This window comes from Elephas maximus, chromosome X, assembly GCF_024166365.1.
Source record: "Elephas maximus indicus isolate mEleMax1 chromosome X, mEleMax1 primary haplotype, whole genome shotgun sequence".
NCBI lineage: Eukaryota > Metazoa > Chordata > Mammalia > Proboscidea > Elephantidae > Elephas > Elephas maximus.
In genome coordinates, this window is record NC_064846.1 from 2,314,038 (window position 1) to 2,589,227 (window position 275,190).

Consider the following 275,190-nt stretch of genomic DNA (forward strand, 5'->3'; position numbering starts at 1 on the left):
CATTTCTCTAATGGCTAATGATCGGGAGCATTTTCTCATGTATCTGTTGGCTGCCTGAATATCTTCTTTAGTGAAATGTGTGTTCATATCCTTTGCCCACTTCTTGATTGGGTTGTTTGTCTTTTTGTGGTTGAGTTTTGACAGAATCATGTAGATTTTAGAGATCAGGCGCTGGTCTGAGATGTCATAGCTGAATATTCTTTCCCAGTCTGTAGGTGGTCTTTTTACTCTTTTGGTGAAGTCTTTAGATGAGCATAGGTGTTTGATTTTTAGGAGCTCCCAGTTATCTGGTTTCTCTTTGTCATTTTTGGTAATGTTTTGTATTCTGTTTATGCCCTGTATTAGGGCTCCTAGGGTTGATCCTATTTTTTCCTCCGTGATCTTTATCGTTTTAGTCTTTATGTTTAGGTCTTTGATCCACTTGGAGTTAGTTTTTGTGCATGGTGTGAGGTATGGGTCCTGTTCCATTCTTTTGCAAATGGATATCCAGTTATGCCAGCACCATTTGTTAAAAAGACTATTATTTCCCCAGTTGACTGACACTGGTCCTTTGTCAAATATCAGCTGCTCATACGTGGATGGATTTATATCTGGGTTCTCAATTCTGTTCCACTGGTCTATGTACCTGTTGTTGTACCAGTACCAGGCTGTTTTGACTACTGTAGCTATATAATAGGTTCTGAAATCAGGTAGGGTGAGGCCTCCCACTTTCTTCTTCTTTTTCAGTAATGTTTTGCTTATCCGGGGGTTCTTTCCCTTCCATATGAAATTAGTGATTTGTTTCTCTATCCCCTTAAAGTATGACATGGGTATTTGGATTGGACATGCGTTATATGTATAAATGGCTTTTGGTAGAATAGACATTTTTACTATGTTAAGTCTTCCTATCCATGAGCAGGGTATGTTTTTCCACTTAAGTATGTCCTTTTGAATTTCTTGTAGCAGAGTTTTATAGTTTTGTTTGTATAGGTCTTTTACATCCTTGGTAAGATTTATTCCTAAGTATTTTATCTTCTTGGGGGCTACTGTGAATGGTATTGATTTGGTTATTTCCTCTTTGGTGTTCTTTTCGTTGATGTAGAGGAATCCAAGTGATTTTTGTATGTTTATTTTATAACCTGAGACTCTGCCAAACTCTTCTATTAGTTTCAGTAGTTTTCTGGAGGATTCCTTAGGGTTTTCCATGTATACGATCATGTCATCTGCAAATAGTGATAACTTTACTTCCTCCTTACCAATCCGGATACCGTTTATTTCTTTGTCGAGCCTAATTGCCCTGGCTAGGACTTCAAGTACGATGTTGAATAAGAGCGGTGAGAAAGGGCATCCTTGTCTGGTTCCCGTTCTCAAGGGAAATGCTTTCAGGTTCTCTCCATTTAGAGTGATATTGGCTGTTGGCTTTGCATAGATGCCCTTTATTATGTTGAGGAATTTTCCTTCAATTCCTATTTTGGTAAGAGTTTTTATCATAAATGGGTGTTGAACTTTGTCAAATGCCTTTTCTGCATCTATTGATAAGATCATGTGGTTTTTATCTTTTGTTTTATTTATGTGATGGATTACATTAATGGTTTTTCTGATATTAAACCAGCCTTGCATACCTGGTATAAATCCCACTTGATCAGGGTGAATTATTTTTTTGATGCGTTGTTGGATTCTATTGGCTAGATTTTTGTTGAGGATTTTTGCATCTATGTTCATGAGGGATATAGGTCTAAAATTTTCTTTTTTGTAATGTCTTTACCTGGTTTTGGTATCAGGGAGATGGTAGCTTCACAGAATGAGTTGGGTAGTATTCCGTCTTTTTCTATGCTTTGAAATACCTTCAATAGTAATGGTGTTAAGTCTTCTCTGAAGGTTTGGAAGAACTCTGCAGTGAAGCCGTCCGGGCCAGGACTTTTTTTTGTTGGAAGTTTTTTGATTACCGTTTCAATCTCTTTTTTTGTTATGGGTCTATTTAGTTGTTCTAGTTCTGAATGTGTTAGTTTAGGTAGGTAGTATTGTTCCAAGAATTTATCCATTTCTTCTAGGTTTTCAAATTTGTTAGAGTACAATTTTACGTAGTAATCTGAAATGATTCTTTTAATTTCATTTGGTTCTGTTGTGATGTGGTCCTTCTCGTTTCTTATTTGGGTTATTTGCTTCCTTTCCTGTTTTTCTTTAGTCAGTCTAGCCAATGGTTTATCAATTTTGTTAATTTTTTCAAAGAACCAGCTTTTGGCTTTGTTAATTCTTTCAATTGTTTTTCTGTTCTCTAATTCATTTAGTTCAGCTCTAATTTTTATTATTTGTTTTCTTCTGGTGCCTGATGGGTTCTTTTGTTGCTCACTTTCTATTTGTTCAAGTTGTCGGGACAGTTCTCTGATTTTGGCTCTTTCTTCTTTTTGTATGTGTGCATTTATCGATATAAATTGGCCTCTGAGCACTGCTTTTGCTGTGTCCCAGAGGTTTTGATAGGAAGTATTTTCATTCTCGTTGCTTTCTAAGAATTTCCTTATTCCCTCCTTGATGTCTTCTATAACCCAGTCTTTTTTCAGGAGGGTATTGTTCATTTTCCAAGTATTTGATTTCTTTTCCCTAGTTTTTCTGTTATTGATTTCTAGCTTCATTGCCTTGTGGTCTGAGAAGATGCTTTGTAATATTTCGATGTTTTGGATTCTGCAAAGATTTGCTTTATGACCTAATATGTGGTCTATTCTAGAGAATGTTCCATGTGCACTAGAAAAAAAAGTATATTTTGCAGCAGTTGGGTGGAGAGTTCTGTATAAGTCAATGAGGTCAAGTTGGTTGATTGTTGTAAGTAGGTCTTCCGTGTCTCTCTTGAGCTTCTTACTGGATGTCCTGTCCTTCTCCGAAAGTGGTGTGTTGAAGTCTCCTACTATAAATGTGGAGGTGTCTATCTCACTTTTCAATTCTGTTAAAATTTGATTTATGTATCTTGCAGCCCTGTCATTAGGTGCGTAAATATTTAATATGGTTATGTCTTCCTGATCAATTGTCCCTTTTATCATTATATAGTGTCCTTCTTTATCCTTTGTGGCGGATTTAAGTCTAAAGTCTATTTTGTCAGAAATTAATATTGCTACTCCTCTTCTTTTTTGCTTATTGTTTGCTTGATATATTTTTTTCCATCCTTTGAGTTTTAGTTTGTTTGTGTCTCTAAGTCTAAGGTGTGTCTCTTGTAGGCAGCATATAGATGGATCGTGTTTCTTTATCCAGTCCGTGACTCTCTGTCTCTTTATTGGTGCATTTAGTCCATTTACATTCGGCGTAATTATGGATAAATAAGTTTTTAGTGCTGTCATTTTGATGCCTTTTCATATGTGTTGTTGGCCATTTCATTTTTCCACATGCTTTTTTGTGCTGAGACGTTTTTCTTAGTAGCTTGTGAGATCCTCATTTTCATAATGTTTAACTTTGTGTTTGTTGAGTCGTTACGTTTTTCTTGGCTTTTTTCTTGAGTTATGGAATTGATATTCCTTTTTGTGGTTACCTTATTATTTACCCCTATTTTTCTAAGTAAAAACCTAACTTGTATCCTTCTATATCGCCTTGTATCACTCTCCATCTGGCAGTTCAATGCCTCCTATATTTAGTCCCTCTTTTTGATTATTGTGATCGTTTATCCATTGATTTCCATGATTTCCTGTTATGTGTATTATTTTGTTTATTTATTTATTTTTTAGAATTAGTCTTAATTTGTTTGTTTTTGTGCTTTCCCTATTTGAGTTGCGTTGATATCAGGACGTTCTGTTTTGTGACCTTGTATTGGGCTGGTACCTGATATTATTGGTCATTCGGCCAAACAATCTCCTTTAGCATTTCTTGCAGTCTTGGTTTAGTTTTTGCAAATTCTCTAAACTTGTGTTTATCTGTAAATATCTTAATTTCTCCTTCATATTTCAGAGAGAGTTTTGCTGGATATATGATCCTTGGCTGGCAGTTTTTCTCGTTCAGTGCTCTGTATACGTCGTCCCATTCCCTTCTTGCCTGCATGGTTTCTGCTGAGTAGTCTGAACTTATTCTTATTGATTCTCCCTTGAAGGAAACCTTTCTTTTCTCCCTGGCTGCTTTTAAAATTTTCTGTTTGTCTTTGGTTTGGGCAAGTTTGATGATAATATGTCTTGGTGTTTTTCTTTTTGGATCAGTCTTAAATGGGGTTCGATGAGCATCTTGGATAGATATCCTTTCGTCTTTCATGATGTCAGGGAAGTTTTGTGTCAGGAGTTCTTCAACTATTTTCTCTGTGTTTTCTGTCCCCCCTCCCTGTTCTGGGACTCCAATCACTCGCAAGTTATCCTTCTTGATAGAGTCCCACATGATTCTTAGGGCTTCTTCATTTTTTTTAATTCTTTTATCTGATTTTTTTTCAGCTATGTTGGTGTTGTTTCCCTGGTCCTCCAGAAGTCCCAGTCTACATTCTAATTGCTCGAGTCTGCTCCTCTGAGTTTCTATTGCGTTGTCAAATTCTGTAATTTTATTGTTAATCTTTTGGATTTCTACATGCTGTCTCTCTATGGATTCTTGCAACTTATTAATTTTTCCACTATGTTCTTGAATAATCTTTTTGAGTTCTTCAACAGTTTTATCAGTGTGTTCCTTGGCTTTTTCTGCATTTATCCTAATTTCATTTGTCTTTAAGCATTCTGTAAATTAGTTTTTTATATTCTGTATCTGATAATTCCAGGATTGTATCTTCATTTGGGAAAGATTTTGATTCTTTTGTTTGGGGGGTTGGAGAAGCTGTCATGGTCAGTTTCTTTATGTGATTTGATATGGACTGCTGTCTCCGAGCCATCACTGGGAAACTAGATTTTCCAGGTAATCAGCTAAAAAAAATGCAGGCAGATCCCTATCTGAATTCTCCCTCTGGCTCCGGGTATTCGGATGTTAATGGAGCCGCCTGGGGAGGGTGGGGGAGGGATCAGAGAGCTAGGAGTGTAGCACCATAGAATATAGAGCTGAACACCGCGTTCACGCTCCGCCCCCGTCCGCCAAAATCCGTGCGGGACGGGTCCCCGGCTGGGATGCTGCTCTCCCTGCTCCGAGACCAGTCACTTCCTCCCCGGGACTTCTCCCTCAGAATATAGCCAGAGTTGTTTGTCTTACTTGGAATGACTCTTATATCTGAGATTTCCGCGGGGCACGTCGCCTATATGTACTGGCTGTGTGGAGATTGCCCCCCGGGGGGTCTGGCCTGCTGGCGTCACGGTCAGATCCTCCGCTGTCAGCCCCACCCGCAAGGTTAAGGCTCCCTTACTGGGACGGTGCACTCCCGTCTCGAAAACCAGTCGCTGCCTTCCGGGGACTCCCCGTCCCGCCAGCCGCGTCGCGCGCCGCTCTCGCGAACCGAGTGGGCTCCCCCCCCCGGGTCAGCTCAGGAGAGCGGAGCAGCTCCCGGCGCCTGAGTTGCGACTGCACATCCCGGCTGGGACGCCACTCTCCCCGCTCCAAGACCAGCCACTGCCTCCCGGGGACTTCTTCCACCGGCTGCTCCGCCACACCACCCGCGCGAACCGGCTGGGCCCGCGCGAACCGGTTGGGACTGCCCCGGGGTCAATTCAGGGGAATGTAGCTGGTTCCCGCGCTCACGCCCCGCCCGCGCCCACCAAAATCCCGGCGGGACGGCTCCCTGGCTGGGACACTGCTCTCCCTGCTCCGAGACCAGTCACTGTCTCCCGGGGACTTCTCCCACCGGCTGTGCCGCCACGCCGCCCTTGCCAACCGCCAGGTACGCTGGCTCCTGGCTCTGAAAACAATCGTCTCCCCGTATTTGTTCGTTCTCCATCTCTAAATCTGTGTTTGTTGTTCAGAGTTCGTAGATTGTTATGTATGTGATCGATTCTCTTGTATTTCCGAGTCTTTGTTGCAAGAGGGATCCGCGGTAGCGTCCACCTAGTCCGCCATCTTGGCCCCGCCTCTCAATGAATTTTTATATATGCACACAGCCATGGAACAGCCTCCACTTAGATCACAATTTAGCAAACCAGCCCAAAACCCAGTGGCTTAAAACAACAATGATTACGTTGCTCCGGAATTTGCAGTCAGAGCAGGGCTCGGCAGGGCTGGTTCCTTGGCTGCACTAGGTGAGAGCTGGGTGGTCGAAGGCTGTGAGCTGGGTCATAGGAAGGCTTACTCTCACGTCTGGAGGTTGAAGCCAGCTGTCAGCCGACGGCTCTACCAGGACTGGAACACCTACACAGACCTTTTCCAGGTGGCTCTTTGGCTTCTTCACAGTATGGTGGCTGGGTTCTAAGGCTGTGTGCCTCGAGAGAGGACCCTATGCAGTTATGGGAGCTGGTTAAACATTATGGCTTGTATTGGGTCTGCAAAAAATATGTGTTGAAATCCTAACTCCTGTACATGCAAATATGACCCTGTCTGGAAATAGGTTTTCTTCTGTCAAGTTAATGTGGTCATACCAGAATAGAGTGGGTCCTAACCCTAATCACTTCTGAGTGACAAAGAAAGTGGAATAGACACAGAGACATACACAGGGGGAAGACAGGCGCCAAAGAACTCCTGGGGCTACCAACAAAGAAAGACCTCCCCCTAGAATTACACCCTGAATTTGGACTCCTAGCCTCTTGAAACTGTGAGGTAATTTCTCTTCTTTAAAGCCACTCGTATTTTTTGTTATATCAGCACTAGATAGCTGTCTTAGTTATCTAGTGCTGCTGTAACAGACATACCACAAGTGGATGGCTTTAACGAACACAAATTTATTCTCTCACAGTTTAGGAGGCTAGAAGTTTAAATTCAGGGTGCCAGCTCTAGGGGAAGGCTTTCTCTCTCTGTTGGCTCTGGAGGAAGGTCCTTGACTCTTCTGAGCCTCCGCTCCTGGGCGATCTTTATGTGGCTTGCGGTCTTTATGTGGCTTGCGGTCTCTTCCCCTAGCTCTGCTTACTGGCTTGTTTGTTTAAATCTCTTTTATATCTCAAGAGATTGACTCAAGACACACCCTGAACTAATCCTGCCTCATTAACATAACAAAGACAACCCATTCCCAAATGGTATTATAACCATAGGCATAAAACCCAGTGCCCTCCAGTCGCTTCGACTCATAGGGACCTTATAGGACAGAGTAGAACTGCCCCATAGAGTTTCCAAGGAGCGCATGGTGGATCTGAAATGCTGACCCTTTGGTTAGCAGCCGTAGCACTTAACCACTACAGCACCAGGGTTTCTACCATAGGCATAGAGTTTAGGAATTTCAACGCATTTTTGAGGGGAACACAATTCAATCCAAGTCTCCAAGTCTAAAATCTCATCTTGTAAAGCATCTAAATCAAATATGGGTGAGGCTTTAGGTGTATTCCATCCTGGGGCAAAAAAAATTTCTCTTCATCTGTGAACCTGTGAAATCTAGAATACAAGTTAGCTGTTTCCAAAGTATAGTTGTGGAACAGGCACAAGATAGACATTTCCATTATAAATGGGAGAAATTGGGGGGGAAAAAAAAGGGGGGGGGGTAACAGGCACCAAGCAAGTCCAAAGCCCAGCAGAACAAATTACATTACCTCTCATGGCTCAAAAACAATTCTTCTCTGAGACCATCAGGGCAATGACCCCAGTCTCCAGACACTGGGTGCTGGCCACGCCCTCTAGATTCTGGGGTGGAGGCCCCTTGGCCCTGGGCTTCAACTCTGCTCCCTTGGCTTTGGGTGGCTCCATTCTGCTAGTCCATCTGAGTAGCAACCCTACCGCCATGGCCCCAGCAGGCCCCATTCTTCTGCCCCTTGGGCATGGCAGCCTCACTCCCTCTGCTTTGGGCAGTTGCCCCATCCCCCTGACATACCTTAAATGGTAGCCCCACACTCCGGAATCAGTTGGCCAAGATCTGACTCTGAAACCTAGGAGGCTGTGGCCCCCACTCTTTGAAACCAAGAAGGCCCTGCTTCCTGTGCTCCTTCCAACGGCTCTGCTGGTCCCCGAGCTGCTCCAGGGATGTTCCTTTTCTTGTAGGACAACAGATGTAGCTCCTTTGGCCTGTTCCCTGCCTATAGAATTCCAATGGGCAAGACATAAATCTCTCCTTTTGTTCTTTGTCTGTCCCCTTCAATCTAAACTGATGGGTTATCTGCTGTGGTAGTTGGTTAGATCCATCAGCCACAGGCTTAATCTCATTAGTGCAAGATTGTGTAGCCATGTCCTTGGTGAGCATTCTAGGACACATGTCCTTGGTTTGTACAACAGAATTTTCCAAATCTTTAAGTTTTGTTTTCATTTCATACAGTTCATTTTTAAGGAGAGAGAGGGACTTAAAAATAAACTGTGTGAAATGAAAACAAAACTTAAACATTTGAAAAATTCTTTTGTACAGACTAAAGACTCGTGTCCTAGAATGTTTCTCTTTGGAAACCCTGGTGGTGTAGTGGTTAAGAGCTACAGCTGCTAACCAAAAGGTCAGCAGTTCAGATCCACCAGTCGCTCCTTGGAAACCACATGGGGCATTTCTCCTCTGTCCTATAGGGTCACTATCAGTCGGAATCAACTCGACGGCAATGGGTTTGGTTTTGGCTCTTTCCTCTTGCATGTTACTATAAGCGGCAAAGAGAAACCATGTGGCCCCTTTGAGATCTTGCTTAGAAATCTCCTCACCCAGATATCCAAGTTCATCACTTACAAGTTTTATCTTCCACCAAACATTTTAACATAATTCAGACAAGTTCTTCGCCGCTGCATAAAAAGCATCACCCTTCCTCCGTTGTCCGATCACATGTTCATCGTTTTTTTTTAGAGCCTCACCAGAAGCCCATTTAACGTCCACATGTGTAGCAGCAGTCTGTTGCTGGCGTCTTATGTGTTCTCTAAGACCACAAGACTTTCCCTGTGGCTCTCCTCACTTCCTTCTGAGCCCTCACCAGAATTGCCTTTGACACCCATAATTCTACCCAACAGTCTCTTCAAGGCAGTCTAGACTTTTGTTATTACCAAAAACCAAACCCAGTGCTGTCAAGTCGATTCCGACTCATAGCGACCCTATAGGACAGAGGAGAACTGCCCCATAGAGTTTCCAAGGAGTGCCTGGTGGATTTGAACTGCCCACCTTCGGTTAGCAGCCGTAGCACTTAACCACTGCGCCACCAGGGTTTCTGCTTTAATATCAGGCACCTTAAAACTTTTCCAGCTTCCACCCGTTACCCAATTCCAAAAGCACTTCCACATTGTAGGTATCCGTTAGAGCAGCACCCCCACTTCTCAGTACCAAATACTGTCTTAGTTATCTACTGCTGCTATAACAGACGTACCACAAATGGGTGGCTTTAACAAACAGAAATTTATGTTTTCAGTTAAGGAGGCTACAAGTGTGAATTCGGGGAGCCAGCTCTAGGGAAAGGCTTTCTCTCTCTGTTGGCTCTGGAGGAAGGTCCTTGTCTCTTCTGAGCTTCTGCTCCTGGGCAATCTTCATGAGGCTTGACATCTCTCTTCCACCATCTCTGCTCGCTGGCTGGCTTGTATTAATTTCTTTTATTTCTCAAGACACACCCTATGCTAATCCTGTCTCATTTACATAACAAAGATAACCCATTCCCAAATGAGATTATAACTACAAGCATTAAAAAAAAAAAAACTTGCCTTCCAGTGGATTCCAACTTACAGCAACCCTATAGGACAGGGAAGAACTGCCTTATAGGGTTTCCAAGGAGTGGGTGCTGGATTCGAACTGCCAACCTTTTGGTTAGAAGCCTGCACCACCAGAGCTCCACCACAAGCATAGAGGTTAGGAATTACAACACATACTTCTGGCGGACACAATTCAATCCATAACAGTACCTAAGACAGTCATCTATGTTGGTCTGTTGCTTCTGTGCCTCAAGTCAGCAGGGTCCTGGTCCCTGGGTGGTGTAAATGGTGAACACAAAAGCTGCAAACAATCTAACTGACCTTCTGTAGAGGACTAGTTAAAAAAATTGCAGTATAGTCACACAATAGACTATTCTTCAACTCTAAAAAAGAACAAAATATATGTGCCAATTGCAGAGCAGTGGGTTTCTTTATATGGCCTTTCTGACCCTGGGTTTGTAATTCTCCCAAGATGGCTGGTCAGGCTGCAAGTGATTGGTCAGTTTACTACCCACCCTATGTTCGGTTGTTGTTAGGTGCTGTCCAGTTGGTTCCAACTCATAGCGGCCCCATGTACAACAGAACGAAACACTGCCCGGTCCTGTGCCATCCTCACAATCCTTATGCTTGAGCCCATTGTTGCAGCCACTATGTCAATCAATCTCGAGGGTCTGCCTCTTTTTCACTGACTCTCTGCCAAGCATGATGTCCTTCTCCAGGGACTGCTCCCTTCTGATAACATGTACAAAGTGTGTGAGACGTACTCTCACCATCCTTGCTTCTAAGGATTATTCTGGTTGTACTTCTTCCAAGACGGATTTGTTCATTCTTTTGGCGGCCCATGGTATATTCAATATTTTTCTCCAACACCACAATTCAAAGGCATCAACTCTTCTTCAGTCTTCCTTATTCATTGTCCAGCTTTCACATGCATATGATGCCATTGAAAACACCATGGCTTGACTTAGGCTCACCTTAGTCCTCAAGGTGATATCCTTGCTTTTCAATACCTTAAAGAGATCTTGTAAAGCTGATTTGCCCAACACAATGTGTCTTTTGATTTCTTAACTGCTGCTTCCATGGGTGTTGATTGTGGATCCAAGTAAAATGAAATCCTTGACAACTTCAATCTTTTCTCCGTTTATCATGATGTTGCTCATTGGCCCAGTTGTGAGGATTTTTGTTTTCCGTATGCTTGAGGTCCAATCCATACTGAAGGCTCTGGACCTTGATCTTTATCAGTTAGTGCTTCAAGTCCTCTTCGCTTTCAGCAAGCAGGGTTATGTCATCTGCATAACGCAGGTTCTAACCGAGTCTTCCTCCAGTCCTGATGCCTTGTTCGTCTTCATATAGTCCAGCTTCTTGGATTATTTGCTCAGCATACAGGTTGAATAGGTATGGTGAAAGAATACAACCCTGACACACACCTTTCCTGACTTTAAACCATGCTGTATCCCCTTGTTCTGTCCGAACAGCTGCCTCTTGATCTACATATAGGTTCCTCATGAGTGCCAATTAGATGTTCTGGAATTCCCATTCCTTGCAACGTTATCCATAATTTGTTAGGCTCCACACAGTCCAATGCTTTAGCATAGTCAATAAAACGCAGGTAAACATCCTTGTGGTGTTCTCTGCTTTCAGCCAGGATCCATCTGACATCAGCAATGATAGCCTTCATTTGACATCCTCTTCTAAATCTGGCTTGAAATTCTGGCAGTTCCCTGTCGATACACTGTTGCAACCACTTTTGAATAATTTTTGGCAAAATAGTGCTTGCGTGTAATGTTAATGATATTGTTTGATAATTTCCACATTCAGTTGGATCACCTTTCTTGGGCATAGGCATAAATATGGATCTCTTCCAGTTGGTTGGCTAGGTAGCTGTCTTCCAAATTTCTTTGCGTAGACGAGTGAGCACCTCCAGCACTGCATCCGTTTGTTGAAACATCTCCATTGGTATTCCATCAATTCCTGCAGCCTCATGTTTCCCCAGTGCCTTCAGAGCAGCTTAGACTTCCTCCTTCAGTACCATCAGTTCCCGATCATATGCTACCTCCTGAAATGGTTGAACGTTGACGAATTCTTTTTGCTGTAGTGACTCTGCGTATTCCTTCCATCTTTTCTTTGATGCGTCCTGTGTCGTTTCATATTTTTCCGGTAGAATCCTTCACTATCGCAACTCCAGGCTTGGATTTTTTCTTCAGTTATTTCAGCTTGAGAAATGCTGAGAGGTTTTCTTCCCTTTTGGTTTTCTATCTTCAGGTCTCTGCACATGTCATCATAATTGTCTTCTCGAGCAGCCCTTTGAAATCATCTGCTCAGCTCTTTTACTTCATCATTTTTTCCTTTTGCTTTAGCTACTCGACATTCAAGAGCAAATTTCAGAGTCTCTTCTGACATCCGTTTAGGTCTTTTCTTTCTCTCCTGTCCTTTTAACGACCTCTTGCTTTTTTTTTTAAATAATTTTTATTGTGCTTCAAGTGAAAGTTTCCAAATCAAGTCAGTCTCTCACACAAAAACTTATATACACCTTGCTACATACTCCCAATTACTCTCCCCCTAATTGAGACGGCCCGCTCCCTCCCTCCACTCTCTCTTTTCGTGTCCATTTCGCCGGCCTCTAACCCGCTCTACTCTCTCATCTCCCTTCCAGGCAGGAGACGCTAACATAGTCTCAAGTGTCCGCCTGATCCAAGAAGGTCCCTTCTCACCAGCATCCCTCTCCAACCCATTGTCCAGTCCAATCCATGCCTGAAGAGTTGGCTTCAGGAATCGTTCCTGTCCTGGGCCAACAGAAGGCCTGGGGGTGATGACGACCGTAGTCCTTCTAGTCTCAGTCAGACCCTTACGTCTGGTCTTTTTATGAGAATTTGGGGTCTGCATCCCACTGCTCTTCTGCTCCCTCAGGGGTTCTCTGTTGTGCTCCCTGTCAGGGCAGTCATCAGTTGTGGCCGGGCACCAACTAGTTCTTCTGGTCTCAGGATGATGTAGGTCTCTGGTCCATGTGGCCCTTTCTGTCTCTTGGGCTCATATTTACCTTGTGTCCTTGGTGTTCTTCATTCTCCTTTGCTCCAGGTGGGTTGAGACTCATTGATGCATCTGAGATGGCTGCTTGCTAGTGTTTAAGGTCCCAGATGCCACTTTTCAGAGTGGGATGCAGAATGTTTTCTTAATAGATTTTATTATGCCAAAAGACTTAGATGTCCCGTAAAACCATGGTCCCCAAACCCCTGCCCATGCTATGCTGGCCTTTGAAGCATTCAGTTTATTCAGGAAACTTCGTTGCTTTTGGTTTAGTCCAGTCATGCTGACCTCCCCTGTATTGTGTGTTGTCTTTCCCTTCACCTGAAGTAATTCTTACCTACTATCTAGTGAATTAGATAGTAATTGGGCTGGGTTATCTAATTAGTGAAGACCCCTCTCCCACCCTCCCTCCCTCCCCCCTCTCGTAACCACAAAAGAATGTTTTCTTCTCAGTTTAAGCTATTTCTCAAGTTCTTATACTAGTGGTCTTATACAATATTTGTCCTTTTGCATCTGACTAAACTCTGTCCTGTTGTAATTTCACTCAGCATGATGCCTTCCAGATTCTTCCATGTTATGCCATGTTTCACAGATTCATCACTGTTCTTTATCGATGGATAGTATTCCATTGTGTGAAGATACCATAATTTATCCATTCATCCGTTGATGGGCATCTTGGTTGCTTCCATCTTTTTGCTATTGTAAACAGTGCTGCAATGAACATGGGTGTGCATATATCTGTTTGTGTAAAGGCTCTTATTTCTCTAGGATATATTCTGAGGAGTGGGATTGCTGGATCGTATGGTAGTTCTATTTCAAGCTTTTTAAGGAAGTGCCAAATCGATTTCCAAAGTGGTTGTACCATTTGACATTCCCACCAGCAGTGTGTAAGTGTTCCAAACTCTCCGCAGCCTCTCCAACATTTATTATTTTGTGTTTTTTTGGATTAATGCCAGCCTCGTTGGAGTAAGATGAAATCTCATTGTAGTTTTGATTTGCATTTCTCTAATGGCTACTGAACGTGAGCATTCCCTCATGTATGTGTTAGCTACCTGAATGTCTTCTTTAGTGAAGTGTCTGTTCATATCTTTTGCCCATTTTTTAATTGGGTTATTTGTCTTTTTGTAGTTGAGATTTTGCAGTACTATGTAGATTTTAGAGATCAGGTGCTGATCAGAAATATCATAGCTAAAAACTTTTTCCCAGTCTGTAAGTAGTCTTTTTACTCTCTTGGTGAAGTCTTTAGATGAGCATAGCTATTTGATTTTTAGGAGCTCCCAGTTAATCTGGTTTTTCTTCTGCATTCTTAATAATGTTTTGTACACTGTTTATGCCATGTATTAGGGCTCCTAACGTTGTCCCTATTTTTTCACCCATGATCTTTATCATTTTAGATTTTACGTCTTTGTTCCATTTTGAGCTCGTTTTTGTGCATGGAGTGAATTATGGGTCTTGTTTCATTTTTTTTGCAGATGGATATCCAGTTATGCCAGCACCATTTGTTAAAAAGACTGTCTTTCCCCCATTTAAGTGTTTTGGGGCCCTTGTCAAATATCAACTGCTCATATGTGGATGGATTTATGTCTGGATTCTCAATTCTGTTGCATTGGTCTATGTATCTGTTGTTGTAGCAGTACCAGGCTCTTTTGACTACTGTGGCTGTATAATAGGGTCCTAAGGTCAGGTAGAGTAAGGCCTCCCACTTTGTTAGTCTTTTTCAGTAATGCTTTACTTATCCAGGCCTTCTTTCCCTTCCACATGAAGTTGGTGATTTGTTTCACCATCTCATTAAAGAATGTCGTCGGAATTTGGATCGCAATTGCATTAAATGTATAGATCGCTTTTGGTAGAATAGACATTTTTATACTGTTAAGTCTCCCTATCCATGAGCAAGGTATGTTTTTCCACTTATGTAGGTCTCTTTTGGTTTCTTACAGAAGTGTACTGTAGTTTTCTTTGTATAAGTCTTCTCCATCTCTGGTAAGATTTATTCCTAAGTATTTTATCTTCCTGGGGGCTACTGTAAATGGCATTGATTTGGTGATTTCCTCTTCGGTGTTCTTTTTGTTGGTGTACAGGAATCCAACTGATTTTTGTATGTTTACCTTGTATCCCGATACTCTGCTGAACTCTTCTAATAGTTTCAGTAGTTTTATGGAGGATTCTTTAGGGTTTTCTGTGTATAAGATCATGTCATCTGCAAATAGATATAATTTTACTTCTTCCTTGCCAATCTGGATGCCCTTTATTTCTTTGTCTAGCCTAATTGCTCTGGCTAGGACCTCCAGCACAATGTTGAATAAGAGTGGTGATAAAGGCCATCCTTGTCTGGTTCCCAGTCTCAGGGGGAATGCTTTCAGGCTGTCTCCATTTAGGATGATGTTGGCTGTTGGCTCTGTATAAAAGCCCTTTATTGTATTGAGGAAGTTCCCTTCTATTGCTATTTTGCTGAGAGTTTTTATCATGAATGGGTGTTGGACTTTGTCAAATGCCTTTTCTGCAGCAATTGTTAAAATCATGTGGTTCTTGTCTTTTGTTTTATTTATGTCATGGATTACATTAATTGCTTTTCTAATGTTGAACCATCCCTGCATACCTCGTATGAATCCCACTTGGTCGTGGGGAATTATTTTTATGATATGTTGTTGAACTCTGTTGGCTAGAATTTTGTTGAGGATTTTTGCAGTGCAATCAAGTCGATTCATGAGGGATATAGGTCTGTAATTTTCTTTTTTAGTGGTGTCTTTACCTGGGCTTGGTATCAGGGATATGGTGGCTTCACAGAATGAGTTGGGTAGTATTCTTTCCTTTTCTATGCTCTGAAATACCTTTAGTAGTAGTGGTGTTAACTCTTTTTTGAACGTTTGGTAGAACTCTGCAATGAAGCTCTCAGGCCCAGGGGTTTTCTTTGTTGGGAGTTTTTCAATTACCTTTTCAATCTCTTCTTTTGTTTTGGGTCTATTTAGTTGTTCTACCGCTGTTTCTGTTAGTTCAGGTAGGTAGTGTGTTTCTAGGAATTCATCCCTTTCTTCTAGGTTTTCAAATTTGTTAAGAGTACAATTTTTCAAAGTAATCTGATATGATTCTTTAAATTTCATTTGGGTCTGTGGTGATATCGTCCATCTCATTTCTTATTCAGATTATTTGCTTTCTCTCCTTTTTTTCTTTTCTCAGTTTGGCCAATGGTTTATTAATTTTGTTAATTTTTTCATAGAACCAGCCCTTGGTCTTGTTGATTCTTTCAATTGTTCTTCTGTTTTCTATTTCATTTAGTTCTGCTCTAATTTTTATTATTTGTTTTATTCTGGTGCCTGAGAGTTTCTTTTGTTGCTCTCTTTCTGTTTGTTCACGTTGTAGGGATAATTCTTTGATATTGGCCCTTCTTTTTGTATGTGTGAATTTATTGATATAAATTCATCTCTAAGCACTGCTTTCACTGTGTCCCAAAGGTTCTGATAGCAAGTGTTTTCATTCTTATTAGATTCTATGCATTTCTTTATTCCCTCCTTAATGTCTTCTATAATCCAGTCTTTTTTGAGCAGGGTATTGTTCAGTTTCCAAGTGTTTGATTTCTTTTGCCTGCTTTTTCTGTTATTGATTTCCAGTTTTATGGCCTTATGGTCAGAGAAGATGCTTTGTAATATTTCAGTGTTTTGGATTCTGCTAAGGCTTGCTTTATGACCTAATATGTGGTCTATTCTAGAGAACGTTCCATGTGCACTAGAAAAGAAAGTATACTTGGTTGCTGTTGGGTGGAGTGTTCTGTATATGTCTATGAGGTCAAGTTGGTTGACTGTGGCATTTAGATCTTCTGAATCTTTATTGAGCTTCTTTCTGGATGTCCTGTTCTTCACCGAAAGTGGTGTGTTGAAGTCTCCTACTACTATTGTGGAGCTGTCTATGTCACTTTTCAATGCTGATAGAGTTTGTTTTATGTATCTTTCAGCCCTGTCACTGGGTACATAAATATTTAATATGGTTATATCTTCTTGGCATATTGCCCCTTTAATCATTATACAGTGTCCTTCCTTATTCTTTCTGATGGATTTAACTTTAAAGTCTATTTTGTCAGAAATTAATATTGCCAGTCCTGCTCTTTTTTGATTTTTTGTTGTTTGCTTGATATATTTTTTTCCATCCTTTGAGTTTTAGTTTGTTTGTGTCTCTAAGTCTAATGTGTGTCTCTTGTAGGAAGGATATAGATGGATCTTGTTTTTTAATCCATTCTGCCACACTCTTGTCTCTTTATTGGCGCATTTAGTCCATTTACATTCAGGGTAATTATGGATAGGTATGAATTTAGTGCTATCATTTTGATGGCTTTTTGTGTGTGTTGTTGACAGTTTCTTTTTCCCACTTGATTTGATGTGCTGAGTAGATTTTCTTTATATATTGTCCTTTCCTCATATTTGTTGTTGTTGATTTTGTTTCTGCTGAGTCTGTATTTTTCCCTTGTATTTTATTTTGATGAGTAGGACAGTTTGTCTCCTTTGTGGTTACCTCATTATTTACCTCCATTTTTCTAGATTTAAAACTAATTTTTATTTCTTTGTATCACCATATCTTCCTCTCCATATGGAAGGTATATGATTACATTTCTTAGTCCCTCTTTATTGTTTTAATATTGTCTTCTTTTATATAATAACATCACTATTACCCTGTTTTGAGCTTTTTTTTTTTTTTTTTTTGAATAATCTTGCTTTGTTTTTTTGGGTTTCCCTGTCTGGGTTGACTTCCGGTTGCTCTGCCCAGCGTTCTAGTCTTGGGTTGATACCTGATATTATTGATCTTCTAACCAAAGAACACCCTTTAGTATTTCTTGTAGTTTTGGTTTGGTTCTTACGAATTCCCTCAACTTCAGTTTACCTGGAAATGTCCTAATTTCGCCTTCATATTTAAGAGACAGTTTTGCTGGATATATGATTCTTGTCTGGCAGTTTTTATCATTCCATTTTTTAAATATGTCATCCCATTGCCTTCTTCCTGCATGGTTTCTGCCAAGTAGTCTGAGCTTATTCTTATGGGCTCTCCTTTGTAGGTGACTTTTCATTTCTCCCTAGCTGCTCTTAAAATTCTCTCTTTATCTTTGGTTTTGGTTAAGTTTGATTATAATATGTCTTGGTGACTTTCTTTTAACATCTACCTATGTGGAGTTCGATGAGCATCTTGGATAGATATCTTCTCATCTTTCACAATATCAGGGAAGTTGTCTGCCAACAAATCTTCAACAATTCTCTTTGTATTTTCTGTTATCCTTCCCTGTTCTGCTACTCCAATCACTCGTAGGTTATTTCTCTTGATAGAGTCCCACATGATTCTTAAGGTATCGTCTTTTTTTTTTTTTAATTCCTCTATCTGATTTTTCATCACATATATTAGTGCCAAGTGATTTATGTTTGAGTTCAGGAATTCTGGCTTCTACTTGCTCAATTCTGCTCCTCTGACTTTCTATTGAGTTCTCTACTTCTGTAATTTTATACGTAATGTTCTGAATTTCTGATTGTTGTCTGTCTATGGATTTTTCCAGCTTATTAAATTTTTCATTATGTTCCTGAATAAGCTTCCTAATTTCTTCAGTTGCTTTATCCGTGTGTTCCTTGGCTTGTTCTGCATATTGCCTCATTTCCTTCCTGATGTCTTGAAGGGTTCTGTATATTAATCTCTTGTATTCTGCCTCTGGTAATTCCAGGAATGCACTTTCATCTAGTAGATCCCTGGATTCTTTGTTTTGAGAGCCTGTTGAGGTGATCGTGGTCTGTTTCTTTATGTGACTTGATATTGACTGTTGTCTCTGAACCATCCATAAATTATTGTATTACTTTTTGCTTGCTTACTGTGTCGTAACTTCTTGCTTTGTTTTGTTTTGATACACCCAAATGTGTTGCTTGAGTGAGCTACCTTGATTGTTTTCGCCTTTGGACCTCTGACGTCCTGTCCTGAGATGGCTAGAGCTGTTATCATGTATATCAGTCTAGGAGTCCATTCCCTTCTCTTGTATGAATTCAGCTCAGGTGTCCAGGTAGCTGATCATCAAGTGTGTGGTACAGGCTCTGTCCTACAGTCATAGAGGGGCAGGGGTGATTAGTTTAGGTACCGGTATCTGATTACAACAGGGGGTCACGCTCTGAACAAGGCAGGGGGCTGAGAACTGACCCCCAAGTGTCTCTGAGGAAAGCACATCCCTGTTGCCTAGAGCGTGCAGGTGGGTGGGTTCTGCAGACGGACCATGGCCACCCAAAGTTTTTGGTTGTAAGGACTGGGAGGTACCAGTTATTGTTGGACCCCTGTCATGGATGGCTGGGTGACCTGAGTGGAGCTCCTGGTCCTTAGGTCCCTGATGTAGTTAGGTGAGGAACTTGTTTAATAGGCAAAACAATGTCAAACATCAAACACCCACCTCTCCACCGCACAGCTGACATGGTTGTAGTCTGCCAACAAGGGCCTATTCTCCGGAAATAGGCCCACACTGGTCCATGCTGATGGGAAAGGTGCTCAAAGTCCACGGACCGTTTATGCCTGGACAGGAGCCACTTCTGTCCTGAGCTCCCCTGGTTAGTGGAGCTGGCAAATTATCTTTTCCCCCAGTTGCAAATTTTTTCCTTCTCCAAGGCCGGGAGGATGGCTCTAGGTGTTCAACAGGGCCGATCTCAAGCCCAGGGAATTCAGCTGTTTAAGCCAGCTTGGGGGTAGGGGGGTGGGGGCGTGGTAAAATATCGGCAAGTACTTAGCTTTGGCCAAGAGCGCCCTTCTCCTCAGGTCCCGGAGGTGTGAGTGGGCTATGTGGCTGCTGCTTCTCCCTGAGGAAACTGCGTTCTCCTCAGGTCCCGGAGGTGTGAGTGGACTGTGTGGCTGCTGCTTCTCTCTGAGGAAACTGCGGCCGAATGCTAGTACCAGGCCGCTGCCGCTGCCACCGCTCTCAGGAATGGTGCCTAAGGGCTCCCCACGATTCAGGTCCAGTAACTCCTCTCTGCTTCTGAACAGTCTCTTCCTCCCCCTGACCCTCAGTTCGTTTTCTAACCTTGCCTTTGAAGCTCAGGGCTCCCAGCTTGTCACAAATATACTCATTTCACTTATTTTTTCAGGTCTTTGTTGTAAAGAGGGCTCACTGGAAGCATCTGTCTATTGCACCATCTTGGCTCACCTCTTGCTTTCTTTATGTATGATGTCCTTGATGTCATTCCACAACTCATCTGGTCCTCCTTCACTGGTATTTAACGCATCAGATCTATTCTTGAGATGATCTCTAAATTCAGGTGGAACATATTCAAGGTCGTACTTTGGCTGTTGTGGACTTGTTCTGATTTCTTCAGTTTCAATTTGAGGTTGCATATGAGTAATTGATGGTCTGATCCACACTCTGCCCCTGGCCTTGTTCTGACTGATGATATTGAGCTTTACCATTGTCCCTTTCCACAGATGTAGTCAATTTCATTCCTGTGTATTCCATCTGGCAAGGCCCATGTGTAGAGACGCCATTTATGTTTGTGAAAGAAGGTATTTGCGATGAAGAAGTTGTTCGTCTTGCAAAATTCTATCATGCAGTCTGCAGTACTGTTTCTATCACCAAGGCCATATTTTCCAACGACCTGTCCTTCTTCTCTGTTTCCAACTTTCGCATTCCAGTCACCAGTAATTATCAATGGGTCTTGACTGCATGGCCGATCAATTTCAGACTGCAGCAGCTGATAAAAATCTTCTATTTCTTCATCCTTGGTCCTAGTGGTTGGTGCGTAAATTTGAATAATAGTTGTATAAACTGGTCTCTCTTGTAGGCGTATGTATGTTATCCTATCACTGACAGCCTTGTACTTCAGGATAGATCTTGAAATATTCTTTTTTTTTAAAATAATTTTTATTGTGCTTTAAGTGAAAGTTTACAAATCAAGTCAGTCTGTCACATATAAGCTTATATACACCTTACTCCATACTCCCATTTACTCTCCCCCTAATGAGTCAGCCCACTGCCTCCTTCCAGTCTCTCCTTTCGTGACCGTTTTGCCAGTTTCTAACCGTCTCTACCCTCCTATCTCCCCTCCAGACAGGAGATGGAACACAGTCTCAAGTGTCTACCTGATACAAGTAGCTCACTCTTCATCAGCATCTCTCTCCAACCCATTGTCCAGTCCCTTCCATGTCTGATGAGTTGTCTTCGGGAATGGTTCCTGTCCTGGGCCAACAGAAGGTTTGGGGACCATGACCGCTGGGATTCTTCTAGTCTCAGTCAGACCGTTAAGTCTGGTCTTTGTATGAGAATTTGGAGTCTGCATTTTTTTTTATCCCACTGTTTGTTCTCCTCCTCCCTCAGGGGTTCTCTGTTGTGCTCCCTGTCAGAGCAGTCATCGGTTGTGGCCGGGCACCATCTAGTTCTTCTGGTCTCAGGACGATGTAAGTCTCTGGTTCACGTGGCCCTTTCTGTCTCTTGGGCTCATAGTTATCGTGTGACCTTGGTGTTCTTCATTCTCCTTTGATCCAGGTGGGTTGAGACCAATTGATGCATCTTAAGATGGCCGCTTGTTAGTATTTAAGACCCCAGACGCCACATTTCAAAGTGGGATGCAGAATTTTTCATAATAGTATTATTTTGCCAATTGACTTAGAAGTTCCCTTAAGCCATAGTCCCCAAACCCCCGCCCTTGCTCCACTGACCTTTGAAGCATTCAGTTTATCCGGAAATTTCTTTGCTTTTGGTCCAGTCCAGTTGAGCTGACCGTCCGTGTATTGAGTATTGTCCTTCCCTTCACCTAAAGGAGTTCTTATCTACTAACTAATCAGTAAATAACCCTCTCCCACCCTCCCTCCCTCCCCGCCTCGTAACCACAAAAGAATGTTTTCTTCTCAGATTAAACTATTTCTCAAGTTCTTATAATAGTGGTCTTATACAATATTTATCCTTTCGCAACTGACTAATTTCACTCAGCATAATGCCTTCCAGGTTCCTCCATGTTATGAAATGTTTCACAGATTGCTCACTGTCCTTTATCGATGAGTAGTATTCCATTGTGTGAATATACCATAATTTATTTAACCATTCATCCGTTGATGGACACCTTGGTTGCTTCCAGCTTTTTGCTATTGTAAACAATGCTGCCATAAACATGGGTGTGCATATATCTGTTCGTGTAAAGGCTCTTATTTCTCTAGGTTATATTCCGAGGAGTGGGATTTCTGGGTTGTATGGTAGTTCTATTTCTAACTTTTTAAGAAAATGCCAGATAGATTTCCAAAGTGGTTGTACCATTTTACATTCCCACCAGCAGTGTATAAGAGTTCCAGTCTCTCCGCAGCCTCTCCAACATTTATTATTTTGTGTTTTTTGGATTAATGCCAGCCTTGTTGGAGTGAGATGGAATCTCATCGTAGTTTTAATTTTCATTTCTCTAATGGCTAATGATCGAGAGCATTTTCTGATGTATCTGTTAGCTGCCTGAATATCTTCTTTAGCGAAGTGTCTGTTCATATCCTTTGCCCACTAACACAACCACCACCCCTTCTCCTTCATTAACATTATAGAAGCAGGATTTACAACATACAGGAAAATCACACAATACCAGGAATCATGGCCCAGCCAAACTGATACACACATTTTTGGGGGGTGTGGGGTGGGGGATGTAATTCAATCCATGACATTTCGCCATTCTAATAGGTGTGAAATGTCTAATGTGGACATTTCATATAAATGGAATCTTAAACTATGTGGTCTTTTGTGACTGGCTTCGTTCACTCAGAATCATGTCTTCAAGGTTCATCCATGTTGTAGCATGTGTCCCTAGGTCCTATTCTATGGTATGGATGCATCGATGTTTATGCATTCATGAGTTGAATTTCCTTAATGACTAACATTGTTGAGTATTAGTTCACTTGCTCATTGGCCATTTGTATATCCCCTTTTATGAAGGTGTTGTTGTTGTTAGGTGTTGTTGAGTCGATTCCGACTCATAGAGACCCTATGCACAAGAGAACGAAACACTGCCCGGTCTTGCACCATCCTTACAATTGTTGTTATGCTTGAGCTCATTATTGCAGCCACTGTGTCAATCCACCTCGTTGAGGGTCTTCCTCCTTTCTGCTGACCCTGTACTCTGCCAAGCATGATGTCCTTCTCCAGGGACTGATCCCTCCTGACAACATGTCCAATATACGTAAGACGCAGTCTCGTCATACTTGCCTGTAAGAAGCATTCTGGTTGCACTTCTTCCAAGACAGATTTGTTCGTTCTTTTGGCAGTCTGTGGTATATTCAATATTCTTCGCCAACGCCACAATTCAAAGGCGTCAACTCTTCTTCAGTCTTCCTTATTCATTGTCCAGCTTTCACATGCATATGACGCAACTGAAAATTCCATGCCTTGGGTCACAGGCACCTTAGTCTTCAGGGTGACATCTTTGCTCTTCAACACTTTGAAGAGGTCCTTTGCAGCAGATTTACCCAATGCAATGCATCTTTTGATTTCTTGACTGCTGCTTCCATGGCTCTTGATCGTGGATCCAAGTAAAATGAAATCCTCGACAACTTCAATCTTTTCTGCGTTTATCATGATGTTGCTCATTGGTCCAGTTGTGAGGATTTTTGTTTTCTTTATGTTGATGTGCAATCCGTACTGAAGGCTGCGGTCTTTGATCTTCATTAGTAATTACTGTGCTTCAAGTCCTCTTCACTTTCAGCAAGCAAGGTTGTGTCATCTGCATAACGCATGTTCTTAGTGAGTCTTCCTCCAATCCCGATGCCCTGTTCTTCTTCATATAGTCCCCAGCCCAGTGCTGTCGAGTCGATTCCGACTCATAGATATAGTCTAGCTTCTGGTATTATTTGCTCAGCATACAGATTAAATAGGTATGGTGAAAGAATACAACCCAGACGCACACCTTTCCTGACTTTTAACCAATCAGTATCCCCTTGTTCTTTCCAAACAACTGCCTCTTGATCTATGTAAAGGTTCCTCAGGACCACAATTAAGTGTTCTGGAATTCCCATTCTTCGCAATGTTATCCATAGTTTGTTATGATCCACACAGTTGAATGCCTTTGCATAGTCAATAAAACACAGGTAAACATCTTTCTGGTATTCTCTGCTTTCAGCCAGGATCCATCTGACATCAGGAATGATATCCTTGGTTCCTTGTCCTCTTCTGAAACCAGCCTGAATTTCTGGCAGTTCCCTGTCGATATACTGCTTCAGCCGTTTTTGAATGATCTTCAGCAAAATTTTGCTTGCATGTGATATTAATGGTATTGTTCTATAATTTCCACATTCGGTTGGATCACCTTTCTTGGGAATAGGCATAAATATGGATCTATTCCAGTCAGTTGGCCAGGCAGCTGTCTTCCATATTTCTCGGCATAGACGAGTGAGCACCTCCAGCGCTGCATCTGTTTGTTGAAACATCTCAATTGATATTCCATCAATTCCTGGAGCCTTGTTTTTCGCCAATGCCTTCAGAGCAGCTTGGACTTCTTCCTTCAGTACCATCAGTTCCTGATCATATGCCACCTCTTGAAATGGTTGAACATCGACTAGTTCTTTTTGGTATAATGACTCTTTGTATTCTTTCCATCTTCTTTTGAAGATGCTTCCTGTGTTGTTTAATATTTTCCACGGAACCCTTCACTATTTCAACTCGAGGATTGAATTTTTTCTTCAGTTCTTTCAGCTTGAGAAATGCCGAGCGTGTTCTTCCCTTTTGGTTTTCCATCTCCAGCTCTTTGCACATGTCATTATAATACTTCAGTTTGTCTTCTCGAGAGGCCCTTTGAAATCTCCTGTTCGGTTCTTTTACTTCATCAGTTCTTCCTTTTGCTTTAGCTGCTCGACCTTCGAGAGCAGGTTTCAGAGTCTCCTCTGACATTCATCTTTTTCTTTTCTTTCTTTCCTGTCTTTTCAACAACCTCTTGCTTTCTTCGTGGATGATGTCCTTGATGTCATTCCACAACTCGTCAGGTCTTCGGTCACTAGTGTTCAATGTGTCAAATCTGTTCTTCAGATGGTCTCTGAATTCAGGTGGGATATACTCAAGGTTATATTTTGGCTCTCGTGGACTTGCTCTGATTTTCTTCAGTTTCAGCTTGAACTTGCATATGAGCAATTGATGGTCTGTTCCACAGTCGGCCCCTGGCCTTGTTCTGACTGATGATATTGAGCTTTTCCATGGTCTCTTTCCACAGATGTAGTCAATTTGATGTCTGTGCATCCTACCTGGCAAGGTCCATGTGTATAGTCACCGTTTGTGTTGGTGAAAGAAGGTATGTGCAATGAAGAAGTCGTTGGTCTTGCAAAATTCTGTCATTCGATCTCGGGCATTGTTTCTGTCACCAAGGCCATATTTTCCAACTACTGACCCTTCTTCTTTGTTTCCAACTTTCGCATTCAAATCGCCAGTAATTATCAATGGGTCTTGATTGCATGGCCGATCAATTTCAGACTGCAGCAGCTGATAAAAATCTTCTGTTTCTTCATCTTTGGCCCTTGTGGTTGGTGCGTAAATTTGAATAATAGTCGTATTAACTGGTCTTCCTTGGAGCTATATGGATATTATCCTATCTCTGACTGTTATACTTCAGGATAGATCTTGATGTGTTCTTTTTGACGGTGAATGCAACACCATTCCTCTTCAAGTTGTCATTGCCAGCATAGTAGACTATGTGATTGTCTAGTTCCAAATGGCCAATACCTGTCCATTTCAGCTTACTAATGTCTAGGTTACCGATGTCTATGCATTCCATTTCACCTTTGACGATTTCCAATTTTCCTGGACTCATACTTCGTACATTCCAGGTTCATATTATTAATGGATGTTTGCACCTGTTTCTTCTCATTTTGAGTTGTGCCACATCAGCAAATGAAGGTCCCGAACGCTCTACTCCATCCACGTCATTAAGGTTGACTCTACTTTGAGGAGCCAGCTCTTCCCCAGTCATTTTTTGAGTGCCTTGCATCCTGGGGGGCTCATCTTCCTGCACCATATCAGAGAATGTTCTGCTGCTATTCATAAGGTTTTCAGTGGCTAATGCTTTTCAGAAGTAGACTGCTGGGTCCTTCTTCCTAGTCTGTCTTAGTCTGGAAGCTCAGCTGAAACCTGTCCTCCATGGGTGACCCTGCTGGTATCTGAATACCGGTGGTATAGCTTCCAGCATCACAGCAACACAGAAGCCCCCAGAGTATGACAAACTGACAAGACACGTTTATGAAGGTGTATTAAGATCTTTTGCTTAGTATTTAAGCAGGCTGTCTTTTTCTTACTTATTTGCAGTATTTCTTTGCATATTGTGGTTACCAGTCTTTTATTTGGGTTGTAAACATTTGCCATTCTGTGGTTTGCCTTGTTACTCTCTTGATGTCTTTTGATTAATAAAATAGGTCTTAATTTTAGTGAAGTCCAATTTATCAGTCTTTTCTTTTAGGGTTAGTTGTTTGTCCACCTTCTGGCTATTATGAATAATGCCATATTAGTGTGGGCAGTTCCTGGCCTCTCTATTCTGTTACATTAGTCTGCAGCAATACCACACTGGCTTAATTACCACAGCTTTATAGTAAGTCTTGATTTCCGTTAGTTTATGGATTGAATGGTGTCCTTCAAGAAGATGTTTAGGTCCTAACCCCAGTACCTGTGAACAGGACCTTGCTTGGAAGTGAGGTCTTTGAAGATGTTGTCAGTTAACAGGAGGTTATACCAGAGTAGGGTGGGTCCTAATCCCATCTGAGTGGTGTCCTTATAAAAGGGGAGAACAGACTGGAAGAGATACAATGGAGGGAATGCAAATTTGGGGTTGCTTCAGGCTGGAAAGGCGTTTAAGGGGAGAATGGGGAGTGGCTGCTAACTAGATTCTGGTGACTCCAAAAGTATTAAAAGACATTGAATTGCACACTTTAAACAGGTGAACCTAATGGTATGTGAATTATATCTTACTAAGGCTGTTAAAAAACAAACCCACCATGCTTGCCCCTAAACCAAAACACGTTGTATTTTTTTTTAAAGCTGTTAAAAAACAAACCCAGCACGCTTGCCCCTAAACCAAAACACATTGTATCGAGTCGGTTCTAACTCATAGCCACCCCTATAGGAGAGAGTAGAACTGCCCTATGGGGTTTCCAAGGAGCGGTTGATGGATTTGAACTGTCAGTCTCTTGGCTAGCAGTCCAGCTCTTAACCACTACACCAGCAGGGCTCTGTGCTAGGCCTAGTCCTCTTAATAAATCAGGGCTTTAAACCCTTAGTTTCGGTTGGAACCCTTGCTGAGAATTTGCCTCTCCACCCCAGATGTACTGAATCACAGTCTACAGTTTAACAAGATCCCCAGGTGATTCTTATTTATAATAAATTTTGAGAATCACTGCTCTACTAGCGGAAACCCTGGAAGCGTCGTGGTTAAGAGCTAAGCCTGCTAACCAAGAGGTCGGCAGTTCAGATCCACCAGATGCTGCTTGGAAACCCTATGAGGCAGTTCTATTCTGTCCTATAGTGTCGCTGTGAGCAGGGATCAACTTAATGGCAATAGGTTTTTTTTGGCCCTTACTGGTGGTTTTTAGAATTGGACCCTAGCCGGGGGCATTAGCATCACCTTGGACCTTCTTAGAAATGCAGATTTTCAGCAGGGGTTCAAACCGGGATGAACTTGTTTGAAGGTCTGTAATGAACACATGTAAAGAGGCTCATAGTCCCCCCCGTCTGTGTCTTAGGGGAGAATGCAGGAGTATATTCTTATTTAAGGTGTTTCTGCGAACTTGCTGAATTCCTGGTGGCATAGTGGTTAAGAGCTATGGCTGCTAACCAAAAGGTCAGTAGTTTGAATCCACCAGGCACCCCTTGGAAACGCTACGGGGCAGTTCTACTCTGGGTCGCTATGAGTCAGAATCCACTCAACCGCAACAGCAACCAAGTTTGGTTTCATTTATTTATTTATTTTTGGTTATGCTCTGGGGCCCATAGGTTTTGGTGATGTTTGTGGGAGGAGTAAAACTCAGCAAACAGCTGACAATGGGTGTTTTCTCATATCCTTTAATGTCTCCAATTGTAATGTTATCCTCTGGTTATTTTTTGACCTTATTTTCTGCCAAGAAATAGTCATTTCAGTACTAAGGAAAGAAGGAAGGAATGGAAGGAGGGAGAGAAGGAAAGAGAGAGGGGAAGAAAGAAAGAGATTTCAGAGGGAAGAAGAGACCTGCAGGAAGGCAGGAAGAGCCCCAGAAAGGGTAGGTATGTAGGGAAGAGTGTGGTAAGAGTGTGAAGATGGTCTGAAGTCAGGGGAAAAGGAAGGAACAAAGGACAGAAGGGAGGCTGGGATAGAAGACAAATGGTAAGACAGTACTCTTAAACGCAACTATATCAGTAAATACATTAAAATGTAAATGGATAAAACACACAGATTGCCAAAAACTGCATTAAAGAAAAAAATATGCTACTTAGAAGAGATACATTTTATTTTTTAAAACATCTTTATTGCTGGTATAGTCGACATATAATAAACCCCACATGAAGGGTTTGAGAAGTTTTGACATATGTCTGTGAAACCATTGCCACAATCTAGATAAGGAACATATCCATCATCCCAAAAGTCTCCTTCTGCCCCTTTGCAATCCCTCCCTTCGGCCCCGCCCTCCTCTCACCCCAGGCAACCACTGATCTGCTCTCTGTCTCTGTACATTAGCTTGCTTTTCCTAGAAGCGTATGTAAATGGTTCCTACTTTAGGTATGCTGGTTCTGTCCGGCGTCACTCCCTGCTGTAGTGTGTAGCAATAGCTTATTCCCTTCTATTGCTGAGTAGTGTTCTCTTGTATGCATATACAAGTTGTTTATCCACCTACCTATAGTGAATATCTCGATGAACACTCCTGTGGGAGTCTGTGTGTGGACATACGTTTTCATTTCTCTTGGGTAAATCCCTAGAAGTGGAATTGCTGGGTCATATGGTTACCCCCAAAAAGTGTATGGAAACCCTGGTGGCATAGTGGTTAAGTACTATGGCTGCTAACCAAAGCGTTGGCAGTTTGAATCCGCCAGGCACTCCTTGGAAACTCTATGGGGCATTTCTACTCTGTCCTATGGGGTCGCTATGAGTCCGAATCGACTCGATGGTAATGGGGTTTTTTTTTTTTCGTATGGTTAAGTGTATGGTAACTTTTTAAGACACTGCCAAACTGTTTTCCAAAGGGGCTGTACCATTTGCCATTCCCACAAGCAATGTATGGCGTTCTAATTGTTCCACAATTTATATGGAAATGCTAAGAACCTAGAATTGCTTTAACAATCTTGAAGAAGAAATTGGAGGGCATATTAGTGTCTTGGGGCTGCCACAACAATATACACAAAGGAGTGGCTTTAAACAACAGAAATTTATTGTCTCACAGTTCTGGACATTAGGAGTCCAAATTCAGGGTGTTGGCAGGGCCCTGCTCTTTCTGAAGGCTCTAGGGGGAGGTCCTTCTTGTCTCTTCCAGCTTTCAATAGTCCCAGGTGTTCCTTGGCTACTAGCCAAGAAGTTGACGGTTCAAATCCACCAAGGGCTCCTTGGAAACCCTATGGGGCAGTTCTACTCTCTCCTATAGGGTGGCTATCAGTTGGAACCGACTCGACACAATGGGTTTTGGTTTAGGGGCAAGCACACCGGGTTTCCTTTTTAACAGCTTTAGTAAGATATAATTCACATACCATTAGGGTCACCTATTTAAAGTGTGCAGTTCAATCTCTTATATTTGGGGTCCTGCAACCAACACCATAATCTAGTTAGCGGCCACCCCCCATTCTCCCCTTAAACCCCTTTGTAGCCTGAGGCAGCCACAAATTTGCATTCTGTGTGTATGGATTTGCCTAATGTGGACATGTCATATAAATGGAATCTTACACTATGTGGTCTTTTGTGACTGGCTTCTTTCACTCAGAATCATGGCTTCAAGGTTCATCCATGTTGTAGCATGTGTCATGTGTCAGTAGGTCCTGTTCTGTGGTATGGGTGCATCGGTGTTTATCTGTTCATCAGGTGATGGACACTTGGGTTGTTTATCCACCTTCTGGCTATTATGAATAATGCTGTTATAAACATTCATGTACAAGTTTTTGGGTGGACATGTTTTCATTTCTCTTTAGTAGATACCTAGGAATGGAATTGCTGGGTCATAGGGTAACTCTATGTTTAACTTTTTGAGGAACCGTCAAACTGTTTTCCAAGGTGACTGAGCTATTTTCCATCCCCACCATCAAAATTGGAAGGTTCCAATTTCTCCACATCCTCACCGACACTTACTATCATTTGCCTTTTTGGTTATAGCCATTCTAGTGGTATCTTATTGTATTTTGATTTGCATTTGTATCACCCTAAAGACTAATGAGGAGCTCTGGTGGCACAGTGGTTAAGAGCCCGGCTACTAAACAAAAGGTCGCAAGTTTGAATCCACCAGCTGCTCCTTGGACAGTCTGTGGGGCAGTTCCACTCTGTCATTTAGGGTCGCTATGGGGACTTTTAAGGACTAATCACAGCAGCTCCACTGGAGAAAGATGTGCCATCCTATTGGGTAAAGATTACGGCCTTGGAAACCATATGGAGCAGTTCTACTGTGTCCTACAGGTTGCTAGGAGTTGGAATTTGACTTGCTGGCAATGGGTTTGGGTTTGTTTTTTTTCTTTTCCGTTTAAGGACTAGTGATGTTGAGCATCTTTTCATGTGTAGGATCACTTTCCTTCATTTGAAGACTTCCCTTTAATATTTCTTGGAGTGCCGGTAGGCTGACATTGAATTGCCTCAACCTTTGTCTGAAAATGTATTTATTTTGCCTTCACTTTTTTAAAGGATATTTTTTGTCACCTGTAGAATTCTAGGCTTGCAGTTTTTCAGCACATTCATAGATATCATTCCATTGCCTTCTACTATTTCTATTGAAAAGTCAGCCCTAAGTCTTATTATTGCACCTTTGTAGGTAATTGAGCCCTGGTGGCGCAGTGGTTAACAGCTTGGCTGCTAAGCAGAAGGTCATCAATTCGAATCCACCTTCTGCTCTGAGGGAGAAAGATGTGACAGTGGGCTTCTGAAAAGATTTATAGCCTTGGAAACCCTATGGGGCAGTTCTACTCTGTCCTCTGGGTCCCTGTGAGTAGGAATTGAGTTGATCTATTGGCCCATTTCCTCACCTCCTCCCCCAACATCAAATAACCAACACAACTCATCTTCTTCCAAAAGCTCTATTTCTTCCATATACCTCTCACCATCTGCCTGGCCCGCGCCCTGGCCTTGGCCCAGGCCCCCGTCATCTTTTATAGGGACAGCCACTCATTAACCTCCCCGCAGTCTGTGGACACGGGCTCAGCAGGGGCACCCACAAAACGAACTCATTTTGATCCTTCTGGTCTCAGATATTAAACTTTATTGTTGGTTTATCCTCATTTGAAACAGATCTGTCCCCAGGCAATTCAGAATGAAGTAAAGTCAAACTTGGGTCCCTTAGCTTTCCACTCTGCTGAATTTGTGAACCATATTCAACTCCACCACTAGTGGTGAGGTTTTTTTTTTTTTCTGAACATTCCAAGAGCCATGCTTGTGGTCTATAGGACCCTGGTTGCTGTAGGAACCTTGACCAAGCCCTTGTGAAAGGAAGCTTGTTTGCCACTGTCAGCAGGAGGGCTGAGAATGAAGTGTCCATAATGGAGGCTGCATATTAAGTAGAGCCAAAGGACTGGCTGAAAAGGGAACCTGTGGATTCCTAGGGACAGGGGAGCAAGGAAGCCCACCTAGTGAGCAACTAGACGAGAAGGTCATCTTCTTTATACCACCTTCATTTTTTATCATCTCACCTGATTGCCAATGTACCATCAGAAATATTCCCTAGCTCTTGTTTTTCTGGAAGAGAATGAAAGTCAGCAGGGGAAAACGGAAGGGACGGACACCTCCTGCCAAGGCTGGCTGGGTTTTCTGCTGAGTCACTGCCTTAATGGCTACCGGAGATACCCAACCCCCCTCGCTTCCCCTGTTTCTAAGGCAACCATTGAGCACAGCCAGCCCAGATCAGAAGAGAGGCCCGTTCCCAGCCACCATGATCTTATTTTTTTCTACCCAGTACGTTTTTAGAGCCTATGTTTTTAAAACAAGCTTTTCCTTTGAAAAATCCCTACTCGTTAAAAAAAAAAAAATTTACAGCAACATACAAACTCAAGTCAAAGTTCACTGCCATCCAGTCAATTCCAAGTCATAGCAACCCTATGCAATGTACAAAGGAAGAAAAATCCCTTCTCACTCTCCCCACCTATGATACTTTCCAATGTATCTATTGCTTCGCCCGTATATAATCCTCTTAAGCAGCTCCGAGTCCCTGGGGGTGCAGATGGTGAAGGCGCTCTGCTGCCAATGGAAAGGTTGGTGGTTCCAGTCCACCCAGTGGTGCCTCAGAAGAAACGCCTGGTGATCTACTTCCGAAAAATCAGCCATTGAAAGCGCTACGGAGCACAGTTCTACTCTGAGACGTGGTGGTCACCGTGAGTCGGGATCAATCCAACAGCCACTGGTTGAAGAGCATCCCCTGTCTCCAGTCTCCTCCTGGGATCCCCGAAGTCCCCGTGTTTAACGCCCCTGTGACTCATACTTCACATGTCATGCTGCCCCTTGCTTGTTTCCCTTAACAATATACATTAAGATTCTTCTTCAAGGACACGTATTTTGTGCTCTTTTCGAGTTGCAGAGTAGTCCACGCTGTGAACATACTATAATTTATTTAAGCAGTCCTCTATGGAGGCTCGGAAACCCTGGTGGCGCAGTGGTTAAGTGCTACGGCTGCTAACCGAAGGGTCGGCAGTTGGAATCCACCAGGCGCTCCCTGGAAACTCTGTGGGGCAGTTCTGCTCTGTCCTATAGGGTCATAGGGTCGCTACGAGTCGGAATCCACTCGAGGACACTGGGTTTGGTTTTCTGGTTTTTTATGGAGGGTCAGTTAGGTTGTCCCCACCTGCTGTGTTTTTGTTTTGCCCTAGGCCTGACAGTGCAACGTCATTTTGATTGTTGTTGTTAGGTGCCTTCAAGTCTGTTCTGACTCGTAGTGACCCTATGTAAAACACAGTGAAACACTGCCCAGTCCTGTGCCATCCTCACAATCCCTGCTATGTTTGAGCCCCTTCTTGCAGCCACCCACCCGTCAATCCCCCTCTTTGAGGATCTTCCTCTTTCCCACTGACCCTGTACTTTGCCCAGCATGACGTCCTTCTCCAGGGACTGATCCCTCTTGATAACATGTCCAAAGTACGTAAGACGGAGTCTGGCCATCCTTGCTTCTAAGGAGCATTCTGGTTGTACTTCTTCCAAGACAGATTTGTTCCTTCTTTTGGCAGTCCGTGGTATATTCGATATTCTTCGCCAACACCACAATTCAAAGGTGTCAATTCTTCCTTGGTCTTCTTTATTCATTGTCCAGCTTTCACATACATATGAGGTGACTGAAAACACCTTGGCCTGGGTCTGGCACCTTTGTCCTCAATGTGGCCTCTGCAGCATTGAGTATTATAATGCAAACGTTTCACCTTTGTGAATCTAACAGGGGAAAAGGTGCATCTTGTTTTTTATTAGCATTTCTTTCATGAGGAGAAAGTTTGAACATTCCTTCATCAACTTCATTAACCTTTTGAATTTCTTCCTCCCAGCCCTCAGGTCAGAGCCTTAGTCATTTTTCTCAGGGGCTGTGGGTCTTCTTGTTGGTGCATGGAGTTCTTTCCACACTCAGGAGAGTGACCCGTGGTCTCTCCCTGAGGGTTGCCAGTCTTCTCTCCTGGTTGGTGATTTGGCCTTGACTTTGTTCCTGGAACTTGCAACAATGGATTCTTATTTTCCTTTATAGCCTCTGGCTTGTTTATTTCCCCATGTCAAGGGCATTTAAAAAGTCACTCATGTTTTCTTCTACTATGAGTAGATTTTTTCATGTTTAAATACTTTATCCAAGAGAACAACAATTGGCATAATAGATATTGTTATGTGTTGAATATTGTTCCCAAAAAAGACATGTTCAGTCCTAACCTCTGTGCACAGAGACAGAGAAACAGAGGGAGGATGCCATGGGACGCTGCATCTGCAAGCAAGGCACCCCTGGAGTCACCAGAAGCTGGGAGAGAGCCCTGGAACAGATTTTCCCTCAGAGTCTCAGAAGAAACTAAGATGATTGACACCTTGATTGGGGTTTTCAGCCTTGAGAACTGTGAGCCCTGGTGCCATAGTGGTTAAGAGCTTGGCTGCTAAGGGAGAAGGTTCCCCATTTTCCCAACTGCAATTGTTGGCCATAACCAAAAAAAATCCCACTGCTGTCCAGTTGATTCTGACTCACACACCATGTTGTTGCTGTTGCTAGGTGCCGTCGAGTCGGTTCAGACTCATAGCGACCCTGTGTACAACAGAACGAAACACTGCCCGGTCCTGAGCCATCCCCACAATTGTTGTTATGCTTGACCTCATTGTTGCAGCCACTGTGTCAATCCACCTCATTGAGGGTCTTCATCTTTTCCGCTGACCCTGTACTCTGCCAAGCCTGATGTCCTTCTCCAAGGACTCATCCCTCCTGACAACATGTCCAAAGTATGTAAGACGCAGTCTCGACATCCTTGCGTTTAAGGAGCATTCTGGCCACACTTCTTCCAAAACAGATTTGTTCGTTCTTTTGGCAGTCCATGCTATATTCAATATGCTTCGCCAACACCACAATTCAAAGGAGTCAACTCTTCTTCCGTCTTCCTTATTCACTGCCCAGCCTTCACATGCATATGATGCAATTGAAAATACCATGGACTGGGTCAGGCGCACCTTAGTCTTCAGGGTGACATCTTTGCTCTTCAACACTTTGAAGAGGTCCTTTGCAGCAGATTTGCCCAATGCAATGCATCTTTTGATTTCTTGACTGCTGCTTCCATGGCTGTTGATTGTGGATCCAAGTAAAATGAAATCCTTGACAACTTCAATCTTTCCTCCATTTATCATGATGTTGCTCATTGGTCCAGTTGTGAGGATTTTTGTTTTCTTTATGTTCAGGTGTAATCCATACTGAAGGCTGTGGTCTTTGATCTTCATTAGTAAGTGCTTCAAGTCCTCTTCACTTTCAGCAAGCAAGGTTGTGTCATCTGCATAACGCAGGTTGTTAATGAGTCTTCCTCCAATCCTGATGCCCCGTTCTTCTTCATATAGTCCACTTTCTCAGATTCATTTGCTCAGCAAACAAAATAAATCTTTGCAAGTGTGACCCTTGTAACCTTTATATTGTTGTTGTTCTTGTTAGGTGCCGTCGAGTCGGTTCTGACTCATCGCGACCCTATGCACAACAGAACGAAATACTGCCCAGTCCTGAGCCATCCTTACAATCGTTGTTATGCTTCAGCTCATTGTTGCAGCCACTGTGTCAGTTCACCTCATTGAGGGTCTTCCTCCTTTCTGCTGACCCTGTACTCTGCCAAGCATGACATCCTTCCCCACGGACTGATCCCTCCTGACAACATGTGCAAAGTATGTAAGATGCAGTCTCACCACCCTTGCTTGTAAGGAGCATTCTGGTTTTATTTCTTCCAAGGCAGATTTATTCATTCTTCTGGCAGTCCATGGTATATTCAATAATAATTGTTAATGCTATTGTGTTTCTCCGAGGACCTTCTTTTATCTTCCCCTCTCCCCCCCCGTAAGGTTTTTAGGGTCTGATTTAAGGCAGGTCTGTTTAATGAGGGGGACTGTTTGGGATTGAACAAAAGGTGTTTAGGATTAGTGGGTGTAGTAAGGCAAAGGCCTTGAAAAGCCCAGCTGAGTGATGTATTTTTTTCAAAAGGGGGCTGTTACCCTGAAGAGGGCTAGTTAACTAAACTTAATGCTTGGATAAAGGATTTTCAGGAAGTCTTTTAACTAAGTAGCAAAGTTATTTGCAACTTCCTCTTCCTAGACAAGAACTTCTTGGAATAGTAAAGTCATGTTAAGGCAAGGAGTGCAGTAGTAAAGCCCCGGTTCATGTCAAGTGCAGATGCTGGATAACCTGGGATGTGGAGCAACAGGAGCTGTCACTCAGTGCTGGCGGGAATGTAAAAGGGACAGCCACGTGGGAAGACAGCTCTGGCAGTTTCTTACAAAGCTAAATATAATCTTACCATGTGACCTGTTACCCAATTGGGGTCCGTGCCCTGGAGCAGTCGAGCCAATGAAACGTACTCCAAGTTAGAAGGTCGAGGAAGTTTCATTAGGAGGTGACACCACTGAGGGGGCAAGCGACAGCAATGCAGGCTGTCCTTGATGGAGTCCCCCCAAAAGCAATTTTTACATCAGAGCTTATGTATCATTTTGGCAAGGATTACCTAACGTTTTTAAGCCTGTAGCCCACAGATGGTTGTATATATCACAGAACTGCAAGAAACTCTTTATTGAACTAAAGATATGCACGTCGGACACCTGGACTCTAATCAGTATGTTTGTAACACGCTGAAAAATAAACTTACATAAGAATCTCTCGGCTAGTGAAGTTGGTCTGCCAAGTCCACTCTGACTGAGATAAGGAGTAAGAAAGAAAGTCGGAGACCAAAAGTGCCAGGCAGCCTTCCTAGCTGCTGCCTTGCAGGCTGAAGGTCATTTCTCAAGAGAACAAAGAAGAGGAGAGGGACCAAGGCTGCAGGGAGCCGAGAGGGCTCCTCACGCCTTTGCAAAGAGAGCAGTGCAGCTGGTGCAGTAAAAAATGCTTATAGGTTACTTAGAGCATCATTATGGCATTAGTTAGGTCAAGCTCTCAATCACCCATTTTGAAAAGGAGAAAACATGTTTCGAGGTATTAGGGTCACATGACCTAGCAATAGTGCTCCTAGATATCTACCCAAATCGAAAACTTCTGTCCACAGAAAAACCTACACATGACTGTTTATAGCACCTTTATTCATAATTGGCAAATATTAGAAGCAACCAAGATGTCCTTCATTAGGTGAACGGATAAACAAACTCTAGTACATCCATGCAATGGAGTACTATCCAGCAATAAAAAGAAATGAGCTATCAAGCCACAAAAAGACATGAAGGAACTTTAAATGGATACTGCTAAGTGAAAGAAAACCAAAAAAACCAAGCCCGCTGCCATCGCGTTGACTCCAACTCATAGAGACCACATAGGGTTTCCCAGGCTGTAGATATTTACGGAAGCAAGCCAGTCTGAAAAGGCCGTATATCATATGATTGCAAGTAAATGAATTCTAGAAAAGGTCAAAGTATGGAAACAGTAAAAGAAATCCATGGTTGCCAGGGTTTCAGGCAGGGGGCAGATGAATAGGTGGACCACAGGCCATTTCTAGGGCAGTGAAGCTGTTCTGTCTGTACATTTGTCAAAACCCGCAGGACTGTACAACAGAATGAACCCTAACGTATTGGGTTGCTATCGGTCAGAACCAACTGGGAAACAACTAACAACAACAGAGTGAACTATGGACTATAGTTAATAATGATGTACCCAGATGGGTTCCTCAACTGTCCCAAGGAGAGTGCAGAGCAGAGGGGGATATGACAACTCTCTGTACTTCCTGTGCAACTTTTCTGTAAACCTAAAACTGCTCTAAAAAAATGAAGTATAAAAATTCAAAAGAAAAACTGGTGTGTTTCAGGGCAGCTGCCGCTTGTGGTCTAGGATGTGATCAGTGTCTTAGATGCCGTCATGGACTTGGGAAAATCATGTGTTTGGCATACATCCTGGGGGCAGGGTTTCCAACCTGTCCAGGTTTTGTTATTGTTATTAGTTGTCATAGAGCTGGCTCCGATTCATGGTGTCCCCATGCACAACAGAACAAAACCTTGCTGGTCCTGCACCATCTTCAAGATCGTTGGTAATCTCTAAGTCCCTTGTTTCAACTATTTGTGGCACCTTCCAACCCAGGGGGCTCTATATCAGGATTTTCATTAGCTAATTTTCAGAAGTAGATCGCCAGGCCTTTCCTCTTAGTCTGCCTTAGGAAGCTCTGCTGAAACCTGTCCACTATAGGTGACCCTGCTGGTATTTGAAATACCTGGGGCATAACTTCCAGCATCACAGCAACATGCAAGCCACCACAGTAGGACAAACTGACAGACAAGTAGTGGACTTGTCCTTTAGATTGCCCTTAGTCACGAGGTTGTTCCCATCTTTTGCATCTTACTGAATTGTCTGCTCAACCCAAAGACATTCGAGGGAAGTGCAGAAACCTCCATCCATGGTGGTGGACCTGCCTGTCTTCCTCTGGAGTTCCATCAGCTTTTGTTTCATACGGTAAGGCCATTTTAACATTATTCCTAAAACGTTTTTGTTTGTTCTCAAAGTCTATTTTGTCTGATGTTAATATAGCAATGCCACCTTTCTTTCAGTTCCTAGTTGCCTAGAGTTATCTTTTGGCTCATTCTTGTCCACTGACTCTTTCCACGGACATATGTTTGAGGTACGTCTCTAGTAAACAGCACAAGCGTGGATCTGAAGGTTTGGGTCCAATCTGCCAATCTCTGTACTCCTGACGATTCTGCGATCTGAAGTTCTTGCTGAGGCTACAGCTGCCATTTGCTGGAGCTATCCCCGCAGCAGCTTCCGAAGGCCGGCCCAGCATCCCTCGGTTCACGGTGGAGGTCCAGGCCCAGGTCCTCCCGCTGTTTTGGCTGACAATATAAAAGACAACTGGGTAGGGGGAAGCCAATCTGAACGGCAAAGGCAGAAGCTTCAAATGGCGAACGTCTCTCAACAGCTCAGACTGCAACGGCAGGACCCCCTTCATGAGGCCGAGATGCCGGCATGGGCCACGCCACACGATATGTGACCCAGCTGAGTGCAGGTGCTCTTGTGGTGCTGGTGACAGTTTTTCGAAGTTGAAAATGTATTTTCCGACCACAACGAGATACTACTCCATGCCTACTAGAATGGCGATAATCGAGCAGACAGACAACAGCACGTACCGACTAGGACGTGGAGAAACTGAAACCCTTGCGTATCGCTGGTGGGAATGTAAAATGGTGCAGCTGCTGTGGAAGAGAGTTTGGTAGTTTCTCAAGAACTTAAACATACAGTTACAATTTGAGCTAGCAATTTCACTCCTAGATATATACCCAAGAGAATTGAAATCAGGGACTCAGAGACTTGTACACCAGTGTTCACTGCAGCACTATTCACAATAGCCAAAGAGTGGAACAACCTAAGTGCCCATCAACAGATGAATGGATAAACAAAATGTGGTATATCTATACAATGGAATATTATTCAGTCATAAAAAGGAATGAAGTTCTGAAGTGGGCTACAATGAACCTTGAAAACCAGATACAAGAGGCTACCTATTGTGTGAATCTGCTGATATAAAATGTCCAGAACAGGCAAATCCATAGAGACAGAAGGTAGATAGTGGCTGCTGGGGGCTAGGGGCAGTGGGGAGGGGATGGACAGTGACTACTAATGGGTACAGGGTTTCTTTTGGGCTAATGAAAATGTTCTGGACTTCAACAGTGGTGATGGCTGCACAACCTTGGGAATACATGACAAACCACTGCACTGTACACTTTAAAAGGGTGAATTGTATGGTATGTGAATTCTCTATTGCTTTTTTTTATTTTATTGTGCTTTTAGGTGAAAGTTTACAGCTCAAGTTAACTTCTCACTCAAACATTTATTCACGTATTGTTTTGTGACACTGGTTGCAATCCCCACAATGTGACAGCACACTCCCCCTTTCCACCCCGCGTTCCTTGCGTCCATTCAACCAGTTCCTGCCTTTTCCTCTTTGCTTTTGGGCAGGTGTGGCCCATTTGGTCTTGTATACTTGATTGAGCTAAGAAGCACATTCCTCATGTGTGCTGCCTAATCTTTGTCTGAAAAGTGGGCTTTAGGAATGGTTTCCGTTCTGAGTTAGCAGAGTGTCTGGGGGCCATAGTCTCAGGGGTTCCTCCAGTCTCTGTCAGACCAGTAAGTTTGGGCTTTTTTCATGAATTTGAATTTTGTTCTACATTTTTCTCCTGCTCTGTCCAGGACTCTTTGCTGTGTCCCCTGCCAGAGCAGTTGGTGGCAGTAGCTGGGTACCGTCTGGTTCTTCTGGGCTCAGGCTGGTGGAGGATCTGGTCTCAGTGTGGTCCTTTGGGGTAATATTTTCCTTGTATCTCTGGTTTTCTTCATTCTCTTTTGCTCCAGATGGGATGGGACCAGTAGGATGTATCTTAGATGGCTGCTCCCAAGCTTTTAAGACTCCAGACCCTACTCACCAAAGTAGGATGTAGAACATTTTTTATTGTGCTTCAGGTAAAAGTTTACAGCTCAAGTTAATTTCTCATTCCAACATTTCCACACACATTGTTTGTAACTCCCACAATGTGACAGCATGCTCCCCCTTTCCACTCCGGGTTCCCTGTGTCCACTCAACCAGTTCCTGCCCCTTCCTGCCTTCTCGTCCTGCTTTGGGACAGGAGCTGCCCATTTGGTTTCATGTATCTGATTGAACTAAGATGCACATTCCTCAAGTGTGTGGTTTTCTTTGTTTTATAGAGCTGTCTAATCTTTGCCTGAAAAGTGGGTTTCAGGAATGGTTTCAGTTCTGGTTAGCACGGCATCCGGGGAGAACATTTTCTTTATGAACTATGTATACTAATTCTAATTGACCTGTATGTTCCTCTCTCAGAATAAAACATGTATTTTCAAAGTGAAAATTGAAGCCAAAGTTGTGGAGGCTCAGGCTTCACGGAGTCTAGTTTGAAACATCAAGGTAGAAGCCCAGAGCACAGGAGGGAAGTCCAAAGCCCCAAGTCCCACCTTGACCCCTTCCTATCTCCATGAACTTGGAAGTCACTCAACTTCCCTCAACTCAGTTTCCTAGATACTAAGCCCTCAGTAACCTTCAGCTACTACCATGATGATTCCTGTCTCCTGCCCTGCCTCCCTCACAACACAAGGCTGTGATCAAGTTGACATTCACCAACAACTTATTACATGCAGTGCCTTTCCTAAGCTATTTCTGCGGTGTTATGGATTGAATTGTGTCCCACCAAAATATGTGTTGTAAATCCTAACCCCTATAAAAAATCCCTATACCTGTGGTTATAATCCCATTGGGGAATGTGTCCCCCCAAAATATGTGTTGTAAATCCTAACCCCTATAAAAAACCCCTATACCTGTGGTTATAATCCCATTGGGGAATGGGTTTTCTTTGTTATGTTAGGAGACCTATCAGTATACGGTGTTTTAAGACCATCACCTTTGAGATACAAAACGAGCAGATTGGGCAGTGCAAAGCAAGCAGAGATGGGGGAAGATAGATGCCACGGCACATGAAGATCGCCAAGAGCCATGGAACAGAAACTGAAGAGACAAGGCCCTTCCCCCAGAGCTGCCAGAGAGAGAAAGCCTTCCCCTGGAGCTGGTGCCCTGAATTTGGACTTCTAGCCTCCTAAACTGTAAGGAAATAAATTTCTGTTTCTTAAAGCCACCACTCGTGGCGTTTCTGTTATAGCAGCACTAGGAGACTAGGACACATGGCTTACCTCGTCTAATCCTCACAAGCACCCTACACCCTGGGAGGGAGGCACTGTTAGCATCTCATTTTAGGGAGAGGAAACTGAGGCACAGAGAGCTTAAGAAACACCAAGGCCTCCCAGCTAGTGAATTGCAGAGACGAGATCAACCTCAATTTTAAGCAGGGAAAGGTAAACCAAGGTGAAATGGAATTCTCGTTCACCCCCATCAGATGGGCGGATGGTAAATGTTCTGACAACACCTAGTGCTGTGGAGCAACCAAAACACTGGTGGACATGCAGTTTCAGGCAAGCGTTTTGGCCAGGGATTTGGCAACTTCTCGTAAAGTTGAAGACACCCTCATGGCGTAGTGGTTAAGAGCTACAGCTGCTAACCATAAACGTCGGTGTTTCGAATCCACCAGGCACTCCTTGGAAACCCTATGGGACAGTTCTCTGTCCTATAGGGTTGCTATGAGTCGGAATCGACTCGATGGCAACGGGTTTGGTTTTTTTTGGTTTTTAGTAAAGTTGAAGGTGGATCCCCTAACGAAGCTTGCACATGTTGGCACCGAGAGTCACATACAGAAAATGCACAAAATGAGGGACCACCCCAATGGGAGACTGTGGAAGGAAACTGTAATGGACCTGGTCCTGCAGCCAGTCACAGAAGGGTCTGGACAGCATGGTGCCATTTGTATAAAGTGAAAGCAATGCAAGCCCATGTGGTGGCTATATCCATATAGGAGAGGTGTAAGAACATGTGTGTGGGGGATAACTATCAAAATCCAGGTGGTGGTTACCTGGGGGCAGGAAGGTGGGGTATAGTGTTTCCGTTCTTTAAAAGGAAGAGATCCGAGCTCACCAAAATGGTTGCTGCATGGATGCCCTGGTGAGGTCCTGGCAGTCAGGCAGGGCCCCTGGGAAGGCGAGAAAGAAAAGGCAGAAACAAAACCTGAAGTCCGCTTTCTGAAGAGAAAAAGAGAGCAAAGATCAAAGTGAAAGGTAGGCAACGGAACAAAAGACTAGAAAAAAACCACGAAAAGGGGTAGCAGGACCTGAGGGACAACCACTGTCCAAGCAGCAGCTGCACTTCACGTAGAGAAAGGCAGGAGCTGGGCTCTCCGTTGACTAGCACACTCCAGCAAATCACTGAATAGCGCCCTGGGAACCCCGCAGAGAAGCAGCTTTCTGTGCTGGCAGAAAGAGGCTAGTTTATATTTATACAAATATTCCTACTAATGGAGACCTGCAGATGGGGGAGGGAAACACTTTACCTAGTTGATGTGCCTAATTTTAAGTGCCAAGAAACAAAATCTTTTTTCTCCCAGGCTGCAATGAAATGACGCCCACAGGATTCTGGCATTTCTTTGCCTTAATCAAACACAATCACACAAGGTGCTGGTTAACTACAGTTTGGTAAATCATCAGGTTAACAATGATGACATTTGCTGTATTTTATTATATTGTATTTATACATATAAAATTCAACTATTTTATAATAATTTATATAGTGGTTATTATTTTACAAGAAATAGATCTGAAGCAGCCGTAGGAGATGTTAAGATTTGACTAAGCTAGCTGATGCGCGGACAAGTATAACCTGGGTATCTGGAAGGCTGTTTCAAGCAAGACCAGAACCCCAAGGCTATGATGGGGTTGGCACAGATGATTTCTAAGATCCTTCCCAGCTTTATAACCTTGAGCAAAGTTTGGGGTAGAGGACCCACCTGGTAAACAGGGGCTTCTTGGCTGCTCATGGGGTCCGATGGCACAGTAATACCGACAGCAATACTAAAAACCCTCTCCCCCAGCAGATGGCCCAGCTCTTCTGAACTCAGGGCCGTTCCTGGCTCTCTGAGGAGACAAGGCACAAAAGGACAGAGAAGGAATTCCTCAGAATTCCAGCCTCCTTCTCTGCATCTCAAACATCCGAGCCTCCGCAAGGAATGGGGTCCCCAGGGCTGGTGCAGGACATAGGGCCCCTGCACAGACTTCGGGCCACTGGGCTCAATGTAAGGTGGCCAGGTTTAGCAAATAAAAAAAGGGGTGTCATGCTGCTACATTCATGAACCTCGAAAAGCTGATGTTGAGTGAGAGAAGCCAGACACAAAAGACCACCTATTGTATGATACACTGATAAGAAATGTCCAGAAGAGGCAACTTCATAGAGACAAAAAGCAGACTTGTGGTTCCAGGGGCTGGGGGAGGAGAAAATGGACAGTGACTGCTAAGGGGTCAGAGATCTCCTTTTGGGGTGATGCATGTTCTGGAATGAGATGGAGGTGGTGGTTGTACAACTTTGTAAAGGTACTCAATGGCAATGCATGGTACACTTTAAAATGCTTAGTTTAGTCTTATGTGAATTTGACTTCAGTTAAAAAAAGCTTTAAAACAAATACGAGTGTACAATAGTCGCTGACATATCCATCCTATCCAATATCCAACATCTCCTTCGTGACAGATGGGTAAACGTGGTTTATCCATACAATGGAATACTACTCAGTCATGAAGAGAAATGAAGCCACTATGCATGCCGCAACATGGATCATGAAAGCATCATGCAGAGCAAAACAAGTCACAAAAAACACAAACGCTGTATGGTCTCACTTGCATGAAATAAGCAAATATATAGAAATCGAACATTATTAAGGGTTACCAAGGGTGGGAAGAGGGGGGAGAAGGGGAATTACTGTTTACGGAGCTGTTATGGATTGAATTATGTCCCCTAAAAATATGTGTTGTAAATCCTAACCTCTATGCCTGTGGTGGGAACCCTGGTGGTGCAGTGGTTAAGAGCTCTGCTGCTAACCAAAAGGTTGGCAGTTCGAATCGAATCCATCAACCACTCCTTGGAAACCCTCTTGGGCAGTTGCACTCTCTCTTACAGGGTTGCTATGAGTCGGAATCGATGGCAACTTTTTGTTTGTTTATGCAAATAAAAGAGCCCTGGTGTTGCGGTGGTTAAACCAATCGATTGCTAACCAAAAGGTTGGTGGTTTGAAACCACCAGCGGCTCCACAGGAGAAAGATGTGGCAATCTGCTTTGGTAGAGATTTACAGCCTTGGAAACCCTATGGGGTCACTGTGAGTCAGAATCAACTCAATGGCAGTGGGTTTGGTTTCTTTTCGGGTTATGCAAATAATGTGCCTGTGGCCCACCAAGGGGATTGGACAGCTTGCTAATAATACAAATAAGGTGCATGGCACCCTTGTGGGAGTGGGACCATGCAAATAAGGTATATGGAACCCTAACGAGGGGATTGGTCAGTTTTGCCATCCTGCTAGGCCTAAAAGAACAGCCAATCCCAGAGCAGAAGGGTCCTGACGACCACCAAGAAGAAGAGCCAGGAGCAGAGCACATCTTTTGGACCCAGTGTCCCTGTGCTCAGACCCTCCTAGACCCAGCAGTGAGAGAGAGCTGTAACACTGGAGTTGGCAAGATGGTGATAAGCAGCAGCACAGAAATGGCAGCAGCAGAACCAGGAGACTGGCAGGAGACGGCGCATTGAGCTTCCTGGCCCACGGAGCGAGAAAGCTGAGTGCCTTCCGGCAGGAGGCTTGCCAACCCATGGAGCGAGAGACCTGAGTGCTGTTGGGCCAAGGCCTACTGGCAGAGTGGTATGCCTCTAGGCACTTATTGGTAGAGCTAAAGAGTTTTATAACACTTCCCTGAGCAGGGCAGAGGCCAGCCAAGGAGCCAACGTCTGGAGAGAGAGGCCTGCCTCTGGGCACCAATGAGAAAAGGCTGTCCTGATTGAAGAATTGTATCCTGAATTGTAACCTGTTGCTTCCCTAATAAGCCCCGTAATCATGAGTATTGTAAGTTCCGTGTGGTCACTGCAATGAATTATTGAACCCAGCAGAGAAGTTGAGAATGCTGTGGCAGGGACAGCTGGTGTCAGAATTGGTAAAAAAGATGGAGGGTGGAGGTATGTTTGACCCCTGCCTCTTAGCAATCAGCCTTGGGCTGTTGATTTTGATTATCTTTCCCCCTTGTGAAGTTAGTGGAGGTCAGATGTCTCCGCCAAGTGACTGTTACAGAGGGATACTAGGGGCAGTTGTTTCCCTGCCTTGAAAGGTCACTGCCCCATCCACCCCCACCCTATGTTCTAGTTCCCCTTAAACGCTCCTGAATCACCGTAATCTGAAAGTGCCATCTGTTTCCTGTAGGGACCCCATCTGACCGAGGAGAGACATGAAAACCAGAAGGTTCGCAGGGTTAGTTAGTAAATAGTTATTGGCTAAAAATAAAATTATCATTGGTGCTGGCAGCTCAAAGGTGAGGAATGGAGGATACTAAACCCCTGGGACCTCTCAGGGAACGAAGCCAACCCCTTGAATGCCCACTCACTGAAGGGTGTGAAGATAGCACTCACTCGGTCAGTAGAGGAGCCACCCTCCAAGGCCCTAGTGCCCCCAGGTTTCTGTGTGCCACCGAGGAGGCCTCTGTAATCGAGGAGGCCTCTGTAATCAAAGAGCAGGCCTTCGGGAACCCCAGAGCCAGGTTCCTTTCCTCGGGCCCATGGCTTTTGAGATAGAACTTGCGATGAAACCAAGCCCTGCGTATCAGCCAGCCCTGCTTCCGTGCCCCAAGTCTGGGCCTGGACACATCCAATGGCGGGTCAGATCAGAGAGCCCAGTTCACAACTGTCTCCACGTGGGAGGCACGCTGGGAGGGTGGGGGAGACTCTGAGTTAGGAGATGGTGGTTTGTAAGGACCTGGGGGGATGGGGACGCAGGAATCCTCAGGCCTTGCCTTGTGTCTCCAATGGCAACAGACACCGGGCCCTGCAGTAACCCTAGCCTCTAAGGACATCTAAGTCACACCCTGGCTCCCAGGCTATACCCACCAAGCAACATTCAGTTTAGAAGTCAGCTTTGGAGGTCTGTGTGTTGGTTTAGTCATCTAGGTCTGCCCTGCCTTGTCCACGCAGGATCCGAGGTGGCGTAGCTTCCGTGTGACTTGCCCGCAGCCAACGTGAAGGTCACGTCAGCTGGGGAGTCACAGTGCTCGTGGTTTCTCCATCAAGCTGCTGGGTACATGTGTAGGGTGCCCCAGCCTCCCTGACTCATTCATCTCTGGGGACACTCACCAGCCCCACCCAGAGCTCACAAACAGCTTGAATCTGGCACAGGGCAGTTTTCTCTCCTGCCTCGAGTGATGAATTTCTCGAGTTCATCACCTTCCCGCCAACGTTTTATTTTGGCAAGTTTTAAACTACAGAACATTTAGGAGAACAGCACAATGAACACCCTTCACCTAGACCTGGCCCCACTGAAAGGGAACTGCAGCAGTTAGAACATTTGGTGACTGAAATACTGACGTACGGCACTTCGGAGGGAAGGATCACCTTCCCCCGCAACCACTGGACTATCATCACCCCCAAGAATTGAACATCGGAAACCCTAAGTACCCTCTCAAGTCCATTTCAACACTGGGAGGATTCATCGGTTATAAGGCAGTTTAAAGCTACTTCTCAGGGGGGAGTCTTTGGGGACTGTCTAAATTTGTCAGGAACAAAAATGCAAAGTGGAACTGGAAGACGTCACAGACTTTGGACCAGAAATGGCCCGTCAGCTGCTGAAAGGGATGCCACTGTGCAAGCTGGTGGTCCCATAGCTTGAGGACCACGAAGCCCAGGCAGGAGAGCATCCCCAGGGCTAGATACGTGCCTGAGGTGGCACTGCCAGCCCCTGCCTGGGCGCGCAGGGCTAACCCCACAGTGGCCAGGATATGCATGCCTAGGGCAACCTCAAACCCACAGGGATGCAGCAGGGCCAGGCAGTAGCTGGCCAGGGAGAGGCATTCAATGGAGAGGAACAACCAGGGCCGCCAGCCCTTGTCCAGGTAGAAGCACCAGGCCACTGGCCATGCAAAAATGGGCAAGGTGAGCCACTGGTCGAGCACGGCAGCAGGGTGTGCCTGAGTCCCAATCCGCAGCCACTGGACGGGGCCGTACAGGAGGGCCATAGCGGCAAAGACATCCTTCAGGTAACGGGCCCTTGGCGCCTCTGCCAAGCATCCCAGCGTGCCCTCATCTCTGTGGAGCCAGTACCATCCCAGGAGCACGTAGGCCAAGTTGATCAGTGAGTTGAAGGGCATGATTACGAAGGCAGGGAGACTGGCCACAGGGGCCTCTGCATAGTGCTCGTGGCCCACTTGGATGAAGACATCCTCAAAAACGCCGGTGTAGACAGTGGCCACACAGAGGCAGGCACCCAGGGCCACGTGGAACAGGGCCTGCCTTGACTCTGGCTCCATCTGGAGCCTTCTCTCCTCTGACCAGAGTATGAATCCTGGTCAGAGAACTTAAACGGTCGGCTGCTTCACAGTTACTTCTGAGTCCAGATAAACAACGTTTGTGTGAGCCTCCTCCCCTCACAGCTGGACCAGCAGAACCAAGTTCCGTGATTTCCGAAGCTGGTGCTGTGATCTTCCCCAGGCGAGGTGGTGGCAGGCTGACTGGCTGGCACCAGCGGAGAAAACGCTCTGCCTTCTTCCTTTGTGGTTACAAGAAAGAGCATGATTAGAAAGAAGGCCATCCTCAGTGATAAAAGAAAAACAGGTGTTGGTGAGGGTGTAGAGAAATTGGAACCCTCATCCATTGCCGGTAGGAATGTAAAATGGTGCAGCCATTGTGGAAAACAGTTTGGCGGTTCCTCAAAAAGTTGAACATAGAACTACCATGTGACCCTGTACTTCCAATCCTAGGTATATACGCAGAAGAAGTGAAGGCAGGAACGCAGAGACTTGTACACCAATGTTCGCTGCAACACTATTCACAATAGCCAAAAGGTGGAAACAACCTAAAGACCCATCAACAGACGAATGGATAAACAAGTTTTGGTCTATGCACACAATGGAATACTACTCAGCTATGAAGAGAAAAGAAATCCTGATACATGCCCACAACATGGATGAACCTTGAAAACACCATGCTGAGTGAAATAAGTCAGCACAAAAAGATGAATATTATATGATCTCAATTATTTAAAATAAGCAAATATACAGAAACCAAAGATTATTAGTGGTTACCAGGAGTGGGAGGAAGGGGGGAAGTAGTTTATGTTAATGGTAGTAAAATGATTTGGAGAAGATTAACCAGATTGCTTGCACGACTTGAATATAACCAAAGTTACTGAATTATACATGTAGAAATCATTGAATTGGTATGTTTTGGTAAGTATATCTTCACCACAATAAAATTCAAAAAGAAAGAAAGAAGGCCATCCCAAAAAGCGTCTCCATCTTCCAGACTCTTAGCCTCGGGGTGCACCAATGGTTTTTCCTTTTTGCACTATAGGAAGCATTGTTGCTGTTCTAATTCCCTTAAAGCCACTGCACTTAGACGTTTAACCCTTTCTAGATCTACTGTCATGTGGTGAAATGAGTTCCTTTATGTGGCCTTTTGCCTTGGTTCTTTGGAAAAACAGCTTGAGAAGTTTTTCCCCTAAACCCTGAGAAGTTACCTTTGCCCTAGTTTTCTACTACAGAGGCTTTGTTGCTTTTGTCCAGGTTGACTGATGTCTCCTGGGCAGGCTGTAAACAACTTGAGGTTTGATACCTGTTATCTGGCCCTAGGTGGTAAGCCTGCTCTGTGATTGGTCCATTTTATGTAACTTGCAGGGATGGGTCAATATACTAGACTATGCAGATGAAGTGACTATGGTCCATCAGGGGGACTGGTCAGCTTGTTGACCTGCTGGGAGGGCCATGCCTTGAAATTGACAAGGAGTTTGGTTATATATGCAGCCAACCCCACAGATGTTTCCGAAGGAAGAAAGAAGCAAAAAGGAGAAGCAGCAAGAAAGGCAAGAAGGGAGAAGAAACAGAGAGACAGGAGGTAAGAAATCTCCTAAAAGAACCATAACAAGGGTCAAGGGCCGTTAACACTGATGATAGTGAGAGGCCTGGAGGGCCCCTGCAGCTGAGTCAGTAGTGACAGCAGAAACCCACTGCTAAGAATGCAGCTAAGACAGCTAAACAAAGCTGCTACATTGGCTGTGAGCTGGGTCAGTTCGCGGTGGAGAGGCTGATGGCAGGGAGGCTGAAGGCAGAGAGGCCTGCACAGCCAAGAGAAAGCCTGTCCTGAGGGGACTGAAAGGAGACCCGCATGGCCTAGAGGGGGCATGCATGACCAAGGGGGGTATCCATGACAGAGAGGGTCTGTTTGCTTGTATGGCCGAGAGGAGCTGAGGGAGCTCTCCTGCACTGAAGAAGGGAGGGATGGACCCTCCACTTTGGGGAAGACTTCCAGACTTTGCCTGTGTGCTTTCCGATCCTGGGTTGTAGCCTGTTGCTTCCTTAATAAACTTGTATGGTCTGTGAGTTCTGTATGGCCATCGCAATGGATTATCAAACCCAGCGGAGAAGTAGAGAGTGCCGTGGCGGGGGACGGCTGGTGTCAGAATTGGTAGAAAGGTTGGAGAGTGAAAGTATGTGCAGTGCAGTGACTTATTTAATATGATAGTCTTTGTAACTCCCTCCAAGCAACTGGGTGGGACTATGCAAATGAGGTGTCTGTGGCCCACCAAGGGGACTGGATAGCTTGCTAATAATATAAATAAGGCGCATGGCACCCTTGTGGGGGTGGGACCATGCAAATAAGGTGTTTGCAGTCTTAATGAGGAGACTGTTATCCTGCTAGGCTTAAAAAGGAGCAGTTAATTCCAGAGCAGAGGAGGGACCTACTACTACCAAGAGCTAGGAGTGCAGTGTGTCCATCGGACCCATGATCCCTGCACTGACACCTCCTAGACCCAGAAGACAGAGCTGTAATGCCGGAGACGGTGAGAGATGGTGAGAGGCAACAGGAGAGAAACCGCGGCAGCAGAGGCGGCCAAGCCAGAAGACAGCATGGTAGGCTTCCTGGCTCACAGAGCAAGAAAGCCGAGGGCCTTCAGGCAGGAGGAGGCTTCCTGCTGGAGTGGGGTACCTCCAGGCACTTATACCGGAAAAAAATCCCATTGCCTTTGAGTCGATTCAGACTCATAGCAACCTTATAGGGCAGGGGAGAACTGCCCCATAGGGCTTCCAAGGAGCGGCTCGTGGATTCAAACTGCTGCCCTTTTAGTTAGCAGCCGAATGCTCAATCACTGTGCCACCAGGGCTCCCGGGTACTTACAGGCAGAGCTAAAAGAGCTTTGTAACACTTGCCTGAGCAAGGCAGAGGCCGAGGGGCCAGGGAGAGGTGTGCCTGCAGGCACAGCCGAGAAGAGGCTGTCCTGATCAAAGAGCTATATCCTGAGCCTGAATTGTAACCTGTTACTTCCCTAATAAACTCCATAATCGTGAGTATTGTCTGAGTTCTGTGTGGCCGTTGCAATGAATTACTGAACCCCAGCAGAGAAGTAGAGAGTGTTGTGGGAGGGATGGTTGGTGTCAAAATTGGTGAAAAGGTTGGAAGGTGAAGGTATGCGTGACCTCCACCTCACAGCAATCAACCTTGGACTGCTGATCTTGATTCTCTTTTATCCCTATGAAGTTAGAGGAGGTCAGATGTCTCCATGCCATTTATACAGTAGCTTTGGGCCGACGGTGATTCTCTCTTCCTCCTGAGGTCAGAGGCCTTCAGGTGCTTCTACACGAACGTTACACTCCACAACTCAAAATGCACTTTCCCACCTCAGTGGTGTTAGAATGTGGAGGTTTCCAGGCCAGCCCCAAAGCCCTTTTAACCAAATACCCCTCGGAACTAGAGACAAGTAGCCGGGTGGCACAGGAAGAGAAAGACGAAAATCTCCCCCTGCTTCTTGGGCAGTGCATGGAGCCCTCTCCCACAGCCCTTCCCCAAAATGCCATCCAGCCCCAAACCACCTTCTTTTCTTTGCCCACGATAAAACCTTCCATTTCCTTGCAATCACAGGCCAGACCATTTAAAGACAATATGGAACTATCGCTGATTGTCAACTGCTTTGAGGGCAGCTGTGGTGTGAGTTGGCCTAGAAGCCGAGAATGTGTTAGTCTCAAAGGGAAGAGGCCTGGAGCCCTGAAAATGACTCAGCCAAAGAGGGTGGGCGGCGGGTGAGTGGTCCTAGGGTTCAGCACGGTTTGACACCAGACTGGTTGGCACAAACTCTGGTCACCCTCCCACTTACCACCTGTGTGACCTCAGTTTGCTCACCAGCAAAACAGGGATGCTGTCAGCACCTCCCCTGCAGGTGCTTTGTGTGGAATCCACCTGTCCTACTTGCCATTTCACTCCTCAGCCGCCAGTGTGGTCAAATATCCATAGGATTGAATGGGATCGTGTCCCCCTGCTCGCCATTCTCTGTGGCCAGCTCCTCACTGTGCACTCGCTACAGGGCCCAATAAGCACCTTCCCCATCCAGCCTCTGCCAGCTCCCCAGGCTCAGTCTCTCTTCTAGTCTTCTAAGCCCTGGGCCCTCCTGCCCCCAGGCCACTGCAGAGAGCTGCTTCCCTGGGCTCCTGGCAGCTCACACCCCCAACCTGGCTGTCATTTCCTCTTGGTCTAGGGTCGGGTCTCCACGGGCACTTCCCCATTCGGCTGGCTCTGGGTGGTTTCAACCAAACTATGCCAGCGGAGTCCCTGCCTGGCATCTCCAGGCCCTCCCCTGCACCCATCTGGGGCCTGCCGCCCAGGCTTTTGAGGTCTTATGCTGCCTCCACTGGCCTGACCCTCCTGTCTTCCCGGAAGCAGGGTGGAAGGACAGGAGTCAAACACTGTCTTCTGGCTAGGGGGAGGGGGAAAGGTGGTGGTGGAAAGGACTCTTCATTTCTGGTGCCTGGGCAGAGTCCACCTGAGCCCAAGGGAAAGCTGAAAGTGATGTCACCAAATGAACGCCCTAAGTCCACAGAAAAGCCAGGCTCCTAGATCATCCATACACCTGAATTGCCATGACCCTTGTTATGGGCACTCAGAGCTTCCCTCGCTGCCTGACAAAGGCTGAGGGCTCTACAGCCTCAGACATCGAGTTCTTGCTGGGCAAAGCCTGACAGTCTCCTGGCTAAGATGGTTCCTGTGGGTAAATGCGCCTTGGGATACTTCTGCTTCCCATGACTTTATTGTTGAAACAAGAGCCAGTGTCACCACCAGGCTAGGGAACAGTGGTGCCTTCTTCGGCCTGTGACATTTACAACCGCTTGCTGTGCCCCCAGACAGCCGTGACTGCCTTTCCACAGATAAGGCAACGCCAGCCTGGAGGCTGGAACGTGAGCCCGCAGCTCAGATGTCCCAGGAGCCCTGGCAACCACAGTACTTCCTGAACCCTGGGAAAAGCACTGAGTGTGCACAAGGCCCTGGAAACCCACCTCTCTCAGCTTCCTCATTTCACAGGGGTAAGGTGAAGGGGCCAAGGTCACATGAGGCAGTTGGTGGCACAGCCAGAGGTAGGGAATGCCCCAGCCTCCTGGCTGCCCCAGTGAGAGCTTGGCTTCTTTGGCTGTACAGTGGACTTCTCCGGCGTGTTGGTGTTCCAACTGCTTCGAACCCCTGTTGAGAACTTGCAGTTCTAACATGGGGTTGCTGTGAGCTGGAACTGACTCCATGGCACCTAACAACAAGTTCCCAGGAGATGCTGATGCTACTGGTTGGGGACCAATTCTGAGAACCACTAGTAGAGGCCCCAAGGCCAAGCCCGTTGCTGTCCAGTCGATTCGGACTCATAGCGACCCTATAGGACAGAGCAGAACTGCCCCATAGAGTTTCCAAGGAGCGCCTGGCGGATTCAAGCTGCCGACCTCTTGGTTAGCAGCTGTAGCACTTCACCGCTACGCCAACAGGGTTTCTAGTAGAGCAATGGCTGTCAAAACGTATTAAACGTAAGAGTCACCTGGGGATCTTGTTAAACTGTAGATTCCCATTCAGTATATCTGGGCTGGAATTGGAGCCCTGGTGGCGCAGTGGTGCAGAGCTATGGCTGCTAACCAAAAGGTTGGCAGTTCAATCCGCCAGCTGCTCCTTGGAAACCCTATGGGGCAGTTCCACCCTATCCTATAGGGTCTTTATGCGACGGAATCGACTGGAAGGCCACGTGTTTGGGTTTAGTTTTGGTTTTGGAGGTAGAAATGCATATTCTGGGCAGGGCTTGGAACCGGAAGGAACTGGTTCGAAGCCCTGCTCCAGACCCTTTCTCAATTGCGTTTTTACAAATGGATAAAATACATAAGTCGCAAAATAAATTCACGTTGAAAGGCAGTCATTTAAAATATGTTTGGAAATATGTGATTTAATAAAATATGTGCTTTTTTATAATCACATTAAATTACAAGATCAACGTTACTTCAGAGTAGTGCTTTTTTATAATCACATTAAATTACTAAGAACTCGTTACTTCAGAGTAGTGCTGAGTGTGAAAGAAACGTGAAGACAGCTACAACAAAAACAAAGCGGTATGAAATCATCTGTGATTTCTGTTGGTGATAAAGTCCCAGGTATAGCGAACGTTCCTGGGCTTTGCTGCCTACGTTCGTAATTGCCGGAAATGCTACGTTCAGGGAGAGATTAGTGAAAATAAAGATGGAATAAAGCAGGAAAAAGATCTGTGCCCGGCCCACGCTCCCAGCCCTACAGCAGGCGTCCTGTCCTGGAAGTTGGAATGATGGCGCAACCCCCTGGATCGTCAGCCTCCGGGGGGCTTCTCACAGGGGGGCGATCGCAGTACCCACCTCGCCAGGTTCTGGTGAGAGATTACCGTGTTGGCGCGAAAACGCTAGCGAACGCCATCCGGGTATTTTGCCTTTCTCGCTCTGGACTTGCGGAGATTCAAATTCCGAAAAAGGGCGGACCAGACACGCGGCCATACGCATGCGCGCCGGGCGCGGCGGCTCTGGGAAGAAAGCTGGATGACGCCAGGGGACGCGAGGTGTCGTGAAGCGACGCGGAGCCGTTCCGCGCCCGCCCGAGTGCTGGGCTGCAGCCCCCGTACCTCCGGCCGGGCTGCCCACCCTACTGGGTGGAAGGCGGCCCGGCGCTCGGGCTGCCCCCGGGAGTGCGGCCCGCCCCGCCTTTGTTTGAGTCCGGGCGCCGGAAACGGAGCCCGGGGGCGGGGCCGTGAGGGCTGGCTTCTGGGTGGCTCCGCCCCTTCCGCCCCCGCCCCCGGTAGCTCACCAAGCCGGACCTCCCGCCATCTCGCCTACAGCCGCCGGCTGTCCCGAGCGGAAAAGTGCCCGCCCCAACTACGCTTCTCCTGCACCTTCAGCAAACCGTGCCGCTTGTTGCCACTGCTAGTTGGAGGAAATTCCTTGGGGCTCTGCCCACCCAAGGACCAGAAGACATTTCCCAACGGGGGGGCGGGGCTGAGCCAATCTAATGTTTTAGAATTTTCATCCGGGCATTTCGCAGATGCCACCGCCGCCATTTTTGTTTTGTGCTGAAAGTCGCTATTGACGCCTGCAGACGGCCGGGCGAAGGGAAGTGGCAAGATGGCGGCTCCCAGGGCGGAGGCGTGGAGCCGCGCTCGGGGGGCCTGCGGGGCGGGGCGCGGCTACGCCTGACCCGAGCGCGGCCCGAACGCGGTCCGAGCGCGCCCGAACGCAGCCCGAGCGCGCCCGAACGCACCCCGAGCGCGGGGGCGGCCCAGACCCCCTGCCGCGAGTCAGGACAGGGGACCCTTTAAGAGGCTTCGGCTCAGAGCCGAAGCGGTGCGAGGGGCGGGGGGCACTGACGTCACTAGGCTCCACCCCCTCGCCCGACCGCCGCCGCCATGTTTAGTTGTTACTGCTTCACACAAGATGGCGGCTCCCAGGGAGGAGGCATGAGCGCCTTGCCGTTACCGCTCGTCCTGCCGTACAGTTGCCACATCGGGGCCTAACTCTGCCCCTTTAGAGCGGTCCCTGTGGGGAGGAGTCATAAGGAGGAAAGTGAGGATCGGACGCTGCCTTGCATTCGGTTTGCAATAGAAGAACAGACCCAGGAGGAAGAGAATAGGGGGGAAGGGAGAGCTAGTCTCAAGATGGCGGCTCCCAGAGCGGCAGGCGCAGCCTGAGCAGCAGAGCCGGACTCAGGGGAGAGGCGCGAGACCTCACGAGCCGTACAGGGCGAACGCCCGAGTAGCTTCCGAGAGTTCGAGCTCGTCCCACTGGCCTCCGGCGCGCCTCCATTCCTTAGGAGTATTGAGGCTGCTGCGGGAGCGGCGGCTGCACTAAGCGCTGGGCGGGGAAGCGGCACGGTCTCAAGATGGCGGCTCCCACAATTGTGGTCTGAGCGCCGGCAGGGCTGGGACAACCGCGGCGCTTGTGGCTCCTTTCCACCCGCCCCGGAAGCCGGCCAGTGAAGGGTACTTGGGGGTGTGGGAACCGGGCCGGGGCTCCGCCATTTCCGGCGGGGGAGGGCTACGACTGAGGAAGGGAGGAGAGAGAGGCGGCTCAAGATGGCGGCTCCCAGGGCCTCCCGCCCGAGGCTGTGAGCGGGAGCGCCCGGGCAAGTTGTCAGGGCGGCGGGACTCGGCGGCCTCCAGCTTCTCAGGCTTAGACGTTGGACAGTTCCGGGAGGTGTTTGAGGAGACGGGGTGAGCGAGAAGAACGGGAAGAACTGGAGGGACGGAGGGTAGTTAAGATGGCGGCCTCCATGGAGTCCGCCGCTGTGTGAGGAACCGCTTCTCTGTGAGAGCTGTCTTAGACGAAAGGGGGTGTGTGTTAGAGGAATCGGGGGGCTCCCTTCCCGCTTGGAGACTTTCTTCCACCGCGCCTTTTGCCGGAACTATGGCTTCGGCCGTGTCGCCCGCCAACTTGCCAGCGGTGCTCTTGCAGCCCCGCTGGAAGCGAGTGGTGGGCTGGTCGGGTCCAGTGCCCCGGCCCCGCCACGGCCATCGCGCTGTGGCCATCAAGGAGCTCATCGTGGTGTTTGGCGGTGGCAACGAGGGGATAGTGGACGAACTGCACGTGTACAACACGGGTGAGTGCGAAGCCCGCTGGGTTCTCGGCTCTTTCCCTCCCTCCATCTCCTCCCTCTTCCTCCTCTGCCCTCTCTTCTCTCCCTCCCCCTCTCTCCCTCCCCCTCGCTCTTCTCCCTCCCTCTTCCCTCATTCTCTCCTCCCCCTCTCCCCTTCTCTCTCCTCTCCCCCCGTTCTCTGCCCCATCCTCCCCCCCACCTGCTCTTCCCTCCCCTCCCTTCCTCTCCCCTCCCCACCCCTCCCGACCCCTGGCCCTGCCAGCTTCTCCTCCGCTTTTTCCGGCTCTTCTCCCCAACCCCGCCCTCCGCGTTCTCACACCCTATGTCTCTCCGGCGTTTGAGCGTTGCTTTTCGTTATTTGTGGGGGGGTGTCGCCGGCGTCGGGGACTTGGAGATCCGCAGTTGGCGCCCGGCGGATGTGCCCCCCTGCAGGGCCGAGCCCGCGCCCTGCCCCCGCCCGCGCTGCTCCTCCCCTTGTCTAGTGCCCGGTCTGGAGAAATGACCTGCTCTGGATTACAGATCCCATTCTCCGTCTCTAGAAAAGGGAAGGGGCAGAGCTGAGCAGCCCCAACGCCTGGGGGGACCCGGCCTCCTGGGGTACTCTTGCGGCATTTCCCCCCACCTTGCCAGAGATTTTCTGGGTCTGGGGCACGTTCTCTGGCAGTGGGCCGGGGGAGGTGGTGCTGCCCGTTTGCTCACCTCCCCAGCCCCGTGAGGTGGCTGAATGCCCTGAGACCTTCTCTGCCCAGGTGTCACTGAGGTACCAGCCTGACTTCTGCCCCTCTCCATGGGAGGAACATCGTGCTGCCTAGACTTGTCATCTTGTTAGGTCTCTAGGGTAGAAGGCCAACTTTTTCACTACACTTTTGGCCCATCCTTCACCACGGCCCCCGACCCCTGATAACCACTTGGCCTGTTTGCTACCCGCTAGCGCGGAGCTTGGCCCAGGAGCCTCCCCTGGCTCGGAAGGCTTCTGGCCGTCTCACTGGAGACAGGTCTCTGGGAGTTTTAGGTGACACCTTGCAAGACTAAGGGTGCGGGAAGAAAGCCTTCTCCTGCCAACATATGGTCTCTTAGGAAGCGGGGGGTCGCTGGGGTCAGTCGTGGCCCAGGGTCACCTTCCAGCTCTTTCCCCTTTGCTGGTGGTCGCATTTCGCAAGCTCTTTTTTGCTCCATGTCCATCCTCTCCCAGGGCACTGGCTGGACTGGGTCCTTGAGTCTGGACATCTCCCCCAAGCTTTGAGGTCAGGCCTGCCTTGGGGCCCTGAAGACCAGCCTGCCTGGGCGCCGGCATAGGGCCTCCCACTGGCCCCAGTTGCCTGGAGTCTCAGGGCGGAGAGCTGGTGGACGGAGTCACCCGAGGGAGAAGTCTGTTTGAGAGAGAGGTGAGGTTGGAGCTGGCTACCAACCCACTCAGCTTCCCACCCCTCAGGGTGGAGAGAGCCACCTGGCAGTACCCCTGCACCTTGTGGGTTGTCTTCCCACTCTGGGCTTTCCCCAGGCTGGTGGATTGCTGATGACCCCTTAACTCTTGTCAGCACCTGTTGCCTCCAGCAACCGTGAGACTGTCAGGGTGCAGGGTGGTTCGGAGCTTTGGATGCCAGCCCAGGCAGCTGTAGTTTCAGGAGTTAGCCAGGTAAGGTAAGGCCAAGGGGAGGGAGGCAGTTCTCCAGTGTTGGGTCTGTTTTTGGAGATGCAGTTGACAAGAGCAGCAACTCCTCAACTCCTTGGGCTGACTTTACTCCAGTAAGGCCTGGAGCAGGCTCCTTGGCAGGAGAATGCAATTTTAGTAAGTAGGGCAGGGGCCTAATTACAATAGCTCCAAAGTCCACCACTGGCCGCTGTCTTCGCTTCCTGGGGCTGCCACATAATTCATTGGCTCCTTGAGGTGAACAGGACCACCCTGGCATTTGCTCCTCAGCAGTGCGCAGAGATATGTCGTGTGTTGTGGGCTAGTTAGCTGGCCACTGGGCCACTTAAAGCTAAGTCCCAGAGTCCTCCGGGCTAGCAGTTTGGAACCTGTCATCATAAATCCTGTGGGTGACTTCTCAGGGAAGCACCTGGCAAACCCGTCTCCTTGTTTGTTCTGGAGCTTTTGTTTTTGGTGGGATGTGGCTCTGCCAAGCACTTGATGTCCACTCGTGTTTCTTGTGCCGAGGCGAGTTCGGGCGTTCATGGACGTGGAGTGGGCTTGGTGTGTCAGGTTTGTAGGCACCTCACTCCCTCAACTAGGTGGTCAGTGTTTGCCCTTCCGGAGACTCAACACCCCCTCCCTGCCAGGCGGCTCAGATGCCCAGGCCCTCAGCAACCCTGCTTCTGCTTCCCCTTGTCGTCGTCGTAATGAAGTCAGCAGATGCTCCTTATCCCCTGCCCAGTGCCCTTTTCCATCTGCAGGATTAGTCCTCAAAAACACTCCCGCTTCTGGAGGGACATCCGACCTTCAGCATTCCCTATTGCTAAGAGATAAAGCTCCACGGGGTGTGTTCAGGGGACGGGTGTGCCCGCCTCAGCCTCGCCCGCTTGCCGGCAGTTATCTTGGCGACCTGAGGCTAATGAGGGATTGCCGAGGCTGTTGCTGGTGGAGGGGGTGTGCCTGAGGGAGGGGTGCACGTGAGGAGGGGGGCATGTGTATTTGAAATTCCGTGTCCTCCCTCTTAGGTCACAGTGGCCATGGGACACTTGACTGGCCTTTGGGTGGTCTTAGGTGGGCTCCTGTTGCAGTTTGGAACCTGTCATCATAAATCCTGTGGGTGACTTCTCTGGGAAGCACCTGGCAAACCCAATTCCCTGAAACGTCCTGGAGTTTTTATCATCAGTGGGATGTGGCTTTGCCCAGCACTTGATGTCCACTCGTGTTTCTCGTGCCGGGGCGAGTTCAGGTGTTCATGGATGTGGAGCGGGCTTGGTGTGTCAGGGAGTTTCATGTCAACGTGGCAGAGCTGATTACCCAGAGGCCGGAGCAAAAGCCGTCCAAGGGCAGAAGGGTGGTGTGGGCCTGGGCTTTCTTTCCTCAGTTTTTGCCTCAGTGGTTCTTTAACTTTCATCGAATGTTAACAGCTGGAAGGAACCTTGGAAAATATCTAGCGTAACTTCCTCATTTTTGCAGATGAGGAAATTGGGGTCCATGAGGGGAAGTGACAGGTCCAGGGTCACTCTGTCAGCTGGTGGCAGAGTCAGGGCTGGAGTGTAGACCTTCAGAGCGACTGTTCCTCCTTCCTGGCTTCAGTTAACGGGCTGCCACCCCTTTTCTCTGCTCCTGTGTCAGCTTGCTTGGCCCTCTGTCTTCCCTCCACTCCAGGTCCTTCTCATTTCTTGTCTCTCATGGTCACCTCTTCGGTGAAGCCCTTTCCGCTCTGCCCCCCACCATCGCCTCCTTCTCTGAGCTCCCAAGGGTCACCAAAGACTGGGAGGGCGTGGTTGCTGCGTTGGCCAGCAGAGCCAAAGCAGTGCTGGGATAGTCCCATGCGCAGACCTGTAGCGTTACCTGGTTGGCCGTGGGGTCCCTAGGAGTGAAACCGATGGACAGTCTAAGAGTTTAGGTCAAGTGATCAGAAGTCCGACTTGAATCACCAAAACAGTCACATCTCTCCATCAATTCCCAGACTTCAGCCAACTGGCAGCCCCACAGTTCCCTGAAGGAAAAGGGGCCAAGTCCCCTTGAGGAAGGACTGCACTACACTGTCCAAAGGGTATACTATAACTCTTTCTCCCAGCCTTCCCCAGAGGGCCCCACGGCCTTTTGCCACAGTGACCGGGTGCTGGAAAGGAAATCACCAGAGCATTCAGAGCGCTCGCCCGTGGCACTCCCCCACGCGTGAGGCATGGGTATTGCCTCCAGGCAAGAGGGGGAGTTTGCGCACCCCAGTGGGCCTGCTCTGTCCCTTCCAGCACCTAGTATGGGTCGGCCCCACAGTAACTGCTGAATGTGAGAAAGCAAACAAAAAGGAGGGCTGTTCTGGGTGCAGGCTGCCTGTGCCACCTGACTGCCGCCCACCTTCCGTGAGTCTACAAACTGAATTTGCAAAGCGTGGAGGGGTAGAGGAAGCTGGAGGTTCTGCCTCCTGGCAGGTCGTCCACACAGGCTCCAGTGCTCAGATGGACTCCTTTCCCCAAGTTCACTTCGAAGCTGAGGGCCTGCCCAGAAAGCAGTGACAAGCCAGAGCATGTTCAGAGTGAGAGACCCACGGACTGGGTCATCTGATACCTGGCGCGATGGACTGGAGACATTGTATGATTGAGGGCCTAGTGAGAACAGCTGCCATATTTAAGACTGTCAGAGAGGAGGGAGTACCCGACAGCGCTATTTCAGGGGCAGGCCTGGGGTTTGCGGGAGAAATGGAGAGGGGCAGACTGTGTCTTCGTATCAGAAGATGTCCTGCCTGACAGGATTGTTCTAGAACTAGATCACCTTGCTGGTCTCGTAGAAAGATCAGGTGATTGTGAGCTCCAGGGCCATTGAGCTTTGTCCTAGCCCAGCCAATACCCCTAACCTTGCTCAGTGGCCACCAGGATGTCCAGGGCAGAGGATTCCTGGCTGGGGCTCCCCGCACATGATTCCCGTAAATGGGCCAGTATCAATCATTTTGATTACATTAGTGCAAGGGTCTCATCTCTCCGTTTTGCTCTGCTTCTCCTTCTGGCCTGTTTGTCAAATGAGGGAGGTGAACTGAGGGTGCTGCCAAGGCGCCTTTCGGTTTTCGTCCCATAGCCTGGAAGATACTCCGTCCAGGATTGTCGGAGCCCTCTCCCAGTTTGTGCAAGGTTGATTCGCCCCAGCATGGAAAGATGTTGCTTTTCTTGGCTTGGTTTTGCGTTAGAACGGGGATGAGGCAGAGAACTGGACTCTGGGGGCGTGTGAGTGCAGGCAGTGCATACACGTATACGTATCTCACCGTTACTTTAGGAAAACGGGGAAACCCCGGTGGTGTAGCGGTTAAGTGCTACAGCTCCTAACCAAAAGGTCACCAGTTTGAATCCACCGGGCACTCCTTGGAACTGTACGGGGCGGTTCTACTCTGTCCTGTAGGGTCACTATGAGTTGGAATGGACTTGACGGCAACGGGTTTGGTTTGGTTTTTGTTTTTTAGGAAAACAGTAGAGGTGGGGAGAAGAGGTTTGGTGCTAAGTCTCCTGGAATCCCAGTGACTCAGCCAAGTGGCCGAGGCTCTGAAGAGCCCGTTAAATGAGCCTGCACTTGGGTAGGGCAGGCCTCCTTGTAACTCGGGAGATGCTCTACTGCCTAAGAAGGGGCATAGTAAACCTTTAAGCTGAATTGCATGTTGGGCCATGCAGGGTGACATCATAGGCCCTGGGTCACCCAGGAGGCAGTGGGGGGCATATTAGTGACCACGGACAGCCCCCTTTCCCCACATCCGTCCCATGCGAAAGGCAAGGCCGAGGAGCAGTGCGCAGTTGCCACAGAGGCCCCTCCTGAGAGCCCTTGGGCTTGTGGAGATCTGCGAAGCCTGTGCCCACACGAATGTCCCAACCTTGAGCGCAGTCCTAGCTGGTTGTGTGGCAAGTCTTTATCCTTCCTGAGGGAGGCATGTGGAACCTTCCCTGCCTCCCCAGACACAGCCAGCTTCCTTGGAGCCAGAGCCTCAGAGCCTTCCCACAATCCTCTTGCTCAAATTGGACCAAAACCCACTGAGGGCCAGGGAATGAGATTTGCCTCTGGCTAACAGTTTCGTATTTGTGGAGGGTGGGGAGTGGCCCTGGAAATCGGGTGTAGCAGGCACGACCCCCCAAAGACCGGGGTGCTCTCCCCCAGGACTCTCCAGGGAAGCCAGGTGCCCCAGGCAAGAAGGACATGAAAAGCAGGGATACAGGTGCCTGACGAGAAGCAGGGACCCCTGTGTCCTCGCTGTCCATGCCCTGCCTGCCTGGGGCCCCACTATCTTGGGCCAGCATGGGGGCGCCTGTGTTCTGTGATGAGGCGGTTAGGGTCTGGTTCATCCTCCTTTGTCATCTCCTCATCCTACCCTCAGCTAGAGGTGAGGGGCTTTTGAGAAGCCTCTGTGGCTGGCGGAGGCTGCGAGACTGTCATGGAAGCGCACGCTACTGCTGTCCTGGCCACCTCTGGCTTACAAGAACGTTCTGGACTGGTGGAGGCATGGGGGTAGGTGGGGGAGGGGCAGTGGCATTACCACTGAGCCGTGGACCATCACCTAGGAGACGAGGCTGCAGCCTGAGGAGGTTAGAGCACAGATTGATTCTCCTACCCCGAGTACCCTCCAGCCTCCCGCCCCCTCAGCGCCGCCTGGCAGAGGGGAAGGGGGGGAGGCGCATCCGGCGGCGGTGGGGGCTGGGCCAGTGTAAAGGTGCACTGGAGGCCCTGGCTGTCCGGAGCCCGTGGGGAGAAGAGAACGATGTGGGCTCCCTGCCGAAGGCGCTGGGGCCATAGCCAGGACACGTTGGGTCTGTGAAGTTGATGTGAGATGATCCGCTGAATAGCTGGGGAAGGAAGTCAGTGGGCAACTTCCCAGAGCGGATGAGCTATCTTGGTCATTGCCTTCCTGCTTGTTCAGGTGACCTTGATAAGGAGCGAGGTGCTTGCAGGCTTTGTGGGGTGGCCGAGTCCAGGGTTACACCGCACCCTTAGAAAGAGGGTTCTTGTCTCAGCCCTTCCTTTCCCTGACACCCCCTTTGAACTCCTGGAGCTCTTGTGTTCTGACTTCTGCTTCCTCTTTTTTCCCAGCGACCAACCAGTGGTTCATCCCGGCAGTGAGAGGGGACATTCCCCCTGGGTGTGCAGCCTATGGCTTTGTGTGTGACGGGACGCGCTTACTGGTGTTTGGTGGAATGGTGGAGTATGGAAAATACAGCAACGATCTCTATGAGCTCCAGGTAAGGCCTTACAGCCCCTGGCACCTGCCTCCTCCTCCACGCCTGGGTGAGGTAGGGCCTGTCTCCACAGGCACCAGCAGGGGTCAGAGCAGAGCACTGGAGCATGGTTTCCACAGCCCTGGTTTGCACCCTGCTGCCTTGGCCCCGATGGCCCTCTCATAGTGCTCCCTACAGTGTGGCCTGGGTTTGAAATGAGAGTAAGGCAGGGGATAGGGCTGTTACATGTTGTGCCAAGGCCACTCCGAACTCTGTCAGTCGTGACAGATGGCCCAGGACCTTCTCAACCTCAGAAGGCATGTCCTCCCCCCAGACCAGCTCTTTCCCACACAACAAGGTAACAGGGACCCGGCAATGGCAGCCTCCTTGTCCTAGGCCTCAACAGATGATTCTTCATCTTGCAGGCCAGTCGGTGGGAGTGGAAGAGGCTCAAAGCAAAGACACCCAAAAATGGGCCCCCTCCATGTCCTCGGCTTGGCCACAGCTTCTCTCTCGTGGGCAACAAATGCTACCTGTTTGGGGGTCTGGCCAATGACAGTGAGGACCCTAAGAACAACATTCCAAGGTGAGGCTTTTCCCTTTTCTGTAGCTCACACATGTGAAGGGTGTGCTTGCACCTGGCCGGGGGTGTGGGTGTCGTAAAACGTACTCACTGACTAGCCCCACCTTGGCCAAGTCGTTTTCACGCTGTCGGTCGCCGTCGCTTCTGTAAAATGAGAGAATTGGAACTAGATATAGTCTGAGACACTTTGCAGCTCTGAAACCCATCACCCTGAGGAAGCCTGGTGAGAGGAGGCCAGCTGTGAGGGAGAAGCACACTTGGGCATGGGGTGCTCCCTGCTCCTCAGAGCCCCGTTAGTTACTTTCCTTCTCCGCCTTTACTGCCTGCGCTTTCAGTGCTTGGGATTTTCCAAGGCACTTGGCCAGCAGGCCTTTCCATCTGGAGGTAGCCCCAAGTTGGCGCCCCCTTGTGCTCTGGGGAGGCCCTGGTATAATGCCCAGCTTTGTGTGCCAGGCAGCCACGTACCCCCATTCCACTGTTCCTCTTGGACTCACTCTCCTCCTCGGCTTCTGTCAGCCCCCCTCTCACAGGTGAGGGCAGAAGGAGAACTTGGCCCTCACGCGCCCTCAGCTTCTCGCTTTTCCCGGGAGCTCAGTATTCACTGACAGACTTTCCATGACATGTCCGGCGTGTGGAGGTAGCCTTGCCATAACTGGTCTTTCTTTGTCAGGTACTTGAACGACTTATACATCCTGGAATTGCGACCAGGCTCTGGAGTGGTAGCCTGGGACATCCCTATCACTTATGGGGTCCTGCCCCCACCCCGAGAGTCACATACTGCTGTGGTCTACACTGAGAAAGACAACAAGAAATCCAAGCTGGTGATCTACGGAGGGATGAGTGGCTGCAGGCTGGGGGACCTTTGGACCCTCGATATTGGTAAGAAGCTGGGTGTTCACGTCCCAGTGTCCTCTGTCACCAAGCTAGATGGCTTGTTGGCTGGGCTCACCAGGAAGTGGAGTGTCGCACTTCGCTCTTTGCCGCCCTGGCGGGAGATAGCCCCTAGGTTTTTGGTGCTGTTGTCTTTGTCCCAGGCTTGCAGTATTGCTTTTAAGAAAGCCAGTATCAGTTGGCTGAGCTGTTTGATCTGCTAACCTATAGGTGAATGAGGGGAGAGATTAATGCCTTTCCAGAATGGCATTCTCTCAGTCTGGGGAGCAGTAGTCCCTGTTGGCTTTTCATTGGTCAGACTAGCTGGCATGTCCCAGGGATAATTGCCAGAGCCTGGAAGGAAGCCTCCTAGGAGCAGGGGTGCTGGCCTGTTTGTTCACTGCTAGGAGCCCAGCACCTAGGACAGTGCCTGGCCCACAGTGGGGCTCAGCAAAAGTTTGGGAGATGCTGTAACCTGGCGATCACAGCAACAATGAAGGGGAAGGACCCCCGTGTCTGCTCCCGCGGTGGTGACTCCCTCTCCCATTGGCCTGTACAGAGACGCTGACGTGGAACAAGCCTAGCCTCAGTGGGGTGGCGCCGCTGCCCCGGAGCCTTCACTCGGCTACGACCATAGGAAACAAGTGAGTGCATCCCACCCGCTCGCCTCCTGCTTCACTGTGCTGCCCTGCCCACGACGGGACAGTCCCTAAGGCCCAAGGAGTCCTCTTTCTGGAGGGCCTGGGGCTTAGCCCCGTCTCCTCATCTCCATTACAACTTTAGGGGGGACTGAGAGGAAACAGACCTGGGGTGCAGGGGTCCAAACACACAAGCCCAGACCTCTCTGCCCGGTGGACACAGCGGCTGGGTTTCTGTGTCAGCTCTGAGGTCCTGAAGGGAACTGAGGTGAGCTTTAAGTAAGCTCAGCACTGACTCCACGTAGTAGAGTTGACAGAAGACTTGTGTGGCCACCAAGCAGGAGAGGGCCACGTCAGCCAAGGCTTGGGGGGGCTGGGGAGAGGCTGAGAACTTAATGTGTGGAGGTGGCCTCTAGCTTGGCACCCCCTTCTCCAATCCTAGCCTGTTCTTCCCTCGCCCCTCCCAGAATGTACGTGTTTGGTGGCTGGGTGCCTCTCGTCATGGATGATGTCAAAGTGGCCACACACGAGAAGGAGTGGAAGTGCACCAACACGCTGGCTTGTCTCAACCTGGGTATGGCCTCCTCGGGCTAGGGGTGTCCTCAGTGCTGCAGGGAGGCTGGCCGCGATACCGCTTCAGCCCCGAGAGCTTTTGGTGGGGGAGCTTCTTAACCATGCTAAGGCCTCTGCCAGGTGGGCCAGTAACTGTGCTCCTGCTAGACTCCGTGACAAGTCTTGAGGGGTCAGAGTCTCCCAAAGTGCAGCACATGCTTTTGTTTGTGGAGTAGGCTCTTCATACACGTGGTGCTGCGACAGCCAAAGGAACAAAAGAACTCAGCGTGGAGCCTCCTCCCGCCTCCTAGTTCTTCTCTGAGGCAGCTGCTTGGAGTGCTTGCTTGTCCCCTCCTTCCTCTGAAGATGTTTTTGACAAATACCAGCGTTGGCTAGATATTCCTTTTTTTTTTTTTAAAAAAATGATAGCGCACAGTCCGCAGCTCTGGACCTGCCCCCCACAGCCCTGCACAGCAAGCAGCCCCCTCCTTTTTCACCGCTGTGGTGGCTTCAGAGCTTGCAGGAATGATGCTTCGGCGAATGTCCTGGCACCATCGTCGCACCTGGGCGATGGCGTTTGCAGGTTACAAACCCAACAGGAGAATCACCCTCAGAGATAGGACTGAGCCGCCCCATGGAGGTGGTACCCACGGAGGTGCCCACAGCTCGGGCCACTGGCAAACTCTTAGCTCTCTGCCGACCTTGATGGGGGAGAGGGGCAGTTTTGTAGCGCTTAGATGTACGTTTCTTACTTCGAGCAACGTTGCATGCGTTTACTTACGTGTTTATGTTCCATTTCTAGTTCTCGTTTTATCAGTTACGTTCCCCTTTATCTGCCTCTTTCTGTAGGTGGTTTTATCTGACATAGAAGGAGGTCAGCCTTTGGCCATGCAGCATTTCCCAGTTTTCCCCAATTTGTCATTTGTAGTTTAGATTTTTATCTTGAATGCTGCTTTTTGCCACGGGGAATTGTTTTTTCATTTAGTAAAATCTTAGGACTTCTGGTTTTCGTTTTCCATCTCTGACAGCTGTCCTTCAGGGTTATGGGTTTTTTTCCGTTCTCTCTGGTGACCTCTTCTCTGTCCTCTCCTAGACACCATGGCCTGGGAGACCATCCTGATGGACACGCTGGAGGACAATATTCCCCGGGCTCGAGCTGGGCACTGTGCTGTAGCGATCAACACTCGTCTGTACATCTGGAGTGGGCGGGACGGCTACCGGAAAGCCTGGAACAACCAGGTGTGCTGCAAAGACCTCTGGTACTTGGAAACAGGTGAGGCCTCCTTCTGTGAAAGGAGCCCCATGTGGACCACACCCCACCTCCCAGTCTCTCTTCTGACTAGCTGTGTTCTCTTACAGAAAAGCCACCGCCCCCGTCCCGGGTACAGCTGGTGCGTGCCAACACCACCTCCCTGGAGGTGAGCTGGGGGGCAGTGGCCACAGCCGACAGTTACCTTCTGCAGCTCCAGAAATATGACATTCCTGCCACCGCTGCAACTGCCACCTCTCCCACCCCAAATCCGGTCCCATCTGTGCCTGCCAACCCTCCTAAGAGTCCTGCCCCCGCGGCAGCAGCCCCTGCCGTGCAGCCACTGACCCAGGTGGGCATCACGCTCCTGCCCCAGGCTGCCGCCGCACCCCCAACCACCACCACCATCCAGGTCTTGCCAACAGTGCCTGGCAGCTCCATCTCCGTGCCCACTGCAGCTAGGACTCAAGGTGAGCTGGCGCCTGGGGGCACTGGAGGGCGGGTGTGCCTGGGTGGGGCTGCAAGGCAGACAGCATGCGTGGCCTTCAGGGACCCTCTTGTTACTCAGGAGAGGGGAGAGCTCAGCCCTGCCCATGGCAAAGCTGTCCTCTGAGGGCGCCAAGAAGAACCATCCAGAAAGCACAGCAGACAGATGGCAAGGCATGTAGGCCCATGCTGAACTCAGCCGTGGGGCTGGTCAAAGGGGGCTCGTTGTCCAGCGCCGGGCCAAAGGGGCCTTGCTGCCCCTCTGTGTCCCTTGGGGCTCTGCTGACGCCCGCCCTATTCTCTTGCCAGGTGTCCCTGCTGTTCTCAAAGTAACCGGGCCTCAGGCCACCACAGGAACCCCACTGGTCACTATGCGACCTGCCAGCCAGGCTGGGAAAGCTCCCGTCACTGTGACCTCCCTGCCCGCGGGCGTGCGAATGGTTGTGCCCACACAGAGCGCCCAGGGGACGGTGAGCAGCAGGCCAGTGGGTGGGGACAGGGTGGGGCTCAGTGAAAGGAGAGCCTAGGGGCCTGGGGTTTCAGCCAGCCCCCCGAGGAACGGGTTGTATGTGACTCTGTGGTCTTTAAAAGTGACCCCGAGTTTCTGGCAAACTCTGGGTGTTGGGGTTCCTGTGTTTGGTCAATGGTAAGAGCCCTTCCAGGTTCGGGGCAGGAGAGCAGGGCTGGCTGTACAGAGAGCAGGGCCGGCTGTACGAAAAGCCGGGGGGTGCCACTTCCTGGAGGAAGGCAGACGGCGGCACCACCTCTCCACCACAGGACTGACAATCCCCGTTTTCCGCTCGCAGGTGATTGGCAGCAACCCGCAGATGAGTGGAATGGCTGCATTGGCGGCGGCAGCAGCCGCCACCCAGAAGATCCCTCCATCCTCGGCGCCCACGGTGCTGAGTGTTCCGGCAGGTACCACCATTGTCAAAACTGTGGCCGTGACCCCTGGCACCACCACCCTCCCGGCCACAGTGAAAGTGGCCTCCTCGCCCGTCATGGTAAGCATTTTGAGGGGTTTGTGGTTACTGGGCTCCCTCCTGGGCTCTGGACCCAGGGGTGGGGTCTGGTCTTTGCCGCTAGCTGTTGGCTAAGTTGCCCGCTTGGGGTGTGAGGCCTGAGGCAAGACCTGGGATGAGCGGCTCTGCTCAGTCGTTCAGTCCCTCCCCGTGTCAGTAAAGGAAAGGGAAACTGAGCTGCTCTGTAGCTTGGGCGAGCAGGGGGCAGAAGGTGAGCGGAATGGCCAGAACGTCAGTCTCGCACCCTGGCTTTTGGGCGTGGGAGCGAAGATAGCTCCCTTACTTCTCCCGCCACCTGCCTCTCCCCCCCACCCTCAGGTGAGCAACCCTGCCACCCGCATGCTGAAGACTGCTGCCGCACAGGTGGGGACGTCTGTGTCCTCAGCCGCTAACACATCCACCCGCCCCATCATCACTGTGCACAAGTCCGGGACTGTGACAGTGGCCCAGCAAGCCCAAGTGGTGACCACAGTGGTGGGTGGCGTCACCAAGACCATCACCCTGGTGAAAAGCCCCATCTCAGTCCCAGGAGGCAGTGCTCTGGTAAGTGCTGGGGGGGGCAGGCCTGGTTCCCCTGGCTTCAGCACAGCTCCACCTGGTTTGAAAGTGGCCACGCTGGGCGACCTCTGCTCGGGCCGGCTTCCATACAAGTGCCCGCACAGGCTGTGCCCTTGTTTGCTTTCCTGATCGACTCCCTGCTCTCTCCTCTCCTTTTTAGATTTCCAACCTTGGCAAAGTGATGTCAGTGGTCCAGACCAAACCCGTTCAGACCTCCGCAGTCACAGGCCAGGCCTCTACGGGCCCGGTGACACAGATCATCCAGGTAAGTGTGGGTATTGGGCAGAGGGCGTTCTAGCTGCCAGCTCAGCCTTGTCTTTTCAGCCTGGCCCACCAGCTCCTCAGGCTGCTGACTCACACCGCCGCCCCCTCCCCCCCCCCCCCCGGCCAATTCCCTCTCCAGACCAAAGGCCCCCTGCCAGCCGGGACCATCCTGAAGCTGGTGACCTCAGCCGATGGCAAGCCCACCACCATCATTACGACCACGCAGGCCAGTGGGGCGGGAACCAAGCCGACCATCCTGGGCATCAGCAGTGTCTCTCCCAGTACCACCAAGCCTGGCACCACTACTATCATTAAGACCATCCCCATGTCGGCCATCATCACCCAGGCGGGTGCGACAGGTAGGGCTCCAGTGGCCTGGCCCCTGTGTTAGGGCCTCCCCTGCAGCCTTGGCCTCGGAGAGTAACTAGTATGAGGCTAAAGCAAGAATGGAAAGCCAAGGCCATGCGACAGTGCGCTTTCTGCGTTTGTGTCTTGTTTCTCTCAGCTTCCCCGCCCTCTCCTTACCTTTTGGGGGTCTTTTAGGATCTGTATGGACATGGTAGGAGTGCGGCTGTAGGTCGTGACTGTTCATTTTAATCTAGGAGCAACAGGAGTAACTGGGGGAAAAGGTATGAGGGCAGTGGGGGGCACCGGAAGCTGTCACAGCCTCGTGAGGGGTCAGGACCCTGGCAGGAGGTGCGCTGTCCGGTGGTGCCCCACTCCCCACACCTGAAGGCAAGCCGCCCCTCCTACCCAGGTGTGACCAGCAGTCCCGGCATCAAGTCCCCCATCACCATCATCACCACCAAAGTTATGACTTCGGGGACTGGTGCCCCTGCCAAGATCATCACTGCTGTCCCCAAGATTGCCACTGGCCACGGGCAGCAAGGAGTGACCCAGGTGAGGCGCACCTGTCCTCTTAGCACAGCGCAGCTACAGCCTCTCCCCCCCGATAGAGCTACAGCCCCCCAGTGCCCCAGCTGCCACCTGTGGCCTCTAGAGGGGCCTGGGAGGGACAGCACAGGGCCTAGCCAGCCTGCAAGTGATGTTGGTGGGTCTTCTGGTGTCCAGGTGGTGCTGAAGGGGGCCCCCGGACAACCAGGCACCATCCTCCGCACTGTGCCCATGGGTGGCGTTCGCTTGGTCACCCCAGTGACCGTCTCCGCCGTCAAGCCAGCTGTCACCACGTTGGTTGTGAAGGGCACCACAGGTATGTTTGCTGAGGACCATGCCTCCCTGTAGTAAGGCTGAGGGAGGCTAAAGGGCACTCTCTCCAGAGTGTTCTTTTCTACCAATTATGTACACTCTTAAGTTTCCAGGGCCCTTGGAGAATCCCAGGTTCCCCTTGGCCTTGCCCATCCTGTCAAGCCCAGTCCCTAGCCTTAACACCACCCAGTGAGAGAAGCTGCTGGAAAGGTGGTACCAGCTGCAGGGCTGGAGAGAGCACAAGGCTATTAATCATCCCGTCCCTGCCTTCTTTTCTTCCCTCTAGGTGTCACCACCCTTGGCACAGTGACCGGCACTGTCTCTACCAGCCTTGCCGGTGCTGGTGGCCATAGCACTAGCGCCTCGCTGGCCACGCCTATCACCACTTTGGGGACCATCGCCACCCTCTCCAGCCAGGTGATCAACCCCACAGCCATCACTGTCTCAGCTGCTCAGACCACGCTGACGGCCGCCGGTGGGCTCACCACCCCCACCATCACCATGCAGGTGGGCAGGAGTGTGGCCAGAGTGGGGTGTGGAAAGCCCAAGCCCAAGCGTGTGTGGGCACACACATGACACTAGATGTAGAACCCTGCATGCTTCAAAGCTGAGAATTGCGGCTTTCACCCGGGGCACCCCTTCTCGACTTGGGTCTGCTGCTGTGAGGGGATTATGTCTGCTCACTCTTGATGAGGCTGCACACCTTGGTCATTTCCCGTTGTTACTTAAATCCAAGTTTCTGATGGCTGTCCGCTAGTCCGTCCTGTTGATGCACTGTATTTTAGCCACTGTCAGCCTGTGGACCCTTAGTATGACATGGGCTGTAGCTGCCTGAGCTCCTCTCCTCTTCTCTCAGCCTCTCCCCATCACAGTGGGAGAGGGCGGCGGCCTTCTTCCTGGTCTCTGGGAGTAGAGAGCGCGTGTATTTACCCAGGGCTGTGGCTTTTGGGACTGAGGAGGCAGTCACAGCCAGCACGGGGCGGGGGGGCAGACAGACAGAAAGCAGTGTCACTAATCTTTTCCTGTCTTGCGTTTCCCCCTAGCCTGTCTCACAGCCTACGCAGGTGACTCTGATCACGGCGCCCAGCGGGGTTGAGGCCCAGCCAGTGCATGATCTGCCTGTGTCCATTCTGGCCTCACCGACAACAGAGCAGCCCACGGCCACCGTTACAATTGCCGACTCAGGCCAGGGTGACGTGCAGCCTGGCACTGTGACACTGGTGTGCTCCAACCCACCCTGCGAGACCCATGAGACGGGCACCACCAACACGGCCACCACCACGGTGGTGGCCAATCTCGGGGGGCACGCCCAGCACCCCCAGGTCCAGTTCGTCTGCGACAGGCAGGAGGCAGCTGCCTCACTTGTGACCTCCACAGTCGGGCAGCAGAATGGCAGTGTGGTCCGCGTCTGCTCCAACCCACCCTGTGAGACCCATGAGACAGGTACCACTAACACAGCCACTGTGGTCAGTGCCAATCTCTCAGCCCCCCTGCGAGGTGCAGGGCCCACTGTCTGCTCAAACCCACCTTGTGAGACCCACGAGACGGGCACTACCAGCACGGCCACCACCGCCACCTCCATCATGGCTGGGCAACCTGGGTGCTCTAACCCCCCATGCGAGACCCACGAGACGGGCACCACCAGCACTGCCACCACCGCCATGGCCAGTATCGGCTCTAGACAGCCGGCAGCTGCCAGCCAGCAGCGAGACGGCCGCCCCACCTATGCTGCCAGCACCCTTGCCACGGGTCAGGTCAGTGTGGGCGCTGGGCCGGCTCAGGGATCCCAGAGCTCGGTCAAACCCCTGTGCCAAACCCGCCAGACCAGCTCAACCCACACCACCATGACTTTGATGGCCACGGGGATGCCATGCTCGGCCCCACTCCTGGCACCCAGCCTGGTGCTGGAGGCAGGCTGTAGCAGCACTAGCTTTGCCCAGCTGGCCCCTCCCAGTGGCAGAGTCGGGCCCGGTGGCACCAGCAGCAAGGACGGCCTCATAGCAGACCTGGGCCAGCTGGTGCCTGTGGGGCGACAGCTGGAGACACATCACACCCACACCACCAACACCCCCACCACAGTCCGCTCCACCATGGGCACCGGGGAGGCTGGTGAGGCCCGGGGCATCCTCAAGCCTGTGTGTGAGAGCCATCAGACCAGCTCAACCGGCACCACCGTGACTGTGACAGCCCTGGAGGCACTGCTGGGCCCTTCGACCCCTGTGACCCAGGTCTGCTCCAACCCACCCTGCGAGACCCACGAGACTGGGACTACCAACACGGCCACCACCTCAAATGCAGGTGGTGTCCAGCGGGCATGCGCCAATCCTCCCTGTGAGACCCACGAGACAGGTACCACACACACAGCCACCACTGCCACCTCCAGTGGTGGCTCGGGGCAGCCTGAGGGCGGGCAGCAGCAGGCCCCCGCCAGCTGCCCCTGTGAGACACACCAGACCACCTCCACCGGCACCACCATGACCGTCAGTGTTGGCGCCTTGCTCCCTGATGATGGCGCCACCCACCGGACCCTGGAGGCCGTCTTGGATCCGGTGGCGGCTCCGACCCCAGTGGTCCCCCAGGTCAGCCCCGTACTACTGGCTCCTTTCCCAACTCAGCGGGTCTGCTCCAACCCGCCCTGCGAGACCCACGAGACAGGCACCACGCACACGGCCACTACTGTCACTTCCAACATGAGCTCAAACCAGGGTGAGTGCTGGCGGTCTCCATTCATGCAGGGTTGCCCAGGCCCCCGGGGGTGCACAGAGAGCAGAGCCCCCAGGGGCTCAGACTCTTCCCTTTTGTCACTTCTGAGGCTTCTGACGGTGGCAGACAGCATATCGCTTCCTCTGCAGAGGCCCGGAGTTCACCACTTAGGTTCCATGGACCGCAGCCTTGCAGTGGGCCGGTGGGGAATTAAACAGGCACGTCAGATAAAGCGGGGGCTCGCGTGGAATTCTCCAGGAGATTCTGCTCCAGTCCTTCCTTTTTGTCCTCTTGGAGGACAAGAGGACCCCGCAGTGCGGGGGTGGAGGTTAGGACTTGGGATCCCCTGCTGACTAGCCACATTAGGCCCTCGTGACCCCACTGTCTGTTCCCTCCCACAGACCCCCCACCAGCTGTCAGCGATCAGGGTGAGGTAGAGAGCACCCAGGGCGACAGTGGGAACATCGCCAGCTCCAGTGCTGTCACGACAACTGTGTCCTCCACGCTGACACGAGCGGTGACCACCGTGACACAGTCCACGCCCGTTCCAGGCCCCTCTGTGCCGGTGAGAGCCCTGGAAGGTCTGCTCTGTCCTCTGCCCACCTGCTCAGCCCTTCAGGGCCTGGGATGGCTCCATTGTTGCTATTCTGGAGTTGGGCACCAGGGGTCACTCTTGTATAGCACATGGTGCAGCTGCTAGTGCCGTTTCCAAACCATAAAAGGGCAATCTCGTGCGCAGGACTAGGCTGGGGACAGAAGACAGTCCTCTGCGTGTTCCTCGAGCGCTTTCATTTCCTTAGCTGCTCCACATCACTGGTTGTTTCACTGTAGGCTTGTGAGAGGTTGTCCCCTGAGGCTCTTTGTCTAGATAGGAGTCCTCTCACTGAGGTTCAGTCAACCAATCAGTCTTAAAGGTCTTTTCTCTCCTCCCTCCCCCCACCCCCCGCCCTACGCCCAGCTGCTCTGTGCAACACTGGTCTTCTCCCCCATGTAATAAGTGACCACACAGGCCCCTCAAGAATGGAAGCAGGTCTGTGGGGAGAGAGTAAGGCTGTCCCGCTCCTTGGCCCGACTGCCTTGTTCTGGCCTCCCTCTCCTCCCCTCTGACGGGGACTTCTCTCCCTTTCTAGAGGATCTCATCAATGACTGAGACTACCCCCGGGGCTCTGACCACCGAAGTCCCCATCCCGGCCACGATAACAGTGACCATAGCCAACACAGAAACTTCTGACATGCCCTTCTCTGCTGTTGACATCCTGCAGCCCCCAGAGGACCTCCAGGTCTCACCCGGGCCTCGCCAGCAGCTCCCCCCACGGCAGCTCCTGCAACCAGCCTCCACACCCCTGCTGGGGGAGCCCGCTGACACCCTGGCGGCCACCCAGGCCCCTGACCTCCAGGCAGCCGTGGACTTGAGCAGTACAGGGGACCCATCTTCGGGCCAGGAGCCTGCCAGCTCCGCGGTGGTGGCCACCGTGGTGGTCCAGCCACCCCCGCCCACACAGTCTGAGGTAGACCAGTTGGCGCTCCCCCAAGAGCTGATGGCCGAGGCCCAGGCGGGCACCACCACCCTCATGGTGACAGGGCTCACCCCTGAGGAGCTAGCAGTGACCGCTGCAGCTGAAGCAGCTGCCCAGGCTGCGGCCACAGAGGAAGCCCAGGCCCTGGCCATCCAGGCAGTGCTCCAGGCTGCCCAGCAAGCCGTCATGGGTAGGTGCCTAGGGGACAGGTCCAGGGGACAGCTAGGCTCACTGGATCTCTTCTGCTCAAGGCCAGATGGGAGGGTTCCTGAGCTTCCCCTGCTCAAGACCCCAGACAGGGCTGAGGTGCTGGGGAGTGTGGGCAGCCAAAGAGGTGACCGGAGATGCTGCCTGCGGAACCTGGGAGGGAGGGCAGTGGGGTGGGAAGGCAGGGACCACCCCCCACTGTGTTCTTCCTGAGTAGTGCTTTTCTCCCCTCCCCTCCGGAGCAGGCACCGGGGAGCCAATGGACACGTCCGACGCGGCGGCCACCGTGACCCAGGCAGAGCTGGGGCACTTGTCAGCCGAGGGCCAGGAGGGCCAGCCCACCACCATCCCCATTGTGCTGACTCAGCAGGAGCTGGCTGCCCTGGTGCAGCAGCAGCAGCTGCAGGAGGCCCAGGCACAGCACCACCTGCCCACTGAGGCTCTGGCCCCTGCTGACAGCCTCAATGACCCCACCATCGAGAGCAACTGCCTCAATGAGCTGACTGCCGCCGTCCCCAGCACCGTGGCCCTGCTTCCCTCAACAGCCACTGAGAGTAAGCAGGGTCCCGGCCTTTGCTGGAAGGAGGCTCCCTTGACATGCGGAAGAATTGGGTCTCAGCCTGTGCACCAAGGGGTGTGGCTGCTAGCTAGGGCTGCTCAGCCATGGGCTGGGGTGACCACAGATAGGCTGGGCAGAGGATACTGGGAGGTCTTGGGCCCCAGTTGTAAGAGATGGGGATGTGGTGTGGCCCAAGGTGGGGGCACCATGCACCCAGAAGCCAAGGGGAGCTGTGGGGGGGGTGATTTCGCTCTGACACCATCTTTCTTCCCAGGTTTGGCCCCATCTAACACGTTTGTGGCGCCCCAGCCAGTTGTGGTAGCCAGCCCAGCAAAGCTGCAGGCAGCGGCCACCCTGACTGAAGTAGCCAACGGCATAGAGACGATTGGGGTGGTGAGTTGGGCATGGTGGGCCACGAGGCTGTGCCTCCAGCCCAGAGGGGTGCTTGCCTAATCCTGTCTCCCCGTTGCTGTCTTCCAGAAGCCTGACCTACCACCCCCACCCAGCAAAACACCTGTGAAGAAGGAGAACCAGTGGTTTGACGTGGGTGTTATTAAGGGCACCAATGTAATGGTGACACACTATTTCCTGCCACCAGACGATGCTGTCACCTCTGACGTAAGTGATCTGGGAGCTGGTGCCTTCGGGGCCTGGGTGTGGACCCTGGCCATAGGCATGTACAGCAGAGGTAGGCTGCCATGGGCCATGCCGGAGGGCAGTGAGTGGGGAGTCGAGGGACTTGGAGAGGCTTTGCAGACCCCCAGGGTTGTCTCCTGTCTTGGGTGGAATCGGGTGGAGCGTGGTGAACACCGCCTCTCCTCAGCACCTGGACAAAGTAGAGAGAGGGAATGTCTTTGTCCCCCCAACAGTCACCACAGACCTGCATAATCCCCAGAGTTGCCTTCTGGTCTGTGGGCCTCATGCAGCTTTTTCCCTTTCTCTCTTTGTTCTCTTTGCCTTTTCCACCCTGTTCTCCAGGACGACTCGAGCACTGTCCCGGACTATAACCAGTTGAAGAAGCAGGAGCTGCAGCCAGGCACGGCCTACAAGTTCCGGGTGGCCGGGGTCAATGCCTGCGGCCGGGGGCCCTTCAGTGAGATCTCGGCCTTCAAGACCTGTCTGCCCGGCTTTCCGGGGGCCCCTTGTGCCATTAAGATCAGCAAAGTGAGTGTGGCTGTGGGGTGGTGAGGCTGGTGGGGTCCGCGGAGAGCAGAAAGTGGTTGCTGTCCTGATTCTGTCACCAGTTGCTGGGATGACCGAAGGCAAGTCCCCTGCTGTCTCCCCACCTCCTCCCCTCCGTAGCAACTGTCGGGTGCTGGGCACTCGCTACAGTAAGCTCTCACTCCTTGCCAGCCTTGAGCTGTTGGACACAGCCTGAGGCAGTGTGGGTCCACTTTTCTGATGGGGAGACCGAGACACTGAGAGGCAAGTGACAGATCACACGTGAGGGGGCAGAGCCAGTGTGGGAAGGCTGTGTCCTGAACCCACGGGGGCAGGGTGGAGGCAGCCGTTCTCTGCAGAGCTCTGAACGCCGACGGCAAAACATTGTATTAGGAGGGAAGTGTGAGCTTTCCATGTTGGAGCTTCCTTGGCTCTCCTGGGGCCAGACAGGGTGCACTTAGGTCACAAAGGCTGAAAAAAGCCACTCTTGATCCCTTCGCTTCTAGAGTCCAGATGGTGCTCACCTCACTTGGGAGCCACCCTCTGTGACCTCCGGCAAGATCATTGAGTACTCGGTGTACCTGGCCATCCAGAGCACGCAAGCCAGTGGCGAGCCCAAGAGCGCGGCCCCGGCCCAACTGGCCTTCATGCGGGTCTACTGTGGGCCCAGCCCCTCCTGCCTGGTGCAGTCCTCTAGCCTCTCCAACGCCCACATTGACTACACCACCAAGCCCGCCATTATCTTCCGCATTGCTGCCCGCAACGAGAAGGGCTATGGCCCTGCCACACAAGTCAGGTGGTTGCAAGGTGAGTATTATCTGGGAGGGTCCTTGGGGAAGGCCCCGGGAGGTCAGGCCTGGCAAGTGGTTGAGATTTGTTCCCCACGTGCTAGCTCCCCAAGAATGTTCTGCCATCGGTCTTTCTTTCTCCTAATCGTTCATCCTTTCCTTCAACACGCACCCAGCCCCTCCTGGGGCAAGTGCTGAGCTGGTGGGGGCAGGGGGTTCCAGGACACAGTCCCAGCTGTACTTTGGAGCTTGACGATTAGGGGGTGGTATAGCTATGGGAAAATTTAGCAGAGGGTCCTTCGCCTGGTCTGGGGATGACAGGGCAAGGGACTAGGGCCCTGTAGTCTTAGCTGTCCCTAGCTAGGCTTGGTTTTTTGGAGCACAGATCTTTTACCTCCCTCCTGTCGGCCTTGCCACACTCCTTACTGCCGTCTCCTTACAGAAACCAGTAAAGACAGCTCTGGCACCAAGCCAGCCAGCAAGCGGCCCATGTCCTCTCCGGAAATGTAAGTAGGAAGCCTCTTTCAGGAACCTTCCGAGGTTGGGGGTAGTCAGTGCTTAGGAGGAAGGAGCAGTGGAGACACTAGGGGCCAGGCTTCTTGCTAAGCGGGTAGGGGGTGCTTAACTGGCTGAGAGCCCATGCTAGGGACTGCGGTCCTGCAGTGCTGTTGATGCTTCCTTTCTGCTCTCCCCAAGGAAATCCGCTCCAAAGAAATCGAAGGCAGACGGTCAGTGAGAGGGACGTGGCCAGCACCTGGATTCTTCTCCAGACTCCTCCCCTCCCCTCTGCTTCAGGAACACCGCCTGCCAGGGGCCGGCCACCCCACCCCTACCCTGTTGGCACTTCATTCTTAATGGCCGCCATTCATTTGTTCATGTGCTCGCTCAGTCATTCGTTCATTCCCTCTCGGTTTTTAAACAAACGATCTGTTTAAGAAAGCACATTATACCATTGCTGGTGGGAGGAAGTAGAAGGCGGCAAGTTGGAAAGAGCAGTGAGCACTTGAGAGCAGTGCTTCCTCCTCCTCCTCCTCCCTCGCTGCACCCCCAGCGCCTTCCTGGGGACCCCCTGAACAAGACCTGAGGCCGGCAGGCAACCAGCCCTGCCTGTGTCTCCCACAGATCTGAGAGTGTGAATTAAAACTTTAAGAAAACTCCGAAAAGAAAAACAGAAACCACCCTCTCCAACCCCCATAGAACTTGGAAAGCTTTTCTTCCTGCCGTGGTCTGAGGTAGAGGGGGGCTGCCCAGCCACAGAGGCAGGACTCCTGCCCCGCCCTGCAAGCCCGGACTGCCGCCTCTGCACTTGGCCCATCCGCTTTGACTTTATTTTTTTATCTTTTTGTTCTCAACCACTTAACAACCTTTCCTTAAGCTTTGTCCACCCTGTCTCCGCACAGCGAGTCCACAGGAAGCATAGACATTGTCAGAGGCCTTCGCACTCCCTCTTCTCTCTCTTCCCCTCTTTCCCATGGAAAAAAAAAAGAAAAAGGGGAAGGAGCCCGGCAGCCAGGCTGCACAGCACCTCGTGGGTGGCATGCGGGTGGCCACGGAGCCAAGCCAGGCCTCGGTGGGCAGGGCAGGGGCGACGTCACCAATTGCTGCATCTGTTGTATTTTTTTTAAGTTGACATTGATGAAGTTATGTTTTTATTGTAATTTTAGCCTTAGCGTGTGGGGTTTCGTCTCTTTTTTTGGTTGTTGTTAGCCGTGTACAGAATGTGTATCTTTATTTTTTTCTTTTTGGCTAAGCATTGCCTTGGCAGTGATTTTTCTGGTGGGAGTGAGGAGGAGTCCTCTGGGGGAAGAGAGCTCCGGCCCTTGGGGGTTCTCCCAGAGGAGGGGTGAGCTGCGAAGCTGAAGCTGGATGGGGAGGTGGTGGTCCCCCCACCTAGAGGATCTGGGGCTAGATAAGACAGGCTTCTTAGAAAAGACAAGTGTGGTCCAGCCCGCCCCAGACCAGAATGGAGGCTGGGAAGCTGGCCTCCCTCAGCATAACTGGCCTTGAGGCCAGACCCCCTGAACTGCTCTGACGCACACCCCCAGCAAAGTTGTCATGGGAAAGGGGGAAGGGCGTGAGTTGAGGGGAACCAGGAAGTGGAGGCAGCTGGGGAGGGTAGCGTGGTGCCGCCCTCCAGCGGGGGCAGGGCAGGGACTCTCCACAGCAAGCAGCAGTAGCCCTCCAAGGGCCCAAGGGGAGTGGTTAATGAGCCAGCTTTCTGCCCCACCCCCAAGCTATAGGCAAAGAGCAAAGCTCTTACACAGGTTACACAGAAGGATTTAAACAGGCCACCATCTCTGCCCTGAAAGGCCCTCCCGCCACCGCCTGCGGCTTTGGGGGCCTGGTTCATTGTATTATAGCACATCTCGCTGTGGGAAATGTCACTGTTCAGTCACCTCGGGATCCACATGCCTGGTCCCATTGTTTTCTTCCTGTCCCTCTGCCCGAGCACCCCTTTGATTTCTCTTGTTTCTAAGAGCTGTACACCTGTTCATCTATTGTAGAGTAATCCCCGTGACTCAATATTACCATAGTGCGATGTCGTTTTGTGCTATTTTGAACAATTAAAAGACGTTTTTGAAATAACCGTCTGCTGTCTCTCACTGAGTCCCGGGACTCCCACAAAGAAGGCTGTGGGGCGGGGCAGGTGGCTGCAGTAGCTTTGCTGGGAAAGAGGATCTGGGAAGGCCCCACCCTGGCTCATGACCTTTGGACAAAGCTGGGCTGGCAGCAGGTTCCCCACAGGAGGTCCCAAAGTGGCTGCTATGTGGCACCCAGGCTGAGGGGCCCACTAGGCAGGGGCTGTGGCCTCCCTCTCTGTCCAGAGACCCATTCCCTCCCCTCCCCACCCAGAGGACTGGCACAGGGGAGGCTTCCTCGGGCTCTTGTGCTTGGTTTCTCCCGGTGGGGATCTGAGCCCTACCCACCCATCCGCCAGGCTGTGCAGATATGCCGGTTCTCAGGAGAGGGATCCACGAGGATTTTCACAGGAGGAAAGCAGCGCAGTTACCCTCGGTAGCCAAGTGGAATGCAGGGGTCGCTGTCACAGCCCCGAGGAAGCCACACCAGCCCCACCAGCCAGCCCTGTCTTGGCCACAGAACTGTCAGCATTCAGCTATTGGATGGTGTGGCTAGGACTGGGGGAACTGTTGTGTTGAGTCCTTCGTGCCGACCAGCCAAGAGACCAGAGGGAGCTGGGGACAAGGTAGCCAGGGACCAGGCCCAGGCTCAGCATGCGCAGCTCTGTGTGGTGGGCGGGCCAGTGGGGAGCAGCACCACACCGCAGGGGCTCTCTGGGTCCCAGCGTTCCTGCTAGGGACAATGGGCGTGGGGGGTGCTCCCTCAGCATCCCCCTCCACTTCCCCAATACCCCTGCTGCTTGCCTTTCCTCAGTCCTCATCATCCTGCTGCCAACAAAAGCCCCCTCCACCTCTGTCCTGCCTCGTGTGCTGGAACCATGAGGTGCATTCCTCTCCCAGGCGGCCTAGGCTTTACAGTGTCGTGTGTGTAATCGTCTGGGCCACTTTATGTCCCTATGTAGCCTGTTTATCTCGATACCAGGAGCCCTGGCTTCTGTTCTCCACAGCACCAACTCTGATGCCCCAGAGCTTAGAGGAGAGTGGACTCCTGGGGGCTGGGGCCAGGGAGAGAGGCGGAGAAGTGTCCTTCAGATAGGACCAGGACGAGCAAGGCCCAGAGATGGGAGGATTCTGACCACTGGGGCCCAGGGTCTGTGTAGGACCAGCCCCAGGTGGGGGAGGGGCCTTGTAGATTGGCCAGGAGTGTGATGATGGCCTTTGGGATGCCTCGCCTGGGGTGAGGTGCACGTGTTCCTCCCATCCCACTTCTCTGTCTATTCTTAGACTCTGTCCCCAAGCACCAGCCAGGCCACCCCACCCTCCACCTCCCCTTGCTCACCTGCCTCAAGGCAGCCTGTGATGCACTGTGGAAGGCCAGGGCCACACCGGTACCGTCTTTGGCACTGGTTTCAAAATACTGGGCTTGAGTCTGGGCACACCACTCCTCAGCCTCCCGGGGAGAGACCTGGAGGGGCAAGACAAGGCACTGCTTGTCCAAAGCTCTGGCACTGAACCCAGGGCCAGGCCACCCATGGGAGCCAGAGCCCTCCATGTACCAAACTTGGCCTCGGCTAGGCATTGAGACTGTTAGCGTGTGCATGGGAGGCCAGAGGGGAGAGGCTGGGCATCGTGAGGGGGTGCCCACCGTGGGCCACAAGGCCCAAGCCCCCAAAGTAGAGACTGAGGTTGAGGGCAAAGGTGCACCTGGAGCAGTCAGGAGCGGGCACTCACCTGCCGGCCAGGGAGGTCGGTCTTATTGCCCAGCAGAACAAAGGGAAATTGCTTGGGGCTGGGAGGGTCAGCCTGCATCAGAAACTCTGCCCGCTGAGCAGCCACGGCCTGGAAGGAGGTAGCCACTGTAACATCGAAGACCAGCACGCAGCAGTGTGAGCCCCGATACAGTGCCATCCCCAGAGACTGGAACCTCTCTGCGCCTGCCGTGTCCCAGAGCTGTGCCAATAGGGAGGAAAGGCCAGTTATGCTCCAGGGTACAGTCCATTCTTCGGCAGAAGGGACGACTCAGTAGTCTCAGCTACCCCAGGCCAAGCTGGGGGCTCAGGGCCTCAGGCACTCTGACTGGCACCCATAACTCCCTGTTGATGTGATGTGCCCTGTTGGCAGGGACACAGCTGGGAAAAGTGGGGGACAGTTCAGCCAGCCTTCCTCTGAGCCATCTGGCCGTGTTCAACTGTCAGAGGGGTGCAAGGCCTGGGCCACCGTCCTTACTTGCACAGTGACCCTCTGGCCTTCCAGCTCCATCACTTTGGTGAAAAAGTCTGCGCCAATGGTGGCCCGGTACCGACTGCAGAAGCGGTTGTGGACGAATCGACTCATCAGAGAGGACTTGCCGACCCTGCGGGGTCACAGGTCAGAGGGGAGGTGGGGTCCCCTCCCCGCCTGGGCTCTGGAGCTCTTACTTCCTCCCCACTTCTCTCCGCCCTCCTGCTGCGCCCTGCCTCCCCCCCCGCCCTTCCGGGCCCAGGTCCCCAAGACCCCGGCCCCTCCCCAGGCCTCTCTAGGGCGGCCGACGTGCTGGGCGGGAGGCCTGGCCCACCGGTCGCCTCGCCCCAGCCAGTTCCGCCAGCTCACCCGGCACTGCCCACCAGAAGGATCTTGAGAGGAGAGCTCCCCGCGGACGCCATCGCCCTACCCGGCTCAACGCGACCGCCCAAAAGTGTCCGCGGGGCTGGGGCGGGGTCTGAGGCGCGGGGTCGAGCCGGGGGCGGGGCTGGGCCAGAGGCGAGGCTGCGCGGCCGCCAAGCCCCGCCACTCTCCGCGTGCCCCGCCCCCGCGCCCTGCGGAGCCCGGGCAGAGCGGGTGGGTGGGGCGCGGCTCGGTCAGCTGAGTGGCGGTCACGAGACTGCGACCAGCTTCGTCTGATTTCTTGGAGGACAGGGAGGGATGAGCGGGGTTCTCCGAGTGCGACAGGCCAGTGGTGGGACTTGGGGGGGGGCTATTCTGGAGGATCTCGAAGCTGGTGGGGCACAGCCCTGGGAAACCCGAGGGCTGGGTTGGGAGGCCTGGGGTCCTGGGGGAGACCGGCCGGGCAGTTCTGGGACCTACCTGAGCCTGGGGTGACCCGGGGCCAGAGGAGCCCGATTGAGGAGGCTGGGACCTGGAGACCTGGGGAGGCCTCGTGGGGGCATAGTCTTTAGTCTCCGAGTTCCCCCAGGACATGGAGGAGTGGGAGATCCTGCAGGCCTGGAAGGAGCGCGTGGGACAGGAGCTGGACCGAGTCATGGCCTTCTGGATGGAGCACTCCCACGACCCGGAGCATGGGTGGGCTGCCCCCTTCGGGCACCCTCAGCAGGGTCTTTGCCCGTCCCGAGCCCCCACCCTGAGCTCCCAGCCCACCCTCAGATTTCCCTCCAGCCCTTCTCACCTCCGGTCCTGGGGGCTGGACACAGGGCTGTGGGGGTCTGCGCAGGCCCCCCATCTACTGTTCATGGTACATGTCCCCGACAGGGGTTTTTTCACATGCTTGGGCCGTGACGGGCAGGTGTATGACGACCTCAAGTATGTCTGGCTGCAGGGGAGGCAGGTGAGGGTGCTCCCAAGCATGCAACTCACTAGAGTTATGTGGCCTGCAACTCACTAGGGTACGTGGGCCACTCCCGTCCTGCCTAGGATGAGGCCTCTCATCCCCACAGTCCTCCTCCCCCCAATGGGGATACTTAGGACACCCCCACCCCCAACCCTGAGGACCCCAGTGCTGCCCACTGAAGCCATTTCCCTCCTGTCTCCATACAGGTGTGGATGTATTGTCGCCTGTACCGAAAAGTCAAGCGCTTCCGCCGCCCTGAGCTCCTGGATTCAGCCAAAGCAGGTGCCCGCCCCCATCTCTGAAATTTCTCAGTAGGGTGTTCCTAGAGGGATCTGGAAGTGGTGAAGGGCCTTGGGAGGGCCAAAGGGGGTGGCTTTCTCACCTAAGTTCTAGGATGCACATTTCGCCAATCCCAGGTGGTGACTTTTTGCTGCGCCATGCCCGGGTGACACCTCCTGAGAAGAAATGTGCCTTTGTGCTAACAAGGGACGGCCGCCCTGTCAAGGTGCAGCGCACGATTTTCAGCGAGTGTTTCTACACCATGGCCATGAACGAGTTATGGAGGGTCACAGGGGATGTGCGCTACCAGGTATGGGGCTGTTGAGGCCGACTGCTGGGAGGGCCCCACTTTGGGAGTGGCGGGTCTTCCAAGCCTTCACCTGTGTTGAAAATGGCCCCTTGGCACACTCCTGCTCAGGCTTTCCTGACGCCATCTGTGGGCCAGGCCTGTCATTTTTCCTCCACTCCACCCCGCCACCGCCTCCTGACTACACCATATTGTCATCATGTGTGGAGGGGTGTCTTCTCCCTTCACCTCTGAACCTCCCTGCACACCCCAGGCCCTGAGCAGATGGAGGGGACAGGCCAGGAGGGGACAGGTGCTGCCTCAGCCTGGCCACCCTGGCCCACCCCTCTCCTCCCCCAGAGTGAAGCAGTGGAGATGATGGAGCAGCTCGTCCACTGGGTGCGGGAGGACCCATCGGGGCTGGGCCAGCTGAGGCTCCCAGGGGCCCCCAGCGCTGAGCCCATGGCAGTGCCCATGATGCTGCTGTGCCTGGTGGAGCAGCTTGGGGAGGCGGACGCAGAGCTGGCAGCCAGATATGCAGAGCTGGGGGACTGGTGTGCCGGCAGGATTCTGCAGCACGTCCAGGTGGGGCGGCGGGTGCTCAGGGGCAGGGTGCCTCCTCCCCCCTCCCCCAGAACCTGGCTCTGGTTAGCGGGAGACCTGGCCTGGGCCCACACCCCGGGGCGGGTGGCCGGGAAGGTGGACAGGCCCGGAGAGCCCAATGGGCCAAAGGGCTGAAGGGAGGCTGTGGGAGCCCGGGACCAGTCTCTAGAGAAGAAACCTGGGCCCCATCCCAGCCCATTCTGGGCCTCTTCAGGCAGCCAAGCCCCTCCCCACCCATTAGCCCCCCCTCCGGAGGCCCAGGCCCTACTGTGGATCAGCCCCTCAGACGCCCCGCCCAGGAGCGGAGTCCCGGAGGGAGGAGGGACTTGGGAGACAGAGGTCTTCCTGGCTGGTGGTGTGGGGCTGGAGGCCAGACAACCTTCGTCATGCCCCTTTCACCTGCAGAGGGACGGGCAGGCTGTGCTCGAGAACGTGGCTGAGGATGGCAGGGAACTTGCCGGTTGTCTGGGGAGACACCAGAACCCAGGTGAGGGGGCTAAGTAGGCTGGGGGCTTTCCCCAGGAAGGGTACTCAGCCTAGGTTTCAGGGGGCCGCCTCGCCTCCCTCTACCGAGGACTGGGGAGAGAAGAGGGGCCAGGCATCAGAAGAAGGAGGCTGAGTCTGGGGCCACCAGGAGGGCCTCTGGTCACCTTCAGGGGGGGCTCTCTGCAGGGGCAGGTGCCCAGGTGGGCGTTTAGAGCAGTCCCCACTGTTGGGGAGGGAGGAAGGGAGGCTCCCCTGGCCTCTTCAGGAAGCGTGGTTCCAGCCTTACCCCAACCTCTCACCAGGCCATGCGCTGGAAGCCGGCTGGTTCCTGCTCCGTCATGCTATCCGGAAAGGTGACCCTGACCTACGTGCCCACGTTATCGACAAGTTCATGTTGCTGCCTTTCCGATCAGGATGGGACCCTGACCATGAAGGTCTCTTCTACTTCCAGGATGTTGATGGCCTCTGCCCCACCCAGGTGGGAGAGTGACCCAGGGCCCATGAAGAGCACTGTTCTAAGCTGTCCACTTACTCTCTCATTTGGCCCCCGCCATCACCCAGCAGTGGTTAAGAGCTACGGCTATTAATCGAAAGGTCAGCAGTTCAGATCCACCAGGCGCTCCTTGGAACTTGGGGCAGTTCTACTCTGTGCTACGGGGTCACCGTGAGTCGGAATCGACTCAACAGTGGTGGTTTTTTTTGTTTGTTTGTTTTTATGGTTCAGGGAAGTGGGTGCTTCCTCATCCCTGGGGTTGCGAGAGGCAGACTTAACCCCGGGGATAAGCAGCAGGGCTGGACGAGAACCTCGAGTCAAGTTCCTGATTTGTGTGTTGGTGATACTCACCTCCGTGTGCAGGTGGACTCAGGGAGTGTCTGAGTGACCTGGGGGCTACCTAACAACCACATGCTGGGAGGCTGAAACAACAGCACGTATTCTCCCACGGTTCTGGAGGCCCAAAGTGCGGAATCAGGGTGCTGGCAGGGCCATGCTCCCTCTGGAGGTTCTAGGGGAAGTTCCTTGTCTCTTCCAGCCTCTGGGGGCTGCTGGCAGTTCTTGGCTTGTGGCTGCCGTCACTTCAGTCCGTGCCTCTGTCTTCAAGTGGTCTTCTATCTGCATCTGTTTGTGTCTCTTCTCTTTCTTACAAGGACAGCATTTGCATTAGATCAGGACCGCACTCACCCTACTGTAGTATGACCTCATGTTAATTTAACTCATTACATCTGCAAAGACCTTATCTCCATGTTCACAGGTTCCAGGAGTTTCGGCTCCAAAAATTCTTTTGGGGGGACACAATTCAACCCTCAACAGGGAGCCAGGGTGTCTTTGAAAGGCTCTCTGGTGGGGCTAATGGGCAATCAGGCTGAACCTCAGTCCTGGCTGGGGCTCCGTACAGGGTGGCTGTCCCCGCCATGGTCAGGAGCTGAGTGTCCAAGGCGCTTCAAGACAGGCTGACAAGATAGACAGTACTTTGATTCAAGGGCTAAAGGGGAGGCTTCCCCGCTCTTTTGGAAGGGACCAGTTGGGACACTATCCGTGCTCTGGAAGCCAGAACCGAAAGACATCTTGCAATCAAGCGACAAGTCCCAGGGCTGAGGGGGACCTGGGCTCTAAGCCACTGCCTCTGCTCTGCTCACAGCTGGAGTGGGCCATGAAGCTCTGGTGGCCTCACAGCGAAGCCATGATCGCTTTCCTCATGGGCTACAGTGAAAGCGGAGACCCTGCCTTGCTTCGCCTCTTCTGCCAGGTTGCAGAATACACCTTCCGCCAGGTGAGCAAAGGAGCCAGGGCCTAGTGGGCGGAAGGGAGGGGTTCCCTGGAGCTCGCCCCTCCCCCTACATACTTTCGGAGTGCCTGGAGGTCAGGGTTCCTCCTCCCTTTGTTCCATCAAGCAATATTCTGGTGACTTAAGCAGCCCTGTTAAGCAGTCCTGACCTGGAGTTTACTTTGAGATGGGGGGAGGGGGAGACGGGAAGTAAAGAAGCAACCGAGCCAGTGCTGAGAGCTATGTGGAAGAGGAAAGTAGGCTGAGGGGGCTGGGGGGCCAGGGAAGGCCCCAGGAGCCGGGCATCTAGTTGGTGAGTGGAGCTGTGTGGGGAGGGGTCTGGGGGAAGAGAGTCACGGACAGAGAGAACAGCAAGGGCCAGGCCCATGGCTCAAGTGGGCCTAACAAAGTAGGCGAGCCCCACAGAGTGGGGGGAATAAAGGGGGCGTGTCATGTAAAAAAAAAATTTTTTTTTTTTAGTCATGTGGTCCAACTTAGGGCTAGCCGGTCCAGGGGCTGGCTGGGGGGTGGTAAGTTTCCTGGGGCCCCTGGAACCGAGGACCACACACTGGGCGCCTCAATTAACGCAAAGTTAGTATCTCACAGTTCTGGAGGCCAGAAACCCAAAAGGAGGGTGTGGGCAGGGCCCGGCTCTCTGAAAAGCTCTAGGGGAGGATCCTTGCGCCTGTCTTCCCGCTTCTGGGGGCTCCGGGTGTTCCCTGGCGTTCCTTGGCTTGTGGCACATTACTCCCATGACTGCCTCCTGCACGTGTGTGCTCTCTCTTCATGAGGACGCTTGTCACTGGATCCAGGGCTCGCTCTAAATCCAGGAGGATCTCATTTCAAGTTTCTTAACTAATAACTAGTCACATTTGCAAAGACCATGTTTCCAAATAAGGTCAGCTTCTGAGGTCCTGGGCAGACATGGACTTTGGGGGACACAGGAGGGAGGGCTGTGGGGGTGGCAGGTGGGCGAGGGTGGCGTGGAGCTGCTTTGGCTGAGGGACTGGATGGGCGGGGAGCAGAGGACTGGGGGAGGAGGACGGCGGAGGAGGGCTCCAGCTGTCTGTTGGGGATGTGCTGGGTTGGACATGTCTGTTGGGCACCTGAGTCAAGTGGAGGTGTCAAGCTGCAGCTGGATTTATGAGTCTGTAGTTCAGGGGAGAGGTCTGAGCTGGATACAAAGGTTTGGGTGTCACAGGAATAAGAATGATACTGAGAGCCAGGAGGAAAGGTGAGCTCCTGAAATGTGAAGAAGAGGGAGTAGGGAGGGCCCGGCTAAGGAGACAAGACTCAGCTGGGGTGGGGAAGGGGGTGGGAAGAAAGGCACGGGGCTTTCCAGAGGCCAAAGGAGACGGTACAAGGAGTGAGGAGCTACGAGGAGTGAAGAGAGGGCACGCCGTGGGGCAAGGAAGGTGGTGAAGGAACATTTGTTGTGTTTCTAAAGCCACGATTCAGGCTGTTGGTAAACCCGGGTAGGGCAGGGACTATAGCATGGGCTCCGAAACTTGGGGGACAATCACTCCTGTAACTGAAATTTAGCATTTCCTTCCATTATGAATGGAGGCAACAGACCACAGGGGTATTGGCAATGCCTGACTTTTTCACCAGTAGGAATCCCAAATGTGTTTGTATCATGTTGTCGTCTAGGGTCATGTCCACTAATCACTACTTCCCGCTCTAGGTTAACATTGAATGCATTAACAAAGAACATGTATTATAAGCCACAGTTTTTTTCTTTTAGCTCCACAAGGTGAAATATAAGGAATACATTCTGACAAGACAGAGATGGTAGTAAACAATTTGAAACGTTATAATTGACGGGTAAATCATTACGCACTAGCCCACAGAACAGCAGAATCCAAAAAGCAGACATTCGGACATACAAGGAAAAATGGACAGGTTTGCAATGAGAGTGAGGAATGTTAAAACTCTTCATTAGCTACCTGTGTTAGATTCAGTAGTCAAAAAATAACTAAGGGCCTAAATAACGTAACTAGAACAACAGAATGAATAGAACTATCTTTACTCCCTACAAAGAATACACTGATTTCCATAGGCAGTTTTAAAAGATCTTTTGATAATACATTTCAGTGTAATTAGTTTCCTTTGTGATCCTTCTGAGAGGGCCTAAGATGGGGGCCCTGTAGTATATGCTGGTGAGTCGGGAAGGACAGATGCAAGAGGCCCAGTGGACAAGCCAGGTGCCTGATGGGTTGTGGGCTGGAGAGAAAGGAATGCAGAATCAATGGCCTGAGCTGCTGTCCCCAAGACCGGAGGCAGGCATCAGGCATTGGGTCACACAGAGGGAGGATGAGATGCTCTGGGGATCCAACAGGAGCAATGGGCCAGGCTCACATCTTGACGTTCACACTCTCACCTATTTTTAAGACAGACCAGGGAGAGCAACTTGTTAACAAAGTTAAGTTTGGCAGGTGTCTCCATCAGGGTTCTCTTTCTTTAAATCAATTTTGTTGAAGTGGACAGGGTAGAACAGCTCCATAGGGCTGCCAGGGAGCAGCTGGTGGATTCGAACTGGCAGCCTTAGCAGCCAAATGATTAACCACTGGCACCACCAGGGCTCTTAATTTACATACACCAAATGTATCCATGGTACAATTCCAGTATTGATTTGTACAATTCAATGAGCTACAACAGTGGACAGTCCTGGGTAACCACCACCTCAGTCAAAATACGGAACGTTTCCTTCACCCCGCAAAAGGCAGGATTCTTTTTACTCCATCTTGGCTGGGTTTCTGACAGCAAACCCCTCCCCAAGTCGGTAACACAGCTGGAGCCTGCCTGTTGCCGCCCACCCCTAGAGAATAGGAAAAGCCCCTCACTTTCATCGTTGTATAGAGACGCCTCACGTGGGAATGGGGGCGCGCCTCCCCAGGCCTGTGGCATCTGGGCGGTACCTGCGGGCGCCAGCTGTCGGCTGTCACTGTCTCATTTTTCCAGTTCCGTGATCCCGAGTACGGGGAATGGTTTGGCTACCTGAACCGAGAGGGGAAGGTCGCCCTCACCATTAAGGGAGGTCCTTTTAAAGGTGAGTGGGAGGGAGGTCAGAGGTGCTGGGTGCGGGGTCGCAGAGGCTGGCGCCCTCGCTCTCTCAAGCCCGCTGGCCGACTCTCCCTGCAGGCTGCTTCCACGTGCCGCGGTGTCTGGCCATGTGCGAGGAGATGCTGGACGCCCTGCTGAGCCGCGGTGACCCGGCCGATGTGCCCGTCCGCCTAGGCGCGGAATAAAGCTAAGCTTGCTGTACGTGTGCGTGCACGCGCGTCCGTGGGCCCGCGAGAGGGGGGCGGCCCGGTGGTCACCTGCTCGCCACCATTGGCCCGCCCGGCGCGTTGGGCCGCTCCACGCATTGGTCTTCCTCGCGCGCTGGTCCGCCCCGAGCCCCGAACCGCCCGCTCATTGGCCAACCCTGCGCCTTGGCCCGTCTCCCGCTGGACTGCCCCGCGCATTGCCTCGCTTCGCGCCCTGGACCGCCCTGCACCCTGGTCCGCCCCGAGCACTGGCCAGCCCCGCGCATTGGCCGAGCGGCCAGGAGGGCGGGTCCGGCGGCAGTGCACTTCCGGCCGGTGGCCGAGCCCGGGGCGCACCGCCCCTTCCGCCGTCGTCCCCGTGGGCCCGTCCCCAGCCCCGCCCGGTCGCACCGGTGGCACTCACCACCCGCTCGGACTCGGGACCCCCCGCCGCCGTCATGAACATCCGCAATGCGAGGGTGAGGGGCCGCGGGCGGGGGCGTCCGTCGGCGTCGCGTGGGGGGCGGGGGCCGCGTGCGCATGCTCCTAAGGGCCCCGGCCGCCTGCGCCCCTGGCCCGGGGCAGGCCCCCCGCCGCGCGCCGCAGCCGACGGGAGCTAGGACCCTGCCCTGCGCCAGGCGAGGAAGCCGGCAGGACTGGGCTGGCCCCACCGGCGAGTCCCAGGCCTGTGCGGCCGCTGGCAAGCCCTTTGCTTTGCGCCTTGCCGGGGTCCCAGTGAGGCGGTCTCCCGGAGCCTCCTGGCGCTCACGGTCGTTTCTGGAACGCACGACTTCTGAAGGCCGGTTGTGAGCCAGGCCTTGTGCCGAGACCGACGTTCGCAGGGCCTGGGGTGGGGCGGGGGGGGGGTGAGTGGACATCGCCCTCTGAAGCGCCGAGGCAGCCTGAGTCACCTTCACCCCTGGGCTGCCCCTGCCTCTCCCGCAGCCCGAGGACCTAATGAACATGCAGCACTGCAACCTTCTCTGCCTGCCCGAGAACTACCAGATGAAGTACTATTTTTACCACGGGCTCTCCTGGCCCCAGGTGCACAGCTTTGGCCTTTTGGGGCGGGGAAAGCCAATCTGTGGCAGCTTTGGAGGAGTGGACAAGGGGGCCGGCTGGTCGGGGAAGCCCAGAGTATTTTCAGATAGCGGACAGGGGCAAAGGGAGAAGGCAGTCCCTGGAAGACCAGGTTGGCGGGGCGGGGGGGGGGGGGCCGGACTCCCACCTTTCTCTCGACTCGTCTTCCGGGTTGAGGACAGGGCATGCTGTGGAGTGGGCAAACCAGCAGCCTGGCCTGGAAGTCAGGAGGCGCCATTTGCCGTCACTGAACTTGGCCTGGTTAGACTAGGTCTCCTCTGAGGGCTCTTCTAGTTCTGCCTTGAAGTTGTTTTCTGATTTGTTTTTCCTTCCTGTGCCCAGCTCTCTTATATCGCGGAGGATGAGAATGGGAAGATTGTGGGGTATGTCCTGGCCAAAATGTGAGTCTCCAAGGAGGGAGAGGGAAGCTGGGAACTGGGCAGGGGACCCTCAGGGGCATGGACACTGTACATTTTTGGTGGGGCTGTCTGTGCTTTTTAAAAACGGTAGATTTTAGAGTTTTGGGGTTATAGAGAGATTATGGGGAAAGTGCATTTTCTATGCACCGTCTCTCTTTGCTCACGTGGTAGGGGTCTTCTGTTCTACCATGCTACGTTTGCTATAAATGATCCAATTTTGCTGCACCATTATCGACTGAAGTTCATACTTTACATCAGGGTTTACTCTTTGTATTGTGAACCCCTACCGGTTTTGGAAGATACATACTGGTAAAGTCACGTGTCCACCTTTACGGTACCGTATAAAATAATTTTGTTGCCTTAAAAATGTTCTGTGCTCCACGTATTCTTCCCTCACCACCTCCTCCTAAACTCCTGCCAATCACCGATATTTTTATCGTCTCTATAGTTGGAGTCACACAGGATGTAGCCTTTTCAGACTGGCTTCTTTCACTTAGCAATATGCACGTGAGCATTTTCTTTTATAGTTAAAGACTTTTCCACTGTATTCCATTGACACTGCACGTTCTGGTGGTTGCTTCATAAGATTTTCAGGCAGTAAGCTGGGTGCAGGATCGGCTGCTCTGACAGGAAAGGTTCCCCGCGCTCCTCCCCCAGGTGCCCTGTGGGATTGGTGTTTGTCACAGCCTCCTTCCTGATCTCTCACCTTTCTCCGCACTCTAGGGAAGAAGACCCAGATGATGTACCCCATGGACACATCACATCGTTGGTGCGTAGATCCACCTCCAGGCTCTGGCGGGCTGGAAGGAGGGTTAGCTGAGGCAGTTCTTGAGCCACTGCCCCCTGCCAACTCCTCTCCCACCAGGCTGTGAAGCGTTCACATCGACGTCTTGGCCTGGCACAGAAGCTGATGGACCAGGCTTCCCGAGCTATGATCGAGAACTTCAACGCCAAATATGTCTCACTGCATGTCAGGAAGAGGTGGAAGCCGGGGCTGGGGGGAGGGGGAAAGGGAGGAAGAGACCAACCTGACAGGAGTCCTGGGGTGCCCTGGCTTTTGGAGAAAATAGGGGAAGTGGGGTCGTTGGGAAGATGGTAGGGGGAAGGGCAGGACCCAAACATGCTAGCCTCTCCCTGGCCAAGTCTGTGCAGCTCAGCAGTGCCTTATTTCCCTGCAGTAACCGGGCTGCCCTGCACCTCTATTCCAACACCCTCAACTTTCAGTAAGTAAATCTAGACTTTTCTAAGGGGCTGGGGCTGGTCCCTCTGGAGGGCTGCAGTGGACTAAGCTGCCCTCCAGCAAGCAGGGCGGGGCAGGTGGAGGTATAACCTGGAGTCTGTTGAGATGGGGAGGAGGACATGGACCCTGATGCATTCAAGGTGCCTCCTCCACCGTCAGTGACCATTGCTCTTTGACATCTGCTCACTGTGCTGTGATTGCAGGAGGAGGTGTCCGTGTGTCTTGCTGAGTGGTGGAGCAGTCACTTGGTGCTCCTGGGGTTAGGACAGTGTTGGGAAGAGCTTTCTGGTGAAAGCTTGAGAGCAAAGAGATGAGGGCCTAGTGCACGAGCAGAGGCTGAGGAGAAGGACTGAAAGTGGCCAGACTCCTAGAAGCTTCTAAGTGAGACCAGGAGAAAGGAATGCAGTGCTCTGGAAACCTAAGAATGTGCACCAGGGAAGGGCCATTAGGAAGAGCAGTGTAGGGATCTAGAACCCTGACATCCTAGCAGATGAGGGCAGGATGGCTCAGGGAAGTGGGAGTCTCCGTGTGCCCAGTTCTCAAAGGGAATCTGGCAGGGAGCTGGCTGCACCCAGTCCACAGTAGCGAAAGCCACTTGAAAGTGAGGCCTCCCCCCAGGATAGTGCTTAGCTTCAGTTTGGTGGGGGAGGAAGAGGAGAGCTAATGTGGAAAGTGGTGGTCTCCAGGACTGGACATTTAAGGAGGAGTCTCTGCCCTAGGTAAGGATGCCTCTGGTGGCAGCTGCTTCATAGGCCAAAGCGACAGGCTCAGTTCCCCTTCTAGAACCAGGCTGCCTGAGTCTGCAGCAGCCCCTTTTTGCTTGCTTTTGATGGCCAGGACAGGGGCCAGCCATGTGTATTTGGTAGCAGGGAAGATCAATTCCTTGGCTCCAGCATCCCAAAAGCCACAGTGACAGGCCTTTGCTGGCCCTGTTAGTAACGCCGAGTGGTCACAGGGCCTGTGGGGGAGAAGGCTCTGGGTATGGCATTCTGCCTCCTGTTTGGCTCTGTTGGAAAGGGCCACGGGAAGGCCATGGTACGAATGGTGCTTCTGGAAATCAGGCTCTTTGGGCTGGGTTTGCTGTCTTCGGGGGAAGAAATGACACCCTGCCTCACTCGCGTGTGGTGCTAGAAAGCTGAGTAGCAGCAGCTCCCAGAGTTGGCCTTGTTCTCCACCCCGTCCCAGGATCAGTGAAGTGGAACCCAAATACTACGCAGATGGGGAAGACGCTTATGCCATGAAGCGGGATCTCACTCAGATGGCAGATGAGGTAAGAGTCCTGCCAAGCCCAGGCAGCAGTTCCCGCAGACGAAGACAGGAAGGCAGGTAGGGGAAGCCTTGCTGGAGGGGACAGTGAAGGTAAACAGTGGCCGGAAGGTGAGACTGACTTTGGATGGCAGCTCTTGCTGCCACATTGCTGGGAATCGTAGGCCGTCTTGACCTCGGTTACCCAAGCTGTAAAGTGGGGAGATGGGACTTGGCTGAGTTTGGAAAGAGCCCATCCAGCCAAGATGGTCTGTTAAAAAGCTTGTGTGTGCCCTGAGACGTGACGTGGGAGGAGTGGGGCCGAATGGCGGTTGGGCATGCTGAGAGCTGTGGCCCAGGGATGGCCATGGCCTGTCTCCAGGCTTGGGGTTAAGACAGAACAGGGCTGAGGAAATACACAGTTGGGTCCTGACCAGGGCTGTACAAGGGTATAGCTCTCCTCGTGGGCAAGGGCTGATCATCCCCATTTTACAGGTAAGAAAACAGGCCCAGAGAGGGGCAGGGCCTTGAAGAAGTTAGTAGCAGAGTTACGACTCAGCCTAGGCTTCCCAACTTAGTCCTGTGTCCCCTGTCCCCAAGGGGACGAGGGTTGCCCAAGCCTTGTCAACTACCTGTCGTTGGTTCCCAAAAGCTCTGGAGACTTAGGCCCCTGTCTCTTTCCTCCTCCTTCTCCCTGGGATTCTGGTGGCAGCTGAGGCGGCAGCTGGAGCTGAAGGAGAAGGGCAGGCACGTGGTACTGGGGCCCATCGAGAACAAGGTGGAGGCTAAAGGCAATTCACTTCCAAACTCGGGCGAGGCCTCCCGGGAGGAGAAGGGCCTGGCTGCTGAGGATAGTGGTGGTGACAGCAAGGACCTCAGTGAGGTCAGTGAGACCACGGAGAGCACCGATGTCAAGGACAGCTCAGAGGCCTCTGACTCGGCCTCCTAGAGCCTGCCGCAGCACTTCTCCCTGCCCACCATGCCTCCGCTCACCCTGGCCTGCCCTAGCCCAGCCCCACCTGAGTAGGTTTCCCAATAAAGCTCACCCTGTGGCGTTGGGTAATCTGTGTGTGTGTGCACATTTGAGTGGGCAAGCCTTTCTTCCGCCCTTCTGTGTCTGTGTGGACATGAACTGGACAGTCTTTTGGCCCAGACCATCCTGCCAAGTCCAAGTAGAAGGGAAGAGTCTTTCCAGGGCTTCGGTGGTGGGCTCCCAGTGGCTTGCGCTTCTGCCCTGTTGGATGGCCTTTAGACCCAGAGGAGGAAGACTGGAGTTCTGGGAGAGATCCTTTCCAGCCCAGACTGCCTTGGTGGGCCTCAGCATCCTCATGAGTATTTCAGGGTTGAACTGGATGACACCAGTTCCCGGACTGACTGTTCTGAGGGGCAGGCCTGGGCCAGCCAGCACAAAGGTGTTTCTGCTACCCCTGGTCTCCTTTCTGGCCTCCGCTTGGGCCCTTACAGTGAGCGTCGGTATTGCCCAGGGTCCCACCTTCAGCCTATGCTCTCTGCTGCCAGCTCTCCAGTTCACAGCTCCGAGACGCTTATGTCTAACTGCTCATCTGCAGATAACTACAGATGTCCTATCTGGGTAACGGCCCAGCCATCTGCCAGGTTGCCCAGGCTTTGTCAACTACCCATCCTTGACTTCTCCCTCTCTTGTCTCGTCGAAACGGTCACCAAGTCCTGCATGTCCCACTACTGTAATACCTCTTGACCGTACTCATTAAAAAAAAAAAAAAGACTCGTTTTTAGTAGTTTTAGACTTACAGAATCCTGAACAGACAGTACATAAAAAGTTCCATCTCCTCCACCCCTCATCCCCACGGTTGCCCAGCTGTTATCTTGCATTCGTGTGGTGTACTTGTTATAATTGATGAACCCTTTGAAACATTACTAGCCACAGTCTACGGTTGACACCAGGGGTCACTCGGTGTGCTGCGTAATGACGTGTCCACCACTCTCAGGGGCTCACCCTAACTCTGGTGCTCCGCCTTTTGTCCCTGCCCTTCCCTCGGCCTGAAACGCCATGATCTGCTGCGCCAGGTGCCTGTGCGGGGCGCTGCCTGGGCCCGCCCACCTCCCAGGGCAGGCAGGCTTTCGCGCTGAGTGATTCCGCTCTGCGCCGCTGGTGCTCCGGCTGGCGCGGGCCATGCGAGGCGAGGCGAGGCGAGGCGGCTGGGGAAGCGCTGCAGAGCCGGGAGGAGGGCCGGAAGGGTGCGTCTGCACAGCCTCCCGTTCGTCAGCCTGCCGGCTCGGCAGGAGCTGTGCTCCGATTGGCTCAAGGCTCCAGCTACGGTCCCTTCCTGTTCGCAAGCCGCGGCGCCCTTCGTTCCCAGGCTCCGGTTGGCCCCCTGCGGCGGGGGGCGGGCTCTGCGCGGCCCTGCGCGGTGGAGCAGCGCTACTGCGCAAGAGCCTGCGGCGGCTCGGTGGTCGGGCTGCGCCGTCTTCCTTCCCCTCCTGGCCGGCCCGCCCTCCTGCCCTCGGCGCCTGCGTCCTAGACTGGCCCATCAGACGCTCAGCTTCCCCTCCGCTCACATGCAAATGCTACTTGAACGGCGGTTGGGTTTCCTGGGCAGAGGGGAAGGGGAAGCCGCAGGCCCGCCTGGCCCTTGGGGCCCAGCGCTTCCCCACCTCTACAGCCCTGGCCTCCGAAACGTTGGGGTTGGGACGCTGTTTGTGGCCAGGCGGCTGGGGACGGGCCCCCGGGCCTCTTTTCCAGGGATGAACATGTACCCGCCGACTTGCCGCCTTGACCCCCGAAGCCCCTTTGTACACGTCTGTCCTCAAGGAAAGCTGACTTGTAGGAAAATAAGAGCGCCTCACTGCCCGATTCAGACGCTCATATACTTTCTCTCCGGAAGGCTGTGACAGCTGTCCCAGTGACCCGCAGAGCTCCTTCCCTACACGCAGCAGACCTGACCAATGAGCCTCTCCTCCCCAGAACCTCCTCAGAACTCCACAGTTCAGACAGGTCCACAGTTCTGGTTCTTGTCTTTGCAGGGTTATGGGATTGGGATCCTCGGAAGGGCATCGGTGGAGCTAGGGAGGGAGCCAGCAGTGGGACCAGGTTTCATGCAAGGCCTTAAATGCTACTGAGGGTCTTAAAAGCCAGGGTGGACTGAGAAAAGGACTGAGGAGGGCATTTCAAAGCAGGGCTCAGTCCACTTCGGGAGATGTTTCTGTGGGCTGATACCCTGTTCCTGGCTCTGCCAGGTGGATGAGGTCCAAACACAGCTCAGATGGAAGGGGAAACGGCAGGGAGTAATGGGGTTAGCTGATGAGGTGCATGGGTCCCTGGTCCCCTTTGGCTTGATGGCAATGAGACATGTAGGTCACCCTCCTGACACAGGTGCAGGTTTAGGTGTGGGTGTGCCTGTCTGCCCTGTGGGAAGGGCGGGAAGCTTGCCTGTCTTGCTGGAAGACTGCCTTGAAGCCCCAGGCCCTGTGGACACGTGGCAACTTAGAGAAGGGTCTTGATACTGAGAGTGGGGGCATGTTTTCCCCTTCAGAGCAAGAGAATTGCTTATATTTGCAAGGCGGGAAGTACTTGCCCCAGCCCCTCTCTAACCCCTCTCCCCCAGCCCGGCTTGTGCTACCCACATTTGTCAGTGGCCTAACTGACTTCCAGGTCCAAAGTGCTGGGACTCCTGCCACCAGTGCCTGCAGGCCTGCATTCAGGGGCAGAAGCCTGGGGCCTAACTACCTCTGCTTCCCTCCCACCATCTATATCCCCAGGATTCTCCTCCCACCAAACTAGAGACAGTTGTCTAGTCTGCTTGTCATTCGCCATCTGCATCCTGCCTTCCCAATTGAATGGAGAAAAGCTGTTGTCCTGTGGTTTCGAGGTGGCGGAAAGGGGTGGAGGGAAACCCCAGCACCCCTGGATGAGGGGGAACCCAAGGCTTGCTTCCTTAAGGCCTGGCTCTGAGGGGGCAGGAGGAAGGCTGCCCCCTATCCCCAGGCTCAAGATGGAGCAGGTGCAAAGTGCAGGGAGAGGAGGCAGAAGAGCCACTTCCGCCAGCAGGAAGTGGTAACCACCTATGGAGAAATGAGGCTCCTTCCTCCCTTCGGGTCGAGCAGATGGGGAACCTCAGGCCAAGGCCAACCTCTTCCTGCCCTGAAGGCGCATGAAGGGAACTTGGGCCCAAGGTGCTGTTCTTGGTGGCCGACATCCCTCCACCCTGAAAACTTTCCAACTCGGCTGGCTCTCAGGCTCCTGGGGCTCATCTCTCAGGGGCAGTGACTTGGGAAAGGGGGAAGGGGGAGCCCATTGGATGTCCTGGGGCCGGGGAAAGCAGGCGACACAGGGGGAGCCAGGGCCAGAGTAGCTATGGGGTCACTGCCCATTGGCAGTGAGGGCCCGGGGGGCCCTGAGGTGGAGGATGCAGAGTGGGGAGGAGGTGGAGGAGGGGGACAGCAGCGAGGGGTGCCAGTCTGCTGGACACCTTGGGGCTCCCACGGCTGCCCCGGGTACTGAGCGCAAGCCAGCCCAGATGGGGGCCCAGCACGGAGGGAGGGGGAAGGCCAGGCCTGAGCCAGGAGCCCCTGGGCCGGGCAGTGCCGGGCGGGGGCGCCGGGGGCGGGGCCGGGCCGGCGGGGGCGGGGGCGGGGCCGGGGCGGGGCCGACGTGCAGAGCCGTCCGCGACACCGCCCTAGGTCCCGGCGCCGCCGCCGTGAGCGCGTGGGAGCAGCTGGGCTCGACGGCGCGGCCATGGCCGCGCACGGGAAGCTGCGCAGGGAGCGGGGACCGCATGCAGAGTATGAGACGCAAGTCAAAGGTGAGAGGCGCCGGGCACTGCCGGCCCTTCCCCGCGGAGGCCTCGAGGTCGTGGGGGCGCCCTAGCCCCCGGGGAGGCCCTAGCCCCCGGGGAGGCCCCCAGCTGCTGGCCCGGCTGGCGCGGGGCTGGGGAGGTCCTGCAGCCCTCGGGCCTGCGATCTCCGGAGTGGGGAGGGAGAGGAGCCCCAGCTCTTGCTGGCTTCTCTGCCCCCCTTTGGCCGGAAGTCTCCTTAGATCCCCGAAGGGGGGACTGCTCACTGTCCCCTCTTCCTTCCTTCCGTTCTTTGGTCTCTCTGCCCTCCTCGGCTCTCTCTGCACCTAACGGAGGAGCAGCGGAGATCCTGGCGGCCAGAGGGAAGGCGGGATAGGTGTTCCCAGGTGCCACTCAGAAAGTGGGGGATACCAGCCAGAATGAAAGCTACTACCATGATCCTGGTGGGGTGGGGGCGGTGAGGGAGTAAGGTACAAGCAGGTTGGTAGTTTGATGATTGTTCTGCCCTGAGATCAGCCTGACTCCACTCCCCGGGCCACGCCTTTCCCTCCCTTTAGCACTGAGGGGGCTCAGAGATGAGGGCCTCTGCGGCTGGATCCGGCCCACTGAGGGCCTCTTAACTTGAGAGAGTCAACAGGGCCCACTTTGCAGCCTTCTGACATTAGACCTCTGTGTTCCGATAAACACTCCCATGCAAACTGCATGCAAACCAGCTCGAAAAATTCCTAGTCAACAGCTTCTGCTGGCCTTATTCAGGGCGTGGTAACTCTTTCAAAGGAAAGAAGGTGGCACCCAGCACCAGCATTTTGGGAACCTAAAGTTCCCCAGTGCCTTCAGATGTGTGATCTCACATCACTCTTGCCGCGACCCTAAGAGGTAGGCACTCTTGGTCGCTGTTTTGCCAGCTACAGAAACTGAAGCTCTGAGGGGTGCAGTGACTTCCCATGGTCACACAACTGCTTTACTTCGGGTCCAGGCCTGTTTTCCCTTGCAACAGTAGAATGAAATGACCCTTGAGGGTCCTTCTGACCCAGAGGTGTAGGTTCCATTGTAATTATTCAGTGCAGGTAATTTGCACACAAATATACCAGTGTCCTGTCTCAGAGAGGCAGCTTGAGGTGACTTTACCCAGGACAAGCCAGCTCCCAGGCCTCACTTTCATCACTTCTCAGATGAAGATACTGCTTTCCAAAACTGTCATGAGGGATACAGAAGTAGGATACTGGGGTTGAGCAAGACAGCCTCTAAGATGTTCCTTGCCTGCTGTGGGTTGCCAACAATTTTAGCCTCCATTCCTCATCCCACCCTCAAAAAACAAACAAAAACCAACTTCCTACCATGCTAGAAACACAGGGTCACTGTCTTGATGGCCCACTTCCGAAAGGCCTGCCCAGCAGGACTTTTGGAGGCCATCTTCTCTTCTGCTTCACTTGTCAGCAGAAGTGAGACCGTTGTGCCTTGCTCACAGGAAGTGTCAGTGGGGCCCGAGGCCCAACTATGAATTCAAGCATATGTGGACCCCATCCCTCCATTTGACAAATGTTTTGTATTCGCCTCTTCTGTCCCAGGCCCTGAGACTATACTGGTGACAAGAGAGAACCAGTCCCCGCTCTCTGACGGCTCTAGTCTGGTGGGGAGACAGAGTAAACAGGCCACAATGATAATAACCACTACAGAGGGAAAGCGTGGGGTATCAAGAAGGGGATGGGAAGAGGGCCAGACCTAAGTTGCGGGGAGGCCCAGGGAGGTTCCCTGCCGAATTCGTGTCAGTGCTGAGATCTGAGAGCCAGTTTCGGACGAAGGGCTCCACAGCAGCTCTGCTAGGGGCGCCAGCTCGCTGGCTGCCAATAGGGGCGCACGGCTGCATCTCAGATTCGGGCTGTAATTCACAAGCTCGGCTCAAAATTGACACCAGGCAGTGCACACGTCTGATGCGGAATGAGACCTGGCTTAGGGGAGGCTTTCCAACTGGTTTTGTTCAAGTTCAAGCCCCTGCTGAGAATTTGCATTAGGTGAAAGTTTACAGAGCAACTTAGTTTGCCATTCAATACTTCCTAAGGAAAGTGTTCCATAACGTGGGTTTCATTCCCTGCAATGTGTCAGCACTCTCCCGGTTTGCACCGTAGTCTCCCCATTTCCTTTTGTCCTGATTTTCTCTACCTTCCTGCCTTCTCATCTTTGCCTTTGGGCAAATGTCTCCCTTTTGATTGGGTGTTGTTTATTTTATGGGCCTGTCTATGATTTGGCTTAAAGGTTGTCTCCAGGAATGGCCTCAGTTCCAGTTCAGAAGGGTGTCTTAGCGCCGTAGTCTCGGGGATTCCTCCAGTCTCTGTCACACCAGTAAGTCTGGTCTTCTTTGTGAATTTGATTTTTTTGTTCTGCAGTTTTTCTCCTGCTCTGTCTGGTAGTCTCTGTTGTGATCCCAGTCAGAGCAGCTGGTTGGTAGTGGTAGCCGGGCACCATCTAGTTCTTCTAGTCTCGGGGCCGTGTAGGCTGTGGTTCATGTGGTCCATTAGTCCTTTGGACAGATTGCTCCCTTGAGTCTTTGGTTTTCTTCACTCTCCTTTGCTCTGGATGGTGAGAGACCAATAAATGTATCTTAGATGGCTGCTCGCAAGCTTTTAAGACCCCAGATGCTACTCATCAAAGTAGGATGCAAAACTTGATCTTTATGAACTATGTTGTGCCAATTGACGTAGACGACCCCCAAGTTGAGGGTCCTTTGCCTTCAAGTTTAGGAACTTCATCCTGTGAGGTGTTTGTTTATGTCCAAGATGTTGCCCTGACTGTGGCCCTTGTGTGCTCTCTTGTCTGTATTAATACAGAATATAAGCAGCACTTACAGTTATGTACATAGAAATATCCACCACCAAACCTATATCTGCAGGTGGGTGTGCTCCCTTACACCCTCCCCCACCTCTTGGCATACCTGTCTGCCTGTGCATCCATTTGTAAATTAGTGTTTGTTAATACTATCGCTGCAGGACTGTCTACGGTAGAGTAATTACCGTTGTCCTTTGTTCTTACGTTCCTCTCAGTGACCTCCCATGCCTTAGTCCTATTTTGCTGACTTCCCCCACGTAGTGTATTGCCTTTCTCATCACTGATGTTAACACGTGTCTTCTACCTATTTGGTAATTTTCCTTCCGTCCCCCTCCTGTCCCTAGTAAGCATCAAAGTTTTTTTTTTTCCTGTGTGTAAAGCTTTTCTTGTTTCTTTGTAAGTCCAACACTCATTCCTGATAAAAAACTCTCAGCAAAATCGGGTTAAAAGAGAAAACCCTCAACATAATAAAGGGCATTTATACAAAACCAACAACAAACAGTATTCTCAATGGGGAGAAACCGAAAGCATTCCCCTTGAGAATGGAAACGAGACAAGGATGCCCTTTATCACCACTCTTATTCAACATCGTATTGGAAGTCCTAGCGAGAGCAATAAGGCAAGGAAAGGAAATAAAGGGCATCCAAATTGGTAAGGAAGAAGTAAAACTATCCCTATTCGCAGATGACATGATCCTATACATAGAGAATCCCAAAGATTCCGCGAGAAAGCTGCTGGAACCAATAGAAGGATTCTGCAAAGTAGCAGGATACAAGATCAACCTACAAAAATCAGCTGGATTCCTATACATCAAGAAAGAGAATTTCGAAAAGGAAATCAGGAAAACAACACCATTTACAATGTTGTTGTTAGCTGCCGTCGAGTCAGTTCCAACTCATAGTAACCATATGTACAACAGAACGAAATACCGCCTGGTCCTGCACCGTCCTTAGATTAGAATTGTTGTTATGCTCGAGCCCATTGTTGCAGCCACTGTGTCAATCCATCTTGTTGAAGGTCTTTCTCTTTTTCACTGTCCCTTTACTCTACCAAGCATGATGTCCTCCAGGGACTGATCCCTCCTGAAAACAGGTCCAAAATATGTGAGGCATGTCTATCAGTTTGTCATACTGTGCGGGCTTGCATGTTGTTGTGATGCTGGAAGTTATGCCACCAGTATCCAAATACCAGCAGGGTCACCCATAGTGGACGGGTTTCAGCTGAGCTTCCAGACTAAGACTAGGAAGGAGGACCTGGCAGTCTACTTCTGAAAAAAAAATTGTCCAGCAAAAACCTTAAGACCGGCAGTGGAACTGTTTACAATAGCCCCTCAAAAGATAAAATACTTAAGAATAAATCTAACCAGGGATGTAAGAGACCTATACAATGAAAACTACAAAACACTACCATAGGAAACCAAAAGAAACCTACATAAATGGAAAAACATACCATGCTCATGGATAGGAAAACTCATCATTGTGAAAATGTCAATACTGCCCAAAGTGAATCTACAAATATACTGCAATCCTGATCCAAATTCCAACATTATTCTTTAACAGGGTGGAAAAACAAATAACTGACTTTACGTGGAAAGGAAAGAAACCCTGGATAAGTAAAGCATTATTGAAAAAGAAGAACAAAATAGAAGGCCTCACTCTACCTGACCTCAGAACCTGCTGTACAGCCACGGTAGTCAGGAAGCCTGGTACTAGTACAACGACAGACACATAGACCGATGGAAAAGGGTTGAGAACCCCGACATAAATCTATCCACCTATGGACACCTGATCTTCGACAAAGGGCCAAAGTCCATTAAATGGGGGAAAAGACAGTGATTTTAACAAATGGTGCTGGCAAAACTGGATGTCCATTTGTAACAAAAAATGGAACAGGACCCCACAACTCAGACCAGACACAAAAACTAACTCAAAATGGATCGAGGACCTGAATATAGAACCTAAAACTGTAAAGATCATGGAAGAAAAAAATCAATGCTAGAGGACCTAATATATGGCACAAATAGAATATATGGCACAAATAGAATACCAAACATAATTAAAAATGCACAAATAAAAAAAAACAAATAGCAGAAGATAAATTAGAAAAGTGGGACCTCCTCAAGTTAAACACTTACGCTTATCAAAAACAAACAAACAAAAAAACCCATTGCCACCGAGTTGATTCCGACTCGTAGCAACCCTATAGGACAGAGTAGAAGTGCCGCATAGGTTTCCTAAGCAGCAGCTGGTGGATTTGAACTGCTGAAAGATTTCTCCAAAAGAGTAAAAAGAGAACCTACAGACCAGGGAAAAAAATTTAGCTACAACATATCTGACAAGGGTCTAATCTCTAAAATTTATAGAAAAGTTCAACACCTCAACCACAAAAAAGACAAACAATCCAATTAAAAAATGGGCAAAGGATATGAATGGGCACTTCACCAAACAGGACATTCAGTCAGCTAGCAAACACATTAGGAAATGCTCATGATCATTAGCCGTTACCAAAAAACAAACAGACAAACCCGTTGCCATGGAGTTGATTCCTACTCATAATGACCCTATAGGACAGAGTAGAACTTCCCCATGGGGTTTCCAAGGAGCGGCTGGTGGATTCAAACTGCCGACCTTTTGGTTGGCAGCTGTAGCTCTCAACCACTGCACCACAGAGGTGCAAATCAAAGCTACAATAAGATACCATCTTACCCCGACATTACTGGCACTAATAACAAAAAACAGAAAATAACAAATGCTGGAGAGGTTGTGGGGAGATTGGAACTCTTATACACTGCTGCTGGGAATGTAGAATGGTACAACCACTATGAAAAATGGTAAGGTGCTTCCTTAGAAAGCTAGAAATATGTCCCAGCAATCCCACTCCTCGGAATATGTCATAGAGAACTAACAGCCATCACACAAATAGGCATACGCACACTCTTGTTCATCGCAGCATTAGTCACAATACCAAAAAGAAGATATCCAGGTACCTGAGGAAATGCTCATGATCATTAGCCATTAGAGAAATGCAAATCAAAACTACAATGAGATTCCATCTCACTCCATCAAGGCTAGCATTAATCCAAAAAACACAAAATAATAAATGTTGGAGAGGCTGTAGAGAGAGAGGAACACTTATACACTGCTGGTGGGAATGTAAAATGGTACAACCACTGTGGAAATTGATTTGGCGCTTCCTTAAAAAGCTAGAAATAGAACTACCATACGATCTAGCAATCCCACTCCTTGGAATATATCCTAGAGAAATAAGAGCCTTTACACAAACAGATATATGCACGCCCATGTTTATTGCAGCACTGTTTACAGTAGCAAAAACATGGAAGCAATAAAGGTGCCCATCAACAGATGAAAGGATTAACAAACTGTGGTACGTACACACAATGGAGTACTATGCAACGATAAAGAATAATGACGATTCCTCAAAACATCTCCCAACACAGATGAATTTGGAGGACATTATGCTGAGTGAGATAAGCCAATCACAAAAGGAGACTGCATTTCTAACAAGTTCCTTGGTGAAGCTAATGCTTCTGGTGTTAGGGATCAGTGCTGAGAACCACTAATAGAGCAGTGATTCTCAAAATTTGTTATACACAAGAATCATCTGGGGATCTTGTTAAAATGTAGATTCTAGTTCAGTATATCTTGGGCAGAAATGCAAATTCTCAGCAGGGGTTTGAACCGGCACAAACCGGTTCAGAGCCCTGGGTTAAGGTAGCCTTTAGCTACTGGCACCAAAAAAAAAAAAAAAGCATACACTAATTGTTTTGTCTGCCAGTCCGTTCAGCACTGTTCACTGTAATTGGTCCCCAGGGAGCATATGCCTTGGTGGGGGCAAGGCCAGCAGTGGACAGAAGGTGTGGAGAGTTGGGGTCATTTCTAGGTGGGCGAGGCCCTTCTCAGGCCATTCTTGGAACGAAATGAAATTTGCTTTTAGCCAAAAATGTTAACCCTGATTCCGTTAAGATTCTTCTGATTTCAAGTGACATGAAGCCCATTCCAACTGGCTCAAGCCTTGCCCCACTGGCCGGAGAAGGGCTTTTTCCATCGCGGTCACTTGGCATCCTTGGTTCTGGCCTGCTCAGCATGTGTGTCACTGGCAGGGAGTCCCCACCGCAATTACCCAGCTTGACCCCCTCGGTCGGAGGAGGGAATGAGAGTGCTTCTTTCCCAGTGGTTCCAGGAGGAGGATTAGGATTGCAGGCCCGGGAGCCAGTCCCTGAGGCGGGTGGGGGTTAGGCTGGAGGCCAGGTCTGAGGTGCATGGAGTCAGGGAGAGAGGCCAATTGTCCCCAATCCTGTGGGCTGAGGATAGGGAGGGGAGGTTCTCCAAAGGGAAATCCGAGGGAGAGACTGGATGCTGGGCTAGCAAACCCACAGGGCCACCCTACGGCTTACGACCCTGGGGAGTCACTGGCAGGAAAAAAGCAAACCGCTACAGAGCTGTTCACAGCAGAGTTCTTCCCAGCTGCTATCTTGAACTCTGCCACTCCTTGCCTCTTCCCAGGCCAGCTCCCTGGTCTCCTGCAGTAGCTGCTAACTGGGCTGGGTGCTGCACGCAGCAGCCCAGGGGATCCTCTAAAAGCGAAGCCAAGTCGCATGGCTCTGGGTTTTGGCTCACCTGTTACTTGGAGTCCAGCCTGAGTCCTCCCTGCGACAGTTGCCCCCATGGCCTCTTCTACTGCCCAATCTAGCCACGCTGGCCTCCCCAGCGGTCCGCAAGGCTCTCTCTGCCACTTCCTTGAGCTCTCTGCTCAAATGTCACTTTTCAGTGAGACTGTTCTCGACCCACTTCCTTTCTGAATGCATCTTGCTTTTGTTCATCTCCTTAGCCCCCCCGTTCCCACACCCACATTCACTTGCTGTCTGTCTCCCCCCATTCCCAGCTTAGACTGTGCTGGGCCAGAAGTGGATATGGAATTGACATTCTGTCCCTAGGGATGTGGACAAAGATTAGCAGGTGGCCAGAGTCTTCTGGGCCCAGCAGCCCCGGTGCCGGCGGAGGTGCCCAGTGGGCAGGATCTGACCAGTGGACGTGACAGTGTTTTCACAGGGTGTTCAAACTCCTCAGACAGGCAGCTTTCTAGCCTCCATGCTTTAGGTCTCTGTGGGGAAAGTAGGGTTGCTAAATCAAACAGGCGATACGGTGTGGAAACGTCAGTGGTAGGACCTGGACCGGGCTGTCTTGTGGGAGGTGTGCAGGTGGGGGATGGGGAGTGGCCCCTGTCAGTCCCATCAGCCTGCTGGCTGCTGCCCTCGCCTCCTGGCCTGACCATAAGAGGGGAAGGAAGTGGCAGGGGACGAAAGCTGGGGCTTTCCAGGGACCAAGGAGACAGGAAGCCAGAGAGCGACGGCTGGCTGGCGAAGGGGAAGGCTGGCTGGTGAAGGGGAAGACGGGGCTGGGAGGCTGTGTTCCCCACATAGGCCCCCCCCCACCACCCTCTAGGCCTTTGCACTGGCACTTCCCTCACCCTTCCCGCCCTCTTTAACCATTTACCTTCTACCTCAGGAGCACAGGGTTCCTGCCCCCAGAGCCTTTCCTGGCCCAGCTGGACATTGGCGCCCCAAAGTCTTCCTGACAACAGTCTCTCCTCCTCTGACCCCAGCCCTTAGTCTGGGCACCCAGGAGCCCTGGGGGCAGGCGGCAATTGGGGCCTGGGGCCTCTGCCTCCACTGAGCCCCCGTCCGCCCACAGAGATACGCTGGCAGCTGAGTGAGCAGCTGCGCTGCCTGGAGCTGCAGGGCGACCTGCGGCGGGAGCTGCTGCTGGAGCTGGCCGAGTTCATGCGGCGCCGCGCCGAGGTGGAGCTGGAGTACTCGCGGGGCCTGGACAAGCTGGCCGAGCGCTTTTCCGGCAAAGGAGGCCGCCTGGGCAGTGGCAGCCGCGAGCACCAAAGCTTCCGGTAGGTGCTGTGTTGGCAGGCTGGCTGGGCCAAGGCCAGCCGGGCCCCGGTCTGAGTGTCCGTCTGCCCCCAGGAAGGAGCCGTCCCTCCTGTCGCCCTTGCATTGCTGGGCTGTGTTGCTACAGCAGACGCGGCAGCAGAGCCGGGAGAGCGCAGCCCTCAGCGAGGTGCTGACCGGGCCCCTGGCCCAGCGCCTGACCCACCTCTCGGAGTACGTGGGGCGCATAGTCAGGAAGGTAGGGTTCCTCGCCCTGAGCCACAGAAGGCGCAACAGCTTAGCACCTTGCAAAAGCAGCCTGAGGGTGCTCGGTCTGGAGGCGCAGGGGCTGGAGGGCGTGGGCAGCCACATGAGCATTAGGCAGAGGGGCTCAAGTGGGTGGAGCCTTGACTGTCAAGCTGAGGAGTTGGCGGGCTGTCCCATGGGGCACGTCTGTGGTCGCACTTCCTCTTGCCCACCTTTGCCTCTAGGGTAAGGACCTGGAGCAACAGCTGCAGGAGGAGCTCCTGAAGGTGGTCTCCGAGCTTCAGACGGTGAGGACCGGGCAGGGCCCCCCAAGCCTTTACATGGCCCCAGGCCAGGCCCAAGGAGAATTGGGTGCCACATCCAGGGGAGACCTCGGGCAGAGCACCTCCTCTCCCTGGGCCTCAGGTCCTGGTTCTGGGCACAGGGGATCAGGTAAAGTGCTGTCAGAGTCCCAGACAGGCAGTGTGAGGGGCTGGCTGTGGCTGTGGCCTTCAGCAGTGGCTGCCCTGCCTTGGTCCTCTTTCCAGGTCAGGAAGACGTACCAGGTGTACCGCACAGAAAGCGTGAATGCTGAGACCAAGCTCCGGGAAGCTGAGCGCCAGGAGGAGAAGCGAGCTGGCCGGAGCGCCGCTGCTGCCACCACCATTTCTGCCTCCGAGGCAGGGCCCTCCCGGAAGAGCTCCATCAAGAAAGGAGGGCGACTGGTGGAGAAGGTGGGCCTGGAGGGTGTCTTGGACTTGGCCTGCCTGCTCCGGTGCGTCTGCTGCCTGTCTGTCTCCAAAGGCTCTGGCGCCTGGCGTTTGTGCCTATATTGTCCCTGGCCCTGACTGGGCCTGCTGTGTGCTGTATGTGAGGGGGGAGAAGGCAGAGCTGGAGGCAGAGATCGTCGGCTAGGTTGCCCACAAGTTCCTATTGTAAGGGGAGCGACTTGGCCTGGTCTGCCCTGCTGGCTCTGGAAGGTTCTGCAACCTGGGGATGGTTGGTACCATGGCAATTAACTATAGCATGCTCGGTGGGCCTGGAGAGCCCAAGGAAGAAGGAGAACAGCCTCTGAGGCCAGGACAGCCTTCAACAGTCGCCCACGCCTCACTGGTGCCCTTGCAGCCCGGAGCCCTGTTTTGCACACGCTGCAGCTGAGTCTCGAGAGCTTTGGTGACTCTCGTCGCAAAGGGCATCTGCCTGCTCCCAAGTCCGGGGGCCTTTCCACCCACCCATACCGCTTCACACAGTGCCATGGGCTTTCAGAGGGGTGAGGAGAGCTGCAGGATGGGTGATCGGGTGATGTGCTCCTGAAGAAAGGATGGGGAGGTTGAGGCACCAAGTTGGGCAGGGGCCGGGCCTGATGGTCTAGCACGGTGGAGGCCAGAGAGCAGAGGAGGGAGTTGGACATCATCAAAAGTTCTGAGGGGTGATGGTCAGGTTGTGTTTTAGGAAAAGATCCCCCAGCTGCTGCCATTACAGTGCCTTCCAGCCTTTCGGTCCCAGGTGCCTGCAGACCCCTGACGACCCATCCCTTCCCCTCAGCCACTTGTTCCACATCTAGTCACCCCGAGCCCTGGGAAGTGGTCAGCTCATTTTCTCCCCTGTGAAGTTCCCAGTTGTGTCCCAGCAGAGTTTCTCAGACAGTCCTCGAGGTTCCCCAGCACCTAGCCCAGACCTCCACTGGGGTGGGGCGGGAGGCATGGGTATGTGGCTGTGAGTGGGAGTGTGAAATATTGATCAGGTATCTAGTTCTGTGCCTGCCCCCCACTAGATTGCTGTAGTCACTTCTGAGGAATGACAGGAATGATGAGGGCCCAAACCATGGCAAGGGATGGGTCTGGGGATGGCATCGAAGTGGCAGATGAAGGTCTGGGGGCATCAGGCTGGTTCCCAGGATGCAGCTGAGCATGTGGACGGCAGGGCTGTGCACTGGCACCGAGAGGGTTTGTGCGTGGCAGTGTGGGGGAGGGGATGTCAGGATGTCTGGCCATATTGAATTGGAGGGCCCTGTGGGACATGGGAGTGTGGCTGTCCACAGGGGAGGGAAGAGAGTGTGGGGGGGGGGGAGGATGGGTGGAGAGGGACCCTGGATCAGCTGTGTTGTCTGAACAGCGCCAGGCCAAGTTCCTGGAGCACAAGCTCAAGTGCACAAAGGCGAGGAACGAGTACCTGCTAAGTCTGGCCAGTGTGAATGCGGCCATCAGCAACTACTACGTGCAGGACGTGTTGGACCTCATGGATGTGAGTCCTGGGGGTGGGGCTGAGAGGGACCCAGTGGGCCAGTGTCCGGAGTCCACCCCTCCAGGGCCCACCCAAGATGTCTCCTTCCTTCCTCCCCCAGTGCTGTGACACAGGGTTCTACCTGGCCCTGGGCCAAGTGCTCCGGAGCTACACGGCCGCCGAGAGCCGCACCCAGGCTTCCCAGATGCAGGGCCTGGGCAGCCTGGAAGAGGCTCTGGAGGCCCTGGACCCTCCAGGGGACAAGGCCAAGGTGCTTAGGCTGCATGCAGCTGCCTTCTGTCCCCCACTGCGTTTTGACTACCAGCCCCACGAGGGGGATGAGGTGAGGCCCTGCCAGCCCCTTAATGCACAGGCTTCACGGGGGCTGTTCCTCGCTGATCTTCAAGGAGTCCCCGGGTGGTGCAAATCGTTAACGTGCTTGGCTGCTAACTGAAAGCCTGGCACCATGGAAGAAAGGCCTGCCAATCTGCTTTTCCTGGTTTAAGGAACGGAAACAGACTACACAGGGAAAAGAAAACTTCAAAATATTAATTAAAAAAACTATGATTAATATCCTTGGAGAGACAAGAGAAGAAAGTGTTGCAACCATTCGGCAAGAATAACCAGGAAAACCAGCACCTTCATTTAAAGCAACTTACCTCCCGATGGTTCAGCCAGCTCTCTCTCTCTCTCTCTCTCACACGCGCACACACACACACACACACACACGCACTCACTCACACTCACACAGGCAAGTATAGTGACATATGAACAGTGCTAATGCTAGGTGTTGGGTGGGTAAATGGGTGTTCGTGTACTGTGCTTTAAGCTTTTCTTTATGTTTTTAAATTTTTCATAAGGAAACTTGGGGGGAATCAACCATACACATGGTAAGACATGGTTAGACGGCCCCTTACTTGTCCCCCAAGTTGCTTTCTTCTGTTAACAGTTTACCTAATGGGCATCACATATGGCCTGGGATTACAGGGGGCACCTTTGGAGCTGACCCGAACTTTTATTTATTTAAGATGTATTTTGATCAATGTAATAGCTTAAAAACATACACATGGTTTAAAGAAGCAAACGTGATCCACGCGTATAATGACAGCCAGCAGTTCTCTGCCTCACGCCTTCCTGCTCCCAGTTCCCACTCCCCAGAAACAGCCACTTCCATCTCTTATAGCTGCTGCTTCTAGCATTTCCCTCCATATATTCAAATCACACACCTTGGCCACTATTTGAGTCTCACTTTTAGCTGTGCTCTGCTGACTCCCTTCAATGGCAGCTCAGGACTCAGCCCTATCACCACCCCCCATATCCATCCACAACCACTTTTCCCTTCTCCCCATTTCATTAGCCCAGAATTTTTGACTAAACATTCAGTGTTTAAATTGTGATGACAACAAATACTGTTCACGGCTGAGCCAAGTACTATATTATTCCTTTTCCTTCGTTGGACAATTTTTTTTTTTCTGGAATTAATAATTTCCTCACCTTAGAAAAGCTGCTTAGCTTTCTGTGTACTTACCGCTAACTCATGTCCACACTCCTGGACAGAGTTGTGATAGCCATACTAGGCCATCTGGGAACTCCGTCGTCTTCTCAGAGTCCTCCCCCTGGAGCCACCAAGTCTGCACAGATGGTGTCCGGGAGCTTCCCTTCACCATCATCCTGAGAAATCCCTGCTGTTCTCCGCAGTGTGGGATCCTCCGTTTCCTGGATTCCACGCCTTCTTCCTCTTTCTTGGTTTATCAGCCTCGTTTTGGTGGACACCGTCTTCAATAGTTTCCTGACCTTGCGTGTCTAAAAATGTCTGTGTTCTATTATTGCAATTGATTTGTCGTTTGGCTGGGTATAGAATTCAAGGCTGAAAATCATTTTAGAACGTTAAAGCCATTTCGAATTTTTCTCCCTGGATGCTTTTAGGATAGTCTCTTTTCCCCTTTGTTGTAAAATTTTGTGATGGTATGCTATGAGTTGGAATCGACTCGACGGCACTGGGTTTGGTTTTTTGTTTTTTGGGTATGCCTTGGGAATTTTTTTTCCTTCATGGCATTGGGCAACCAGTGGGCTCTGTCAGGCTCGGAAGTACTGTCCTTAGGTTTTGGGGAGATTTTCTTGTATTATTCCTTTGATAATTTTCTGCTCTTCATTTTCTTTTCTCTCTCTTTTAATAATTTTTGTTATTTCGATGTTGAATCTCATGGGTTGAATCTCTGATTTTTTTTCTCTTTCCTATTTCTCAGCTCTATACCTTTTATTCTCCTTTCTTAGAAATTTCTTCAACTGTACCTTCCAACCCCTTGTTTAATTAAAAATTAGTTTTTTACTTTCATGTTTTCATTTCTAGGAGTTCTGTTTTGTTTCTTGAATTCCTGTTTTAAAATAACTCTTTGTTCTTATTTTCTGGATGCAATATCTTTTCAAACATTCTTGAAATGTTAATTTTTGGTTTTTGGACATTTCCCTCAAGAAATTTTCTGTTTTCTTGCAGCCTTTTTTTTACAGCTTACTTTGGCCTCTGTCTTCCAATTTAGAACTTTCCTCAAATATCTGGTGGTTCTTTGCAGTTAGTTCACATTTAAGATGTGGGTTAGGTACTCAATGTCCTTGAGCAGAGCTTGTCGCCTCTGCAGGGTGACCAGGCAGAGACTCAGCTCTTTGATTGGGAGACCCCAAACGTTGGTCTCCGTAAAGTCTTTCCTCTTGGTTTTGTGAGTTTCCCCAGAGGACTCTTCTAATCCTTTGTCGGGGATCTGGCTTCCAATTATGGGGAGTAGAGTGGAGCGAGAGGACTGGGAGATGCATTTTTTGATGTGTAGACTTTCATTTAATCCACCTGTTTTTAGATCAATGCCCTCCAACCAAAGACCACCAGGAACACACCTATAATTGAACAAGTTGGGTTGATTGCTCATTACCACAACCGAGACCAAACACCGTGGGGAGCCATGGGACATTTCAGTAAAAGGGGTTAGAAAGAACTTAGAGGATTTGGGCTAGTGTTAGGGGATTTGGCATTCAAGGAAGCGGGGCTTTGCTCTGGATGTGATGCTGTCAGGAAGCAGGGGCAATTCTACGATTGGGTGCATAGTACATTTTATCTAGAAGGTGAAAGAAATGAAGTGAGGCTAAAGCTCTGATTCGCAAAACAGCAGCCGTCACATCAGCCGGCCCAACAGAATGGTCGTTTGTGTGGCTTGGACAAAGTTCTTGTTTTGTCCCCACCATGGTCAGAGAGTGGCCTTGTCTGATGCTGAGGCTCTGTGACACTATGTTCAACAGGGGAACACCAAGCCCAGCTGATAGTCCAGCTGGCTACACACACGCACGCACACGCATGCACACCGGCACACACCCATGCCTTTCTCTCTACTCCCTCCCACACTGCATGGTCCAAGTCCGGCGAAGGGGCACCATCAAGAACAAAGATGGCCAGTTGAAACTCTGGGAGCAGCCACTGGCCTTTTGTCCCTCATGGGGTGGGATGTGAAATGTGGGGAGAGACCCCACAGGCAGAGAGGGTGAGGGGATCAGAGGAGCCCTCAGCAGTCTGAATCGGGGAAGAAGGGGGCTCAGGGAGAGGTGGTGTCTCACGTAGCCCGCCCTGAGCCCCAGTGAGGCAGCGCCCTCACCCTCACTTGACTCCCCTCCCTGCTTCTTTTTTTTTTTTACCGAATTTTATTGTTGAGAATATACACAGCAAAACGTATACCAGTTCAACAGTTTCCACATGTACAGTTCAGTGACAACTTGATTACATTCTCTGCGTTGTGCAACCATTCTCACCCTCCTTTTCTGAGCTGTTCCTCCCACATTAACATAAACTTGCTGCCCCCTAATCTTTTAAGTTGTTGAGGTCAATTTCATCCCATACAGATAGTTCTTAAAAGAGCATAGTGCTCAAGGCCGACTCAGCGTAATGTTTTTGAGGTTCATCCATGTTGTAGCATGTATTAGAACTCCATGTCTCTTTTTGGCTGAGTAGTATTCCATTGTGTGGATGGACCACGTCGTGTTTATCCATCATCTATTGATGGACACTGGAGTCGTTTCCACTTTCTGACTGTTGTGATTAGTGCTGCAGTGAACACTGGCATGTGTGTAGCTGTTTGAATCCCTGCTTTCCAGTCTCTTGAGTTTATACCCTACCATGCTTCAGAACCATTTTTATTATGTGTCAGGGGCAGGTGGTGCTATACATTGGCTGCCAGGGCAGCAGGGATGTGCTCGGTTCCCCCATGCCTGGGAGAGCTGCGAACCAGCTACCCACGGCTCGCCCCACTCCGTGTCTGAGCGCTCTGTCCTGGCTGATGCCCTCCGCAGGTGGCCGAGATTCAGGTTGAGATGGAGCTGCGGGATGAGATTCTGCCCAGAGCCCAGAATATCCAGAGCCGCCTAGGCCGGCAGACCATTGAGACAGAGGAGGTATAGGGGCCAGGCCCGAGGGGTGGCAGGGACCAGGAGAGTCGGAGCCCTGGTCCCCTCATGCCTGGAGCCCCTGTGCTGGCCCCGCTTGGGATCTCCTCCCTGCCTGCCTCCCTCCCTGGTGTCAGTGGCCTCCCAGTTTCCTCTGACTTGGACTTCCTCCTTCCCCCGCCTTGTCTCCCCTTGCTTCCTGCCCTTGTGCTCTCCCCTCCCCAGGTGAACAAGACGCTGAAGGCAACGCTACAGGCTCTGCTGGAGTTGGTGGCGTCAGACGATGGGGACGTGCTTGAGTCACTCCAGGCCAGTCCCTCCACCGAGTCCCTCAAGTCCACAGGCTCAGACCCAGGGGCCCGGCAGGCTGGCCGAAGGCGGGGACAGCAGCAGGAGACAGAGACCTTTTACATCACGGTGGGTGGGGAGGCCGGGCTGGGCTGGGCTGGGCCCAGGGAGGTGCGCGATAGGATCTCAGACTGAATCTTGGCCTCCGCAGAAGCTACAGGAGTATCTGAGTGGCCGAAGCGTCCTTGCCAAGCTGCAGGCCAAGCACGAGCGACTGCAGGAGGCCATCCAGCGAGGTGGGCCCGGGTCCCGCCCCACGGGGCTTGCCCCTTCTGCCCTTCCTCTCCTGCCTGGCCCCTCTCCGGCCCATGTTACTTTCAGCCTGCCCAGAGAGGTTGGTTGACAGGTGTAGGAAATAGCCCAGCAAGATGCTTGGCCTTGATCTTGCCCTTGGCTTTTCTATTGCCCTGAGCCTTCAGGCCATGCCTTGCTCTCTGGGGTGCCTGAGAGGCAGACCAACGCCTTCTTCTTCCAGGTGACAAGGAGGAGCGGGAGATGTCCTGGTGAGTTGGGCACAGGGTACCCTCGTGCGAATCCTTCATGGGCAACGAAGAGAGGTTGGCCCATTCTCCCCTCTCCTCAGCCCAGCTCTGCTGCTCAGTCCTCTGGGCTCTCAGTCTCCCAGTGTCTTCTGGAAGAACTCTGCAGGCCCTGTTTGGTTGGGCCGTGGGGTGGGGCACCCTGCCCCCACCATGCACTGCTGTCCTCATTGCAGGGCCCAGTACTCGCAGAGAAAAGTTCAGAGGAGCCGCCACCCCCGCCCCAGCTCGCAGTACAACCAGAAGCTCTTTGGGGGGGATATGGAGAAGTTTATCCAGGTACTTGCTTTGCCCCACACCCCAGCTGAGTCCAGGCCCTCCCTGGACATTCAGGTCTTTCTTCAGCTCTGGGTCACTGAGGTGACCTCTGTGGCCTGATGGGCTACCTGACTCCACAGTCCCCATTCCCACCTATGGTCGGCCAACTGGCCCTTCTGGGCAGGTTTCCTGTGGCCTCAGCGATTGCAGGGAACGTCCTCATGTGATAAAGGCCTCAGCAAACAGCATTTTAGGGGTACAATATTGAGAGGTTTTCCTCTATGACTGGGAACAACCCAGGGACGCCCCCAAGCCCTGCTTCTAATCAGCATGGAGTCCTAGACAGTGAGCTAGGAGAAGCAAGAGAGGCCAGAAAAGAGGAACTAAAGCCATCATCTGCAGTGATGTGGTTATGCACATAAAGCGTTGAAAAGACTCTTGAGATTATTTAAATTCACAAATTTGCATTTTGCCATGTTACTCCACACAAGGCCAACTTCTTGGAATTCGACTGCATTTTTACCTGCCGGCAACAAGCAGTCGGGAAATACAATGTAAAAAAAAAAAAAAACAATGTAAGGCACTAACTACTGAATAGCATCAGAGTTAGTTGCCAGCCGGACTGAGGTTCACAGCCCTGTGGTTCAGAGACCAAAACCCAAGCAAAAAGTGATGGGGGGCAGGCCCACCCGGGTAAACTCCCTCTCTACCCCCAGAGCTCTGGCCAGCCCGTGCCCCTGGTGGTGGAAAGCTGTATCCGCTTCATTAACCTCAATGGTAAGCAAGGCTTAGCCCCTTGCCCTCCACCCTGGCACCCAACACCCAGTCCCTGTGCCCACGACCCCTTGTCCTCCACCCTGGCACCCAGCACCCAGTCCCTGTGCCCACAGCCCCTTGCCCTCCCTGCAGGCCTCCAGCACGAGGGCATCTTCCGGGTGTCAGGTGCCCAGCCCCGGGTCTCGGAGATCCGCGATGCCTTTGAGAGAGGTGGGGACGGCAGGGTGGGTGGAGACCGTGTGGGGGTGGGCTCCAGCAGGCTCCAAGCTGCCACCACCGCTGCCTCCCCCTCCCCGTGTGCTGCCCACAGGTGAAGACCCGCTGGTGGAAGGCTGTGGTGCCCAGGACCTGGACTCCGTGGCCGGAGTGCTGAAGCTCTACTTTCGGAGCCTGGAGCCTCCACTCTTCCCCCCGGACCTGTTCAGCGAGCTGCTGGCTTCCATGGGTGAGGCCAGGGCCTGAGTCGGGTGGGGCAGGGCTGCCACTCCACAGCAGCAGTGGCCTGCTCACACACCTCTCTGGGGGATGGCCTTGGCCACAGAGCTGGAGGAAGCAGCGGAGAGGGTGGAGCCCGTGAGCCGCCTTCTGGACCAGCTGCCGGGCCCGGTGCTGGTGGTCCTGCGCTACCTCTTCACCTTCCTTAACCAGTGAGTAGTGGGGGATGAGGTGGCCCAGGGGCTCACGGGCTGGTGTGCAGGGATGGCTTGGCCCCTGGGCAGGTGCTCCTGCCTGTGACCCTTCTGGCCCCCAGCCTGGCCCAGTACAGTGATGAGAACATGATGGACCCCTACAACTTGGCCGTGTGCTTCGGGCCGACGCTGCTGCCTGTGCCCGCTGGGCAGGACCCCGTGGCCTTGCAGGGCCGGGTGAACCGGCTGGTGCAGACGCTCATCTTGCAGCCGGTGTCCGTCTTCCCTACCCTGGCCGAGCTGCCAGGCCCTGTCTACGAGAAGTGCATGGCACCGCCCTCTGCCAGCTGCTTGGGGTATGCCCGCTGTGTTGGGTGGGGGGCGCCCAGCAGGCCGGGAGTCCCCTCACCCGCCTTGATGTGCTTCTGACCGCAGGGATGCTCAGCTGGACAGCATGGCGGGGGAGAACGAGCCGGAGCTGGAGGCCGGGGCCCTGGCCCAGGACGATGGTGAGGGGGACACGGGAAGGAGAGCCCCCATTGCCAGCCCAGTGTTCACTCCGCCTCCCGCCACAAGGCTGTGTCTTCTCCCCAGACCTGGAGGGGGTCGTGGAGGCAGTGGCCTGCTTCGCCTACACTGGCCGCACGGCCCAGGAGCTGTCTTTCCAGCGAGGGGACATTCTGCGCCTGCACACCCGAGCCTCGAGCGACTGGTGGCGGGGGGAGCTGGCTGGCACGCGCGGACTCATCCCGCACAAGTACATTACCCTACCCGCTGCCGGGTGAGTGAGCCACCTGCAGGCCCTGCTGGCCTCCCGCTGCCTCTCCCGCCCTGAGAGGGCCCACACCCTGGTGGGGCTGGTGGAGACTGGGCCCCAGCTCAGAGCCAGCCTCAAAGCTGCCCCTTGCACCCAGCTCTCCTTGGAAGTGCCTTTGCTCCTGCCAATGGTCCTGGACCTTGAGCCTGTAGCAGAACCTCGCGCAGGGCTTGTTAAAACCCTAGTTGCTGCTCCCCACCAACCCCTCCAACGGTGTCAGACCAAGTCGATCCTTTTCTCTGGGGCTGAGAACCACGGCTCTAGACAAACCACTCTAATCCCAGGGCAGAGAAGCATCTGGTGGGTCAGGGGCCGCAGGTGACAGGAGAGAGCAGCCAGGAGGGCCTACCAGTGGAGTGCACCAGCCGGTGAGCACAGGCCAGGCCAGATGGGGTGGGGGCGGGCCCTGGCCATGTGGGGGGGGTTCTGTGAGAGGTGACAAGGAGAGCCTCTGAGGGGCTTCCCAGCTGCTGCCTGGGTGGGAGGAGCTGTTGTCAGCTCTGCCTGGGGACTTCTGGGACGCCCTGCCAGGCTCGCTTCCCGTGTCCTGCAGGCCAGAGCTGAGCTCCCCACTCGAGACCACAGGCACTTCTGGGCACAGACGGCACTGTCTCATCCCAGCCTCCCCGGAGAGACAAGTGGAGGTGGACAAGGTAAGAGCCCAGGCCAGAGCTCCCGGGCTTCTATGATTCCTCAGGGACCAAGCTTGTCCCTGCCCAAGGTTCCAGTCCCTTCCCTGCCCAAGGTTCCAGTCCCTTCCCTCCCTGACTCAGCTCAGGGCACCTTCTGCCAGAGTGTGGGGGCAGGGATGAGGGGCTGTGACAGGGCCACCCACAGGGGCAGGAGCACTGAAGGTTGGCATCAGTGGAGCCAGGCTAGGGGACAGGTAGGGGCAGGGGCCAGGAAGATGAAAGGGACAGATGGGAGAGAGGTTGGAGGGGTGGCTGGGAGGGAGTGGGGTTGGGGGGGCAGCGCTTGCAGGCAGAGGAAAGCGGCTGGACTCGACCAGGAGGCGGCACCCGGCTCCCTGTTTAGATGGGCTGTAGGGGAGTGTCAGAGTGTGCACATGTCCCAGGTGGGTCCTGGCAGGCACAGGGGTCTGAGCTGGGCTGCCCAGGCCAGGAGGAGGAGGGGGTGCCAGAGCAGAGGGGAGGCCGAGGCCGTCACCTCCCACCCTAAGAGCGCCCGGGAAAGCAGGGGTGAGGCTAGGTCTGAAGCCTTGGGTGTGTGTGACCTCATCCAGGGAGAGTGTGGGTGTGAGAAGAGAGGAGCCTGGGGCCCAGCCAGAGGGTCCCCACCTCAGGGCCTTTGGAGGACCTGCTGCACACCCCCCAGGCTGTGACCGAGACGCTAAAGGGGGAGGAGGAGGGCCAGGCTCTGGCGATGGAGGCCCAGGGAGGAGGGGCGGGCAGTAGGCCCAGCAGGAGGAGGAGGAGGAGGAAGGAGTGTCTGGGGCCTGGTGACAGTGGGGAGGCACTGGGTGGGCGGGGGGGGGGGGCGGGGAGGAGGTGGGGGGCTTGGGCTGGGTCGGTGGGAGAGTGTGCTTCTCAGTAGCCTCCTTTTCTCCTCTCCGCACCAGGGTGTGACTCAAACCATGGACTCTGTGTTTAAGGAGCTCTTGGGAAAGGCTGCAGCCCGCCAGGGCCTCGGGCCAGTGTCTCCCAGCTCCCCTGGCTCCAGCCGCCCCTGCAAGAACAAAGGCTTTCCCCGAGGCCCCGGGGCCCCGGCCTCCCCGTAAGCGTCCCCAGGGTCCAGCCACTGGCAGAAGCGTTCTTCCCGCGCCCTGTTTCTCCCCAGCCCTACCCAGCACGCTCAGATCACCTGCCCTTGACCCTTTGCAGAGAGGAGGCCTCAGATGCCAAACAGGGTTACCTGATCCCACACCCCTGCCTGCCCCAGCACTGGCTTAAGATGCTGTGGGAGGGGTAAGGGAGGAGGCTTGTCAGGGAGTGTTGGGTGGCATGTGCCTGAAGGAGGTGGCAGCGATTCATAAAGACCCAATGAGTCTCTGAAGCCAACTAGCTCTGTTTTGGGGGGGCTGGGCAGGTGGGCATGGGCCGGCCCCCTGACACTCCCATCACTGGGGGGAAGGTGGCAGGTTTGGCTCTGGCGGCCCCCCTGGCCCTCGAGGGTGGGGGACCTGCGCCTTTGAAGGCCAGGTCACCTGTGTGGTGTGTTTCCGAGCTGTGCATGTGTCTGTGGGGGTGGGGGTCTTTGCCTGTCTCTCTGCACCACCCCCACACCCACTGCTGCTACCCTACTCCAAGGAGACCCTCACCTTTTGAGAACATGAGCTGGAAGTTTTATTAGGGAGAGAGAAGGGAGGGAGGAAGGGGGAGGTTAGAGAGGAAGGTGCCGGGCGCCCACCCGGCCTTCCTCCTGGGCTCCCCTTGTCTTATCCGACCGGTGCCCACTAGGGTGCTTCCTGCCACCAGGCCCTGCAGTCCTGTGTCTCGGCTCCTCCCCTGCCCTTCACAGAGGTCTGGCCAATGGGCCCCTCAGAATCCTGGAGCCCGAGGTCTCACAGTGTAACCTGGGCCAGGGAGGCCCAGAGAGGGCCAGGGCTCGCCCAGGGCCACACAGGTGGCCGCGACTGGTCCCAAGGCACGGGCGCAATCCCACTGGGTCCCCTTCTCCTCCTGGCTCCTTAGAAGGACCGCTCCTTGGCCAGGGAGGAGCTGGCCGTAGCACAGGACTCATCCTGGGGCCCCAGGCTGGGAGGGGCGCGCCTCCGGCCACTGCAGCACAACAGGCTGCGAAGCTCCGAGGAGACACTGCTGCTGAAGGAGGCGTAGATCCAGGGGTTGGTGCAGCTGTTGAGGCTGGCCAGCAGCATGAGCAGCACGAAGGGGGGCCCTGTGGAGGCGGAGGAGTCAGCGGCTCAGGGGCCTGCTGGGCATGCGCAGGGACCCCTGTTGGATGTGGGGCAGGGCTGCACCCACCTTCCCGAGGGGCCTCTGGGTCCCACGCTGCCCACAGCTGCACAAGGAAGAAGGGGGCCCAGCACAGCACATACACGATCACGATCACCAATGTCATTCTCACGGTCTTGGCCATAGCTGCCGACACTCGGGCTCCCTCGCTGGGGCCGCCTGGCCGGTGCCTGCTGCGCCGCCCCCTAGCCCTCTCTGATGGCCCTGGCACCAGGCTGGCATGAATCTCCCGGAAGATGAGCACCTGGCAGGCAGCAATGCCCAGGGCAGGAGCCACAAACACCATTAGGGCGATCCAGGTGACATAGGCACGGAGGCCCCAGGGCTCAGCAAAACGGGCCCAGCAGTCGAGGACGCCACTGCCGTCCCCCACGTCGCGCTGAGCGAAGATGAAGAGCTGTGGCAGGCTGAGGAGGAGTGAGCAGGCCCAGGCAACCAGTACCGGCCGGTTCCAGCGAGCCCCGCCACCATGGCGGTAGGCCAGCATGGGGCGGCAGATGGCACGGTGTCGGTCCAGGGTCATGGCCAGGATCATGTAGGAGGAGGCATACATGCCCACCATCTGCAGGTATTTGACGGCCCGGCACAAGACGTCTGGCCCCCAGAAGCGGTCAGTGGCATCCCACGCCAATTGGGGTAGCACTTGGAACAAGGCCACTGCCAGGTCAGCCAGGCACAAGTGACCGATGAAGATGTGCATGGGCGCCCAGTGGCCCCGCCGCCCCCGCCGCACCAGAGCGCCCAGCACCAGGCCATTGCTCAGGGTCACAGCCACAAAAACTGTCGAGAGCAGGGCCAGCTCAGCCCGGGCCAGCAGTGGGTCCCGAGGGTCCGGCTCCTCCTCGCTGCTGTTGCTGGGGGAGCTGGGCCGAGAGAGGGGCCCAGGCCCAGCTGGCCAGGGGTGGAAGGCGAGAGCCAAGTTAGGGAAGGGGCTCTGCAGGGGACCCAGGCACAAGGTGGTGCCATGCGGGACAGGGTCCCTCCTCCCCGATCCTGCCTCCCCCTTCCTGGCGCCCAGAGCTGCAGCACCGAGGTCTCCTCCAGGGAAGCCACATGGGTGTAGATTTGCCCTCAGGTACCATCCGCCAGGGCCGTATGGCCCGGGAGGGATGGGGCCGAGTGAGTAGGGTACAGCCATGCCCCCTCCTCCCCCTGCCCCCGCTGATAGCTAGAGAGGTACCCCAGGCACTTGTCCTTTGTCCCCCCTCCCCTGGAGAGGACCTGGGTCGGGGGCTTGGAAAGGAGCAGCCTCCGTGTCCTCAAGCCCCGTTGCCACACTGGCTCATCCCACTGGGGTCGGGGAGCCCCTTTGCCTCCTGGAGGCTTGAACCTTACCGGAGGTGGGGGACGCCTTGAGCATGGTGGGCCACAGGGGTCTGGTCTGTGGGACAGGTCCTCTAAGCTCCTGGAGGACACAGGACCATGCAGAGGTGCCTGTCGGCGGAGTGCTTGTCAGTGGGGGCTTGTGGGGGGCTGTGGGGTGTGTGTGTGTGTGTGTGTGAGTCTGTGTAAGAGAGTGCATGACAGTGTCAGTGTGAGAGAGCATGAGCGAGCGGGCTCTGGGGGTGCCCCCACCGAGCCAGAGATGAGTCTCCCAGGATAAACGGGAAGACAGAGAGGGAGAGTCAGACAGATGGACGATCAGAGTCAGGCACTCAGCTAGGCAGTCTTCGAGACCTGGCCTGGGAGTGGATACCTAAGGTGGACCCGGAGACCCCAAGCCCCCACCTACCCCGCCCCAAGGCCCCTTGCTGCCCCTCACCTGGCTGGGCTCCCCGGCTCCTGGGCAGCTGGGCAGCGGCACGGGTGGCCCGGGCGCTCAGATCTGCTCTTCATCACTGCCCCGCCCTGCTCCAGCCTCTGGGAGTGACCTGCCCAGGGGGAGACTTCCTCCCCCCACCCCCACCCCCACCCCCACCCCCACCCCCACCCCCCGGCCACCAGGAAGTATGCTCCTGGCCTCCAGTGCCCTGGCCTGGCCAGGCCCTCCTCTTCTGTCTACTCCCTGGACTCCCTCCACCCACTCCTGAGGGCCCCAACTTGGCCTCGGTGCCCACCATCCTCCCTCGGCCTGCCCCGTACCACCTGCACACCATGGGACCCACCTTACTAGGACAACAGGGCTGGCTCACCTCTTGGATGGAGGGCACTTAATGCAGCACCTTCATTTCAGAAGTGGAGAAACTGAGGCCAGGCATGGGTTGGGCTAGGGCAGGATCCCACCGCTTTTGTGGGATAAAGTGTGCCTTCCATTTCCCAAGCTGGGCTCCTTGGCCTTCCTTGGGCCCAGGAATGAGAGCCTAGGGCTTCGACAGGGCCCCTCACAAGCCACACAGGACTGCAGCCAGCAGCCCTTCCCCCACCTCAATTAGGGCTTGGCGGAGAGGAAGGACAGGAAGGGAGGGGGGCGGAGGCCCAGCCGGGGCTTAATATACATACCCCTGTGAGATCTGGCTTCCTCCCCAAGGTCCTGTGGGAGTCCGGTGCCCCACCCTCTTCCTCCTTCCCCACCTGCAGCTACCTGTCCTGGGAGGAGGGGGCTCCAGCACACTGGGCCACCGGGCACATCTGAGGCCTGTCTCCTGCGGCTGCTCTCCAGTGTGCTGTCTGTCCGTCTCTCTCACACACACACACACACTCTCATACGTGATGCAGCACACACCCAGAAGACGCCCATCTACTCACTATGTGTGTGTGACAATGTGGGGGGGACTGAGAGGGGGGCTGGGCCCTGCATTTCCATCCACTCCACTCTCTTCTCCCCCAGTCTAGCCCTAGGGACCCGCCTCCAGCCCACCCACTCACCCCTCCTCTCCCCTCCAGCCGCAGGACCCCCTCTCCCCTTCAGCCCACCCTCACCCCTTCTTTCCACCCCCCCTCTGCTTCTCTGGCAGGCCCGGCCTTGCTCAGTTCAGCCCAGGCCAGTCCAGCCCAGCCCAGCCCAGCACGCCCAGGGGCAGGCTTCAGGGGCAGACTTCAGTCCGGAGATTGGCTCTTTTTTCCTGTTTGTCCGTCTTTGTTGACCTGCAAGGCCTGAGACCAAACAGCCTCTCCCTGACCAGGCTGCCAAGGCTCCCCCTTCCTAGCGCCTCCTCGCCCCGACTGCGTAGCTCTGGGGGTGAAGCACCACAGAGCACACCAGGGCCCGGAGCCACTGGAGCCACTGGCAGGGTCTTACAAATATGCAGAGATGCACACACATGCACACACCACGCACCCCTGCACATGGCACACGCACAGCATGTACATGCACGCACACGGCACACACACAGAGCCCACGGCATGACACACACACCCCTGCCCTGCACACAGCACACGCAACCTGCACATGGCATACCCACATGCACACACCACACGGCACACACGTACAACAGTACACACACCCCTGCACACGGCACACACACACACAGCATGATCCCAGGAGCAAGGACATGCTCACATTGTCCCTGTCACTACTGTCATTATTGTCAAAGAGAATAAAAACTCCTCTCCCGCCATCCAGACCAACAAAGATGGTAGAAAGTGAAGTCCATAGGCTACACAGGTCACCCCATGCAAGATTCTAGAATAGATTCTTAAATGGAAAGCTGTGAGCCATGGGAAAAAGTCACACCAGAACAAATACTTCTTCCTCCCCTCGTGCGCACCCCACGTGGCTCCCAGCCCTGTCGGGGAGACCGGCTGCGGAACCTGAGGAACTGAGGTGCAGGGGGTTGCAGGGGAGGATTTCTCTGAGGGACACGGGTATCAAGGCCATGAGGCTCCTTGTCATATGGTGAGCACCTGGCCGGAAGCCAGAGGTGGAAGCTCCTGGGCACAGGACCAGGGATGAGGCCAGTCTTTTGGGGTCCAAGAGCCATTTCCTTACGGGTTTGTTTCCCTGCCCAGGATCCAACCATGGCCACACAGGGCTGGATCCTGGCAGTGTGCCAGGCCTGGGCCCACCTCTGCTCTTGCAGTCCTGGTTTCCCCGTTGTCTTGGGGTTGCGTCCCAAGAAGCAGGGTAAGGGGCTGGTGTGCACCCAAGGCCAGGACGAGCAGGGGAGCCGTGCAAGCCCCTGGTCTCCCGGCAGGTGCTGGGCCCAGGGAGAAGGCAAGGCACCAAGGCCAGGGCCTCCTCTCCCCGCTAACGTCTCCTCCAAGACCGAGTTGCCACCCACCACCCACCGGGGTTTAGAGTTATGAAAGCAGAGATTCCCCTACCACAATGGCTGAGACCCCAAAGGCGGGGAGGTCGTGGGCGCGCCCATGCACGCACTGCATGGGGGCTGTGCCAGGTGAGAGACCCGGGGCTGATTGAAAGGGAAAGGCCCCAGGCAGGCCCCTGGCCCAGCCACACCCCAGGGGAGGGGATGATGGGTTTGATGGGAAGAGGACTGGCGAGACTTTTTCACTGTCAGGGCCACATGAGTCAGCAGAGATGGCTCTGGGCTGCCCAGGAGCCCCTGCCCTGCAGGCGCTGTTAGCCAGGAGTGGGAGACCACCTGGGGGATGCTGGGATCACTCTGGAGAAGGCAGCGGCCCAGGGTCTGCCTCCATGAGGCTGGCAGTGATGGGCTGGGGGTCCTGGAGAGGAGAAGGAGGGAGAGGTCCCCTAAGGAGTGTTGGAGGGGGTGGTGACTAGCTTGCGCGCTTGCCCCGCGAAACACTGGGAAGTCCGTTCTGCAACACTGAAGAAGGGCCTGGCCATGGGGTCCCCAGCTAGCCTCAGGGGCCTCAGGCCAAGGTCGGACTAAGCAGATGCCACCCCCCACCCAATGGGGCCCCCTATGCCCCCCTCCCCTTGCTCCTCCAAGATTCCCTTTGCAGAAAGGGCTTTGTGGGTGGCCACGGGATGGGCCCTGCTCCTCCAGCTCGGGGTCTGATTGGAGGATGAGTTTGGCCAACCCCGGCAGAGGCAGTGGGACCAGGTCAGCTGGGCCTTTCCAGCCGCTGGCTCCCCATAATGATAACCCTTTGTTCAACAACTACCAAGTGCCGCTGCCTGCTGGGCCCTGGGCTGGGTGCACCGAGATGGTGAGCCCTGGACCTTGCCCCGGGAGCGAACAGTCCTACAGGAAGAGAGCCTGTGGAGGGGAGGCAGGGAGGCCAGGCACAGGCCGTGGCTGTCAGCCAGGAGATCAATGTCGGGAGCCTGGGGCAGTGGGGTGGATAGGAGTGACCTGGCAGGAATGGCATTTGAAGACCATTTAAGGGATGGAGGAGAAAGAGGAGCCAGCCAAGGGCATTGACAATGGTAAACACATAGCTAGGAGAAAAACCAGGGGAGGCAGAAGTTATGAGGCTGAGAGAAGGGACGGTACATCCAGGGGGTACGGCCACAAATGGCTCTCAAAGCAACTGCAATTTGACTCTCCTGTGGGAAAGGGGGCAATGTTGGAGGATGGGAGCTACTCAGGACCCAAGAGGGATGTGCGTGGGCTGAGGATGACAGGGTGACAGTGGGCCACAATCTGATAATCTAATTCTGTCCACTTGCCTGAAGGGCGAAATCAAGTGAATCTTCAAAAGCGACACGAAACACGGCTGCAGATTGAGGGAGGGGGCGCCGCCCAGGGAGCTTGCAGGCGGCAGCAGGCCGGGGAGCAGTTGAGGACCATGAGGGGCCATCTGAGGCTATGACAGCCTGGCAGGAGGAGGCTCCTGTTTTGTTAAAGTTGTTCATGCCCGGGGTTCAGAGTCAGATTGTTCCCTGAGACTTGGTACAAAAAGCAGCAGCAGCCCCCTCCTCAAAGGCAACCAGCATGGACTCATTTTATAGCAGACTTTTTGGTACTTACCTCAATAGTTCTAAAGAGCACGCTTGTGGTGCTCCTTCCTGCTAGGAAAAACGAATCTGTAGCCCCCTCTCCACGACACGTGGCCTCCTACCCCCGCTGTCCTTCCGCTATGGCTTCTTCTAGATCAGCTTAGGTCAGGGGTCAGTGTTTGCGCTACTGGAAGTATGCTGCCCTCCTCAGCCAAGCCATGGCGCACACAATGAGTTCTTTCTTTTTCCTGTGTGGCTTTTTAAAATCAGCTTCACGGAGGCACGATTGCTGTTGTTAAGTGCCGTCAAGTCAATCCCGCCTCATAGCAACTCCTGTGACAGAGTTTCCTGGCCTGTAATCTTTACAGGAACACATCGCCGGGTCTGTCTCTTGCAGAGCCGCTGAGTGGGTTCAATCTGCCAACCTTTCAGTTAGCAGCCAAGTGTTTAACCATTGTGCCACCAGGGCTCCCGAGGCATAAAAAAAAAAAAGCAATGAATAAAAAAAAATAAATACATAAATTTTAATTGTGCAGTTCCCTCAGGGTCCCTTTAAAAAATATTTTGGGGGGTAAAATATACATTTCTACGTGTAAAATTCAGTGACATCAATTATGTTCACCATGTTGTGCGACCATCACCACTATCCATTTCCAAATCTTTTCATGACCCTTAACAGAAACTCGGTACCCCTTCAGCAATAACTCTCCTTTGCCTCTTCCATCCAGCCCTGGTAGCCACTCATATGTGTTGGTCTCTCCGCATTTACCTATTCAAGATATTTCGTGTAGGTGGAATCATACACTATTTGTCCTGTTGTGACTGACTGACTTCACTCAGCATCATATTTTCAAGGTTCATCCGTGTTGTAGCATGTGTCAGGACTTCATTTCTCTTTTTGGATGAATGCTATGACTGCTAACCAAAAGGTCAGCATGTCGAATCCACCAGCCACTCCTTGTAAGCCCTAGGGGGCAGTTCTATTCTGTTCTCTAGGGTCACTAAGAGTCCGAATCGATGGCGACGGGTTTGGTTTAGGGGTATGGATAGACCACATTTTGTTTATCTATTCATCTACTGATGGACATTTGGGTCGCTTCCACCTTTTGGCTGTTGTAGATAACGCTGCTGTGAACGTTGGTGTACCTTCGTGGCCCTTTGCAGTCAATCACCTTTCACCACCTGACCTCTAGCAACCACTGATCAGTCTGTCACTATAGCTTTGCCTTGTCTAGAATTCCCTATAAATAGAACCACAGTATATGCAGTATTTTGTGTCTGGCTTCTTTCGCTCAGCACAATGCCTTTGCAATTATAAAAGAAAAATGCTTTCGGATTGCATGTATCAGAAGCTCATTCCTCCTTATGGACTGTACTGTCCCATTATATGGATATACCGCAGGACTGTACTGTTCCATCACGTGGATATACCGCAGTTTGTTTATTCCATTACCAGTTGACAGACACTTGGATTGTTTCCAGATTTTGGCTGTTACGAATAAAGCTACCCTGGACATTTGGGTACAGACTTTTGTGTGCCGATGTTTTCATTTCTCTAGAGTAAATATTTAGGGTTGGGATTGCTGGGTCATATGACAAGTGTATGTTTAAGTCGACAAGAGACTACCGAATTATTCCTCAGAGTGGTTATGGCATCTTGCACCCCCATCAGCATCCTTACCAGCGCCTGGTGTTATCCGGCTTTTACATTTTTTTTGTCTTTTTAATTTAAACCATTTTAGTGGCCTTTTCTTGGTGTTTTGATCTGCATTTCCTTTTTTTTGAATGACTAAAAATGTTGAGCATCTTTTCATGTGCTTATTTTCCATTTGCATACATTCTTTGGTGAAGTATCTAGTCAAATTTTTTCCTAATTTTTTACATAAAACGTTCACAATTATTCAGCTGTAAGAATTTGTTGTTTTTAATACATTCTGGATACAGGTTCTTTAACAAATAAATGTTTTGCTAACTTTTCACCCAGTACATGGTTTGCCTTTTGATTTTACTAATAGTGTTTCTCAAAGAGCAAACATTTTTAATTTTGATTAAGCCTAATTTATCAATTTTTTTATGGTTTGTGTTTGTGTCCTATCTAAAAAAACTCTTTGCCTAACCCATTGTCACAAAGATATTCTTCTATGATTTCTTTTAGAAGCTTTATATTTTTAATTCTTAAATTTAGGTTTATGAACCATTTTGAGTTAGATTTTATGTATGGTGTAAGGTAAACATTGAGGTTCATTCTTTTACATGTGCCTATCCAGTTGTCCCGCACCATTTGTTCAAAAGACTACCCTTTCCCCATTGAATCGCCTTTGTCAAAAATCAATTGACCATATGCGTGCGGGTCTATTTCTGGACTCTCGATTCTGCTCCCTTGTCTACCCTTTTAACAATGCCACGTTGTCTTGATTACTGTAAATTTAGAGTAAATTTTGAAATCAGACGGTACCAAACCCCCAATTTTGTTCTTCTTTTTCAAAATCATTTTGGCTGTTTTAGGTAATTTGCATTTCCATACGAACTTTGGAATCAGCTCCTCAGTTTCTACAAAACTAAGCCTGCTGGGATTTTCATTGCTGTTGCATTGACTCTATAGATAAATCTGGTGGCATTTGACATCTTAACAATATTGAGTCTTTCAATTTATAAATATGGTATCTCTCTCCATTTATTGAAGTTTTGTTGATTTCCCTCAGCAATGCTTTGTAGTTCGTTTGTGCAGTTTGTTAAGTTTATCTCTGAGTATTTCATGTTTTTGATACTACTGTAAATGACACTTCTAAATTTTAATTTCTGATCGTCCATTGCTAATATATAGAAATATTGTTGATTTTTTATATTGACTATCCTGCAACTTTGCTAAACTCACTTACCAGTTCTACTTTTTTTTGTAGATAGGATTTTTTACTAGACAATCATGCCTTCTGTGGATAAAGACAGTTTTGCTTTCTCCTGTCTAACCTCTATGCCTTTTATTCCTTTTTCTTACCTTATTTTACCAGCTAAGACCTCCGGTATAACACTGAGTGAAAGTGTTGAGAGAGGATATCCATGACTTCTTCTTGATCCTGTGAGAAACGTAGTAAGTCTTTCACCATGAAATATGACGACTGCTGTGAGTGTTCACAGATGCCCTTTATCCAGCTGAGGAAATTGCCCTCTATTTCGAATTTACTGAGAGCTTTATCATGAATAGGGGTTGAATTTTGTGAAATGTTCTTTTTCCTGTGTCTATGAGATCATTATGCTCTTTTCCTGTTTCCTTTCTTTGTTCTGTAATGTGGTTAATTACATTGATTGATATTCAAATGTTGAAGCAAACTTGCATTCCTGAGAGGTACCCCATTTAGTCATGATGTATTATCTTTTAATATATTGCTGGATTTGATTTACTAAAATTTTGTTTAGCATTTTTGTGTCTCTATTTTAAAAAAAAAAAATTCAAGAGGTGTACTAGTCTATAAGCTTTTTTTCTTGTAATGTCTCCCTCTGGTTTTGATATTAGGGTAACATTGACCTTGTAAAATGTTGGGAAATGTTCCCTTCTCTCCTAATTTCTGAAACAGTTTGTGTAAAATTGGTGTTATTTCTTACTTAGTGCTTGGTAGAATTCACAAGTGAAGCCATATAGGCTTGGAGTTTTCTTAGTGGGAATGTTTTTAACTACAAATTGAATATAAACTATTCAGGTTATTTCTTCTTGAATGAGCTATTTAGGGTTAAAAAAAAAAACCACTGCTAGGGTTATTTTATTTCTAAATATTTGGAAATTTTCTAGAAATCATTTTGTTTTTTAAGGAACTTGTCCACTCCATCTAATTTGTCTAATGTATTGGCACAAGTTGTCTGCAAGATTCCTTTATTATCCTTTTGATGTTTGTAGGATCTGTAGCGATGTCCCCTCATTCATTCATTTTTTTCTTTTTAATAATTTTTATTGTGCTTTAAGTGAAAGTTTACAAATCAAGTCAGTCTGTCACATATAAGCTTATACACACCTTACTCCATACTCCCACTTACTCTCCCCCTAATGAGTCAGCCCGCTCCCTCCTTCCAGTCTCTCCTTTCATAAGATTTTGCCAGTTTCTAACCCTCTCTACCCTCCTATCTCCCCTCCAGACAGGAGATGCCAACACAGTCTCAAGTGTCCACCTGATACAAGTAGCTCACTCTTCGTCAGCATCTCTCTCCAACCCATTGTCCAGTCCCTTCCATGTCTGATGAGTTGTCTTCAGGAATGGTTCCTGTCCTGGGCCAACAGAAGGTTTGGGGACCATGACCACCAGGATTCCTCTAGTCTCAGTCAGACCATTAAGTCTGGTCTTTTTATGAGAATTTGGGGTCTGCATCCCACTGTTCTCCTGCTCCCTCAGGGGTTCTCTGTTGTGCTCCCTGTCAGGGCAGTGATCGGTTGTGGTCGGGCACCAACTAGTTCTTCTGGTCTCAGGATGATGTGAGTCTCTGGTTCCTGTGGCCCTTTCTGTCTCTTGGGCTCATAGTTATCGTGTGACCTTGGTGTTCTTCATTCTCCTTTGATCCAGGTGGGTTGAGACCAACTGATGCATCTTATATGGCCGCTTGTTAGCATCTAAGACCCCAGACGCCACACTTCAAAGTTGGATGTAGAATGTTTTCATAATAAAGTTATTTTGCCAATTGACTTAGAAGTCCCCTTAAGCCGTAGTCCCCAAACCCCTGCCCTTGCTCCGCTGACCTTTGAAGCATTCAGTTTATCCCGGAAACTTCTTTGCTTTTGGTCTAGTCCAGTTGAGCCGACCTTCGTGTATTGAGTGTTGTCCTTCCCTTTCACCTAAAGGAGTTCTTATCTACTAACTAATCAGTAAATAACCCTCTCCCACCCTCCCTCCCTCCCCCCCTCGTAACCACAAAAGTATGTGTTCTTCTCAGTTTAAACTATTTCTCAAGATCTTATAATAGTGGTCTTATACAATATTTGTCCTTTTGCAACTGACTAATTTCACTCAGCATAATGCCTTCCAGGTTCCTCCATGTTATGAAATGTTTCACAGATTCGTCACTGTTCTTTATCCTTGCGTAGTATTCCATTGTGTGAATATACCATAATTTATTTAACCATTCATCCCTTGATGGACACCTTGGTTGCTTCCAACTTTTTGCTATTGTAAACAGAGCTGCAATAAACATGGGTGTGCATATATCTGTTCGTGTAGAGGCTCTTATTTCTCTAGGGTATATTTCGAGGAGTGGGATTTCTGGGTTGTATGGTAGTTCTATGTCTAACTTTTTAAGAAAACACCAGATAGATTTCCAAAGCGGCTGTACCATTTTACATTCCCACCAGCAGTGTAGAAGAGTTCCAATCTCTCCACAGCCTCTCCAACATTTATTATTTTGTGTTTCTTGGATTAATGCCAGCCTTGTTGGATGGAATCTCATCGTAGTTTTAATTTTCATTTCTCTAATGGCTAATGATCGAGAGCATTTTCTCATGTATCTGTTAGCTGCCTGAATATCTTCTTTAGTGAAGTGCATGTTCATATCCTTTGCCCACTTCTTGATTGGGTTGTTTGTCCTTTTGTGGTTGAGTTTTAACAGAATCATACAGATTTTAGAGATCAGGCGTGCTAGCTGGAGATGTCATAGCTGAAATTTTTTTCCCAATCTGTAGGTGGTCTTTTTACTCTTTTGGTGAAGTCTTTAGATGAGCAGAGGTGTTTGATTTTTAGGAGCTCCCAGTTATCTGGTTTCTCTTTGTCATTTTTGGTAATGTTTTGTATTCTGTTTATGCCTTGTATTGGGGCTCCTAACGTTGTCCCTATTTTTTCTTCCATGATCTTTATCGTTTTAGTCTTTATGTTTAGGTCTTTGATCCACTTGGAGTTAGTTTTTGTGCATGATGTGAGGTATGGGTCCTGTTTCATTTTTTTGCAAATGGATATCCAGTTATACCAGCACCATTTGTTAAAAAGACTATCTTTTCCCTAGTTAACTGACACTGGGCCTTTGTCAAATATCAGCTGCTCATATGTGGATGGATTTATATCTGGATTCTCAATTCTGTTCCATTGGTCTATGTGCCTGTTGTTGTACCAGTACCAGGCTGTTTTGACTACTGTGGCTGTATAATAGGTTCTGAAATCAGGTAGAGCTGAGGCCTCCCACTTTCTTCTTCTTTTTCAGTAATGCTTTGCTTATCCGAGGCTTCTTTCCCTTCCATATGAAGTTGGTGATTTGTTTCTCCATCACATTAAAAAATATCATTGGAATTTGGATCCGAAGTGCATTGTATGTATAGATGGCTTTTGGTAGAATAGACATTTTTCCTATGTTAAGTCTTCCTATCCATGAGCAAGGTATGTTTTTCCACTTAAGTATGTCCTTTTGAATTTCTTGTAGTAGAGCTTTGTAGTTTTCTTTGTATAGGTCTTTTAAATCTTTGGTAAGATTTATTCCTAAGTATTTTATCTTCTTGGGGGCTACTGTGAATGGTATTGATTTGGTGATTTCCTCTTCGATGTTCTTTTTGTTGATGTAGAGGAATCCAAGGGATTTTTGTATGTTTATCTTATAACCTGAGACTCTGCCAAACTCTTCTATTAGTTTCAGTATTTTCTGAAGGATTCCTTAGGGTTTTCTGGGTATAAGATCATGTCATCTGCAAATAGAGATAATTTTACTACCTCCTTGCCAATCCGGATGCCCTTTATTTCTTTGTCTAGCCTAATTGCTCTGGCTAGGACCTCTAGCACAATGTTGAATAAGAGCGGTGATAAAGGGCATCCTTGTCTGGTTCCCGTTCTCAAGGGAAATGCTTTCGGGCTCTCTCCCTTTAGGGTGATGTTGGCTGTTGTCTTTGTATAAAATTGTATAGATGCCCTTTATTATGCTGAGGAATTTTCCTTCAATTCCTATTTTGATGGGAATTTTTATCATGAATGGGTGTTGGACTTTGTCAAATGCCTTTTCTGCATCAATTGATAAGATCATGTGGTTTTTGTCTTTTGTCTTATTTACATGGTGGATTACATTAATGGTTTTTCTAATATTAAACTAGCCTTGCATACCTGGTATAAATCGTACTTGGTCGTGGTGGATTATTTTTTTGATATGTTGTTGAATTCTATTGGCTAGAATTTTGTTGAGGATTTTTGCATCTATGTTCATGAGGGATATAGGTCTGTAATTTTCTTTTTTGTGGTGTCTTTACCTGGTTTTTGTTTCAGGGATATGGTGCCTTCATAGCCGTCATTCATTCTTGATATTGGTAAATGTCTTCTCTCCATTTTATTTGATCAGTCTGGCTAGAAGTCTGTCAGTTTACTGATCTTTTCAAAGAACTAGGCTTTTGTTTATTTCTTTATTTTACTGTGCTTCAGGTGAAAGTTTATGGCTCAGGTTAGTTTCTCATACTAAAATTTATACACGCATTGTTACGTGACCGTAGTTGCTAACCCTATAATGTGACAGCACACTCCCCTTTCCACCCTGCATTTCCCGTGTCCATTCAACCAGCTCCTGTCCCCCTCTGCCTTCCCATCTCACCTCCGGACAGGAGCTGCCCATTTAGTCTCATGTATCTGCACCCCATCTACTTGAACTAAGAAGCACACTCCTCAGGAGTATCATTTTATGTCTCATAGTCCAGTCTAAACTTTGTCTGAAGAGGTGGCTTTGGGAATGGTTTTAGTCCTGGGTTAACAGAGAGTCTGCGGGGCATGTCCTCTGGGGTTCCTCTAGTCTCAGTCAGACCATTAAATCTGGTCTTTTTATGTGAACTTGAGTTCTGCACCTCGTTTTTCTTCTGCTCCATCAGGGATCAAAGAACCAGCTTTTGGTTTCATATATTTATTTAGTAGCTAAAGCAAATGGAAGAAATGATGAGATAAAAGAGCTGAGCAGATTTCAAAGGGTGGCTCAAGCAAAGTAATGTATTATAAGGACATGTGCAAAGACCTGGAATTAGAAAACTAAAAGGGAAGAACACGCTCAGCATTTCTCAAGCTGAAAGAACTGAAGAAAAAAATGCAAGCCTCAAGTTGCAATATTGCAGGAGGATTCTACAGGGAAAATATTAAACAACCCAGGAAGTGTCAGGAAAAGATGGAAGGAATACACAGAGTCACTGTACCAAAAAGAACTGCTCAGTGTTCAGCCATTTCAGGAGGTAGCATATGATTGAGAACGCATGGTACAGAAAGAAGAGGTCCAAGCTGCAGTGAAGGCACTGGCAAAAAACAAGGCTCCAGGAATTTATGGAATACCAATTGAGATGTGCCAACAAATGAATGCAGCACTGGAAGTACTCACTCGTCTATGCCAAGAAATTTGGAAGAGAGTAACCTGGCCAACCTATTGGAAGAGACCCCTGTTTATGCCTATTCCAAAGAAAGGAGATGCAACAGAATGCAGAAATTATTGAATGATATCATTAACATCACACACAAGTAAAATTTTGCTGAAGATCATTCAAAAGCGGCTGCTGCAGTATATCGACAAGGAAATGCCAGAAATTCAAGTAGGATTCAGAAGAGGACATGGCACCAGGGATATCATTGCTGATGTCAGATGGGCCCGGGCTGAAAGCAGAGGATACCAGAAAGATGTTTACCTGTATTGTATTGACTATGCAAAGGCATTTGACTGTGTGGATGATAACAAATTATGGACAACATTGCAAAGAATGGGAGTTCCAGAACACTTAATTGTGCTCCTGAGGAACCTGTACATAGATCAAGAGGCAGTTGTTCAAATAGCATGAGGGAATACTGCATGGTTTAAAGTCAGGAAAAGTGTGCTTCAGGGTTGTAGCCTTTCACCGTACCTATTCTTCCTTGGTCTTCCTTATTCATTGTCCAGCTTTCGGTTGCAGTAGAACACCGACTGGGAGCTACCAGACATTCAGGCCGAGTAGGAAGAACCAGGGATATTGTTGCTGATGTCAGATGGATCCTGGCTGAAAGCAGAGAATATCAGAAAGATGTTTACCTGTGTTTTATTGACTATGCAAACGCATGCGACTGTGTGGATCAGCGTGGATTACCCCTCAACATAAAGAAAACAAAAATCCTCACAACTGGACCAATAAGCAACATCATGATAAACAGAGAAAATATCAAAGTTGTCAAGGATTTCATCTTACTTGGATCCACAGTCAACACGCATGGAAGCAGCAGTCAAAAAATCAAAGGACGCATTGCATTGGGTAAATCTGCTGCAAAGGACCTCTTTAAAGTGTTAAAAATCAAAGATGCCACCTGGAAGACTAAGGTGAGCCTGACCCAAGCCATGGCGTTTTTAATTGCCTCATATGCATGTGAAAGCTGGACAATGTATAAGGAAGACAAAAGAAGAATTGATGCCTTTGAATTGTGGTGTTGGCGAACTATATTGAATACACTGTGGACTGCCAGAAGAATGAAGAAATCTGCCCTACAACCAGAATGCTCCTTGGAAGCAAGGATCCCCGGAGAAGGTCATCATGCTTGGTAAAATAGAGGGTCAGCAAAAAAGAGGAAGGCCCTCAGTGAGATGGATTGACACAGTGGCTGCAACGATGGGCTCAAGCAAAACAATAATTGAGTCGCTATGAGTTGGAACTCACTCCACAGCACTTAACAACAATATTTACTCTATTGTTTTTCTGTTTTCTATCTCATTGCTTTCTGCTCTTGATAATTTTCTCCCTTCTGCTTATTTTGGGTTCGATTTGCTCTTCTCTTCCTAGTTTTTTAAGGTGGAAGCTTAAATCATTGACTTGGGACCTTTCTCCTTTTCTAATTTAAGCATTTAATGCTTTACATTTCTCTCTAATTATTTCTTCTGTTGTATGCTCCAGTTTTGATATTTTGTATTTTCATTTTTATTCAGTTAAAGATATTTTCTAATTTCCTTGTGACTTCTTCTTTGATCCATGAGATTTTTAGAAGTATATATTTTATTTCTAAATATTTGGAAACCTTGTATGTATCTCTTTGCTGTTGATTTCAAATTCAATACTGTCTTAGTTATCTAGTGCTACTATAACAGAAATTCCACAAGTGGATGGCTTTAACAAAGAGAAGTTTATTCTCTCACAGTCTAGTAGACTGTGGTTGTTGTTGCTGTTGTTAGGTGCTGTCGAGTCTGTTCACAGCGATCCTATGTACACGAGAACAAAACACTACCTGGTCCTGCACCATCGTCACGATTGTTTTTATGCTTGAGCCCATCGTTGCAGCCACTGTGTCAATCCATCTCGTTGAGGGTCTCCCTCTTTTTTGCTGACCCTCTACTTTACCAAGCATGATGTCCTTCTCCAGGGACCAATCCCTCCTGATAACATGTCCAAAGTGTGTGAGACGTAGTCTCGTCATCCTAGCTTCTAAGGAACATTCCGGTTGTACTTCTTCCAAGACAGATTTGTTTGTTCTTCTGGCAGTCCATGGTATATTCAATATTCTTCTCCAACATCGCAACTCAAAGGCGTCAATTCTTCTTTGGCCTTCGTTATTCATCGTCCAGCTTTCACATGCATAAGAGCAGATTTAAAACATGAAGTTCCCCTGTCTATCTGCGCGCTTCTCTCTCTTATATCTCAAAGAGATTGGCTCAAGACACAATCCAATCTTGTAGATTGAGTCCTTCCTCATTAACATAGCTTCCACCTATCCGACCTCATTAACATCATAGAGGTAGAATATACAACACATAAGAAAATCACCTCAGGTGAAAAAACGGAGGACAATTACAGGACACTGGGAATCATGGCCTAGCCAAATTGATACACATATTTTGGGGGGACACAATTCAATCCACGACAAATACCATTGTGGTCAGAAAACATCCTCTGTGTGATTTCTGTGCTTTGTAATTTATTGAGACTTGCTCGGTTCCCCAGAATGTTGTCTACTTGGTGAGCGCTCTATCCGCCCTTGGGAAGACTGTATCTTTTGCTGTTATTGGGTGTATTGTTCTATAAATATCAATTACATCAATTTGGTTGATCATGTTGTTGAATTTTTCTATATTCTTACTGATCTTTTTCGTACTTGTTTTAGCAATTACTGAGAAAAGATGTTAAAGTCTCCAATAATGTTTGCTAATTTGTCTATTTCTCCCTCTATTGCTGTCAATTTTTGTTTCATGTATTTGGGAACTTCCTTACTAGGTGCTTACATATTCGAGGCTATGATGTCTTCTTGATTATTTGACTCTTTATCATTATGAAGTCTTTTGGTGGTGCAAACAGTTAACGAACTCAGCTGCTAACCAAACAGTTGGAAGTTTGATTCCACCCACAGAACCCTCGGAAGGAAGAACCGGCCATGTATGTCCGAAAAATCAGCCATTGATAACCCTATGGAGCACAACGCAGAAATGCAGGGTGAAGGCGATTGCACAACTCAGAGAGTGTCATCAATGTCACTAAATTGTAGAAACTGTTGAGTTGGTGTATGTTTTGCTGTGTATATTCTCAACAACAAAATAAATAAAATTTAGGGAAATAAACACCTATGGAGGACAGTTCTACTCTGAGGCACATGGGACTCGGATGGCAACTGTTTTGTTGGGGGGGAGAGTTCCAATCAATATGAAATCTCCTTCTTCATCTCTGGTAATACTCTTTGTCTTGAATTTACTTTATCCGATATTAATATAGCCACATCAACTTTCTTATGCTCAGCGTTCGCATGGTGTATCTTTTTCGATCCTTTTACTTTTAACCTGTCTATGTCTTTATGCTTAATGCGTGTTTCTTGTAAATATCATATAGCCATTTTATCCAGCCTGACAGTCTCTGCCTTTTAACTGGGACGTGTGGCAGATTGTGTTTTTCGAAGGTAGCCGCAACAATCTCTCTCATCCCACATGCTCCCCTGGGACTTTGCCACTTCCCCATCGAGAGATGGAGTCTAACCCCCTCCTCCGCCAATGCTTTAATCTGGTTGGGCTTGGAATCAACATAATATGGTAGAAGTGATGCTACGTAATTTCCAAGGCTAGGTCAGAAAAGGCAGTACAACTTCTGCCCTTTGAGCACAAATACTCTTCAAGCCTTTAACCACCATGGAAGCAGCCTAACTTCCCTGAGGCTACCAGGCTATGAGGAAGCCCAAACCAGCCCTCACAGACAGACCACATGGAGCAGTCCTGAGACAACACAAAGCAGGAGACATCCCCAGCTTGCCCTAACTTGCTCCAGCCACACACTGTTCAGCTTCAGCCACCATCTGACGGCAACAACGTGAAAGACCCTGAGTCATGATGGCCCAGTTTGAGCCTTACCTGTATTTTGACTCACAGATACCATGAACAATAAGAAAATGATTGTTATCATTTTAAACCACTAAATTTGGGGGTGATTTGGTGTTTGATATTCTACTTTTTCCATCTGTTTTTTGCTCTTCTTTTTCTGCCTTTTTTAGGGGACAAATTGAAATTTCTTTTTTAGTATTTCGTCTTTTGGTTGATACTTTTGTTGTGTGTTTTGTGTTATGTTTTAAATTGTTGCTCTAGATATTACAATTTATATCTTTAACATAGCAAAAATCTACCTTCAAAAAAATTCTACTATTTCATGAACAATGTAAGAACTTTACAACAGTATTCGAATTACTACCATTCCACCCAAACTCCATTTTACTTTCTTATTATTTTAAACTATGTATAGAATATGTGGAAACCCTGGTGGCATAGTGGTTAAGAGCTACATTTGCTAACTAAAAGTCAGCAGTTCAAATCCACCAGGTGCTCCTTGGAAACTCTATGGGGCAGTTTTGCTCCGTCCTATAGGGTCTGTATGAGTTGGAATCAACTCGACAGCAAAGGGGTTGGGTTGGGTTTATAGAATATGTATTATATATGTACACATTGCACACAGATTTTATATATATATGGAAACCCTGGTGGCGTAGTGGTTAAGTGATACAGCTGCTAACCAAGAGGTCGTCAGTTCGAATCCACCAGGCGCTCCTTGGAAACTCGATGGGACGGTTCTACTCTGTCCTATAGGGTCACTATGAGTGAGAATCAACTCGACGGCAGTGGGTTTGTTTTTTTTGGGAGTATATATATACCCTTTCTAGTATTTTTTTATTTTTATTTTTCATTCCTTCCTTCAGTCTGGTATCGTTTTTCTTTAGCCTATAGAATTTATTTTAGCTTTTCTTTTATTGCAAGTCTATTGGAGATTAATTCTTTCAGCTTTTGTCTGTCTGAGAGTGACTCTTTTTTGACTCCCTTTTCGAAGACTATTTTCACAGGTATAGAATTCTAGATTGACAATTTTCATTTTTGTTTCAGAATTTAAAGATGCTGTTACGTTGTCTCCTGGCCTCTATTGTTTCTGATAAGAAGTCAGCTGTCATTCTTATCGCTCCTCTGCGTGTAATGTCATTTTCTCTGACTGTTTTCAAGGTTTTCTCTTCATTTTTGTTCATCAGCAGTTTGATTATGATGTGACTGGGTAAGGTTTTCTTGATATTTACCCTGCTTGGGTTTCACTAAGTTTCTTGGATATGTGGGTTGATGACAACTTTCATCAGTTTTGGAAAATTCTTGGTTATACTTCTTCATATATTTCTTTTGACCCATTCTTTCTGTCTCCTCTTTCTGAGATTCTGACTGCACATATGGTAAGCCATTTGATATTGTTCCACAGATCTCGGATGCTACGCTTTGGTATTTTTATCCACTCTTTTTTTTTCTTTGTGTTTTAGTGTGGATAATGTCTATTTACCCGTCTTCAAGTTCACTGATTCATTCCTTCGTCATGTCCAGTCTGCTAATAAGTCCATCAAAAGAATTTATCTCCGATATCATATTTTTCATTTCTAACATTTCCATTTAGCTCTATTTAATGGTTTTCATCTCTCTGCTGAAATTTCCATCTATTCGTATGTGCTGTCACCTTTTGGCACTAAATTCTTTAACATTTTCATCATAATTATTGTAAGGTATCTATCTGATAATTCCAACATCTGATCATCCATGAGTCCATTGATTGTTTCCTCTCTTGATGATGGGTCATATTCCCTTGTCTTTACATGTCTCACAATTTTTTATTGAATGCTAGACATTGTATGTAATAGAACAGTAGGGAGTGAAGTAAATAATATCTATGCCCATAAAAGGGCATGCATCTTCTTCTGTCAGGTCACTTGTGTGTGTTTGTGTGTGTGTGTGTGCGTGTGTGTGTGCGTGTGTGTGTGTGTGTGTTGGGGGAAGATGGAGTCAATCTAGTGTGTAGTTCAGCTAAGTTTGGGGTTTCTTGTTGATTTAGTTAGAGTCAATTCGCCATAGACTTTAAATTATTTCAGGGAAGAATCAGAACCTTCTCTTTAGCAGGGCTTGGAATCTGAGTGCCTGGAAGATTTATTTCAATTCTCCTGCCTCACCCACAGATTTCAACAGATCCTTGAACATATGCCTTAGCGGTGTCTCTTTCAGGTCTTCTGCCTCTACCCCAGTCAGAGCTGGCCTTTACTTTGTACTTAGTGTAATGCTTAGAGAGACTGGAAGGGTTATCTCAGTTCTCCTATCCTGCCTCAAGACTTCAGCAGACCTTGTCTACCTTAACCTTGGGAATGGTTCAGCTCTCCTGCCCTTTCCAAGTCACCAATGGCTTCTGCTTTGTACTGAATGTTAGGTCTGGAGTGTTAGTGGGGTTTCTCTCCTTCTCCTGTTCTGCATTCAAATTTCAGCAATCCTAGCACACCTATATGGAAACCCTGGTGGTGTAGTGGTTAAGAGCTATGGCTGCTAACCAAAAGTCAGCAGTTCGAATCCACCAGGCGTTCCTTGGAAACCGTATGGGGCAGCACATCTATACTTTACAGATGATCTCTCAGCTCACCTGCTTGGCCCCCAAATTTTCTTTGTGCATGCTCATGGAAGAGTTGGTGCAGATTTTCTTTGTGTCTGCGGTTCCTATCGATTCTAAAACATCATGCTATCTCAGAGTTGAACTTTAAAATTTTGTTAAAAGTCCTCTGTTTTCTTCTACATGTCTATGGTAGCCTTCTCCTGCTGCTGTTACTCTTTCAAGAATGAAAGCAGTCATGGGTGTGTTTTTTCCTAAGACAGGCTTGACATTTTTTGGATTATAGTTCTTTAGGGTTTTTTTTTGGGGGCGGGGGGAGACAACTTCAGCTTCCTGATGGGCTTAAAAAAAAAACTATGATTTTTGTAGGTTATCTAACTTTTTCTTACAGTGAGGTTGAGAGTGATGTTCTTTTGCAACTTTCTTTATCCGAGGCAGAAGCAAAAGATCCACCTACTGAATTTTTAGTCTATGCTACCACAAAAAGCTCTTGTCTGTTCTCTGAATATTCCTTTTTATTGCATCTTGTTCCTGTCTCATGGATAAAGGTATATTCTATCATCTCTCTGAGAAACTTAATGAGTTTTTAGCAAAAGATTTCTTATTCTTCATAGTCCCTGTTTCTCACAAATGGCTTTCCTCTTTGTTTTGGTCTCTATCTTTTATGCTTTCATGTCAGAGGCTTTCCCCAGATGTCTGGTGAACCTTGGATGTCTTCCCATATTTAAGAATGGGGCACTGAAGAGCTTATTGGAAGGGGCGGGGCTTGCCAACTATGGGCTTCATTATAGGGTGATATGGCTGGGCTGTTTTACTGGGGAACCCCAGTGTTAGTATCTTTAGTTCCTTCCTCTTGTAATGGGCAAATATCTTAGCAAAATATCTTCCAGCCTGATGCCTAGGACTGGCTGTCAACACTATGAGGAACTGAGTGGGGCAAGACGGCCCAGAGTGCTCTGCGTTCTGTATGTAAATGTCCATTTAATCTCCTCATTTTCTAGTGTGATACCTCCTACTGATGTTCGCCAGTCAGAGATTCCTCTCCAAAGAAACTGCCAGTCTTCTTCTGGGGTGGGATAAAGCTTTTGGAGCTCTAGCAGCCTCTTAAACAGATTTTCAGCTGAACTTCTATATTCGCCCCCATTTCCCCTGCTAATTTCCAGTCCACCTGTGAGCTTTCTCAGGTCTGCTACATAACTTACTACCCATCCATCTGCTTTTCAGCTACCAAAATTTTGTTGTCTTATCTCTTCTTCCATTATTTTTGTCCTTGAGGAATTTTGCTTTCTATAAAAAGTCGTTTACTGTCATTTTAGTGCAGTTTCAGGAGGGAAAGAAAGTAAATACATGTGTTCAACCTGTCACCTTCACTTCCAAGTCAACAGCATGTGGAGAAAGTCTGGGAGATTCGCTGGGTGGAAAGAGACAGGGGCTGGCTAGGGGCATGTGGCAGGATTGCCAAGTGGTACTTACAAGTCAGCTTGTGTGAAGCCCATGAATTCTTGGTGACACCAGTCTGCACACTTATGTCCTTTTCTCCCACTCTGCGGCCTGGGAGGGGGAGCCAAGGAATCAAATGGCCTATTCCATTCAAAGCCTGGGAGATTGCAGGCTGAAGATAAAGAAAAAACAAGGGAATAGGTGACTTCAGTGTGATTAGACTGGACAGGCCAAGCAAGAGGCCTACCAAGACACAGCTTCCTGCCGAGGGAGCACCTAGAGCCAGTGATTTACACGTAGATGGCCATACTGTATATCAGGTAACCTTTACCAGCCTTGGCCCCAGCTGATTGGACCAGGAGCAAACATCTGAACCAGAAACAGCCAATCTATAGGCTGGTCAGTTGCCTATGAGGCTACCTGTCATGAAAGTTCTACCCAAATAAGGATGACAGTGTGATAGCGATTTTATGGGCCAATAAGGTTCTTTCTCTTGGAAATTTGAACTGCAATGAAAGCAGAAGCTAAAAGACACACAGAGAAAGGCCATATATAATTGTCATGAAGCAGTAGAAGCCAAGGGAAAGCAGAAACTATTATTCAGCAGAAGCAAAGAGACGGAGAAAAAAATGGACAGAGAGGAGAGGTAATGCAGTTGGACGATAATGGCAGGAGCAGTCGGGGCTGAGTCACCACAACAGTGGGGAATAAGCAAATTCCACCAGCTCAGGGGTAGGAGGTTGGGGGTGTGGATAAGATAACCTAGTCCAATTTTTTTTTTTTTTTTATGGGGCAGTTCTACTCTGTCTTACAGGGTCGCTGTGAGTCAGAATCAACTTGATGGCAACAGGTTTGGTTTTTTTTTTTTTTTTTTTAGAGCTGCTTTAACTCCTTCGGGTTCCAGGCTCCTTGAAGCTCAGGTGTGTGATTATTCCTGGGTTCCTGTCCACATGTCTGAGAGTACTGCCTTCCTCATTCCTAAATGAATCCTCCCTTAATGGAGAAACTTGAGCAAGTCAAAGAGATACACTATGGGGCCAAGGAAGGATATGGAAAAGAGAAAGACCCAGTGAGAGCTGATTGAAAGGGTTCAGGGCTCAAAGGACTGGAAAGCTCTGCGAGCTCACATGCAGGCTGGTGGTGGGAGAGGGGAGGTTGGAGAAATGGCAGGAACAGATTGGAAGTTGTATGGACAAAGCTGGCTTTTGGAATTTAGCAAAATAAATTTTGGAATTTAGCCTCCCACTCTCACAGTTGTGCCTCATAAACCACTGTGCAAGGCTAGGGGAGGGGGCCAAGAAGGTTTTTGGAGATAGGAAGGTCAAGGAACAAAGGTTGGGATTTTGTCAGGTCATTTCCTGAGGTGGTTTTTGTTGTTAGGTGCCGTTGAGTCAATTCCAAGTCATAGCGACCCTATGTACAACAGAACAAAATGCTGCCCGGTCCTGTGCCATTGTCACAATTGTTGCTATATTTGAGCTCACTGTTGTAGCCACTGTGTCAATCCATCTCATTGAGGGTCTTCCTCTTTTTCACTGACCCTCTGTTTTACCAAGCATGATGTCCTTCTCCAAGGACCAGTCCCTCCTGATAACATGTCCAAAGTATGTGAGACAAAGTCTCTCCATCCTTGCTTTTAAGGAGCATTCTGGCTGTACTTCTTCCAAGACAGATTTGTTTGTTCTTCTGGCAGTCCATGGTATATTCAATATTCTTCACCAACACCATAATTCAAAGGCATCAATTCTTTTTGGGTCTTTCTTATTCACTGTCCAGCTTCCACATGCATATGAGGCGATTGAAAACACCGTGGAAAAAAAATTTGGGGGGGGGGAGTTAGGTGCACCTTAGTTCATAAAGTAACCCATCAACTGCTAAGGCCAAAGATGAAGAAATTGAAGATTTTTACCAAATCTACAGTCTGAAATTGGTCAAAGGTACAATCAAGATGCTCTGGTAATTACCGGCAATTGGAATGCAAAAGTTAGAAACAAAGAAGGATTGGTAGCTCGAAAATATGGCCTTGGTGATAGCCATGACCCTTGAGATTGCATGATAGAATTCTGCAAGAACAACGACTTCTTCATTGCAAATACCTTTTTTCAACAACATAAACAGTGACTATACAGGTGAGTCTCACCAGATGGAATACACAGGAATCAAATCTACTACATCTGAGGAAAGAGACGATGGAAAAGCTCAATATCATCAGTCAGAACAAGGCTAGCAGCGGACCGTGGAACAGACCATCAACTGCTCATATGCAAGTTCAAGTTGAAGTTGAAGAAAGTTAGAAAAGGTCCACAAGAGCCAAAGTACAACCTTGAGTATATCCCACTTGAATTTAGATACCATCTCAAGAATAGATTTGACACATTAAACACTAATAATAGAAGACCAGACGAGTTGTGGAACGACATCAAGGACATCATAAATGAAGAAAGCAAGAAGTCTTTAAAAAGACAGGAAAGAAATAAAATACCAGAATGCATTCAAAAAATACTCTGAAACTTGCTCTTGAACGTAGAGTAGCTAAAGCAAAAGGACGAAATGATGAAGTAAAAGAGCTAAACAGAAAATTGGAAAGGGCAGTTCAAGAAGACAAAGAAATGAAATGCGTAAAGACCTGGAGATGGAAAACCAAAAGGGAAGAACACGCTTGGCATTTCTCAAGCTTAAAGAACTGAAGAAAAAATTCAAGCCCTGAGTTGCAATATTGAAGGATTCTACAGAGAAAATATTAAATGACGCAGGAAGCATCAAAAAAAAAAGGAAGGAAGGAATACACAGAGTCGCTGTACCAAAAAGAACCGGTCGCCATTCAACCATTTCAGGAGGTAGCATACAATCAGGAACCAAGGGTACTAGAGGAAAAGGTCCAAGCTGCACTGAAGACACTGGTGGAAAACAAGGCTCTAGGAATTGACGGAATACCAATTGAGATGTTTCAACACAGGGATGCAGCACTGGAGATGCTCACTCATCTCTGCCAAGAAGTTTGGAAGACAGCTACCTGGACGAGCAACCGGAAAAGATCCATATTTGTGCCCATTCCAAAGAGAGGATATGCTATAGAATGCGGGAATAATCGAGCAATATTGTTAATACTACACGCAAGTAAAATTTTGCTGAAGACCGTTCAAAAGCAAGTGCAGCAGTACACCAACAGGGAGCTGCAGAAGCTCAAGGCAGACTCAGAAGAGGGTGTGCAATGAGGGCCATCACTGCTGATGTCAGGTGGGTCCCGGGTGAAAGCAGAGAATACCAGAAGGATGTTTACCTGTCTTTTATTCTTTTATTCACTTATTCACTATGCAAAGGCATTCCACTGTGTGGATCATAACAAATTATGGATAACATTGCTAAGAATGGGAATTCCGGAACACTTCATTGTGTTCATGAGGAAGGTGTTGTGATGGTTAATATTGTGTGTTAACTTGGCTGGGTCATGATTCTCAGTGTTTTGACAGTTGTGTGATGTTGTAGTCACTTCCCTGTTAAGATTTGATATGTGATCACCCCCATGATGGGATCTGCTGTGAGTAGTCAATCTGTTGAAGGGATGTTTTCTTGGGCGTGTGGTTTGCATCAAGTGTGGGCAGGTGTTCTGGCGGGGCTTGGGGGCTTTTGCTAGTTCTGGATGTGACAGCTGGCTCCTGTTCATTGGACCTATGGTTCTTGGGACTTGAGCTAGCAGCTTACCTGCAGTCTTGCCTGCTGATCTTGGGATTTGTTGATCTTCACAGCCTGTGAGCAACAGCCCTGATCTCTGACTTGCTGATCTTGGGTTGGCCAGCCCCTGAGGCTGCATGAGCCAGGGGAAGTCTCTATCCTGACCCACGGACTTAGGATGTTGCAGCCTCTACAACCGTGTGAGCCACTTCCTTGATATAAATTTCTCTCTCTATATATACATATATTTATGCACTTTACTGACCTGTACTTAGACCAAGAAGCACCCGTTCAAACAGAACATGGGTATACTTCATGGTTTAAAGTCAGGAAAGGTGTGCGTCAGGATTGTATCCTTTCACCATATTTATTCAATCTGCATGCTGAGCAAATAATCCGAGAAGCTGGACCATATGAAGAACGGGGCATTGAGATTGCAGGAAGGCTCATTAACAACCTGTGATATGCAGATGACACAACCTTGCTTGCTGAAGGTGAGGAGGACTTAAAGCACTTACTGATGAAGATCAAAGACCACTGCCTTCAGTATGGATTACACCTCAACATAAAGAAAACAAAAATCCTCACAACTGGACCAATAAGCAATATCATGATAAACAGAGAAAAGATTGAAGTTGTTAAAAATTTCATTTTACTTGGATCCACAATCAACACCCATGGGAGCAGGAGTCAAGAAATCAAGTGATGCACTGCATTGGGTAAATCTGCTGCAAAAGATCTTCCTGGGGTAGAGGGGAATATTGCAAGCCATTGATGAATGAAGCAGAGTGACAGCACAAGGTGTAACAGAGGGGAGTAGAGCCAAATGAGATGATCCTCAAAGGAGTAGGCATTTGGAAGCATATTTAGGCTTCAGTCAACATTCAGAGAAGAAGTTGAGTTTGTCAGCTGTGGAACTGGGGCATCTAGAGGGCTCCATGTTTCAGGCTGAAGTGAGAATCAGGAGGATAAGTAACGAGCAAGGAAGCCCAGCACAGGGTGGAGATAAAAGTATGGGAGAGGACAGTGGTCCATAGGACATGCACCTTGCACAGTAACTGAAGATGACAATGATAACAGGTTGGTGGGTTCTGTCAGCTCAGAGGTTCAAACGAGAAATCTAGGGTATATACGGTGGTGACCAGGGCTAAGTGATCCTCATTCTAGTTTTCTGGCAGTATGGCAAAGTAGAAATCTGAACTAGCTACTTCATATACATACGAAAACTGAAATGATGGATAACATATATATTTTTTAAAACCGTATTTTTGGATGCGTTGCTGAGCTAGTACAAAATTTAAAAAATCACAGAGTTCTGAATGAAGTGAAACCTGGTTGAGTGGGACAGAGATTAAAACACATGGGCTGTGGAGCAAGATTGCCACATCTGAATCCTGGTTCTACTTCTGACTGCAGTGTGAACACAAGCAGCTACTTTTCCTCTATAAAAATGGAGATAATAATAGTATCTACCTGTCTTAGTCATCTAGTGCTGCTATAACAGAAATATCACAAGTGGAGACTTCTACAAAGAGAAATTTAATCTCTCACAGCCTAGTAAGCTAGAAGTCCCAATTCAGGATATCGGCGCCAGGAGAAGGCTTTCTCTGTTGGTTCTGGAGAAAGGTCCTTCTCATCAGTCTTCCCCTAGACTAGGAGCTTCACTGTGCAGGAACCCTGGATCCAAAGGATGTGCTCTGCTCCCAGCACTGCTCTCTTTGTGGTATGAGGTCCCCCTACTCTCTGATCACTTCCCTTTCCTTTTATCTCTTGTAAGATAAAAGGTGGTGTAGACCACACCACAGGGAAACTTCCTTTACATTGGATCAGGGATGTGACCTTAGTAAGGGTGTTAGAATCCCGCCCTAATCCTCTTTAACATCACAAAATGGAGGACAACCACACAATACTGGGAATCATGGCCCACCCACGTTGACACATACTTTGGGGGGACACAATTCAATCTATAACACTACCTTATACAGCTATACAGCTATTATAAAGAATAAGCAAGCTAATATTTGTAAAGTGTTCAGAACAGTGCCTGGACCATAGTCAACACTATTTAAGTTAAACAACAACGAGAAAAACAAAATCCTGGGAGGTATGAGAGAGTCAAAAATGCCTGTAGTCCTAAGGGTTTCCACTGCCCCTAAATGCACTGACCTTCTCCTTTGGAGTCTGCATAAGGTAGGGTCGGCAAATCCCAGGGTTCACTTAAGGTGGGGAATCTAAGAGAATTCCCATGCATAAGACTGGGATCCTAAAGGGCTACACCCAGGGTGGGTGTATAGGTAAATGAGATATGAATACTGCCCCACAGCAGAAGAGGGCATCAGAAAAACTTGCCTATTTGTCTGTCTTGACTCTGACACAGGGTAGGGGGGAAATTTTTAATAATTTTATAATTGAAAACCTCAAGTCAGACTTCACATGAGTTTTTGGACCAAATACATGTGTGGTTATAGGAATCTCAAGGGAAGAATTTAATTTAGACTGGTCCCAGGTCGGGAGTACCTCCAGATAACTGAATGAAGCAAACAGAAATCCTCTCTTGAGGAACTCAGCCTCAAATCAGGCTTGAAATAATTCCCAACTATAATTTTTTTTTTTATAAAGTTCCAAGAAAAGTGAACATCTGACAGTCAACAATCACCAAAAAACACCAAGAATCAATGTACCATGAGAGAGAACCAGTTAAACAACAGAGAGCAAAGATTTACCCACAAAGACTTCAGATATTAGAATTATTAGACACATTGTAAGATAACTATATCTAATATATTTAAAGAAATAAAAAGGAAGTTTGAAGATCCAATGAGGGAATAAACAGATTTGAAAAAGAACCAAAAAGAACTTCAAGAAATAAAAATATATAATCGAAATAAAAAAACTCAGCATACAGACTGAACAGTATATAAGACAGCTGAAGAGAAAATTAGTGAACTAAAAGACAGAGCCAAGCAAATAATCCAAATGCAGCCCAAAGAGACAGATGAAAAATAAGCAGAGGTTAAAAAAAGACAGAGTGAGAAGGTGTAACATATATCTGATTGAAATTCCAGAAGGCGATAGTTGAGAGAATGAAAATGTGGTAATATTAAAAGTACTAATGCTCATGTATTTTCACAATTGTTGAAAGACATTAATTCTTATACCCAGGAAGCTCAGCAAATCTCAAGCAGCATAAATAAAAATAAATCCACACCTAGAACATTAAAGGAAAAGATACCAAAAGCAGTCAGAGGAACAAGGATAGATCACAAAGGATGAGGAATTAGACTAACTGCTGGTTTCCTTCTCAACAGCAACAGTGCCAATACAGAATTCCACACTCAGAAAAACTATCTTTCAAGATTGAGTGTGAAATAAAGATACTTTTAGACCAAAATAAAGAAAAATCTGATTTTAAACCAAAAAGCAAAACAAAAACTAAATTTATTGCCAGGTGACCTTCACTGAAGGATATTCTAAATGGTGGTCTTCAGGCAGAAGGCAATTGATTCCAGATGGAAGGTCTGAGAAAAAAAGAAGGAATGGTGAGCAAACACCATGGCGAATATGTGGGCCAATCTAGATAAACATGCACTGTATAAACCAAGGAAAATAATCCCTAATTTGTGGGAAAATAAAAACCATGGCACGATAAGAGCATAGAAGTTGGGAGGGGCGATCAGAGTTAAAGCATTTTAAGGTTGCGTATTCTTTTGTTGTTTTGTTGTTGTTATTGTTTGGGAGGAGGGCAGATGTGTTGGTTATGCAATGCTGTGGAACAAATCATGCCAAAACATCATGGTTTTAAACGACAATACTCATGTCTTACCTCACAGTTTTCGTCGGTCAAGATTCAGGAGTGGCTTAGCTGACTAGTTCTGGCTCAGTCTCGCCCATGTGGCTGCAGGCAGGATTTCGGCTATGACCGAAGTCATATGAAGGCCTTACTGGGGCTGGAGGATCCATTTTCGAGATGGCTGTCTCATATGATTGTAGGCAAGAGGCCTCAGTTCCTCTCCACGTGGGCCTCTCCCCAGGGTTTGCTTAAGTGTTCTCATGTCATGGCAGCTGGCTTCTCCCAGACAGAGCAGTCCAAGAGAGGGAACAAGGAAGAAGGTGCAGTGCCTTTTATGACCTAGTCTCCAAAGTTATACACCATCATTTCTGCTTTACTCTATTCATTGGAATCTAGCCACTAGGTCCAGCCTACACTCGAGGGGAGGGGAATTAGGTGCCACCTTCTGAAGGGAGGAGTAGCAAAGAATTTGTGGACGTATATTAAAACCACCAGGGCAGAGATATTGATTAACTTTAGACTTTGTTAAGAACGCATGTTAAAGTAGCTAGAACCCAGTGAAAAAAACCCAGTGCCCTCGAGTCGACTAGCTAAAAAATTCGTATTCCCAGACCCAGTGCCATCGAGTCAATTCCGACTCATAGCAACCCTATAGGACAGAGTAGAACTGCCCCATAGAGTTTCCAAGGAGCGCCTGGTGGATTCAAACCACCGACCCTTTGGCTAGCAGCTGTAGCACTTAACCACTACGCCACCAGGGTTTCCAAAAAAATCATATAGTGCTTCTAAACAAATAGAGGGAAAGTGAAATGAGAAACAAAGTCAATCCATCCAAAAGATGACCAAGAATAGAGGGTGTGTCTGGGACTGTCAATTGTTCTCGGCATTCATCCCACCTCCTTTTAACGTGCCTTTGTAGTCACTGCAGATGCTGGACATTTTCCAGAGTTCCGTGCAGCCGGGGCTTGTGAAACAAATTAGGTTTTGCCAGTTAGGTGCACTCACATGAGCTTTGGAGGGCCGAAAGAAGGGAAGGCCATCTTTGTGCTGTGTGTAGCTGTTTTTCTGCTGGCCAGCAAGGTCACAGAGGTGGTAGAGTTGTGGAGCAATGCTCCTGTGTCCAGCCTTCACTTCTTGGTTGTTGAGGGGCCCCTGTGGCAGTGATGGCTGATCCCTGAGTCATGACTGTGGTGGTGTCTTCTTGAACTCAACAGTTAGGATGATGCCTCCTGATTCCCCCACCTCCCCCTTTGGTAATAGAGGTAGCGGCTCCCTTGGGAAGCCAGCCCTCTGGTGCTTTTGTGGGGACCCAGCCTGGAGTCCATCCAATGGAAGCATTCAATTTCCTGTACAAAATCCCTTTCTGTTTAAGATTGCTGGAGTGATTTCAGCTTCTGGACCTGAAACTTCACTTATAGAAAGTAGGGGTGGGGGGAAGAAAGCAGAAAAACAAGGCAAATAGAAGCACCTAATAAGATGGCATAAATAAATCCAGATATAACAGTGATCACTACAAAAACTACCAACTACATTTTACAGTTAAAAAATAAAGACGGTTAAACATAAATCTACCATACGGCCTAGCAGTCCCACTCTTGGGTAGTCATCTAGGGAAATAAAAACTGTGCTCACACAAAAACCTGTACATTAATGCTTATAACAGCTCTATTTATAATTGTCAAAAGCTGGAAAAAACCCAGATGGCCACAAAGCAATGTGGATAAATTTCAAAAAGCATGCTGAATGAAAGAAGCCAGACATAAAGGAGTATATACTATACAATTCCACTTACAATAAATTTTAGAAAATGTGAAACCATAGTGACAGAAAGAGGATAAGTCGTGGCCATGAGCCAGGGGGCTGAGGGAGTGGTGGACTGCACAGCAACACAAAGGAATTTTGGAGAGTGATGGTGTCTTAGTCACCTAGTGCTGCTATAACAGAAATACTACAAAGGGATGGATTTAACAAAGAGACATTTATTGTCTCACAGTAAAGTAGGCTAGAAGTTCAAATTCAGGAAGTCAGCTCCAGGGGATGGCCTTCTCATCAATGTTCTCAGTGCAGGGACCCCGGGTCCAAAGGACATGCTCTGCTCCCAGCACTGCTTTCTTGGTGGTATGAGGTCCCCATGTCTCTCCGCTTGCTTCTTTCCTTTATATCTCAAAAGAGATTGGCTGAAGACACAATCTAATCTTGTAGATTGAGTTCTGCCTCACTAACACAACTGCCGCCCATCCTCCCTCATTAACATCATAGAGGCAGGATTTACAACACACAGGAAAACCACACAATACCAGGAATCATGGCCCAGCCAAACTGATACACATATTTGGGGGGAGGCGGGGAGAATCCAATCTATGACAGCTGGAAATGTTCTGTCTCGATTGTAGTGGTGGTTACATGATGTTTATCAAAACTGATGGAACTGTACATCTAAAAATGGTGATTTTTTTCTGATTTTAAAAATTGTGGTAAATAACGAACAGATATATGCACACCCATGTTTATTGCAGCACTGTTTACAACAGCAAAAAGCTGGAAGCAACCAAGGTGTCCATCAACGGATGAAAGGATGAATAAATTATGGTATATTCACACAATGGAATACTACGCATCGATAAAGAACGGTGAGGAATCTGTGAAACATTTCATAACATGGAGGAACCTGGAAGGCATTATGCTGAGTGAAATCAGTCAGATGCAAAAGGGCAAATATTGTACAAGATCACTATTATAAGAACTTGAGAAATAGTTTAAACTGAGAAGAAAACATTCTTTTGTGGTTACGAGAGGGGGGAGGGGGGAAGGGTGGGAGAAGGTTATTTACTGATTAGTTAGTAGATAAGAACTCCTTTAGGTGAAGGGAAGGACAACACTCAATACAGGGAAGGTCAGCTCAACTGGACTGGACCAAAAGCAGAGAAGTTTCCTGAATAAAATGAATGCTTCTAAGGTCAGCGGAGCAAGGGCGGGGGTTTGGGGACCATGGTTTAAGGGGACTTCTAAGTCAATTGGCAAAATAATTCTATTATGAAAACATTCTGCATCCCACTTTGAAATGTGGCGTCTGGGGTCTTAAATGCTAACAAGCGGCCATCTAAGATGCATCAATTGGTCTCAACCCACCTGGATCAAAGGAGAATGAAGAACACCAAGGTCACACGATAACTATGAGCCCAAGAGACAGAAAGGGCCACAGGAGCCAGAGACTTACATCATCCTGAGACCAGAAGAACTAGTTGGTGCCCGGCCACAACCGATCACTGCCCTGACAGGGAGCACAACAGAGAACCCCTGAGGGAGCAGGAGAACAGTGGGATGCAGACCCCAAATTCTCATAAAAAGACCAGACTTAATGGTCTGACTGAGACTAGAAGAATCCCGGCGGTCATGGTCCCCCAAACCTTCTGTTGGCCCAGGACAGGAACCATTCCCAAAGACTACTCATCAGACGTGGAAGGGACTGGACAGTGGGTAGGAGAGAGATGCTGATGAAGAGTGAGCTACTTGTATCGGGTGGACACTTGAGACTGTGTTGGCATCTCCTGTCTGGAGGGGAGATAGGAGGGTAGAGGGGGTTAGAAACTGGCAAAATTGTCACGAAAGGAGAGACTGGAAGGGCTGACTCATTAGGGGGAGAGCAAGTGGGAGTATGGAATAAGGTGTATATAAACTTATATGTGAAAGTCTGACTTGATTTGTAAACTTTCACTTAAAGCAGAATAAAAATTATTTTAAAAAATTGTGAATATCTATATAATGAGACATTTGCCATTTCAACATTGTTCACATGTACACTTCAGTGACATTAACTTACATTCATCATGTTGTTCAACCATCACCCTTATTCATTCTCCAAATTTCCCATCACCTTTAACAGAAGCTCAGTGCCTTCTTAACATTAAGTCCCCCTTTCCCCCTCCTGGAAACCCTGGCGGCTCAGTGGTTAAGAGTTTGGCTGCTAACTGAAAGGCTGGATTCGGTGGCATAGTAGTTAAGTGCTATGGCTGCTAACCAAGAGGTCAGCAGTTCGAATCCGCCAGGCGCTCCTTGGAAACTCTATGGGGCAGTTCTACTCTGTCCTGTAGGGTCACTATGAGTCAGAATCGACTTGATGGCAGCGGGTTTGGTTTGTTGGTTTCCTTTCGCACCCATCCTTGGTAATCACTAACCAACTCTGGTCTCTATGCATTTGCCTATTTCACATAAATGAGATCATACAATGTTTGCTGTCTTGTGATTGACTCACTTCATTTACCATCATGTTTTCAAGGTTCATCCATGTTGTAGCGTGTATCAGGTTTCACTTCCCTTTGTAGCTGAATAATAGTCCATTGCATGCATGTGCCGCGTTTTCTTTATCCGTTCATCTGTTGGTGGACAATTAGGCTGGTTCTACCTTTCAGCCATGTGAATGCTACAGTGAACATTGGTGCACATATGTCTGCTTACATTTTTGCTTTCAATCCTATTGGGTATACACCTAGAAATGAAATTGCTGATCATAGGATAAATAATGATGAATTTTACTGTATGGAAATTATACTTGAATAAAGCTGACTAAAACAATGACAAGGACTGTTAGACTGAATAAAACCAAACCAAATCAAAGCAATACCCAACTATGTGCTGTTTCTAAGAGATGCACCTATGATGTGAAGACATGGAAAAATGGCAAGCAGAAGAATAGAGAAAGCCAGGGCAGGCTGATGAGTCGCACCCCCGCTCTGCTAGCCCTACTGACACTTTCTTCTCATCCCACTGTCAGCTAGCTTATCCCTTCGTCCTAGGTGTCTGGACAGACTCTAGGGGGCTACCCTCATCCAGTTGGCAGTCCCCACAAAACTGCAGAGGCTGTGAGGAGCACTTGCCACGTGAAGCGGGTGTGGGCAGGCAAGAGCCAGCCCAGCCGACAAGCACATGGCAGTGGAGGGATGGCTCCCTTCTTGTTCAAGGCCAACCCCTCCTGCATCTCCTGGGATTTGCTCCACCCACAATCCTCTCTTGCTCCTGCTTGTCTCCTCAGTGATCCTTTGATCCCTCTCCTTCTCTGGCACAGGAGGTGAAAGAATGGGTTTCCAGTCAAGCAGATGTGAATTCAAACCCCAGCTCTGCTGTTTACCTGCTGGGTGATTCTTGGTAAGTCAGTGGACCTCTCTGAGCCTCAGCTTCATCATCACTTGATAGTGATGGGGTGAGGAGTAGGTGAACTAATGCACGTCGGATGCTTGGCGCAGTGCCTCCCGGCTGTGTGGCTGCCCTTCTTTGGATCTCAGGCTTCTGTGAGGATAATCACAGAACCATCATCATTGGGTCGTGTGTGGCTGCAAGGAGCTAATGAACAGAAAGAGGCACTTCCTAGCTGTGTTCCCTGGACACGTTCCTTGAGTTCTCGGACTTCAGTTTCCTCATCTGTAATGTTGGGCTAATGATCAGACAGGCCTCAGTGAGTTGTTGCGCAAAATAAATGTGCTATTACATGAAATGTGCTTAGAATAATGGTGGCTACGGAGGTGGCAGCTGGAGAGAGGCCAGATTGGCCCAGGTGAATCAGAGCTGGGATCAGCACAGGCAGGAAAGCGACCACAGTTCAGTGCCTCATGGTAAATACCTCCCCCCCCTCCGCCCCCATCTGCCGGGCCCCAGGCCTGCCCTCCACGCCCAGCTCCTCGGCCCACTGGCTTTGTGACCTGGGCTCAGTTTCATCTGCTGTCTCCTGAAGAGGATGGACCTCCACTACTTGGTTCTGGGTCTACTGAAACCAAATGATGGGCCCTGGCAGCCACAGAGAGGTGTACCTGGAGCCCCTCCTTCCTCTCCCAAATCCTCCACCTTCATTCAGGCCCTAGTCCTTCTCCCAGGTGGGATGGGTGCTCCAAGCCTCCCCTCCCAGGGGGAGCAGAAGCTGGCAGGTAGTTGGTCAGGTGGGGGTGTGGAATCCATGCCAGGAGGAGGGCACTGCTCTGCTTGGGGGGTCTCAGAGGCTGAGCTGAAGCTCCGGAATGCTTCACTGGGCAACAGGCATGCCCATAAACATACCGTGGTCACTAGGGCCGCAATCTGCCATCTGGGCCCCAGGCCTTCCTTGCCCTGCGGCTGCGGCTGGCTCAGCTCACTCTGGAATCCCTGCCCTGCCGCCCCTCCTCAGAGGTCACGGCTGCGAGCCTAGGAAGGGCCCCCCCGGGAGGAGGTCCTTCGCGTCGCTGACCACGCTGGGCTGCGGGGGGGCGTGGGGCCGGCGGGGAAGGTGGGCCTGGGGCCCATCGCCAGGATAAAGAAATAAGACATCGGGCCTGAGAAATCTGGCGTCGAGGAGAGAGGAGAGCGGGAAGCTGAGGTGGCAGCTCGAGGGGCGCCCTCTCTGCGTTCCCTTCACCCGGGTTCTGCTCGGGTCCAACCTCCTGCCGGGACTCGGGGTGCCCAGGAGCCCGCGTCCACTGCGCCTCCGCTGGGACCCGACCCCCGCGGGCTGGGGATCGAGCCAGGGCCCCCGGCCTGGAAGGACCGGCAAGGGGTGCCCAGGCTGTGAGAGAGGGGGAGGACCCGGAGACACGGGACTCCTGTCCGGAGGGAGGGTGTCCAAACGACCAGGGTGCGGCCGGGCCGTGTTGCGCATAGATGCCTATCGCTGGTCTGCGCCCTCTCCGGACAGAGGTGAGGGGTGGGGGTGCGTGGGGAGATCTATTTCCCACCCGACTCCTGTCGCCACAGCTCAGCCCTGATCCCCGGCGGCGCCCCCGCCCGGAGATCCCTGCCCTGAGCCGGGGTCGAAGCATTCCCGGGGCAGGGGCTTCGGGGGTGGGGTCCCACGCGGCTGGTGGGGCCATCCGGCTCCGCAGCCCGCGCTCTCGGGGCTGGGCCCAGAGGGGCGCGGCGGCGGGCGGGGCGGCAGTGATCTCACTCCTCTCCCCTCCCCCTCCGCGCGCCCCGCCCCTCCCCGCCCGCCGCCGCAGTCTCGGCATCGCGACGCGCTCGGCGGCGGGTCCCGGCTGGCAAGCGAGCGCCAAGGCTGGGCTGCAGCCCGAGCGGCGGCCGCGCGGCAGGCAGGTAAGGCGGCGAGCTGCGCAGGCCCTGGGTCTGCGACCCCTACCCGGCTCGCTCGGCCCGAGGGAGACCAGGCGGGAGCGCGTGGCTGGGCCCGAGGTGCTGGGCGGAGGGGAGAGCCCCACCCATACCGGGTACCTGGCTCCGGGCAACGCGGATGGGAGCGAGGCATGACTGGAGGCTGGGTTTCGAGCCGACAGGTGAGGGAGTACCTGGGCGGCGCCCGGAGTGCGGACCGGGGGAACCCTCAGGGGGTCCAGGCAGGGTCCGTGAGGTCAGGTCGAGGGAAGGTGCATATGAGTCCGTACGGGTGTGTGCGTGTGAGAGAAAAGGTGCGAGATGGGGCCAGCGTCCCCATGTGCGCTGTGGGGTGTGGCCCTGGGCGTGGCTGCCCCTCACCCTCTGCCGAGGGGCCAGTGTAGGCGGAGGTCGGGACCCGGCCTAGTTTCTTCCTGCAATCGGGGGAGGGGAGAGACCAGCGCTGGGCGCTGCCTGCCCCTCCGGCCCAAAGGGGGGGCTTTGTTCTCCCTCTTCTTTCCAACCCCAGCCTGGGCTGCAGCAGCTCCCCTCACGGCCCCCGCCCTGCTCCTCCGAGCGAGGGCGGCTCAGGGCGGGTCTGGAGCTGCCTCTTCTGCAGGCTCCGTGCCCACGAGTGTCAAATGTGGGTGCATCAGGTAGGGGTGACGGTGGAAGGGCCGCGTTGACCCAGGGCCAGGGATTTCTGAAACGCAAGATGCTTTGGGGCCCAGCCCCTGCTCCCTGCAGCTTTTCGCCCACTGCCATCTTCCTGAATGGTTGTCTTTCTGTCTGTTTGTGTATGGGAGGAGCCGACAGCTCCTGTTTCCTCCTTTCCTAGGTCAGGTTTTTGTCGTCTCTGGGAGAGCAGGGAATGTAACCCGCTGCCTCAGCAGGGCGCCTGAGCCCCCAGCCCATCACTGCCCACCTCAAGGAGGCAGGCCCTGGGCGGCAGCCTTCTCCGGGGCTGGTCCAAGCTCAGGACCCAAGGAGTGGGGCCCAGCATCCCCCACCAGGTGGTCTTCCACTCCTGGCTAACAGCGCCTGCAGGGTAGGGGCTCCTGGGCAGCCCAGAGCCATCTCTGCTGACTCATGTGGCCCTGACAGTGAAGAAGTCTCACCAGTCCTCTTCCCATCAAGCCCATCATCCCCTCCCCTGGGGTGTGGCTGGGCCAGGGGCCTGCCTGGGGCCTTTCCCTTTCAACCAGCTCCCGGTCTCTCACCTGGCACAGCCCCCATGCAGTACGCATGCCCACAGGCTTCACACCTTCAGGGCTCCTGGCCTGACTACAGCCACTTGGCAAGTTCAGGGCAGAGCTGGGGCTGGGACCCCCTCCTGGCTCCTGATCATTTCTCTTTGCTGTATACTAGTCTCTGTCTTTTTCTCCCTATTTATTTATGTTTGCCTGTTTGCGATCCTAAAAGTAATTCATCTTATTGTAGTACATCAGAAATATACAGAAAAGGACAAAAGAAATTAAGAATCACTTGTGATCCCATCGCGAAGCACTCCGTTAAGCACAACAGCCAGCCTTAGCCTCCCTTGTCTGGCTACTACAGCCCACTCCCAGGAGGCTCCTCCCCCGGCACCCAGCCCCAGTCCCAGTCCCTGGCCCACTGCTCCCTGCAGAGGTGGCCGAGGGCACACCCGCCGAGGGCACACCCGGCGGGTCCGAGCGAGCTCCCAGCCAAGGCCTTTCCTCACTCTCTTCTCTGGGCAGCTGCTTGCTGCCCATGACCTGCTTCGGCTGCCCGGGGGAGGAGCCAGTAACAATCTCTACCACCACCGTACTTGTCCTTGGGGGCAGCAGAGAGTGAGAAAGGCCCTTGCCCAGGGAGCACCCGAGGGGCAGGGGCCTTCCCTGAAGCACTCGTGGCTGGCAGTTCAGTGTGCAGCTTTTGCCACACCACAGCTGACCAGCTTGGGACAGCTCGTCCTGCCAGCTGGGAGCCTCGGCGCTGTTGGTGGTCACATCAGTGGGCAGTTCCTTCATCTCCAAGGTCCCGTTCTAGGCAAATGGTCTCTGGTGCCCCCTCCAAATGGCTGTGTCTTGGAAGATCCTTCTGAGTGCTCTTCTGGGCAGGGAGGGAGAGACATGGTGGCCCAGCTGGGGCCAACTCCTGGCGAACCAGGGCCCAGCGTGATGGACATGCTCCCGGGGCCTTCCCAGACTCCCTGCTTTGGCAAAAGGTTGCCACCGCTCTGGGGTGAGTGGCTTCTCCAGCGAGTGCTGGGAGACTGGAGTAGGGGTAGAGGTCTCGGCTTCATCAGGCCTGCCTCTGTGGGATGAACGAGGGGGGATCCACATACTATCCCACAGGCCTTGGCCCCGCCCTGTGGCTCAGACAATGGGGGAGGCAGGAGAGCTGAATTTCCTCCTCTCTAGGGCCCCAGGTGGGCTGCTGTCTTTGCCCCCCACCCTCCTCCCATGAGTCGGAAGGCTGGGGTGAACTGCCTAGCTGGGGCCATCACCCCATCTTTCTCTTTCCTGCTGACTGCTATTGGCCCAGCCTGGACTCGCCCTTCTATTGCTGGTCCCATTGCTGCTCTCTCATCAGCCACCCTCTCCTTTTCTACTTTTTCCTTCCTGCACCCTCTGTCAGTCCATTCATGGTGGTGATTAGGGCACTACTCTTCTCGATCTTGCCTGTCTGCCCCACCCTGGCCCATGGTGCCCTTTGCTGAGCCTTCTTTGTCCCCTTTTGTCTGTCTTCTGTCTCTCCATCTCTCACTTACCCTGCTCTGCAACCACTCCCTCTCTCTGTGCCCAGCTGGCCCCGCCCTGCCACTGAGGTTGGCACTGAACGATGGGCCTCCCTACCAGGGCTGGCCGCTCAGCACCCATTGGCTAAGCTCCATGCCCAGGGTTGGGCCCAGACCCCCATGGGGCCTTGACTGACCAGGAGGGTGTCTAGTGGCCACAGCCAGATGAGGATTCCGGGGGGAAAGGGGGCAGGTCCGGCCCACCCTCTTCCCAGATATCAACAGGGTCTTTGTGGTTTCCTAAAGGCTGTGGTTGGAGACAGAGGAGGAAGTGGGAGAGGGTGGGGAGTCCTTCTGCAGGGGGAGGGTCGGACTGCTGCTCATTGCAGAGGCTTTGCTTTGTTCAGTGACCCCCCTCCCCACAAGGCCTCAGGAACTGACCAACTTGGGACAGCTCATCCTGCCTGCTCTGAGCCTCGGGACCGTCCATGTCCCCCAGGTTGAGAAGCTGCAAAGAGAGTGCCAGCCACAGTCAGTCATCAACCACTGGCAGCTCATGCCAGTCTCGGATGGGGCAGGAAGGGGCAGCGTCCTGGGCCTGCGCAGTTGGCCAGGGGCTTTCTGAGCCCATCTCTTGGGAGGCTGGTCTTCAGGTAGAGCTTGAAGGAAGGGGGCCGTGTCCCCAGGAGTCCTCCCCGCCTCCATTCTAAAGCACTCTGCCATGCAGGTGGCGGAGTGAGGGCAGCCCCACCTCAGAGGTTTGCCCAGCAGAGTTTGGTCGCTGGGGAGGCTCAGGGCAGGGTGGGATGGGATCGCTGTTTCCTGTCTTCCTATTTGCATGTGTGGATCATATCTCACGCCTGGTTATGAGAGTGCATACGTGTGCGCGCGTGAGAGTGAGTGAGCATGCACACACATCTGCATGGGCCCACGTGGGTCCCCTCAGATGCCCCAGTAGGGCCTGTGCTGGGAAGGGGTAGGGCTGAGGGTGGTGGCCGCAGTGGCAGGCAAGTAGTGCTGGATGATATAGGGATGGGCAGGGCTCTAGCCCACCCCAGCTTGTGGCTTCCCAGAGGTGGGGTGACCCCCAGCCCCCTCCCCCTGCTGTCTGCGTTCATGCCTTAGGAATCTGGAGGCCCTGGGGAGGACAGAGGCTGCATTGTCCACTCCAGGCTTCCTGTGCTCCCCTTCGGTCATTTAACCCTTTGAGAATGGGCAACCCGAGGGTGGCCAGAGAGGCCAGCAGGGTCTGAGCTGCTTCCAGCCCCCTCCCCCACTTGGGCCAGGTGCCCCAGGACTGTCTGGTCTGAGCTGCAAGCCCTGAGGAGTGGGGGCTAGGTCCCTCCAAGCTGTGGGCTTGGCGCCTGGCCCCGCATCCCCTCTGCTTTCCACCTTTGCTTGCTACTTCTCCGCCGTGTGGTGCCCTTACCATCTCCTGGGCCTACCTGTCCTCCAGCCTCCTCTCCCTGTCTGTTGCTTGAGGCAGGCAATGTGGGCAGACAGCCCCAGGACCGGAATGCCTCTGTGGGGCTTTTCCCCAAAGCCACCTCTAGTGTTAGGGTCACCCCAGCTTGGCAGGGAGCCCCGGAGCTAGGGAGGGGCTCCTGTTACCTGCTGCTGCATTTCTTAGGTCTGGTGGTTTCTGGTCCTGTTTGGAGCCTGGCTTTCCAGATCTGGGGGAGGACTCTTGCACTGAGGGTCCAGGGGTATGGGAGGTGGAGCTCCTGCCAGGCCTCAGCTTCCGCTTCAGCACAGGGACAGAGTGGAACACTGTCGCCTAAGCTCTGCCGGCGCGGCGGGAAGCGGGGGGCTTACTGGTGGCTGAAGTCTCTTGTGAGGGGTCCCTGGAGCCTGGGATTGAGAGAGAGTTCAGAGCAAGCCAAAATTGTGGATGGTTGGGGAGAGGCCTGAGAAACCCAGCCTGTCCCAGGGCTTGAATTGGGGGGAGCCTGAGGGAAGGAATGGCTTGTTTGGGGTCAGGTTTCTGCTCTGTCCTGAGACATGAGATTGGCCACATCCTACTTCCACATAACCTCCCTCCCAAGATTTTGCTCCCTGCTCCCTGCATTTGCCTGCCATCTGCCTAGCAAATAAGCCCTTCCCCAGGGGTTGGGATGGCTTGGAGGCCATCCTTGTCCAGACCCTGACTCCTGAGCACAAGAGGCAAGTTCAACCTGAGTAGCCTTTGGTGACTTTGAATGCCTCCACTCAATCTAGTCCCCCTCCTCACCATGAGCGCCACACCATCAGGCTGCCTGGGCCCACCCTCAGTAGCTCTGTGACCTTGGACACATTTCTCAAATTCTCTCACACACATCTGTAAAATGGGGGTGACAATAGCACCTGCTTTGCTGGGGAATTTTGAAGATTAAATGAGTAAATGTTTGTAAAAGTGCTCAGAAGAGTAAGTATACCTGGTACATGGTATGATCTGGGTTGGGATCCCAGAGGTGGAGAGACCCCCGCTAAGGGTGGAAGAAAAAATGGATGTCATGGCTGGCGATGGTGGGAATCCACTCCCTTCCTTCCCTAGTGGGGACTGTCCTCTGCTCCCCACAAAGGGTTAGCCTCTGTCCCACTGCACCCCCTCCCCAGAGTTTCTGGAGAAGCGTCCACCACTGGTGAACTGCTGTCACTCAGGGAGAACACCCACCCCCACCTTGGGGAGCACGGAGGACAAGACAGCAGCCGCAGCTTCAGCTGCCCCACATGGGCTGTGGCTCTTTAAAAAGTCTGGGCCCTTTACCTGTGGGGCTTCCACCGGCTGCCTCCTTTATGTATTATTGAAATAACCAACTAGGCTGCAGTGAGGCTTTCCTCTGGCTTCCCCCAGCTCTGCAAGGAGCTGGGCTGCATCACCATGGAAACCCGCCAGCCACAGCCTGGGGCGGGGAGGGTAAGGAAGAGCCTTAAAGGAACATAGTGTATGGGGTGGAGGTGACACCACCAGGCACAAAGGCTCCCACCCAGCCCTGCTGAGAATACAGTCCAGACATGGGTGCCCCTACTTCCCCCCAGGCACACACAGCCCCGGCACCTGGACTCTGACCCTCTCACACCCGACTGGGGCTGCCCCTTCGTGTACTGCTCTTACCACACATGCGCACACGCGCACACACACACACACACACACACACAGCTGGGTGGGAGGGGCTGGAGGCCCTGGGGATTCACTCCCTTGAAGGACCCTCTGTTGCTTGTGCTTTGGGCAGGCCCATTTCTATCAGCTGGGAGGGGCAGAGAAAAGGACTCCAGGTGGGAACAGGGGCTGGCATCCCTATTCGTTGTGTGCACACACAGCGCACCCTTTGGGCTTGGCATGGCAGAGGTTCCCGAGGTGTGTGCGTGTGTGTGTGTGTGTGTGTGTTGGGGGGGTGTGGGCAGCAGCCAACCCAGGTCTAAGCTAGCCTTCACCACCTCCCAGCTCGTTCCCAGGCAATCCAGCATGGAGGGTCTGCTGCCTAGCTTACCATGCAGAAGAGGGGTCCCATTGGGCCAAGACTCCCGGGACAATCCAGAGAGCACCAGAATGCTGGGGCGGGGCATAGGCGGGGCTCCCCTCAGCCCTCTAAGCTCCTCTCTGGAAGCCTGGCTTCCTCCTCCAGGGGCCTGCCACACCCTTCCTCCGGCCTGTCCCTGTCCAAGGCGGGAGGCCCTGGGGAGGATGGATTCCGGTCCTGAACCCACTCAGGCCCAGGGTCCCACTTGTGTCTCGCACTTCCCAGTGCAAGAATCTACTGGGACCCTCTGGGTGCTTCTTCCCTCTTGGTCCCCCTCTGCGAGCCCAGCCTTCTCCCTGGGTCAGCCAGCAGTGGCTGACGTTTGTCTTACAGCCTTCCCTTGCCTCAGCGCCACAAGTGGGCGGGAACCTATCCACTAGGTTGCTAAGGGGCTTTGTCTACACTCTCGGCCCCACCGAGAAGTCCTCTCCATGCCGCCCCCCGCCCATCTTCACTCCTCCCCCACCCCCGCCACCCCAGGGACAAGGACGCCACAGAGGCGCCTCTCAGCCTCGCGCACGCGCATGCCCCCATCCCTCTCTGCTCTCCTCACTCTCTGCCATTTCTCATCAGTGCTTCTGTGGCTGTCTCTCACCCTTTGTACTTCTTTTCCCTCATCTCCTTTCCCTGCTGCCTGGGTCTCTGCTTCCAAACAGTCTCCATCTTGGTTGTCATGGTCTTTGTCTCTAGTCCCTGCCCCACCCTCCCCAGCTCTGCTTCTCATCCTCTCCTGCCTTTTTCTCGCTCTGTCTGTCACCTTCAGTCTTCCCCAGTCTGCCCTCCTTGCAGACATGGCCTTGGCTCCATCTGTACACCAGCTTGCGGACCGCCCCCACCTCCCTCTCCCTCGCCCCGGTGTGGTGATGGGGGCGGGGGGCCTGCTGGGCTGACAACCTTAGCCGCTTGCTCAGTAATTGCCCGATGAATGGCGAGCGATCTGAGCCCAGAAGCAGCAGGAGGGGGAGGGAGGGCCCCTCCCAGCTGTCAGGGGCCTCGAAACCTTCTGGCTTCTGCCTGTCTGCAATGCCTGGGGCATTGGCTAGCTGGGTGGCAAATACCAGGAGAACCAAAGAGATTGGTGTGAGGTGGTGGGGAGTCAGGATGGGGCCAGGACTAGGGAGGGAGTGGGGACCAGGGCTTGGGTATCACATTTCCCTGTGTACATCCCCCTGGGTAAGCACCGTTCCAGGGGCTTAGATTTGGAGGATAGACAGGGGAGCTGGCAGGATCTAGACTGTCATTCCAACAAATGGAGCGAGCTGCGGGATGGTCCTCTGAGCTCTCTGGCTCCAGTTTCCCTCCCTTCCCCCTCCTAAGATGGGAGGGCTCGGTGCCCCCGAGGCTGCTGTTTGATTGCCTGCTTTCTGATCTGAGTCTCCTACTGCTTCCTTGAAGTCAGGCCAGAGCAGCCCCAGGCCGCCCTGCCTGCACAGGCTGTGCTGGGAGGTTGGGGCTGCACAAACCCCACTCTTGTCCTCTCTGGGCCGCAGCTTTCCAGTTCCCACCCTCCAAGTCAGTCTCTTGGCCTTCATGGGGCATCTCCCTCCTCCAGCTCTGGGTGGGGGGTCTGAGAGCTCCTAGCAGACTGCTCATTCTTCACCATCTATTCTTCCTGCCACATTCACCACTCTTCTTGGTCACCTCCTTACACGAAACCATTTTGTGGCTCCTGGTTGCCTCCAGACAGAGTCTGGATTCCTTAGCACAGCATTTCAAGCCTCCCCGCCCACCTCTTTGGCATTCTGGATGAGGCCTGGTCCCCTTTTGATGAGAGAGGATGGCCAGTGTGGATTTGGTAAGGACAACGCCCTCTCTTGCCTCTCCTATACCTTCACCACTTGCCTCTTTTTCACCCCCTTCATTTGAAGTCTAAGTGGTATGTCCTCTCGGATGTCTCTTTCTTCTCCTGGTCATGGGCAGAGGAGTCCCCAAGCTCCCGTCTCCAGGGCTCCTTGCACACAGGTGGGATGTGGCATTGCTGGTGTTGCTTGGGCCTGGGGCGGACACATCTAGCTAGCAGTGTTGAGCCCTGAAGAACCAGAAAAAGACCCAGGAGCTGGGACTGCCAAACACTTGAGAAAAAAAAAACCAAACCCATTGCCATCGAGTCGATTCCAACTCATAGCAACCCCATAGGCCAGATTAGAACTGCCCTATAGAGTTTCCAAGGAGCGCCTGGTGGATTCGAACTGCTGACCTTTTGGTTAGCAGCCGCAAGTCTTAACCACTACGCCACCAGGGTTTCCTTGAGAAGCATCAGAAACACTGTCTCAGGCTGACCCCTGCCCTGGAGCATCTGGAAGGGGGAGGCCACAGTCACCTTTATTGCTGGGGGGGCACTGAGAGACACAGCAGGGAGGTGCTTTCCTCCCTTCCTCCAAGTCTCAAGCGTAGACTTCCTTCCTCCTTCTTCTTCCTTTTCTTAGCCCTGTTCTGTGAAATGCAGCCATCTCTGGCCTCTTTCCTCCCTTTCCTATTCCCATTTCCCAAGCTCCCCTGCTGGCTTTTTAGTCCGTAACAGCACCCAAGGACCAGTTGGCTTTGAAACCCACAGCAATGGGGCTGTGACAAGAGCCCTTCTCTATATGTGTATGCACAAATGCTAGTTGTATATGCACACAGAGATAGCAGACATGAGGGTTCATCCCCCACAGATATAAAAAAAAATTTTTTTTACACAGACACAAATACACACACAAACATATGAGCACACACACACGTCAGACATGTGGATTCACCCTCCACACATACACACAAGAAGACACACACACGTGCGCACACACAGCTAGAAGACGTGAGTTCAGACTTCCCACAAGAACTCACGCACATGCTCATGTGTGCACACACCCACCTTGCAGACCCATGCATTAATTCCCTCAGCCACACATTGACTCACACACTCCTGAGAGCACACAGGCGGACTCAGCACCCCTCCCCCCAAGAGAAGACACATACGAATGTGCCCACACGTGCACACACACAGCCACGGACACCTGCTCACAAGCACATCCAGACACACTTGGGGACATGTGCACAGAGCAGCCTGTGGCATGCCCAGGGGAGCTGATTAGGGCAACAAGTTGGTGCGGGGGAGGCAGCTGGTGGGAAGGCACAGACAGAAAGTAGGAAGGAAATGGAAGGCAACCTGGAGGACCAGCCAGGCGATGTATCTTCCAGATTTCTTCCTCTGAGGTGGTGGGGAGGGGTGGGGAGCGGGCCTGCGGGGGCGGGGCTGGGGGCGGGGCCAAGAGCCTGGGCTCGCCCACATGTTAGTCACCAACGTTCTCTCTCCTCTCTACCCTTCCCTTCCCTCCCCCCCTCTCCCAGTGCCCCCACCCACAGCTCCCGCCCCGAGCCTCCCACCAGCCCCCTGTCCCTGGGCGGGAGCCTCAGCCGAGCTCGGCCGGCTGTGCCGCGCCGAGCCGCCGGCGCCGCCCGGAAGATGGCCGTGGCGCTGCGGTACGTGTGGCTTCTCCTTCTGTGCAGTCCCTGCTTGCTCATCCAGATCCCCGAGGAATGTGAGTAAGCTGGAGGGACCCTTGGTGCTCCCTTCACCACAACGCTGGGACACTCTTTATCTTCGGCCTTCTCGCCTTTCCTCCCTTCTGGACCCTCGCCCCTCCTTTCTTGTGCACGGGGTGGGTAGGAGGTACCCAGGACGTTGGGTGCCTCTGGAGAGAAGGGCAAGATGGGAGGTGCCGGGTGTCAGAACCACGGACAGGGAACAGCGGCGGGGCCTGGCCCGGGAGATTTCAGTACCACGGACAGCCGCCGTCTCGCGGACCTGCAGACCGCAGTCCCTGCCTGCTCTACCCTCTGCCTTGCAGGCCCCACCCGTCCCCACCTACCTGGGGGTTCCTCCACTTCCCAGGCCGACCACACCGGGGAGGGATGTGGTGGGCTGGAGTATGGGGCTTGTGGAAACACCTGGATTCAAGTCTTGCCTCTGCTTCTGACTTGTGTAATCCAGAGCTGGGTCTTTCACATCTTGGCCCCTTGAGAGAAAAATGACACCTTGAAAACCCCAGGCCCAGGCAAGCAGCATTCTGGATTCTTAGGATTTAATGTGTAGTTATTTGGTGGTGGGAGCCCTGGTGGTGCAGTGATTAAGAGCCTGTCTGTGCATCAAAAAGTCGGCAGTTTGAATTCACCAGCCGCCGCTTAGAAACCCTATGGAGCAGTTCTACTCTGTTCTATAGGGTCGCTATGAGGTTGAAGGCAGTGGTTTGTTTTTTTGTTTTTGGTTTCAGCTTATTTGGTAGGGGTGGGCTGCTGGAGCACGGGTCTATGGTTATAATGGTGCTAATATTGAGGGGTGACCTTGTGGGGGAGTTCAGGGGTAGGAGAGTGGGGGTTTGGGAGTGTGGCTGTAGGGTTGTAACTGACATGAGTACTTGTGTGTGCTTGGGAGTTGGACAGACTGTCTATGTGTGCATGTACATCTGTGGTTGTGATTGACTAGGTGTGGATATTCGTGAGTTTGATTCTGATTTCCTTAAGTGAGTCAGGTTTGTGAAGGTCTGGGGCTATTTGACTGTTAGCATTGGGTGTGTATGTGCCAGTGGGCTGAATATACGTACGCTTGCGTGGTTGGTGGGTGTGTCAGTGTAACAGTGCTTTCTCCTGAGTGTGGGCAGGAAATGTGAACCTGCTGCTCCAAGTGACTGGAGGGACGATGTGAGGAGCGTTTCATGGGGTATCGTGTTGGAGGGCATTCATGTGTCTGCAGTCTGCTCCTTCCCCTCCTCCTATCCCACCCTTATGTCTGGGCCTGGGCATTAAGGAAGTCAGTGTCTCTGTCCGGAAGGTGAAGACACTGTCCGTGCCAGGAATGGGACAGGGGCTGCAGGGGTGGGGGGTGTTGGAGGAAATGAAGAGCGGCTGACAGGATGAAGGTTGGGGACACCCCTTAGACATGCACATGGAGGTCCATGCAGTCACACCAGTGCAGGCTCCCCAGCCACAGATACACAAGGTCACACACACATGAGTAGACACAGTCGAGCCAGAGATATCACAGAGATACAAAGGAGCAGCGACACCGGGGGGAGGCAGAGGAGGAGGCACACAGACACACAAACCAAAACAGAAGTGAGGGCTTCAACACAAAGGAACACAGCCGTCCACACAGACAGAGGTGAGCAGACAATACAGCCCTGTATGCTGGCTTCTGGGCACACACATACAAATCTTCAGATGTCCTGAGACAAGAGCCCACTGTGGACAAACACCTCCAGGGCCATGCACCAACACTGTGATCCACCCACTGCACACCTGCACACACCTTCCCAGACCCGCACCTTCCTCCTTCCTGCTCTGCCACCTCTCAGGCACTGCTACCTAGCCCAAAACCCCAGAGTCCTACCCTGGGCATCAGCCTGCCCTTCCACCAGATGGGCTGGGCCATCTTGTGTGGGTGGGTCTGCATGGAGGGGCGGGGAGGATTTAGAAAAGATAGCAGTGGGGAGAGAAAACTAGGTCAAAGACCATGGCAGCTGCTCCCAAGCTGCCCTGGGCACTGACCCATAGTTGGCATTGACCCCAACACTGCAGGAGGACACCTCCCTCCTGGAACCTCTCCTCCGGCCCCCGCTTCCTCCCTTTCCCAGCCACTTTGTCTCTTTTTCTGCTGCCTCCAAGGTACCGGGTTACTGGGTTCCACCAAGCCAGTCTCTCATCTTGCTGTTCCTGTCACTCTCCCTTGCTCTCAGGCTGCCTGTACCAGCTCAGGCCATTCTTCGGTGTCCCCAGGGGGCCGCCTCTGCCCTGGGCCTTGGCACTGAGGTCTTCTGCAGAGACAAAGCTTTCTGAGGCAGCCCCCTCCTTTCCTGCTCCCTTCCTCCTCCCAGCCACCAGTGCCAGGCGGAGTCCTGGGGCTGGGCAGTACACTCTGACCTCTGTCCCAGGGCACTGGGGGGTGGGCAGGAGGAAGGAGGAGAGAAGAGGCCTACTGGCACTTCTGGCTGTGGAGACTCTGCTGCTGTTGCCCTGGGGCCTTTGGGAGGGCTGGGGGTGGTGCAGCCGGCCTCTAAAGGACGGACCCTGATAATTGAAAACCCTGAGTTGAGCTAATTGGATTAGGAAGGAAGTGGGTGGGAGCGGGGACAGGGCACTGGCTATGGCTGGCTGTCTGTCTCCCAGCTTCCAAAGCATCCTGGGTGGGGTGGGTGGGGGAGGGGGCTGCTGAGTTCTGCTGGCCCTACCAGGCCTGCCAGAAGCATGCAGGAGTCTGTCCCAGGGTGCCCCTAGCGGAAAGCCAGCCTTTCTCCCTCTGCCTGCCTGCAGTTGTCCACGCTCTGTGCTGTCCCTTTGGGCCTTGACCTGCTGTGCCTGCAGCCCAGCACGTGCGTGCCCCATGGCACAGCCCCCTTATTCCCCTTTCCCCTTCCCTATGGGCCCCTGCTGGGGCAGTTTCAGCATCTCTCTCCTTCTCTCCCTGCTGCCCGGATGTCCCAGATGAGGGACACCACGGTAAGTTGGGGGCAGGGTTGGGAGTGTTTTCCCGGACACACATGTCCCTTTCTCTCTCCTGCTTTTCCTGCCCCACAAATCTGGTGCTGAGCTAGTCGGGTGCCGTCCTACATCTTCTTCCCCTCTCGCTCCCTCCCACCATGGCTCTGGGGCTTCTGGGGGCTTCAGCCCCTGCCGCCCACACTACGGACCAGGGGGAGGCTATGGTACCTGCCCTGCCCCCGTCACCAGCACTCTCCGGTCCCTCCACAGTGATGGAGCCACCCGTCATCACAGAGCAGTCACCCCGGCGCCTGGTTGTCTTCCCCACCGATGACATCAGCCTCAAGTGTGAGGCCAGTGGCAAACCCGAAGTACAGTGAGTGACTGCCACCCTCTCATGCCCTGACCCCCCTCCCCCGGGCCCTGGCTGCTGTCACCCTTGCCTCAGGCCCAGCTCAGCCTCTGTCTTGGCTTCCAGGGCCTCAGGCCTCCAGCCCTTCTCTGCCCACAGATTTCGCTGGACACGGGATGGTATTCACTTCAAACCTGAGGAGGAGCTAGGCGTGACTGTGCACCAGGCGGCCCACTCAGGCTCCTTCACCTTCACGGGCAACAACAACTTCGCTCAGAGATTCCAGGGCACCTACCGCTGCTTTGCCAGCAACAAGCTGGGCACTGCCATGTCCCACGAGATCCAGCTCGTGGCTGAGGGTGCGCAGCTCTGCAGGAGCCTGGAGGGTGGTGGGCTGGACAGAGTCCCTCTAACAGGCCCCCAGGAGCTTGTACCGGACCCTGGGCTGGAAGCAAGCCACTTTCCCCGCTGGTTGCTTACATGCCAAGGGGACTGGCATAATCCGTTCCATTGCCCCCTTTCTCACTGCTCTGTTGCTGCCCCTGCCTCCTCCCTCTATCTTTCTGCCCCTGAGCTGTGCTCTCCATCTGTCTTCCCTCTCTCCATCCTTCTTTGTGGTGGGCCCTGTCCTGCCTCAGCACCCTGTTCAGAGTGGAGGCAGCAGCACCTGCCGGGCCTGGGCTTAGTGGCATGTCTCTTGGCCACCCACTCCATACCCCTGCATCCCCACTCAGCTTTGGGGCCCTCCTCCCCAGCCAGATGGATGGCTCCCTCCCTGCCCACCCCGAGGAGGATGAGGACAGGGACAGGGATGGGTGGGGGAGGCTGAGATGCAGTGGTGGGGGAGGGGAGCCTGGACGCATGCAGGAGTCACAGACCCTTCCATCATCCTGACACAGAAACCATGGCAACGATTCCCAAGGTAACCAGAGGGGCAGAGAGAGGGGGAAGGAGAGCTAAAGAAGGCAGGAGGTTCAGCTAGGAGGAAACGAGGAGGAGGGAACCCCCCACCCGGGAAAGGGTGACATGGATCAATACAAAGACTGGAGAGCAGGAAGGGGGAGAAGCAAAGGTGGAGGAATGAGGAAAGTGGAGGAGCCAGGGGGAGGCAGAGGGGAGAGACTGACAGAGGGAGTGTGAGGAGCCATCCATCCGCCTGGGGAGGAGGGCCCCGGAGCTGAGTGCTGGGCCTACCCTCGTGTTGTCCTGGGAGGGCTAGTCTCAGCCTTGAGCCCCCAAAGGACCCAGAGTCTCTGCCCCTCCTCACACGGACATCCTCACAGCAGTGTTCTAAGAGAACTCTCAGCCTGCCCCCCCCCCCATCTTCCAGAAGAGCCCTTCCTCCTTCTGTCTCCTGCCCCCGACACTGCCTTGGCCAGGTAGAGAGTTGGAAACCGTAGTGCCAGCCCCTCTGTCCCTTCTAGGTGCCCCCAAGTGGTCAAAGGAGACGGTGAAGCCGGTGGAGGTAGAGGAAGGGGAGCCGGTGGTATTGCCCTGCCACCCGCCCCTCAGTGCTGAGCCTCCTCGCATCTACTGGATGAACAGCAGTGAGTGGCACTGCCCAGGCAGTGGACGGGGCAGGGGGTCGTCCTGGATGGATTCCAACCTGTCCTCTGTGCCCCTGCAGAGATTCTGCACATCAAGCAGGACGAGCGGGTGACAATGGGTCAGGACGGGAACCTGTACTTTGCTAATGTGCTCACTACGGACAACCACTCGGATTACATCTGCCATGCCCATTTCCTGGGCGCCCGCACCATCATTCAGAAGGAACCCATTGACCTCCGGGTCAAGGCCAGTGAGTCCCAAAGGCTCTGAACCCCCGCAACTCCTCTGTCACCCTCAGGCATGCCCGTCTTCCTCAAGGACAGCTTGGCTCCCCTGGAATCCTGCCCAGACCCTGCGAGACAGCGAGAGCAGAGTGGGGGCCCTCCCTTTTACAGAGGAGGGGACCAAGGCCCCATGGGCTTGCTGGGGCAAGCTCCCCTAAGCTTGTGCCTTGGGGGTGGGGGAGAAGTGGGTCACGCCACCCCTTTCTCCTCCCAGCCAACAGCATGATTGACAGGAAGCCACGCCTGCTCTTCCCTACCAACTCCAGCAGCCACCTGGTGGCCTTGCAGGGACAGCCCCTGGTCCTGGAGTGCATTGCTGAGGGCTTGTGAGTCTGGGCTCCTGGGTGGGGGTGGGGGGCGGCCTCTGCCATGGAGATGGGTGACCGGCCTGTGCTGTCTCTCCTCTACTCTCCTCCCTGGGCAGCCCTACGCCCACCATCAAGTGGCTTCGCCCAAGTGGCCCCATGCCAGCTGACCGCGTGACTTACCAGAACCACAACAAGACGCTGCAGCTGGTGAATGTGGGCGAGGAGGATGACGGCGAGTACCGCTGCCTGGCTGAGAACCCGCTGGGCACTGCCCGGCATGCCTACTATGTCACTGTGGAGGGTATGGCTGCCCCAGCTGCCATGGGCTCCCCAGATGACCTCCTGGGGTGGTGGCCTGGGAGCCGTTTCATGGGGCAGGCTTGATGTGCTCATGCTGGGGGTGAGAGCGAGTTTGGGCTCAGGCTGCCCTCCCCTTCCTTCAGCTGCCCCATACTGGCTGCACAAGCCCCAGAGCCAATTGTACGGGCCGGGAGAGACTGCACGCCTCGACTGCCAGGTCCAAGGCAGGCCCCAACCCGAGGTCACCTGGAGAATCAACGGGATCCCTTTGACGGGTGAGCAGGGGTGTGGGCAGGGGCCACAGGCAGGTGAGCCCTGGGGGCTGCAGGACAAGGAAGAGGAGGGGGAGGGAGAAGAAGAAGAGGATGGGGAGGAAGAAAAGGAAGAGGGGGCAAGGAGGGAGTGGAGGGTCCTCAGTGCCGCTCAGGGCCCTGCCCAGCCTGTGCCCTGCCCCGACTGTGCCCACAGAGCTGAGTGAGGACCAGAAGTACAGGACCCAGCAAGGAGACGCCCTGATCCTGAGCAATGTGCAGCCCAGTGACACCATGGTGACCCAGTGTGAGGCCCGCAATCGGCATGGACTCCTGCTGGCCAATGCCTACATCTATGTGGTCCGTGAGTGCCCTGTCTGTCCCCGAAGCTGGCACTGCCTGGCGGAGCCAGCCTGTGGGGGCTGTCTTCCTCCTCACATTTCACCACATGTGCTCGCCATCCTCCCAACAGAAGACTTTCTGGAAGGGGCAGTCAGTCGGGCCTTGATTCATGAAGGATAGGATGGGAAGGCGTCTGAGTGGGAGGGGATGGGAGTCTGGCGGCTGGGAGGCTCAGCATGGCAGGGAGAAAGCAGAGGGGCCTCGAGGCCTGAGGGTGTGGAGGAGAGCCCTACCCACCTCCTGTGACTTCCTCTGCAGAGCTGCCCACCAAAATCTTGACTCCAGACAACCAGACGTACCTGGCCGTCGAGGGCAGCACAGCCTACCTTCTGTGCAAGGCCTTTGGGGCCCCCGTGCCCAGCATCCAGTGGTAAGGGTCCAGGTGCCCGGGGAGGGCGGGGAGGCCTGCAGGTGCCATGGCGGGGGTCCCGAGCCTGCCCGTTGTGTCTGTTAGGCTCGACGAGGAGGGGGCAACAGTACTTCAGGATGAGCGCTTCTTCCCCTACGCCAATGGGACCCTGGGCATCCGGGACCTCCAGGCCAATGACACCGCACGCTATTTCTGCCAGGCCACCAATGACCAAAACAATGTGACCATTGTGGCTAACCTGCAGGTCAAAGGTCAGGTGGTGCCCTCCTATGATGGGGATGGCGATGCCCCTGGGAAGGAGGGCCAAGGTCTTTGGGTGACACGAGAGTGACCCATCCCTTCATTGCCCTCAGATGCCACTCGGATCACGCAGGGGCCCCAGAGTGCAATTGAGAAGAAGGGTTCGAGGGTGACGTTCACATGCCAGGCTTCCTTTGACCCCTCCTTGAAGCATAGCATCACCTGGCGCAGGGATGGCCGTGACCTCCAGGAGCTTGGAGACAGTGACAAGTGAGGGTCCAGTAGGGCGGTGGAGGGAGCAGAGTGGGAAAAGCAGGAAGTCCAGGTGCAAGCCCTCCTGGGTCTGCTCCGAGTGGGAGGTTCCAGCAGGTGAGGGGGCAGGGCGGCGATGGGGCTCCTGGGGGCAGAAGGACAACACTGCCCTGCCCACTCAGGTATTTCATCGAGGACAGCCGCCTGATCATCCAGAGCCTGGACTACAGCGACCAGGGCAACTACAGCTGCGTGGCCAGCACCAAGCTAGACGTGGTGGAGAGCAGGGCCCAGCTCCTGGTGGTGGGTGAGTCCTGGGGGGCTAGCAAGTCACAGGCCTGGTGCCTGGGGCAGGGGAGGCAGACCCCTGGGCCCAGAAGGTTGAGCGGGGCAGAGACCCACACTCCGTGGCCCTCAGGGAGCCCTGGGCCAGTGCCCCAGCTGGAACTGTCCGATCGCCACCTGTTGAAGCAGTGCCAGGTGCGTCTATCCTGGAGCCCCGCCGAGGACCACAACGCTCCCATTGAGAGTAAGTGGCCGCAGCGTGGCCTCTCCTGCCTTCTGGGCACACGAGGGGAGGGGGCAGTGGGGAAGGTGGAGGCCTGGTCCCCTCCCTCCCCATGCCTACCCCTCTGCCACACGCCCCATGCAATTACTCCATTGCTGCTTCACCGCTTGGCAGAGTATGACATTGAATTTGAAGACAAGAAAATGGAGCCGGAGAAATGGTACAGCCTGGGCAAGGTGCCAGGGAACCAGACCTCTACCACCCTTAAGCTGTCACCCTACATCCACTACACCTTTAGGGTCACTGCCATCAACAAGTATGGCCCTGGGGAGCCCAGCCCGGCCTCCGAGACTGTGCTAACACCTGAGGCAGGTGAGTACCAGGCAGGGAGGGTCAGATGCCTGGGGCCCAGCTCTGAGGGGGCTTGGAGAGGGATCAGACCTCCAGAGGGAGCCAGGGGAAGGTGGGCTCCCCTGCTTAGAGTGGCGGGCCCCTTGTCCCTGGGCCTCCAGCCATCACCGCCCTGGCCGTGATGTGCAGACATGTTGCTTTGCAGCCCCAGAGAAGAACCCCGTGGATGTGAGGGGGGAAGGGAATGAGACCAACAACATGGTCATCACGTGGAAGGTGAGGGGCCCAGGACTCTGCCCAAAATGGAGCAGTGAGTGGGTCCAGGTAGCCAGGCTGTGGGTGGGGTCCTGGGTGGCCCTGGCCCATGGGCCAGTGCCCTTGGCCATCAGATCCTTGTCTGCTTGCCCTGCAGCCACTCAAGTGGATGGACTGGAATGCCCCCCAGGTTCAGTACCGGGTACAGTGGCGCCCTCAAGGGGTGCGGGGGGCAGCCTGGCAGGAGCAGATTTTGAGCAAGCCGTTCCTGGTGGTGACCAACACGTCCACCTTCGTGCCCTACGAGATCAGAGTCCAGGCTGTCAACAGCCAGGGCAAGGGCCCTGAGCCCCACGTTACCATTGGCTACTCTGGGGAGGACTGTGAGTATGGGCGGCCCTGCCCACATGCAGGGAGGGGTGAGCATGCAGGTCATTGTTGGGGTGCTCGGTCACTCCCCTTCCACCATGACAAGCCAGTCCCCAAGTTCTCCCAGCCCCTTACCTCCTAACACTCCACTGTGTCCTTCCTACGAATAAGGGTCTTCTCTTATGTAACCAAGCACCCTTCGGAAAGTCAGGAAAGGCCATATTGGTACGATGCCTTTATCTAACTGGCTGCCTGTATCCAATCCAATTCACCGGTTTTCCCCATAATGCCTTCTCTAGAATCCGCCCCCCACTTGCCAGCACAGGGGGTTCACCCAGGATCACGCCTTGTCTCTAGTTGTTGTGCTGCTTTAGTTTCCTTGAATCTGGAACTTTCCAGATGCTAACTTTGGTTATGGGTCACAGTTCTGTCTACTTTTTTCCTCCTTGTAGTTATTGTTTTCCCCTCACAGTTAATACACAGTCAGGGAGATACCTGGAGACCCTCAAGCACCCTGCCCCTCCTCAAACTGCCCCACCTCGTATGGCACCCAAACCCATCTCCAGCATGGGGAGCTCTGGGCTGGCCTGGGGGCTGGGGCGAAGGTCCAGGGCCGCCCATGTCCCGGCTCTTCCCAGTCCCCCAGGCCAGCCCCCAGCTAGATGGTGTCAAGATCCTCAACTCGAGTGCTGTGCTGGTCAAGTGGTGGCCTGTGGACCCAGCCCAGGTCAAAGGCCACCTCCGGGGATACAACGTAAGGGTCCCAGGTGGTGTGGGGCAAGAGGGGGGTGCTCCGTGGGGCAAGGTGTGTGGCCGCCAAAGGCGACAGGGCCTGAGATGGGCTTTGGATTGGGGATGGGTGGGAAAGGGCCCCCCTCAGGGCAGTGGGAAGCAGGGCTGGGGTCTCTGCTTGCCCTGTCCCCACGGGTGTCCTCTCTCCTGTCCCAGGTGACGTACTGGTGGGAGGGCAGCCAGAGGAAGCACAGCAAGAGGCATGTGCACAGAGGCCACGTGGTGGTGCCTGCCAACACCACCAGTGCCATCCTCAGTGGCCTGCGGCCCTACAGCTCCTACCACCTGGAGGTGCAGGCCTTCAACGGACGGGGTGCAGGGCCCGCCAGCGAGATCACCTTCAGCACACCAGAGGGAGGTGAGCCCACACCCCGTGCTGTCCCCGCCTGCCTCCCCTGGGGCCAGCCCAGCGAGACCCTGCCGGCTCCTGTCTGTGTCCGCAGTGCCTGGCCACCCTGAGGCGCTGCATCTGGAGTGCCAGTCAGACACCAGCCTGCTGCTGCACTGGCAGCCCCCGCTCAGCCACAACGGCGTGCTCACCGGCTACGTGCTCTCCTACCACCCCTGTACGTGGAGGCCGGGGCAGTGCGGTGAGGGGGTGCCGGGGGCCTGAGCGCACGGCCAATATGACGCCCTCCTGTCCCCCCAGTGGATGAGGGCAGCAAGGAGCAGCTGTCGTTTGACCTTCGGAACCCGGAGCTTCGGATGCACAACCTTACCAACCTCGACCCCCACCTTCGGTACCGCTTCCAGCTGCAGGCCACCACGAAGAAGGGCCCGGGTGAGGCCATCGTGCGGGAAGGAGGCACCATGGCCTTGTCCGGTGAGCTGAGAGGGACCTGGGCAGGTCAGGGGCGGGGGTGGCTGAGGTGACCTGGCAGCTCATACCCTCCTCTCATCCCGCACCCCCAGAGAGCCCGGATTTTGGCAACATCTCAGCCACAGCAGGCGAGAACTACAGCATCGTCTCCTGGGTCCCTAGGGAGGGCCAGTGCAACTTTCGGTTCCACATTCTGTTCAAGGCCCTTGGTGGTGAGAGCAAAGGGGGGTCCTTGGGGCTGGTGGTGCAGAGCTGGGGTCTGCCTGGAGCTCCTGCTCACCCCACCCTCTCCCCTGCACAGAGAAGGTGAGTGCTTACCTCCCGTCGCCACAGTACGTCAACTACAACCAGAGCTCCTACACACAGTGGGACCTACAGCCAGACACTGACTACGAGATTCACCTGCTCAAGGAGAAAAAAGTCCTGCACCAGATGGCGGTGAAGACCAATGGCACTGGTGAGGACCCTGGCACAGGCCCGGGCCCTTTGGCCCATATGGGAGGGGTCCAGGTGCCTGAATTGGACTCTTTTGGGGTCCTTTTACGTCACTGTTTACAGGGAACTATTTTGACAGATGTCCCCTACCCTCTGAACCCCGGGGGGACCCGAGCACCATTCCACGAGCCTCAGGGCTCCTATAGGGGCTCCTACCCCTGCCCAGCCGCTGGGGACAGAGGAACTAGCCCCCAAGGGCGCAGGGGAACAGCAGCTCCGAGGGAGGCCTTCGAGCATGGCGGTGGGGACAGAGCTGTGTCTGCTCCCCGCCCCCAGGACGGGTGAGGCTGCCTCCAGCGGGCTTTGCCACTGAGGGCTGGTTCATCGGCTGTGTCAGCGCCGTTATCCTCCTGCTGCTGATTCTGCTCATCCTCTGCTTCATCAAGCGCAGCAAGGGTGGCAAGTACTCAGGTGACCCCCAAGCCCCGGGTCCGGGCGGCCCCGCCAGGGCCTGGGGGTGCTGGGTGCAGGGCGAGGGTGGCAGAGCTTGGGGGAGTGGCGGGCCACCTCACCCGCTGTCCTTTCTACAAACCCGTAGCAGGCCACTGAGCCTGTTGGAGGCAGGCAGGGGCCGGCAGGGGAAGCTGCTGGGCTTCTAAGTGCCAGGGAACACTGCCAAGGAAAAGGGCTGGGACGCTCGGAGCGGAGAGGGGCCCCCTGCCACTGCCCACTGCCCCCGGCCCCCTGCCCTAGAGCCTGGGGCCTGGAGGGCAGGAACAGGCTGGATCAGGGGAGGAAGCAGGCCCTTCTCTCTTTGTGTCTTCAGTAAAGGACAAGGAGGATACCCAGGTGGACTCAGAGGCCCGGCCGATGAAAGATGAGACTTTTGGCGAGTACAGGTGAGCTGTGGGCAGGCGCAGGGCTGGCCACGCCCAGCCCTTCCTGTCTGACCCTGTCTCTCTCTCTTCTCTGTGCTGCGGGGTGACTTCAGGTCCCTGGAGAGGTAAGAAGGGATGGTGAGGACCCCGGGGGCAGAGTGTGCCCTGTGTGGTCAGGGCTCTGTGCCCCAGCCCTCTCCTCCAGTGGAGTTGTCCCCAGTCACAGTTGTTCCCCCTTTCAGGGAAAAACTGGCCCCCTACTCCTCTGCCCCACACTGGCACCCAGCTTCTGGGAGCCTGGAGCCCCAGGACACTGCATGGGCTGCAGCTGGACACGTGTTCCCTCCCCACCTCCTTCAGGCTCATGTACACAGCGCCAAGGCCCCCATCCCCAGGCCTAGCACTCACTTGCTCCCTCACAGCCAGCCAGGACCCTTGGCAGCCACAGGAGCATCAAGCCCAACAAGCCCAAAGCTGCTCCCTGGGCAGCCCCAGTAGCTACCACAATGGCCAGGGTCCAAGCTGCACCTCCCAGCAGACACTGTAGCAAACGAAGCCCTCTGCCCCTGCAGCGACAACGAGGAGAAGGCCTTTGGCAGCAGCCAGCCATCCCTCAATGGGGACATCAAGCCCCTGGGCAGTGATGACAGCCTGGCTGATTATGGGGGCAGTGTGGACGTCCAGTTCAATGAGGACGGCTCCTTTATCGGCCAGTACAGCGGCAAGAAGGAGAAGGAGGCAGCAGGTGGCAATGACAGCTCTGGGGCCACCTCCCCCATCAACCCTGCAGTGACCCTGGAGTAGCAGGGATGAGCCCTGACCTTGGGATTAGGGGGCTCCTGCCCCTTCCTGCTGCGCCCCGGGCCCTGCCCTCTGGCCCTGGGCTGGTGGGGCTGGAATCTGGGGGCAGAGGAGAGGTGCTCACTGCCTCCAACTCCCTCCTCAGCCCCCATTCCCCAGTTTATTGCCAAAACCCAGCTGCACCCCTCCCTTACACACCCAGCACTCTGCCCCAGCTCTGCTTGAGCTGTTTGGGCAGAGAGACCCTGGTTTGGGGGACGGAATGGAATTAGGAAGGGCCCCCAGTGGGATCTCTGAGATGCTGTCCCTCTTTACCACTCACTGGGGGCAGACGTGGCAGGAGGTCTCCCCAGGCCAGGGCTGGTGCCTCCTGTCTGCGTGCCTCCCCCCAAGCCCCTAGCCACTCCATGGCCAGCCTGGCTGGGGCTGGAACAGAACTTGGTGTCCCTACCATCTGCTCCCTTTTCTTTGCCATCTCTGCCGCGACCGGGATGGGAGCAGGGCGAGCTGGCCGCGGGTGGTGGGGAGGTCACCTGGAGAGCCCAGAGGCCCCCCCCCGAATACTGCACCCCCGTCCTGCTGCCCACCCCACCTCACGGCCGGCTTTCAGGTGCATCTCACACACGCTGCCTTTGGTACCCACCACGCAACATCCCTGTGGCCTGCATCACTGCCGGGTGAGGGGCGGGTCACCGCCTCCCCTCCCCATGCCCTGGGCCTCTCCCAGCCGCCACTGCCCCCACGCCCCCTCAGCCACCATTCCGCCTGTCGTCTGAACAGTCCCTTTCCTCGACCTCCCCTGTCCCCAGCTTGGGAATGTAAATACATCGTGACTTTGACAGTTTGTCCCTTTGCCCTTTCCCCATATGCCACTAGTGTGTAGGCAGGTGTCGCAGTCTCTAGGTGGTTTCTAGCTTTTATAGTAATTAGCTTTGATGATCCCATCCCAGGAAAAATAAAAACAGACAAAAAAAAAAAGGAAAAATGGCTTCTCCCAGCCCCACTGTGCCCCCACCCGTAGCCACAGCCCCGTATGCCTCTGCTTGGTCTGTCAATGAGCCCTCTACAAAAAACAAAAGTATATATATATATGTACATAAATATCAGAATTATAACAGGCAAATAAAAACCTGGAACTTCCATCCTTTTACCTAAAGCACGTTTATTTCCCCGTGTGTGCCCCGCCCCCCAGCCCCTGGCCCTGTGTGGTGACCTCGCCTAGCCCTGGGCTTGCTCTGTTCCCCTCCTGAAGCCCGGTGGGGGTGCCCCTGGCCACCTCCTGAGGCCCTCATTCCTGCAGGGGGTGGACGGGGAACAGCGTGATCCAGACCCCAGAGTTCCAGGGCATTGGCCCCCAGCCCGTTTGACCCACTCACAGGAGCCTCCTCCCTGTCTAAGGAGACAAAACCTATGTGGCCACCCAGCCCCCTGGCTTGGCAGAACCGTCGGGACACACGTGGTGCTGCAGTCCTCCCGGGGTATTCGGCCCTTGAAGCCAGTCAAAAGCACTTTAGGTTAATGGCCACAAGCCTCGAGTGGACCCACAGGGAAAGCAGCCTTGGCTGATGATTTCCTGAGCCTGCTTCCTCTCTCCCTGCCAAGGTGGTCATCCCACGCCTTTCCTCCAGCCCCGGCCCTCCTCGCAGCTGAGGGCTTGGTTCCCTATTTAACTGAGCAAATAAAAACCATTGGAGAACTTCTTCCCACATGTTGCCACCCTGAAATCTGTCACCCCAGGTCTGGATGGCCCCACAGCCTCAGTCCTCCCCCCTGCCCCATGGATGAGTTGCTGGGTCCAGCCAAGGTCAAGCCCTCTACTGAGCACTGTTCCATCCCCTGGGACCTGCTCAAGGACTTTTCTTCTGCTGCGTCTTACCCTCTCCTTTTTGTGTCACCTGGACCAGTCCCTCCCATAACACTGAGTACCCCTCCGCCCTTGTCCCGTTCCTTGCCCCCCTCAAGGCAGCCTACGCTCATCACATCTACCTTTTCTCCCCTGTGGCAGCATCCGCTGTCTGCTCCTGGTCCCCCACTGTCTATTTTCTTGCTCTTACATAATAATAGAACTTTTGCTTGGGCACGTGGCAGCTCAGCTAAAGACACATTTCCCAGCCTCCTTTGCACCCAGGTGAGGCCAATGGAATGTGAATCTCTGTGCAACTTCCAGGTCGTGCCCTTAAAGAGGCAGAGTCTCCCTTTCCCTGCCCCTGTTCCATCTCCTTGCCAGCTGGAATGTAAATGTGGCGGTGGTGGGGGCGGGGGGCACCAGGAGGGGCCCTCTTGGGCCACCAAATGGAAGCTGAGTGTTAAGGACGGCAGAACAAGAAAAGAAAAGAAGTCCACATTCCTGATGGTCTGGGACCGCCACGTCCGCCCTGGACTGTGCCCCGGAGGTTTAGCTCGCGTCAAATCAAGTGCACAGACTTTAAGTGCACAGTTGTGTGCGTTTTGCCCGTGTGGATACCTCCATGCGGCCACCGTTCACATCAAGCTGTAGAACATCTGCACACCACGAAAAGCCCCTCGATGCCCCCCACGCAGACACACCCTGTTCCTGAGGGAACACTGTTCGGACTTCTAAGCTTGGCCATGTCTCACCAGTTCCCGAAACGTCTGGAAACGGAACCACGCGGTATGTCGCTTTGGCGTCTGGCTCCTTTCTCTCTCCATGTCTGTGAGATGTGTCCATGTTGTGGTCTGTATCAGCTCTTCACGCCTTTCTATTGCTGAGTTTAGTCCATTGTGTCCGTGCACCACAATTTACACATCCATCCTCCTGCTGGTGGACACGTGGGTTGTTTCCAGCTTCGGCTGTTCTGAATAAAGTACGTAGCTACGCTCCTTGCCCATAGCTATCCACCCTCAAGGGTGCCGGTTATTAAACTGTTGTCTCTCGAGTCCAAACCTACTCTGCTACACACGACCTTGTGATGCTGGAGCTGTGTCTCTGCAGACCACATTTCTGCTTTGTGGCTGGCTCCCCCAGGCTGCTACTGGGAGCTGGTCGAGGGAGCCTGCAGCCCGAGGCCAGGTGCACCCCTTTCTCTCTGCATCCCTCAACCATACTTCTTCACCCTAGCGGCAAGAAGCACCTTTCCATGGCATCAGCAGAATCCAAGTGGCAGATTTGCCAACGCTTGCAAACCCAGTGTCTTTGAACCCCACTTCCAAGGCGCTAGCACCAGGCAGTGGGTGTTTGCTCCTCAGAGGCCTGGGCCACAGCCTCACAGAGATTTCACCACTGGGCGGACACTACCCCACTCAGAGCTTTGCCTTTCGGTTGCATCTCCCCAAGCCCTCCTCTGAGTTCCTAAATGTGAAGAATCCCAACCTCTCCCCTTCGAGACCCAGCTTTACGGGTGGTAGCTGCTTCCTGCGACTGCTGCTCTGGGACACCTCAGCATTCTCCTTTTAGCCCTTTAGCTTTTCACTTACCTGGTTAATAGCTTTATATGTAGTTAACAATTCTTTATATTAAATTCTCTTTCCTCAAAAATTTCTTTCCTGCCTCCTGATTGGATCCAGATTGATACAGAAATTGGTACCAAGAGTGGCATCAGGGTTTGGAACTTGGTTCATTTGTGTCCTTGTGCTTGAAAGCGGGGCTAAGCTCCTTGCTATTGGGAAACAGAATGCTGGGAGTGAGGCTGCTCTCACCTGTGGCTGCCCGGGATGAGGCGCTCGCTGCAGCTGCCGCACTTGGTCACTGGGCCACGAGCACGGTGACATGCATCCTTCTGAGTGTGCTGGCACATTTACAAAAGAAAAGAACTTGAATAGACATTTCTCCAAAGATATACAGATGGCCAACAAGCACATGGAAAGCTGCTCGACATCATCATGCGTTAGGGAAACGCAAATCAGAAAGCACAATGAGATACCACTTCACTCCCACTAGGATGGCTATTACAAAAAAATGGAAAACAACTTGTCCAGGATGTGGAGAAACTGGAACCCTCACTCATTGCTAGTGGAAATGTAAAATGGCGCAGACTCTGTGGAAAACCTTGGGGTGGTTCCTCAAAAAGTTAAACTACCATATGACCCAGCAATTCCACTCTTACGTATGTTGTTGTTGTTGTTAGGTGCCGTCGAGTCGGTTCCGACTCATAGCGACCCTCTGCACAACAGAATGAAACACTGCCCGGTCCTGCGCCATCCTTACGATGGCTGTTTTGCTTGAGCTCATTGTTGCAGCCACTGTGTCGGTCCAGCTCGTGGAGGGTCTTCCTCTTTTCCGCTGAGCCTGTACTCTGCCAAGCATGATGTCCTTCTCCAGGGACTGATCCCTCCTGACAACATGCCCAAAGTATGGAAGACGCAGTCTCACCATCCTGGCCTCTAAGGAGCATTCTGCTTGTACTTCTTCCAAGACAGATTTGGTCGTTCTTTTGGCAGTCCATGGTTCATTCAACATTCTTCGCCAACACCACAATTCAAAGGCGTCAATTCTTCTTCGGACTTCCTTATTCATTGTCCACCTTTCACATGCATATAATGCGATTGAAAATACCATGGTTTGGGTCAGGCACACCTTAGTCTTCAGGGTGACATCTTTGCTCTTCAACACTTTAAAGAGGCCCTTTGCAGCAGATTTACCCAATGCAATGCGTCTTTTGATTTCTTGACTGCTGCTTCCATGGCTGTTGATTGTGGATCCAAGTAAAATGAAATCCTTGACAACGTCAATCTTTTCTCTGTTTATCATGCTGATTTTACTCGTCCAGATGTGAGGATTTTTGTTTTCTTTATGTTGAGGTGCAATCCATACTGAAGGCTGTGGTCTTTGATCTTCACTAGCAATTGCTGAAAGTGAAGTCCTCTTCACTTTCAGCAAGCAAGGTTGTGTCATCTGCATAATGCAGGTTGTTAATGAGTCTTCCCTGTTCTTCTTCATATAGTCCAGCTTCTTGGATTATTTGTTCAGCATACAGATTGAATAGGTATGGTGAAAGAATACAACCCTGATGCACACCTTTCCTGACTTTAAACCAATCAGTATCCCCTTGTTCTGTCCAAACAACTGCCTCTTGATCTATGTAAAGGTTCCTCGTGAGCACAATTAGGTGTTCTGGAATTCCCATTCTTTGCAAGGTTATCCATAATTTGTTATGATCCACACAGTCGAATGCCTTTGCATAGTCAATAAAACACAGGTAAACATCCTTCTGGTATTCTCTGCTTTCAGCCAGGATCCATCTGACATCAGCAATGATATCCCTGGTTCCACGTCCTCTTCTGAAACCGGCCTGAATCTCTGGCAGTTCCCTGTCGATATACTGCTGCAGCCGTTTTTGAATGATCTTCAGCAAAATTTTGCTTCTGTGTGATATTAATGATAAGATATTGCTCTATAATTTCCACATTTGGTTGGATCGCCTTTCTTGAGAATAGGCATAGGAATGGATCTCTTCCAGTCAGTTGGCCAGGAAGCTATCTTCCATGTTTCTTGACATAGACGAGGGAGCACCTCCAGCGCTGCATCTGTTTGTTGAAACATCTCAATTGATATTCCATCAATTCCTGGAGCCTTGTTTTTCGCCAATGCCTTCAGAGCAGCTTGGACTTCTTCCTTCAGGACCATCGGTTCCTGATCATATGCCACCTCTTGAAATGGTTGAATATCGACTAATTCTTTTTGGTACAATTACTCTTTGTATTCGTTCCATCTTCTTTTGATGCTTCCTGTGTCGTTTAATATTTTCCCCATAGAACCCATCACTATTGCAGCTTGAGGCTTGAATTTTTTCTTCCGTTCTTTCACCTTGAGAAATGCCGAGCGTGTTCTTCCCTTTTGGTTTTCCATCTCCAGCTCTTTGCACATGTCATTCTAATACTTTACTTTGTCTTCTCGAGAGGCCCTTTGAAACCTTCTGTTCAGTTCTTGTACTTCATCAATTCTTCCTTTTGCTTTAGCTGCTCCACCTTGGAGAGCAAGTTTCAGAGTCTCCTCTGACATCCATCTTGGTCTTCTCTTTCTTTCCTGTCTTTTCAGTGACCTCTTGCTTTCTTCATGGATGATGTCCTTGATGTCATTCCACAACTCATCTGGTCTTCCATCACTAGTGTTCAATGTGTCAAATCTATTCTTGAGATGGTCTCTAAATTCAGGTGGGATATACTCAAGGTCATATTTTGGCTCTCATGGACTTGCCCTGATTTTCCTCAGTTTCAGTTTGAACTTGTATATGAGCAACTGATGGTCTGTTCCACGGTCGGCTCCTGGCCTTGTTCCGACTGATGATATTGAGCTTTTCCATCGTCTCTTTCCACAGATGTAGTTGATTTGATTTCTGTGTGTTCCATCTGGCGAGGTCCATGTGTATAGTTGGCGTTTATGTTGGTGAAAGAAGGTATTTGCAATGAAGAAGCCGTTGCTCTTGCAAAATTCTGTCTTTCGATCTCGGGCATTTTTTCTATCACCAAGGCCATATTTTCCAACTCCTGATCCTTCTTCTTTGTTTCCAACTTTCACGTTCCAATCGCCAGTAATTATCAACGCGTCTTGATTGCATGTTCGATCAATTTCAGACTGCAGCAGCTGATAAAAATCTTCTATTTCTTCATCTTTGGCCCTAGTGGTTGGTGCGTAAATTTGAACAATAGTCGTATTAACTGGTCTTCTTTGTAGGCGTATGGGTATTAGCCTATCACTGACAGCATTGTACTTCAGGATAGATCTTGAAACGTTCTTTTTGACAATGAATGCGACACCATTCCTCTTCGAGTTATCATTCCCAGCGTAGTAGAGTATATGATTGCCCGATTCAGAATGGCCAATACCAGTCCATTTCAGCTCACTAATGCCTAGGATATCGATGTTTATGCGTTCCATTTCATTTTTGATGATTTCCAATTTTCCTAGATTCATATTTCATACATTCCAGGTTCCGATTATTAGTGGCTGTTAGCAGCTGTTTCTTCTCATTTTGAGTCATGCCACATCAGCAAATGAAGGTCCCGAAAGCTTTACTCCAACCACGTCATTAAGGTCGACTCTACTTTGAGGAGGCAGCTCTTCCCCAGTCATCTTTTGAGTGCCTTCCAACCTGGGGGGCTCATCTTCCAGCACTACACCAGACAACGTTCCGCTGCTATTTGTAACGTTTTCACCAGCTAATGCTTTTCAGAAGTAGACTGCCGGGTCCTTCTTCCTAGCCTGTCTTAGTCTGGAAGCTCAGCTGAAATCTCTCCTTCATGGGTGACCCTGCTGGTGTCTGAATACTGGTGGCACAGCTTCCAGCATCACAGCAACACGCAAGCCCCCATAGTACGACAAACTGACAAAAGGCTTAAACAGACATGTGTATATTAACGTTCATAGCAGCAGTATTTACAAGAGCCAAAATGTGGAAACAACCTAAATATCCATCAGTAAATGAATGGATAAACAAAATGTGCTCCATACACACAATGGAATATTGTCATTAAGTGGTGTTAAGTCTATTCTTATTCATAGCAACCCTATGTACAACAGAACAAAACACTGCCCAGTCCTGTGCCATACTCACAATCGTTGTTATGCTTGAGCCCATTGTTGCAGCCACTGACAGTCCATCTTATTGAGGGTCTTCCTCTTTTTCACTGACCTTCTGTTTTACTAAGTATGATGTCCTTCTTCAGGGACGGGTCCCTCTTGATAACATGTCCAAAGTACATGAGATGAAGTCTCACCATCCTCCTTTCTAAGGAGCATTCTGGATGTTCTTCTTCCAGGACAGATTTGTTCATTTTTCTAGCAGTCCACGGTTTATTCAAGATTCTTCTTCGACACCACAATTCAAAGGTGTCAGTTCTTCGGTCTTCCTTACTCATTGTCCAGCTTTCATGCATATGAGATGTTTGAAAAGGCCATAGGTTGGGTCAGGTACACCTTAGTCATCAAAGTGACATCTTTGCTTTTTAAGATTTTAAAGAGGTCTTTTGTAACAGATTTGCCCGATGCAATGCATAGTTTGATTTCTTGACTGCTGCTTCTGTGGGAGTTGATTGTGGATCCAAGTAAAATGAAGTTCTTGACGACTTCAATCTTTTCTCCATTTATCATGATGTGGCTTATTGGCCCAGTTGTGAGGATTTTTACTTTCTTTATGTGGAGGTGTAATCCATACCGAAGGCTGTAGTCTTTGGTCTTCATCAGTAAGTGCGTCAAGACCTCTTCACTCTCAGCAAGCAAGGTTGTATCTTCTGCATAACACAGGTTGTTAATGAGCCTTCCTTCAATCCTGATGCCCCGTTCTTCTTCATATAGTTCAGCTTCTTGGATTATTTGCTCAGCATACAGACTGAATAAGTATGGTGAAAGCCCCGACACACACCTTTTCTGATTTTAAACCACACAGTATCCCCTTGTTCTGTTCGAACGACTGCCTGTTGGTCTATGTACAGGTTCCTCATGAGCATATTTAAGTGTTCTGGAATTTCCATTCTTTGTAATGCTATCCATAATTTGTTATGATCCACATAGTTGAGTGCCTTTGCATAGTCAATAAAACCCAGGTAGGATCAAAGGAGAATGAAGAACACCAAGGACACAAGGTAAGTATGGGCCCAAGAGACAGAAAGGGCCACATCAACCAGAGACTACATCATCCTGAGACCAGAAGAACTAGATGGTGCCTGGCTAAAACTGATGACTGCCCTGACAGGGAACACAACAGAGAACTCCTGAGGGAGCAAGACAGCAGTGGGATGCAGACCCCAAACTCTCGTAAAAAGACCAGACTTAAGGATCTGACTGAGACTAGAAGGACCCCGGTGGTCATGTCCCCCAGACCTTCTGTTGGCCCAGGACAGGAACCATTCCCGAAGCCAACTCTTCAGACATGGATTGGACTGGACAATGGGTTGGAGAGGGATGCTGGTGAGGAGTGAGTTTCTTGGATCAGGTGGACACTTGAGACTATGTTGACATCTCCTACCTGGAGGGTTGATGAGAAGGTAGAGGGGGTTAGAAGCTGGTGAAATGGACATGAAAAGAGAGTGGAGGGAGATAGCGGACTGTCTCATTAGGGGGAAGTAATTGGGAGTATGTAGCAAGGTGTATATAAGTTTTCATGTGAGAGACTGACTTGATTTATAAACTTTCATTTAAAGCACAATAAAAATTACAAAAAAAAAAAAAAAACCCAGGTAAAGATCTTTCTGGTATTCTCTGCTTTCAGCCAGGATCCCTCTGACATCAGCAATATCTCTCATTCCACATCCTCTTCTTCTTCTTTTTTTAAATTGTACTTTAGGTGAAAGTTTACAGCTCAAGTTAATTTCTCGTACAAAATTTTACACAGATATTGTTACTTGACATTAGTTGCAGTCCCTACAATGTGACAGCACACTTCTCCCCTTTTCTTCCAGGGTTTCTTGTGTTCATTCAACTAGTTCCTGTCCCTTCCTGCCTTCTCATCCTAAGCAGCACACTCCTCACAAGCATTATTATTATTATTATTTTTATAGCCCAGTCTAATCTTTGTCTGAAGAGTGGGCTTTTGGAATGGTTTTAGTTCTGGGTTAACAGAGCATCCAGGAGCCATAGTTTTGGGGGTTCCTCCAGTCTCTGTCAGACCATTAAGTCTGGTCTTTTTATCCATATCCTCTTCTGAATCCAGCTTGAATTTCTGTCAGTTCCCTGTCAATGTATGGCTGCAGCTATTTTTGAATTATCTTCAGCGAAAACAGCGAAAATTCACTTGCATTTGATATTAATGATATTATTTGGTAATTTCTGCATTCCATTGGATCACCCTTCTTTGGAATGGGCACAGATAGGAAATCTCTTCTAGTCAGTTGGCCAGTGTCATGGATTGAATTGTGCCCCCCTGCCCAAATATCTGTTAACTTGGCTAGGTCATGATTCCCAGTATTGTATGACTGTCTACCATTTTGTCACCTGATATGATTTCCCTAGGTATTGTAAATCCTATCACTATGATGTAACGAGATGGATTAGTGGCAGTGAGATCTACAAGACTAGATAGTGTTTTAAGCCAATCTCTTTAGAGATATAAAAGAGAGAAGCAAGCAGAGAGACCTCATAGAAAACAGTGCCAGGAGCAGAGTGTGTCTTTTGGACCGGAGGATCCTGTGCTGAGAAGCTCCTAGAACAGGGGAAGATTGATAACAAGGACCTTCCTCCAGAGCAGACAGAGAGATAAAGCCTTCCCCTGGAGACGGTGCCCTGAACTCAGACTTCTAGCCTATTGGACTGTGAGAGAATAAACTTCTCTTTGTTAAAACCATCCACTTGTGGTATTTCTGTTATAGCAGCACTAGATGACTAAGACAGATGCCTTAGTAAGACATGTGGAAATCAGAACGTGGGAGATAGACCCCACGAAACTTCAGGGGCATGAAACCTCAGTGAAGTTTCTGGAAGTTCAGTGGTCTAGAGCATGTAAAGATATCCTCTTCAAGGTGAAAGACAAGCTGCTTCACCTTGCCCCATTTACCGCTAAAAATGAGTCAAAATGCTTGGTGGACTTTTATTTTGAAATATATATCACAAATGGGTGTGCTAAGTTGCCCTATTCACCTCATAATTCATAAGACTTCCAGTTTTGAGTGGGGACCAGAGCAAGAGAAAGCTCTGCAGCAAGTCAAATTGGAGCTTATGACCCAGCAGATTTAATAATACTCAAAGTGTCTGTGGACAACGATGATAATGTATGGAACCTCTGTCAAGCACTGGTAGGAGAATTGCTGGGCAGACCTCCAGGGTTTTGCAAGAAATCCACACCCTATTCTTCTGATAACTATTTTCCTTTTGAGAAACAGGTTTTTACTTGCTACTGGGCCCAGGTAGAGCCTGAACACTTAATCATAGAGCTACATGTGACCTGAGTTTTCCACCATGAGCTGGAGGTATATCTGACCCATCAAGCCACAGGTTAGGTGTGTGTAGCAGCATTATATCATCAGGTGGAAATGAGCTATAATGAATATGACCTCAGGTGGTTTCAGAAAGAGCCACCTGAGTAAATTGCATGAGGAAGTGGGTGAGACTCCTTCAAAACCAACTCTTGGAGCATTGCCTCCTCTCCCTCAATCCATGCCTATGGTTTCCTGGGGTGTTTTGTGTGCCTAGCTGACTGAGGAGGAAATAACTCAAGTTTGACCCATAGATGGCTCTGCATAATATTCCAGAAGTAGATGACTGCAGGACTATAGCACCACTCATGGGTGGCCTAAAGGAAGGCAGAGCCTTTGACAGAAATGAGACATGGCCAGAAGTACAGATCAACACTGATTCATAGGAAGTTGCAAATGTTTTGGCTCGAAACGGTTATGGACTTTGAAAGAAGAGGGTTAGAGATTTGGTGACAAGAAGTTTTGGAGAAGAGGACTGCGAATGGACCTCTCAGAAGTGTATCCGCAACAGAGGAGACTCTCAGTAACCAGGTGGATAAGACGACCTGCTCTCTGGGTGTCAGCCAGCCTCTTTCACCAGCCACCCCAGTGCTTTGCCCAATGGACCCATGAATAAAGTGACAAGGGTGGCAAGGATGGAGGCTACACATGGACTCAGCAACATGGACTTCCCTCTACCAAGGCTGGTCTGACCCTCACCACTGCTGAATGCCCAATCTGCCAGCAGCACAGATAACACTGTGCCCCAGATATGGCACCATTCCCAAAGGGGAGCAGCCAGTATTCTGGTGAAGACAGCATACTGAAAGGAAGGACCACTGAGGACTTACATCTTTCAGGAATGAAAGTTCACTCCCCCAGGTACAGAACGCTACCCAGCTAAGGTGCCAGCTGAGGGCAAAACAAACAAACAAAAAGAATTGGTAATAGAAGAAGGAAGATATAAAAATAATTTTAGACTCCTAACCGGTTATAAAAATAACAAGTGTTACCGCTATGCATGATTTCTTCCTTGTTTTACACACATACACACATTTCTTTTCTGCAGAAACATAAAGTTGTGATCACTACTGGTGGAAGTTCAAATATATGTAGAAGGGTTTGTATCGATGCTGAGAAGTGCGGATTGGTGGGTGTGGATGAGGCTATATGTTTCTACACTCTGCTTTGTGATGCTGAGGCTGGGACTCTGCAACCACATTGATTCTTCGTCATCTGCTCCACCAATAGAGACCCTAGAGAGAGAGTGCAAGGCTGGGGAAAGAGAGAAGGGCCTTGCTTTTCCGTTTGCTTTCTGTTCCTGTCACTGTCACCGCAACAGTGACCCTTCACCTAGAGCAGTAGGATGATACCTCTCCTCTGAGGTCTGAGTCCCAGATCTTTGTGACCTTCCTCCAAGCTTCTACAGTATCAGCAGCAGCCACTCAGCACACTCCCCTCAGAGATCTGATCCCCAGCTCTGCAGGGCCCCTCCTCTGAACTTCTAGGTTCTGACAACCCAACCACTTCCTTTTGTTCCCCCAGCTCTAAAGGGGGTAACTGCTTCTTGCAGTTATTGTCTCTGTGTTAGCTCAGCTCCTTTTTGGTCTTTTAAATTTCCAATTCTATGTATTAAATTTCCTCTGTTGAAATAAATACTTCGTGTAGTTTCTGTTTTCCTGGCTGAATCCTAACTTACAGAGCACGCTACAGAGATACTGGAAGGCTGGAGAAGGGGAGAAAATGGGCAAAACCTATGAACAAGAACTTTACAAAAGAAAAACCCAAAATGCTAAGGAGCATAAAAAGAACATGCTCAAACACATTGATCATCAAAGAAATGCAAATTAAAACAACAATGAGATATTACTGCACATTCATTAGATTGTTGTGTGTGCACATGCACACAAGCACACTGTGCGTGCGTGCGCACACACACACACCTAGAAATGCGAGTAATGCAAAATTCTGGCAGGGACGTGGGGCACAGGAGCTGTCAAGTATTGCTGGTGGAAATACAGACTAATGCAGTCATTCTGGAGAATAATATGTCAGTACCTAGTCAAATTAAACATACACCCAGCCTAGGACCCTGCGACTCTGCTCCTGGGTATACATCGCAAAAAAATTCTTGCACGGGTTAATAAGGTGGTGTGTTTGACGAAGTTCATTGCAGCATTATTTGTGGTGCCTGGGAGTTGGGGAAATCCTTGTCGTGTAGTCATTAAGAGCTACAGCTGCTAATCAAAAGGTTGGCAGTTCGAATCCACCAGGGGCTCCTTGGAAACCCTATGGGGCAGTTCTACTCTGTCCTCTAGGGTCACTATGAGTCAGGATCGACTCAGTGGCAATGGGTTTTGTTTGGACTTTTGGGGAGTTGGAGGCAATCTAGAGGTCCATTACTGAGGAAGCCGATAGGACATCAGAGAGTACTGTGCAATACTTGCAAGCAAAAGATTATATGTTGACACAGCAATATAGATACAGCCTAAGAGAGTAGTGTTGCATGACTTCTGTGCCCAGCAATGGCAGAATAAGTAATTTGCACCAAAGCCACCACTGAGAACAACTATATAAGTGCAACAAAATATATGAAACATCTATTTGAAAGCATACAAGTGATAACAGGCAGTGAAGACTGATGGGGTCAAGATACAGGAGAAGGAGGAAACTGAGAGATGAGCTCAGCACTTAAGAATATTTATCCCCTATGGCCACCTGATGATTCCAGAAGAGGTAACTGAGAGTCTAATAAGCTGAGCAGAGTTGTTGACAGACTCATAAGGCAAGGGGTCAAGAATTGGAGTTCAGGTCCCACCAAGGAAGGGGCTCTGATAAACCGCTCATGCTTCAGGTTTGGAAAGCCAAAGGTTTGGGACTAAGAGTAAACTGGAAATAGGTTAGTTCTCTAAAGGACAGTAGCCCTGTCCTCTGGAGGGCTATAGCCCAGATTTGAGCTGTTTCACATGGAGATTGGATTAAGGAAATCCAGGATTTCTAGTGTCCCAGCTCCCTGCCAGAAGCAAATGTAAACCTTCCTTGGAGGACGATAACATCATCCTAGGCTTCCAATTACTTTTGCGGTTTTCCATATACGATGTCCAGCATTTAATAAAAATAACCAGGTCAGAGAGAGGGAAGACAACGTAATAAAAAAAAGAACCCTAGAAGAACAATACACAATAGAAACAGAACCACAGGGAATCTACATAGTGGAATTACCAAACATAGACTTTAAAACAACTATATTTAACACATTCAAGAAAATAAAAGATAAGATTGAGAAATGTCAACAGACAACTTGAAACTACAAAAAGAGAAAAATGGAAATTCCAGAAATAGAAAATGCAATAATCAAAATTAACAACTCAATGGGGGGGGCGGAGCCAACATGGGGCTATGGACAGAAGCACCACACCATCCCTCTACAGCAAAGACTTGAAAAACTAAGTAAAACAGATACAAACTTCAGTCCTGGAACATTAAGCATGAAATGAAGGGATAAAGAACTCAACCAAGCGCCGAATGGAATAAGAAACTGACAGAGAACAGAGAACGAGGAGAGCTATAGAGTGAAGGTCCCCTACCAGCTAACATGGCACAAAAGCAATGGGATGACACATACAAAACCTTGAAAGAAAAAAATTACCAACCAAGAATAGCATATCCTGCAAAAGTGTCATTCAGATATGGTGGTGAATTTGGGCATTTCCAGATAAACAGAAATTAAGGGAATATGGGAAAACCAAACCAAACTTACAAGAATTATTAAAAGAAGTCCTTCAGTTAGAGAACCAACAACATCAAACAACAGCCTAAATCTAGGATGCAAGACTGCATTAACCAGATACCAACCTAGGTAATGAACTCTCAAGGATAAACAAAATTAAAAAATTTACTACAGGGAACCAGAGAGGTCAATCTGTAAATGACAACAATGTCAGAACAATAAAAGAGGAAATAAATGGTGTAGGTATAGAACTTTCAAAAGAAGGGGAAGTCAAGACACTATCAAGTAATAAAAGACAGGTTCAAACTTAGGAAGATAGGGGTAAATTTGAAGGTAACCACAAAGAAAGTTAACAAACCTCTTCATCAAAATAAAGAAGAAAAACATGAAGTCTCAATAAACACAAAAAAATGCTAGAAATGAAAAAGAAAATCCACAAACAAAAGGAATTCAGCACAGGAGATTAAGAGGAACAAAGAAAACATCAACACCACAAAAAAAAGCACTACAAAATGGCGGCAATAATTTCACATGTGTGAATAATCACACTGAACATAAATAGCTTAACTGCACCCACAAAGAGACAGAGAGTGAGAGAATGGATTAAAAAAAAAAAACAAGACCCATCTATATGCTGTCTACAAGAGACACACCTTAGAAACAAAGGCATAAATATATTAAAAATAAAAGGAAGGAAAAAAATATAACGAGCAAACAGCAACTAAAAAAGAACAGGAGTGGCAATACTAATCTTAGAGAAAATGGACTTTAAAACAAAATCTACCATGAAGGACATTACATAATGATTAAAGAGACAATTCACCATGAAGACATAACCGTAATAAATATCTACACACCCAATGACAGGGCTGCAAAATACAGAAAACAAACTCTAACAGCACAGAAAAGAGAAACTGACAGTTCCACAATAGTAGTAGGAGACTTCAACACACCACTCTCAGCAAAGGACAGAACATCTAGAAAGAAACTCAACAAAGATACAGAAGAGCTACATGGCACAATCAGTCAACTTGACCTCATAGGCATATATAGAACACTCCACCCAACAGCAGCAAAATACACATTCTTTTCCAACGCACATGGAGCGTTTTCCAGAATAGGCCATATAGTAGGCCACAATGCAACCCTCAACAAAATCCAAAACACTGAGATAATACAAAGTACCTTCCCTGATCTCAACGCCATAAAAGTAGAAATTAATAACAGGAAGAGCAAGGGAAAAAAAATCAAATACATAGAAAATAACACCCTCTATAAAAACCACTGGGTAATAGAAGAAATCAAAAATGGAATTAAAAAAGTCTCTAGAATCAAATGAGAATGAAAACAGATCTTGTCGAACAAAATCTTTGGGACACAGCAAAGGCAGGGCTCAGAGGTCAATTTATAGCAATAGATGCACACATCAAAAAAGAATAAAGGGACAAAATCAAAACATTACCTACACAACTTGAACAAATAGAGAACAGCAAAAGAGGCCCACAGCCACCAGAAGAAAGGAAATAATAAAGATCAGACAGAAATAAATGAAAGAGAACAGAAAAACAATAGAAATAATCAACAAAACCAAAAGTTGGTTCTTTGAAAGGATCAACAGACTTGACAAACCATTGGCCAAAAGGACAAAAGAAAAACAGGAGAGGACACAAATAACTCAAATAAGAAATGAAATGGGGGACGTTACAACAGACCTAACTGAAATAAAAAGGATCATAACAAAGTACTACGAAAAACTGTACTCCAACAAATTTGAAAACCTAGAGGAAATGGACAAATTTCTAGAAACACATTACCTACCCAGACCAAGACAAACTGAAGTTGAAAATCTGAACAGGCCCATAACAAGAGAAGAGATTGAAAAAGCAATTGAAAAAGCCAAAAACTGCCAACAACAACCAAAAAACTCTGGCCCAGATGGCTTCACTGGAGAGTTCTACCAAATATTCAGAGAAGAGCTTATACCAGTACTACTCAAACTATTTCAGAACATAAAAAAGAAAGGGATACTTTGAATTCATTCTGTGAAGCCAGCATAACCCTGATACCAAAACCAGGCAAAGACACCACAAAAAAAGAAAAGAAAATTACAGACCAATATCTCTCATGAATAGGGATGTAAAAAATTCTCAACAAATTCTAGCCAATAGAATTCAGCATCATATCCAAAAAAAAAATAAATGAATAAACACCACGACCAAGTGGGATTCATACCAAGTATGCAAGGATGGTTCAACATTAGACAATCAATCAACGTAATCCACCACATAAATAAAAGGAAAGAAAAGAATCACATGATCATCTCAAATGACACAGAAAAGGTATTTGGCAAAGTTCAACACCCATTCCTGATAAAAATTCTCAATAAAATAGGTATAGAAGGGGAATTTCTCAACATAATTAAAGGGGACTTATGAAAACCAACGGCCAACATCATTCTTAATGGAGAGAAGCTGAAAACATTCCCCTTGAGAACAGGAACAAGACAAGGCTGCCCTTTATCACCCCTCCAATTTAACATTGTGCTGGAAGTCCTAGCTAGGGCAATAAAGCAAGAAAAAGAAATAAAGGGCATCCAAATTGGAAAGGAAGAAGTAAAACTGTTGCTATTTGTGGACGATATGATACTATATACAGAAAACCCAAAAGACTCCATGAGAAAACTACTGGAAGTAATAGAAAGACTCAGCATGGTAGCAAGACACAAGATAAACATATAAGATTCAGTTGGATTCCTATACATCAAAATAAAGAGAACTATGAAAAGGAAATCAGGAAAACAATACCATTTATAATAGCCCCTAGAAAAATAAAATACTTAGGAGTAAATCTAAGCAGGGTTGTAAAAACCTATACAGAGAAAACTACAAAACACTACTGGAAGAAACCAAAAGAGATCTACATAAATGGAAAAACATACCACGCTCATGGATAGGTAGATTCAACATTGTGAAAATGTCAATTCTATCCAAAGCAGTCTACAAATACAACGCAATCCCAATCCAAATACCAACAGCATTCTTTAAAGAGATGGAAAAACCAATTCTTAAATTTATTTATTTTTATTGTACTTTAGGTAAAGGTTTGCAGAACAAACTAGCTTCTCATTAAACAGTTAGTATATGTATCGTTTTATGACATTGGTTAACAACCCCAGGACATGTCAACACTCTCTCTCCTTGACCTTGGGTTCCCTATTACCAGCTTTCCTGTCCCCTACTGCCTTCTAATCTTTGCCCCTGGGCTGGTGTGCCTCTTTGGTCTCGTTTTGTTTTATGGGCCTGTCTAATCTTTGGATGAGGGCTGAACCTCAGGAGCGACTTCATTACCGAGCTAAAAGGGTGTCCAAGGGCCATAGTTTAAAGGTTTCTCCAGTCTCTGTAAGTTTATATGGAAAGGGAAGAGGCCCCAGATTAGTAAAGCACTACTGAAGAAGAAGAATAAAGTAGGAGGACTCACACTACCTGACCTCAGAACCTACTATACAGCTACAGTAGTCAAAACTGCCTGGTACTTGCACAACGATAGACACATTGACCAAGGAACAGAATTGAGAAGCCAGATGTAAATTCATCCTCCTATGGTCACCTGATCTTCCACAAATGCCCAAAGTCTATCAATGGGGAAAAGAGTCTCTTTAACAAATGGTGTTGGCAAAACTGGATGTCCATCTGCAAAAAAATTAAACAGGACCCATACCTCCCACCATACACAAAAAGTAATTTGAAATGGATCAAAGACCTAAATATAAAGCCAAAAACTAGGAATTTCCTAGAAAAAAAATAGAGTGAATGCTCGAGGCCCTAATACGTGGCATAAACAGGATACAAATCATAATTAACAATACACAAACACCAGAAGATAAGCTAGATAACTGGGATTGTCTAAAAATTAGACACTTATTCATCAAAAGCCTTCATCAAAAAAATAAAAAGAGAACCTACAGACTGGGAAAAAATTTTTGGCTATGACAAATCCGACAAAGGTTTGATTTCTAAAATCTACAGGAAAATCCAACACCTCTACAACAAAAATACAAATAATCTGATTAAAAAATGGGCAAAAGATATAAGCAGACACTTCACCAAAGAAGACATTCAGGTGGCTAACAGACGCATGAGGAAATGCGCACGATCTCTAGCCATTAGAGAAATGCAAATCAAAACCACAATGAGATACCATCTCACCTCAACATTACTAAAAAAAAAAAAAAATACTAGCACTAATAAAAAAAAATAACAAATGTTGGAGAGGATGCAGGGAAATTGGAACTCTTATGCACTGCTGGTGGGAATGCAAAATGGTACAACCATTTTGGAAAACAATATGGCGCTTCCTTAAAAAGCTAGAAATAGAGATACCATATGATCCAGCAATCCCACTCCTAGAAATATATCCTAGAGAAATAAGAGCTGTCACATGAATAGATGTATGCACACCCACGTTCATTGCAGCATTACTCACAATAGTAAAAAGATGGAAACAACCTAAGTGCCCATCAACAGATGAATGCACAAACAAACTACGATTCATACACGCAATGGAATACTATGCAATAATAAAGAGCAATGATGAGTCTGCCAAACATCTCACACATGGATGAATCTGGAGACCATTATGCTAAGTGAAATAAGTCAATCACAGAAGGACAAACATTGTATGAGACCACTATTACAAAAACTCGTGAAAAGGCTTAAAACTAAAAAACCAAACTCATTGCCGTCGAATCGATTCCAAATCATAGTGACCCTTTAGGACAGAGTAGAACTGCCCCATAGGGTTTCCAAGGAGCACCTGGTGGATTCGAACTGCCGAACTTTTGGTTAGCAGCCGTAGCTCTTAACCACTACGCCACCACGGTTTCCTCGTGAAAAGGCTTACACACACAAAAAAACAATCTTTGATGGTTACCAGGGAGGGAAGGGGTAGGGAGGGAAAAACACTAAATATACAATAGGTAAGTTGTAACTTTGCTGAAGGGTAAGACAGTGCACAATACCGGGAAAGCCAACACAACTTGACAAACGCAAGATCATGGAAGGTCCATGGACACATCTGAACTCCCTGAGGAATTGAATTACTGGGCTGAGGGCTGGGGACCATGGTCTCAGGGAACATTTAGTTCAATTGGCATAACATACTTTATAAAGAAAATGTTCTGCATCCTACTTTGGTGAGTAGCATTTGGGGCCTTAAAAGATTGTGAGCGGCCATTCAAGATACTCCACTGGTCTCATCCTGTCTGGAGCAAGCGAGAATGAAGAAAACCAGATACAAGAGAAAGATTAGTCCAAAGGACTAATGGACCACAAGTACCACAGCCTCCACCAGACTGAGTGCAGCACAGCTAGATGGTGTCCAGCTACCACCACCGACTGCTCTGACAGGGATCACAATTGAGGGTCCTGGACAGAGCTGGAGAAAAATGGAGAACAAAATTCTAACTCTCTCTCTCTCTCTCTCACACACACACACACACAAAAGACCAGACTTACCTGTCTGACAGAGATTGGAGAAATCCCAAGACACTCCTGGACACCCTTTTAACCCAGGACTGAAGTCACTCCTGAGGTTCACCATTCAGCCAAAGATTAGACAGGCCCATAAAACAAAATGAGACTAAATGGGCACACCAGCCCAAGGGCAAGGATGAGAAAGCAGGAGGGGACAGGGAGGTTGGTAGTGGGGAACCCAAGGTCAACAAGGGGAGAGTGTTGACAGGTTGTGTGGGTGGCACCCAATGTCACAAAACAATATGTGTATTAATTTAAGGAGCCCACGGCAGTGGTGCGGTGGCACAGTGGTTATGTATTCGGCTGCTAACCAAAAGGTCGGCAGTTTGAATCCACCAGCAGCTCCTTGGAGACACTAATGGGCAGTTCTACTCTGTTCTATACGGTCACTATTGATTGGAATCGACTTGATAGCAACGGATTTGGTTTGATTTTGGTAAAGTACAATAAAAAAAAAAAAAAAGAAAACCTCAATGGGTAGGTTTAACAGGAGCTGAAGAGAGATTAGGGAGCTGGAAGATATGTTGTTGTTAGGTGCCCTCTAGCCAGTTCCTACTCATAGCAACCCTATGTACCACAGAACAAAACACTGCCCTGTCCTGTGCCATGCTCAGAATCCTTGTTATGCTTGAGCCCATTGTTGTAGCCACTGTGTCAATCCATCTCCTTGAGGGTCTTCCTCTTTTCCACTGTCCCTCTACTTTACCAAGCATGATGTCATTCTCCAGGGACTGATCCCTCCTGACAAGTCCAAAGTATGTAAGATGCAGTCTCGCCATCCTTGCTTCTAAGGGGCATTCTGGTTGTACCTCTTCCGAGACAGATTTGTTCGTTCTTTTGGCAGTCCATGGCATATTCAATATTCTTTGCCAACACCACAATTCAAAGGTGTCAGCTCTTCGGCCTTCCTTATTCATTGTCCACCTTTCACATGCATATGATGCGATTGAAAATACCATGGCTTGGCTCAGGCACACCTTAGTGTTCAAGGTGACATCTTTGCTCTTCAACACTTTAAAGAGGCCCTTTGCAGCAGATTTGCCCAATGCAATGCGTCTTTTGATTTCTTGACTGCTGCTTCCATGGCTGTTGATTGTGGATCCAAAGAAAATGAAATCCTCGACAATTTCAATCTTTTCTCCGTATACCATGATGTGGCTTATAGGTCCAGTTGTGAGGATTTTTGTTTTCTTTATGTTGAGGTGCAATCCATACTGCAGACTGTGGTCTTCGATCTTCATCAGTAAGGACTTCAAGTTCTCTTCACTTCCAGCAAGCAAGGTTGTTTCATCTGCATAACTCAGGTTGTTAATGAGTCTTCCCCCAATCCTGATCCCCTGTTCTTCTTCATGTAGTCCAGCTCCTCGGATTATTGCTCAGCATACAGATTGAATAGGTATGGTGAAAGAATACAATGCTGATGCACACCTTTCCTGACTTCGAACCATGCAGTATCCCCTTGTTCTGTTTGAACAACTGCCTCTTGATCCATGTACAAGTTCCTCATGAGCACAATTAAGTGTTCTGGAATTCCCATTCTTTGCAATGTTATCCATAATTTGTTATGATCCACACAGTCGAGTGCCTTTGCATGATCAATAAAACACAGGTAAACATCCTTCTGGTATTCTCTGGTGTCAGCCAGGATCCATCTGACATCAGCAATGATATCCCTGGTTCCACATCCTCTTCTGAATCTGGCTTGAATTTCTGGTAGTTCCCTGTCAACGTACTGTTGCAGCCGTTTTTGAATGATCTTCTGGAAATTTTTACTTGCATGTGATATTAATGGTATTGTTCTATAATTTCCACCTTCAGGTGGATCACCTTTCTTGGGAATAGGGATAAATATGGATCTCTTCCAATCGGTTGGCCAGGTAGCTGTCCTCTAAATTTCTTGGCATAGACGAGTGAGCACTTCCAGCGCTGCATCCATTTGTTGAGACATCTCAATTGGTAGTCCGTCAATTCCTCGAGCCTTGTTTTTTGCCAATGCCCTCACTGCCGTTTGGACTTCTTCCTTCAGTACCACCGGTTCCTGATCATATGCTACCTCCTGAAATGGTTGGACGTCGACCAATTCTTTTTGGTACAGTTACTCTGTGTATTCCTTCCATCTTCTTTGGGTGCTTCCTGTGTCGTTATAGATCTTCCGCGTAGAATCCTTCAGTATTGTAACCTGGGGCTCGAGTTTTTCATTTGGACAGAACAAGGGAATACTGCATGGTTTAAAGTAAGGAAAGGTGTGCATCAGGGTTGTATTCTTTCACCATACCTATCCAATCTGTATGCTGAGCAATAATTTGAGAAGCTGGAGTATATGAAGAGGGACAGGGCATCAGGATTGGAGGAAGACTCATTAACAACCTGCGTTATGCAGATGGCACAACCTTGCTTGCTGAAAGTGAAGAGGACTTGAAGCACTTACTAATGAAGATCAAAGACCACAGCCTTCAGTATGGATTGCACCTCAACATAAAGAAAACAAAAATCCTCACCACTGGACCAATAAGCCACATCATGATAAATGGAGAAAAGATTGAAGTTGTCAAGGATTTCATTTTCCTTGGATCCACAATCAATAGCCATGGAAGCAGCAGTCAAGAAATCAAAAGACTCATTGCATTGGGCAAACCTGCTGCAAAGGACCTCTTCAAAGTGTTGAAGAGCAAAGATGTCACCTTGAAGACTAAGGTGCGCCTGACCCAAGCCATGGTGTTTTCAATCGCATCACATGCATGTGAAAGGTGGACAATGAATAAGGAAGACCAAAGAACTGACACCCTTGAATTGTGGTGTTGGCGAAGAATATTGAATATGCCATGGACCGCCGAAAGAACGAACAAGTCTGTCTTGGAAGAAGTACAACTAAAATGCTCCTTAGCATCAAGGATGGCGAGACTACATCATACATACTTTGGACATGTTGTCAGGAGGGATCAGTCCCTGGAGAAGGACATCATGCTTGGTAGAGAGTCAGAGAAAAAGAGGAAGACCCTGAAGGAGATGGATTGACCCAGTGGCTGCAACTATGGGCTGGCTCAAGCATAGCAATGATTGTGAGCATGGTGCAGGACTGGGCAGTGTTTTGTTCTGTGCTACGTAGGGTCGGTATGAGTCGAAACCGACTTGAGGGCACCTAACAACAGCAACAACCAAGCTGGTATCATCTGTATGGAAATCACCTCACCATTCTCTTTTCCATCTCCATTCTCTTTATCGTCCCACCCGCTGCCGTCGAGTTGATTCCTACTCATAGCGACCCTCTATTAAAATTTCCTAGTTCTCCTTGGGGTTTCAGAAAGTTATATTTTGCTTAAAAATCATCGGTTCTCTCTGTTACTATTTTATGTATTTATTTCATTCATTCCAGTTTTTATCTTTATAGTTTTCTCGTCCCTCCCTCCCTCCGGTTTCCTTCTATCCCCTTTCCTTCCTTCCTTTGTTCCATTTCTTTTGTTGTTCTTTTTCTAGTTTTCCTTGACTTTTAGCCTCTCCTCTTTTACCGTGAAAGTACTTACTGTTCTGAGTTCTGCCTCTGTGGGCTTTATTGTATCTGAAGGCTTTAGTTTGAAGTGTTCCTCTTCATTATTTCTGAGAGCTTGTCATTTCAGTATGGCTTTTCTCTTTGATTCAAGGATTTGTTAAGACAAGTTTTCTTTTATTTTCCTTGTTTTCTACTTTCCATTTTGAAAATTTAAAAACCTATGGAGAAGTTGCAAGAATAGTACAATGAACACTCGTACAACCTTTACCTAGTCTCACTGTTAACATTTGACAACATTTGCCTTATCCCTGGGACACTGTTTCTTAATTTGCAAGTAATTAAGATACCTTACCATCTTTTTACTTTTTGTATCTAATTGCATTGGATTATGATCAGAGAACTCTTCCTATGAAATCTCTATTTTTAGTTTGTTAAGATTATTTTGCGTCAACTACAAAAAATATATATATATATATTTTTTACAAAGTTAAATGCAGACATTAATGAAATGGAGATCACAACAGGAGGATATAATGGACGTCTGCCCATGCTGTGTCTTCTCCACAAGTCAAGCCTAAATTCCCAGGAGGGAACAACTGGCTGGCTGCATTTATTTATTTTACTTCTAAGTTGTGAAATATATCACACATACCAAAAACATACGTGTACGTTCTGTTTAAAGAATAAAAACATACCAGCAACTACTTGATGACAATAAATGTGAAAGAAGACAAAATGGAAAAATTCTTACCAAAACTGACTGAAAAAAAGAAAGCTTGAGTAGTCCTAAGACGATTAAAGAAATTAAAGCAATGGTCTAAAAATCTTCCCAATAATAAAACACCAGGCTCAGACGGTTTTACAGAAAGTTCTAGCAGCTCTGCAAACTCTTCCAGAGAACTGAAAAAGAAGGAATATTAAGCAACTTATTCTATAGGGCCAACAAAACCTTAATATTAAGTAAGGATACACAGAACAAAAAAGGAAAATTGTAGGTCCATTTCAGACTTTAATACAGGGACAAAAGTTCTAAACAAAAATCGCAGTATACCAAATCCAACTGTGTATAACAGAAAATAACAAACGTTGACCAAGTTACATTTACATCGGTAATGCAAGGATGACTTTTAATATTAAAATACCTATAAATGTCTTTCAACACAGTAAACAGATTAAAGGAGGAATGCAATCATCATCCAATTAGATGAGAAAAAGCATTTAATAAAATTCGATGCTTATTCATAACAAAAACTCCTAATAGGCTGGCAATAAAAGGGAACGTCCTAAACTTGGTAACCATACATACATAGCCAATTACCTGGGGTTGACTTTGACTCATGGCTACTGCATGTGTGTCAGAGCAGAACTGTGCTCCACAGGGTTTTTAAGGGCTGATTTTTTGGATGTAGTTTTCCAGATCTTTCTTCTGAGGTGCCTCTGGGTGGACTCAAACCTCCAACCTTTCAGGTAGCATCCACGTACCGTTTGCACCACCCAGGGACTCCACATATAATTTCATGCATGCATAAATATGTGATAAAGCTATACACTACTATAAAAAGTATGGGAATGATAAACACAAAATACAGGGTATTGGTTACCTTGGGGTGTGGGGGAGGTGGGATCTCTGGGCGGTGGCAGAGTGACTGGCTATATGTAAGTTACTGGTAATGATTCCCTTCCTGGGTTGGGTGGTGGGTTCACAGGTGTCAATTAGCTTCTTTTGAAAATAAAAATAAACAAAATTAAAGAGGGCCTTGAGTGGACAAATGTTGATGGATAATGAGTAATCTGACTGTGTGTCCGAGGTTTAAAAAAAAAAATAGAAAAGCAAATACCCATGTGTCCACGGCCAGGGTAAGTCCTCATACAGCACAGAGCAGCTCCCTGAGTACCCTCCCCCATTTGCTTCCTCCTCACCATGAACAGTGGTTTTTCAGTTTTAGAAAAGAGTAGCAAACACAAACCTTCTGGCCCACTAAGGAAAGGACAGTGTCGTCACTCTGGGGCCAAGGCTTCCAGGAGAAGAGAAATCTGGCCTAGGCTACCTGAGAGCTCCCTTCTGGAGGAGTCAGTGGGCAAGGCCACCAGTGACTCCTGGGAAACAGGCTGGCTCCCCAGTCGGCCACCTGGTAGAGCTGGGCTGGGGACAGGGACCACATGTCCAGTGGAAAAATTGTCAGGAGTGTGCCCTTCTCTGTGTCCTGCTTTTGAGCACACCATGGCCTCTTTCCTGCCCTCAGGGGTGGAGTGATGTTGTGTTGTTGGCAGGTCAAGCTTCAGGACATGGAGGGAGAGCAAGAACTTCATCAGCATGGAGTCAAGACAGGACCAGTACAGGTAAGAATCTGGGCCAGGCTCACATGAGCATTCTGTCTTCAGGTTAAAGAATGGTGCAATGGTGGTGACAGCTCTCGACATATCTGTCTGTTGAGCACACAGTGCTGATTGGCCTGCTGCACTGCTGTCACGCTGGCAGGTACCTGAACCTTCCTCCTCACTGCTGCCCCTGGATCAGTTGACTGTCTTTGACATCCTTCCCTGCCCCACCCATATAGGGCTTTGTGTTTGCTGATTTTCTGCTTGCAGGAAGAAGCTGACTCCATTTATCTGGCATGGTGCTGGGTGGCTCAACTGATGCTGCAGGACTTGGCAGGCACAGGAACTACCAGTTTTGAGGGGGGCCAGAGCAAGAAAGAATGTCCAGGCTGCAATGTGAGCTGCTTTAACACATGCGGCATATGACCAGGCAGACCGTGGTGCTAGAGGGATCTGTCCATGGTAGCTGAATATGCTACGTGGAGCCTTTGGGAAGCCTCCATAGAAGAATCCCAGCACAGACTCATAAGGGTCTGGAGCAAGGCCATGGCCTCCATGGCAGAGAACCACTCACCATTCAGAAAGCAGCCTCTGGGAGAGGCTAAGAACCTGACCATAGGACATCAAATGACTATATGGCCCATCATGAATGGAGTACTGTCAGACCTACCAAGTCACAAGGTCAGACAGGCACAGCAGCACTCCCATTGAAATGGGGCATCCAAGCCAAGGCCCAATTTTGTCCAGAGATACAAGTAAGTTACCCTCTGTCTCCTGCCCCTATTACACTGGTGCTCTCCTGCAGCTCACACCTATGGACTCTTGGGGCAGGGTCCCCCACGACTGACTAACGGAGAAGGAAAAGCCTCAGACCAAGTTCATAGAAGAGTTAACTCGTTAGGTTGGTATAAATGAAATGGACTGCTTCCACACTACAGCCCATTCAGGGGTGGCCCTAAGGGACGGTGGTGAGGGAAAATCCATCCTCACTGGAAATCCAGTGAGCTGACTTGGGAGCAGTTCTCTTGGCTGTCCACTTTGCAAAGAAAGAAATCGTCTGAGATAAAAATGTACATGGACTCCTAAACCAAACCCATTGCTGATGAGTTGGTTCCGACTCACAGTGACCCTACAGGACAGAGTAGAACTGCCCCAGAGTTTTTCCAAGGAGCACCCGGTGGATTCAAACTGCTGACCCTTTGGTTAGCAGCCATAGCTCTTAACCACTACTCCACGAGAGTTTCCCATGGACTCCTGGGCAGGGAAAAAATGGCTTGGCTGATTGGTCAGGGACCTGGAAGGAGTAAGATAGAAGGGTGAGAGACAGGAAGGTTTGGAGAAGTGCATACAAAGTATATGTAAATCTGTGTTTTGTGCCCATGGCCACCAGGGAGCATGCTCCTTTGAGGAAGATCTCAACCACCAGGTGGACCAAGTGGCCTTCTGATGGAGCTCAGGCAGCTTCTCTGTTCATGGGTGCAATGGAGCCCCGACTGCAGTGGCTGGAGTGGAGTGGCTGGAGGCTCTATGTGGGCCCAGCAGCATGGATTCCGTCTCACCTGGCTGATCAGATACTGCCACTACTGAAGGTGCAACCTGCCAGCAGCAGAGACTGCTGCTGAGCCCTCGGGATGACACCACTCCTCCAGGAGAGCGGCCAGCCAGTTGGCGGCGGGTTGATTACATCAGACTCCTTCCACCCTGAAGGGGGCAGTTGTTGATCTTACTCTGGCTTTGGATTTGCCTTCCTTGTTCACAGTGCCTCTGCCAGCAACATCTGAGGGCTTATAGAACATCTGATCTATTGGCATGGTATCCCACACAACAGTGCTTCAGAGCTAAGGGTTCCTTTTCCAAGAAATGAGGTGTGGCACTGGGCATACAACCATGGGATCCACTGGTCTTACCACATACTGCATCTCCCAGAAGCAGCTGGCTTAAAAGAATGAAATGCTTATTAAAGACTCAGCCAAGATGCCAGCTCAGGGAAAACACCCACAGTGTTACTCCACAGTACGATATGTGCACTGAATTAATGGTCAATATATGTGCTGTGTCCCTAGTGGGTAAAATACATGATATGGGAACCACGGAGTAAAAGTCAGATTGGCTGCTCTCACCATTGTTCCCGGGGACTTATTTGGGGGAATTCGTGCCTTCTATTCCCTAAACCTTTGAATTGTGGTGTTGGCGAAGAATATTGAGTATACCACGGACTGTCAAAAGAATGAGCAAATCTGTCTTGGAAGAAATACAACCACAATGCTCCTTAGAAACAAGGATGGTGAGACTATGTCTCACAAACTTTGGACACGTTGTCAGGAGGGACCAGTCCCTGGAGAAGGACATCATGCTTGGTAGGGGGTCAGCGAAAAAGAGGAAGACCCTCAGTGAGATGGACTGACACGGTGGCTGCACCAATGGGCTCAAGCATAACAAGGATTCTGAGCATGGTGCGGAACTGGGCAGTGTTTCGTTCTGTTGCACATAGGGTTTCTGAGTCAGAACAGATTTGACAGCACAACAACAACTGAAGAAACTTTAGATCTTACTGGGTTAGAGGTCTTGGTTCCTGAGTCAGGGGCCTGCTCCCACCAGGAGTCAAGGTAAGGGCTGTGCTGAACTTTAAACCACACCTACCATCTGGTCAGTTAGGCTCTTCATGCCTGGGGACTACCAAGCAAAGATGATTACTGTATTGGTTGGGGCAACTGACCCTGATTAACGCTAGAAGCTGGGGTTACTGCTCTCCAACAAGGGCAAGAAGTGTGTCTGGGACTCAGGGGACTCACTAGGATATCTCTTGGTGTTTCTGTGCCTAGTGACAATTGTAAACAAACAATTGTACAATCATGGCCCGACAAGGGAAAGCAACAAGCATAGAGGGCGCAGACCTGTCACAGATAAAGATTTGGGTCACCACTCCAGGAAAATAACCTAGAGCTGTGGAAGTGTTGCCCGACGATGAGGGAAATCTAGAATGGGTGGTGGAGGGTATGGTAAATTGTAAAATGACCATAAATTCTTCCCATTCATATATGCACACACAAGCATATTCCTTTGTGATGTAACTTTATTATCACTTCCATCAAGAGGCGGGGTCTATTTTTTTCAGCCCTTAAATCTGTGTTTGGTCACGTGACTTGCTTTCGCCAATAGGTCATTAGCAAATGGAGCCCTGGTCGCGCAGTGGTTAAGAGCTCAGCTGCTGATGTTGACAGGGCCTTAAGATGGCTGCTGGGCGGCTGCTTCCAGACCATAGGCTTACAACTACCAATCAGAGCTTCTGATGAACATGAGCTGAAGAATACTGCTTCACCAAATAAGAAAAGTTGTGTAGTGGGCTCCTGGATTAAATTAAAGTGATGTTGAGTTGAATTCTGAAGATGAAGCCACATCAGAAAACTCTGCACTTCTCTTACAGGAAGCTAAAGAAGATCAGATGACTAGAAAAACAGAAATCTCAGATTTCCCGATAGATAGACCAAAAACAAAAACAGAGGCAAAAGTAAACACATACGAAAAGTGCCCTTCTGGCATTTTCTTACATATGTGGAATAAATTTTAAGAATTGCATTAAAAACATTCTGAACAGAAAACCTCAACCTCAAGATTCAGGAGGAAAAAAAGAAAACGCTCCAGGAAGAGTAAATTGAAGAATCAAGAGACGTCTTGTAGTAAACAATTCTCAAATGAAACCCAGTGGAAGGAACTTACTCAATACTTTGGAGTCAATGATAGGTTCGGTCCCCCTGTAAAAAAGAAAAAAATTGACAAGTCAGGTCTTGAAAAGAGCATAGACCAGACTTCCAAAGAGTGGAATATTGAGAAGACTGAGGAACTCAGCAACTAGCTGGCTACTCGAGAGCTTGGTGTTAAAATTGCCAAAGCTATCGCCTGCCACAACTTTGTAAAAGCCGAAAAGGATGCTGAAAATTCACAGGTTGTTTGAAAAAAGAAGAAACTTGCATGGAGATCTGAAGCAACGAAGAGATGGGAAACCAAAAGCAACATATGTATGTAATATAAATGTAACTTGCCAGAGCTCTTCCAGATCTTTCTAGACTCGCAAGTGCTTGATTTACTGAAAGATTTTCCTGCTTATACTAAATATGTGAAGAAACTGATAGAAGTAGGAAAACAAAGCCTAAAATTTGGGAGTTGATTATCAAACCTTTTCAATCTTTTTCTAAGGAGCTTATCCTATTGAAGTGGTAGAAGAAATCTAAGCGTACCCCCAGAAAGAAACGATAGGGTCCATTTATTTGTTTATGTAGACCTGTATGTAATATGGAGTCAATTTTACTTTTTATCCGTTTGATATAGCAAAGCCAGTGAGCTCCTTGAACTTTCTTGTCTGTACTTGGTTTGATTGCACTTACTCTGGAATGTGGTTTTTAAGATTGGTATTTATTTATTTATGATTGGTCATAAATGCTAACAAGTCTCACTTGATACTGTCTTTTACCACTGACTTTAATTACCTTAATGTTATAAAAGTAATTGTTGACTCTTTATTGAGAGGCAGTAGAGTTGATATGTCATAGTCACATGCTAAAAGCAATTGATTAATTTTTGTGTACCTTCAGATAAAATATCTCAATAAAAAAATCATAGACTGTAAAAAAAAAAAAAAAAAAGGTCAGCTACTAACCAAAGGGCCAGCAGTTCAAATCCACCAGCCACTCCTGAGAAACCCTATGGAGCAGTTCTACTCTGTCCTATAGGGTCACTATGAGTCGGAATTAACTCGATGGCAACGGGTTTGGGTTCCTTTGGTTTTATAACACAAGCAAAAAAAAAAAAAAAAAAGCATAGGCTTGAAAAATGCCTGCCCGTGGGCCTTGCCTTTTCATGCAGCTTGGAACCCTTCTACCACCACGTGAATGACGACAACCTCGCCTGTTGGAGGAGTCATGAAAAGGAGAAATGAGCACTTTGGCTGGCAGCCTTCCAGCAACTGCCATGTGTCTGAGGGCATTCTTGGCCATCCAGCCCCAGCTACATTGCCAGCAGGTTGCCCAGATCATCTGAGCCCATCCCAAATGGCCAACCCACAAAACTGTGAGCTAATAAATGATTGTTGTTTTAAACCACATTTTGGGATAGTTTGTTACATAGCAAAAGCTAGCTAATACAAAAAGCACCATTAGGCAAACACCATAGTAATAATGGTTGCCAGCAATAATCACTGTCTTAGTCATCTAGTGCTGCTATAACAGAAATACCACAAGTGGATACCTTTAATAAACAGAAATTAATTTTCTCACAGTCTTTTTTAGTAAGCTAGAAGTCCAAATTCAGGGCATCAGCTCCAGGAGAAGGGTTCTGTGTCTGTTGCCTCTGGAGGAAGGTCTTTCTCATCAATCTTCCCCTGGACTAGGAGCTCCTTGCACAGGAACCCCGGGTCCAAAGGATGCGCTCTGCTCTGGGTGCTGCTTTCTTGGTGTTATGAGGTCCCCCTGCCCGTCTGCTTGCTTCTCTCTTTTATATCTCAAGAGATTGCCTCAAGACACAATCCAAACTTGTAGGTTGAGTCTTGCCTCACTAACACAACTGCCACCCATCCTCCCTCATTAACATCAGAGAGGCAGGATTTACAACACATAGGAAAATCACACAGTACTGGGAATCACGGCTCAGCCAAACTGATACACACATATCTGGGGGGACATGATTCAATCCATGACAGCCACCAATGGATGCTAAAATCAGCTGGTGAAAGTTTGAGTAGAAACGAGATATTGCATAGTCTTATAGTATTGTCTCCAAGATATTTATTAATTGTTGTTGTTGTTAGGTGCCGTCAGGGAAAAATAGTTGCTTTACAGCGAAGAAGCCTAGCAGACACCAAGTGACCAAGGTTAACATTACGAGTAATAAAACATAGCGACATCATGTACCCCTTAATATGATACACTGAGAATGGTCCGTGGCATCTGGGGTATTCTTTCTAAAATGCACAACCTCAGTCTAATCATGAGATAACACCAGACAACCCAAATGGAGGGAGAGTCAACAAAATAACTGGCCAGTATGCTTCAAAAGTCTCAAGGTCATGAAAAGGCCAAGAAGGACTGAGGAGCTCAGACTGGAGAAGATTAAGGACACACGACAACTAAATATAGTGTGGGATCCTGAATTGGATTCTGAACCAGAAAAAGGACATTGGTAGAAAAACTGGTGGCATTTGTAAACACAGAGATTATCTAGTAGTCTTAAAAAAAAAAGAAAAAAATTTTTTTTTCTTTGTCTTATGTCCGTGCTAATACGCAAATTTTGGTAATTATACTGAGGTTACACTCGATGTTGACCTTCGGGGAAGGGGAGAGAAAGGTATATGGGAACTCTCTGTAGTGTTGCGCAATTTCTCTGTCAACCTAAGGTTGTTTCAAAATGAAAAGTTACTTAAGAAGCTGCTACAGAGGAGATGATGGGTAGCCCAGTTACATTCTCGGGGACTCTAGCCCGTTTCACTGGCCCTCCTGACGACGTCTCTTATAGAGACTTCGACTTAGTGTCCGCTTGTAGGTAACGGTGGGTATGAGGAGATCTGAGCATTGCAAGGGGTGGGTGGGACTGGACATCTCTGGTGCCTGGCTGCACGTCCTTCTGGCCTGCCATCTGCTCCAGCCATTGCTGGGACACTCAGGTTTCCACAGCTGCTGTGCCTCTCTCGTAGGGGCCTGTGGGGATGCAAGGCAGTTCTCCCTTGTGGGGTGACTCTTGAGCAGAGGGGGATAGGAGTGGATAAATAAATGCTCCCCTTTTTGGTCTTGGGCCCTGGTGGCACAGTAGTTAAGAGCTTGGCTGCTAACCAAAAGGTTGGCAGTTGGAATCCACCAGCCGCTCCTTGGAAACCCTATGGGGCAGTTCTCTTCTGTCCTAGAGGGTCACTATGAGTCGGAATTGACTCCACTGCAACAGGTTTGGGTTATTTTTTTGGTCTTGGGCAGACAGTTCTGAGATGCATTCTACCCAGCTCCTGCCGGGTCAAGCACCAGCTGCTCAGAGTGGCGCCCCACTAAGAATGCACCCTTGCACAGGCTTTCCTCCTTTCCTCTGTCTCCCCAGGCAACTATACCTGAACCCTAAGACCGCATTCCAACACAAACCACCTGTACGCTGGCCCTGCTCTCAAGTTCTCCTTTTTGGGAGAAACCCAGGATAAAACAGATCCCCGATCCAGAGTCCAGGCAGGCCCACCATTCCCCATTCCTGTCCTCCAGGAGCCAGAAGACAAGACTGGCTTCGGTGGAGCCTTCCCCAACGCCGCTAATTACGCAGCCCTGTGTGGTCAATACCCTGGTGGCGCAGTGGTTAAGTGCTACGGCTGCTAACCAGAGGGTCGGCCATTTGAATCCAGGCGCTCCTTGGAAACTCTATGGGGTAGTTCTACTCTGTCCTATAGGGTCGCTGTGAGTCGGAATCGACTCTACCGCACTGGGTTTGGTTTTGGTTTGGTGTGGTTAATGATTCTGTCACTTGCCCAAGCCTGGAAATGAAGCGTGAAGCAATTTAATCAAGCAATCTCCTGCAGGCAGGGGGCCAGGTTCAGCAGCTCCCCTGGTCCCCTGGGAACACAGCCCTCAAGCCGCTGCTACTTGCCAGGCAAAGGCCTCCTCTCTCCAGGCGTGTCCAAGAAGAAGGGTCAGGATCTGGGAGAGAAGAGGAAGCCTGAGCGCGGGGTGGGAACCAGGCGAGCCAGCGCTGTGCGCACGAGGGCCCCACGGAGTCGGAGTCGCCTCGTTGGCTCTCCCCACGACCCCACCGCACCTCAGGCTTTTCTCTTTTTTTTTAAACAAAGGTGACCATTTCAACGACAGGGCGGGAACGCTGAGTTGAAGGAGGAAAGAAGTCATTGAAAGGAAGGCGGAGGGAGGAGTGGAGGCATTCAGCCGGCTCTGTCGGGGACCTAGGACAGGGGCTGCAATCGCGCTCAGGGCTTCGGGGGGACCGCGGCTCCGCCCCCAGGACCCTCTCGCCGGCCGGCACAGCGCCGGCGGCAGGTCCCGGGCCCGGCCGCGGGGGGTTGCGGGGCGCCGGGCCCGTCCAGGCCCCGCCCCCGGCCCGCGCGCGCGCGCCCGTCCGCGCCCTCCCCGCCCCCGCCCCCGCCCCCGCCCCCGCCCCCGCCCCCGCCCCCAGCCGCGGCGCGCGCGCGTGCCGGTACTTCAGGCGGGAGCTGCAGACGGCGGCGCTGCGGGCTGGAGCGGTGCGAAGGGCTAGAGCGCGGGGCGGCGGGCGGGCGAGCGAGCCAGAGCAGGAGGCGCGGGCCGGGCCGGGCGGGGGCCGCCGCCGCGCCGCCGCCCCGTAGTCGGCGGCCGGGCCGCCGTGCCGAGCTCCAGCCGGCTCCCGCCGGCGGCCATGGGCGCGAGCCGCGGGCGGTAGCGGCAGCGGCGGGCCCCGCGGGCGCAGAGGCGCGCAGCCCCGGGCCCTGACGGCCGCTAACGGCCCGCGCGCCCCCTCGCCGCCTTGCTCTCCCCGCGGGGCATGCCCGCCGCCCACCGCCCGTCACCCGCGAAAGGCATGGCCACTGGCCCGGGAGCCCGGGGCCCTCGCTCTGCCCGCTGATCGCGCCCCGCGCTCAGGCGCCGCCGGCACCATGGGGTGCAATATGTGCGTGGTGCAGAAGCCGGAGGAACAGTACAAGGTGATGCTGCAGGTAGGGCCGCCGGCGGCGGGCGGGCTGAGAAGGGGCGCGGCCCGCTGTGGCCCCAGGCGGGGCGGGCCGGAGCCCGCTGCCCTCGTGTGTGGCGGCGCCGGGGGGCGTGGACCGGGCAGCGCGCTCGGACCCGACCTCAGCCGGCGCCCCAAGCGGGCCTCCTGCCCGTGCGCGTGCCTGCGTGAGTGCGTGCCTGTGCCCGTCTGTGTGCGCGGAGGCCCAGCCCCGCGTGTGTGCACTTTCTGTGTGGACCCTGCGATCTGTCTAGAGTAAGGTTCCGCACGGTGAGGACTGAGACCCGGGCCTTAGCGGAGGGAGGCCAGTGGCAGAGCCGGGCGCACGGACAGGTGCTACACCAGCGGCTGGGGTGGAACTCTGGATTTGGTGGTGAGGACCGGAAGCAAGTGTAGCCGGGGCGGGGGAGCCCTGCAGGGGCTACCCAGACGAGTGGGAGGGAATTCCCCAGACACCGCGGCCTTCCGCTCGCTGCCCTCTCCGTGCCCCCCCATTCTAGCCCCCCCCCCCGCACTCCTTTCCCACCCCTCTCTCTTTTCTCTGGTTCTAGCTGTTTGAGAACCTGGCCTGGGAGATCGCCATTCTCCTTTAGCGAGAGAGGGTTCTGGGATTACCCAGCCCAGTGTCAGCTCCAGGGCTGCGGGAGGAGGTGGCTGGGCTGTTGAAGGGGCACAGGATCCCATCTCACAGCTTCTTTTCCTGCAATCATTCCATCAAATGACAAGCAGCTTCTTAGTGGCGGAGTCTCTTCACTTTCTTGGAGAGCAGCTGGTGGAGGGCTTCATTTCAGACTAGCCTCCCCAGGCTGTGTGGAAAGGGGAGGGCTACTGGAGCCTTGCCACAGGACTGAAGTGAGCAGTTGGTGGGAGGGGACGCTGCCTTCTGGGAGGCTCAGTTTGGAAGAAAGGCTTGAGGCAAACCTGAGCGGGAGAATGCCAGCCTTCCCCACCCCCAATGAATGGACTTGGGAAGGAAATCCGGGGAGGGGCCCATCAGCCACCCTCTGTGCTCCTCTGTGCTCCTTCCGGACCTGCAGCTGCCACTGATCGGCGCCCCAGGGGTCACCACTCCCCTTTAAAGCTCCTGCTGAACTTTGGACACAAACCATCACTTTCCTTATCCCCCTTGGCACCAGCTGAGATGGGATGGAGTTAGTTTTAAGAGAACCCTTCTTTAAAAGGAAGGGGCAACAAAAGGGGATTGAACAAACAAGATATGGAAAGCAGGGAAAACCATTAGATGTCTCAGGTGACTTGGCTTCTGGAGTGACAATGGATTCCTGGGCACAGTAAGGAAAGTGTCCCCAGGCTCGTGCCACCTCTCAGAGGAGAATGAAACTCTTGTCCTGAAAGATCAGTCCACTTCCCAGACCCTTGCCTGGATCCCCTCTCCTTGTCACTGGTGCCCTTCGTTTCAGCTGGCACCTCTCCCTGTCTCTCCTTGCCCTCACCCACCTCCTGAGCGACCTGGTCAGCGCTCACCATGGCACCTCAACAAGGTCAGAGACCCCACCAAGACATGATGCGTGGGGCTGCCTCTCAGAGAAATGTCTGTGTGTAGCACCAAAAAAACAAAACCAAACCTGTTGCCATCAATTCCAACTCCTAGCAACCCTATAGGACAGAGTAGAACTGCCCCGTAGAGTTTCCAAGGAGCACCTGGTGGATTTCAACTGCCACCCTTTATGATTAGCAGCTGTAGCTCCTAACCACTAGGCCACCAGGGTTTCCATGTGTAGTACAGTTTCCATATAACTCTTCCTTGGTCTTGAGGTCTGCGCCCCGCCCCTCCCCCCAATTAAGAATCCCCAAATCTATCCTAGCCTGGAGTTCCAAACCCTTTCCTCCCAATGACACATAGGCACTTTTTTTAAGTAACAGCTTTATTGAGATATAATTCACACACCATATGGTTTATCCATTTAAAGTGTACAATTCAGGGATTTTTAGTGTATTCAACAGAGTTGTGTAACCATCACCTCAATCAGTTTTAGAACTTTTCATCACCTCTAAAAGAAAACCCATACCCAGTAGCAGCCACTTCCCATTTCCTGCTAACGTCTCCCCGGCCCTCAACAGCCACCAGCCTACTTTCTGTCTCCATAGATTTGCCTGTTCTGGACATTTCATATAAATGGAATCATACAGTATATGTTTTTTTTCTTTAATCTGGCATCTTTCACTCAGCATAATATTTTCAAGGTTCATCTCTGCTGTAGCAGAGATGTATCAGGACTTCCTTCTTCCTTCTGGCTTAGTAATACTCTGGTGTATGTATGTGTCATTGGCTTAATCCATTCATCTATTGATGGACTCTTGGGTTCTTTCCACCTTTTGGCTGTTGTGAATACTGCTATGAACATTCTTATACAAGTTTTTGTTTGAACACCTGTTTTCAAATTCTTTTTGGCATATACCTAGGAGTGAGATGGCTGGGTCGTATTATCATTCTATGTTTAACTTTCTAAGGAACCGCCAAATTGTTTTCCATTCCCATCAGCAAGTCACAAGGGTTCCAATTTCTGCATATCCTCCCCAACACCTGTTGTTTTCAGGTTTTTCCTGATAATAGCCATCCCAGTGAGGGGTGAAGTCGTATCCTGTGGTTTTGATTTGCATTTCCTTGAAACCCTGCTGGTATAGTAGTTAAGTGCTATGGTGGGCAGTTTGAATCCGCCAGGTGCTCCTTGGAAACTCTATGGGGCACTTCTACTCTGTCCTTTAGGGTCGTTATGAGTTGGAATCGACTCAGTGGGAATGGTTTTGGTTTTTTAATAACTAATGAGACAGCATCTTTTCAGGTGCTTGTCAGCCACTGCAGTAGTGTCTTTGGAGAAATATCTATTCAAGTCCTTTGCCCGTTTTAAAATTGAGTTATTTGTCTTTTTGTTGTTGAGTTTCAAGAGACTTTTATATATTCTTGATATTAGCCCCTTATCAGGTATATATGGTTAGCAAATATTTTCTCCCACTCTGTATTTTGTCTTTTCACTTTCTTGGTAGTGCCCTTTGAAGCACAAAAGTTTAATTTTTATGATGTCCAGTTTTTTCTTTTGTTGCTTGTGTTTTTGGTGTCTATATCTAAGAATCCTTTGCCAAATCCAAAGTCATGAAGATTTGCTTCTATTTTCCTTCTAAGAGTTTGATGGATTTAGCTCTTATATTTAGATCTTTCATCCGTTTTGAGTTAGTTTTTACATACGGCGTGAAGTAGGGCTTCCACCTCATTCTTTTGCATGTGGAGACCCAGCTGTCCCAGCAGCATTTGTTGAAGAGACTCTTGTTTCCCCACGGAATTGTCTTGGCATCCTTATGAAAAAATCAATTGACCGTAGATATATGGCTGTATTTCTGAGCTCTTAGTTCTGTCTCACTGGCTTATATGCTTGTCCTTATGCCAGTACCGAACGGTTTTGATTACTGTAGATTTGTAGTAAATTTTGAAATTGAGAAGTATGAGCTCTTAAACTTTTTCCATCTTTTTCAAGATTGTTTTGACTGTTCTGGTTCCCTTAAGTTTCCATATGCATTTTAGGATCAGCTTGTCAATTTCTGCAGAAAAGCCAGCTGGGATTTTGATAGGGATTGCGTTGTATCTGCAGATCAATTTGTGGAGTGTGGACCATGAACATGGGATAATTTTCCATTTGTTTTAGGTCTTTAATTTTTTTCAACAGTGTTTTGTAATTTTCAATGTTTGAGTCTTGTGCTTCTTTGTAAAATTTATTCCTGAGTTCTCAACAACAAATGAAATTCAACAATTATTCCTGAGTATTTTGATCTTTTTAATATTATTATCAATGGATTTGTTGTCTTAACTGCATTTTCGTTTTGCTCATTGCCACTGTACAGGAATACAATTGATATTTGTATGTTGCTCTCACATCCTGCAACCGTGCTGAACCCGTTTATTAGCGCTAATAGTTTTTTAGTAGATTCTTCGGGGTTTTCTATATACAAGATTATGTCATCTTCAAAGAGACAGTTTTACATTTTCCTTTGCCATCTGGGGCCTTTTATTTCCTTTTCTTGCCTGATTGCCCTGGCTAGAACCTCCAGTATATGTTGCACAGCAGTGGGGAGAGCAGAGTCCTTGTCTTGTTCCTGACCTTAGGGGAAAACATCTGGCTTGCTGTGAGGTTTTCATAGATGCCATTTATCAGGTTGAGGAAGCTCCCTTCTACTCTTAGTTTGCCGGTGTTTTTATCATGAAGTGTTGTTGGATTTTGTCAAATGCTTCCTCTGTTTCAATTGAGTTGATCTGTGATTTTTGCCCTTCATTCTACTGATACGGTGTATCACAGGTACTTTAAACACAACATGTCAAAGCCTCAACTCTATTTCTATCACCCAGTCATGTCCTCTTGAAACACCTAGCCAGGTATGCGTGGGCAGGGGGCTTGGAAAATCAGAGAAGGCCCCAAGAGGAGATGCTGGAGCTGAGCCTTGTGTTATGAAAAGGAACTCACCAGGTTACAATGGGTGAAAAGAATGAGGAAGCATCATGCCCAGAGCACTGAGGCACAAAACCCTTTCTGGAGCATTTCCTGGTGCTCCTGCCAGTGTCTGTGTCACTTCCCACAGGGCATTGAACTTGTCTCTAGGCCTGTTTGTTCCCATGCCAGACCAGTCTTCCTAAGTTCGGTGTCCCCTCTCTGACACTGTGACATCCTTGCTTGCAGGCCTGCACACAGTAGGTTCTCAGTCAATCTTTTATGAATGAAACTGGCTTCCAGTCCACTTAGCTTGTTCCTTTCACAGTCTGAGATGACCAGAAGAGCTGGGAGAGGCTCCTCAGAGGACAGTAGAGCCCCCACCCACCCAGCTGTAGAAGGAGTGAGCTAGAAGCCAGTTACATTCGTGGGACACAGCGGGGGACCCCACAGACTAGTGCTGCTGTAACCCAAATACCACAAGTGGGTGGCTTTAAATAACAGGAATTCTTTTTTTTTTTTTCACAGTTGTGGAGACTGAAAGTCCACATCAGGGTCTGGGCTGTGTTAGTTCTTTCCTTGTTTGTAGCCCTGGTGGTGGTCTTTGGCTCCTTGGTGATTCTCACATGGTATCTGTCTTCCAGGTTTGTGCACGTGTCTCTGTGTCCATCTGCTCTCTGTATAATGCAGAAGTGATTAGATTAGAACCTGCCTTACTCAAGTATGATCTAATTAGCACAACAACCAAAACCTACTGCTTTTCAGTGGATTCAGACTCACAGCGACCCTGTAAGACAGTAGAACTTCCCCCATAGGGTTTCCAAGGCTGTAAATCTTTCCGGAAGCAGACTGCCACATCTTTCTCCTGCAGAGTGGCTGGTGAATTCCAACCTCCTAGCTTTCGGTTAGCAGCTGAGCACTTTACTGTGCCACCAGAGCTCCTTAACATAACAAAGAAAACCCTATTTCCAAACAGGATCACATCTACAGGTATGCGAGTTAGGATTCCAACCTATGTTTTTGGGAACACAATTCAGCTCAGAACACAAGGCCTCTGCCCCCTCCTTGGGGCCTTTTGAAAATGAGGGAGACCAGCCATGAACAAGGAAATCAGCCATGCTGGGGTAGGAGGAAGGCCAGTGGGCCATGAACACACTTCCTCCAGAGTGGTTTTTGCCACCCCGTGTGCGGGGAGCGGAGGCATCCTGGGGGCAGGCTTCGGAGCCTGTCGTTCCAAGGGCAGGGCCAGCCCACACTCGGCACTTGGGAAGCAGTTGGCAAGTGGACGAACGAAGGAGCCTGGGATTCCGACAGCTGCTCATCTGGACAGGTCCTGGCACTTCGTACCATTGCTCTGAGATTTTAAATGCCCTTACCTCAGGATCCACTGAGGCAAAACTCAAGAAAGCAGCTCTGGGGTGGCCTGGGGTGGGGGTTGGGCAGGGAGGGGCAGAGGGGAGAGATGACACTGGGGGTGAGAGAAATGGTCACTGTCTTGATTGTGGTGAGGTCTTCCCAGGTGTATGTATATGATATAGCAATACCGATCAAACTGCGCACTTGAATAGGTGCAGTTGATCACGTGGCAATTATACCTCAATGAAACTCTCAAAACATGAGCTGCATGTTCACACACACTAACAGAAGGAAAAGAGGGTACGTGGGGGCGGCAAGCCCAGCCCAGGTGTCGAGTGGGGGTAGAAAGCAGGTCCTTTCCTTCCTCCTCCCCAGCAAGGGAAAGCAGTGGGGTGTGGAGATTAAGGGTGGGGCAGCCTAGGTTCATTCCTGGCCCTGCCAGTGACAAGCTATGGCCTAGGGCAGGCCACTTAACAGCTCAGTGGCTCAGGGCCTCAGTTTTCTCATCTGTTAAGTGAGAATAAAAAGAGCAGCTACCTACTTAGGAAGCCAGACCCTTACGCACTCAGCATAAGGTCCCCGGGATCTCCTTTGGCGTCACCAAGCCATTCTGTGGGTGGTTAAACTACAAAAAACCAAACCCATTGCCATGGAGTTGATTCTGACTCATAGCAACTCCATAGGACAGAGTAGAACAGTCTCAGAGGGGGCACTGAATTTCTCTTAAGGGTGATGGAAAAAATTAGAAATAATGGTGATGTTTGCACAACATGATGAATGTACTTAATGTCACTGAATTATGCATGTTGTCTAAAAACAGCACGGAGGCGTCGTCATTCCTCCTCTAACTTCACGAGGAGGAAGGAGAATCAAGATCAACAGCCCAAGGCTGATTCCTATGAGGCTGAGGTCAGATCAGACATGCCTCCTCTCTCCGCCATCTTTACCAAGTCTGACATGAGCCATCCCTCTCATAGCACTGTCTACTTCTCTGCTGGATTTAAGAACTCGTTGCAGTGGCCACATAGAACGCACAGGCCACACTCACAATTATGCGGTTTATTAGGGAAGTAACAGGTTACAATTCAGGTCCAGACACACTCAGGAAACACTTCTTCCATCAGGACAGCCTCTGCTCAGCCATGCCCACAGGCACACCTCTCTGGCACTTGGCCTTTGCCCTGCCTCAGGCAAGTGTTACAAAGCACTTTTAGTTCCGCCAACAAGTGCCTGGAGGCACCCGGCTCCACCAGTAAGCCTTGGCTCAAAGGTGCCCAGCCCTAGCTCCATGGGTTGGCAAGTCTAGCTTCACTAAGTGCCCGGAGGAACCCTACTCCACCAGCAAGCCTCCTCCCGAAGGCACTCAGCTGCTTTCTCCCTCCATGGGACGGGAAGCCTACCACGCCATCTCCTGCCTGCCTCCTGGCTCTGCTGCCTCTGCTGCTGTTGTCTCTGCCACTGCCTCTCGCCATCTTGCTGTCTTTGGTGTTATAGTTCTCTCTGTGGCCGAGGAGGGTCTCAGCGCAGGGATCCCAGGTCCAAAGGACGTACTCCACTCTTGCCTGTTCTTTCTTGGTGGTGGTGAGATCTTTCCTGCCTCTGGGCTGGCTCCTTTTAAGCCTAGCAGGATGGCAAAACTGACCAATCACCTTGTTAGGGTTCCATATACCTTATTAGCATGGTCTCACCCAGTCACTTGGGTGGGAGTTACAAGACCATGGTGAGAAAGGCCACACAGAAGTGGTCCATTGCACCGCATTTAGCAGCCAAGTGCTTAATCACTGTGCCACCGGGGCTCCATCCACTTGTCATAAAAATACCAAAAAATGAAACTCACTGCCATCGAGTTGATTCTGACTCATAATGACCCTATGGGACAGAGTAGAACTGCCCCACAGAGTCTCCGAGGAGCACCTGGTGGATTCAAGTTGCTGACCTGGTTAGCAGCCATCTAACCACTACGCCACCAGGGTCATTAGAGGGGTGGAAATTAGATGAAGAAGGCCTTATGCATGCCTGTGTCATAGTGATGAAGAATGTCCGATATTGTTTTGAGGGTGTCTGTATAACAAAAAAAAAGGAAGGAAACAACATGAAGAAAGGCCCTTTGGGTTGTGAACACGTGTGACGTGTAAGATCAGGGAGGAGGTGGACAGTCACAAAGGTGAAGGTGTATCTGGACCTTTCAAAGGACAGGCGTGAGAAGTGGGGGTCAGATGCTGGCTTTAGGCATTTCTCTCTGGGTAGCATTCGTTCTACCATGTCCTGATGCTGCTGTGTGCAGTGGGAGCAAGAAGCACAACACAAAGACTCTCCCGCACAGACGGCCACGCTGTGTGCCAGCCAGACTTGCCCTGGGGCAGAGGCAGGAGTATCTGCAGGGTTAGAGCCTGGCATCTGGGAAGTGCAGGCAGAGACCCTGAGGTAGATCTTGATGAGGAAGAACTTCAGAACTTTCATGCCATGGTGTGGAGTAACCCTTGCCCCCAGGTGCCCCTTGAGGCAGTGTGTCAGCGGTGGCAAACTCACCCGGGAGGCCAGCTGTCCCCGGAAAGGCAGGAGAGGCAGGCTGATGGCTCGGATGTCAGGGCACCCTGGGCCATGCTGCACTTTGGGCCCCTCTCCCTCTGCAGCTTCCGGGTCCGCTGGGCTTCCCTCGAAGATGGGCTCAGAAATGCCCTGGGCTTCACTCAGACGGGGCTGCATTTGTTTCCTGGACAGAGTACTACAAACTAGATGGCTTAACAGAACAGAAGGGTACTCTCCCTCAGCTCTGGAGGCCTGGAGTTTGAATTCAGGGTGTTGTCAGGGCTGTGCTCCCTCTAAAGATCTAGGCGGGGGATCACCTGGCTTCTTGTTTTGCTCGGCTTCTGGGATCCTAGGTGTTCCTTGGCTTGTGGCCACATGACTCCCATCTCTGCCTCTGGTCTGACATGGTGTCTTCCCTCTGAGTCTGTGTCTCTTCTCCTTTTTTTTTTATAGGATACCACTCAGATGGGATTAGGGCCTACCCTGCTCTGGTATAACCCCATGTTAATTTAACTACAATGACCCTATTTCCAAACAGGGTCACATGCACAGGTACAGGGGTTAGGACTTCCACTTATCTCCTTGGGGGATACAATTCTGCCCATCACAGGGGCCACCTCTCCCCCCAACCCACTTTTGACTGGTTGCTTCATGTCAGATATCATTGCTATAGGCCCAAAGCAGTGTGTGGCTGGAGGGGGGAGCCAGGGGAGGAGGTGAGCCTGTGGGTGGGGAAGTCCTCCCTGGCTCTTTGAGACATACACTGTGGGCCAGTCTAACTGAGGCCCTTGTTAAAATGCAGGTTCAGATTGAGCTGGTCTGGGGTGCGGCCTGGGATTCTGCATTTCTAATAAGCTCCCAGGTGTGTCAGTGCTGTTGGTCCACAGAGCACACTCTGAACATCAAGGACCTAGAGTAGGGACGTGGCATGAGTGGACAGAAGTCCCAAATCTCATAAACCTCACTGTGGGGAGTGGAAGTTGTTACAGGGAAGGGTCCAGGCCTCACCCCAGCCCTCTCAAACCCAAGTGGTGCTCCAAGGAACATACTCCTTCCATGTCATGTGTTGTTGACTAAGCCTTCTTCTCCGCCACTCACACCCCTACCAACATGCACGCAGCTCACACGGGCACCCGGACACGCCCAGACATGGGCACCCGGACACGCCCAGACACACACACCCGCTGCTAAACTGCTAGGAAGGTGTCCGTGGGAGGCCTCCCTGGCTTTCTCACTCCTCTGCCCTGGGCACAGAGGTATGGGGTGGATGCTGTGACTGAGCAGGCATGTCATTCTGTGGGCCAGTCACACGTTGGTGGGTATACTGCTGAGTCCCAGCTAGAATTCTCATCGCTTAGTGAAGGCGTTTGGCAACCACTGCGAAGTAATTTGATCAGACAAGGATCATCATTGGACACTAAAACCATAAGATTGTTGGGGAACGGGCTATACACACAGTCTCAGAGCATTACCCCCAAATTGTGACTTTGAGAGAGAAGAATGTACCTTTACAGAGAGATTTGGCAGATGCCATCTTGACCACATGATCAAGCTGAGCGTCACCAACAGTGGACAACCTGACCTGATGTGCCTCCTGATGTGATGAGGGGGGGCAGGGAGGAGGAGGACACAGCATCACCTGGGCAGTAATCTTGCTGAAAACACTTAACCTGAATCCAACAATGTGGAACTAATCAGGCAGACCCAGACTCAGACATTCCACAGCACAACTGCTCTGGATTCTTCTAAAAGGTCAATGTTATGAAAGTTATGTATACAAAAGAGGCTAGATTGTTCTGGATTAAAGGAGACTAGAGGCGTAACAACCAAACGTAATGTGTGTGAGCCTTGATTGGAGCCTAGATTAAAAAAAAGAGCTATGAAGGACATTATTGGTATAATTGGAGATTTGAAAATGAGGGAATCTTAGGTAAGGGTGTTGTATCAATGCTAAATTCTGCTGGGCCCCGCCCCCGCTCACTACCACCGCGGCCCCTGCCCACTGCCCATTGCATGGTTGCAACCCAACTGCGGCTGCGCCAGCCTGCTTTGCACCCGTGTCCCAGGCCAGCTCTCACCTGCCCCCACATACCCCCCACGTCTGCGTCTGTGTCCCCTCACCTACCTCTGTGTCTGCCTCGCCTGTCCCTGGGTTCCTCCTGCCTGTCCCCTGCCCCCACTGACTTCCTTACCTGTCCCCATGTCTCCCTCTTTGGCATTAGGAACTTTTCCATCTACTGAACCTCCCGTCAGCATTGGGTAAAACCCAAACGGAGCGCTACTCGTCCTTACCACCAAGTGGTCCCGGACTATTCTCTGCACAGGCTCCCAGGGGAGCCTCTGTGCAGGCAGGGATCCCAACTCTCCCCCCGCCACTGTATCCCCACCCAGACAGCTGGATGTCCATCGCTCACTGCCCCCACTGCTGCTCTGGATAGGTCCCCACTCCCTCTTCCTCCAGGCAGCCAGGGCATAGCTCCCTCAACTTGCCTCCCCTCTTGCTGGCTGTCAGCTCACTCTCCACTGCCAGTTCCCCCTCCACCCAGCTTGCAAGGTCAGGTGCCCAGGTTCTGTCCTCCTTGTCTACACTCACCAGCCCCCAACGCTGACCTCCTCCAGCTCATGCCTTTAAATCTAGTCCTTGTTGAATTCAACAGCAGTGATCACCTGGTAACAAGAGACACACTGATTTGGTGGCTTGGGTTGGAGACACATGTAGGCCAAGCAACGCTGGCGGTGTCAGTAGGTTCAGGGACATCATGGTTGAGATGACATTTGCATTGAATGAAATACTTTAATTTCCTGCCCGCCCCCACCCTGAGTGCTCCCCTAGGCATCCTCCCTAGCATGGCTGGCTCCTTGTTGTTATCGGGGTTTCAGTCCAAGTGTCAATTCCCCAGAGAGGACTTCCCTGACCACTTGATCTGTTTTCCACTGCACCGAATGCTGTTGCGAGAAAGCTGTTTGCTTGTTTCTTGCCTGAGTTCTACCAACAGACACTAGCTTCCCCAAGGACCAGGTTTTTTTTTTTTTTGTCACATTCACAGCTGTACCTCTAATTTTCTGGGCCTAGAATGAAATGAAGCTTTGCCCCAGTCCCTTCCCACCTTCCAGTCAGGGCCCTGGGGCCAGTGGCTGGGGGGGAGTGCTAGATTAAGTCAGGCTCCAGCCCTGTCCTCACAGCCAGAAGCAATCTGCCACCCTCTCCCGAACACCTCCACCCATTTCAACTCAGGCCTCTTTGGCACCCCAGGAAGGCCACTCCCCTTTCTCCTCTGCTTCCTGGTGGTCTCTACCCACCCCCACCCCCGCCCCCCGTGGAGAAGCACAGAGAAGCCCATTGGAACAGGGAGTCAGTGAGTCACTTGTCCTGGCTCTGTGAGGATGCAGCGTGACCTGAGGGCCGCAGTGTCCCCCTGCGCCAAGCTCCCAGCCTGTCCCCAACCCCCACTACCCTCCCCAGCCCCTGTGCTGGTGCTGGGCCCTAGTCCTGCAGGTGATGCATTCGGCCCTCTCTCCCTCCTGCTCATGCATCCTTGGCTAACCCCGATGGGCAGGAAGGTCCCCCACAACCCAGGAGAGCTTGGTCCCTGACCTGCCCAGGTCCCCCCAGCCTCCAGGTCTCCCTCGCACCCCTGCCATCCTGACTGGGGAATGGTGTCTGCTCAACCCTACCCCAGCCTGAGGCCCCTGAGGCTGGCTGGCCAGGTCCTTTTTCACCCTTCTAGAGCTGGCTTGCCGGTGTTCCCTGGTGCAGGCATGGGCTGCTCAGCCACTCGTGATGGGGACTGGGGTGGGAGCTATGGCTTGGCCACCTCCTTCCAGGTAGGCAGGTCTTTGCCTGGTCCTTGGAGCAAAGGCTGGAAACCCCTACCCCGACCCCTACCCAGGGGCCTCTACTCTCTCTGGACCTCCGGGAACCGCCTCTTCCCGTTTTCACAAATGGGGCCACTTGGGACAAAGGAAGTTCAAGGCAGTAGAGGGCGAGAGATTGGTCCCAATATGAAGTCCCATATGACTTCACCTGCCACCAAGGGGCCTGAGCCCTGAGGTTTTGCACTGGCTACATCCCAGGCTGGGGTGACCAGGCGCACAAACCAGTTGCCACCAAGTCCTTGGGCCTTGGATAAACTGGGGAAAACTCCAAGCATGTGGCAGGTAACATGGTGTTTTATGTTTCCTTTCTGATTATAAAGGAGCCGTGTTAGCCAGTGGTTAAACGCTTGGCTGGTAACCAAAAGGTTGGCAGTTCAAACCCACCAGCCAGGCCATGGGAGAAAGATGTGGTAGTTTGCTTCCATAAAGATTTGCAGCCTTGGAAATCCTATGGGGCAGGTAAATAAGATTCATTTTAGGAAAGTGGAGAAAATGCTGTAAAGATTTAAAAATAAAAATCACCTATAAGTGCTGTCTCCCCCAGGTAACCAGTGCGATCATTTTTATGTGTTCCAGAATTTCCTTCTACCCTTTGAAAACCTGTGTGATGTTTGCTGCCTACACACGTGCCGGTGAAGAACCATTTAAAGCCGGTGGGCCACTCTCTGAGCTGGCACAGGTCCTGAATTGGCAGCTACAGCCTGCTCTGTCCCGGCCCCTGCCAGAGCCCAGTGCTCTCATATGTGCCGGGCAGTAGGCTTGCACAATTGGGGTCACACTGGCTGGAAGCAGGGCTTTTTGCTTAATATCTTATCAGAGTTTTCCCATGATGCTTTTCTTTCTCCTTTGTGTGGCTCACTTCTGCTAGGCTTTTGGTGATGCAGGGGGATGGACTTTGTTGGCTTAGGCAGGCCCTGTGTGTCTGTACCCTTTCTTCTTTTTTTAAAATGGTAATGTGGTAAAATATATATAGCGGAAGTTTGCCATTTAAATCATCTTTAAGTGTACAACTCAGTGAGCAAAAGGTAGTATATACATAGAAGGGAGAAAGCTGTGATATATGCTCCAGCAAAGATGAACCTTGAAAACATGCTGAGGAAAACAGTCACAGAAGGACAAATACTGTATGATCTCACTTTTTTTTTTATATATAAAATGTCCAGAATAGGCAAATCCATAGAGCCAGAGAGCCAATTACTGGTTGCCAGGCGCTGGGGAGAGCCAGCAATGGGTAGAGAGTGCATAATGGGCACGGGGTCTCCTTTTGGGGTGATGAGAATGTCTGGAACTAGACAGAGGTGGTGGAAATTGCACAACATTGTGAATATACGAAATGGTAAAGTTTATGTTAGCTGTATTTTACCACAATTAAACAAAATGCTGCTGTGAACATCCGTGTAATTATTATTATTATTTTAGGATAAATTACTTAGAGCCCGGATCAAAGGGTATGAACATTTTCAAAGTTCTTTATTATTATTGACAAATTACCCTCCAGAAAGGGTTTACCGTTTTACATTCAGGAATCAGATTCAGACTGAGAGAGTGTCTAGAACGGTGATGGGGTCTGGCAGGATGAGGCACGTCCAGTACCAGGGGGTCTGGAGGCGGCCACTGCGCTTGGGACCAGCACGGCTGGGCTTGTAGGTGCCAGAGGCACAAGTGGATAGCCTCAGGGTAGTGGGCACTCCCTGTGTGCAAACAAGAGCCAGACAGTTCCCAAGTGGGAGTGGAGGGCCACTTACGCCACATCTGAGCAGAGTGCAGAAGAGACACTGAGGGGTGAACAAAGTCACGGCTGGGAAAGGTGGTGTGCTGGCAGGGTCCTGTGTTGTCCCTGGGCGGCGGGATCACAGGAACTTCTTTGTGCTTCTCTGTTTTCTCAGTGTGGGACTTGGAGCATGTGTGACTTTTGTAATTAGAAAGGAGATGTAATCAGTTTGTGCAAAGTTGATTGTGCTAGTGTAGAGCAAGCTGTGGGGATTTGGCTTGGCAGCAAGCTCACTAAAAAATGACTAGAGCTAGTTTCTACCGAAGAATAAAGCGTAGCACATGAAGTGCTGGAAAGACAAGGGTCATTGGCAACTGGGGAGAAAGGGGATATGGGACACTTGAGTGGCCTTCAGATATGTGAAGTGTTGGCATATTGAAGATAAAGTGGATTTCTTCTAGATTGTTCCAAAGGAGGCAGGTTTGCACTCGATGGAGGAAACACTTTAATAATGACAGCAGGCTGCGTCAACAAGTCCTACTCTCCCTATACCTGACGTGCTCCAGGGTCTTGGATTCCTTCTGGAAGAAAAAGAAGACAGGCCCCACTCTCGAGTAGCCCCTGGCATGGTGGGGGACACAGACTCAGAAGCAGAGCCTGATGGATGCGGAGAGCTGCCCTCAGCTGACTGGCCACCCCCAGGGCCTGGACTCCCCTCCAAGCTGAGACCCTGCTGTCCTTGCTGGCCTGGCTGGTGCTCTGCACGGTGACAGCCTGTCCCTTCTTAGCCCTTTGACTTTCTTTCGGGCTGTCACAGGTCAGAGAATGTGGTCTGGTGTGGAGGCTTTTGGGTAGGTGGCTGAGTGACTTGGATGGCAGTCAGCCTGCAGATCGTCGTGAAGCTGGAGAGGGTCCTATTTATGCCACGTTTATGGCGTTCTCTCCAGAGATTGGAGGAGGGGGGCTTTGATGGTGGCTCTTGATAGCGGGGATAGCTTGGGCAGTGCCTCAGGGTATGTACGCTTGTACACAAGTGTGGTACTTCAGCCATGGATGGATACGCCTGGATACCTGGCTGAGAGCTGGGTAGCCATGGTCGAGCAGATGCACTGTCCATTTGGCGTGCTGTCTGGCCCTTGTGTCTGAGGACTCTGGCCACAAAAGACTTCCTAGAGGTCCCTTTCTCCGTTTCTGTGCTCTGTGGACAAAGTGCAAGTGCCTAAGCCCCTCGGGTGACAGCAGGTGACCTGTGGAGTTTTCCTGGGCTGCGGCCCTTCATTAGTCCCAGACACAGTGAGTGAGTGTGAGTGCAAGGTAGGAAGTGAGGAGCAGATTCGAGGAACAGTACAGTCTAGTGACAGCCTCCCCACACCGGGCAGGCAGGCAGGTAGGCGAGAGCCGGGCTGAGGGAGAGAAGAGGGGATGCAGGGCTCAGCAATGGGTAATTTACCAGGAGCCTGGATGGTGCAAGTGGGGTCGGGTGGTGTATAGGGGTATATGTGGGATATGGTGTGTGGGTATGGGGTATGTGGTGTTGGGGAGTGTGGAGCTGTGGGGCGGGATGTAGGGTGGGGCTGGGGGACAGAGTGTGGGCTTTGGGAACACCAAGAGCTCCACCTGGCCAGCTGGAAAAGGCCCTCCTTTCGAGGGTAAGTGGTGTGGGCTGTGGGCATATGGGTTGGGAACTACATTTCACTCACATCTCATCCGCACCTCTAGGCTCCCATCCCTACACACACCCTACCCACCCTACATCCCGCGCCACACTCCCCAACACCGCATACACCATACCCACACACCATATCCCACCATATACCCCTATACACCCCACCCCACGCCCACTGCCACAGCCCTGGAAGCTTACCACTTCCTCCTCCTAAATATTTGCCCCATCTGCCCCTGCCACCCAAGCCATTAGGTTTGAACTGTGTCCAGCAAACAGAGTAGTATAGGATATCATTTTAGCATCACGTGTGTACTTGCTACCAGCCTGCATTCTGGCCTTTTTGGCCTCTGTGTTTTCCTTTAAACCAGTTTTAAAACAGATGCAAAGAGTACACTCCTCCCTGACCCCGTACTTCTTCCCTCTCCAGAGGGCCTCCTGTTTTTCATCCTAGTGCATTTAAGCTACTTGTGCTGGTAGCAAATGCGTGTTTCCGATCAACCACACAGACAAATATATCACGATGTTTTGTTCAATCTGTGCTACTGTTTTTTGTTTTTTACTGTTGATGGACGTCTGGCTGGTTCCAATGTCCACACCCCCTTAGATGATTGCACAGCACCAGCCATTGCAATTTGCTGACATCTGAGGGTCCTGGAGTGGCATCTTGTACCATCTTTTCATGTGTTTATCAGTCAATTTGGGCTCCCTTTTCTGTGAACACCTGTTGATAGCCTTTGCGTTGTAGGGATCTTGTCTGTTGCCTGTGCTTACGGTGTCTTTTGTTGTATAGAAGTTTTACCTGTCGAATTTCTCTGTCTTTTCTGTTATGGTTTGCTCATTTTTTATCTGAATTAATTCTTCCCTATCTCAGCATCGTAAAGATATTGTTCTCTCTTCTCCAAGTTAGGCAGTCTTACTTTGTACCTTGAGGTCTTTAATCCCTGTGGACTGTTTTGGGACGGGGGAGTTGGGCCAGGGTGTCAGTGGGGGAGGGAGTAAGTGGTGATGGGATTCTGGGTGTCTTCATGGGGAACGTCCACCGTGTGTGGCGTTGGCGTGCAGGGCTGGTGGAGGGGCATCGGGAGGGGAAGCAGGCCTAGTTTTTAATGAGTTAAGTTCAACGTGCCTTTTTGACCTCAGGATAATAAATACTCCAAACTCATCACTTTCTAATTATTTACCTATGTTTATTGTTATCTCTGCTCTGGAGCTGTGAGTGGGCAGTCAATGAGAGGAACATCTCAGCGGTGGGCTCTCTCTTCCTGCTTGACAGCAGGTGCAGGGCAGGGCATCGGAAGATGAAGGGGTCACAGTTCCAGCCTGGCATCGCACTTCCTGGCTTGTCCCCTGTATTTCTCCATCTTGTTGGTGGCACTTGCCCCTGGGGGCCCACCACCCTCATTAGCTCCACCCATAGGTCCGTCTCTCCTCTGCATCTCCCAGAGGGGCCTGCAGCAGAGTGGGTGAAGGCACAGGCTGCTTGGCGGCCACAGACCAGCGCTCTGATTTGAGGTGCTGGGTCTCTGTGCTGTGCCCATCCCCCTCTGACGTCCAGCCCACCCTGCGCCTGCCCCATTGCCTGGGCCCAGTTTCCATAGCAACACTGCTGCAGTAACGATCCCGGGGAGAAAGACATTCCTGCTGTTCTCTTGTCACCTGAGCATCCCCCAGTGTGCCTGGAGTTTCCCTGGTGGCAAGCAGGCCCTCCCCCGCAGAAACCCTGAAGACAGCTCTGAGCCCTCCTGCCCTGCCTACACCTAAGGGCAATGAGGGGCTGGTAAATGGTCCAAAACAAAAAGCCCTGATTTGGGGCATTCCGTGGTGCAAATCCTCCCACCACAGCCCGTGTCAGGCTGCTGCCGTGATCTCACTGTGCGTGGAGCACGGATGGGATGCGCAGTCGCACACTGCTCTTGAGTATTGCACCACATAGGCACAATAGCCGGAAATAACCCCAGAGTAGAGATAAACAATAAATTAATTAGAGAGCAATGAGTTTGGAGTATTTATTGCCATGGTTTTTGACATAATTTATTTCATCGCAAGTTTATAGAATTAAAATCTTAATAATGGCTGCGTTTAACACCCAGCACACAAAATTCTGACAGTTTTAACAGTCAGTCCTCACAGGCCGGTTCAGGTCGCCTCCCAACCATTCCCTTTGTCTGCAGCCTTTCCCAGGCCACCTCCGTGCACCCTCCTAAGCCTCCAGGGGGCCCTTCTTCCCAGTCCTGGCCATGCGCCCTCAGTTCCATTCTGCAACCACCACAGACTGACGTTCTCACACACTCCTCCACCCACCAGCTTGTGACCTTGATTCAGTCCCTTCACCTGTTGAGCCTCAGTTTCCTCATTTGTAAAATGGAGGGAATTAATAGTATCTCCCTCAAGCTTATCATACAGCCACGAGAGCCACTTTTTGGCCCCTCTCTTAGGCTGCCTGGCAATCCCAGGAGGCATGCCCACAGTTTTCTCTTCAGCGAGTTAGTCGTCACCTTGAGGCAGAGACCAGGCCCTTCAGCTTCTCACTCTCCTCCACGCCCCCATCTCCCCTTCGACACATGCCTGAACCCTGGTGGCTATCACCACCCATCAGAAGAAGAGTCAAGGTCACCCTCCCAACTTGATCTTGGAGGAGCGCAACAGAGTTGCCCGTTGAAGGTTTGTAGATTCTACTCCGGCACTGTCACAGAGCTCTGGAGGCCCTTCAAATGCTAGCTCTGGCCGCAGGAGAAGCGAGCCCTGGTGTGAGAGAAGAAAGCGTCGTGGATGGCTCCTGCTGAAGAAGGCACTGGAGGGTGTTCTAGAGTGAGGGCATAGTCACCAGGTCCCCATGGCCCACTGGGCTGGGCCCAGCCATCCCCGGACAGCATGGCATAGGTGGGGGTGGGCCAAACTGTGAGCACCATCAGGGGCTGAGGGCCCTGAGGACAGCCATGGCCACGGGCTGCAGAGCAGTAGTCCCCATGTCGAGGGGCCTCTAGAGGGAGTGAAGTTGGCCGCAGGCTTCTCATGGCCATGTCTCTGCCGCAGGTGAACGGGAAGGAGCTCTCCAAGCTATCTCAGGAGCAAACCCTGGAGGCACTGCGCTCCTCCAAGGAGCCCCTGGTGATCCAGGTGTTGAGACGCAGCCCCCGCCTCCGGGGGGACAGCTCCTGCCATGACCTGCAGCTGGTGGACAGTGGCACTCAGACCGACATCACCTTCGAGCATATCATGGCGCTGGGCAAGCTGCGCCCACCCACCCCGCCCATGGTCATCATGGAGCCGTACGTCCTTTCTGAGCTGTGAGTCGCCCTCAGGAGGGCCCCGGGCCCTGTCTTGAGAGGGCGTGACCCCAGGGCAGCTGGCCCCACGCCACCCGGGCTGTTGAAGCAGCACGAGCCTTCTCCTGGCTGCCCCTTAGCGGTCTGGAGCCCTTTCTCTGGGGTAGGACAGGCTCCTGGGCCTCCAGAGCTGGCTGAGGTCTCCTTAGGCTCCAAAAGGTCTGGCCCCAGCCTCAGGTGGAGCACCAGCTGATAAACAGGGCTGAGGGGAGACTGACATGCAGGTCCCCATTGTATCTACCCCCAGGGCCGAGGAGGGCGGACTGTCCTGGGACCTGGCTGCCGGGAACGTCAGGCTGAGGTCACCAGCTTCTCCTCCTCCATCCTCTTCTCTGCTGCCCCATCGTCTTCTGCGCCACCAGCATCACCCCTTGAATATTCTCGCATCCTTGTCTGTCCCATCCCTCCACCTGCTCTGAATTTCCTCCATCTCTTTGCCTTCTTTCTTTGGCGTACTCAGAAGAGGGCCTTTCGCCTGGGCGGGGGGCTCCTGACTGTGAGCTCTGACTCACCCCATCTTCGGGACCAGCTGCCGGGCAGTGGGCCCAGGACCCTCCTCATCAGGAGGTAGGCCGAGGGGCGGCAGGTGGCCAGCAGCCCCTCCTGGCCTCAGGCTGGAGAGCAGCCTCGGAGGTCTAGCGAGTCCCCACTCTGCTCCCACCAAAGTCCTCTGGGCCTGGAAAACTCCTGGGGGCGTTGTATGGGTGGGAGGGCTGTCAGGAGCTTTGCAAAGTGGGTGGTGGCAGGTGTGGTTGGAGGAGCCTGGGGTGGGGGTGGGGCGGAGAACCCAGCACGACTCTAGGGTCTCAGTGCAGACCCTAACCATGCCTGTTCAAGAAGCATTAATTGGTCTTTGCATGGGTGCAAGTAGCTTAGAAGGGGGAGCCCGTGAGGAAGCAGCTGGGCACCCACACCCTGAGGGTGCACCCGGCAAGGATCCCCATGCCTAGTGCACTGGGAGTGGCCAGCATGGCCTGTCCAGGAGCTGGGGCTAGGGCGTACAAGAAACCCTGGTCAGCCTGACCCCCACCTTCTCCTGGGCAGCCCCCCCATCAACCATGAGTATTATGACCCGGCGGAGTTCATGGAGGGCAGCCAGCAGGAGGCCGACCGTATGGACGAGTTGGAGTATGAGGTGAGGGGGGCAGCCGGGCCCGGAGCCAGCCTCCAGGATGGCACGTGCAGCCCTGCCCACCGCGGGGCCGGTGCTGGCCAGCACAGCTCAGCTTCGGGGCCTGGTGGCCTTCCCGAGTGCTTGCGGTTAGCGGGTGCGTCGAGAGCTGTCGGGGAGGACCCAGGGGAGGCCCTGCACTCGATCTGTGTTGGTTAGTCTGCGGGCCACGCATGTCTGTGTCTTGTGTGTCTCGTGTGTGTGACTTGGGCATTGCCTGGTAGGAGAGACCACTGAACACGAGTGCACCCATTGGGCTGGTAAGATGAATCCTCAAACCTGGGGGCTGGAGACTCAGTTAGAGGACATGAGGGGAAGGTGAGATGGTGCGAGGGCTGGGGGCTGTGGCTCCCTTTGTAGTACGCCTCTTGGTTCACCTGCTTCTGGGCTTTCCGCCTCTGCTTCCCAACACCCCCCCCCGCCCATGGCAGGAGGTAGAGCTGTACAAGACTAACCACCGGGACAAGCTAGGCCTGATGGTTTGCTATCGCACAGACGATGAGGAGGACCTGGGCATCTATGTCGGAGAGGTAGGCAGTGGGAAGGGCTTCCTCCCACGGGCCAGTAGCATGCCATCCTTCCCCTGAAGCCTCTGTGCACTGCTTGCCGGGGGTGCATAAGCTGCATGTTAGGACCCACTGCCAGGTAAAGGGGCCGCTGAGCACCCCGGGCAGGCTGTGAGGCCAGGCCAGGAATGGCCTCAGTCTGGGTCCAAAGAGGCAGCCTCCCACAGGAGCCCCAGGCCAGGGCAGCCCAGAAGGCAGGCTGAGAACAAGATAAGATGAGCGCCCTGAGCCAGCCTCTGTTCTTGCCCCCATGTCCTGCTCCAGGACCCCTCGTATTTGGCGGGGCTTCTCCTCCTCCCCCAGCTGCCTTTGGTGGATGCCTGGGTGTCCCTGGAGGAAGGGCAGCTCCCAGCTGCCCTCCACACTCTCACAGTACACTAATCAAGTTAACCTTCCAAATGGAAGCTCTCCCACTACCCACACAATCCCCTAGTGCCAATTCCCCAGCCTCCCAAAGTCCCCCAGCCCCTGGCTTCTGTGGGAAGGAGTGGAGGCATGCCAGCCGTGGACATGTAGGTGGTGGGGAGAGGCTGGAAGCTTATGGCTGGCAAGTGGGTGGTCCACACCCTTGTTTCCCAAGCTGAGGAGAGGCGACTAGCCAGACATCCACCGCTTTCCACCCCTGCTCCTCGGAGCTTGGAGGGAGCGAGAAGAGCCTTCTGTAGGCTTTGGGGCCCCCAGGTTAGGTTAGGTTGCTCTGAAACAGGGGGTGGCAAGATCCCATGTTGCATGTTCCCTGCAGGTAAATCCCAACAGCATTGCAGCCAAAGACGGCCGGATCCGTGAGGGCGACCGCATCATCCAGGTAAGTGAACCTGGGCAATGGGCCTGCCCACTAAGAGCCCAGCCTGCCAGGCATCCTGTTACTCCCCAGCCTGAGGCCGAGTCTGCCCTCTGTCCTGCTTAACTGCCTTGAGTAGCTCCCAGGTGGCCAGGGAAGAAAGCCCTGTGCTACCCTGGCCCTGCCCCAGCTCCCCTTTCTCCATCCCCTGGGCATGAGCACGCCTCCTCAGCTGCCGGGCCCTGCTCCCCAGTGTCCTTGGAGAACACACTGGGCTCTTGTATGGCCCGGGCCCTTTTCTTCTCCGGCACCCTCTACCTATTTACACCCAACCCGGAGCTCAAGACTCTGTCCGAGCCCAGAGTACTAGAGGGTGTAGCCTGCTGTGTTCAGGGCCTGCCCCTGAGGCAGCTCTGGCATCCTTGCTGACCGTACCTGGGCCTGCCACAGATTAACGGTGTGGATGTCCAGAACCGGGAGGAGGCAGTGGCCATCCTGAGCCAGGAGGAGAACACCAATATCTCCCTGCTGCTGGCCCGGCCTGAGAGCGAGGTGCGTGGGCCCCCTGCCTGGGGGCAAGTACACCCACACATCTAGGGCTGATGGGGGTGTGGGTGGGCGGCCAGGCGTGTGCTGGGCCTGTTTCCCTTCCGGCATCTGGTGGCTACATGGGCTGGGACCCTCCACACTCTGGGGGTGCTTGACTGCACGCTAAGGCCTAAGGGGTGGTGGGGCATCTGGGGAGGCCCTGGCCGTGGTGGGGACAGCACCTGGCCATCTGTGCAGCTGACAAAGCGCTGGAAGGACAGCGACCGGGATGACTTCTTGGATGACTTTGGCGCTGAGAATGATGGGGACCTTCGGGCTCGGAAGCTGAAATCCCCCCCTCCCCAGCCGGTGAGTCAGAGGGAAGGTGAGAGGGAGTGAAGCAGGAAGGGGCTGGGGGGCCATGGCTGGGCATGACTCAGGATTGGGACCTCTCCCAGCCTCCTGTGACACCCCAATCCATGGGTACCCAGCTGAGGTGGCAAATGTGGCTGTCTTTCTGCCCCAGCTGGGAAACGAAGAAGAGAAAGGGGCCCCCAACGGGGGACCAGGCCTGAGCAACAGCCAGGAGCTGGACAGTGGGGTGGGCCGGACTGATGAGAGCACACGCAACGAGGAGAGCTCCGAGCATGACATCCTCGGCGACGAGCCCCCCAGCATCACCAACACTCCTGGCAGTCTGCGTAAGTTCGGCCTCCAGGGGGATGCCCTCCAGAGCCTGGACTTGATGCTGGCCGAAGGGGCTGGCCTGGGCGCCAGTGATATCCCAGGCCTCACTGATGAGGAGTACGAGCGCTACCGGGAGCTGCTGGAGATCAGGGGCCACTTGGAGAATGGCAACCCGCTGGGCCTGCTCTTCCCACATGCCTCGGGTGGCACCAGCGCCCTGGACGTCAACCGCAACGAGAGCCTGGGCCACGAGATGGCCATGCTGGAGGAGGAGCTGCGGCACCTGGAGTTCAAGTGCCGCAACATCCTGCGGGCCCAGAAGATGCAGCAGCTGCGCGAGCGCTGCATGAAGGCCTGGCTGCTGGAGGAGGAGGGCCTTTATGCCCTGGGGGCTGGCGGGCCCCAGAAGCATGAGCTGTCAGACATCTCTGAGCTGCCCGAGAAGTCAGACAAGGATAGCACCAGCGCCTACAACACAGGGGAGAGCTGCCGCAGCACCCCCCTCATCACAGAGCCACTACCAGAGAGCCCCCTGCGGCGAGCTGCTGCCGCCGGCAACTCCAACCTGAACCGGACTGTGGCCGGCGCGCCCAGCACTGCCGTGCCCAAGGTGGCCCCTGCACAGGGGAGCCCCACCAAGTTCCGCTCCCTGTCCCGGGATGCTGAGGCGGGCCGGAGACAGCATTCGGAGGAGCGTGTCCGTCGCAGCCCCAAGATGGGGGTGACCCTGGAGCGAGTGGGCCCAGAGGGCAGCCCCTACCTATCCCGGCGCCACCGCAGCCAGGGCCAGGAGGGCGAGCACTTCCACAGCCGTGTACCACTGACCCCCTCGCGGGGCCTGGAAGAGTTGGCCCACAGCCCCTTGAGCCTGGCGGGCAGCCCGCGGGTGGCGTCTGCGGCTCCAGGTGCTGAAGCCCCCCGCATGGAGTGGAAGGTGAAGGTGCGCAGTGACGGGACCCGATACGTGGCCAAGCGGCCAGTGCGCGACCGGCTCTTGAAGGCCCGCGCACTGAAGATCCGGGAGGAGCGCAGTGGCATGACGACTGATGATGATGCAGTGAGCGAGATGAAGATGGGCCGCTACTGGAGCAAGGAGGAGCGCAAGCAGCACCTGATCCGTGCCCGTGAGCAGCGGAAGCGGCGAGAGTTCATGATGCAGAGCCGCCTGGAGTGCCTGCGCGAGCAGCAGAGCGGCGACAGCAAGGCTGAGCTCAACATCATCGCCCTGAGCCACCGCAAGACCATGAAGAAGCGGAACAAGAAGATCCTGGACAACTGGATCACCATCCAGGAGATGCTGGCCCACGGCACTCGTTCCGCTGACGGCAAGAGGGTCTACAACCCGCTGCTGTCTGTCACCACTGTCTGAGCTGGCCCCGAGCCCAGCGGCCCTGCTGGGGCCCGCCCCTCCCCCCCCCCGCCCCGGCATCTAGTGTGTGACCTGTGCGTACGTGCGCACACCTGTGTGTGTGTGCATATGTGCACACAGGGCTTTGTTAATAGAAGCCCCACAGGAACAGGAGACTTCTCTTCCTTTGCCTCCTTCCTTCTCACCAAGTCAAGCCACAACCTCGCTGCCAGTGTCAGGGGCAGACCTGCCAGGACCCCCTTCAGCTACTCGTGTGTGTGCATGTGTGAGACACAGGGCCACATGCATATGCATGCACACCTGCACACATACGCAGCGTTCATGGTGTGGGCACTTGGCGTTGGCAAAGTGCAGCTAGAAAGGAAGGCAAGGAGGACCATTGAGCACAAACATGAATGAATGTCTTTAGCTTCACGGCCTGAGCACAGGCCACCCTGCCCCCTAGGAGCCTTGGTGATTTGTAGACAGTGTCCCTGATTTTTGTGGTTTTTCTCCTTTTCTGTGCTTGCTGATAGTTGTTTTTCTGTTTTGTGGACCTGCTCTGGGGGTTGGCAGCTCCTTCGGGCCACCTGACCAAGTGTGACCCCCCAAGTGAGGTTGGAAAGGAGGTCGGGAGGGGAGGGAAGAGGGGAAAGGTGGGGTGGGAGGGGAGGGGTGGGGAAGGTTGGGAGGATCAGAAGCAGCTTCCCTTATGGCCTGCGCTGTGCGGTGTGGGGACAGGGGAGCCCTCTGCCGGTGGCTGTCAGAGATCTGAGACCACAGGCACTGAGGGTGCTGCGTGCACGTGCCCAGAAGATCTGATCCTGTCTGGGGTGGCGGCCTGAGGAGGGGCCGGGCCAGTGAGGAGCTATAGGAGCCTGGTGGCCTGAGGAGGGGCCGGGCCAGTAAGGAGCTATAGGAGCCGAGGCCCCTGAGCGGCAGTGGGAAAACCTCAGGCTATCCAGCTTGAAGAGGGCGTAGGGTGACAGGACGTGCATCATGGAGGGCAGCTTATGCTGCGTGACAGGTGGCAGTGTAGGTAGGACCAACCAGGAAGGCCTCGGGCCTTGCAAGTGTGGGCCAGGCTGCCTGTGGGGGGGGGCAGCACCTCTAGGGCAGCCTGGGGACATATATGTGTAGTGGGAGCTGGCATAAGGGAACCCTTGGGGCCCTTCCAGTTTGGAGATCCTAAGATTGGAGGCAGACAAGCTGCCCTGGCCCCGCTCCCCACCTGCACTGAGAGAATAAAGCAAGCTGTCTTTTTAATCTGTGGAACCTGGGCCTCCTGTGGTCATTCTTGGGTGTGTGGCTGTGTCTTGTACTGGGAGGGAGCTGTCTGTGGGGTGAGGACAGGGAAGGACTGGGGTTGGGTGAGGAACAGCAAGGTCCTTGGAATTCAGGGGCTCCCATGGCTGTTCCGTGGTACTCTGGGGGAGCTACAGGAGGGACACTGCTTCTCTTGGTGGCCAGGGCCACAGGCAGTGCCGTGGTGGCAGATGCCTGCGGTGGTAGCATTCTGTGGCATGAAGCAGAGCAGCAGTGTGGGCCCCAGGCACACCCACAGTGACTGCCAGAAGAGGGCGCCTGAGTCAGCTCAGAGGTGGGACATGGCTGGGGGTGGTGCTGAGTGCTGTTCTAGGCAGCATGGCTGCAGCTATCTTGTGGGTGGCACCTCCTGGAGGGGGCAGTGCTGCTGGGAAGGGGCTGTATCCCAGGGAAACGGGCTGCCAACAGACACTCCATAGTGTGTCCTTGGAGCCGAAATGGGCGAGGACACAGTCATGTTTTCTCTTGAATTTGGAAGTCATGAGGTCTGGGCAGGAGATGAGCCGTGGCCCTGTACTTGCAGGAGGGGATGTGTGTCTCGTGCAGCCCAGGGAACACCAGTGGGCCTTCAGGGAAGGTAGAGAATGGCAGGGAAAGGGGCTGGTCTGGAGCAGGGGGCTGGAGGCTGGGCTTCCTGTCATTCCCCCCTCCCCAGCACCCCACACTCTTCGGTGCTGGAAGCAGCCTCTGTACGTCAGAGGAGACACTCAGGCCTCATATAGACCCCAAGGAGGAGGAAACGCCCTGCCACAGAGAACCGGCAGAAGCCAAAAATTGGGGACTGAGGCAAACTGTTTCTGTGGTCTCCCTCTGGAGCTGCTGGGTGCTCCCTGTGACAGTTCCAGTGGCACCCTACTGTTTCTGGCACTGAGGAAATGTGGGCCCAGAAGGGCTAGGAACCAAAGTCCCTTGGCCATGGAAAACATGTGATGGGAGCCATTGCTGGCAGCTCAGGCTGTTGCTGGCTCTCCAAGCTGGTGGGAGGGTGGCGCCAGGAAGGCTGGCAGCACTTGGCTAGCAACCCTTGGTACAGCGACTTCTGGGTCTGGGTCCCACTGTCTTCAGGCGGGGGGTGGAGCCAGAACCAAAAAGAGCAGCCGAGTGGCAGACAGCTGTCACTGTGCCCGCCGCACCTTGCCCACTTTGGCTGCCCGCTGGCCTGGCTGTCACCCACATCCTACACTGATGGCCGCCAAAATGCAGGGCACAGCCGCCCACCTCCTTAGCAATGAGTGGAGTTTGAGCCCCCCCGCCCCTGCCCCTTCAGTGCTGGGTCTGGCCTGGCCCTTGGGACTCTCAACCCATCTCTCCTGGTTGGGTGAAGGCTCACCCAGCTCTCTCCCGGAGTAAAAAAAAAATATATATATATATTTTTCTTCTCTCCATACCAGTGGCTGCCCCTTCACAGACCACTACCCAAGGACATGCTGCCATGCAGGGCCTTCTCCCTTGAGACTGGGGAGAAAGGAAACAGGGAGGTGCCCTTGCACCCCCTCCCGCTGAACAAAGGCTCCGTGGCTGGCCCATGCTTTTCAAGTGGTGCATCCACTCATCCTCGTCAGTCACTTGCAACAACAGCCAACAGGCTTCCAGGGGCCAGGGGCTTCACCAGTGACCCCCCCCCAACCATCCTGGAGTAGGCAGTCACAGCTGGTGAGGGGCACCAGCTTCTGTGAACCCCAGGGCCCTCGCCTGCCCCACCAGCTGTGGCCAGCACATGCCAGGCCTAGAAATGGAGCTGGGGGTGACCTGGGGCACAGAGAATGGGGACCCACAGGTTTGCATGGGCATGCCTACCTGGTACCCTGAGGCACCACTGGGTGTTCAGGGAGAGAGAAGGTACAAGGCTGTTAAGGGTTTAACTGTGTCCCCAGAGACACATTCAAGTCCTATCCCTGTACCTACAAACATGTTCGGGAAAACAAGTTTTCTTACATTAACGAGGTCATACTGGAATAGGGTGGGTCCTAAACCCGATCCCTTCTGCTTGCCATCATAAAAAAGGAGACATACACCCAGGGGGGAAGAGACCGCGTGTGAGGACCCCTCTACCTGCCAAGGAACACCAACGGCTCCTGACAAGGAAGGACTCTCCTATATAGCCTGATATGGACTCCCAGTCTACAGAGCTGTGTATTATTATTTCACAGCTGGTTAACGTTGGTGTGGCAGCCCTGGGTGATTTCTTCTCCTCTCCTGTGTCTTCTAAGCATCCCAGGGTAAAATCGACACCGTGAACTGTCAATATCTGGGGAAGCAACACGGAACGGTCTGTAGTGCACGTTTTGGGACTTAGCAGATGGGGGCCCAAGTCTCTCTCCAGCTCCTGAGACAGCTGTGGCTACGGGTCGCTGGTGAATAGTCATGTCAGTAAGACGTGAATGATTGCTGCACTAGTCAGAGGTGTTGAGGAGATATGAACAAGGAAAACACTTCCCACACTGTGGGGCTGGTGCCCAGGGCTCCAAACACAGGGCCATTATGAAGGCCAGGCTGGATGGACCTGCATGTGTGATCTTACTGCTCCCTGCAGGATGTTCAGGGGCTGAAGAAGGGCGCCCTGAGGCCAGCACAGGGCAGATGCTGTTCCCAGTGGCAGGGACAGCGTGGCAGCCCAGCCGGGGGCTGGGAAGGGCAGAGGTTCCTTCCCTAGGCTGGGCACAGAAAGGTGGTGTCCCGACAGGAGGCCAGAGACCCAGCTACACACCCAGGCAGGGGAGAACAAAGCAGACCTCCACAGAGGCCCCTTGGTCACAAGAGGTCATGTGCTTGGGGGAGACAACTGCCACGGCCCACGCTCCACACCACGCAGCGATGTGGGAGAAACATGAACGTGGGTACTGTCTGCAGGGCTGAGAAAGGAGCACCCTGTATGGTGAAGGGTGGAAACAAGTCAGCCCTGCCCTGCCCTGCCCTGCCCTGCCCCACTCAGGCTGTGGGTGCAAAGAGGTTGTGGCTGCCAGCTCTCCTTGTGTGTGGGGTGGTGTGGTGACACAAGGAAGGAGCCCTGGGTCCTGACTGCTTATAGTGGCTAATGGGTATTTATTGAAAGAAGCAAAGGAGACCCGGAGCCCCCACACTCTGCCTTCAGGCCTCAGGCCTGGATATGGCTCTTTGCACTGAAAGCCAGGTAGTAGATCACCAGGCCAACCACTGCAGCCAGCACCTCTGTGGAGACCCAGGGCCCGTTCCAGGTACCCTGCAAAAGAAAACAGCAGACACCGGTTTGGGAGGCAGGCAGGCACCAAGCCACACAGGCCAACCAGGGTCCAGTAGGCTAAGTTGGGGCCGTGGAGAAGCTGAGAGCCTTCACTCAGCCCCAACCCCCACAGGAGGATGTAGGTTGCTGTCTACCAGCTGCCCTGCCCCTCAGCCCACTCACCCGGTGGTCCACGCTGACTGTGAACAGCGGTGGGATGACTGAAATGTCCTCGTTATTTCTTTGAGCCTGCAAAGGAAGAGCTGGGGTCAGGGGGTACTGAGAAAAGTGCAGGGCCAGGTGGGGTGGCAGGTGGCGAAGCTGCCCCTACCTGGGCACCGCAACCCTGCACAAGCAAGGCCCCCGAGACCTGAAGCCCCAGGCCAGGCTTCCAGGCATACCTTTCTCAGGAGGCTGTAGGACTCCTCATCAAAGAATCTGACCTCATAGGTGCCCGCATGGGCACTCTTGTGGTCTAGGCTCCACGACACCTGGGGGGGGGGGGTCGGGCAGGGCAGTCAGAGCAGACACACACACTTGGGGCCACCCTGTATGCTCTGACACAGGGACATGTGAGCAGCCCCCGAGGTCCTGAGCCCCAACTGTGCTCAGCGGCCCCCCCCTCCAGCTTCAAATCCTGCCCTCAAGCCATGTGGCCTCTCCTTACCTGGTAACGCCCAACGTCCTGGCCCCGGGTGACAGGAAATTGTTTGCCACTGACGTCGGCATAAAGAGCCATGTTCTGTGTGAGGGGGTGAAGGAGGGTCACCTTCTCCCCTCTCTGGAGGGCAAAGGCACCACACATCTGCTTAGAGCAGTGCCCACAGTACGTCTCAGCAGGGGGCATCTTGTGGAAGCACTCTTTGTTCCCATCTCTGTGTCTGTCCCACCTGTGCGAGGGCAAGGCCCAGACCTTCCCCATGGCCTGGTCCAACCTGACCCATAGCAAACCTGGGGGCAGGAAACCCAGTGGGGGTTGTGCCCCCAAAGGCTCAACCTCCTTCTTTGGGCCTTTGGGGATACAAGTTAAGGTCAGGGGCTGAGGACAGGGCCCCCTGACCCTGAACTTCCATAACACCCACCACAGACCCCCATTCTGGCTACCAGCAGCCAGAAAAGGGATGAAGAGAGGCTGGCCCAGACTATGCTTTCCATACATATACCCACTGGAGAAAGAACAGAACCCTGCCCTGGCATGGTGCCACCACCACAGTCCAATCACATAAGATGGTTAGGGAAACACAATGCCCCGTTTCTCCCACACCCTTTTGGACATGGAATCTTTAATCTCCCTCTGTCCACACGAGTCCACACCTCCAAATGCCAATGAGAGGCTAACAGCCGAGGCCACGGAGTGGGGTAGGGGGCAAGCCCACCGCCCAGAGTCCCCTAGCTCACCTGGACCCTGTTCTTGCAGGTCAGGGAGATCTCCACGATGAAGACCGTCTCTGTGGAGATGACGGCATCCGAGGTGGTGTAATAGGACGGTGTGATCTGGGGCTCCATGCACGCCTCTGCTGTGAGGGGCAGGGCAGAGAAGGCCACATTCCTGGGCAAGGACTGGTTTGCCTGTGCTGGGCAAGGGGCAGGACTACCCTAGCCTCCTTTCCAGGGCCCTGCCAACTGGGGTCTGCTCAGTCAGAGATCCAGTGGCAAGGGGGGTGAGATGCCTGTGAAGGTAGCTGGGGAGGGGCCAAGGGAGGCTTTGTCCAGGTGGGATCTCAATCCAATTGTGAAAGAAGAGCAAGCATGTGTTTGTGGGGAGGTACCTGGACCTACGGACAGGAAGACCAATCAAGGGTTTGAGGCTGCAGCCTGCCCTGGCATGGAACACACCAGAAGCCCAGGGAGCCAGGGCCTGCCTCTATACAGAGCCGTGCACATCCCTCAAGTTGCCTGGGAGCCTCAGCAGAGGCACGCAGCATGGACGGTGCTGACAACACACTGGGGATTTAGAAATGAAGGGTCTCAGCCCCCAGCTACAGTTGATGGAAAGTCAAGGCCGTACCCCAGCATCTCTTGAGGGAAAGAAAGGAGGAGGCTCTAGGTCCAGAAGCACAACTTGCCCCCTTAGACCGAGCTGCCCCGAGAGAAAGGAACCTCTGCCGTAGCCGTCTCCACACGGAAAAGGGCGCCACCTGAGTCACAGGGTGCAAAGCAAATGCTTTCACTCACTAGTGGGAATGTTCTCAGCCATGTGCTCTACGAATATGCCATCCTGGCGGAGCACGGCCTTCCTTCCGCTGAGGTCAGAGGTGGACAACAGCAAGAGGAAGCTGCCTGCTTGAGCCTTGGCCTTTTTTCTGTGGGCACTATAAGGCCTGAAAGGTCTATCCTTGAGAGACTGCACTCTGGCTAAAAAAACCCACTCTGGCTACAGTGTAGAAAACCTCTGAAGGGCAGGGGGCTGGGGTCAGGCAAGGTGAGGGGCGGACAGCAGTCCCTGCCCAGGCTGCAGCCCACCTCCTCCTGTTCACACATCTGGACTCCAGCCCCCTCAACACTGCTAACGGGTTGGTTCATTCGGGAGCATGAGCCGTGCTCAGAGCCCTTCCCGACACGCCAGCGTCTTGGGAGGAAGTGGATGGGCTCTGGCTGGGCACGCAGGCCCGTCACCTCTTCGGCTCCCACTTTTTCATACGGCCTCTCCTCCTGCGTCGCCACAGCCTGTCCGACCGCCTGCTCCTGCTCGCCGTGGCCCTCGGCTCGGCGACCCTCACTTCCCCAAGGCTGCCCTGAGCTCCTGGGAGGGAAGCCTAGCTCACCCCTCCTGGGCCGGGAGCTGGGGAGAAGGAGCGGGGCGCATGTGGACGCTCTGCTACTATTCTCCGCACGAGGGACAGCTGACACATGTGGCTGCTGGGTCAACGTGGAGATGACGCCGGAGGCAAGCCAAGCCCGCGCCGCTGCGCCCGCCCACTGCTTCCCCCCACGCACAACTTGCCAGGGAGGGCTCGCCCGCACAGGCGCCGGCCACGCCGCTACCTGAGCAGCAGGAGAGGCCGGACAGCAGGAGGAGTGCCAGGGCCCCGAGAGGTGCCACCGCCGCCATCGCCTCTTCTCTGCCGAGGGGAAGAGAGAGCAGGCTGCCAGAGCACGAGGGCAGACGAGGAAGCGCGACGCGTCAGCGGCCGCGGGAGCCAATCTAGCGCCGGCGGGCTGGGTCAGCCCACGTGACGTCGCTAGCTGCACTGACGTGTCCGCCTCCTCCGGCCCGGGCCCGGTCAGCCGTCCCCCAAAATGGCGGCGGCGGCGCCGCCAGCGCCGGAAGGGGGCGTGGGAACCGGTCGAGCCTCGCACGCGTGCGCACTGCCGGGCCTGCGGCTGCCCGGGGACGTCTCACTCCCCGCAGGACTCTCGCGAGAGCAGGGGACGTGAGGCAGCTCTCACTTTCCGCCATGGCGCTGAAGGTGGCGAAGGCAGTTTTCAGACCGGCCATCCTCTGCCGTCCGTGGGAGGTGAGAGGGAAGCGCAGCCCGCGGGGACAGCCGCAACATTCATGGTCGGCCCTAGCACCTCAGCGGGGTCGGCACGGGTGGGAGCCGCTCCCGGAGCGGCCTGGAGCCTGATTGGGTGCGGGCCCTGTGAGGGGCGGGGAGAGGGCCATGCGCCTCGTGGATTGGCCGTATCCGCCGTCAGCGAGGGGCTTGGCCGAAGTTGGAGCTGGTCCCGCTTCCCCAGGGGTCTCTGTCCTAGCGCAGCGGGCTGGCGTCGACTCCCCAGTTCCCTGGCGTGAGCCTTCCAGGGGCGGTTACGTGCCCCGGCCTGCTTTGCTCCTCCCGCTCGGCATCCCCTCCCCGGACTCTGTTCCTCCTTGGTTCTTCCTCTCGTGGACCTCTTTGCCGCCTGTCGCGGTGGAGGTGGGAATCGTACTTTGCCAGGCCCCCACACCCCATTCTTACAGTCCCAGATGCCTCTGCCCCCGCCGGCGCCTGAAATGGGAAGGAGCTCTGGTTTCTGAGGTGGGGCGAGGGCGAGTGGCTGCAACGCTTTGCTTCCGCAGCTCTCCGCCTAGGGTCTTGTTTTCTTCCGGTGCACTTCAGTGGGAAACCTTAGGCCCCTGGTGAGTTGGAAACCATGCAGCACTTGAAGTAGCGACGGGCCAGCATTGTCCCTGGAGGCCAGGGGGTATGACCTCCAGCCGGCCTCCCTCACTGGTCCCCTGAGTGGCTTTAGGCCAGCCCCCTCCTCTCTCTGATCTCCAATTTCCGCTCTGTCCAGTGAGAGGAGTGGACTTCGCGTTCTCAAAGGATCCTGCCAACTGTGACCTTCCAGAACTGTGTGACTTTGCTCACATTCCCCATGGACAGCTCTGTTCACGGTGTTTCCTCCCCCGTCCCCTTCACCGAATAAGCTGTATTCAAGTTTCCTTAAAATGTTGATGTCTTCTGCCTTACTCACGGAAGGACAGCCACACAGGGAGACTGCCCGGAGGCCCCCATGGCTCTGGCAGTTAGGCTCCTGCAGGTGCTGAGTGAAGGTACTTGACTCCACCCTGAGCTCCCCCTGTGTGGGTGTGCTTGGGTGCATGTTAGAGAGACAGTGAATGACTGGCAGTGAGGCAGTGCCCTACTGGAAGACCAGTGGCCCTGGTATGGGACCCTTACAGATAAATCCCAGATCTTTGGCCCCACTGGTTGGGATCTTGTGGGAAAACATTCCGCCACCATTTGTCCTTGATCCAGCAGAGACCAGTGCCAAAGAGAGAAGCCTCAGTAGTGTTGGGAGGGTAGGAACCCTTCAATAGGAGCCCACATCCCACTGGACCCCTTCCTTTCTGTGGCATAGTCAGAGGACAAGAGTTGACAGTTCGTCAGGGTGAATGCCCACCTACTTGGTTGGTAGCTTCCCCAGACCACTTGGCTGATATTCGAGCCTGCGTAACCCCCTGAAGGAAGGCACATGCATCTGCAGAAAGCAAATTCAGGGAGGTCTCTATCCGGAGAGTTCTTTCTGGGCTTGGGTCAAAGCCAGGAGGAACTTGTAGCCTAGGAACCAGGTGGGGGAGAGGTTCCGGCTGGTGGTGATGATCTGATCCAAGGTGGCTGGAGGGGAGTGGGGCATGATGGCAGAGCCAGGCCTGGTGCAGGGCTCGTGTGAGTGGACTAACCACAGCAGGCTGGTGTATGCGCCCAGCACCAGGACTGCAGGGCTGAAGCCGAGAAGGGTATGGTGGGGCTGATGGGACTCATCTGTCCTGCTAGGGACTGTGAACCTTCTCTCACTCACCAGCACATGCCTCTTGTCAGTGGGTCTCTGCTGAGGACGGCAGCTCGGCAAGGTGGAGCCATGTGCAGCTGGCTGGCTTGCTGGTGGGAATGATGGATTTGAACTAGGTCTCCCTAGCCCTGAAGTCCATGATCTCGTACTTCATTTTCTGATTTGCTTGTTCATTCAGGACATATTCCTTTGTGCTGGGTCTTGGGCTAACAGTGGGGGACCAGGCAGACATGTCCTCTGCTCTTAGGGGCTTAGGGCTTGGGAGGGAGATGGGAGATGGCCTTGGGAATCCAGAGGGAGGAGCAACAGTTCAGCAGCCTTACGGCATCAGGGAAGGCTCCTTGGAGGAAGGGCTGTGCAAGCCACCTTCCACCAGCACTTATTGGGATCCTATCCATAAGGAAAAGTCAGATATTGAAGGTGGTAGAAGGAAACAGACGTCTTCAAGTATCTCTCCAAGTGTTTCTCAGCTGCTGCTTAGGGTGGAGGGGAGAGGATCCCAGGTTCAAGTGTCATTTGGGTCAACAGAGATCCCCCGGGGCTCTTGTCCTGGCAGTCACCCCCTCCTGGCCCCTGCCAGAGCGTGGCAGCAGTGCCCTATAAAGGTTGGGGCCAAGGTGGAGCCCAGTCACATTCCTCCTGAGGCTTCTAGACTTCCATCAAAAAGTCATGGCTTTTCCTGTGAGCGGCCATCTAGGATACTCCACTGGTCTCACTCCTTCAGGAGCAAGGAAAAATGAAAAAAACTAAAGATACAAGGAAGAGATTAGTCCAAAGGACTAATGGATGACATCTACCACGGCCTCCACCAGAGTGAGTCCAGTATAACTAGGTGGTGCCTGGCTACCACCACTAATTGCTCTGACAGGGATCACAATAGAGGGCCCTGGACAGGGCTGGAGGAAAATGTAGGACAAAATTCAACCTTACAAAAAAAGACCAGACTTACTGGCCTGACAGAGATTGGAGAAACCCCGAGAGTATGGCCCCCAGACACCATTATAACTCTGTAATGAAGTCATTCCTGGGGTTCACCTTTCAGCCAAAGATTAGACAGGCCCATAAAACAAAATGAGACTAAAGGGGCATACCAGCCCGGGGATAAGGACTAGAAAGCAGGAGGAGACAGGAAAGCTGGCAATAGGGAACCCAAGGTTGAGAGGAAGAGAGTGTTAACGTGTCGGGGGGTGGTTAATCAGTGTCATAAAACTGTACGCGTGCTGTTTAATGGGAAGCTAGTTTCTCCTGTAAACTTTCATTTAAAGTACCAAAAAAAAAAAAAAAAAGGACGTGGCTATGGTGCCTTTGCCAGTGGCGGGAACTCTCTGCCGCTCCCCAGGTAGGCAAGTAGCAGGGTGTCCCCAAGTGACAGGGAGGATCTTGGCTCTCCTTGGATTGCAGGACACTCTGGGGGAGGGGGAAGGTGTTTGACCTCAGCCCCCTGCAGCAGCCTGGGCCTGGCCTCCTCCCCCTGGGCCCCGCTCTTTCCCTTTACTCACATGAGCACTTCATATGGGTCACTTCAAAGCACCTGTCCCTATGGCTATCAAAAGCAGCTGTTTCCAGGGCCGGGGGTTTGAGGACCATGGTTTCAGGGGACATCTAAGTCAGTGGGCGTAAGAAAATCTATTAAGAAAACACACTGCATCCGGCTTTGGAGAGTGGTGTCTGCGGTCTTAAACGCTAACAAGCAGCCATCTAAGATGCATCAATGGGTCTCAGCCCACCTGGAATGAGGAAGGATGAACAACACCAAAGGCACAAAATAATTATGAGCCCAAGAGACAGAAAGGGCCAAATAAACCAGAGACTCCATCAGCCTGAGACCGGAAGAGCTAGATGGTACCTGGCCACAACCGATGACTGCCCTGACAGGGGACTCAACAGAGAAGCCCTGAGGAAGCAGGAGAGCAGTGGGATGCAGACCCCAAATTTTCGTAAAGAGACCAGACTTAATGGTGAGACTGGGACTGGAGGAACCCCGGAGGCCATGGACTCCAGACCTTCTGTTACCGCAGGACAGGAACCATTCCCAAAGCCAACTCTTCAGACAGGGATTGGACTGGAATGTGGGTATAGGGGATGGAAAATGAGAATGATGAAGAACAAGCTTCTTGGATCAAGGCGACACATGAGACTATGTTGGCATCTCCTGCCTGGAGGGGAGATGAGAGGGCAGAGGTGGCCAGAAGCTACCTGAGTGTACACAAGGAGAGAGAGTGGAGGGAAGTACTGTGCTATCTCATCAGAGGGAGAGCAATTAGGAGTGTATGGCAAGGTGTATGTAAATTTTTGTATGAGAGACTGACCTGATGTGTAAACTTTCACTTCAGTACAATAAAAAAAAAAGCAGCTGTTTCCAGTCACTGTGTCTGGTGAGCATCCATTGCTTTTGTGATTAGGAAGAGCGATAAAAGAAACGGCAGTTACCGTTAATGTGGACTTGTGGTCTGTTCTAATGATTTCCCAGTTGCACCACGTCGAGTGTGCTAACTTTTCAACGTTACAGACGTCACTAAGCAGGAAAAATCAGCTGAAAAAGAATCAGAAGCAAAAAAAAAAAAAAAAAAGAGGAACCCGGGAACGTTTTCAAAACACCTGCTAGAAGAGCTTAACAAGGCATAAAGGGTTGTCAAAGGTTTGCACAGTGCGTGGAGATGACCGGTCCTGGGACAGTCCAGGCCCGGGGCTGTTGCCTGGAGAGCACATCCTGAGCTTCACTGAGGCTGGAGCAGGGATGGAGTTGATTGGGGTGATAGGAGGGACCTGTCTGAGCAGGGTGGGATGGGGCCCTCTGCTCTGCCAAGATGCTCTGGGGGCTGACAAGCAACACTGGCTGTGGGTTGTCTTTGCCAGGTTCTAGGAGCCCATGAGGCCCCCCAGAGGAACATCTCCTCAGTGAGTACCTACCTGTGGGCTGCGTGTGCGTGCGCCTGGGTGTCTTTTTGTCTCCTGCTCCTCTGTGTCCTTCCATCTGAGGTGTGCTGTCTAGGGGCATGCACACCCCACCCCTTACTTGAATTCTGCTAGACAGGGTACCCGAGGAAAACACCCCAATTCCCCAGACAGCCATCCCCTCCCTTCCAGGACCAGCGTCCCCAAGGCACAGCCTTGTTCTGTTAACCTTGGTTTATTTGTGTCTTCTTCCTTCTTGCTCCCCTCTAGCAGCGAACAATTGTGAGTATTCTTTTCTTTGCCTTTCTGGTGGGTTCAGGATGCTCCAGGCAGGGGTAGCACAGGCTCTGCTGCTGTCGTCCTGAGGGTGGGGGCGGGCACAGGAGGGACTGTGTCCTGGACTGGACCCTTGTGATGGCTGGCCCCCAGGGTTTGTGCGGGTGGGAAGAAGGGAGCTGGCTCGAGACCCTGGGAGCTAAGTGAGGGAGCCTTCAGGGGCCCCTGCAGGCCTGCCTTCACCCTCCCCTCCCTGCAGCCTCCGTCGGCGAAGTATGGTGGGCGGCACACAGTGACGATGATCCCTGGGGATGGCATTGGGCCAGAGCTCATGCTGCACGTGAAGTCTGTATTCAGGTATGGAGCTCGCTGCCCACCTTGTGGGCCCAGCTGGGGAGGGCCCTGGGCAGTCTGTATGAGAGACCAGGTAAGCCCAGGAGCTGCTGGCCAGGATGGGCTAGGTCCTGAGCCTGGGGACAGTAGCCCCAGTCCTGCTCACGGTGTGGCGGGGCGGGTGGGGGGTGGTGTCCAGTCTCCTCTAAGCCAGCAGGAGGGCCTTCTAGACGAGGGGCAGCTTCAGGACAGGTTTCCTGAGTTGGGATGGGGCGGCCTGGTCACTGGCTGGCAGCCCTGACTTTGGCATGGCTCAGGCATGCGTGTGTGCCGGTGGACTTTGAGGAGGTGCACGTGAGCTCCACTGCCGACGAGGAGGACATCCGCAATGCCATTATGGCCATCCGGCGGAACCGTGTGGCCCTGAAGGGTGAGCTCGGGGGCCAGAGGGCTGCCACGTATGCTCCTTTTGACTCAGAGCTGACACCTGTCCCTGGGACCCACGTCTCAGATTTCCAGGCTCCTCTGGCTATAAAAAAAAAAAAAAATTTTTTTTTTTTTTCTGGCTAGGGTGGACCTTTGTGCTTGGGCACTGGCCAGAAGCTTTCAGGGGCCTCCCCACATTCCAGTTCTGAGATCTGGATGGCACCAGGCTCCCTCCCAGCCCCTCTGTCCCTGCTGGGGAAGCCCTCTCTGCTAGGGGTCAACTTTGATCCTCAGATTATTTTTCTTCACAAACAACGTGTCCCAGAGACACAGCCCCACAAACGGTTCTGAGCCATTTGGGAAACATTACGTTGCATTAGCTGTCCCCAGTGTTGCTTTCTGGGGAACTAGAACCTTGGCTCTCGTTCACCATGTGGGGCTGCTCTCCTGGCTCCAGCCGGCACTGCCCTAGACATCTCTAGACAGGAATTCTGGCCCTTCCCGAGGTTGGCTCATTCTGGTCCAGGTCCTTATATTTCCTGCCTGCACTCTGCAAACCTTAGCTGATCAGTCCTCTGCTCTCTGAGGAGCTGTGTGTGCAGCGATGAACTCGGGTCAAGCCCCATGCCCCGGCCGCCGAGTGGAGGAGCTTGAGGGCTTCTGGGCCAAGTCGGCTGGGTAGAGTCCAGCTCTGAGGGCGGCGGCCTGGAGAGCTGTGGAAAGAGCCCTTCTGGTCCTCTGCTCGGCACCATCTGATCTTCTCAAAGCGGCTCTGTCCCCCTGGTCTCACTGGCCCCTGCTGCCCTCACTCTGGGTGCCCCAGGGTACAGGGCAAGGCCTGACCCCATTGTGGTGCTGCCTGCTCCTGAGCCGGGGCCTTGCAGCAACCTTGACCAAGGTCACCCTGAGCCTGGAGCAAGAGGAGGGTGGGAGGGGCAGGATCTCCTGTCAGCTTCCAAACAATATCCATTTATTGTTCAGTTAGGAAGAACTTACTGAGTACCTACTGTGTGCAGGGGGCTCGTCTAGGTACTTGGAACACATCAGTGAACCAAACAGACGTTCACATACACATATACACACACTCTCATACCCATATTCCCATCTCTAGCCCCATGGAGCTTGCAGTCAAAGGTTAGCTTCACATTCCGTCAACTATTGCTGCCTAAGGTTGCTTTCACTGTAGATGAAGACCACTTACTTGCCTTTGGAGCTGGTCCCTGCATCAGGGCAGGGAATGTGGCAGCACAGTTGAGCCTGGGGGACCCCTTGCCAGCCTACTTGTCTTATTTTCGTTCTGTAGGCAACATCGAAACAAACCACAACCTGCCACCATCCCACAAATCCCGAAACAACATTCTTCGGTGAGGCCAAATGTACAGGGAAGGGTGGCCTGGTTAGGGGAGGGGCACTCATCCAGGCCCAGCTGCTACGCTCTGTCTCCCCCAGCACCAGCCTGGACCTCTATGCTAATGTCATCCACTGTAAGAGTCTGCCAGGGGTGGTGACCCGGCACAAGGACATCGACATCCTCATTGTCCGGGAGAACACCGAGGGGGAGTACAGCAGCCTGGAGCATGAGGTGGGCAGGGCTGGGCTGCTCCCCAGCCCAAACTCAGGTCTGGGGGGGCCAGGGATGAGTCTTTGGGTTCAGGATTGAGGGTAGGCCTTCAGACACTAGGAAGGGGGTGGTACCTTCAAAGGCAGCAAGGCTGTGCCCAAGGGAGGAGGCAGGGACGTTCAGAGACAGCTGCCCTGCCGCCCCAGGTCACCCTGCCGGCTCTGTTCTCTGACACACTGTCAGAGCTGCGTGGCTCCCCCGGGGCAGGACCAGACAGAGACAGGCCTCTTCTGCCCTCCCCTTCCCAGAGTGTGGCTGGAGTGGTGGAGAGCCTAAAGATCATCACTAAGGCCAAGTCCATGCGCATCGCTGAGTACGCCTTCAAGCTGGCTCATGAGAGTGGGCGCAAGAAAGTGACAGCCGTGCACAAGGCCAACATCATGTATGCTGCCCCTGCCGGAGCTGCCCTCCTTTCAGGACCCCCAGGCGTGCCTGGGGGTGTCCTGTGGCCCTCAGGGTGCTGTACACATGCCTTCCTCAGCCAGGGTCTCACCACAGTCCAAACTGGAGGGAGGTGAAACAGGGTTGTGCCCCTTAGCAGCCAAGGGGCAGGTTAGAGACAAGCAGCCTTCCGTGGCCGTCTCTGCACCCTGTCCTTGCACCAACAGTGTGATGGTCCAAACCGCTGTCCTGTGTCTCCCCCAGGAAACTGGGCGACGGGCTCTTCCTCCAGTGCTGCCGGGAGGTGGCCGCCCGCTACCCCCAGATCACCTTTGAGAACATGATCGTGGACAACACCACCATGCAGGTAAGTTAGCGTGGCTGTCTGCCCCCACCCACCTGGGCTGTGGCCTCCAGTGGTGGGTGCCCTGGGCTGTGCCCGTGCTCCCGAGTTGGTCCCTCAGCTCCCTCTTTGCCCTGCAGCTGGTGTCCCGGCCCCAGCAGTTTGATGTCATGGTGATGCCAAACCTCTATGGCAACATTGTCAACAATGTCTGCGCAGGGCTGGTCGGGGGCCCGGGCCTTGTGGCGGGGGCCAACTATGGCCACGTGTACGCGGTATTCGAGACGGTGAGTGCCTTTGGGGCGCGAGGCGGCTCACTCACCCTGTCACCTCTGGCAGGGCCTGCTGACCAGCAGCCTGACACATTTGTTCTTAAATTGCGTTATACAGTCCACACACCCTTCAATTTGCTCATTTGAGATGCACAATTCAGTGATGGTTTTAGTGCGTTCACAGACCTCTGCAACCATCATCTCAATCCATCTTAGGACGTTTCATCACAAAAAAACCCCCGAAACCCTGCACCTTTAACCATCCCTTCCAGTCCCCTATCCTCCCTAGCCGCGGGCAGCCGTGATCTACTTGCTGTCTCCAAGCATTTGCCTGTTCTGGACATTTCACATCAGTGGTAACCTGGACAGCTCACAGAAACGGCATCAGCCCCCGCAGTTCTCCGTCCTCCAATCACCCTTCTCCGTCCTGCCTCCCCCAGGCTACTAGGAACACTGGCAAGAGTATCGCCAATAAGAACATCGCCAACCCCACAGCAACACTGCTGGCAAGTTGCATGATGCTAGACCACCTCAAGTAAGTGGCTTCCTCATGGCTGGCCGTTTTTTTTTTTAATGCCTACCCTGGCCAGCACTCTAGGCCCCAGGGACCCAAGGCTGGCCTCTTCCTTCCTCTAGGCTCCACTCCTATGCTGCCTCCATTCGCAAGGCTGTCTTGGCGTCCATGGACAATGAGAATGTGAGGCTCTCCTCCTCTTCCCTCTCCTGCCCCTCCCTCCCCTCCCCCTCCCCCAGCCCCAGCCAAGCCAGTGGCTTAGCCCCTCTTGCCCCCACTGGGAGGGCGGTACCAGTTAGCTTGGGCTTCTGGGCCTTGGCTGGTCTCACTGCCCCCCTGGTGGCAGTTCCAGCCCCTGCCAGCCCTTGAGGCAGTGTGCGCCCCCTGCAGGGTGGGCCTCGGGGTTGGTGCGACTGTGCCGTGTACCTAAGCAGGCCTCCTCCTGCAGATGCACACCCCAGACATCGGCGGCCAGGGCACCACATCCGAGGCTATCCAGGACATCATCCGCCACATCCGTATCATCAACGGCCGGGCGGTGGAGGCTTAGCTGTCCCAGACTGCCCTGCCCACCCCTTAGCACTGCCCGGCAGTCCCAGCAGCTTGGGGCAGCCCTGACTGCAGAATAAACCGGCCTCTGCCCCCGACCGCAGCCTTGGCGCCTCTCTCCTCCGGGGAAGGGCAGCTCACCCCACTCAGGATGCTGGGGTTGCAGCTTTGACTTTATTAAGAAAAGAAGCACTGTTGCTCGTCAGAGGACCGTCCATGAAGACTGGGGGCAAAACAGATCCTGAAGGGTGGGCCTGGCCTGTGTGTCTCCCCCGTGCTTGGGGGAGTGAGGGACTCACCCCCAGCAGGGTGGGGAGAGGGCCACTCTGGTGCTGGCGGGGGTGCCCTGCTTCCCTGAAGGCACTGAGAGCTGGGGGTGAGCCTACCGGCCCAAGGGCCCACATCCACGTGGGGCTAGGGATTGAGCCAGGGGTGCTGCAGGCAATCGGCGGCACTGGCCCGCTTCTCCGGGATGTACTCCATCATGGGCAGCAGGAAGGCGCTGAACTGCGTGGCCTGCTCCAGGGGCCACTCATACTTCTCCACGAGCACCTCATACAGGCCCCAGTGCTTGAGGTTGTGGATGTGCCGCAGCTCTCCTGGGGAAGGCGGCCGGCATCAGGCTCTGCCCTTGGGCTGGGCGTTGGGCTGTGGTCCCCGGGTGGGTGTTAGGAGCCACCTCCAGGCCACCAGGCACTCAGGCTGGGCTCCCAGCTGAGCTCTTAGGCTGCCCAGAAAGCCTCAGGCTCCTAGAACCCAGTTTCCCATTTCAGAACCCAAGGTCCCTGCCCCACCCTCCCTGGCCCCTACCTCTTCGGTTGAAGAACTCCCGGGAATAGCGGCCTGAGAGGGCGAACACCGGGGGGATGTCTCCCAGGAGCTCCACAATGTGGGCAATGTGGTCTGTGGGCACAGAGGAGGTTGGGGTGGGCCGGCCACCTGGAGGCTCTGAGGTGAGCCCCGGGCCGCCTCACCTACCCTCATCCCGACTGTAGTCTTCCCCAGAGTGGGGCTCGAACAGGTAGTCACCAGTGGCCAGCTCAAAGGCCTGGAATGGGGAGAGGGTGAGGCCACCACAGAGGCCCAGTCAGGAGCCCCCCATCTTACCACCCGCCCTACCATGCAGGCTGTGCTCCAGATGTCAGCTGGGGGGCCATACTCTGCACCAATCAGAACCTCCACGGCCCGGTACTGCCGAGTCTGGATGTCCTCCGTGAAGTGCTTGTGCTGCAGGCAAGGGGAGCTCTGGGGGAAGCTGGGTCTGCCCCCACCCCAACCTCTGGTGCCCCGACAGAAGTCCCCAAGGCATCATAGCCCTACTTGGGGGCTTGCTCTAAGCCTTAGGGTCCCGGGTATCACAACAGGAATTGGGCTGGTGACCCGAGTTTAAGCATGGCGGTTACTCAGTGCTGGTTGACCGGGTTGATGAAGGAGCTCACAACTAAACAGAAGAACGGTGTACACTGCAGGCTCCAAGGTCAGGGCCCTGGTTACCCTCCCGTCAGGGCTTCCTGAGAGCAGGGCTGGGCCCACTCCCAGCCAAGACACTGCACCCCGCTGGGCTACAGGCCTGCTCATACCACCCAGCAGGCGTTGCCCAGATCTGCAATCTTGATCTTGATTTTGTCTGCGTTTTGGGGCTCCAAGGGGTTCACCAGGAGGCTTGAGGCACCGAATGGCGCTGGGGAAGGGAGAGCCGGGAGTGAGCAGGCCCGCCACCCCAGCCTGCAGCCGCCCGTACCCCCAGCCCACTTACTGCTGGGTGAAAGGAGGCCCCCAGTCTCCCGCTGATTGGACGATCCCGAGAGGACGGAGCACGAGGCAGCAGAGAAAAGCGAGCCCGAGAAGCCTGAGGTCTGCGAGCTGGGGCTGAGGCTGCGTGCCCCACCTGGGGCCGGTGACGACGAGGCTGGGGAGGGGCCTGCCCCAGCCCCCCCAGGGTGGCAGCCGGAAGAAGAGGTAGAGCCACTGCCCCCCTCTAGTCTTGAGCTGGTGTCTGGGCACATGGGAGGGAGGTGGGTTGGGAGCCACTTGCCCTGTGGCCCCGTGTCCCAGCACCCTGCCACCCTGGCCGCTTCCTCACCCTCGGCCTGGGCTGCAGCCTCCATGGCCTCCAGCCTCTGCAGGTCCCGCAGCCGCTCCTCCAGCAGCCGCTTCTGCTGCTTTCGTTTGCGCCGCAGCTTCTTCCTCTTGTTCTTGGACAGCTTTCCAGGCTGCCAGCAGAGCCAGGGTCACCCCAGCCAGCCGAGGCCTCTGCCCGTAGCCCACACACTCCCACAAGGGAGAAGGCCTCCAGGCCCCGGGGTCCCACAGGTGCCAGAACAGGGTGCCATTATGGTCCAGCCCACTGCCACCACCCTCCTGCCCACCTGCCCGCCTTGCCCTGGCCCCTCACAATGCCCCCTCTCTCTGGGAGCCAGATGCTCCCCTCTCAGAGGGGAGGTGACTCTGCCACTCGCCACTCTCCGCTCACCCCACCACCTCCTCACAACCCCCTGCCAACCTCAGCTCCTTCCATGTTCCTGTTCCCACTCCTGAGCCCAGCCCCACACCCGCCACCCAGAGCCGCAGGCACTCATCGGTGGGGAAGGAACTGAACCCGGTGTGGTGGGCTGCATTCATGGTTAGGGAAGCCCCGAGGCCTCCTGCTGGAGCAGTGGCGAGCCTAGCACCACCTAGGGCAGTTTGGGACATGAGGCACCTCCGTAGGTATGTGTCACCTTCACCCAGGCTACCCAGCCTTTTGGACATGCTGTTGCAGGTGTGGGGATGGGATAGCGGTATGGCTGAGGTGGCAGACTTGGAGGATGGGGAAATGGAGTGCAGGACAAGAGGGTGCCCCAACTTACCAAGACCTCCGGGGGGGCAGTGCTGACTGGGGTTCAGGAGACCAGCGGGCAGGTGAGGGGAGAGAGAGAAACAGACTCAGGGGGGCTGAGGCCCCGCGGGCCCACCTCGGCCCGCCAAGCTCTTGGTACCTGTGGAACGGGAGGGCGGCGGGCCCCCTGACTGCTGCCACTCGGTGGCCTCGGTGGCCAGGCGCCTGATGTAGGCGTCCCCCACACACAGCAGGATGTTCTCGGGCTTGATGTCTGTGTGGATGATCTTGCACTTGGTGTGGAGGTAGTCCAGGCCATCCAGCACCTGGGGAGAGCCACACCTGAGTTTTCCTAGCTAGCCGGCCCAGGCCGGGTTAGGGGCCTGGTGGGCAGCGCTCACCTGCCTCACGATGCTCTTCACACAGGGCACGGGCAGACCCTGGTAGTTGGACTTGATGATCCACTTGAGGAGCTGGTGGCCCAGGACCTCCAGCACCATGCACACATCTGGGCCTGCGAGTGAAGGGTGGCAGCAGGGTTCTGGCTCAGCCCACCCGCCCAGCTGCCGGGACAGCAGTGAGGCTCGGGGTGGGGCAGCAGGGTAAGCAGACAGCCCCGTTTTCCCTGGGCAGTTCCGGTGGCCACCGTCGCCTGGCATAATTATTTATAGTGTCCCCTGTCACTCTCAGAAGTGTGCCAGTTTGGACAGTACATTCTGTGGTCATCGTAGAGAGAGGGTGCTGGAACAGCCCCCAAGGCAGCCCCACTCCCACGCCCAGGTACGCTCTGCCCTCTGCCACCTTGGTTGCCTACTGAACCCCCCATGGAGTCACGAACTCCCAAAGTGGTGGGCTGTTTCGTAGAACAGCAGCCCTGGGAGGGATAAGCACCATCACACAGATCGGCAGATGGGGGCCCAGGAAGCTAGGAAGGCAGGAGCTGGCCCCTTTGCTACCGTAAAGGATACGGACACCGTTAACCCCCGAGATCCTGAAGTCATCAATAAGCTGAACGATGGTCTCTCTTTTGGGGTCGCTGGGGTCGCTGTCCCGCACCTGGAGCAGAAGGCAGGGGGCCACAATGGCTCCGGCCCGTCCTCACCAGCGGCTGTCCAGCAGCCCCTGCAGCACCTCTGGCCCCTCTCCCACCAAGGTGGGCCACGCTGTCCCCTCCCTGACACCCCCCAGAGCCCTATACGGGGTCCGGCAGGCCCTGCACCCGCATTGCCTGGCCAGCCACTGCAGGAGGAGGCGCCTCACACATTTCAGGAGCTTGATCTCATCCACAGCTGTCTCTGTGTAATGCCCTGCGCTCTTCACCACTTTCAGGGCCACGAACCGCTTGCGCCTGCGACAAGACCCGCATCAGCTGTGGCTCTGGCCAGCTCTGCAGGGGGCAGCCCGGTGACCCTGAGTGAGCCTGAAGTGCAGGGGTCAGGGAGGCCCATGGGCCACTCACTGGATGTCCCAGCAGAGCCAGACAGTGGAGAAGTGGCCCCAGCCCAGCTTGCGCACCACGTGGTACCGCCCATTGAACAAGTCACCAATCTTCACCGGGTAGTAGCCGCCTGGTGAGGGAGCACATAGATCACGGTGGGCCTGCCTCCCTCCCCTGCCCCCAGGCAGCCCCCCTGCCAGCCCTCTGCCCTCTCAGGCCCAGTTGTGGGCCCCCCAATCTTGGGGCAGCCTCCTGCTCCCGGGGCCTGTCCCGGCCCGGCAGTGGCCACCTTGGAGCCAGCTCAGGCCTCACCCTTGCAGTAGTCCTTAGGGTCTTCCTGCTCCTCGTCGTCGGAGCCCAGAAGCCCCTGCAGCATCCGAGGCACCGGCGCGGCCAGGGCCAACTCAGAGCCCGAGGACTCGGGCCCACAGGAGGCCTGTGAGCTGGGGGCGGGTGACAGTGAGCTCGGAGAAGCTCCAGGGGCCCCGGAGTGCCGGGCCGGGCCCTACCTGCTGCTGCTGCCACTGTCCCCGCCGCCGCCGCCGCCGCCGCCCGCACTGGCGCTCATCCCTGCCGGGACCACAGCTCCGGCGCCCCGGGGCGGCTGCTCCTGTGGGGCCCGGTCACGGCCCCAGCATTTATAGCTTCGGCTGCTGATCTCACCCGCCTTTATAAATAGCCTCCCAGCTGCTCGGCTGCGGGCAAGGTATGCGGGCCGGCGCGGGGAGGGGGCGGTGTGACGCCGGCGGCGCCCCCGGAGCCCAGCCCCCAGGCCCAGCCCCACACAGGAATATAGCAGTGACCCGGCCCCCAGATCAAGCCCCTGTGCTACCTGTGACCCAGCCCCGGCGCTCCAGGACTGCCCTCAGGGCCACTGAGTGGACACACAGCAGCGACCTGGCCCCCAGGCCGAGCCCCACGTGTGGCCATGGCAGCCATTCGGCCCCCAGGCCCAGCCCCCACACTCCAGGGCTGCTGGCGCTCACTCGCAGGACACAACAGAACGTTCTCCAATTCCACTTGGCCCCTCCCATTCCCATCGGAACCCCCTTCTCTGCTTGCCTGTTTGGCCGGTTCCCGCCTTTCCCGCCACTGCCCGTCTCCCTTCCCCATCTGTGATGTAATTGGGGCTCTGGCCGGCCCAGGGGCCGGAGGTCCTCAGTAACCAGCACAGGCATGAGCTGAGACACCTGGTTCCCTGACTAGAGGTGCCTGGGCCAGCTGAGTGGGAGCCCGGCCCCTCACTGTCCCACCGCCATTTCCACGGGAACCAGCCACTCTAGCCCTGCCCTCATGGGGAGCAAGCAAGGCCATGCTGCTTCCAAGCCTGGGAGCAGGGCGGTGACAGCCCTCCGGAGCCTGGGACCACGGGGATGAACTAGATCCCCAGACCTGCCTGCCACCCCCCATCTGACCACGGCCGAAGCACAGATGGAGGCAGGTGGGGGGCTTTGGGCCAGCCTAGGGGCTCCGCCTGGAGTCTATGGGCAGCAGTGTGGCTTTCTGGCAGATGCTACGGGCACTTCCGCCTTAGAAAGATCACTCCAGATCCTTCAAGCACCCTTCGGAGGGGCAAGGGTGCAGGCTGTCAGGGAGTCAGGGTGAAGCAGAGGGAGCTTGGCCTTGACCGTAGTTATCCAAAAAGGGAGACACTTGGTCCTGCATCCCTCTCTTTCCCTCAGGCAGACCAGGGAAGGCAGCCCCTGGGAAGGCTGAGCTGACTTGTAGGGGGAGGTGGAGGCTGGGCTTTGTCTTGAAAGATGTATTTCTATTTTATTTCCAGATGTGATTCTCCAGCAAGCAAATAAATACAGTGGGCGGGAGAGGTCGGCGGGGAAGAGGTGGGCGGCTATAAATTAGACACACGCCCAAGTGGGAGAGACGCTGGGGGCAGTGCTGCCAGGCACAGCCCCTGGTGTGCACCCCACCCACCCTGTGTGCTTGGCTGGCCCCTCCTCAGTCACTGGCTAGACCCAGGGGTCATAAGGCACTGCAGCGGGGGTCCTGCTGGCTGCTCCCCAGGCCCACGGAGCTCACAGGTGAGTCACTTTGTTCTCCACCAGGGCGGCGATCTGCTGTAGGCGGCAGGCCAGCTGCATCTTCTGGCCCATGGGGTCTTCCTCCAGGGCGCTGATGATCTGTCCGGGGAGGGTCGGGGGCCCGCCTGAGGCCTCATTTCAGCAGGGGGCTGCCAGGGCCTCCCTGAGGAATCACCCCTCTGAGCTCCACTGTCCCTCCAGAGTGGTTGGGGTCTCACCTGGTCGTAATACCTGTGGATGTGCTTGTAGAGGTCTTGCAGTGCCTCCAGGCAGTGAGGGGCAGAGGTGTAGCTCTGGGGGCAGCGTGGGGTGGGGGTGAGGCCCCAGCCTGTGGCTCGAGCCCTGAGGCCCACCCCATCTTCCCCCCTTCCCCCCTCCCAGGCTGCACCTCACCCCCGAGAGCTCAGCAAGAGCTGAGTTCATCTCCTGGTAGCTGGCTGGGGAGCTCTCACGAATGTCTGTGTAGTATCTGGGAGAGAGGACAGAGTTAGGGGTGGGCCAGGCCCGTACCCCCAGCCTTAACTAGCCAGCGGGACACCTACTTCTCCACCATCTGCTTGTAGCGAGGGATCTCCCGAGCATAGAGAAGTTTGTTCACAGGGGAATCCTGCGCCGGGAGGAGAGGCACATGTGAGCTTCTCCCCAGGCCCGCCCGGGCCCACCCCATCCACAGCCCCACGGCCTCTCCTCCTCCAGCCCGCTGGCCCCAGGGTGCCCTCACCCGGCCCACTTTGTGCTCCGAGACGGTGCAGGAGTCGATGAAGGTCTGGGCGATGACGGCAAGGATGGCATCCACATTGTCTGACACCCGCACATCAAAGATGAACTGGGGGTTCTTCAGGGTGTTCACCCAGAACCTCAGCAGCAGGCTGGGGACACAGGCCGGACATGGGCCGTTGCGTGGCCGGCTGGGCCCTCCGGCAGCACACGCCACAGCCAGGGTTCCAGCCCTCATTCCCGTCAGGAGCCATCCTTGTGACCAGGGGACGTGGTGGGGTAAGGCCTGGCACCTGTTGGTCTTCCAGATGTGCAGAGTGTCAGGGTCATCGATGCCGTGCTTCTCCGCCAGCTCGTCCAGGAAATCAAACAAGTACCTGACGGCGATGGGCACGGGGCGGTTCACGCTCAGGATGGCCTGGAACGTGTCGTCCACAAACTTCTGCAGCGTGCCCTGCAAGGCAGGCAGGGTTGTTGGGGGTGTGTGGGGCAGGGTAGCGCCAGCTCAGTCGGGACCCCCGCCGGCCTCCTGGCCCCTGACCTTCATGGAGAGCAGGCGGGTGAGGTAGATTTCCGGAATGGCCTTGGCTCGGGCCCGCTCGCGCTCCCGTTCCCGCAGGCTGCTCCGCCGAGGCTTGGTCCCTTCTGGCTCCTCAGTGGCCTTCACCAGGTGCCAGAGGCGGAGTCCACCCTCCTCACTGTCCTCGAGCATGGGTGTGTCTGAAAGCACCAGGACTGGCCTTGCTCTGTCGGCCTGGGTTGCCCGGCCCACTCACCCAGTGAGGAGAGAAAAGGAGGAGAGTGGGGAGAGGAGGGTGGCCGAGTAGGGGCCCCAGCTCAGGCCACGTCCTCTCCTGCCCTGGTCCACTACCCTGGGCTTTGGACCCTCCTCCCCGTGTGCAAGGTGGGAGACCCGGGCAAGGCCTGGTTTCAGGGCTTGGGAAGCCCACTGGTGCGTCGTCCCAGGGCAGACAGCATGTCTGGGCTGAAGCACTCACTCTCCCCAGAGGGGCAGCTCTGGACTGGACTCTGGGTGATGGTGCCTATGTGGTGCAGCTGGGGGATGAGCCCCACCGTGGCTCCATCCGGGACCTGGCAGGGAGGGGGCAGAGGCCCAGTCACTGTCACTGGCTGACCCCTGAGGCAGGGCCGGATCTCTAGCCCCCACCCTGCCCACCTTGTAGTGCTGTAGGGTGTTGAGTCTCTTCCAGTGGTTCTGGGTCACCGAGGTCAGGTCCTCATCAGACAGAGTGAGGTGACCAGCCATGCCTGAGCGCCACTCTGGGGGGACACAGGGAAACCAGTCGGCCCCCAGTCTGTTCCCAGAGTCCCCTATTCTCGGCAAGGCAGAGCAGAGCGTCTGCAGATGGGAAGGGCCCAGGTGGGGCAGGCCCTCTCACCGAGGTCTAGGGTGTGCACAGAGGGCCTCTGGGAGAAGGGGGTGCCCTTGTAGACCTGGTCCAACACCTTCTCCTTGACCTGGGTGATAGTGTCGGTGTCGAGCACCCGGGCTGGCACACACTGCCCGCTGCTGGTCCCTGCCATCCTGCTGGTGCCTGCCAGCACCATGAGCGTCAGGGGCCGGAACTCCACGTCCTCCCTCAGCAGGCGGCTGTCGTTCAGGGTGCGCTTGGCCTTGCCCGTCACGGCGTCCACAGGGCCCTTGTCCACCTGGTACTTGATGGCCCGAAAGAGCATGTACAGCGGCTCTCCAGCCACCTCCTGTGATCATCAGGACAGGCTCAATGCACACGAAGAGGCTCAGCTCCGGCCTTTCCTGGCCTTCGCTTTCGTCTAGCCCCCGGTACAGGGTTCGAGGCCCTTCCTCTCCTGTTGCTGTGCCCTCCCGGTGCCCCTGAGGCAGGGAGAGAGCTCTCATCCTCAGCCTGCCCTGAGGCCCCACCCTGACCAAGCCCCTGTGTGGGAACAAGGATGGCTGCAGGCGGGCGGCACTCCTCACCCTCAGGAAGGCGTAGAGACAGATGGACAGCCAGTTAGTGAGCAGCTTCTCCACCATGCTCTCTGTCCTGCAGGGATTAGGCCTCAGCTCGGGGGGCTACAGGCCCATCCTGCTCTGCCCGTGCCCCCTCCCCACGGGCTGAGGCGGGCCCCCACCCGAGTGCCCCCTCTCTTCTGGCACTCAGGGGCTTCCCTCGGAGCCTACCTCCTGTGGCCCCTGGCCCACCCATCCCGAGGCCCACCTGCGCAGCATGAGCTTGGGGTTCTTGTCCACATAATGGGCGGCCAGGTCGCCGAGCAGGGTCTTCAGGATGTCGGTCAGGTACTCCAGCTTGCCATGCAGCGCAAGGGACAGCAGGGAGGCCACGTGGCAGCGGTCACGCTGGGAGAAGCTGGGCTGCTCCTCCAGCGTGTGGATGAGCTAGGTGGGGGGCCGGTGCTCACTGGGGGAAGGCCCGTGCCCTGCGCCCACCCCAGCACTCACTTCTGTCCCCAGTCCCGCCACCCTCCCCAGCCAGCACCCGAGCCCAGGCAGCCCTCACTGTGAGGAGGAAGAGTCTGCTGTTGAGCAGGTGGGAGAGCTGCGTGAGGCCCTGGCGCACAGTGGCGTGGCGGGCCTCTTCCTCAGGCCCGTTGGGCCAGGGCTGCAGCGGGCAGCCGCCATGGCCGGGGAAGAAGACGCGCTCCGCGTACGTGTGGTAGTCCAGGAAGGGGATGCCACTGGCCTCCAGGTCGCTACTGAGGTCGGTCATCTCGGTCATCAGGTCTGCAGGCGGGGAGCTGGTGAGGGCCAGGGTGGGCCCAGGCCAGGTGGTCCCTTGCTGTCCCCTCACGCCCGCACCTGTGAACTCCTTGCGGCACTGGTCGCCCACGCTGATCTCCAGGTTCTCCAGCTGCACCAGCACCTTCTGGTAGTCTCGCAAGGCCTGCTTGCTCTTGTGCCTGGAGTCCAGGGCCAGGGTCAGCTGTAGGTCGGGGCCGCCAGCCCACCCAGCCCAGCCTAGGCGGGGAGCCGCCCTTTCCTTAGGGCAGAGGGCTGAGGGGACGTGGGGTGGGCTGGTGCCTCACCTGTACATGAGGGTGAGCAGGAGCACGGCAGCAGTCAGCAGGGCGGCGCCCAGCCCCAGGCCCACTTGGGCTTCCACGGGGAAGGTGGCCAGCGCAGGCTCTGCCTCATACTGCACAGGGCCCAGTGCCAGCCGCACGTTGCCCATGTGCACCTGTGGGTGGGCGGCGGGCTTGAGCTCGGCCCTGGGTGCTGGCCGCCTGCTGCCCACCGCCCACCACCCAGCCCGCGGCCTCACCACGAACTGGGGCAGGCTGCCAGAGCTGTTGCTGGGCTGCGGGGCCTGCAGGGGTGGCTCACAGTAGAGGTGGGTGAGGGTGAGCGTTTTCACCAGGCACTCCCCGTCTCCGATGAGCACACGCACCTCCTCCTTGCTGATACCCAGGTTGAGGCCCTCACCCTGGGGGACAGAGCACAGGCCTGAGCTGGGTCCCTGCCTCTCCCGCCCGAGGCCCGAGCGTCCCTCACCTCCACATCGAGCACGTTGCCTGGCTTGAGACGGTAGGGGCGGATGGGGCCATCGCGGCTGAGGGGCGCCAGGCGGGGGTTGGGCTGGTAGAGGAAGGCCCGGCCCCCGCTGGCCCTGGCAAAGTCCACGTGCACATTGTCCAGGGTGAAGAAGACCCGGCGTGGGCGGGCGCCATCAGGCACAGCAGGGCTCAGGCACAGGAGGAGGCTGGACGAGTTGATGGAGCAGACCGTGGAGCACTGTGGGAGGCAGCCAGGGCAGGCACAGTATGTCAGTTGGGGCACCCTCCCTCTCCCCTCCCCACCGGCAACAGGGGCTCACCTGCAGCAAGCCCCCATCAAGCCGGACACAAGCCTGGGGGTCTGCAGCAGGGACCCCACAGCTCCGCCTTGGGTCTGGGTCCTGGGGCTGGGCCAGGCTGGGCTCAGGCCAGGCCAGTGTGACCCCCTCCGGGCCCTCGGCCTCCAGCCACACCGACAGCAGGGGCCGCCGCACAACGTCCAGGCCTGAGCCCCTGACACGGATCAGCCGCCCGCCCCTGCACCAGGACAACAGAGGGTGGGCATTGGGCAGGGGCGGGGCGGGGGGGCCGGCCCCTGCCTCAGGTTGTCCAGGGTCGGCAGCCTGGCTTCTCACCCCCGGAAGCTGACACTGGGCTCCGCTGCCAGAAGCTGGGGGTTGGCCGTGTAGAGGAACGGGCTGGACAGCAGCGTGCGCTGGGCCTGGCCGAAGACAACTTGAACGATTGCTTTTCCTGGGGCTGCCTGGGGCATGGTGCGGCACGTGATAGTCTCAGGACACACAGGCTCTCGGCTGCGGGTGTGGGTAGGGGGTTGTCCTCTTGGGCTGTGGCCTAGCGCTGTCCCCACACGGGAGGCCCCTTTGCCTTCCTCAAGGAGACCAGTGGGGTGGGCGCCAGGGTCATTCTCTGCGAATTGGAAGGGGGCCTTCGGGAGTCCCGAGTCCGCCCACTCCACTGTACAGAAAGGAACACTGAGGCCTACAGAGAGTGGTGGGCCAGCAGGGCCAGGTACTCACATGGGACAAGGCTGACCTCCCACGAACGCACTGATGTTGCCCCCTGTCTGGAGGTGCTGCCCACGGATGGTGAGCTGGGTGCCCCCTGCCTGGGGGCCCCACAGGGGACTCAGGCTCAGTAGGACCGGGTCCTGGGGAACAGGGTGGGCTGGGGCAGGCCTGGCAGCCTGACCTGGTGCCTCCTCACCTCTCAGGCCCCATCCCCACTGCCCTTGGGCTGTAAGAGCTTTGTCCCCTGGGCCCCAGCCGACCACGCCCTCTATCCAGAGCACTGTGCTAACCACCTCTGCACCCACTGCTTCTGCTCTGGGCTTCCCACGCTTCGTGACCCCTCCCAGACAGGCAGCCAGAGGCCTGCTACCTCAGGTCAAGTTCACAGCGCTCACTTAGATGCCCACCCACCCTCCTGCATCTGGACCAGGTCCAGTGGGCACTGACCTGGTAAGTGAAGTGCTGGGTGGAGATGCCCGGTGGCCGACCCTTAATGGCCACTTGAACTGGCCCCACGGTGCCGTTGGGGGCGGGAGACGTCACACACACAATTCTGAGGAGTGGAGGCCAGGGACATGCGTCTGGCCAGGTGGAGCTCCCTGGATCCCTGGCCAGGGCCACTCAGCCCCTGCTCCGAGCCTGCCCACCCCCCCACCCTCCCCGCTGCCAGCTCCTCCCCCCTCTGCTGACTAGCTTTGCGCCCTCGCTTCTGCACCAGGGCCCCATGCTTTTTGGCCGAAAGCTTCCTTTCTTCCGGGGTGGCCTGGCGCCTCACCGAGCAGAGATCCGGTACAGAGCTGGGTCAGGGCTGCAGGGCCGGCCAGCCACCCTCACAGCGTCCCGCACATCGGCGAAGTCCCGGCCCAGGTTCGAGCCTAGGATGGTGAGGGCCAGGCCTCCCTCTGGGGGACCAGTCCGGGGCTCAATCTGTATCCGGGAGGAATGGAAGATGGCGTGCTGCAACCACAGCCCTGCTCAGCCGTGAGGCTCAGGGATCTGGGGCAGCTGAGGCTAGGACAGTGGCAGGGGGCATGGGGAAGGGAGGGACTATGGGGGTGGCTCAGCCTGCCGGGGTGCTCACCGAGAAAATGCTAGGCCGAGGGCAGAGCTGCAGGGCAGCCCCGGGCGGGCACAGGGGCCCATAGCGACAGGCTGGCTGGCTGTGGCGGCACCACAGGCAGCCCAGGCTCCCGTTGGCTGCCTGGCAGTGGCTGCAGTCGGGGTGGCCCACAGCGCAGTCATACAGGGTCACTAGGGAAGATCAGGCAGCGATGAGGTCCCTCTCTTCGTCTGCAGGCCCTGCCCACCCCCCCCCCCCCCGCTCGCCCCCAGCTCACCATGAAGAAGGTCTGCGTTGTCCAGGCGCTGGGTCTCGCCCCGGGTGACATAGATGGGCACCCGGAGCTCCCGCTGGGAGGTTGAGGGGTGGAACTGTGGGAGGAGGCCTGGGTCAAGTCCTGGGCCCACTCGGCACCCTAACCCTTCCTCCTCCAGGATACCCCCAGAATGGGCATGATCGTTCAGGGCCCAGGGTTAAGGCGAGGGCCTGTGTCCCCGCTACGTGTCCAAGGCCCGGCACAGAGCAGGCGCTCTTGAGTGAGGGCAGATGATGAGATGGGGGCCTGTCCCAGGGCTTTGGGAGGTGCCTGTGGCTGTGAGGTGGTGGGGCAGCTGCCACCTGCTGGGCCTGGCAGTAGATAAGGCTCCCATCCCCAGCAGTCTCTTCCAGGGAGGCGGGCAGCCTCCGAAGCTCTCCCGGCAGCTCCAGCCAGCAGTGGTAGGAGGCAGGCAGGCCCTAGGGCGGGACATGATCAGGGCCTTGGACATTGGCACACCCACCCACCCCATCGCTGCCCCCCGCCCACCCACTCACTCGAAAATGGTGAAGGTTCCGCACACGCAGCACCAAGCGACTCTCCCAGCCCACGGGCACCAGCAGGGGACCAGCCAGGCCCTCAACCTGAGGGCAGGCCTCAGGGCCTCGCTCCTGGACGTCCACCTGGGGAAATGAGACCCCATAGCCCTTCAGAACTCGAGGGGCCTGGACAGGGTGTGGGGAGAAGCAGCCCACTTTTGCCTTGTGGTGCCTACAATGGGAAAGGCAGAGTCTGACAGCCCCACCCACCTCCTGGGCGCTGTAGATGGTCCTCTCGCCATCGGGGCAGTGCTCCTCAAGCACACACTGGCTGCTCTGGGGGCACCAGTGGCACCGCCATAGGCTGCCCACGCAAGCGCGGCACCTGGAGGGGCAGGGAGGCGGCTCAGGCCGGGTGCATTGGGGGCCGTCTGCCTCCACCCAGCAGGAGCCCAGCTTCGGAACTCACGGGGCGGCCATGTCCAAGGCCTGGACAGCGCTGCAGTCATAGAAGGAGAAGTTGGCAGCAGCCACAACCACATCCTCAAACATCAAGGTCAGGAGCAGGGTGACATGGTCTGGGAGGGGACAGGGGTGGCGGGGTGGGTCTGGGGGACCTCCTGCTTCCAGCTCCTGCCTGGGCCCCCTGCCCTGGCCCCAGAGCCCCTCACCTGTGCCTGGAGGGTTAAGTGGCACCTGGTCATGGGGAGGGGTGACACAGGTCACATGGGGCCCTTCCACGTGAGCCAAGCTGTCATAGTCTCCAAAGGCACAGTGGAAGTACTCGTCCAGGGCCAGGGCAGGCAGCCGGGGGACAGAGAGGGTAACCTGGGGACACGTGGGAGAGAACCAGAGCAGGCAGCGGTTCTGCAGGCCACCTGGCTGAGGAAGGCGAGGCAGGCCAGTGCTGGGGGCGGAAGCAGAGCAGGGAGGCAGTGCCACAGAGGCTGTGTCCTACCTGGCCCTGCTCCTGGCGGGGGTGCTGGGCCGGCAGCAGGGCCTGGATGTGTGGACAGTGGCTCCCCTCTTCATAGCTCCACAGCCACTGGTTCGGCTGAGCTGCCCGCTCACACTGGCCCTTCCGGGTACACCTGGTGGGCAGGGGCCCACTGGATTACTGTGGGGTCTTGGGGACCTCTGGTCCTCATCACCCAGCCCACCTAGATGGCCCAGCTGGAGACAGTGAGGAAGGTGGCCAAGCACAAGGTGCTTTAGGGTCAAGGTGCCGGCTTTGGCCTTGACTTTGAGTGAGAGGGAAGCTACTGGAGGGTTGGAGGCAGGGGGAGGATGTAGGTCGGAAGTATGGTTGTGATCAGGGATTCCTCGGGTTTCTGTGTGGAGCATGGGCTGGAGGAGACTGGGGAAGATGAGGACACCAGGAGAGGGGACAGAGGCCTGGCCTGGGATAGGGCTGGGGAAGGAAATGTGAGCAGGTTGGGCGTGTCGAGAAGGGGGTGCTAGCCATCTTGTTGGCCAGTGAGACGGGGCAGGAGGGGGAGTTTGGTGATGACACCGCAGTCCCCCTCCTCCAGCCTAGAGCCACCTCCAGGTTCAGCCTGGGCTGGGCAGCAGCTGGGGCTCCCAGCCCACACCGCCAGGGCGGCGCTTACCTGCCCTGAAGGATACACCAGCCGCAGAGTGGGTCCCGGGCCTGCAGGCAGCTGGTGCAGTCAGGGAACTGGGGGCAGGCTGCCACGGGCACCCGATCCACCTGCGTGGGCAGCAGGGCGAGAGAGGCTGTGAGCATGGCACCCCGGGCCACATGTGCCCAGCCCCTGCCCTTGGTGGTCCTCACCTGCTGGGCAGTCAGGACATAGAGGTGGCTGCCACTGCTGTCCACCAGCAGGTCAGGACTGATGGCCGAGCCTGGGGGACCCACTTGCTGGGAGTAGTACACCTGGCCCTGGGAGTTGCTGAGAAAGACCTGGGGCGGGGGGGCGGGGACGCGAGGGTGGGGCTGGGCCACCAGCTGAAGCCCTGAGTCCAGGCCAACTCTCCAGGTTGGTGCTTGTTGGCAAGAACATACCTGCCCTATACACAAACACGTCCGGGGAACACCTGCCCGCCCCACCCCCCATGCCTATTTCCTTTCCCACCTGACTAGGGAGACCGTTCCATGCCACCAAGGGTCCAGCCAGCATCACCAGGCCTGGGACAGCCTCTCCAGGGAGCCACAAAACCCCCCAGATGAGGCCCTTCACCAGCAGGGCCTGTTCTGCCAGATGCTCTGAGGACCAGGTCCCACCCTAGCCCTGCCCCACGGGCTGGCACTGTCGGCTAGAGAAGGCAGGGCCACCACGGGAAGGCTCCCAGGGCAGCCATCCTAAGCATCTGGGAGCCAGCACAGGAGGTGGCACAGGGCCAGTTGTCAGCATGTGGTGCAGCCTTCAGCCAGCGGGACTCAGGCCAAGAGGTGGAGGGCTGCCGGGAGCTTCCCTGACCGCTTAGGGCCCCTCCCCCAACAGGCCCTTACCTTATGCAGCTGGCCCTGGGTGTCCCCCAGGAAGGCCATCATGTGCCCATCCACCTGGAGGGCAGCCACGGCGCTGATGGGCTGCTTGAGTAGCAGTAGAGGTTCAGCCTCCAGAGGGCGGCGGCCGGCAATAGGGCTGGGGGTGTGCTCATCACCGCAGGGGTATGACTCCGGGGAGTCCTGGGGGCAAGAGAGACCGACAGTATGATGCAGTTGCATGACAGGGAGAGGGAAATGGAGGGGGCAGGGGTTTGGCCAAAGGCTTGCCAGGTGGGAGACCAGCCAGTGCCTCCTCACTGGCCCATGGTCATGTTCACGCAGGGCTGCCCCCTCCACCTGCGCTGGGACCCACAGACCTGTTGTCGGGGTGGGGGGGGGGACAGACAGGAGTTAGGGTGGGCCGATGGGGGTGAGGGGCCACTCACAGGGGGTAGGGTGACACAGCGTGATGTCACACCATACTCGACGATGGCTTCCTCTGAGCCACTGGGGCCCCTGCCAGCTGTCGTGTAGCAGAGCCGCCGGGCCTCCTCCATGCTCCCGTCCAGCTGGGCCAAGGGAAAGGCACACAGGGCGGCCCTCGCCCCCCTTGAGCCAGCAGCAAATGCTCCCAGCAGGGTGCCCGGGGCAAGGAAGGCAGCCTGGACGAGGCCCTGGCCGCGGCAAACCAGGGGCACCTCCACGTAAGAGTAGAGGTTGGTGTCACCCAGACAGACACGGGCCACGTAGGAGCGGTACTCAGCCTGAGCCCGGGCCCCGCGGCGGCGGAAGACGAAGTAGGCAGACCGGGCATCAGCAAAGGCACCCACGTAACTATTGTTGTAGTCAGAGAAGTCGCCCACCACGAGGCGGCCCAAGCCTTCGCTGGAGAAGGGCTGGGGCCCAGCCAGCTGGCGCACGGTCAGCGGAGGGACCCCGCCCGACAGCTTGCCCGCCAGGCCCCTGGCCACTAGCAGAAGGTCTTGCCCTGGCACGGGCACCACCAGGCCCACTGTGGCCACTCCGGGAGCATTGGCGGCCACAAATTGTCCGTCACCAGGGTCCTCGGCCTGGTACAGCAGCTCAGCCACATCCCCCAGGCGCCGCTTCTCGCACACGCCCTGCCGCACCTGCCCACAGGCCACCAACTCCTGGGCCCGGCTGCTCACCAGCAGTAGCTGGTTGGCATTGTCAGTGAGCCGGGCCTGTGGGCACTCGGCCGGGTCTCGGAAGGGCACGCAGTCGGGGCTGTCGAGGACAGGGCCGGTGACAGCCATGGCCTCCAGCTGCAGTTCAGGGCTGAGCTGGAAGAGGCGGTTCACAGCACCCACATAGAGGGAGCCCGGGCCTGGCGCAAGCGCCAAGTGATTGAAGGTGGTGTTGGGTGCAGAGAATCGGTGAGCCCCGGTTAGAGGCAGTGGTGGCGGCGGCAGCAGCAGCAGCAGGAGGTGGAGACAAAAGGGAGGCCGGAGGGCCATCACGGGGGCCTGGGGGAGAGTCAGCAATGAGGCCTGGTGGGAGGGAGTCAGCAGCCCCCCTCCCCAAGGAGGCATGAGTCGGCATGGAAAGGGCCAAGACAGGGTAAGACAGAGAGGGCCGGGGGCAGACACACCAGGGTAGGGACAGAAGCAGAGAGGGGTGGGGAGAGGGGGGGCAGAGGAAGAGGCAAGGAGGAAGGACAGAGACAGGGAGGGAGGGAGAGAAGGACAAAGGGGTGGACAGAGAGGGGGACAAAGAAAAAGAAGGACAGAGAGAGCGTAGAGAGGGACAGAAAGAGTAAAGAAAAAAGGCAGAGGGATAAAAAAGGAGAGAGGGAGACAAGAGACAGAGGAGGAGAGTCTGAGGAGGGATAAAGAGTGTCCAAGAGATGGAGAAAGAGGAGGGGCTCTGAGGGCTAGAGGGGCAGGGGAGGGGAGAGAGGGAGGGCTATCCTGGCCAGCCTGAGGCAGTGGGCAGTGGGCAGTGGATGGGAGACAGGGAGGCAGAGGGGTTGGGATGGCCTGGGTGAGGGGGAATGTGGTGGAGAGGAGAGAAGCCATGGGCTCATGTCAGAGAGCTGGGGGAAACTAAAGCGGATGGGTGGTGGTCAGGGGCAGTGGGGACATAACAAGGTCACACTCAGAAGCCCAAGATGGAGCTGGGGGTGGTCAGGGCTGAGCTGGGAGAGAGCTGAGACTAGCAGAGGTGGGGCCAGGGGCTGAGGGGAGGCACCAGAGGCCCTAGCTGTGGGAGTGTTGACCAGGAGGGGTGTGAGAGGAAGAGAGAAGGAAAGAGCACTTGAAGAGACAGGGAGAGGGAGGGGGAGAAAGGCACCCCTCCCCTTCCCCCACCCCTGCAAGAAGCCCAGACCCCAAGAGATGGCTCCTATGGGCCTGCTGGGTGCCCCAGGCCAAGGATCTGAGCACAGGTCCTGCTGCAAACCCCCTGCCCACCCCCAGCCCTGAGCAAGGCCCATGACCCCCAGCCACAGGCAGATGGGCCCCAGCTGGCTGCCTGGGGGACTGGCCGAGGGAGACACACAAAACAGGAGACAGGCTTCAGGCCGACGCTGGGGCCTCCCTCCTCCTGACCCCCTACAGCTGGGGTGTGGGCACATGGCAGCAGGGATGGCAGTCAACCAGTGGGCACACGGCCTGCATCCCTTTCTGCCCTGGGGCAGGCCCCCAGCCCCTTATCTCAGGAACACAGACAGGGAGGCCCAGGCTGCTTGAGCATGGCATTTCCACTTGCCTGGCCTATCTCCCGCAGTGTCTGCACCCAGGAAGTACAGGGGGTGGGGCCGTGAGGCCTGGGCCCCAGCCTGTGCCATTCTACCACTCCTGCTCCCTCCCAGGGACATCTTTGAGGACGAGGGTTCCAGACACTTACCACTATGAAACTGTGCAGCCGAGGGGTCTTCCAAGTAGCACGGGACCATGGATGGCACATCTCATCAGTTCAGCTGCCTCAGGGCAGTGGTGCCAGGCACAAGATGGCTGTGGGGGGCATTGTCCCGAGTGGGAGGGAGGCAGAGACTCGGCCCCATTCCTGCCAGGCCCGGGGGAGGAGGGCGGCCGGGGGCGAGGGCCTGACGGCCGGGCTCAGCCACAGCTGGCAGCTTTGTCAATAGTGGCCGGGGCCAAGGCAGCCCTGCCTCCACCCCAACAATGTCCCCTCTGTCCTGACTCCCAGGCCCAGGAGCCCGTTATCTGGTGCTCTTACCCCCCCTGGAGTGTTCTGGGTAGGGGGCTCCCCATCACTCCCCACCCCAGGGAGACACCTACTGGGATGTGGGGACAAGGGGAGCAGGGTGTCCTCCAGCCAGAGAAATGAGGCTGTGTCCTCCGAGCACCCCCAGCGTGCCCCTCCCGTGCCCCTCAGCTAGGAGTCCAGCCTGCCCCTGTCCCTTTGCAGGGGTCAGGATGGGCCACACAGCCCCTTGGGAGGGCCAGAGGCACCAAGCCCTTGAAATGCCAGTGTCAGCCTTGGTAGCCTTGGTCCCTGGCTGAAGTGCCAGTCCTGGCTTCAATGGGCTCCTTTGTCCAGGCTGGGGGCAGGGGAGATGCTGACAAAGGCAGCAGCCCATAGAGAAGACCTCTCCTCCCCACCCCCCTGCCACCGCCCAGGATAAGACTGACCAGAGAGCAAGCCACCGGGCTGTCCCCCCTCCAGCCCCACCCCCAGGGGCAGGCAAAGTCCTGCCAGGTGGGCAGTGGCAGCCAGCAGAGAGGGATCTGAGGCAGAGGCCTCACAGTTTGGGGGATGGGGAAGCCACTGCAGACCCAGCCCTTAGCTTCAGGCCTGACAACTGACTGCCCCTGCCCACCTGCCCCCAAGGGAAGCACCTTCTGCAATGGGCCTAGGCCCGTGCCAGGGATCTGGGCAGAGGTGCCCACACCAGGGGAAAAGAAGGAGGGGGTGGTGGCCCAGCCGGCTCCCTCCCAACTTCCAAGGCACCATCAGCACATCCAGCTGGGTACACAAGCCACGGGGCCCGTACAGCACAGCAGACAGTGTGCCCTGGTTGGGGGTCCCGCCTTCCACCCCGTAGGATGCAGCTGCAGGCTCCCAGGTGAGATGCTGCCACCTGGCTGGGCCGGTTGGGTGGCTGTGGGGGCAGGGAGCCAGGCAGGCCACCTCTCTACCCTGAGTCCTGGCCTGGCCAGAACCGCTTCGCCACTCTCCCATTTGGAGGCAGAAGCCCCTGGTCTGCAGCCCCCAGCTACAGGGCCAGCCCCTTGGGCACGGCGCACCCAGGCATCAAGAAGTGTCTTGGGACGGGCGTCCGAGGGC

General features: G+C 52.4%; 13 protein-coding genes across 55 annotated transcripts; 7 read left to right on the top strand and 6 right to left on the bottom strand.

Moving 5' to 3' along the window:
- Positions 1-38,888: 38,888 nt before the first annotated feature.
- TMEM187 (transmembrane protein 187) lies at positions 38,889-54,009 on the bottom strand. Its single transcript, XM_049871387.1, has 2 exons — positions 53,624-54,009; positions 38,889-47,496 (listed from the first exon to the last, which is right to left on the bottom strand). Exon 2 carries the CDS (start codon positions 47,255-47,257, stop codon positions 46,466-46,468), a length of 792 nt encoding a protein of 263 aa, XP_049727344.1. The 5' UTR covers positions 47,258-47,496; positions 53,624-54,009; the 3' UTR covers positions 38,889-46,465.
- A 53-nt stretch (positions 54,010-54,062) lies between these two features.
- On the top strand, positions 54,063-77,819 carry HCFC1 (host cell factor C1). Of its 8 annotated transcripts, none has more exons than XM_049871376.1 (27): positions 54,065-55,850; positions 62,545-62,693; positions 63,095-63,255; positions 63,923-64,131; positions 64,682-64,766; positions 65,228-65,334; positions 66,406-66,585; positions 66,672-67,031; positions 67,111-67,221; positions 67,357-67,517; positions 67,854-68,051; positions 68,388-68,612; positions 68,788-68,892; positions 69,031-69,250; positions 69,649-69,791; positions 69,963-70,101; positions 70,384-70,604; positions 71,141-72,803; positions 73,202-73,365; positions 73,931-74,507; positions 74,767-75,078; positions 75,358-75,476; positions 75,564-75,701; positions 76,062-76,247; positions 76,751-77,051; positions 77,475-77,538; positions 77,729-77,819. In XM_049871376.1, the coding sequence occupies exons 1-27, from the start codon at positions 55,658-55,660 to the stop codon at positions 77,766-77,768; spliced, it is 6,531 nt and encodes a 2,176-aa protein (XP_049727333.1). In that variant the 5' UTR covers positions 54,065-55,657; the 3' UTR covers positions 77,769-77,819. The 8 variants fall into 8 exon arrangements, with proteins under 8 accessions (XP_049727338.1, XP_049727333.1, XP_049727334.1 ...); XM_049871377.1 differs by having other exon boundaries at positions 74,770-75,078; XM_049871382.1 differs by having other exon boundaries at positions 54,065-55,464.
- On the bottom strand, positions 75,691-82,344 carry LOC126068648 (uncharacterized). Of its 5 annotated transcripts, none has more exons than XM_049871390.1 (5): positions 82,201-82,344; positions 81,838-81,964; positions 81,343-81,450; positions 80,951-81,076; positions 75,691-75,909 (listed from the first exon to the last, which is right to left on the bottom strand). In XM_049871390.1, the coding sequence occupies exons 1-5, from the start codon at positions 82,251-82,253 to the stop codon at positions 75,691-75,693; spliced, it is 633 nt and encodes a 210-aa protein (XP_049727347.1). In that variant the 5' UTR covers positions 82,254-82,344. The 5 variants fall into 5 exon arrangements, with proteins under 5 accessions (XP_049727347.1, XP_049727345.1, XP_049727346.1 ...); XM_049871388.1 differs by having other exon boundaries at positions 81,343-81,561; XM_049871389.1 differs by having other exon boundaries at positions 81,343-81,561; positions 82,262-82,339.
- A 20-nt stretch (positions 82,345-82,364) lies between these two features.
- On the top strand, positions 82,365-90,855 carry RENBP (renin binding protein). Of its 3 annotated transcripts, none has more exons than XM_049871385.1 (12): positions 82,365-82,428; positions 82,784-82,890; positions 83,077-83,152; positions 83,362-83,437; positions 83,572-83,744; positions 84,081-84,305; positions 84,729-84,810; positions 85,112-85,287; positions 86,447-86,578; positions 89,534-89,621; positions 89,714-89,833; positions 90,766-90,855. In XM_049871385.1, the coding sequence occupies exons 2-11, from the start codon at positions 82,787-82,789 to the stop codon at positions 89,818-89,820; spliced, it is 1,239 nt and encodes a 412-aa protein (XP_049727342.1). In that variant the 5' UTR covers positions 82,365-82,428; positions 82,784-82,786; the 3' UTR covers positions 89,821-89,833; positions 90,766-90,855. The 3 variants fall into 3 exon arrangements, with proteins under 3 accessions (XP_049727342.1, XP_049727341.1, XP_049727343.1); XM_049871384.1 differs by lacking the exon at positions 82,365-82,428 and adding an exon at positions 82,437-82,539; XM_049871386.1 differs by lacking the exon at positions 82,365-82,428 and adding an exon at positions 82,498-82,546.
- NAA10 (N-alpha-acetyltransferase 10, NatA catalytic subunit) lies at positions 90,184-94,871 on the top strand. Of its 2 annotated transcripts, none has more exons than XM_049871394.1 (8): positions 90,184-90,299; positions 90,766-90,864; positions 91,243-91,283; positions 92,043-92,088; positions 92,185-92,300; positions 92,498-92,542; positions 93,745-93,829; positions 94,517-94,871. In XM_049871394.1, the coding sequence occupies exons 1-8, from the start codon at positions 90,279-90,281 to the stop codon at positions 94,751-94,753; spliced, it is 690 nt and encodes a 229-aa protein (XP_049727351.1). In that variant the 5' UTR covers positions 90,184-90,278; the 3' UTR covers positions 94,754-94,871. The 2 variants fall into 2 exon arrangements, with proteins under 2 accessions (XP_049727351.1, XP_049727350.1); XM_049871393.1 differs by having other exon boundaries at positions 91,243-91,301; positions 94,517-94,869.
- Positions 94,872-98,434: 3,563 nt separating this feature from the next.
- ARHGAP4 (Rho GTPase activating protein 4) lies at positions 98,435-119,564 on the top strand. 6 transcript variants are annotated; one of them, XM_049872146.1, is made up of 22 exons: positions 98,435-98,585; positions 107,111-107,318; positions 107,392-107,554; positions 107,787-107,849; positions 108,090-108,275; positions 109,657-109,785; positions 109,850-110,107; positions 114,091-114,192; positions 114,409-114,600; positions 114,683-114,767; positions 115,007-115,034; positions 115,247-115,349; positions 116,045-116,105; positions 116,238-116,315; positions 116,416-116,550; positions 116,647-116,752; positions 116,857-117,090; positions 117,170-117,243; positions 117,329-117,515; positions 117,836-117,919; positions 118,105-118,204; positions 119,131-119,564. In XM_049872146.1, exons 1-22 carry the CDS (start codon positions 98,519-98,521, stop codon positions 119,287-119,289), a joined length of 2,802 nt encoding a protein of 933 aa, XP_049728103.1. In that variant the 5' UTR covers positions 98,435-98,518; the 3' UTR covers positions 119,290-119,564. The 6 variants fall into 6 exon arrangements, with proteins under 6 accessions (XP_049728103.1, XP_049728100.1, XP_049728101.1 ...); XM_049872148.1 differs by having other exon boundaries at positions 98,436-98,585; positions 109,886-110,107; XM_049872143.1 differs by having other exon boundaries at positions 107,787-108,275.
- A 284-nt stretch (positions 119,565-119,848) lies between these two features.
- On the bottom strand, positions 119,849-122,332 carry AVPR2 (arginine vasopressin receptor 2). 3 transcript variants are annotated; one of them, XM_049872151.1, is made up of 4 exons: positions 122,247-122,332; positions 121,820-121,889; positions 120,494-121,375; positions 119,849-120,407 (listed from the first exon to the last, which is right to left on the bottom strand). In XM_049872151.1, exons 2-4 carry the CDS (start codon positions 121,842-121,844, stop codon positions 120,199-120,201), a joined length of 1,116 nt encoding a protein of 371 aa, XP_049728108.1. In that variant the 5' UTR covers positions 121,845-121,889; positions 122,247-122,332; the 3' UTR covers positions 119,849-120,198. The 3 variants fall into 3 exon arrangements, with proteins under 3 accessions (XP_049728108.1, XP_049728107.1, XP_049728106.1); XM_049872150.1 differs by having other exon boundaries at positions 121,820-121,918; positions 122,247-122,323; XM_049872149.1 differs by lacking the exon at positions 122,247-122,332 and having other exon boundaries at positions 121,820-122,180.
- Positions 122,333-156,884: 34,552 nt separating this feature from the next.
- On the top strand, positions 156,885-180,265 carry L1CAM (L1 cell adhesion molecule). Its single transcript, XM_049871949.1, has 27 exons — positions 156,885-156,973; positions 166,517-166,707; positions 169,913-170,018; positions 170,154-170,353; positions 171,419-171,541; positions 171,622-171,792; positions 172,041-172,152; positions 172,251-172,435; positions 172,578-172,709; positions 172,903-173,049; positions 173,346-173,457; positions 173,542-173,708; positions 173,811-173,967; positions 174,132-174,256; positions 174,368-174,478; positions 174,632-174,829; positions 175,014-175,084; positions 175,221-175,446; positions 176,071-176,186; positions 176,381-176,582; positions 176,668-176,790; positions 176,874-177,047; positions 177,137-177,256; positions 177,346-177,501; positions 177,816-177,950; positions 178,306-178,378; positions 178,930-180,265. Exons 2-27 carry the CDS (start codon positions 166,632-166,634, stop codon positions 179,159-179,161), a joined length of 3,750 nt encoding a protein of 1,249 aa, XP_049727906.1. The 5' UTR covers positions 156,885-156,973; positions 166,517-166,631; the 3' UTR covers positions 179,162-180,265.
- Positions 180,266-213,462: 33,197 nt separating this feature from the next.
- PDZD4 (PDZ domain containing 4) lies at positions 213,463-238,344 on the top strand. 2 transcript variants are annotated; one of them, XM_049872725.1, is made up of 9 exons: positions 213,463-213,729; positions 232,348-232,601; positions 232,888-232,941; positions 233,685-233,775; positions 234,243-234,341; positions 235,120-235,182; positions 235,609-235,710; positions 235,945-236,055; positions 236,213-238,344. In XM_049872725.1, the coding sequence occupies exons 1-9, from the start codon at positions 213,670-213,672 to the stop codon at positions 237,740-237,742; spliced, it is 2,364 nt and encodes a 787-aa protein (XP_049728682.1). In that variant the 5' UTR covers positions 213,463-213,669; the 3' UTR covers positions 237,743-238,344. The 2 variants fall into 2 exon arrangements, with proteins under 2 accessions (XP_049728682.1, XP_049728684.1); XM_049872727.1 differs by lacking the exon at positions 232,888-232,941.
- Positions 238,345-242,042: 3,698 nt separating this feature from the next.
- Positions 242,043-245,404, bottom strand: SSR4 (signal sequence receptor subunit 4). 4 transcript variants are annotated; one of them, XM_049872040.1, is made up of 7 exons: positions 245,191-245,404; positions 244,255-244,384; positions 243,645-243,760; positions 242,914-242,988; positions 242,648-242,737; positions 242,430-242,495; positions 242,043-242,246 (listed from the first exon to the last, which is right to left on the bottom strand). In XM_049872040.1, the coding sequence occupies exons 1-7, from the start codon at positions 245,296-245,298 to the stop codon at positions 242,142-242,144; spliced, it is 690 nt and encodes a 229-aa protein (XP_049727997.1). In that variant the 5' UTR covers positions 245,299-245,404; the 3' UTR covers positions 242,043-242,141. The 4 variants fall into 4 exon arrangements, with proteins under 4 accessions (XP_049727997.1, XP_049728000.1, XP_049727999.1 ...); XM_049872043.1 differs by lacking the exon at positions 244,255-244,384 and having other exon boundaries at positions 245,232-245,404; XM_049872042.1 differs by lacking the exon at positions 244,255-244,384 and having other exon boundaries at positions 243,645-243,763; positions 245,232-245,404.
- IDH3G (isocitrate dehydrogenase (NAD(+)) 3 non-catalytic subunit gamma) lies at positions 245,397-255,174 on the top strand. 2 transcript variants are annotated; one of them, XM_049872039.1, is made up of 13 exons: positions 245,397-245,704; positions 250,323-250,364; positions 250,632-250,643; positions 250,897-250,994; positions 251,288-251,400; positions 252,700-252,760; positions 252,846-252,978; positions 253,266-253,399; positions 253,663-253,765; positions 253,882-254,028; positions 254,454-254,548; positions 254,650-254,710; positions 254,976-255,174. In XM_049872039.1, the coding sequence occupies exons 1-13, from the start codon at positions 245,645-245,647 to the stop codon at positions 255,075-255,077; spliced, it is 1,161 nt and encodes a 386-aa protein (XP_049727996.1). In that variant the 5' UTR covers positions 245,397-245,644; the 3' UTR covers positions 255,078-255,174. The 2 variants fall into 2 exon arrangements, with proteins under 2 accessions (XP_049727996.1, XP_049727995.1); XM_049872038.1 differs by lacking the exon at positions 250,632-250,643 and having other exon boundaries at positions 245,579-245,704.
- Positions 255,175-255,228: 54 nt separating this feature from the next.
- SRPK3 (SRSF protein kinase 3) lies at positions 255,229-260,493 on the bottom strand. Of its 12 annotated transcripts, XM_049872034.1 has the most exons (16): positions 260,165-260,493; positions 259,842-260,027; positions 259,645-259,775; positions 259,354-259,462; positions 259,155-259,242; positions 258,863-258,950; positions 258,296-258,402; positions 258,055-258,220; positions 257,926-257,951; positions 257,160-257,289; positions 256,833-257,072; positions 256,657-256,757; positions 256,196-256,303; positions 256,055-256,124; positions 255,887-255,979; positions 255,229-255,675 (listed from the first exon to the last, which is right to left on the bottom strand). In XM_049872034.1, exons 1-16 carry the CDS (start codon positions 260,443-260,445, stop codon positions 255,491-255,493), a joined length of 2,109 nt encoding a protein of 702 aa, XP_049727991.1. In that variant the 5' UTR covers positions 260,446-260,493; the 3' UTR covers positions 255,229-255,490. The 12 variants fall into 12 exon arrangements, with proteins under 12 accessions (XP_049727991.1, XP_049727988.1, XP_049727986.1 ...); XM_049872031.1 differs by having other exon boundaries at positions 256,833-257,289; XM_049872029.1 differs by having other exon boundaries at positions 256,657-257,289.
- Positions 260,494-261,287: 794 nt separating this feature from the next.
- On the bottom strand, positions 261,288-273,889 carry PLXNB3 (plexin B3). 6 transcript variants are annotated; one of them, XM_049872025.1, is made up of 35 exons: positions 273,787-273,889; positions 271,365-272,405; positions 270,940-271,119; positions 270,262-270,390; positions 270,077-270,177; positions 269,425-269,557; positions 269,138-269,294; positions 268,936-269,044; positions 268,737-268,851; positions 268,485-268,610; positions 268,290-268,406; positions 267,949-268,042; positions 267,693-267,862; positions 267,387-267,538; positions 267,059-267,164; positions 266,621-266,751; positions 266,219-266,395; positions 265,904-266,120; positions 265,582-265,821; positions 265,352-265,513; positions 265,116-265,267; positions 264,889-264,989; positions 264,590-264,813; positions 264,290-264,468; positions 264,049-264,115; positions 263,489-263,810; positions 263,266-263,369; positions 263,087-263,180; positions 262,630-262,808; positions 262,382-262,542; positions 262,093-262,240; positions 261,914-261,978; positions 261,765-261,840; positions 261,590-261,664; positions 261,288-261,470 (listed from the first exon to the last, which is right to left on the bottom strand). In XM_049872025.1, the coding sequence occupies exons 1-35, from the start codon at positions 273,844-273,846 to the stop codon at positions 261,366-261,368; spliced, it is 5,769 nt and encodes a 1,922-aa protein (XP_049727982.1). In that variant the 5' UTR covers positions 273,847-273,889; the 3' UTR covers positions 261,288-261,365. The 6 variants fall into 6 exon arrangements, with proteins under 6 accessions (XP_049727982.1, XP_049727981.1, XP_049727980.1 ...); XM_049872024.1 differs by having other exon boundaries at positions 261,288-261,664; XM_049872023.1 differs by having other exon boundaries at positions 261,603-261,664; positions 262,093-262,542.
- Positions 273,890-275,190: the final 1,301 nt, after the last annotated feature.

Bases quoted from the DNA above. Each gene is read 5' to 3' on its own strand.
- L1CAM (XM_049871949.1), top strand. From the start codon at position 166,632: ATGGCCGTGGCGCTGCGGTACGTGTGGCTTCTCCTTCTGTGCAGTCCC. The intron at 176,583-176,667 runs GTGAGCCCACAC...CTGTGTCCGCAG, and splicing joins CTTCAGCACACCAGAGGGAG to TGCCTGGCCACCCTGAGGCG. The intron at 177,257-177,345 runs GTGAGAGCAAAG...TCCCCTGCACAG, and splicing joins TCTGTTCAAGGCCCTTGGTG to AGAAGGTGAGTGCTTACCTC.
- NAA10 (XM_049871393.1), top strand. From the start codon at position 90,279: ATGAACATCCGCAATGCGAGG. The intron at 90,300-90,765 runs GTGAGGGGCCGC...CCTCTCCCGCAG, and splicing joins TGAACATCCGCAATGCGAGG to CCCGAGGACCTAATGAACAT. The intron at 90,865-91,242 runs GTGCACAGCTTT...TCCTGTGCCCAG, and splicing joins ACGGGCTCTCCTGGCCCCAG to CTCTCTTATATCGCGGAGGA.
- LOC126068648 (XM_049871388.1), bottom strand. From the start codon at position 82,253: ATGGCGTCCGCGGGGAGCTCTCCTCTCAAGATCCTTCTGGTGGGCAGT. The intron at 81,965-82,200 runs GTGAGCTGGCGG...GTGACCCCGCAG, and splicing joins CTTCTGGTGGGCAGTGCCGG to GGTCGGCAAGTCCTCTCTGA. The intron at 81,077-81,342 runs GTGAGTGCCCGC...TTGCCCCTCCAG, and splicing joins CCGACCTCCCTGGCCGGCAG to GTCTCTCCCCGGGAGGCTGA.
- AVPR2 (XM_049872149.1), bottom strand. From the start codon at position 122,030: ATGCTCTCTCACACTGACACTGTCATGCACTCTCTTACACAGACTCAC. The intron at 121,376-121,819 runs GTAAGGTTCAAG...ACCCCTGGCCAG, and splicing joins CAAGGCGTCCCCCACCTCCG to CTGGGCCTGGGCCCCTCTCT. The intron at 120,408-120,493 runs GTGGGTGCAGCC...CCGCCTCCACAG, and splicing joins CCCAGAGGCCCCTCGGGAAG to GGCCCCCCTTCGTGCTGCTC.
- TMEM187 (XM_049871387.1), bottom strand. From the start codon at position 47,257: ATGGAGCCAGAGTCAAGGCAGGCCCTGTTCCACGTGGCCCTGGGTGCC.
- PDZD4 (XM_049872725.1), top strand. From the start codon at position 213,670: ATGGGGTGCAATATGTGCGTGGTGCAGAAGCCGGAGGAACAGTACAAG. The intron at 232,942-233,684 runs GTCACCAGCTTC...TCTCCTGGGCAG, and splicing joins GCCGGGAACGTCAGGCTGAG to CCCCCCCATCAACCATGAGT. The intron at 236,056-236,212 runs GTGAGTCAGAGG...TTTCTGCCCCAG, and splicing joins AATCCCCCCCTCCCCAGCCG to CTGGGAAACGAAGAAGAGAA.
- HCFC1 (XM_049871376.1), top strand. From the start codon at position 55,658: ATGGCTTCGGCCGTGTCGCCCGCCAACTTGCCAGCGGTGCTCTTGCAG. The intron at 67,032-67,110 runs GTGAGCTGGCGC...CGTGGCCTTCAG, and splicing joins CACTGCAGCTAGGACTCAAG to GGACCCTCTTGTTACTCAGG. The intron at 76,248-76,750 runs GTGAGTGTGGCT...CTTCGCTTCTAG, and splicing joins GTGCCATTAAGATCAGCAAA to AGTCCAGATGGTGCTCACCT.
- RENBP (XM_049871384.1), top strand. From the start codon at position 82,513: ATGAGCGGGGTTCTCCGAGTGCGACAG. The intron at 83,438-83,571 runs GTGCCCGCCCCC...CGCCAATCCCAG, and splicing joins CCTGGATTCAGCCAAAGCAG to GTGGTGACTTTTTGCTGCGC. The intron at 84,811-85,111 runs GTGAGGGGGCTA...ACCTCTCACCAG, and splicing joins GGGGAGACACCAGAACCCAG to GCCATGCGCTGGAAGCCGGC.
- IDH3G (XM_049872039.1), top strand. From the start codon at position 245,645: ATGGCGCTGAAGGTGGCGAAGGCAGTTTTCAGACCGGCCATCCTCTGC. The intron at 252,761-252,845 runs GTGAGGCCAAAT...TGTCTCCCCCAG, and splicing joins TCCCGAAACAACATTCTTCG to CACCAGCCTGGACCTCTATG. The intron at 252,979-253,265 runs GTGGGCAGGGCT...TCCCCTTCCCAG, and splicing joins ACAGCAGCCTGGAGCATGAG to AGTGTGGCTGGAGTGGTGGA.
- SSR4 (XM_049872040.1), bottom strand. From the start codon at position 245,298: ATGGCGGCGGTGGCACCTCTCGGGGCCCTGGCACTCCTCCTGCTGTCC. The intron at 242,989-243,644 runs GTGAGCTAGGGG...CCCCTCACACAG, and splicing joins CCTGCAAGAACAGGGTCCAG to AACATGGCTCTTTATGCCGA. The intron at 242,247-242,429 runs GTGAGTGGGCTG...TTTCTTTTGCAG, and splicing joins CAGTCAGCGTGGACCACCGG to GGTACCTGGAACGGGCCCTG.
- ARHGAP4 (XM_049872143.1), top strand. From the start codon at position 98,519: ATGGCCGCGCACGGGAAGCTGCGCAGGGAGCGGGGACCGCATGCAGAG. The intron at 108,276-109,656 runs GTGGGCCTGGAG...TTGTCTGAACAG, and splicing joins GAGGGCGACTGGTGGAGAAG to CGCCAGGCCAAGTTCCTGGA. The intron at 115,350-116,044 runs GTACTTGCTTTG...CTCTACCCCCAG, and splicing joins ATATGGAGAAGTTTATCCAG to AGCTCTGGCCAGCCCGTGCC.
- PLXNB3 (XM_049872020.1), bottom strand. From the start codon at position 273,846: ATGTGCCATCCATGGTCCCGTGCTACTTGGAAGACCCCTCGGCTGCAC. The intron at 270,391-270,939 runs GTAAGGGCCTGT...CCCCCGCCCCAG, and splicing joins CCCAGGGCCAGCTGCATAAG to GTCTTTCTCAGCAACTCCCA. The intron at 268,043-268,289 runs GTGGCAGCTGCC...CTCCTCCCACAG, and splicing joins TCTACTGCCAGGCCCAGCAG to TTCCACCCCTCAACCTCCCA.
- SRPK3 (XM_049872026.1), bottom strand. From the start codon at position 260,445: ATGGGGAAGGGAGACGGGCAGTGGCGGGAAAGGCGGGAACCGGCCAAA. The intron at 259,463-259,644 runs GTGAGGCCTGAG...CTCCCTCACCAG, and splicing joins CCCTAAGGACTACTGCAAGG to GCGGCTACTACCCGGTGAAG. The intron at 258,951-259,154 runs GTGAGGCGCCTC...CTTCTGCTCCAG, and splicing joins AGATCAAGCTCCTGAAATGT to GTGCGGGACAGCGACCCCAG.